Raw genomic sequence first — 279,453 nt, 5'->3', positions numbered from 1 at the left:
AATGTGTGAACCCGACTATTACTGAAGCAAAGTTGTTCTCAAGATCTGTACTGCATCATCTCCACCATACTGAGAGATCCTAGATTTTCTGCCCCAGGCTGTTTGATTGTCAACAGCACTATTTACATTTACATGTGAACACCCTCAGTCTGGGGTCGTGCTTCAGTCTATTGAGAGGAGTGCCCTTCAGGAGCTTGTCATGAGAGATATCTTACTCAGGAACCATGAAAATACACAGAAATACATACCCTTAAAAAATCTCAAAACCTGGATCATTTAATACACTTGGAAAGGCACTTCGGATTTCTTGACAGCCTATGACATTTTGGCATGTGAAAATCATACCGTACTAGGTAATGTTCCCCTTTAAAGCCAGTAATTTGCTTAATTTGCATTCAAAATTTAAGTTTCTTGTTTCCTTTATATCTAATAAAATATGCAATATGTAGTTTCGCATTCTCTTCAGGTCTGTAAGATATCTTCATCTGCATAAAAGGTACTGTATTCTTGTACTTGCTCTTATACTGTTCTGATGATCTTTCTAAACTTTTATGCTTAACATTATTTACCCACTAGCTTCACCACACACTCACCCAAGTCCAGACTGAAGCGTCTTGTAGCGGTTCAAAATCAGTTCACGACGGGCAGCTCTCAAGGTGTGCAAGAAGAAAGATCAAGGTAAAAGGCGAACAAGACCCCCTGTGGGACCAGAACCCATCCTTTTATTTTAAACCTTAAAACTTTCATCACGTGGGGTGTCGACACTCAATTCGGGGGTTCAAAGGAAAAGGTAGTACAGGACAGACAAAGGTGAGAACAGGCAATATCCCCCAACCGGAGAGAAAGACATCGAACGTGCGGTCTGGACCTTTTGAAGCACTCTTGTTGCTAGTATCTAGTCTGTGAATAAAGATGCTATTAATGTTATTTAATATGTATGTATTAACACTACTCTATTCAGTATTTTATTGGCTTTTGTCTGTAGTAAATAGAACTTAGGCTCGAATGGTGAGATGTGACTAGGCAGGCTGCAAACGTATAAATAGGAGTTAATTCCATGTCGAAAGGTAGAAGGGACAAGTTAATAGGTGTATGAATTCTTCCCATTTTCTTCCTTCTACCTTCTGCTGTGGAATTAACATCTGCTTGTTACTGTCAAGAGCCCTCCTGTTTTTCAAGATGGAGGAAGATGTTCAGAGTTCGTTGTGAACACAGAAATGTAGTTGCAACTGTGGAAAGAACTTTTAATTAACTTTTCAATCAGATTAGTTTTTTGCATGAAACATCCGACACTGGATTTCTTTCAAATAAGTTCCTTGTTATCCTTTCACCTGATCTGAATCCTATGATTTTTAGCTAAAATATTTCTGACACACCCTGAAATACTGAGGTTTCCAAGGCTACAAGTGATAAAGAAGGTCATACCAGTGAAACAGACATGTTTAATATTGCATTGCAGGACATAGTGAACATCTTTTGATACAGGATTTCCAGTGTTTCCAGTAAAGTGTATATCATTAGTATGACATTGACAGGTAAGAAAAGAAACCTTTTTTAGAATTTTAAGATTTTAAGTATTTTTAGCAATTAAGATTGCAACAGTACAAAAAAACACATCATTGCTGTTTTGCAATACTTGCAAAATAATGTTATCACAGTAATTTAAAGGCAGGTTTCTTCTCTTAAAAGCAGATATTTTTATTTCTTATGTTGGCCTACATTTAAAAGCTGCAGTAGTGTGTCATACAAAGACTAAAGTTATGTGGGTGAAGCTATATACGTTTATATCCATATAACCTTTATGGGCATGATTACAGATGGGTGGATTGGTGCTTTAAAACTGTTCAGCTAAGAAAATAAACATCATTCCTTCAAAGGAATTTTCAGCTTCTTTCTTCTTATATTTACATTTGTTTCCACAAATATACATATTTCCAGTATCAGGAAAACATTACAAAAGAGGCAGAAGAAACCTTTAAGAGAGACTGAATGGAGGTTTAATTGGTTCAATCAGAATTCAGTGTTGGGGTCATTAACAAAGGTGATCATAGTGGGTTATTTTCCCATTTTGCACTAAACTTATTCCACTTACAAGCACATACACTGACCGCAAATGGAACACCTTAACAGGTATGTTCCAGTTTACACAATTATTCATTAAATCCGTATGGCTTATCTTTTTTGTTCTACTTAGAAAAATGAGATAAAAAATCATACCTATATATTATACATATATACATACATATTTACATTTCTTCACCAAAAAGGGTTCCATTCATGTATTCTATATGATCAGTTCTATTGGCGATCTGTCATTATAAACTATTCCAACAGAAGCAAAAACATTTGAAATATTCTATAAATGTACGGTTTTACAAATGAATGATAAATCACAAGGTTCACTTGGGACCTTCCAACAAATATTGAACTGAAATTATTCCAAAATTCCTGGTTTTAAAGATGTTAAAACTAATACAAAACATGAAAAAGATTGTTTTTTTTTAAAAAAGGTACAAACATCTGACTTTTGGACTTGTAAACGGCAGCAGCACCATAAAACCTGTTCAAAAATGTATACTCGTATACATAGAACAACCATTTCCCAACCATGTCCATTACCAGGTGTCTGTTTATACATTAGAAGTTGCTGAAAGTAAATTTTGTCATTGCTATCAGTCAAGGAACTGCTGAAGTTGTGGATTCAGCAGATTATGAAATTAGGACGATGGGGTTTTGTCAGGAGGGGTCTGTGTCTCTGTATCTGCAGGTTTCTCGCTCTCTTTTGGAGCTTCAGTTTTGGCGTCTTTTCCTTTCTCTTCACTCTTGCTTTTTTCTCTTCTGTCTCTGTCACGGTCTTTGTCTCTATCTCGATCTCTGTCCCTGTCGCGGTCTTTGTCTCTATCTCGATCTTTGTCCCTGTCGCGGTCTTTGTCCCTGCCGCGGTCTCTGTCGCGGTCTTTCCCACGGTCTCTGTCCCTGCTCCTTGAACGATCCCGGTCACGTCTTCTGTCTCGATCCCTGTCCCTGTCTCTATTTCTCGCTCGGTCTCTGTCGTAATCTCTCCTGTCCCAGTCCCGATCCCTGCCTCTGTCTCGGTCTCTGTCGCGATCTCGGTCTCTCCTCCTGTCCCCATCTCCCTCTCTGTCTCTGTGCCGATCCCAGTCTCTTCCTCTGCTTCGGTCAGACTCCCGGTCTTTCTCTCTGTTTCTGTCCCATTCTCGCTCTCTACTCCAAGGTTTACCCTGGTTCCTCTCCCATGGCCTGCCACCACCATCCCGTTCCTTCCTCCTCTCTTCTGATAATCGACTCTGTCTTTCTTCTGGAAGACAGGATGGGACTTGGTTGTTGTCTCGTTCACGGTGTCCTCCCTCAAATCTTTCTCGTTGCCTTTCTCCATTGTTCCTGGTCTCAGAATCCTCTCTGTTGCTGTTTCTTGCCCTCGTATCAGCAGACTGCCAGTGTTCATCTTGATGGGAGTCAGGATTTATTCCTGAGTGGTTTGGTCCTTGAATGGGACCTTCAATGGGAGTTGGAAGTAAAGGGCGAGGGTGGCGAAGTGGTCTGCCATCTACAAGGTGATGCTGATCTTCAAATCGGAATCGCTGTGGTCCTCCATTGTCTGTGAAGTGAGACGGTGGGGGACCTCGCAGCCCTCCAAACTGTGAGGGTGGGGGCCCTCTCTGACCTTGGAACTGTGAAGGATGAGGACCTCGGTGGTCATCAAAAGGCCCCCGGTGCTGTGGTGAAGACATCCTCTGATTCTGGTGAAGAAGAGGGGATGGAGCTCTTGGGCCTCCGAACTGGTTTGGTGAGTTGAAACGCTGACCTCCCATGTCCACACCTGATGGAGGTGGCCTGCTCCCTCTTGGCCCTTCAAATTGCTTATGCAGTGTACCTCTTTGTCCCATGAAGGGAGCTGGTGAAGGTGTCTGATTTTCTCGAAACATGTGTGGGGGTGTCTGTCCTTGATGCTGATCCATCCCTTGCAGATAAGAGCTGCCATTGTCATATTGCTGTTCTTCATGTCCCCTCGGTGTTTCCAACAGAGGCTTCTGAAGTCCATGCTCCACAAACTGGTGAGAAGCTGGGGGCCCTCTTGGGCCGTGAAACTGGGTAGGATGGGGGCCTCTATTATCAAACTGTCCAGGTACTGACCCCATAAAATGTGGCACGGGGCCCCTGGGTCCAGAAAAATGTAGAGGAGGCAAAGGCCCACTAAATTGTTGCTGAATGGGCTCATGGGGACCATCATAAGAATGTGAAGGACCTCCATGACCCTCAATGAACTGTCCTGGCATTGGGCCTCGCTGTCCCATTTGTTGAGGTGGCATGGGTCCTCTAGGTCCTTCAAACACCTGTGGATGTGGTCCACGTTGCCCCATAGGCTGAAATGGCAGAGGCCCTCTTAATCCAATTGCATGTGTAGTTGGGGGTCCTTGGGATCCATCAAACTGTTGGGGAGACCCTCCCCACTGATCCTGGAAAGGAGGATAGGGAACCATGTGATCTCTGAACTGGGAGTGGTCACTCTCCCCTTGCAACTCTGCAGGACCAGACTGAGGTTGGAAAGGAACAGATGGAGCCAGTTCTTGAGGGTTCCTGAACTCAGTGGTTGGCATTCCCATCTGCGGTAAAAGAGGAGCTTGAGCATCCGCCACCAAGTTGCTGGCGTGCATTATTTCCTGGGACATGACAGGCAGTGTGGACATCACTGGAGGGGCTAAATCACTAGCAGGAGGCATAGTATGAGCTTGGTCTGGAGTAGATAATAAAATTTTGTGTGTTTCAAGATTCAAAGTGTTTTCAGGTCTTAAAATGCTTGCTGAATTTGGCCATGTCGTAAATGGGTCACTCTCAATTTCAGCCTTAGGGTCTCGTGTAGGTTTCCCTTTGAGGGCAGATTCCTCCTGTGAGCTGTCCTCCATGTCAGGTTCAATCTTTTCACCAAGCAGCGGGATAGATACTTCTGTGCTCTCAGGCTCGATTTCTGGCTCTGGTTGATTTTGGGATTCGGTTGGCTGTGTTGAGGATGAGACTTCACCAGATTTCCCTGCAGTTTCTGCCTTTTCCGAGTCAGATGTAAGTCTTCTGTTGGCTGCTGCCTGCCGGGGATCCCTACTCTGCCTGGGATCCCTTCTTTGATTGATGACTTGTGCAACTGGAGTTTTGGTCACTAGGTCCTCCACTTTTTTGCCCAGCTGTAATAACTGGCTGTTTGCCAGTAAGGATTTAGTAGGTGGTGACATCAAAGCGTCAGATACTGAGAAGTGAGCCATGGACACACCTACTGCTGCTCTTTGCTGCCTAAGGGCTTCCTCTTGCTCCTCAAGTTGTCTCTTTTGCTCTTCAATTTGCTTATTCAGCTCTTCCAGCATCTTCTGCTGCTCGGTCAGAGAAGAAGGATCACCTCTGAGAGCAAGTGTCTCATTATCCTGTTTGGTCTTTGTTTCCAAGGCACGGCTGGGAAAATCACTGACAACAACCTTGGCTTCCTCAAAGATTGTTTCGTCCTCAGGATCATAGGCCACGTCGTCGGTGTCAGAAGCCTCGACTTGCTTGTTAGCTTCAAACACTTTGTCTGCAACAGTGGGAGTCTCTGCCCCGTATCCCATTCCCGGGTCATACTCTTCCTCTGGATCATAGGGTCGGTCATCCTCATCTTCCTCTATGACTTTATCCTTGGAGATCTGGCCAAATTGCTGGACAATAGGATCAAGAAGTGGGGCAGAAGGCACAGCATGTTCCACAGAACCCTGGTCTAACGGGGAGGAGCTGGCAGAGTCTGGCTTCTTTTTGCCAAACAGAGTCTTCAAGATGTGCTGAAGAGGAGTGGAGCTGCTTGTGCCAGAGGCAGCAGTCGTGGAAGGAGAGGATGAATCCATTCCAGCAGGAGCAGAAGTAGATGCTTTCACAGAGGACAACAACGACAGCACTGAAGAGTTACCAAGCGAGTTTGACGAGGACTCTGAAGAATTCAATGGCGGTGGAGAGCCTGGGGGTGTCGTGCTAATGGGTAACTCTGGATTATAAAGATGGATCTTCTCCTGTTTAATTTCAGGTTTGGGAAGCACAGGAAGTTTCGGAACAGAGGCATCCTCCTCATCGCGGACTTGAACTTTTGGTTTCTTCTCTTCATATCCTTTCTCCCCTTCAGAGGGGGCACCAGACCGCTTCATTTTCTGGCAGATTACCAAACCAAGGAGAAGATTAGGACGAGATGGCTCCAACCCTACAAAACATGAGGCAATAGAACAGCTTTAATATTGTGATGCTGACTTCTTAAAAAAATATTAATATTGCTTTGAAAAAAGCAAAACAAAAATACAAAATAAAACTTAATTAAAAAAATAAAAACTAACACACTTCAGAATATAAATTGCTATGTATTAGTAGAAAGAACACTTTCTATCCAATATACTCTTTACTAATGTAAAAATTCAAATTCAAAATCCAAAGAAAGATTTAAAAAGACTTGAGGAATGCATCATTTTTTACACATACAAGTATTTTACACATACAAAGCATGAATGTTTTAAAAAGAGATATACTGTAGCACAAAGCACCAAATCTCCATTCTCTCACAAATCCAAGCATTAGTACACCAGTATGCATTATTACAGTTTTCAGTATTGTTTTACATTCTTCCAGGTAATGAATATCACATCTTCAGTTATTGGCAGTATTTACACTAGTAAATTAGTAAATACTGCAGCACGTTGAACCTGAGAAGCTATTTCATTAGGTTGGTTGCTTCATTAAATTTTCTCTAATGGCTTTTACACCATATACAGCTGAAGACAAAAGATAAACGTCTGAAATCAAAATTAACAAGAAAGAAAAAATAATTTAGAATCTCTGGAAAAACCTTTCAAAATTTCTATCATTAATAAAATTTCTTTCATGCAGCATGCCCTTACTAACAATTACTTTAATTTATTTTAATTGTTCATTATGTATATATCTCAGGTCTTTCCTTAGGCTTAACCCACCATTTGCAACTGCTATACAGGGTCATTTAGCTACCTCAGGTGACATGTAAAAACTAAGCTTTATCAGCAGTAGACACCTTAAACAAGGCAATTAGAAACAAGGAATTCTTCATTTATGCTTAATGGCAGAACTATTGTGGAAAGAAAATATAGTGTATTACAATGTCTTATTACCTGAAGGGAAGTATTATATGAATGAGCATTTTATATCTTTATACATTTGCAAATGGATTACATTTTTTAAAATAGATTAGGGTATGTATGCATTTGAAACACCTCCAAAAACTGCACAAATTTCACATTAACAATCTCGTTGATTTTGCTAGTTAATGGAATTTTTCAGAAGACTTAATGGGTTTACCTAACATTTTCAATCTTATCAATCTTGGCTTAAGACCAAGACGTACGACGTATGAGAAATCCGAATGAGTCTTCCAGGACCATGACAGAGAATGATTTAGAAATCAAATTTTTTAAAATCAATCCAATTATGTGGATATTAAGAAGTGATTCATTTAAGGTGTACACACCTTGAACACTGTGTAAATATGCTAAAGGACGCAAGATCAGGTCTGTATAATACAGATTAACATATATTTTGTTGTTTTTAATAGTGGTTGCCGATGTCTCAAAGCTTTATATATAATCCCATGTGCTGAAAATTCTACCAAAGGGTTCCCTAAATACAATGATGTAATTAATGAATGAATGCAAGTGTGTATCATGTCATTTAACACAACCTACAGTATAGGCAAAGCTGAATATAGAGACTACATGTTACCGGTAAACTCAAAGGTTAATTTATCTTCCTATTGCATTCATATTTGCACATCTGTTGTTTCCCATCCAGCTGACTACTTACAAGTGATAAAGATAAAGCAAAACTGTTTCAGATAATTCAGTCAAAATGTTTGTAGGAAAGGATTTTTTTTTCAGATATTTACGGTAAATAAGACAAGCCTCTTCAAAATATTTCTTATATTGTTTTTACTATATACCATTATTTTTTAATGGTATACAAATTGGAAACTAACAATTTTACCAGTAAAACAGTATTAAACTAATAATATTCCTGCAGGACAAATTTACAGTGTAATCATGGTTATATTATTACTGGGCACTCATGTGGTGATGCTCCTGGTCTTCTCGGTATTGGATTGTGGCTATCACTGTACGAAGGCCTGACGGTGCAGTGTATTGAGCAGTTTAAGATTAAGAGTGTGACATGCATTGACCAGCAAGCCTTAAACTTCCAGCAGCGGTGATCCTCTCTGTGCCTCAGGGCTGAGAAGTGCTTCCACAGTGGTTTCTGTAGCAGTCTTGTGTCCACACTGCCCTGGTCTGGCTCACTAAAGCTCTCCCCGCTCAGCTTATACAGGCATTATATTATTTGAAGCCCCATCACCATTTCAGCAGGACCATGCCAGTCTCCGCGAACTTACCCCAGTAATTCATAATGAATAATCTGTTTACATCCCCAGTGATGCTTTGCAGAGGAAATGTGCCAACTGTCCACCCTCTGACATTTAACAGCACCAAAGTTCAATCAAAACATTTACTGAGAAATAATACAGCAGTCTACAGCAGACAGAAAAGAGCACTGTCTGCATTTGCTGTTGTAGCGATGGAAGACTCATATTCAAAAAAAGCTTATTAATACTATAAGAAACCCAAAGCAAAGAGTTCATTTTGCATGCTTCTAGACTAGGCCCAAAATATTCCTGGATCAGCATCGACAGAGTGAAGTCCCCCCTTTTTACAGCGTGTGCGGCCTTAAAAGGTATGTCAAAAAGGTACGACTGATTTGATGTCGATTTGACGGTCTTCTTCCACCAACTCAACGTGAGCAGGGAATTTAACTTGGGAGCTGGATTTCACTTCATGCACAGTGGTATTCCAAATGTAATCTCTCACGTTTCCCTGCACTGCAGCAGCTCAGAAACACACTGGGAGCTCATGGGCATGTCACAAGACTGATATAGCCGATATACACTCTACCACTGGAAGACAAGTAATGCTTTTTATTTAAAATGGTACTGGACATTACAAGGTCACATACAAAACATACAAAAGAAAACAACCAGACCACTTCAGCAGAGTAACAAATTACACGGAGAAACAAAATCCCTCTCAGTGATCGGCAGACACCTGTCTTATGAATATCCCACAAATTCCGGAATTCGTTTTACACATTATACTTACCCGTTTTCAGAATCTTAAAAAATAACCCTGAGATAAAGGCAACTGTGGACAAGCACACTGTGAACGGTGTTCAGGCCTTTCCTTCCTGCAGGGATGGAGATGTGCAGTGTAGGTGTTCCACAAACAGCCACCACCAACAGAACACACTCACAAAAAACTTTTTTGAGAAACAAAATCCCTTTATTTGACCTAAGCCCTAAGGTGTTAATTGGCACAATGTACTTTCTTTTTTTTTTAATTTGGGGTGACATCTTAAATCAGCACCAGTAGTGCTTATTATATATGGAGCTCTGTGGTTGTTAAATGGGTGTGGAGGTCTTTTCTCCCTATAGTTGCTTACCTGGCCCTTCGAAGGGTAAGAGCTTGGAAGGGATGGGATCCTTGGAGCTCAGTGGGATGAGATAGAGGTCTTTAATGCGGCGGTTATTGTTGGCTACCACACCAAACCTCCCCCGGCTGCTAAAATAAGAGAAGAGAGAGATGTAGGCCACTTCCTCTTCCTCCGTCGCCGGCTGGAAACGGATCAGGCACAGCTCCTGGGGAGAACAGAACAGAACCACAGTTCTGTGAGGGAGGGAACTCAGTCAAAAGGTTCCACAAAGGACTGTGGTTTGTGGTTCCCCCTCAAGCCACAGAGAACAGACCATGTGAGCTAACCCCGAAACCTCTTTCTGACATGGTGTTAACACATGCATTAGTGCTTCCACATAAGATAAGACGTGATGTGCTAAGAAAATTAAAAGTATACAGTTATCTGGCCTATCTTTATCCGATATATGGAATTCAGTATTGTGTTCAGTAAATTGAACTCTGGAGAGTATTCTTCTCCTTGTGTTTAAATTTGTTTTAAGATAATGTAGCTTCAAAAGACTTTTGTGTTGGCTATGGCTTAAAAATAATTTAGATGGTTACAAAACTTGCAAAATTATATAACAGGGTTTGATGTACCTGTCCCTGGACGTCTAGTGACTCACTACAGAAGACAGTCAGAATTTTCTTTACCTTAGAAAGAGATGTTTTCAGTTTTCCCACATAGTCCCACACAGTGTGAGGAGATATCCGTCCACCGATATGGATTGTATCTGGTAAATCCTACAAAAGTTCAAAACTGATTAACAACTGCCATAAATAGGATTAACATGTTAGGGAAATAAAGACCTTTTAGTCCTTTCCATATCAGGGAATTCAAGTCCTTTAATTTAGTCCATATTATGGTAATAAAAGTCTGTAGTCACTATAGAAAGGCTGACGACACACCTACAATGAACAATTTTCATCCATAAGTATTGCATGAGACTAATCAAAATTTAAACCTATTATATTTCATGCAGTTTTTCAGTCCATGCTTGAATTTCTATTTGCTCTTCTCCATTTGCTTTAGGTATCTATAGTCCACAGCGAAAGCAAAAATGTACTAGGTTAACCGTAATCATCTGTCTGTAAAATTTATTACATGGTTTCCTCTTCAAGTGACTTATTGTCTAAAGCTGAGCCAAGCGGTTACTGCCTGTCAACATAACTGAAATCTGGGGACTGACCTCTGTGATGTGCTCAAAGGATCCGGAAACAAGATAAGCTTTGGTGACAAATTTCGCCACCGTGTGCATGTTGATAAAGCCTTTCCAAAGGATCTCCTGCTTGCAGAGGAACGCAGTGGTTTCTCCATCCGGAGGAGAACGCGACTCCGCAACGCTGCAAAGCACATGAATTTCATCAGCGACGGGCACACAATAGGATTTCTTTGTCACTCTAACGTTCGTATTTAAGAATTATTACTTAGCCTGGATAACAAACTTGTCAATTGTATGATCATAACATGCACTGACACAGCTAACACATCACCAATCACTCCCGGTCACACCTTGACTGTGGACGTTTATTCCAACACAAAGAATGGGTGCGGATGTCCTGGGTTCATGCGTTGCGATTCACGAGCCGCGAGAAGAGTTACAAAGCACCTGTCAGCGGACGATGAGGTGGCCATGTACCGGGTGTCTGGGGAAGACGCAGGCTTCATTAAGATGGACTTAGGTGCCGGGGGTGGCAGCGGCACGGCTGGCTTCGCAGCTTCAGGCGCCGACTCTCCCGCAATGGAGGCGGCGGCGGCGCCAGCTTCCGTGCCTCCCGGGGCTGCGGGTGCGGCGGTGGGCGCCGGGGACGCGCCGGCGGCGGGACGGTACCCGGCCGTGCGGGGGTCGCGCCGCGTGATGGTCACGGAGGACACAGCCGGGATGGGGATGGGGGCGAAGCTCTGAGAGGACGTCACGGGGTTGCTGGTCTCCTCGGGAGAAGCCGGGGACTCCACGATGGGAGTTTCGCCGCCGGGGGCCGTCTCCAAGGGCGCGGCGCACGGAGCGGCTGGCGCAGGCCCGTCTCCCGCTGCCCCCACCTTTGAGGGCCTTGGCTCTGGCTTGACTTTAGCTTCTGCCTTTTTCACAGCGGCAGAGGGAGCAGTTTTGGGCTTCTTGGGGGCAGGCTCCTCTTCGGCAGACATCTGGCCTGGAAAGCCATCAGAGAAATAAATGAGCCCACCGGAGACCCGAACAGACTAGACAGACAGGGAAGTCCGACAGACGAGCATCAGGCACTACTGGGGATACCTGTGCAGATCTTGCAGTTGAGGTCGAAGAGGTGGGCACGGTGCTCGCTGGTTGTGTCTTTCAACATGCTGCTGAAGATGTCGGGGACTGGGAGGCTGCTCTTCACTGGGGCAGGACGAGGCTCCTCCTGTTCCTTAAAAACAGGACCCCACAGGTTAGAAACAAATTCTGGAAAACAAAACACTTAACTCACTATTACCGAATATTGTCTTGTTAAAGCTCACCGCTACTGCTAGACCTCTAGCATATCAAAAGCAAGAAAAAAAAGGAATTGGCAGAAGGAAGCATGTCGGTATGGACCAATCAACACATTGTATCATTTAATGACAGCTGTTAGTGAAGACCATACATTGATATTTACTGCTTGAAGGTTTTTTTAAGCCAAGAGAACACTGTGCTAGTGTCCTAATTTCACTCAACAACCAGTGGAGTAATTAAGATTAAATCTATTAATTGAGTTGTTGTGCACATTCTAGTGTTATTTACTCAGTGTAATTACTTCACTCATCTACTAGAAGTGTTGTATTACAGTTTGATATAGTGCTAGATGGTATAGTGCTGGTTCCTCTTTAAAAGCTGGGCGTCTATCAGTGGGAGAGTGTTATTTATGCTTCTCTTCACAAGTTTTGTTCCTGAACCGACATCCCATATTAATAGACTCAATATAACAGAGACAACCACCATTCCACCAGGATAAAGCTTAGCCTACATAAGTCAATAATTTAAAATTGTGTTTTTACAACACAATTATGTTATAAATAACATAGATGCTTATAAATAAATTTAATGTTTCCTACTTGTTTTTTTTTTAACAATGACAGCTTGTTTTTGCTATCTCAAATAAAATATGTTCACAGGCTTCATCACAGGCTGACTTGACATGACACTTAGTTTAACAGTGGGAGATGTTTTTGTTTGTAACATCTTCCCTGATTTTTACTATTAATTGAGGCCATCCTGAGAAAAAATGCATATGAGAATGAAAGACGTGATGATACCATATTATAACTGATTGCACAGTGTAAAGAGCTGCAGTATAATGTGGTAGTGCTGTATTACACAGCACACAGACACATCACTGTATTGATTTTTTGACAGAACAATATACTGATAGTAAATGCTACAACAATCAGGCATCACCCTAGCATTGAAAGCAAATTGTTTTCAAATTCCCCAGCAAAATGCCCTGCATTCTAAAAAGTGTACTTTTCATGTTGTCACTGTCAACTGACGTACCAGGTTAGATAAAGGATTCAAAATGATTATTTCATAACAAATAATTTATAGCTGAGACTCATTACCCAATTACAAAAAGCAGTTGCCATACCTCAAACTGCTTGGATAAAAAGCAAAATATATGAAAATAAAAAAACACAAAGCAGCTTAAGCACACAAGAGAGTTTACAAACAAGCCCAGCAGAGTGTGACCAGGTGGAAAGGTGTGTCAGGTTCGCGAGAGGAAGGCTACAAGTGAAGTGTGCCAGTAAAACATTGTGAAGAAGCTATGCAACACCCAGAGATCTACTCAGGATAAAGTGGGAGTAGATCTGCGCTGAAAACCAAGCAAGGAAGCCACTTACTGCTGCGGAAGCCATGCGGGGCGACTGGGAGGTAGGATTAATACATACGTCTCCGTCAGACATGGGAGGAGACTCCTCCATGTCCACATCAGGCACATTCTCCTGTTTCAGGCCAAACTTCTGTGCCTCACGCTGAGACTTCTGGCTGGGCTCGAGGACCTGCAGACAGAAACAGTAAACTATGGACTGTGGTCCTCGCAGAATTCACACCTGCACCGTTAAAGGATACAGCCTCCCGTCAACTGGTCACACAATGTCCCAGACAGATATCGAAGATTTTTCCCCTCCTTTTTTCAGCCTGCTTAAAAAAATCTAATTTCGTACAAAAACACAGGTTGGAATTTGTTTTTGACTGCAAGGACTGCTGACTGTCCACTGTAATCATTGTTTTTAACCCTTTTGTCCTATTGATTCCAGGGCCAAACTACTAAAGACCCTTTATCCAATCCTGGGCTGAGACCCCCCCAAGGTGTAAGTCTCCAGTAGATATACCATGATTATATTTAATTCACAAAACGTGGAGGTATTTGTTCCGGGATCAGACAAAGTGTTTTTACACTATTTAAAACAGCAGTAGAAGGAATAGATGAGTGTGCCAGTGCACTATGAGACCAACACGGTGGTTGATCATTCCCACTGTATCTGACACATGTATTTTGTGTATTCATTTGCAAAGGAATGGTCTTTGAACCATTCACACCATTTTTTAAGGTTACTTCAATACACACGTTTCTGTGCACAGGTGACGTTTTCCCACCCAGGGCATTGTGGAGATTGACCCAGGCTGAAAATGGCAATGTTACAGGGTGCTGAGTGAGTGAGGAACTCACCCCACTCGGGTCCTTCTCTTTCCACTCCGAGATTTCTCTGGACTGGAGTTCCTCGGGGCTCAGCCTCACCAGTTTAAAGGGACTGAGCTCACCTCCAATAACGCGATAAAATAGACCCTGAAAAAAAGCAGCACAGTATACATTTCCACACTCAGAGTCAGCCAGAAAAGACTAAGGTTCCAGAAAACAAGATGAGAATGCTTAAAACAATAAAAATGATCATTAAAAAAGCTAAATATTATAGAGAGGATACTTCTTGGAATTTAAGAAAAATGCATAAATCCAAAAAAACTAGATCACTAAATTAATTTGCATTGCACATAGCGAAGCATTATTTATAACAGCAAGACACAAAGCAAACGTACTGCGAGATGGCTAATGTAAGTTCACACTTGTTTGAGCACTAACCTTGTTTTTAGGATCCTTCAAGTTAAACATGATCGTTCTGTATTTATTCTTGTATTTGTTGTCTGTGTTCAGGAACAGACTGAACATTTCCTTCTCGATGCTGAAAGCGATTTTGCCCACTTCGCTCTCGGATTTCTCCAGGTCGTCGCTATCGCTCACCCTGAAAATGTTAAAAGGTTCAAGGATGAGGCCCGTCTCTCTGCAAACAGGGGTACTTAAAAAACTTCACTCGACACCAGCCATTAAGGAGGTTTAAAAAAAAGCAACACCCAATTAATAACTCACATAAGAACATAGCCAGGCAATGACTTTGAGATGTGTGGATATAAATTAAGAAAGAAAGAAAACCTGAGATTCAGTTTTGTCACCTCTTATAAATGGAGGAAGACTACCATAGCGTATTTAGTGCCAGATGCCTCACCTCTTGTAGAGGATCTCGGTGAGAGAGCGACGGATGTTCTGCCTGATCTGGTTATTCGGTTGAGGCTGTGGGGGGCTGGGAGGAGGAGGTGGTGGTCTGGAGGGGACCTGAGACCCTGGAGGTGCAGAGTACCCAGCAGGGGCCTTAGCTGCTGCAGCTGGATTCGAGGCAGGTGGAATGGGGGAGTGGTTCTGCTGCTGCTGCTCCTTATTGGGCTGTTTCTTCGGGATAGTAAAGGTGGTCTTGGCAACTCTCAGGGCCCCCGTGACATGATGCCTTGACACCGGTTGCCCAGGGGCTGGGCCGGCAGATGCCATCTGTCCAGGGGCCGGGGCAGCTGGAGCAGAGCTGGGCTTCTTGGAGGCTGTGTTGCTTTTGGAAGGCTTAGGGAGTTTCTTCAAGGACCCACTGGCGCTCCCAGGGGAAGGAGGGGACTTCTTTGCTTTGGCCGATACTCCGCCAGAGGCGGGAGCCTTCTTGCTCCCTTTGGATGGTGCAGGAGGACTTGAAGATCGTTTTCGTGGGCCGCTGGACTCCTTTTTGCTCTCACCATCCTCGTTCTCTTTTGCAGCTGCGTTAAGAATAAAATAAACATAACCGTAAGCCCCAACTGGGCACAGAGCTGCACGATAGCAGGGTGTTCGTACAGCTGCACCCAGCACATGATGAGAAATTCCGGTCACACACACATATTCCACAAATGGCAAATTGACCAAAAGTTAAATAAGATTCAAAAGTGAACTTCAAGACCCAAAATCCTGATGTTAAACAACGTTCTAATGGATTGTGGGTAGAGATTAATCTTCCTTTTCATAGTCTGAAAAATAGTGGCTTTATACAACTTAACCTTTACAAGGTGAACAAAACTTGAGTGAAGTCTGAAATTTCCTGAACAATGGACAAAAACAAGAAATTACAATATTTTAACTGTAAGCAATAAGGAGGATCTGAAACTATGCATTTTATAGCAAGGTATAGCAACCATGTGTCACCTTAAGTCTGTAGAAAAAGTAAAATTGTCAAATTAATTTCAAAACATCTTTCTGCAAGATAAATATTGTGAAATTGATTCTACATTATAAATCTTCCCTTTAGAAAAGCACTGGTATTTTAAATAAACTCAATGGTGTCCATGAGCAGCATCCATTACACATACATAGAAAACAAGGTATACATTAGTAGAGACTTTCTGATTTACTAAATAGTGTGATAGAGTATCTCTATAATAATGAAACAGACTGGTTCATTTTTTATTCCTTTAATTCAAGGTTTAATTCCAGAGTACATTCCATGCAGGAAAAACCTGCCAGCCTGAATCCTAAAAATCTGAACCCTGTGAGACCGCCTTGTTCGCTTCATTTCTTTAAGACTTTGGAAAAGACTCCTTTCCTGCCAGATCCTCCCATCTGTTCAGTCCAAACGAGGGCGTCTTCAGCCACTGGAAACGAAATCCACGAGAAGTGGGTCGAGGGCGCTGGCTCGAGGCCGACTCCATTTCTCCCTTTGTTTTCGAGAAATCAGCTGGCAGTTTTGTGCAGTCAGGTGGGTGCATAAATCCTTGCTCATCGTGAACTGAAGTTTTCATTTCACACATTGATGCATGGGAGATCATATTAAAGGAAGACCAAGGGGGTGGACTTGGTGTTTAAAACACACAACTTTGATGTAGCTACCATTACACTGTAAAACCTTAATTTCTTTTTGATATCATTAGGGCTAGAGTTAAAACTGTATTTTCCCATTCACCGAGGAAATAAACCACAGTTCATCTTATCCCAACATTCAGTACTACATTAAAAACCCTGAAATGGCACAATGATCATTGAACAACACATTACTCCCTTCTATATGATCAGAAAAACTGGAATTGCTTCCTTGTCAAGCTTGAGACCATAGGCTACACAACACGAATGTATTAAGAATAGGCCACGAAACCCAAGAATATAATTTCATCCATCTTCAGCCACTGTATTATCCTTATGAGTGTACTGATGAGCCGGAGCAAGGCAGGACCATATCATCTGTCCATCGCAGGGCACACACAGGCACTCATCCTCACATCAGAGGTGCTATTTGGAAATGCCAGTTAACCTAGACTATGTCTCTGGATTGCTGGAGGAAAAACACCCAGAGAAAATCCTCCCAGGCAAATAAGAACATATGAACTCCATATACAAGGTGCCATTAGTCTATCTCCAGTGGAAGACAATGCATCATTTAGAGCTTCCAAGGTGTAGCTTCAAGATGACAAAAATATGAAAACCAGATGTGATCTTGAATCCAATAAATAAATCATATTTAAAATACCATCCAAGATAGTGAAAAGTAACTTACCCTCACCACTAACACATGACATTTAACATACCTGTGTGATGTGTACTGTTGCAAATGTAGATTAAAAAGGTAGTAATCTTAAACACAAATGCAGGGTCTTGTTTGAAAGCATTTGATTTTTGTTTAGTTCTTTAGGACTCCTGAGGTATCGCAGCAGACGACAGGAACTGAACAAATAGCGATGCACAGCAGTGCAGCCATACCATCTTGGAGATCTCAAAGCTGAATGAAGAAGCTAAGCAATGCTGCTCCTGCCCAATACCTAGAATAGGGGAACGTCCAGGGATAAAGAGGTGCTCCTGTGCTGACCGGAAGCATTGCTGTTGACCCAGAGGAACTCTTCTTGTGGAACCAGAGCTTAATGTGGCTCTGTCTGCATTATGTGGCCAGTGAGCAGCAGGAAAGTGTACTGGATAACATTAGTCAAAAACCTTGCCTGTTTCATTGACTCCTAATTTCCTTTCCTGACAGCAGTTCTGCCTAAATACCAAAAATTCAAGTGCTGGTACTCCAATTTAATGAGCCTTCAACTAAACTACCATTAGTGCAAACTAGTAGTTTATAAATGAAAAATAATGGGAATAAACACCTATACTTATGCCTATAAACATACTAAACACACCAATGCCACCTAACAGAATGCATATTTACAATGAAGACTTATTTTATAGTATTTGTGTAACTATTCAAGTTCTAATACAATCCATAATATAGAGCCGCAAGACACCTTAATTGTTCAGAAGAATGAGATGACTTCTAGATATGTATGATTCAACCACATAACACATGAACACTCAGCCTGAGTGCTGTGAACTGTGCTTAGACTTAATAAACTTTCAAAACCCAACCAGTTGACTATAAAATGTGAAAACATTCATTAAATAAAACAAGCAATATTAACCACTAATAAGATGACTACCTTGTATGGGGCACACCCCTGTGTAGACAAAAATTTCAATAATTTAAAGGCCTTAAACCACAAACAGATCCTGCATAGGTGTAACTACTGTTTGCATCCTTAGCTCAAAAGCAAGTATATGCTTTGTAAAAAAACATTGAATTACTTTAGTATATTTTTTAACACTCTAAAGTTAATCATTTATGACTCCTAGACAAGACGACCCGTTGTTAATCCAGTAGAAAGTGTTCAGATTTTGCACTTCTTCACTGGAGTGCAAATAAGAACAGGAATCCTATAGCAGTTTCATACGGATATTAAAATAATCTCAACCTATGAAGACTTACAACCCAAAGACAACTTAAGAATTTTAAGACTAACCACCAAGTGACGGTTAAAGAGGGCTGCCAGAAGTCAAGGGTGACAGAAGAAAAGCAACAGATGATGAGTCACTGTCGTGACACGTCAGAATGGCAAGCTAAAAGCAGGCAGCAGCCGCACAGCACAGCTGGATACGCACACATGCGAATCAAAGAGGCACGCACTGCCGAACTTTTCATTTAATCCATGATGTAGGAGCAAAGAGGCAACTTGATGTTAGATCTCAAAGTATCGCAAAATAAGACTGCGAGACTGCAGGAACTGCACTGTGTGGAATCAGTTCAGACACCCTAGCAACAAAATTAAAATCAAAAGGCAACTTGCAAGAATCACTGGGCAGCACATTCCAATATCATTACTGGGGATGCCAGTTTCCTACAATTTCAATCCATATGACTGAAACAAAACCCTTAATTCTGATGTGCAAAGGTAATATACAAAGTGTAAGTTGGCAGTGTATGAATGGTTTCTCTTGCATACAAAGGACAACATAACCACATTCATTCATCTCCTCGGTATATGCACTAGAACCTCTACATACTACATTGAGCATAACCTGTATTCTCATACATAAGAGATACAGGATGTCTGACAATGTTGTATCATCAGAAAGTTCACAGGGCTTTAGAACCTGTTAAGTCTTTTTTTATTAAACCAAATAAGGAGCTACGTAACCTCTTCTTGGCTATTGGCTAAACAACTAAAGAATGGAAGATATAACGTGAATTTGATTGCACTTGTCAACTCAAGTTCACTCGTTAATGACATCTTCACTTGCATCCCAGTAAGAAATGGGCAAAGCAGTTAGTGATGTCACATTCTACCCACACTATGTTTTATGATTATCTCTGGCAACAATTAAAATGTAGGACACTATACAATTAACCCTGAGTAAAGAAACTCCAGCAGCCTAGTCCCAATAAAGAGTACTTTTCTTGAAAAGTACATAAAATCCTCTTCCTAATATTGCATTATATTGTTACTGCTGCTGTTTGTTACCCACTGATGCACCTCATGCAGGAAGTTATATACACCTGCTGGTTAGTGATTTTGCACTTCCCTCAAAAAAACAACCATACTACAGAATCTAAGGAACATCAAGATACTTCAATGGTTTGCAAATATACTACCTCTTATAGTTAATGTTTTGCTTTAAAAGTTATTTTACAGGCAAAATTAACCTGCTCTAAAACGCATTTATTCCTTTCAGTAGTTATAAGCTTATGCATTTACCTAAATGTGTGATCTTTAATAACCATCCAAAGTTTGAAAATTCATTTAGCTCTTAGGCAAATCTTTAAAGATTTAAGTATGGTTTTGAGACATGGTTTCATTTCTCTGTACCACAACCTTTTGCTTTCTAAAAGCTTTGGGAACAGGGTTTAAGTACTTTAATATAAACTAAAACTACAGAACTTTTTTTCAAATATTTAATACTAGTCAACCTATTTGAATAAAAATCCAGCTTAGCTGACTTAAGATGGCATTTTAAAAAATGTTGCTAGTTTATACCTTGCTGGCAACTATAAAGGCATTCTGACAGCACTAGTTAAATACCACTGGCGTTTTAGCCCTTAAGTGTTCCATTTGGGATAAGAGACAGAACATAACCTGTCAAGAGACTTATTTCTAAATATGTCTTGGAATGAATGTTGTGGTGGTCCGGACACTTACTGACATGATAGGTTTCATAAGTCTTGAAAACAACCTTGAAAAGTAACATGACAATCTTCTGGTGCCTGCTTTCCAAAATACACTGCACATGTGATGTTTACTTCCACCACTAGAGGCACCATGTGCTTTTTGTTTTCAAATCTTCACTGATGGTATGGTCTCTGAATCCATGCGAGTATTCATTTTAGCACCAAACATATACACTAAAACAGATTGTTTTTTTACCAAAAAATAAGCAAAATACCTCCAAAGATATTTAACTCTGGGGTCTACTAGCCAGTTAATTGTGGCTAAATTTGGGGATGAAGTAAACTTTGTAAAGTTAATAAATCCCATGCTTTACTATTTTAACACTTTGTAATATTTAAGAACTGCAACCATATTGTCTCCAAGAGGATTTTAGGCTTACGTAAGACATTTTTACATTATAGTAATACTGATTCAATTGAAACAGGTGTAGACACCTGTGAAAACCTATTTACTCAGAATTTCAGCTTTCTATATGGAAAAAAAATCAAGAGCTCATCTTAATGGGAGGTTTTAACAATGGTTTTGTGCTTTCAGAATATGCACTATCAGTCTTGTAATTCAGTATGCAGTGGCTGTTCCCCTAATCTTGGAATCATCCAAGTTAGAGCAATAAGGTTGTATTACTACCCCCATACATATTTCACACTAATCTTAGGAAATGTGTCAAAATCTACTTTGCTCTAGGCATTTTCCCAAGCTGTATAGGCGACACTAGGTTAATGGCACTAGTCTAATTCCCTAATCCTCTCAATTGCCCAGATAACCATCATCTTCAGCCTGTGATTTCAGTTAACCTTATGATGTACAAATGTATGAATATGTATTTCATCTATAGTTTCATTTTGATTTTATGAAATGAAGTACAAAACAAATTGTATATTGGGTATAAAGGCCTGCCTGCCTAACTGCTTTCCAAGCGTATCCTGTCGACTTTGGATCTCTTCAGGCCTCTGAGGTATTCTTCATTGCTTCTTTATGCTCCAGCAGGATTCCTCTGCAGAGGGCACGGGGTCAAATCTTCCGCCAGAATGGTCCTGCTGCGGCCGACAAGCTGAAATCCTGTGTTTTATCCATCCCTTTATGAAAGATCTTTAACCTGATGGGAATCAATTCCCAGCCACATTTTATGTGACTTTTACCCTCAATGTCCTGAAGTCGAACAGTGTGCTGCAGAGGTTTGCTGGGGTTCGTCTTTCAGTATCACCTCGTTGACAGGAAGCATCCCTTAGAGAATGGAGTCTTGGTGACTTAAGCAATTAAGGAAGTCATTAAAATGGGTATCTGTGATATCTGTTTTTATTTTATAAGCTGTTTAAATTATAAATACACCAAAGCATGAAAACGTTAAATATGAAAGTGCTATAACTAAAGAAACGTTTATACTGGTTTATAGCTGTTGGCCAAGAGAAAATATTCTCTAAAATAGTGTGGTACCTAAAAGTCAGCATTAAAACGGTGTAATACTCTTTGTGAAAACCTAACAAATTAACTCGGATTAAAACGGACACCTACCTGCTGTACGAAAAGGCGAAGTCTTCAGAAGTTTCAACAGTGCAGGAAATAAAGTGCCATAATGGATAGAAAAATGTATTGACTTTAAGATGTGATGGAGCTCTGTTTAAACCCGGGACAGCTAAAAGGTGCTGCATTTCAAGTATCCTCTTAGAAAAGTACTCTGCAGACTTTCCTGCCAATGCACCAGGTGGTTTGATTTTAAATGACATGTGCTGACAATAAGAGGAGCACATCTAGTATCACTCCTGTAACAAATGCCAGATTGTTTTTCTTAATGTATATATTATCCACTTTGATCTATCTTACAGTTGTTGAACAAGCAGCATTGAGTTATTACATACTTAGATGCCCCAGCTCATTTACTCACATTTAGAAAATTAAATCTCGCCATACATAAGCAACTTTTAGTTGCAACATGAAGTTCTGATCTTTAGATCAAAAGAGAAAGCAGGCTATGAAAAAGATAACTTTTTAGGCAGGATTAGGAAGCATTAACACACTTGCTGCGACTGTCATCAACAAATAAACCAAAAATGTCCAGTATATTACATAGATCTAGGACGAGGCTCTAGACTTGCACACTTGGGGCTTTGGATGTGATTGAAGCTCATTATATGCAAATACTGAATTTATCCAAAATAGTTCAACTGCATTATAAAGCTGACACCTTTATTTAATGTCCCGGAACACTGTATGCAAAGAAAGCAAGATTAGATTTAGATCCTGAGCAACCACAATACTTACCCCTTTAACACTTCACAGGTAATCAAACTATTCTATACTTACCAGTAGCTGGAAATGGTTGCAACATTTTATATAATGAGACAATATATTTCAATTATTGTTAAATTAAAATATTTGGTGGACTTAGATCTCTTGTAGCTTACCTGTTGAGAGAGGCAATTCTTGAACTGTCCCCTCTGTGTAAAATCTTTTCACTACAATGGTCATGTTATGTTTTTAAACAATTATACTAAATGAGACTGTTAAAATAGTCTGTGGTATTTCCTCTTCTGAAACTTTAAAAACTAAAAGACTGGATGTAAGAAATAAGATGTTAGTGCTGAAAACCTCTTGGAGATACATACACGCTTTGTAAAACACAGTTGACGAAATGGCTGCAGTCTTTTCTGGCTTTACTGCATTGTAATTATGATCGCTGGACCAGGATGGTACAACAGGCTCTTGCTCTGCTTGTTCTCCCTCACTGTTGGAGGAACCCTCCTCCGTTTTAGCGGCCACCTCCGAAGTCTTCTTCTCGCTCTTTTGCTCTGGAGCAGGTCTCTTCTGAGCCTGAGAAAGAAAATAGCTCAATTAATGAACAAATAGATCCTGAAATGCAATTTGATATCTTTAAGCAACTGTGAAAATACTAGCTAGAAATTGTTATTATGCAAATAAATCCAACGTGTAATTACCAGCCCAATCAAAGGCATCTTATCTACTCATATGGTAATGATTTGTGTAAGGGTTTAAAATTGCCTTACAGATAAGAGGTAGGCTACATACAATTTTATTTTCACTGAAAAAAAAAGCAGATGCTCTTCAAGATCATACTGGGTTTTTATATGTTAAATAATTTACATGATGGCAAAGGCAATTTACAAAGTGCTCTAAACTACAAAAAGAGTGGGATATAGAAATCTGTTAGTACCACGTGATCAGAACAAATCAAGGAAAAATTAGAATACACCAATACAGAATACTCTAAATAGCAGTAGTAAATGGCAACTGAAAGAAAGGCTGTATAAGAAGGAAACTAATTAATTGCAGTCTGACAGAGTAATGTATCTTTCTGAAGCAATATCTTCAGAAAGAGCAGACTTAAGACTTTGTGTCACGACAATACTAAAGATGCTACTCACCTGTTGCAGTTCACAATTCAAAACACTGCTGCAATCGGAGCAAATGTAAGACTGCATTTCTTTAAAATGTATGAGCAGCATAGAGGTATATAAAAAAAACTTATGAAAATACCCTGTAGCTAACTTTAAACTGAAGAGGGACTGCTAGAATAGAATTCAATAGGAGGCAAGTTAATGAGCTCCACTTCCAAGAGAAAATGTTCTAAATCTGACATTTAGTCCTTTCATATTTGTTAAAATGCTTCCAGCAATTAACAGACGATAAAATTAATTTTAAAACTTAAAAAGCAGAATTGCAATACTGCATCCAAAACTGGACAGCAGACATTCAGAATTGAGTTCTATCAACAGCAACCATTCATTTGCCTTTTAAGCCAACATCTGGTGGCAGTGTTTGTGTTTTGGTCATTTATCTTTTTATGAACCCTGAAAAAGACATGAAAAGGTCGACACTTTCTTCCAACATATAAAAGGAACCAAAGCACCAAAAAAAGTTACCTTGGCTGGCGTTTTTGAAGGTGTTTTTTTCTGAGCTTTTAGTTTAGGTTTTTCTTTAGGTTTGGGTTCCTTCACATCGGTGAGAGTTTTCATTGCAGCTGCAGCGTGTCTGAGAATGCAATCGTTACCACAGTAGACCGAGTCTGGCAAGGCCTGGTTGGTGCAGCCTGGGCCGATGCACGTGGGAAGTGTGCTAGCATCAACAGCCTGTAAATAAACTCAGACTAGTTAAGACCACCACAGATGGCACCCGCGCCAATGCAAGACTGCCTTGTACTTTTCATACTGTTTTCCATTCTTTATCAAACATTCAAACTTAAGTGATGAAGTGAGCTCAGGAAACCTTCAGTTACCTCCCCATTAAAGAGATACTGAAGCACCTTCACTCTATTTAAATGCATTTAGAAGCAAAAGTGGAATTTCTCTGAACAAAGCAGCTTCAGGCAGTGTATACATCTTGAAATCTTTTAGATATATGCAGTAAAATATCTACACTACATGACACTGCATTAGTGTGAAAAAGCACATTTACAGGTTTGAAAATGCAAAAAACAAGCATTTTCACATTTATGAAAATCAAGTGAGATTTATAAGTATTTAACATAAAATAACTTAAATTAAAATTCAATGATTTTGAACTGAAACTGCCTAACAAGAAAACACGTCAATAGTTCCAATTTAAAATAAATGTTTCAGATAAAAGATAAAATTACATCTAAAGACTGCTCTAATGTTCTAAAAAGTATCTTTAAAATGCCACTAAGGATCTTTCAAAATAAGGTAAAAACTGTTCTGTGACTATCAGTACAAGACGACAGACGAAAAAATATTAAAGAGAACTTTAAAGATTAAAAAAGCCAAATACGTACTGGCTGGAATATTTTGATTTTCTTTTTCCCACTGGGATTGGTAGCTTTCTCTATTCGCCCTTTGATTCCCTGATCTTCTGTGGGCTTCTCAGTTCCCTCAGGAGTGGCAGTTTGTTCTGAGGAGCTCGTCTGACCAGGCTTTGGAACGACCTGCTTCTCCTCCTTGGAGCCGCAGCTGTCGGAGGACTGGCCCTGCTTCACCGTGCAGTTCGGGCAGATGTAGTCCTCCCCGTTCCTCTCCAGAAGACGGCCGCGTGCCTCCGTGATACCCACGCAGTTGCCATGAAACCACTCCTCACAGCGATCACAGCAGATCATAAACCTGATTGTACAACAGAAGCCTTTAAATTCCAGGACAGCTAAAACTACAAGCCATCCCCCTTTCATTTAATCAATAGCAGTTATGTTTAAAGATGGTTATAAAACAGAGAAGGAGACTACTTAAGTGCAAGTTATCATCCCATCACAGGGGAACAGTTAATCACTAAGTTTCTTCAGTTTACAGTGTTTAAAAGCTTAAGGTAGAACGTCAAAGTTGCAAGAATGGAAAAAAGATCTATATTTCAACAGCTGCAGTATTGCAGACTACACTTAACACATTTTAATCATCCTGGAGCTTAATAGGACTTCTGGTTAACCTCTGCAAGCCCTCTCTTTACTCCTTATCCTGTCTTCATTCGTGCTTGCACTCTCTGTAGCACCTTCACTGCATGCCTCAGAGCAGCATGCTGATCCAATCTTAACGGTAAAAAAAACTCAGAAGGCTCAATAATGGAAGAGGAAGGGATATATGACGCCATCAATCTACCCCTCTTTAGAAGAAGCAAATTGAATAACCAGCTGACTCAGGAATTTGCCAGTTTTAAAGATTATTTTGTAGCTATCCCTATTTCAAGTCACAAAACAAAACATAAAGCAGTATGTACCTGTTGTTGTGCTTCTGCCGGCAGATGCAATAAAGGGCATTTGGGTCATAGCCCTCGTTTTCCGATTTACTGGAAGACGGTCCCTTGTCCCCTGCGTTTTTCACCCCTGATTTGGTCTTGTTGACTGGCGAGGTAGCGTCCTTTCCTGCTCCATTCCCAGGGCTGCTGGAGAGCTCTTTGCTGCTTGGCTCAGGTGTAGGTGTCTCACCGATGTCATCTGCCTTCACCGGCTCCGTCTCCACCCCTGCCTCTCCTTCTGTGCGCTTCTTCCTCAGCTGGTTCTGCAGCTCCTTTAGCGTGAGTTCGTTGTCGTCATCATCGTCAGAGCTGCTGTCCTCCGTGCCGGAGCCGCCTTTGCGGTTTTTCTGGCTGCTCTGTTCTCTGTCCGGAGACCCTTTTGGGTCCGCGCCGTCGCCGCTCGCCTTGGCCTCAGCGGTCCCATCGAAGCTGGCCTCCGACGCCGTTTCCGTGTCAGTGGGGGGCTGAGAGGGTGGGTCAGAGTTCTCCAGGCTGACCGGCGCACTCCTCCTCCCACGCCCACGCTTGGCCGTCGACAGGAACTCCTCCATCTTGTCAGTCCTCTTGGACTGACGCCCGCTTCGGCGCAGCGGTGCATTCCCAGAGTCCTGGCTGTCTCCATCTCCCGGTATCTCTCTCTTGGCAATTGTGGTCCTTCGGAAACCCCAGGTTTTTCTGAACTCTTTGCTTGTAGGCTTGACAGACTTGCCTGCCTCCTCTAACTTCTCCGAGCTGTCATCGTTCTGCTCCTCTTTTTCTTCCACCGTCGAAGCTGTTAAAAACAAGATAAAATGCGTACAGCAAAGCTAAATACAAAATCTTTAACTTGCTTTCTCCATTTTCAACTGACCGTAACTAGAACTCCAAGACCTTTATAAAGCAACAAAGACCACACGGTAAAATTTAAATTCCTGACACCGGCAGGCAGCGTTTTCTTCAAAGAAGCAAGTACGAATATGAAATAAAGCTTGGTTTCAACTTCCTGGCACTTTTCCGAGCATTAGTATGTCCCTTTTTTCTTTATACATTAACCACTAGTGCACTACTTTCCTAAAAAGTCAAAAATAGAAGCTGTATTAAAAAAAACAAGCAGAATGACAGTCAAGCGGGATCAAGAACAATGCTGTGGAGATTACCTTGAGAGCTGACATCCAAAGGATCCTGGCTCTGTTCAGACTCAGGATTTAGAGATGGCTCAGACCTCTCATTGTCCTCCATAGCTGATTAGCTATTATTTTCAAACAGAAAATCTGCAATAGAGACAAATAATCAGTCAAATATTTCCCACTAAAATATTGCATAACTTTTAGACATTATGGCAATGACACTAAACAAGTGACTTGCTTTAACAAAACCGGCACGCACTAAACAAACTCAGCGAGGAATACAAACAAGCCACAATCACCCGTGTGCCCACTCAGCATTCACAAAATGTTCAGGGTATTATTACCAGTTTCCATTGTACATGAGCCAGGCAGACAGCAGTGTGTCAGTGATCATCACGAGGCATAAAGATTATTTATACTCGAAGCATCTTTAATTTGATGCTACTTTTTATTTTGTTTTAACCACACCTTACATTTGTGCTTCTGGACATTCTAACAGCTGATAAAAGAGTTATAAACTATGATGCAATGTGCCATCTTTCTGATGGAAAAAAAAAGCATGTCACCCACAACCTGAGCATGCATATTTCCTGAAAAGCAGCATAACTTTATGTTTGAAGAAAAAATATTCAGACTGTGATAAGGAATTAATGAAAAAACACCCCTGAAAGGAAGAAATGCTACAAGATTTGATGTCCCAGAATAATACAGAAGGTGCAATAAAAGACTGATTACATAAGTTTTAAACTTATTCTGCCACAAGTTGTTCTAACAGTCATTTTCAGAACTGACGTTTAATAACTTTGCCAAAAGATACAAATACAACTTATAATGAGCTTCTGACTGACTTCCATCTTAGAAATTAGCAGTAAATACTTCCTAAACCTATGGACTGCTGTTCAAGATCAGACACGACCACAGTGAAATGCCTCTATTGTGTACACTCCACAAATTTGAGACAATGAAGTGCCACCCTTAATGTAAGTGACAAATGCGAGAACTGCTTGTATAGCACTGACCAGCATGGTCCTTTCACTTTGGGGTTTTACCTAAGTCCTTGCTGTTGCCTTGGCCTGGAACTCTTTGCAGGTCTAGATAAGGCACACTAGAGGAGGACAGGAGGGGATCTGTGTCACTCAACATAGTCCCCAAAATACCAGCTGTATCAGATGATCCAGCACTGGCAACATAAAGGTCAAATAGTTGGAAGTTAATGCCTGACTCCTCAAGCCCTACAACCAGTTGCTCAAGCTGTACAACAAAATTTTGAATGAAAGGTATAAAAGGACAATAGACACTACATGAATAGGTCAAAGCATTTGAATGGGATTTCCAAATCATTTCTTAACACTATCTGTATTACAAAAGAAAACCAATAAATCGTCAAGGATTATAAAACGCAAGCTTTTACTTCATTCAACTTTGCTTAAAGATATGCTCGTTTTAATAACTCTTCACACTACAGTTAAGACATCCATGATGAGTAATGTATTTACTACGTTCACCAACAAAAAATGCAATTTATCAGCTATAAAATTGAGTGCACATTTTCGGCCTAGTATGTCTGTCTATTCACACCCAGACTAGCAGGAACTTTAATCCTTGGGCTAACAACTAGGCCATCACAAGTCTGAGAGTCCTGCTCTGACAAATGAAAACTACACTGCAAAAGCTACTTGTAGTCTGTGAAAACAAAGGGGGCAAATTCACACTGTAAAACAGGACTCTACAATCAAGTCCTGGAGAGTCGCAACCCACTTGTAGCTCACACTAAGTAAAGCAGAACCTATTCAATTAAGAGACCTCTGGTCATTCAGGACTAAAGGTACTTTGACCAAATGACCTCTAAATGTCTTCATTTGGTAAATAAGCTGTTTGACCGGTTAATTTGTTCCAAGTCTTTGGTAATCACTAAGCTGACAATCTCTAATGTCTGCTGGACTGGGGCTCTCCAAGACCAGTGCTGGAGACCTCTTCTCTCAAAGCACTCCCACATCTTTGAATGGCACACTGGACACTGGGAGAAGAGATGGGGTTGTCAAGGAGCTGCCTCTGCCTGGGCTCTGATGAGATAACCTCTCAATCTCTTCATTCAGGAGGTCAAACTCATCACTAGCCTGCTCCTTTATTAAACTGAACTGGGAAAGAAAAAAGAATCAGCTTCCCAGTCTCTGAATGCTGCAGAACTATACAAATTCAGGTAAGCTTCTTCAGATGCTAAACTGTAAGCAGATATCATAGCAAGATATCCTACAATTTACACTTTAGATCTACTGATGGGCATTTACACATTCATGGCCATGAATTTAATCTTGTGCATTCATTACCACAAAATGCAAATTAAGTTTCATTAACAGTCACTGATGATTGAAGGGCCTAAAGTTATTTCTGCTGCCTTTTTGGGAGTTTAAAACACAATACAACAAAAAATGCACAAGATATTTTTAAAATATTTTTAAACTTTTCTCCAAATTAAAAGGTTTAACTGGGCTTTACATTACAGACCAACCCCCGTGTCTAAAAGAATAACCATGGATTGGATGATATTCGCCATTATCAATACTGAGAACCATAATCTGTTAGTTTATCCAAATGGTAAAAAGCAAAACATCTAGGAAAACAATTTTGTATTTTCTTAACAGCACTGCAACATTAAAATCACAAAATACTTTTATACAAAATACTTCCATCCCTAATGACAGATGTCTTACAATGTAGACTGGCCTTTTGGGCATCCCCCACTTACAGCACCTCGTCACCTAGCAAACTCAAGTACACACTTAAAGAGACAACACTCAGTGAAACATTAAACTAAAGGAAGGGGTGTTTGATTTAGCTCTGGAATACACTGCACTGTACAGTCTGGAGGCAGTGGAAGTGTTGCTGCCACGCCAATAGCTAAAAACAAGTGGAGACTGAGAAGTGCTTCTGCACAGAGGAATCAACCAAACAGAGCTCTGACTTGTGTTATTCATTATATTTTATCCTTGGTCTTTCGTCCTGATAGGTTATCTGCAGTCTCTTAAATAAGTTAACATGAAAGGTACCGGGTTAAAGTTAGCACAAAAATGTTGATGGTACTCTTTGAATTTTTACTTTCTACTTAGTGTTTTGCTTTAATTTTAATAGCAAAGGTGGCGTTAGGAATTCTGAATCATTATTTACAGAGGTTGATTTCTTTAGTAACGGTATGGGGCAGTTAATAGGGTAGCATAGGATATGCTTCTAGTTTTATTAGCTGGAGTGGCCAAGCACACAAGGTTATGGCTGTAGCTAATTATTCATACTTCTCACGGTGCTGGAAGTGACATCATGACCCTACTCATTAACAGACCGTTCATGCTTTATACTTCTCATAACCTGCTTAATACATTCTGAAAATGTACAAATTGCAAATGCCTTCACAAATCACTTTTTCCAGCATCAAAACCTAAACATCAACATGAATTGGTAGCAATTATATAGAACACTGTTTTCCAAATGAATGCTTAAAAGATTAACTAAAGCATCCAAATGTGTTTTCCTTCAACAGACATGTTAAGTGAATTTGTACTGGTTCAGTTGCAGTCATGACATATAAGGCAATTTTAATGCCTGAACTACAGCTATTAAGTTATATTTCATAACAATAACCATTATTATAAGCTTGTTTCCTTCTCTGCAGAACACAGTTATGGACTTTGTCTCCTCCTTGCGCTCTACAAGATCATTTATTGTATATAAATATATATAAACATTTCCAAGTCTTCTCTTTGAATTGTGCTAAACTGTTATTTCTAAAGCAACAGTTAATTTTAAATGTTTTACAATCTCATGTAGAATTTAATCAGACGCCTGATGACCAGGAATCAATGCATGTTTTCTAGTCCTTTAGATTTTTGCTTAATCAGAAAAAATCCAAATTTGATCTACACGACAACCAAGACCGATATTTTAGAGACATGTAAAAATGAAAACTCAGGAGTGGGGAAAAATGTTTGAACAAATGTTCTTCCACTTTTATATGTTACATCTTTAACCCATGAACTTCAGCAAAGTAGAAAATGTACTTACTTCAGCAGTCAAAACAAAAATCAATTTAGTAGTTTTATATCATTCCAAATGTAAATAGCAAACTGTCTATATCTCAAGTATAGCAGGCAGTTCTTAACATCCAATCAACTGACGAAACTGATCAAAACACATTGCAAGAAATTACGAATCGACAACTTAAAGAATGTGACTTTTTGTACTAGTTTCAGGTATAAAAAATATTAAAATATCAAAATTTATATAATAGCACACATTGAATTCTATAAATCTTCTATCAGACTAGAACTCTGTACAGCACAAAAAATAGTTCTTTAATTGAAAGCAAAATAGATAAATGCAGAAGAACATTTTAGATTGCTAATTGTTATTTTGAGCATTTGTACAAGATTCTTCTTAAATTTTGTTTTGTACATGATACACCACATAAGAAGCCCAGGTTTAAAAACACTAAAAAGTACATTTTCCATAAACACCCTGATCTATAAGTAGCAACAGTGCTCTCAAAAATGAAGTAGAATGTATGGCATTGTTTTCCAAAAAACAAATTAAAGGACAATTATTTCCCAAAGCAGCAGGACTCAGTGATGAATATGGTTTGTCACTTCAAATCAGGACAATCTCATAGAGGATATTATATATATAAATTGATAATTTACATAAAAGTATTGTATAAAATTCACGACAATTCTGATAATACTGTCAACTCAACCTATGCCAACAAATTCAACAACATTTTAGGAGACAGTATCACTGCAGAGTGTGTCCTGGATCATACCCAAGTCCCATCACTGTATTATGCATTGCAGTAGAACTGAGGAGTATTGGTCAGGGCCATGGGCTCTTAATCAGGTTTAGGGACATGGGTTTAAATCCCAGATACTAATGTGTTATTTAATTCTGTTCTAATGGGAAGTTTAAGGCACAGCAAATTTTAAATTTCCTTGACTGACTTATATTATGTTACTGTCCTACAGAAGAAAAAAAAACAGAGACCAATCCTTGTACAGACTCTATGAAATGGATGGGACATAATCCCACAAGACATCAAACTGGTACAAAACATGTGCAGCAGTTGTGCAGTTTGTATGACTGCAAAACTGTCTGCACATACTTCTAGCCAGTGACTTTTCAGTCCTGATAATGACAAATGTTAGTCAGCAAAAAAAATTACTTATTTCAGTACATCCAATACAAAAAGTGAAATTGCCTGCAATTGCAGGTGATGTTTTTTTATGCTATCTAAATCACTTTGATAAAGAACTGCATACCCAAATAGTTTGCCTTACAATACTAAACCATCAAAACTACTTCTGCCATTTTTAAATGGCATTAAACAGTCAACACTACAGCTTCAAATCACATACCGAAAACAAATCATGAAATTCAGTCTGAAACCAATGAAGAGGGAATACGATCATAACTATTAAACACTCACAATTTTAACTACAGCCACAGCGATAAGATACAACAAATATACAACATACCAAGCATTTAAGGCATGGTACAGCCTACCAGCTAGAAACAGATGTACTAACAACTGAATGAGGCTTCGATAAACAGGTTTTTAAACCATAGCGACAAATACTGGCGCAACATGCTCAGTGGCTTGAGAAGTTCATGCTTCAGAGGCTTATATTATCTTTTAAAAACCCGCATGGACTTCAGTCAAGTAGCAGACAACTTATGGCAATTAGCTAAGGATGGAGCAATACATTGATTTAAGGATAAATTACCTTTGGACCATTACCTGTACTCACCCTGTTCAAGGATGTTATACCGTGCATATGGCAGTTTTGACCCGACTCACTAATTTTGCCTGACTAGTGCATTTATCCAACAATCATGCCGAGTCATAAAATAAATGCCAAAAGTTTAGGCACAATTAAAACTGGATTGACTAAAGAGCAGTTTAGAATGGAAGTCACCAATGGAAAAGGCTGTTGACAATTACTGCTTAAAGTATGGAAAGAAATTCTAATTTGAAGGTCAGTGAGACCTGCTAGATTTTATGTTTTGGATGCTATTTTACACATTCATTTGCATTTTATGGTTTGAATTTATCTGCCCACAGAAAACGATACTGTTATTTAATCAACTAGTCTACATACAATACATTGACCACATTCCTTCCCCTCCTCCACTTTAACACATGCTTTATTAGACACTTATGTTCAGACTACTGTTCTTTAAAGGTGGAAACTGCATATTATAAGGAAAAAAATGAAAATTTTGTAAGGGACAGCAGTAATTTACTACTCGAGAAATATGACACATTTACAATCTATAGGACTGGACTTGTATTTTAAAAGAGGGATATTTAACTGTCTGGCAAATAAGGGCTCATTAACCAGCCAGGTATAATCCCTGAACACAGAAACACAAAATGGTTCATGTACTTGCACCCCTCACCCCCTCTGCAGAACTAAGCAGTCAATTACATAAGATGCCATCCTCAAAACAAATGGCATATACAAGTCTGCCTGTAGACGTGCACACTCTCAGAAAATTCTTTGATAAACCTTATTGCTAAGGTAAGCTCCATTCCCATTTGTTAAATCTTCAAAGCAACTACCAACTCTAATTCCCCTTATGGGGAAAAAAAGGTATTTACTGGGACTGATCCCAACACTGCTGCATTTAAAACAATCAGCAGAGCTATTAGTTACACTCGCAGTGCCCTACTGGCAGTAAGGGTGCAGAGTGACCACAGAACTCTTAATCAATCCTTCTGTGTTCTGCTGCTAATATTTCACAAAGTTTAATAACCTACGTTTATCAACATCCACTTTATTGAAAACAATTTCAATTTTTAAGAAACAGACATAAGCCCAGAACGCAGCTGAATGCTCCAAATAGTACAACATAAAGGTCTTTTAAAAGGTAATGGACTGAGTTTGTTATACTGCAAATCATACATTCATAAGCCCAATGCTTTAATTCACCTATAGGAAGCCAGGAACACCTCTGACTGATCCATGCAAAACAACTTCAACTTTAATAATAATCAAATAACAAATTAGGTTTGGCAAAATACCCATGACATATTTTAGCAGACCTTCTAAAATTCAACAGATGCCTGCAGTAGAACGCCACTGACTCCAACTCTACAGTTATCAAAATGCCACATGAAGAACAGGACAGCCACAAAGAGCCAGCCTAACAAACCTAGGTTGCAGAGACAGTCCCTCGGAAATCATCTGGCTGGAATCTTCAAAACATACCAAAACTACTTCAAAGTAATGAAAAAACACTTGATACTCAAAGCAAAGACCTTCCTTTTAACTACTGAGCACAAGTAAATATATAACAAGCCTGTACACTTTATTTAATTTATTAAATATGTAGTTTACTTGTAATTTTTCCTTTGTTAAAACAAACATTACCACACAGATCTTGAGGTTGCACTTATACAGCAGTGAGCACGTTTCCGTGTATCTTTATAATTTCTTTCTTTTGATCCACCAATTATAGATCACTATAATTTCGGATTTTTTTGTATTGTTTTTTCAGGAGATTCATTACATGTTTAATTCTTGTTTTGCTCTGGATGCTTGCTTGCTATTGCCCATTTATTTTCAATTTTCTGCAGACATTTTTCTTTCATTTGTATTGAATGTGAATGTCTCTTCCACATTTCTTTATTCCAATACACTCGCAAAGAAATTTCTACGGCAAGCAGGCTGATGGAACACTCACTGTTCTCTTGCCACTCTTGTTCAAATCTCCTAAAGCTTATCCTGTCTTATTTTGTTTGCTAGGACCTGAGCTTCTACATCTGGGTCACTGTTCATTTTCTCCTGCGTGATTCACTCATCCAATTACAACTCGGAGAACTTGTATTCACTTCGTTAAATCAGTTTTTGCTACAATACAAAAAACACCAATTAAAAACTTTTTTTTTTACATTATTATATGCACGGTGATATATAACAGATTCCATTCTACCTGGGGAAAAGGGTGCCCCACGTAACCTATTTTACATTTTTCTGTAAAACTTTCAATTAAAAACAATTTTCAGCACTCAACCAAGTACCAAATAATCAAGCAATTAAATAACATTAAACTCGTACATATTGCAAAACATTTTCACTTTTACTTAAAGATCACAGTTACAAAATTGATTTACTACATTTATATTCTTCCAGAAGACAAAACAGACCAGCCATTTTGTTTTACTACACTACAGTGAAGCATCTAGTGGAAATAAAATGTATTTTTAGATCTTCCATCCATCCATTTTCTAATCGCTTCTTCCACTCTAGGGTTGAGGAGAAGCACAATCATATAAATCACATTACATCATTACATCCCTTTTCCCCTACATACATCTCTTACAGTACACTTCAAATAAGAAACAAAATGAGATGCCTATTAATTATTCCAAAGATTACTTTTACTAAAACACTAACAAGCACCCCTCAACATAGTGGTGTTTAAAAACAAAGCTGTAATGATATATCAATAAAGCAATTTTACTCAGGTTGTGAATTATTCATTAAGGATAATTAAGGATTCTGTGGTCATTTAACCAGCAAAGCTCATTTCAGGACAAATCACTATAAAAGATCTCATTCAGTACATTTTCTCAGTTAAGATCATGCATCAAGAGGCTGTAAAAAACATTTAAGTATCTGATGTTAACTATGAAAACTCCAACCAGCTTGTTAGGCTGAGTTTAAAAATTAAAACAGTGAAAAAACAATACAAAAGTGAGGATTTGTCACTGGATGGGTATTCAATAAGTGGGACACATTACACAGAACTAACCAGCAGATGGTGCCACACTCACCAAATGTGTTTATACATTCCCACCATTTTACAATCTACACCAGGCGTGTCCAGTCTGGTCCTTGAAGGTCAGAGTGTTTGTCAGTTTCCATCCGAGCTCAGCTCGATGAGCCAAACCAGCTGGTTACTGGCTTAACTGGACCAAATTGCAGGTTCTCCCAGCTCTTTGGGCACTGTTGATTTATGAAATTACCAGCCCTCCAAGACAAAGATTTTATGTCCCTGACTTAAACATTTCAAAAACAAACCTTAGAAAGGAAATAAAATGTCTGCATACTGCTTATGTAACAGCAGTTTTAGCAGACAAGAAATGTGACAGTTACTCGCCCGACTTGAGCTCTACTTAATATATGAGATGACATGCAGCACCTAGTGAACAGACACACACCTACTCGGGCTCAATGAGATGCAGCACAGATGCACAGCTTGTATTGTTTGTACCCTAACAGACTATGTCTTTCAGTTTCACCTTTACCCCACTGATGTTGAATTTTAACCAAAATAATGAATTTATCGTGGTCATGTCTGCTTAGTAATAGCTGTGTAAATGGTACAAAACGATCATGTTCCGATAACTGTTGCAGTTATGAATGCTACATTTCATCTAATGCTAAGTAAATGAAAATACAAGAGATCAAATATTTTAAAATATACATGAGTACAAAGTCATTAATATGGATCGATATACACACTGCAGTTACCAACAACACAAAAAAATTCAGCACCTTCGGTCCAGTCAATGCTATCATTCAGTGGTCTGCAACAAAGGCAGTTTGTCTCTCTGTTGGCAACCAGGCAACAGAGTTCACCTGCAATATGCAAGGGGAAGCTTACTCTTCACAAAGGAAAGTGAAAGCCTCTCGGACTTAATCCAAATACAGAGGGCAGGCAAATGAGATTCAGAACTAAAAAGAAAACAAAATAGTACAGCTTCTCAACTTGTATCTGTGTATATACCCCATTAATGAAAGGCATAGGGATAATACAATCCTTGTGGAAGATCTAGCCTGTATTTAACACAGTTTTAAATCTCTATTTAAAACTGTATCTATTTTAAATAAAATGATGAAAAGTATTTCTATGACAGGAAAAAAATATATCTAGAAACCCAAATCAAATACCGAGACAAGACAATGACTGACCAGGCATGCTAAATTTGTATGCTGTTAGTGTTCAACAAATTTGGGTTTCAACAGGTACAAGTCATAGGTCATTCTTTTTCACACCTGTTACCCAAAAACCAAAGATGAAAAAATACAAACCTTTTTATTTACATTCCAGGTAGGAAAAGTTATAGAAATGTCCCGCTATGTGTCCCAACTCAAAGTTTCCTGAGCTTTTGCAGGATTTATTACTGCAATTTTAACTGCTCAGCTGAACTAGGTCGTTCAGGAGCTTAACCCAATGGACTGGGGACACTTGTGGGTCCTTCTGATCTATCCTATCATTTGTCACGAAACAACCTCTATCACGAGTTCTAGACCCGGCTATTCTACAAACCCTGTGAAGAACAAGAGAATCCCCCCGTCACATTTCAAGAAGAAATCTAAACTTTAGACATTTACAAATTATTTTAAGGAATGTGTAAAAAAACGACTGCTTTAGAGGTTCAGGCTTAGCTCGTGTTTGGGCTATTTTATTATTTTATATGTTTTACTCCAGAACAATAATGGGTCAGTCCTCAATACGCTCTAAAAACAAATCAGCACAGTCTTGGAGTAGTACACAGTACTGCCTCGCAGATATAATATAATTCCAGGATGCACTCAGCTCGGGGGTGTGTGTTTGTGTGTGGAGTTTACATGCTCCTCCAAATCCGGGTGAGTTGTCACAACTCTCCAGCAAATAAAACGGGCAGGACTAACAGGTTACTACAGACAGCAGCTAAATAAAACCAGACGAGCTCGGTGGCCCATCCCTTCCAATGATGTTCAGAGACAAGCCACAATTCCAACGCCAAAGTTGGGGAAAAAAGGAAGGTTTTAAGTAAATCAGAGCAAGCAACCGTTAATGTAATCAATAAATGAGCAATCCGTCGGTTGACTGGCCAACGTAATCTCTCCAGGGTCACTCCAGAGCGCCTATCCAGGTCGTGCACAAATGACACCCACTTCACAACTATTCACTTTTTTTACTCTCGATTTGAGCCTTGTTTTGAATCCCAAATACGAAGCACAAACATTCGGGCAAATTACGATATTGCAACATCCCTTCCCTCCAAACTGGCACTGGCCTGATCTCTACAAGAGAGCTGCTGCACGGCTCTTCAGAAATCCTGTTAGCTAGCTACGCATGACGTTTTCATAACATCCGTAGTAAAATAAAGCCACAGTTAAATTTGCGAGAAACTCCAACGTCCTACCTCCAGTGACCAACAAATTAATCGGCCTGATCACAACTGCAACCATTTAAAAGTGTTTCACTAACAAAATTCTACCGGGCATATTTAAAATAAGCATTTTATTTAATGTTATTTAGATCTCTATAAATATTTAGACCGGTTTTCGTTGCATGATGCAACGACTCAACTCGTCTATCCGGGTGTTATCGGACAACAACAACCACCAACGCCACATCGGTAACGAAACGTGACTGGTCGTATTAAACAGCACTGCCGTTTGACTTTTTATTGACTGATTTAAAAAATAAAGTTAAGTGCAATCACTCGAAAAGGCATTCGAATTATGTGTTCGTAATCGTTATTTCGTTTTTTATTCAGCAAGACGAGCGCTCAACCCACTTAAGTTAGCGGCCGGCAAACGACGAATTAGGCAAAAACGCTTTCATTTAAAAATGAAATGCATTTCATTACAATAAAACCTCCATCCTACGAGTTATACCCTAAACGATAAGAAAGCAGGGGGGGTCTCTTGAAGATACTGGGGTTGACGTAAGTCTCATAAATCAAATCGCGTTTAGACCGAACACCAACCCGACCAGGCCTCATGCTCAACAATAAAACACGAACGAGTCTGCACGTCCGGGCAGAAACCTCGAATAACTCAATCATAGGGGAAAAACAAAAAATGAAGGGACCCCACAAGTACGGCAGTACGGTTTAATAAACCTAATAAAATGACCTCTCCTCCTTCACAAATCCAAGTCGCGGGACCCGAGAGGCTTAGCTAGCTGCCCAGCCGACATTAGCCCACACCACAACACACGCTCCAAGCACGCACTCAAGATTACCGAGGAAGACACTACCAAGTTCCGCCGCGAAAACACTCCAAAGTGCTTCGTTTCCACATAAAGACCGAGCACCTGAAAAAGGATATTTGCAAAAAAAAACCGACGACGACTATTCGTACAAAGAGATACCCCCTTACTTACGATCTCCGTTGTTAGTTTCTAAACCAGGTCGTTCTCGGCTCAGTCCTCCATTTTCTCTCGATGGGTCAAAATGACTGTGGAGAAGGAGGGAGGAGGAGGAGGAACCGTCAGCAGACTGACTTCCCTGTGAAGAACAGTCAGATGCCCCTGCGAGAGTTACAGCGACACCTCCAGGCTGGGAGTAAGAACTAGTTTTCAATATCGCGCACCTGATTTCCTGTGAAATCTGTTAGAAACTTAGATAAAGCTAAGAGATATGTAGTCAGATTTTATGTGTACTGTTTGTTACAGATATACAAAATACAGTCAATTTATCAGGTAATTAGTTATGTTAAGAAACAGGGGGTGTAAGAAAAAACACGTCTTATGTTATAACAGTATAATATGTTATAACAAATGATGGCCAACAGCAGATGAACAATTGTCTGTGAGTCTTTAACAACTAATGAATTAAATATTTTTAGAAAACCTGCAGGATTAGACTTGGACTATAGATCTCAAAGGGAAAATGTAATTTACAAGAATCAAAATACAGTTTATGTACAGTTCTGGAGACTGAACCCTGTGAATGCAAAAATATTTTTTTCTGAATGCTACAGGCTTGAAGTTTTAGAAAAAAAAGATTCACAGATTTTGTTATATAAAATTTATAGTGACATTTGTGGTTCTGAGAATGAATGTTTATGCATTTTTTATGTAGTTTATATTCTGTTTTCACACATTTTGTACATAAAATTCCAATAAACACATCGGGATTGTTGCAAATAAAAAAAACTGCAAACTATCAATTGTTCACCTTTTGTGAATTTATTTCATAATTAAAATCTTCCAAACTGTAATTAAAACTGTTTATAAAAAAAAATTGTTGGAACACTATTCACCTTCATGCAATGCAATTCAAGGAAAATGTACACGAAAAGACACAAAGTAATTTATATATATATCTTTATTGTTACCTTTATTTATTATTGTGACGCTGTTTGTACTAGTGAGGTCATTTTGCTCAGTGTAGTAAGTCACATTTGTATACATAGGGCCGTTATCATTGGAGGTTTCCTAAAATCCTTTATCAAGAGATGACTTTGCACTACCAATTGTGCTTACAAACTTGATGTTTTGACTGGCTTTCACACCTGTGATCCTTCCAAATCAACACTCAAAGACTACAGAGCTGAGAAAAATTGTTTCTGCCAAATCAAGCCAAATTGGAAGATATGATGAACAACTTAATGATTGTGCTTAAAACAGACTTCCAATAACAAGGAAGGTTTTGTGCATACAGCCAATATATGGACTGTGCAATTGTACTAAAACAAGAATTTCTTGCAATACATTGTGTGATACATGCAGTGTACACAATTAAGCTCCATCTGGTCCAAACTGGAACCAGGTAATTAAAATCTGTTTTGCTACCTGTAAACTCTCTCATGATGTAGTTTGATCTTGAATGAATAATTGAATGAACAGTCAGTGGGTTTATTAAACGATAAGATTGTGTGTTATTAGGGCATAATGGTCACCACTTATTCAGTATAATGAACATTTTTAATTAACCAACGATTTTAATATAAACTGTACAAATAAAATAGGAAGAGATTTCTTGTTTATACTTTAGGTCAAGCAAGTTTCACAAAAAGGGCTTGTGAAAACAACTCTTTACAATAATACTATTCATATTTCTTTCTTTATAATCAAAAGAAATGAGCCAGAATTCAAAACTGTACAGCAAACCAGACATTTCAAGTTTATGGACTAGTATAATAATCTCTTTGCTTTAATTTTACAGTTCAAAGAATCAAATGCAATAGTGTGTCACAGAAAGTGTCATACTGCTGTATACCTTTATTAATAGTTTTTAATTATCCCATTTCCACTACTACAGTTTTAATATGTAATTACTGAGAAAATGTTGAGTCTAAGGAGCTTATTTTAATTTTACAAATCACTCTAAACTTCAACCACCCACAATTTTTGTTGGAAGTATGCAGGAGGCATTTCCAAATAAACTCACATCCTCCTAAAAAAGGTACTCTACTACCAAACTCTTTCATCAATATCTTTAATCTTGTAGAGAACATACATACAATTCTGTGGCAGAGAATAAAATTCAGCATAAATATTCATGGTTAAGAAGAACAATTTTCCACAATGGAAACTTTTTTTGAAGTTACAGGAATGCCAGAAATATCACAGATCCCATTCTACACTGTAGCACAGAACAGATCTTCGAAAAAATAAGCCTTCAGGCTGAAAAATGTTTTTACCATCACATGGAAAAGGCTTAGCATTCTTTTAACATTTCTGTCTTCATTATTTTTATCTTTTTTTTTCTCCCAAAACTGTACACGCAATATAATTTTCCAAAAATACTCCCATTATTAAAATTCCACAGTTGGAATGCTCAAAGTAATCTGCATGTTTCAAAATAATCTTTTTCTTAGTATTGGGATGTTTTGATTTATATTACAATAGACCAGCAATCTACACTAGTATTCTTAAATGTGCAATATTATATATAAAAACATTTTGAAATAAATCACAACATAAATGCTTAAAATGTAATTAGAACAAAAACAAACATTCCGTTATCAAGGGATCTTTCTTCAAATATCTCAAAGCATTCAAACAATAAACTGTTAAACAGATGAATGTGGATGAAATTGACAGTATGTTTATTGACATAAAAAACTGCACATTATTTACAAAGGAATAAAAGAAAAAAACACACCACATGGAGCTCTGCTCATTAAACAATGTTACTGCTATACAATGTAGTGTAGCCCTAGGTTGTATATACAAATACACAATCTCGTCAATTCCTCCAGGTCGGTACACAGCAGAGCATGTTCACATTTTTTTTATTTTTCACATATTTCTTTTTTAGTTCAGTCTTTCTGCCTTACACACATACACTCAGATCATGCACTCTACCCTTCTGTGTACTCAGCCTTACACTCTGCTAGCAGAACTGGCATTGCTGCCACAGTCTACTGTATTTGGGCTTGCATGATGATAGTCCCAGCAATGGGGCCAACTACTGCAGAGAATGACTACCAATAATAAGGGTTTTGCTGGGAAAAGAAATAAAAAACACAAGAAAGACACTTTAAGATATTGTATCTTATATACAGATTTGTTGGGTTTTTTTGCAGCCATAATATTTTCCCCTACAAGCAACACTAACAAGTACAAACTTTTAAATGGAAATCTACAGTGCGGAAGTCTTAATGCACAGAACAACAGCTTTCTCATTCTGAATAGCAAAACGGCTTGCAGAGGGCAACCAGACCTCTGTTAAGCATGTCAAGGAATTTCCAACAGTAAAAATTATTATCCAAGTCCTCTGAAACCTGATACACAAGAGAAGAGTAAACGTACACGGGCCTACACCTCCAAAATGCCGTGGAATTCCACAGTCAAGACCACGTGGATTCTTAAATCAGAAGCTGTGTGAAAAGAAAATCAGGAGGACGTCCCCATTTTTTCTAGACAGTTTAAAAAAAGGAAGGAGTTTCAACACCAAATGTTCATGGACTGCCGTGGAAACAACCGCTGCTGAAAATGGGATATCTCCTGTTGCCTGGCATCCTGAAGTCATTGGAGCACAGAGGAAAACAAGATGAAGACGCTGAATTAAAAATTTAACACTTCAGTGTCCTAATTAAAGGAAACAAAGCAGGCAGTTCCACGTCATATGTTTAAAAAGAGTTCCTGCCAGAGCAGAGGCTGCAATTCAGAACAGCAGAGGGAAAACAACATTTACTTTCTACACTTACATGTTACATTTATCTCCTGCTTGTCATGACGTTTCTAGCAGGACAATTTAAGTATTTATAGTGTACTACATACACATTGATGCACAGTGGTCTTTAAATCTATAAAGCTTATTTTGAAGTTGAAAGGTCCGTACATATATAGGCTTTTTTCCCCCCCCAAACGAGCACATTAAAACTTTGCTTTCCACACCCTTCTCTTAGGAATCCCGCCCTATCAGTAATATCCATTGATGAGAATAAGGCTCTCAGCAGATGCTTTCAGACCCCCAGTTTTTTTTTTTATTTACATCATGTAAACACAAAAGCTGTAAGACAGCTTACTCGTGTGAAATACAGTCACTTTTTGTTTTCTTTTCTCTGTACGGAGAAATCATACCATTACATAAAGTTTAACATTAACAGTCACCACAATGGAATTATGAGACCCCAATCAGAGAGTTTGTAACATTAAAAGGCAGCTCGAACAAAGGGCTCAGCGGACATCCCAATATATTTTCACAACGCATCTATCAATAGAAAAGACTCATCCGGAACACACAACTCAAGCCCTAGCTCTTGGAAGCATAATCATGTGGTCATGTTCAAGGCAGAAAAATATGCTCTAGGTAAAAATGTCTTGTCTTGTTAAAGTGTTTTACATATAGTTGTCTTTTTGTCAGAATAGTTTTGATGCAGTCTGCATTAAATTCTTATCATTTAAATAGATTTATTTTTCCGCAGATATAGATTTTTTTTATAGTTTGGATCCACAAAAGGTATGAGGAAATAAAACTGAAAAATAGCACAAAAAAAAATGCAACATCACACAATATTTCAGTGTTGAAATGTAACCAATTTACAATATAAATGGAGTCTTCAGCTAGTTACATAATGATGGCTTTTTTCTAAAAGATGCCACTACCGGATAAATTAAAATAAATAAAAGAAAAAAACAGCTTAGCTCTATGAAAGGTTTATTCTACACAGTATGATCTAGTGTGCATGAATTTTCTACTTCCTAGGTGTTCAGAATTTAGGACATAGGGAGTCAGTAATCTGTGGTACCTTTACCAACATAACTGATATGACGCTTCTCACACCTGTTGTTACCTGCCAAGGCAGATAGCCGATATGAACACTTCAATATATTTTAGGTCTTCAAAACTTGTATAACAAACTATTTTGTTTTTCAGTTAAAATAGTGGATTGATCTTTGCTTCAAGCTATTATAAGTTTTAAATTGCATTTGCCCATAGTCAGCTTATTTCACTTATATCTGCCAGAGAAGTTCACTCAGATCTCTAAAACTACCCTAACCAGTTTAATCCAGCCACTTATAGATCTAAACCTGAAATGTGGAGGGCTCATTCAGACACAATGTACTTGTAGTGAGTTAGAACAGCACAGCTTGGAATTGAGACACCTCAAAGGGGGTAGATAATACTAAAGTTAATGCCAAGATCTAGATAATGCAACCGCAATAAGACAAGTGTGTCGGGAAAAGAGGGTGCAAAAAAAGCAAAGGTTTATAGCTGGATTATTTTCAGGAAAAACCGTCCCACTTGGGCATCTTCAACAACATGTTTTTTCCCCATTAAGTCACAATGCAGTCCTGTCAGAGCTATATCCGAGCCATAACTCATAAAGAACCTACCCCTTCCTGTGGAGACACTAGAATAAAAGGTGACTTAATGACTTGGACTGGCAGTGTACAGTATGCAACTGACATAGAAGTCAAACATTCCCTGTTCTTGAGACAAACAGGAACTATTTTTAAAATCTGGAGTGCCTTACCTTCTTACTGTTCAGTCAACTTTATGATTCAGTTATCTGTATCCTATGTCATGGAATAAGGCTTCCTGTTTCAAAGTATCTTAGGACATGAGGCTCTCCATCCATAGAATTAGAAAATAGAATCAGTCTTCAGGTTTGACACTACAACTTCCATATATGAATTACAGATTTTCTACTTAAAAGTGGAAATCAGTTTTTCTGAATTGTGTAAGACTCATTAGTTTTGATTGTACATTACACACCTTACATTACACCTCTTCCAGTTCTGTAATGACCAAATGACATCTTAATGACGAACCAAGGGGGTTGTAAATGAAATATGATTCTCTGGTTGTTAATACTGAATTCAGAGAGTATTTGCATTCTCAGATTGGCATGAAAAAAATGCTGCTTTCTTAAAGCCTGTCCTGAATAAGACATTAACACAGAATACATACAATGATAAATGTTGCAAAGTTGTTTAACAAAGGTTAGGACACACTGACAGAGACATTGTCCTTGTTTTTTTCTGCAGTTGAGTCCTTCTCAGTTGGTATAGCTGTAGTTTCTGTTGGTGAAGAATGAGAACCTGTGGTCTGTCCAGAGGTTTTGTTGTCTGGGTTGACCTCAGTTTCAGGTTCTTGCTGAGAAGCAGTAGCTGTAAGGAAATAAGTGATATTAAGTATGATAATAGTGGGAGATATGCATTTGCTGTCAAACTCAAACATCCCTTGCCGCTTCAAATAGTACAATGAAAAACATTTCAAGTCCTTAAAAGTCTTCTCTCAAAACTACAACCTAAGGATATTAATTACATAATACCTGATTTCATTAACCATTAACTTTAACTCTGACCTTTTTATATGAAAGACAGATTAATATACAAATTTGATACACTTACCTGGACTACACCAGCATTAACGGTATCTTTTTCCTTAGACCTCAACAGTGCCCTTACTCATTAAATTCATAAAATACACAAAGTATACACATAGTATCAACTGCCAAACAGAAAAGTAGCATTAGAAGTGATTAATCCAGCCAAGCCTGGCTTTAAAACCTTACAAAAATAACAGGTGGTACACTGCTGACAATAGCAACAAATTATACAATTTAGACAGATCACAAATCACAGTAGCAGAAAAATATGATCTACTCTAGATCAATAAAGAGTGTTCTCTAGCTCATTAACTATATCTGTATGAATACAGTAGTATTTATTATTATTCAAGACTCATCCCTCCAATTGCATAAGAGATGTTTCAGTTAATTAATTGATTTAAGGTACAGAGTGACAACAGGTACAGAATCGCTCTGCTTGCAACTGTACCTGAAAACAGAACTTTTGAGAACTAAGAGAACAAATCACACTGTTCGTGGTCAGAATAATGTTCCTCACGTCATGCACATGTTTGGAGTACTCGGCTTTATTTTACCTGATTGTGTGCAGGACTTCATGTGCTCTGGCCAGTGAGCCTGCTGACAAGGGTAGTCACAGTAGCTAGTGTTCCAGCAACAGTAGAAGATGGCCTCTTTTTTGCAGTTTGCACACCACTGCTTCTTCTTGGTCTCGTCCACAGCCTGTTGCTTCTCCAGCTCCATCTGCTTTTTGACCTCGGCAATCAGCCTGTCGCGTTCCTGCTCTAAGCTCTGGCGCATTTCTGCCATGGTGAGCTCTAACACAGAACACAGAGGGAAGGTGTAAGGCAACTGCAGTATCAACTTCTAAAACACTAAAGCATAGGTACAAAAATTCAGTTAGGCAAACTATCGTTTTCTAAAATGAAGAAATAACACATTTTTTAATTCCTTCAATGACAAAAATAATTTCAATCTTAGTAAAGTTGACGGACAGTGAGACTATAGTGCTGAATGTTTTAAAAAAACTTATTCGTTATTTGCTAATTTGATGACGTGATCCAGGTCAAATTACAAAACAGCCAATAATACACAAAAGTAAAGACAAACAAGTAGAAACAAGTAAAAATACAAATGAAAACCAACGAGACAAGTATGTACGAGAGATACAGATCCCATGCAAAGCAGTGCAGAGTGAAAACAACACTGGTCAAGTGGTAAAAAACATGCAAGCAAAGAATTAACATTCTTACCAAGGTTGTGCTTCATTTCTGACAATTCTTGTTGATGCAGCCACTGCAATTTTTCAATTTCAATTCTTAGCCGCCGAATCTACATTAAAAATATACAACAGATTTCATATACCAGCAGCATATGAAATTGTGTAAATAACACATTGGTTGGAAATGAACTGGAAATGTTTTCATATAGTAAGAATAAAGTAAATAAGACTTAAATTCAAAAAGAAAATCTTAATCTATTGATATGTACCTCTGCTATGGTGTTGCCTGATGTACTTTTGGAGAGATCATTGTATATTTCAGTCATTGTTCCTTTTATTGCATCCATTATCTGAAAAAGAAAATGACAATGTAACCAGCCGCTAGGCTACTACTGTCAGACATACTGCATTCACTTTATCACTCCAGGAGTCACCATTATCTCCAATTACCTTGTTGGTATATTTGGCAATATCGGCAGCCACGTCAGCTGACGTTGTTGCGATCTGGAAGTCGGTGGTAACAGATGAAGAAGGTGTGCTGACAGTGACAGGCGTGGTGATCATAGAAACGGAGGGAGTGCTTGTCACCAAAGTCACCGAAGATGTGGACGTGCTCTGGGTGACCTCTTTCTGCTGTACAGCTGCAACCAAGGCATAAGACATCTTCACTTTTCATTTACACAGACTGGTCATCTAGCCATTCAAAGAGAAACATCGGGCAACACGACAAGGTCCCTTCAAGTGGAAGATGTCTGGTATTCTTTAAGGCAAGTATTATACTAGGCGTGTGAGGGAAAAACAGCTAAATGTTCTATTTGTTAGCTTCGAAATGTTCTAAACAAAGCTATTATGTGCTTTGTTCTTATAACAGTTAGAAAATGCAGTTAAGAAAATATGGAATTCATATTTTCCCATATGATTCTGGTATCTTTATTTGTTTTAGCTAATGTCCTAACGTGCAATAAATATGATAGTTTTTATATTTTTTATTCTGTTACAAAATAAACAACTATTGTCCTAGTCCTACTACTGATGGGAGTGCTTCACAGTCTCTGTATTTTAGCCTACGACAATTTTTATTACACAAAACTGATTTTCTTTTTATTTTGGTAGGCAAAAACGGCTCATTTGGCTGTGCACTTAGTTGCTGTGCGTCACTGATCTAGATGAGCAGAATGTACTCCTCTCAGCTGCAACCTCCCGCTCAGGTTCTGGGGAGTGTGGTACCTTTAACAGCCTGCCTGGTCTGGTATCGAGTGCTGGGGGAGGGCTGCTGGGGTGCAGACTGTTGCTGTTGCTGCGTCTGCTGTTGCTGTTGTTGCTGCTGCTGCTGCTGCTGTTGTTGCTGCTGCTGCTGCTGCTGCTGCTGCTGCTGCGGGCTGCGCTGGGGCTGCGTCTGCGGCTGCGGCTGGGTGTTCTGCTGCTGGCTCTGGCTCTGGCTCTGCTGCTGCCGCTGCACCTTCTGCATGTGCCACTTCTGGGAGGAAGTCTGAAACTTGGTGGTGGGATTCCACACGACGGCTCGCTGCACTGCTGGTGCCGTCTCCCTGGGCAACAGAGGGCGCTGTTTCTTTACTGCGGCAGAGGAAGCGGTGTTGGGGATGAGGGAGGTAGCAGCGAAAGACACAACGTTGATTGGAATGGTGATGGAAGCCTGAGTGGGGTCTTTAACATTAGGAGCTGAGGAAGCATCGCCTGAAGGCTGTGCAGTGGCACTGGAAGAAGATGGGGCTTTACCTGCAAGAATTTAAATAGGACATCTGAACTCTAAGCATTCGATGTATAAAAATCAAGATGAAGATAATGTAGTAATTTCTAAAAACGTTTAGATACAGTGCATGGGTGGTTTAGTAAATAGTATAGACTGCCTGTAGATGTGCATACTAACCTGATAACTATCTGAGTTAAAGCATAACAAAAATACTTCAAAGTGCTTCCTTAATTACTTAAAAGACTTTTCTTAATGGCACCTTTTGTTGATATGTTAAAGCTACCTTAAATGTGGGTGACTAGAGATGTTACGCAGCAGGTGCATTCTTCGGGATGCGAGACAAAACAAATGTCCTGACTATTCAGTCATTAAAGATCCCACATCTCTGTAAGAGAAGGGGTGATAACCCTGGTGTCTTGCAGAAATTCCAATATCAGTTCGCACAAACTGGCATAACTTCTTACTTTCCAATTTGGTGTTGCATAACGACTGCCCCACCTCACCCACTTCAGCAGAGGGTGAAACAGGTTCCGTACTACACGTAAAGTGCTTTGGGAACTCTAAGGATGAAGAGTGCTATATAAATGCAATCAACCAAGCATTCAATAAATTCCATCAGGATTAATCTGTTCTCCATCTGACGCCTAAATTCACAGCTGCCAATGTTGAATTCACAGTGGGAATGATGACATGACAGTACATGTTTTGGAGGATGTGTGTATGTCGCCTTCATTGCTCCTCTGTTCCTGCGAGTTTTGAACTCAATTTAAAAGTGGGATAGCATGAAAAACAACTGGCCAATTCTAAACTAGAGAAAAGACAACTGTACCGAAGCCTGAAGATGCCAATGGTCCGAAGCAGCAGTACAAACCTGCAGCCTCCGGCTTCACTGCAGACGTCTCCTTTGCTGTGCTGACAGACCCTGGCGGCTCCTTCTTGCTTTTCTTGCGCTCGCGGCCAGCGTGGTCTTCCCCAAGGTCAATCACCAGCTCCCTGTCGGAGTCGGAGTCCACATCCAGGTCCGCCGAGGTGGCCACCCCCTCCTCCTTGGTTTTTGTCTTCTCCTTGGCCGAGTGCTGAGATCCCTTGGCTTTGTCGGAGGGCTCCTTCTTGGGATCGGGGCTGGGCTTCTCCTTAGCAGGCAGCTCAGCCGTTTTCTCCACTGCTGTGCTCTCGACATTTCGCTCCTTCTCCTCACTCTGCGGGGACACTTTGGGCTTCTTTTTCACATCCCTCTCGCTTTTCTCTTTGTCGTCCCCGTCATCCTGACCGTTTTTTAACTTCTGTTCGTCGTCACTCATATACTCGCTGTCACTGGAATCGGACTTCTCCGAATCTTCAGAGTCACTGTGCTCCACCCCTGTGTACACATCTTCAGAAATCTCATTTATCCCTAGACAGTAATAAAATCAAAGCATTAGCACATGCAGTACGTAATCCTAAACAACAACTATTCTAACAAAGGGCTTGTGAACACAAAGGAAGTCATTATATATTTAAAAAACAATGTATTTTAGGAATAAATGAGTTTTGAACTTAAAATGCAACACAGCAAGCTTGAAAAATAAATGATATTACTAAGGATTACTGGTTTGACAGCTATAGCAATAATCATAACAATAATAATGGTTTCCTGTTTGACTTAGGGCAGACCATGGCTACAAAAATAATCTACAGGTGATAAAAATAACAAATGTGAGCATCAACAATGCAGCCTTCCCAGGAATAATATTAACTGAAATCTGGAACAATGCGTGGTTTCATGTTTTAGATATCATAGTTGTTTTATCAAATTCAATGAGAATAATGCAGATTTATCCCATATTCTAGATGATTGCAGTCTGCTGTAATGCACTTGCCAATATCAGAACAGAGAAGGCTTACCCATATTCTGCTAGCAATACCAGGGGAGAGAACAGATTTGGCAAGTACATACCAAGCTGGGCTTTACAGCTTTCGATTGTTTTATCCAGGTTGAGTTGAAAGCGACTCCGAATTTGTCTCTTTGGTGATGTCAGCACGACTGGCGTCGACTGCTGCTGCACAGACTCGCTCAGCTCCTTCAGGTCCATCTCAGCTTTGCTGCGGTCTGAAACAAGAAAAGTATCCACAATGCCTTTGCTCAATGTAGCGCCTGAATATCAGTAAATCTCTACCAGAACAGTTACATCGCAAAGGTATGCAAATGTCACCCTGCACTTGCTACAAGAAACAGCTAGTATGAAAACACATTTTTTGCATTCTTAGTTGACTTTAGGAGATACACCTATTAATGAAAGCGTGCAACACTGGTGTTCACTGACAAAACTAATTTATACATGCTTAACCATGTACGCACATTTGTTAATATATTAGCAATGTACGTACTGTAGCTAAAACACTTAAGAATTCTGCGCTAGCTTATTTTTGTTAATGCCATGACTTCTGTCAGTAAGATTTCTGTCATTAAAAGGATTACATGTGGCAAATTGGACAGAATGGCTTGCACATCCTTTTTATATATATATATTTGTGGGGATTTTGGTTTCTTTTTAACATCTTTTTCAAACATATAGATATGATCGAACAGAATAAACCGGCAAATATAAATAAATGTTCCACGATCCCTTATGACACCTCAGATAAGGAAGCAGTAAACAAATCAAGTAAGCTTAAGAGCGTATGGGGTTATCGTGATGAGAATTTGCGAAACAGTCCTCTAAGCATTACAGTTAACAATGCTTGAAGAGTCCAATGTGCCTGTTGCACTTGAATGGGTTTGGCTTGGGCAAAGGATTTCCAAATAGAGACCCACCTACACAAAAAAGCAACAGTAACACAACCAAATTTCAAACAAAAGGTTTTTCCCCTTCAATGGTGAACTTCACAAAACTGTTTAAAATGTACGAGAAAAGCAAGTATAGCCCTCAGTCTTAAAAATAAGAAACAATAATATTGAATCGTCCTTAATTTTAGCACCTCAACATCAGAGGTGGAGCCATTATATGAAAAATGCATAAAAGCACTTACACACTCAGCCACATGGCCCTAACAAACAAATTCTGAGAGGTGTTAGAGCCTAAAACCTTTCTACAAAAATGATTCAATTAAAAAACTATCTAGGCTAGAATCTGAAGATATAAACTACTCATGCGTTTAAACATCACAGAAGGACTCATCATGGACCCATTCAGTACAAGTACATCTTGGATGGTGTTAGCCATGTTCCCTGTACATGGGAATGTTCATCCTTTTCTTCAGAGGTGTATTCATCTACAAGGCTGTGCATATATATAGCTTTAAAGAAGCAAATCTGGTCATCTGTTTTCTATTGGTGATGATCACAGACAGCCAATAACAAAGAAATCTACCCTGTTACTTGTCTTTTGACATGCTGGTGATGACCATAACTGTCCAGGTTCATGAGAAACTGGACACTTTACATTTAACATGAATAGAGGGTAGGAAATTAAATCAATGGTATAAAAACCTCTCAAAACATAGCAAAATGTGCAATGGCAATAGACTAATGTTTTCCCTGCAAACCTCAATGTAGTTGCTTCTGTGTATAATGAATACACCTATGTGTATATAACTCATGATAGGTTTCCTTCTTGCTAGAAATACAAATCTGTTCTGGAATTTACCAGTTTCAATCTTTTGTGAAGTAGGGAGAGCCTGATATATCTTACACATACCTACATACATTTTCCAATAATGGCTATTGTCAGAAGAGACATTGGATTAGACCTCTGGGAATTGTGAAAGAATTTAAAACTCATTTTAACTGCCAAAATGTAACAGCGGAAAAAAAATATACAGGTAACAAAGATACTTATATAGCACATCAGACTGCCATATACAGTAAGATGCATCTTTTCTGATTTGTGCCTCAGCTCTCAAAAAAGTCACTAGCTGCCAATGCCGCTGGAAAATAAAAATATATAAACTCACCCAGGTTTAGGTTAAGGATGCTCCCAGTTGTAGAAGTCCTCTCCTGTTTGGTAGTGACAGGTGTTGAAGATTGAGGAGAGAAAGGCTTAGGGCTCTCAGTCACACTGCCCGCATGCCCAGTCTTTGCAGATGCTGGAGATGCTGAGGAAGAGAGAAATAACATAAATATAATTACGACATTGACCATATCCAAGTTCCAAAGACAAGAGTGAAAGAACCAATCAACAAACCTCTCTAAACACTATTTAAAATATAAATAACATACGTGCCCAATTAGAGACAGCAGCGAGATCACCCTGCAGCTCTCAACTGGCTACCTGCTGAAGCTCAGCAGGGTTGAGCCTGGTCAGTACCTGGATGGGAGACTTCCTGGAAAGCTATGGTTACTGCTGGAAGTGGTGTTAGCGGGACCAGCGTGGGGCACCCACCCTGCAGTCTCTGTGGGTCCTAATGCTCTGGTACAGTGGCAGGGACACTATACGGTAGTGGGCGCTGTCTTTCGGATGAGATGTTAAACCCAGGTCCTGACTCTCAGTGGTCATTAAAGATACCTGGGCGTTTCTCGATAAGAGTAGGGAGTTATCCCAGTGTCTGAGTCAAATTCCCCCCCTCTGCCTTTACTGTGGCTCCAAATTGTCCCTATTGGCTTGCACTTGCCCTGCGATGGACTGGCGCCCCGTCCAGGGTGTACCCTGCCTTGCGCTTGTTGCTCGCCGGGTAGGCTCCAGCTTCCCGCGACATGTATGGTACTGTATAAAGCAGTTTGGCACATAACATGACATGTGCACAATTAACTGCCAATATAAAGCTTGCGTTTTCTTTGCGCATTATTATAGTGAATGTGAATGTGGCTTTTTTACTAAAAAAAATCCATTCTTTTTTATTTAAACTCACTGAAAGTAATACTACACATTGTACAAGCCTGTGAATTAATTACACCTCACACACTGAAATTCCATCTCAAACACCCTGAGTGCATCTCAGCATTTGAACGTTAAAACTATATTTAGTCTCAAGTAACTTGGATTGTTAGTTTAATATAAAGCTCAGTGATGTACAACACTAAAATCTACTTTAATATCCCATCCTATTCCTGGCCACCACTGCCTGTACAAGCTAGGCGCTTGAGAGAATTGACTGACTAGAGGGAATTCATTCCCCAAATACAGAGAAACTGAAATGAAAACAAAAGTACACATCTGTATATTGGTATAGCTGATTAGTTTTTTTTATTCATTTTAAGTCTAGTATTTGAGGCAGGTTTTATAGACCATTTTTAATAGCCTGAAAACCTTTTTATTGTAGTGTACAGTATGTGGGCTTTTATTAACTTTAAATAAGTCCATTATAGAAAATACTGAATACAATACAGGTAATTTGCTAACTAAGGTTAGTGGAAGCTCAGCATAGCATTTTAATCCCATATCAGACAAGCTTATGTCTTAACACAAATGAGCATTAAAATTGATACCATTGTGCAAAATAAAGGCGGTCTCTTAGATCACACATCTTCCAGTCAAGACTGCTCCAGCAGGCTGATGTACCTGTGTAGTCCATGGACTCCTCCCCAGCGCTGTAGTGACTAGTGGGGGCTTTAAGGCTCTTCTCCGAGGTGTCCTGCTCGATATCGGACCCCGTGTGCACTGAGGAGTTGGTGCTCATTGGAGAGCGCGGCATCTCAGTCAGAGAGATCCTCCTCCCCGTACCTCCTGAGAGCATGGTCTTGCCCAGGATGATTTTAGGAGACGCTGTCATGTCAAAATTGAACTTGATTTTTTCTTGCTTCTCAGGCTTGACCGTCCCTGCGCTGGGGTTCGAGGGATCCAGCAACATTTGAAACTGGTTGTTGGGAGTGTATGGTGTCCTGAAGGGAGCATAGTTAAAAACGCCAAACTTCTTCCTGATGTTTTCCACGTAGATCTCCATCTCCTGCATGGCACTGTTAAAGATGCTTTTAGTCTTTTTCACAGAAAAAGGAATTTCTTTGGACATGAGGTAGCAATTATTTATTGGGACCCAGGCCCTGAAAAATTAAAGAATACATTACACCCATGACCAGCAAGAAAACACATTCTGACAAATCTGCAGCTTTTAAAAAATCACTTTATTGTCAGACAGTTGATAATTAATATGTCACAATAATATATTTAAAACATTTTTGTAATAGAATTTTTGTAATATAGGATTACAGGGTCATATTTCATCATCAACATGTTTTAATAACATGCACTGCGCTTTTTCCAATCTGAAAACTCTGAACTTTTTAAGAATAATAAAAATATTAATAAGAATATTAGAAATGTCTTACCTATCATGCTGCCCAAAAAATCGGGCATCAACCTGTCCATCTTTATCTCGCAGAGCTTTAGCTGGCCAAAATGGAAATCCTTTCAGTTTCGCCCACACAAGAGGGTGAGGATTACTCTATTCAGATTTTAAAAAGAAAAATGGTTATGATAAATAGACATAATCACATGTTTTAAGATATGGAAAGGTATCAGCTGCTGGAAAAAAGAAAACATTTTTTTGCCGATTCCCAGCAGAAAATGAAAAAAGAAAAGTGAAAACTTACGCAAGGTTCACAAAACCAGTTTTCCCTCTTTTGGCAAGCTGACAGATAACATTCTGGACAAACCTCTATTTCATTCATCTGCAGGAGTGAATGATATAAAGCATTAGGACATAAGATGATTTTAGAGAGAAAATGTAGTCATAGATTAAAACATAAATGACAAACTTTTTTTTTCTAAACAAATCTTTTTGCTTGGCAAGAATGTATAATGGTACTCACTTCATGTTCACAAATTTTTACAATGACTTTAGCTGTTGCTGTCAACTTGTGATTACCTGAAAAAAAAATCTGTTATTAAGCACCTTTATACCAAATGGTCAATATTTTACAAAGGTTGTGATAAAAATATGATCTATTTAAAACTACAATTACTTCATATACTGTATTCCTGTCAAGAAAGAAGGTTTTGTAATTTTTTATGAATTACACCTAGTTTTTACTTAAAGGAAATGCAAATAAGGCCTGATAATATATAACATACCTCCATTGTAGATTATGCAGTTGTGCAAAATCCATTTTACATCAGCAAGAAAAGCTTCTGTACAACCATACATTTTCTTCTTGATATTCTGAAGAGAAAAAACCCAAAGAAATCTAAATAAGATACTGGGACTGTAAAAAATAGAAACCACAACACAGGCTAGAGTTCTGGTTTTAAATGTGTTCCTTATATTTGTAAATCTCAATTTTATAAGAAAGGTGAGAAACTGTTAGTTTCATAACCAACTACCTTTTCTAATGTGCAGAGGTCCATCGGATGAAATATATATTCAGCGTAATCTGGATGTTGTTCTAGAGATACAGGCTTCTGAAATGGCTCTGTCTGTTAAACAACAAAAATGAGAAGACTAATTGGTCCAATATGATCAAAAACGGAGCTTATCCACATGAGGTTCTCCAGACAGACTGTGTAAGTTTTGAACACTCCAGTTATTATAAGGGATATGGTAAATATTGCTTTTTTACCCAATTAATAGGTTTTCTCTGGTGGGCTGCAGCATGTGGTGAAAGATTCGAGCGTGGCTGATCCTGAAAGAGAGCAAGGAGAGCTTTTCCTCACCAGAAAACAGCTTCGCTCAGCTGTCTGGACAACTGGAATTATTTAAAATGATATGTCAATGGTCTTGAAAGTATCTCGTAATACATCCGTGACCAGGCTGCCTGAACGTGAGGTGACTGTCCTGCAACTTACAAAACAAATGGAACAGAAGGAAGCTCTTCCTTTTGTGGATTTATATTTTAATGCAGGACTCCAATAAAAATGTGATTAAGAAGCCTGAAAATATGCACTTCCTTCTTTCTTCTTTGTCATTGACATGTAACAGCAGTCACGCCCTTCCTCACTGCCAATTGCTAGCGATTTAGGATGGGCTTTTTACAGCCAAACATGTTTACTAGTAATCTCTATAAATAACCCTGCACTGGATATTATTGCTTGAATAAACACCCCAGAATGAAGAAGTCTGATCTGGAGGTCCAGGTTTGGCAGAAAAGATATTTTGTTGTAACACTTCTTTGAAAATAAAATCTTTTAGATATACAGGTTTTATGCTTCAGAGGTCAAAGGCTTATTGTGATATGTACAGTAAGTGTACTGCAAAATATTTAAGAACTGTTAATGTGTAAATAAAAGATCCAACAATTTAATTTTTTTTGCAACAGCTGGCACGATGATCTAGTTTTGGGGAAATCTGTAGTTATGAAAAGCTGCATTTTTTTATGTTTTTACACAAGCTGAGGAATTGGGAGTTAGCCATATAAATTACTGTGCTTTTTAAGAGAAATAAATCATGTAATTTGGAAAGCACTTATTTCATTAGCGTTTCATGAGATTATCAAAGACACTGTTTCAGATGTATTTTTCTGTTTACAAAAACAGATTCTGTATTCATTCATGCTGGTATTTCTTCAGATAGAAACATCTTTCATTTCCCTTTGTGAATGCCGTGGATACTCTACAGTAAAGAATTAGGAAGAATCTTCTATGAAAGAAAAACTAAAACCACAGTAAAAAATATTATGTCCAACAGTAGAAGGATAACTTTAACTTACCCCTGGTTGTTTCATTTTCTGAAGTGCAAACTTTAGCAGATAAGACAGCTGGTCTATTGTTAGCATTGTCATTGCTTTGCTTTGAGTTTCTATGCATTCTGCCACTGTTATTTTCTGAAAGACAAAAAGGAATGCAGTTCTGTAACACCTTTTGAATAACAGAAAATTCAATCAAATAAAAAAACAGTACAAAAACTTTATTTAATACTTAAATTTTGAACCACTACTCTTCATTATTTACTAGAAAAATGCCCAATGGAGAATCAGCAACACATAAAAAATAATTAAGAAGAAAACTGTCTTGATGATTATTACATTATGCTGGCTTTTTAAAAAGATTGTTGTTTGGTCAACAATCAGTTAACCAGAAAACTACTTTTAAACTTGTTTATATAAGAAGTCACATCCGTTAGCAAGAAGAATGTATTATGAAGAAGACACAAATAAAGTCAGGCTCAAATCCACTATCTGGCCAAAGCCTCCACCAACTACAATGTCTGAAAGCAGCAAGAACACCATGAACAAGACATGGCTTGTATGCCACAAGGTTCGGAAATATCTGCAGCCCAGTCCCATCCTAGCCATTCCCATTCCTTGAGCACAACTGCCTTTGGCAGATGAGAGCGATTGTGTTGGGACCGAACTGTGCAATCCACAGCTTCTCAGCCTGATTGGGATCTGGGAGTGGTTCTGACCATAGGGAAGATGAAGGAAGATGAAGGCCATCTGCCTCATACACTACCAAAACCGTCTTGACATATAGAGAATTTAAAAATTTGATTGAGGGTAACTACTCTTTGGGCAAGCAAATGAAGGTGAGCACACTGAAGTGTATCAATTCCCAGTCTGTTTCAAGGCCTTCTTTGGTGAAAATGTTAGAGAACCACGAGTACCTCACATTCTGGACAGAACCAGTCCCCCTCGGGCTCCGCTGTCAGTTTCAGACACTTTGCATGGTAGACCCGTGGGCAAAGCTCACAGCAGAGGACCTGGCCCTCTCGGTGGCACACCCAGCAATAGAAGTCATTCCGTCCATCCTGTGGTACAACATCAACAGGGTCTGTGGTGAGTGGCTGCTTCATATAGTAAAAGGGACCATGTCTTAGTTCTGACTGAAATGCAGGCAAGAGAAACAGGTTTTTCAAAACACAAGAGATCAAAGTGTAGTACAACAAGCAAATTCATACAGCATTTAATGTTAAATGGTGGATGCCAAGAACAAACTTTTGTGTTAGATCAATAGATCTTCATACTACTTTACAGACATGTTTAATTAGAAACACGGCATTAAGCAACACAAATCTTGTTTGAATTAAAAACTAAAAAGTACTAGCTAGAATGTTACATTTTGACTGGAATTTTAAAGTTTGTTTTGGCACACCACATGTAGCATCACTATTTTGCATGAAACAAGCCCTTCTTTACATTAAGCATAGATACACAGGTAATTTACTTCACAGCATTGTTATACATGAATAAATAATGCATGTTTAGAAATGGTGTTATAAATGACAGGCTGTACAATTTAACGGTCAGGATGGCTGTATACTTTAAACAGTACAAGGCTGTTTTAACAATGACAATCAGCGAAAAAGGCTACTTTATTCATAGCCCACAGGCAAAAGCACACAAGTCTCATTCATGCAAAATAGGATGCTTACAAAAACTTAAAAACAAACATATCTCAATATTTTTACCAAAAACTTTAACATACTAAACATACTAACAAGTATTGATAACAGTGAAATTAATTTAAATTTAGCCCTGTGCCATTACACTACATTGTGATCTGTGTTCATCTTATGACATAAGTAGCAAAGGATGTTAGTAAGTTCATTTGCTATCCAGAAATTACTGGGTGAAAATAATGAAATTAATAAAATATTAACCAACAAACAGTTCAGTTTATACATACTGTATATCAGAAAACTTTAATAACACATATGAACACATTTATCACTTATGAGTTCAAATGTATTAACTATACATAACTTTGCCAATATCAACATGGCAGGTGGAGTACAAAATTCATAAAATGTACAACCAAATATAGATCTTAAAATGCAAAACAGACTGCAACAAGTGTCTTGTTTGACAGTCAGGAATAAAATACATTCAAACAATTTTAAACAAATCTTTCTGATGATGGTAAAAAAGATGTGTATTATACCTGTTCCTTGTTGTTACTGTTCACTAAGCCAGGTTTCTTTTTCTTTTTAATTGGGCTTGGTGATGTGTCAGTGGGGGAATGACCATTGGAAGAATGTGGCGGACTAGGAAGCTTTCGTTTCTGTGCTGCTCGCTCTGCAGACCCAGGATCTGAAACTACAAAGCAACCCAAAGTCAGAGAAGACTACAAGAAAACAAGCCCTTTTTTTCAATTTAATGAAAAAAAAAAAAACTCTCAAACTGGACAAAATGAGTCGTTTCTGTTTCCTGGTGTTCACCACATAAATCTTTGTATAGAGTAGAGTGACGTCTGCCTTGTATTAGTTGTGAAAAATGGCCATATAAAATGCACAAGCTTGAGAAATGCAAATGGCTCAGTACAGGAATTATGTTACACTCAACTGAAAACTGTAACTGAGTTCTTTCTCTACAATATTTACATGAACTCTTTCATTTAACTTACATGTAAATTACTTGCAGATGCCTCCTATTTAAAATAACTTACTCCACTGTACGTACTTCAGCAGCCATGTTGCCTCTTAACAACAGAGAGGAATTCTGCCACGGTAATATCACTGTATAAACAGAAGCACTGAAGAACATACAAGTCTAAATAAAAACATTTAAGTGTAATTATTAAAGAATTTATCACCCAGTTATTTCTACCAACTCTCATTTTAAACATTGGTTCATTGTGGAAAAGCAGTATGCCAGATACTGAGCCATGCCTACTCCAGGCATTTTGAGAGTTTTTGATAACACTTAATTTCAAAAAGGATTGTATTTTTAAAATGCACAATTCGGTGGTGTTGCGTCTATCATCTCTCCAATTATTTTAATTTAAGGGAAGGACACTGCACAGTGATCAACATGAATGTTACACTATAGCCAATTCCACTGGGAAATAAAAATGCTATATTAACATGGAACTAAAATGATAGACATACACAACATTGTGTGTGCTGTGCCTTTTTAATAAGTTTGTTGGTCAAGCAAAGAACTGAAAAGAAACTCTCCAGGACCACCTGTTCATAGCACAGCCTCAGTTATTCCTGAGGTTTTCCATGCCTGTGCATATTTGTGTGGTTTTGTTATTCGTTAATGACACTACTGTTTTAAAGCAGCATTGAAGACCCAAATTAGAAATATTTTATTATTTGAATAATTAAAAATTAAAAAGAAAATGTTTGAAATCAGGTATCCGACATTTTTTGTTTCACGCTCATCAAGCCAGAAGTATTATGGAGTTTTACATTCATATACTCTGATATTCCCAGTATGAAAAGCCTTCTCACCTTTAGATCGTGTTGCGATGTCCATCCCCTCTACCACATCCGGCTCTGTTTTTATTTCTTCTTCAGCCAAACTACAAGGGCAAAAAAAAGGGAAAACAATGTCACATCACACTTTCGGGTTTCCCCAATGTTCCTACAGCATTTGTGACCCTAAATGGACTGGCTTCATGTACTGACTGTGCTTATAACTTGCATATTCTCAAAGGGGATCAGTCGTCACTGACTTACACTGCGCCAGTAACAATTCTTTTTACCTGCTGCTGAATTTCTTTAAGAGCATTGGCAGTTGTGCTGCAAAAAATCTATTGAGATGTACACAAAGATGAACAATAGCGGTCAAGCTTCCTTTCTTGCCTAGCCAAATTAGCATGTATCTGGCTTGATCTTAAGGTTCGTTTTTTAATGTTTATTTTCTAATCAGTGCCACAAGAGACTATCTCCATAGCTACCAGTAGCAGTTGTTCCAGCTCATAGATAGATACATAAATACATCAATAAAACCATAATGGAGCAAAGCCACTCACAATAATTGAGGACATAAGAGACATAGCAGTTGAAAACACCACAGATGAGCAACTGGTAAATTTTTAAAGTTGTGATTTTAACCATTTTATGTACATGAAATATATATATATGGAATTAAAATCTCGTCTTGTTTAACTTTAACAAAAGTAAATGTTTACAGTTAAATCCTAGATCCTGATCAGCTTTAAGAATTTCTTTTTTACATTGCTTATTACAGTCTAAAAACAGTTCCCAAGAGAAACCTGCAATTAAATGATTCCGACAAGTTGCGTGGCAACAAACAAAACTCTTGATATCACACTTTTTGTAGTTAAGAATCTAACACAAATGAAATTGGCAGTCTGCATAACATCAGAAATAGTGTCAATATACTGTATATGGATATAATTGGACATATTTAAAGTAGTAATGCAACTGAAACCCCATACAAATGTTCCACAATCAACAAATGTAAACAAACAGGGAAGGATGAATCTTTAACAGCATAATTTAAGCATTTGGTATTTTGTAATCTAGTGATCTGGTAAGTCCTTCAGCATAATAATCAAATCTCAAGCGAGATGAACTCCCAAAGCATTTCACATGGGATAAGAGTTTAAGTGCAGCATTAGTTTGTTGTGTGTGTTTAAGGAAATACAAATGTCTTTCACACTCAATTGTTGAAGCTAGAAGTACCATAATTCATTTACAACACAAAATCCAATTGATTTTGGCCTAAAAACACTTCCTCGATAAAAAAAAATATAAATTAAATCTTCTGAATAGCAATTTTTGTTTCACAAATAAAGTTGCATTAAGCTTGTAAAAACAATGCTTTGTTTATGACAAGATTCCAGTCTTAAGTAGCACTGCTTCGGAATTACAGTGAACCGATCTGTGGTATGAAGGGCAATTCATTCATCCAGAAGCCAAAATGCCCAAATCCTCACTGTTGTAGCTGCCGGTTTTCCTAGGTAACACAAAAAGAAGCCCTTCACAGTCTACAAAGACCAGATAATGATAGAGACCAAACTGAGCAAATTCATCTTCTTGGCTTCTTCAACTAAGATTTAACATACAGTCTAGAAGATTAATAAGGATTAAGATATAAAATAAACTCCCATATATAGAATATATCAATTAAAACAAATATCTATGGCTCTCACTATGTTTTCTTCCACAACAAAACTTTGTTTTAAAATTAAACAATGTATGCATAAAAATACTTTTCTTTTATTTAGACCTCTGACTTTGTTTTACCCACTGTGATTCTGCAAGAAGAAAATCATCCTTCACTTTAAGCCACTTGCTGTGTACAAAAAAATGTAATGTATTTCTAAAAACCTTCAACATTAAGGACCACTTCTTTCCTACTAGTGTAATAAAGCATTTTCTGGGAAGCACAAAGTAGAGCAATTTCACAAACCACTGCATTAGTTAGTGTTTCCCTGGTAACACGTTACCATGGAGACTGTTCCACATTTTTGGAATGGAATCCAAACAACAATAAGCTAATCTAAGTTTCTTCCAAGAAAATATTTATTCAAATAGGAAGTTTCTAAAACAGGTCTTTAAAACACTTTCACAACACAAGAGAAACAAAAATATTTTAATAAAGCCATGCCTTACATTCTGAAACTAAACATCCTCCTCATATTTTGAAAGATGACAATCAAATTTAACAAAATGTTCTATTAGGCTATCTAGTACTTTTGGCATTTACATCCAGTGATAAAATAACACAAAATACCCAGAACTAAGATGGAAAAGCTAAAATGCTTTAGAACACTTAAAAAAAACTTAGTCATAATGCACATTTTACAATTAACACTTTAAAAAACAGCTATAAACTTGCTGCTTTCTGATTAATGGCCTTGTTAAGACCTTTAGAGGCATATGTATATTTTTCACAACACGGTTAAAAAATATCATAATGCGAAGTACGGTAGGAATCTTCATGTGATTCCGAGAGGCCTTAAAAAAAAATCTTGAGTGAGTCACTACAGGCCCTCACTGTTCAAAACTAACACAAAATATTAATAACTGAACTGTTTAAGAGAAAAATGCAATTCGGTAAATGGATTAAAGAGCACATCTGTGTTCAGTAACTGTATGCAGATAAGTGCATCTGAATGAGTCGCATGTCTCGCTACAGTCTCTATATGCAGTAACAGCAACAGCCACAGACTTGAATTAAGATGCTGATGTTTCTGTAAAGATATATTGCCACTGTGCTGATACAAAAATTGGTATTTAACATCAATAACATCTGTCCTGCAGCTTTGAACAAGACTGGACGTACCCTACCCGACAGAGACAAAAAGATTCCCAACACATCAGATTCCCAGCACATGGGATGTCACTGCCCTTTTCCCTTCCCATGACACAGCATGCATTCCTGGGACTTCCCATTTTGGAATGTTTGCAAACGACCTACAGAGCTAGGACACAAAAAGTGCAGATCTTTGACACGTTAAAAAAACCAAGAACAAAAGACTGCATAGTTTATTTAGATGGGAAAACTCAGCTCTGTCACAGACAAAGAAATGTTAAAACTCCAAATGGGATTCAATTAAACTTTAGTGGATCTTCAGGTCATATACATTTGTTGATGCATCACCAGGTACCCTCTCAAAGTGAACCAAGAGGGTTGCTTCCTGCTACTATGGGAGATGATGACAACAAACAACAATAAAGATAAATGGAAAAAAAAACAGCCGTGCCTTTGACTCTTTGTTGCATTCTTACATTGCCAAAATCCATCATATTTGAGGTAAGGAATTACAAAGTGAACTTCAATGTATAAGAAATCAGTGTCTGTGTCTGCCACATACCCTGAGTTACTCATTTCATAAGAACTAAAATATTTTTTACAACAATACTATCTTTTTTTGTTATATTTCAATGCAGAAAAGTGACACATAGTAGCATACCTTGTCTTATGCACAGAATATACAAGAAAATTCTTCTGCTTGGCTTTAATTTGGCTGGTTGGGATGAAACAAAGATGGTTGCAGAATTTTCCAGAAGGGCCTTGCTCTCCCTGCTGCTATACTGCAATTGTCAATCTTTAACCTAGGCTGTGGCTGCGATTGGTTTGAGTGTTACATGGAGGAGTGTGATTGGGCTGCTGCACTGTGGAGCAGAGCCTGCTACTACCTTGTCTCTTAGACATTTTGCTGCAATGCAGAGATTTTTATAAAATAAAAACAGAATCATTCCATGCAAAGTTTCCCATATGTATTTCTTTATCCAGCCACACAAATCTGTATGTACAAAGGGAAAAGAAATCCGCTTATGCCATTTGATTTCTGTTATATTCAAAACCTTGTTTATACAAAACTAAAATATTATGGTGTCCCTTCTATCCCTCTAAAACTGCTTATACCTTCTGAACACAAATATCACAGTATCCCACTGGCTCTGTATTGATGAGACTTAGAAGAATAGGAAAAAAATTAGAAGCCTTCTGAAACTAAATAGCTGGTGTGTGACAGCACAAAGAAAACATTGTAAGCTGTTAGACTTTAAAAGGAAATCAGCGTATTGACATTAATAATTTACAGTGTGAGCTCACACAAGTTTGGACACAGTACTTCAAACTAAATCAGAAATGAAACCTACTGTACATTCAATAAGACAATTAAACAGTGAAGTTCACAGTTAAACAGTGAAGATTAGAAATCCAAATTAAAAAAAAAATACACAGCGTACAGTACATGTACACGTCCTATTTATATGCAGAAGCACACACATTTATGTGTATATATTATCCATCAATGTTGTGACTTATGCAAATACAACACATACAGATATGTATGATCTTTCCATACGTACACATATATTCCACACATTGAATGATTAAAAGCCTGTAGAGAAATTAATTAAGGTTTAAAAGGAACCATATATAATGAATTACCTAACTGAAAAATACATTATATATTTTTTAAAAAGTATACTTTTAAAAATGTTAAGTATTGGATTGCAATCTTTCCAAAAACAGCCTCTCTTTCTTAAAGCTGCATGACAATAGTAATTAAGCACAGACTTAAAAACTCTTAGTCAAATCACGCTTACAGCCTTCTGTCCTCACAGTGCATATCTATTTACATATACTGTACAACCTCCATATTTACACATTCAATAAGGAATAAAAAAAGAGTTTTTAAAACACTAACCTTAGTTGGACTTAACACTATAGTACGTGTCACATAAACTTGTAAGAATACTAGGATCTGTTTCCAGGATTTTGCCCTAAATTCAAATTCATAAACCTGTTGCAAAAAATTAAATGATGGCAAAAAAAAAGCTTTAAATAAAGAAAGGTTCTGCACTGCTAATCAATAATAACAAGTTACAACAGCGTGAACCTCTCCTGCTTGAGAAATAAAAAGGTTAGGCTGTGCAGAACAGAACCTGAGCATGCAGACTGAAAAAAACATCTTTTTCACTTTTGGAGTTTCACTTTTAATTTTGCATTAAAAAGAGATCACCTATCAATGAGTAACGACAGGTATACACAGGAGAGCAAAAGCAACCAAACTCTCAGATGTGCACTGCAGTGGGTTGTCTCAAAATGATCTTTCATATGTTTACTGTTAAAAACATCATGCTTTCAACAGATCCTTACATTTTAAAGCAACTCATAGCTCAGCTGCTGTCAACAGGACTGCTGCTTAAAATGATAATAGCCACGAGAACAGCAAGCTGTCAACTTCTGCATAACTTCAGGCCACTTATTGAGATTGCACTTCTTAATTTGTGGCTCTCATCAAATAAAAAAAAACAATTAGCCACCTTCCACCCATCAATCAAATTCATATTACCTAATTACACTTTGTAAGATATGTGCATTAGTAAAGCAGACTGAAGATTTCAATACAAGGCAAAGCACTGACAGGAGAGGGCTGTAATACAATGCTCCTTGCAGTTCCTCAAGTCCTGTTCTGTAAAATTAGTTGAAAGCCATGTTTTTCAGTCGTTTGCAGGAACAAAAAGCTGTGCACACTCTCTCCATTACCTTACACCAAAATGTAAACCTGTGTGCTACTCTGTAAGCCATTTGCTTCCCAGGGGAGCCCTGCTGTGCTGTTGTAGCTACATCTGTTTCTTAGCTTCCATTTTATCTGAGGCTGACATGTGACACAGGCAAACAATGATGCAGGCAATCTGCTTACAAAGAGATCCCTCACAATCAGAAAAGACTAAATCAACAGAAAGAAAATGTTACATATATTTCTGTCTTGCAAAAAGGATTTGCCATGGTCATCTCTGCAATGGAGACTGGCTAAGTAACCATGTGACCACAGCCAGCAAGAGAAACTGCTTTTGCTTCTGCCTGGTTCCAGTGCTGTGGTGTGTGATTTGCAGGCTTCTCTCTCAAAGAACAATATTCTGGTATTAGATAAACAGTACATTAAGGAAAAAGTAAGAAAATCAGGCTTACCTCTGTGGATGCATGGCTAACACAGTGTTATGTCAATACTTATAAAACATGGAGGACAGTCTCAGTTCTTAGACAGAAAGGGCTTGGCACTTCAGCTTGATGATCAGACTGCCAGATAGAAGCTAGACCCTGAATGGCCTCTTTTCACTACCGGGATGTAAAGCGGCAGCGGATTGGCTGAAACATTTCCTGAGTAATTATCTTTGTTCAGCTCAAGCAGGCAGGAGCAGCTCTGTGGACAAAAAGAAGAGCCAGATCTAGGCCCAAATCACAAAATACACACTTTAAAACATTCCTGCAAACAAATGAACACATACAACGTTCTAAAATCATTACCAATCACTGCATCCTACATTGGCCGAGTTGTATTTTACTGTATTTTCCAAAATATTTCCCCCAAACATGAAAACTAGGAGCAGTCTGACTCGTCCTCCCTGTTGCAGAGAGAAAGGCCTTTGTCTAAGAAATCCCTCCCTTTTATTTTAACAATCCACAGAAAATGTAAGTTCCCAAATGCAAAAGTACACGAATGAAGAGTAAGAATTAATGGTGACAGCCGCCTGTAGAAGGTCTGTCTTAAGCCCATCTGTAAATCTACCAGGCCTCTAGAAATATTACATTTATAAGATTCTTAAGAACAAAATAGTCAACTGGCCAACTACACAATTATTTGTGTGTATATATATATATCTCTCTCTTTCCTACATATATGCAGAAATATTAGATATAAACACATGCAGACAATATACAGTGAATGTAAATATTATATTTTAAAGGTATATTTCTAATATTACACAACATCTCACAAAATGTTTGTATTGCAAATTCAGTTAATTCCCATTAGATTCCACAAATTTACTATTTTCTCTAGATCTTGGTCTATTTACAATCTCTAAGAAAAAGACTTTACAGTTTGATTGTGCATCACTAATCAAATACTGTATTAGATTTAATCCAGAAATAAAAAATAGATTTGTATACAAGCACTAAACGTCTACCAAAATGAACTGTTTTCTATATGAAAAATATTGTTTTGTTTTCAGAATTCCGGTTTTCCAACAGAAAATTATAATTTAAATATAGTACTGTCATGGTTGTTTTATGTCAGGAGAAAAGGCTGACATTACCTCAATCAAAGCGGAACTGTGTGTACTGTTTTTTCCTATTTTCCCCATGAAATATATGTACTGTGCTACAAAAAGTAGCCAATGTCCTCTAGCCGGGTCACAAACTCTGATTAACAGCAACAGCAATTATTTTTTTTACATGTGATTCACAAATTTCTATTAATTGGTTATTGGGGTATTGTTGCATTTGTGAAACAACAGTTTTTAAAAGTAAATACAAAATAACCTTTAATATAAATAATATATAATAAGCTTTTTATACATAAATTAAACACAAACATGCCATATATTTTCATTGTCTGTGATTTCAAACTGTACATCTATAACAAATTGTATTTTAGTCCGGAACGGCATAATATTTCTTACATTTCAGGCCGTACTGCTATAGTTTTGCATGATAATAAAAGTTAATTTATATTGCAAGAACAAGGATTTCTACCAATCACAAAGATAAAACAATCATATAAAAAAATTTTCATAATAGATTTAAAAGCACCCAACATATAGATATACATTGGCTACTACTTACAATTTTTGTGAGATTCAGGTGTCAAAAGGCTTAATGTATTGGCCTCACTCACTTTCCTTTAATGGAGTATCAAAAATTGACTTTGTACTAATTACTGAAGAACACTTAACAGCCTGCAATTATATGTTTTGACACCTGCACATGTTGAACACCTTCTAATACTGCTATACACCTGCATTATAATTTTACAATTAATTTGTAGAAGAAACATTATTTTTGCAGGAAATACTATTTACTGGGCAGCTTTGTGCCATTTTTCTGTGATCCTAAATGTAATAGTGACACCTTGAGGCAAATTCCAGTATAGATAAATAGGCTGCACTCTCACATCCTACACTAATCATGTTGTGTTCTTTCATGCCTTGGCACATTAGACTTGCATATACATAGAATTAAAGGGTCAGATGATAAACAACCAGAACCTTAGAGTGGTCATTTACATTTACACCTTTTCCACCACATAGCTCAGTTACTATTCTGAATACTTCATCACCATACCATCACTGCACAAAATTACTTTTATAGACTGCAGTTTATAAATGTGTTCTATGTGCATAGGCTGCCCAACTGTTGATTAACCACACTTGGATACACAGCGTTTAAAAATGTCTCCTCCAGTCCTGGCACTGAAACAAAGTGGAGACAAATGGCTGTCAAAAATCTCATATTTTTGTGAGCGCAATACAGTATTTGTGTTGAGGCCTTCAAAGTGCACACACCACATCTCTTTGAGAATCGTAAGCCTTCATCGGCCTCGGGAGTGCTGAAACTTCTTTTTCTAGACAAGCTGGAAGATGATTTATAGTAAGATGCTGTCCTCACAATGGATATTTTTAAGGGAGCTCTTATCTCTTTAAGGTGACATCCTCTTAGGCCCAGCCCTCACTGCCATGATGTTTAAAACACACAGGCACTGGTGACTTGATTTTGCTTCTGAAGCTTTTGCAACTTCCCTGAATTAATTGTTCTGTATTTTAAATATAAAACATGTCTGTATTTACAGTTCTATGCACTGGCTTCTGTAGCCACTGGCTTTTGAATTCAGCGGCACTCAAGAATTGCACTAGGCAACATGGCAGTAATTAACCAAAATATGTCAATATAATTGCTTATCATTGCATGTAATGTTTATGCATGTAAACAATTGCATACAGTTGATAGTACTTATACATTAAGTGTATAAGTGTCCAAGTGAACAGGCTCATTTAATTTTTTTTTAAGTTACCACTCAGCCTGACCTCTTTATACCTTTATATCTAAAGAATTTGATCACAAAATGGAATTCTAGTTACATTCCAACGAGACTCTTCACACCTTCACTTGTAAGCAGCTTGCAAACGCTTTAACAGGAAGGTTCTGTACATACCCACAACCCTTCGGTAGCTGTAAGTGTAACTAGATCTAAGGAAACGGTAATCGCACGGGATTTTTAATGCTCCTCTGAAGTGAGTAACCAAACCTTAGTTGCATTGCGCCCCGTGTAATGTTTTCTTTGGTCCCGATACAAAATCTCTCCAAAAATGTAAAGTATTCTAGACTATCAGTGCAGCCCTTTGTTTCTTTTCATGAAACGGCTTTACTAACCTTTGGTGAAGAAATCGGTGTTATCCCAGTCCTGCTTGTACAATGCTTTAAAAAACTTGTGTGTATGGATTATGTGCCTCCTAAGCATTCAGAACCCCCATCGGCCACTCTCATTCTAAAAAAAAACCCTTCTTTTTCTGTACCCTAAAACTGCAAGGTTTAATTCTCATGAACGCGTTCTTATTGGAGAAGACAGCAGTCGATCTTGTGAAAGGGAAATAAAGCGCTTCAGCACGCTGTGACAACACGACGACGACTCAAGGCAGAGAGCTTTGACGTAGCGGAGATGGAGGCCTTGACGGTTTTCTGCCCTGCCCGTCGGGTTCACCGAGCGCGGGTGACGATTGGCGGACGCCTCAGCCGCTCATCCCGGCTTCCTTTTTCCGATTGGTCCATCCGCCCGTCCATCCGACGCGTGTCCCTGCCGCGGGGGGCGGGACCTGTGCGTCAGTGGGCGGTGCTTGGAGGAGTCTGGAGTAGAATCTGGGAGGGTACGTCGGGCTGAGTCCGGTGGTTGCGTGCGTGGTGTGTGTGTGTTTGTGAGCACATTTTGCCTTCTGTCGATCCTCTCGAATTCATGCTAAAAAACTGCACCTTCTTAACAGTGAAGTGGCGGGGCAAGAGGAAAGGGGGGTCTTGTTTTTGGAAAACACACGCGGGAAGAAGTGCTTGCCGAGTCAGCCAGAGCCATGGGTTTCCGTAAGAAGAACAAGAGCCCGCCGGTACTGAGCCACGAGTTCGTGATCCAGAATCACGCGGATATGGTGTCGTGCGTGGCCATGATCATTCTGCTGGGACTCATGTTTGAGGTACAGTAAGGAAACAACAAAAAACAGATCAGCACGCAGGACACCCGGTTGACAGCCACAAGGGGGTTGGGCACAAACTATCCCCCCTTGATCATTAACACTGAACGCGGCCATATAAACCTGGTCACATTACAGGAAAACCTTCTCTCAACAGGGCAAATAGTTCAGAGTACCGAACACAAGAGCTCCCGGACATAGTTCAGAGCCGCCAGAAATGTCTTTATTGGTTTATATAACGCCTCAGCTTACTGGGCTGATGTCACAGCTAAGCACCCACATCAAAATATCATTTTACACCGAAGAGATGTTTTTAAGAGGTACTGTAGCTGGCTGACTCGAAGGGCAGTGACGCCTGGTCGATAGTTAAAGTTTATTAATGATCGGATGTGCCAAATGCAGCTATGTACCATGTAATACTGCAGGTGCTTTAGGGCTGTACTAAATATAACCGCAAAAAGCAATGTTTTAAATGTTTGTTTTTTTCATGCTGCTACCTGTTACTGATGGTAATATTTTGAATGCGAACGACGACGAACTTGACAAAATGTTCGTTTTCGCGACTCGGTAGTCATTTTTTACATTGAAGGGTGCGAGGCACAGCTTTTGTTTTAGGAGCGGATGAACTAATGGCACCTGCACGGTTTAAAATTTAAAATTTCTTCTGTTAATTCATAAAGTTACTCATTTTAGTTTTACAGCATAGAAACTGACGTCGCACGAGTTGTCCAAAGGGTTTAGCAGTCTTGCATTATCATGCATTAACCTCATGTGTACATGTTTTTGTTTCAGTACTATAGACGGTACAATGTATTTACTGGATTATGATATTATCTGCGGTTTCCGCTACAATGCATTTTTTTATGTAGTGCATCTTATAAAACTCTTCCACAAAGAGAGGCTTTGTCTGGAAGTTCAGGAACAGTCATTGAAAATGGGACAACAGTAGGTGAAACTGTGAGAATTGAAAGATATTGCTATCTCACATGCCAGCTCTGAAAATATTTTAAATCTGTAGCCGGGTTTGTACAGGGCACCAGAAAAACACAAGACAGTGTGACTCACACTGTCACACAGGCCCTTTTCTGGGCCTGAAAAGGGGGTTATAACAGAATGCATCATCTTATAATGTCATTGCACATTGATGCAGAGTTTTCACATCAGTAACCTGATTTGCAAAGAAGCAGAAATACCACATTAGGACAAGACATAAGTGTCGGGGCCCACCATTTAGGATATAAATAAAAATATTGATGAACTGACATCCAAACGAGTTTTGAAGTTTGAGACAAAATTATCATGTGTGCCATTCCCTGGGGAAGAAAAAAAAAACAGCACCACCAGCAAAAGCATTGAAAATATCAGATCAAATAAAAATGGACACAATTATTTTTCTTAATATTCACATTTAGAGCTCGGGCAGAGATTAGGTTTTCCTGTCCTGGAAAATTGTACAAAAACAAATCTTGGCTACGTGCCCTTTAGCAGTACATCATTGGACCTTCCAAGATTAATGTTAAGATTTTGCATGTTCAGTTAATGCTTGTTGCCCTTCATACAAGTTTAATGTTTAGTTTAGAGTGTATTTTTTTCTATTGGACAGAGAGAAAGAGCATTTTAATGACTGTTTCTTCATTGTTCATTTTTTTTCTGCAGGTAACAGCAAAATATGCCATCATGTTTATTACTGTCCAATACAATGTGACATACACGCTTGGTAAGTTTTAAACTTTAATAAAAAACATATGGGGTACACTTTTACACAGTGTGTTAAATTGGTTAAATATTATCTCAGAAATATACTATTTTTGTTTTGCCTCAGAGCCTTTTACTTCGCTGTAACATTTCCTTGTGTTTTTGTTTGTTAAATAATTAATAATAATTAATAAATAAATAATAATTCTTTACACTTTTACAGCACTTTTCTGGGGACTTGACGCAAAGGACTTTAATAAAACTAAAGCATTGCTACAATAAAGTTTAATACAGAGTCCTTACAACTGCTGGGAATAATCACAAAAGTCAAGCATGATTTCAAAGGAAGAGGCTTTTTAAATTCAGAAAAGGCTTGAGTGAAGCCAGTGTCGCAGTTTAATTTGCATGGTGTTGCATTGTCTGGTAGCACACTACAATGAAAAGTTTACCCACTGAGACAACTTGGGTTAAGATGTGCAGAAGTCAAAAGAAATGTGTTAGGAAAAACTGAGGGGGGTAAGAAATTAGATAATCTTCATCAGAGTAACCATGCAACTGACATAGGTTTTGGGCTAAAGAGCAGCCCTTCAGCTGTGCTATGTGTGTGCTAGAGTCTGTTTGCGTGCAGACTGTTAAGGTCAATCCAGAATCATCTAAAATCGATGAAAACGCAAGTAAAAGCCTTTGTGATGCCTTTTGTTTTGTCTGCTAATTTTTTTTTCTTCCCATCTTTTTCAAAAGTTTAAATACGATGAGTACTGTGTATCTCCAGCAAGGGGTAGGTTTAATCACACTCATGCTAAAGAGGGTTACAGATAACATTTAGTATAACAAAACTGGACTCACCCCAGGGACAGGACAGTGATTGCATCAGTAATGGTGCAGAAATTCTCCTCCCTGGTTCTAAATGCTGTTGATGGAATGTTTTCCTTTGACCTTGTTCTTAGGAAGCATTCACCGACATTAATCTGTAGTTAAAGTTATAATGCTACTTAACTGGAAAAAGAAAAGAGCATGGCTCAACTGCTGTTTGTTTGAAAACTTTCTCAAAATGCATAAATCCTTTTGGAATATTGAGCAATTTTAACATTGGAAAACTGTTAGATTTTTAACATTTATAGTTATCTTTTTTTCCTCTTTTCAATACAGATGACAGACCTGAGCCTGTCAATCTCTATAAGTATGGACCAAAAGATATGGCTACAGTTTTCTTCTATGTCCTGATTGCAATCATTCTTCATGCCTTGATCCAGGAGTACATTCTCGATGTAAGTTACTGACCAGGACTGGCAATGATATAAGAATGAGAACAGCATTATTCAATGCAGAAGGAACCTGTTAGCTTGTGTTCTTAAAAACAACCTATCTAAAAAGTGGAGACTTTTCTGAAATTATAAACTATAACAGCTGAAACAGGAAGCCAAAACCTATGTATAAACTAGCCCATGCTTTTTTTTTAAACTAAAGTTGATTGGCAAATGATTATTTATTTTAATTAGGGAGATTGTTAGTAAACACATTGTAGTTAACTGATTTGGAAGAATAAAGTTGCTAAATATCTAAATATTGGAAACATCACTTTGTGACATCAGCAGCAACATCCAGAGTTGTTAGTAGTAGAAGTAGTAGCAGTAATAGGGATGATAATAATAATAATAATAATAATATTAATCTTCATTATCCCTATCAGAAAAGTAGGAACATACAAACTTTGGTGTATTGCAAAATGATGAGTTGTAAATTAAATTCCAGTAGAATAAAACAATGATTGTGAAAGATATGTCATATTTAATATTTGTGTATTTTATTATTTTGATATAGTTTGAAAGTTGTCAGTGTCCAGGGTGTTGGGAAAATGCCCAGAATGTATGTAATTTTTGCATCTGCCTGTTCTGTCCTGTGCTTACAGCCACATGGTTACATTACTGAGAATTACTTATAGGAAACAGGCTATTTGCTTGTTCCAGAGTTAAAAGGTGCTTAATCTATCTGTGTGAGAACAGCCCTGCTCTGGAAGCAACAGCTTACTTTCATGCCAAATACCAGACAGATACATACAGGAAGAGGAAGTAAATAAATCTTATCAAAATATTCTGAATATGTGGGCGTCTGACCCATGTATGTGTGTTCACTTTTTTCGGTGTAAATATGAAATGCCCTTTTTATCAAATGTTAAAGTAAAACGTTGGAAAAAATCACCAGCTCTGTCTTTATTACAAAAACATGTTGTGTCATGTAATGCACAACTAAAGTAGAACTTTAATGTATATGTGTACTTGTTGTCTCTTAATTACATGATAATTATTTGTTCTTCATGACAGCAAGCAAACATCCACATACTTTTTTTGTAAGCATCTGATTTACTGTGTATTCACCACAGTGTTTTTTTAGTATTGTTAAAGATACAATGGAAAATGTTATTATTCCCTTGCCTAACCAATCACACAGAGTGTTTGAAGTCTTTAGAAATGAGTGGTGTAATGGTTACCTGCTGGACTGGGCCTCCAGGTTAGAAAGCTCTTTCTAAACGAATATAGTTACCTAACGTTACCAGCAATTAACCACAGATGTGGCAGCAACATAGCAAATGATCAGAGATCATATGGTTATGCACTACAGATTACCTCTATAAGTCTCTCAAAACTTATTAAAAAAGGGGGTTAGTTTCATCTGATGTATATTTATTTAAAAGTGTGCTTTTATCATCTAAGCAAATACAATGATACTATTTTTTTATAAGAAGTGGCAGTCATAGGCTAATCCACACAATCCCTGCCCCTCATTTTTTCCATTACTATTACTTGATATTTTTGGGGGTGAAGGCAATTTCAGATGTTGCGTGAGTCCTTTCTTTTGTTCAAAATGGCTTCACGATTCAAAATGTCCTGCAACACTGTAATGTTTTAGGCAGCGAGAGCTCAAATGTGCCGAGGCAACATCACAGTAGTGCCGTCTCGCTCAAAGACAAACTTCCAGTGCAGTTCTGAGTTTTGAAAACGTTAACCTCATCTCAGATGGCACAACATATCTAAAATTAAAGTACAGTATCTGTTGAAATTGTGTTTACCTGTCACCTTTTAGATTCTTCACAGTTTTTTCCCCAATCATACAGTGCTTTTACTGCACTGTTATGAATTCAGGAGTGATGTTGAGACAGGAGTGACATTTTTGTCAGGCTTCTCTCTCTCGCCCACTTTATGAGTCAGAATTCATATCCCATGTCTGTTGTGCACTAATGAGCCCCTTCCAATGTAAAGACACCTGACTGAGATTTAAGATCTGGGTTTGGTTATTTCTACTTGAATTATTGTACCCACGGACATTTCCTTTATGTGCCTGTTAATTAACAGAAAATAAGTAATAAATTCTCCATAACAAAGTTACATGAGGTATGCTGTTATAAATTGAAACCTGAAGTGGATTTTTACCCACCTTTCCTGGATAAAAATTCCAGACATGCATTTACAAGTGTCTGAAGGCCATGGACATCACAGGCTCAGAGCAATCTATAATGATCTTTTTCTGTGCTGTAGAATTATATAATCTGTGCCCTGAACCTTTGAAATACCACTTAAAATGTTTTATTTCAGACAACGTTCTTGCTTTCACTAGAAGAGAATTGTGCATTTTTATTATCAATTAAGCAGATTTAACATTGTTGAATTATTTAATTGGATTAGTTCCACTTTAGTAAGTCTGTACTCAAATCTGTGTGTAAAACAATAATTAGCACATTATAGTAATAAAATAGTCATATTTTTATTAAAATAAATAATTGCATGGAAAAGATGTGGGAGCATAATAATATTTTTAATTTCAGAAAATAAACCGACGGCTTCACTTATCGAAAACTAAGCACAGCAAATTCAATGAATCTGGACAACTGGCTGCCTTCTACTTATTCTCCTTTATCTGGGGAGCGAGCATTCTGACCGCAGTAAGTACAGAAGAGGTCGTTGGGCAAAACTGAAGACCAATCAAAAAATCAGTTTTTAAGAAAATCAACCCTGGAATCTGATGCATAGTAAAATGCACCATGCTTGTAAACACACTGTTAACCCACACCTGCTTTAACTTCTAACACAGTGTCAAACAAAGTACAGTATGTATTTGATTCAGTGTTAAGAAATTAGACTTTTAAGGGCAGGTTGTCTTTTAACTCACCCTTTTGTCTGCTTGTCATTGGATTAGTTCCAATCCAGGAGTTGCACACACATTTGCAGCTGTGCTGTGTCCTTATCATTGATATCTTTTTGTGTCTAACAGGAGGAATTTGCAACAAATCCCACTTACTTATGGGAGGGCTATCCTCACAACCATATGTTGTAAGTTCTTGACCTTTCTTCAGTATGTGTTCTTAGTTTTGTCTCATCTGTGTTGAAGAGTTAGCTTACACATCACACTGCTGCAGGCCAGCTCTGAGGCTTCAGGGCTGAAGACCAGCGAACATCCCCCATCACACTGCAGCAAAACCTTGCTGTAAAGTCACAGAACCCGAGAGCATATCCGCATCCAGAGGAAGCTGACCAATTGGTCTTGTCATTTTTGTCTACTTTCTTAAGCAGTACAAGGCCCTGCCAACATAGGTCTCCAGTGAAGACCAGCAACACAGCATGGTGATCAGTCATCTGCCTGTCGCAATATGCTGTGTTGTGTTTCTAGCAAGGTGAACTTGCTGAGATCAAGCTCTCACAATCCCACTCTCTCTCAACTGATGTACATGTATTGAAAACGCTTTTTTTACGACTGATGCCTAATCTCGAATTTGAATGCGTGTTTGCTAATTATTCCTCATTCTAGTTTTCAGGTGAAATTCTTCTACATTTGCCAGCTGGCCTACTGGCTTCATGCACTGCCAGAGCTGTACTTTCAGAAAGTGCGAAAGGTAGGGGAATGGAATCACATGCAGAGTGCTGTTAAATAAGGATAACAGTGTCCCACAGCAGAGCCATAAGCTTAATATTTAGAACAAGCATTTTGCTACAGGGTACCTGACATCTGGACACCAAAAAGAAAGAAAATAAAGGCAGTATGTAAAAAAAGGCCTGATATTTCATAACACTGGATGTGGTTGCTACTACAAAAATGTCTTGAAAAGAAAAAATACAAAAGATGTGAATAGTATTATAAACTGTTGGGGAGTGTTTCTGAAATAGTGGATATTTCTTTTTTACCTGGAGAAGAATATTGGAAATGAGTTGGTGAAATTTGAACAAAAGACCCTCTTCTGGTGTGTACAGTGGATGTTTTACTCCTGTTGTGTTGTATGTGATGCTGAAAACGAGACTGGTGAATTTTTAATGAAACATGAGTTTGAACAATAAAGAAGGTATATAATTCATAAACCTGCCTTAGCATTTTAATGTCTGAGGTCATTTTACATGAAAATGGATTCTGTAAAGTAAGCACAAAACAGTCTTAAAATGTCAGTTACACTGTTTGAAAAGTAGGGAAATAGTGGCAGGAATATCAACTTGATCAGGAGCAGTATCCCTGTGGCTCTATCCCAAGAAACTAAGAAGAATGTCTACATGGGCCATGTGGGAACACGAAGTAATATTAACATTTTATCCTTTGGTACGGTTGTAAACTCCACAGGAGAATGTGTTTCCTTGACATGTTTTGAAATAAGATAAAATTGAAGAAGCACCTTTTATTTCCAATCACTTGTGCTAGCTTCAGTGTTTGGTTGAACTTTAGTTGTAGTTTTTCCTCACAGTTTAATATGATCTCTTCAAAATGTGTCTTTTCAACAATGGCACTATTGTGGTGTAGGTACATATTTTAAATTACTAGTACTTGTGCCTTTTTTCCAGGAGATGCACAAAAATTAAACATAGTCCTGGTCTTAACAATAGAGTGGGAATTTATATGTGTGGTGTTTATTTTATTATAATATAAGAAGAATGCAGAGAAGTAAGAATGGTTTGTATTTGTAACTTGTTTTTATTTTCCAGGAGGATATTCCTCGTCAACTCAATTATATTTGCCTTTATATATTTCACATTGCTGGTGCCTATATTTTAAAGTAAGTTGTTTTTATCTATGCCTGATTTAAAAATGTAGCATTTTAAACTCGCTGTGAAAGCAATTCAACCAAAAGTTCAGTTAACAGAATTTAATTCAAAGTCTTAAATTTTGATTGTATCTTGAGTGTTTTCTGGGGTTCTCTCATCCAGATATCTAGTTGGATAGGGGACACAAAATAATCTTTGATTTCCTGCTGGAAATCTGACATTCTCAAGTGAATGTGTTCTATGAAAATAGATCAGGGTAACAGCTATAATTTAAGGAAACAGCAAGGTGCTCATTAGCATGATTTTAATGTAATTATCTGCAGGTTTCTGATAGGTCACCTGCTGCTGGGTCGAAGTGCATGTGGGATAACTTAGATTTTTCTCTGTCCAAAATAATATCCCTGCGCTTTTTATAATTAAACATTTGTTAGTCATACTTAGGGGGCCAGGTTTTAAAACACAGTTCTATTGATATTGATTTAACATTTGCTAAACGGAAGCTTTGCAGTTGTTTCTTTACCTCACCTCCTGACGTTCTTTTGTATTCATAATACTAAGCCTGTGGTGTTCCTGTCTTTCTCGCTCTTTCAGTCTTCACCGCCTTGGCCTGATTTTACTGGTGCCACACTACTTGGTTGAGCTCCTGTTTCATGCCTCTCGACTCTTCTACTTCAGCGATGAAAACAAGCAAAAGGGGCAAGTGACACAAAAAAGCGAAACTTTGTATATCTGTCCAACCCTCCACTTTCCATCCGCTACTTCTGATTCAAGGTTGCAGGGATAGGCACGAGGCAGGGTACACCCCGGCTGGGATGCCAGTCCATCACGGGGCACACACAGACACGTACAGGGCCACTTTTCCCATACAACAATTAACCTTTCCAGTATGTCTTTGGTGTGCGAGAGGAATCAAGAGCACCCGTTATGAACATACAGACTCCACACAGGTTTTCACCCCAGGTTGGGAATTGAACCCAGGGCCTCAGCGTCCAACTTTGTACACGCTAGAGAAAAAAAATAGAAAGTAGTATTAAGAATGTGTTGCCACCGTCATCGAGGGAAGAAGCAGAGGTTAATTCCATGCTGAAAGTAGAAATAAAAAACACACGGTTTAGGCTGTTGAGCCTTCTTTAGGTGTCCAGAGCACTTCTACCTATTTATGTCTCTGTGTTTTTAAAGGCATTCTGACCATATTGAGTAGCCCAGGTTCTTCTCAGTATACCTTCTCAAATTTAAGAATAAGAATAGGACATGCATCTTTATACGAATTATGGTTAGTGTCAGGAACAAAGGACCCAGCCATGTTGCGCAAAAGAATGGCTGAATAGTCACCTCCTTTTTGGAAGCTTTCGTGTGTTTTTATGCTGTTTGCACGTGTCACTCTGAGCGGTGTAGACTCGCATCCCCAGTAGGGTCATTTGTATTAAGTTGGATTAAAATGAGCGAAAGGTGCTTGTAGAAAGAAAGCAGTTCCTTTCCGTATTCGTAAGTAACTTGGAATAAACAAATGTTTCACTGGAAAGGATAGACCCTCAGTGTGGATGCTGATTTCAATAGCAGCCCTTTTCTCGAACCCTCAGGTTCACTCTGTGGGCCCTGCTGTTTGTCATCGCTCGTCTCCTCACCCTCACGCTCTCTGTCCTCACGTTTGGCTTTGGCTTGGCACGGACAGAAAATCAGGGCTTCTCCATAGCAGACGGAAACTTCAACGTCCTGACCGTCAGGCAAGTCTGCCTTTGATCTCCTTTCTTAACAAACGGCAATTGGATTTTTTGCAAATCATCCTGAAAAGCACAATAATGTATGTAAACAGTGCTTGAGAAACTAAGATTGTATAAAAGACCTTAGGTTGTAAAGTATAATGTTAAAGTGAACAATAGACGTCAAAGAATTCGTTTCAGATCCAGAAGCTTGGTGCTTAATTTCAGGTTCTCTTGGAACACATCTGAGCAACAAGAATCTGCAATGAGATTCTTGACTGATGGCCCAGATATGCTCCAGCTCAGACTTTTTCTAACCCTAAAGAGTTCAGAATTGGATGCTAGTATTCAGTATTACTGGTGATGTAACTGGGTATATGTTGATCTGAATTAATTTAAATATCTTCTTATACCATTCAAATTACATCGTCTTGTAAAATCCTATTTTCCACAAACGGCTATAAAAGTAGTATTCCTCTGGCCTCGCACTTAGTTGAAATAACAAAAATGGTTTGTTATAATAGTTACGCTCATCATGTATGTTTTTCCTTGTGCCCTTTCCAGAATTAGCTGTTTGGCTGCTATCTGTCTAACACAGGCCTGGATGATGTGGAAGTTCATCAATTTCCAGTTAAAGAAATGGAGAGAACATAGCCAGAACCAAGCCACAAAAAAGAAAGTGACCAGTCCAAAGAGCAGACCTTCTAAAAAGGAATTAAGCAGAGGTACGGCTTATAGTTAGTTCTCTTTTAGGACCACAGCTAGGATGGTGGGCTTAGTTTGAAAGATCTTGGTAAATTCCAAGTTAATAATGTGAAGGTGATCGTATTGTGTGATTGTTGTTACTTCATCTTTGCTACAAACAGTAGTACTGTATCAAGATTGTTACACACTGCTTACAGACTGTTTAACAACAAAGCATATTTCCTGCTGTTTATAACATCTGTCAGGTCTTGCAAAAAAAAAATACGGAAAATGTGAATCGGAATTAATTGAGAATCCAAAATCATCCCCCTAGACGCTTTCTAGTAAAAAAGCATTGTATCGATGATTAGAAGGGGAATTCGAAAGGAAGTCGGTGTTTGTGTCTGTTTTTCTGTGCATTTCTTCGTGTATACATTTTATCAATCTACAAAGTAAAATAAAGTTTAAAAAAAGATACGGCAGAACAAATTAAGTAGTCATTTCTTTAACAAACTTGGTAATTTTGCATTTTTTTTGTCTGGTTTCATGCCCTAAATTGAACTATCATCTAAAGTGTAATGTAAAAACATTACAGATGTTTTTACCAGTTTTATTACTCTTGATTTTGAGGAGCTGTCAGCAAAAGATGAACACAGCTAATGCAAAGAATGCTCTCAACAGCAGAGTTAAGTGGAAGACATGAATGTTTAGATGGAGCACATGACTAACTTCGTCAGGGCAGTGGAACAATGCTGTATGGGTTTGTGTTTTCAAAATCACCCCCGATAACCCCGAAATCTTATACGTTTCACTTTTAAATGTTATGTGTTCGTTTTATCTTGTTTTGCAGGAAATGCAGTGAATGGAGTCATGAAATTAGAGGAAAGAACGTCACCCCGTGCAAAAAAGCCCAAAGCATCATAAAAGCATTTCCTTTCATGACAGAGAGATAGAGAGCTGAAATAGCAGCATGCTGTCCTCTCTCACACTAAATGTTACCACCTTGTTACTTGCTCTGAAAAGAACTTAGGTCAGTGGCATCCAGAAATTATATTGGGGAACTTTTGTGGTAAAACAGAAAAGCATTTCATGTGTTTTGGATACTTTTTAAATAGACCTTTATTGTTCAGATTTCTCTCAAGGTTTTGTTATTTATGCATTAGTGTGCATATCATACTCTGGTTTCAGAGTGCGTTTTGAACGAAGGTTGGAGCTGATAGTGCTTTAAAAACAAGGTGCCTGTGAACTCTGCCATTAGCAGCGGTCCATTGATGGGCATTACCAGGGAAGGACTGCCTTCGCCAAGCATAGATGTGAACATCAGGCAGTGAAGCTTAGAGTGATTGTGTATTTTACCTTTTAGTAAACAGTCATCTTTTAATTCCACTTATACATGTGAAAAAGATAAAAAGATCATTTGTGGAATTCATCAAGGTCGTTAAGTGCAGTGATTTCTGAGCTCATGTTGTGCAAACATGGGTGGCTGACACCTTACAGCTGTAGATCAGAATACCTTCCTGCAAATGGTGATTTGCTGTTTTTAATAAGGAAGCTAATAGCTTAAGAGGAGAAAAATAAAGGAATGGTATCCTCATATCAAGCAGCTTTACAATACGCAAAGCCTTTTAGGGTGTAAATGGCTTGATATTGACAAAAGTCTCATTTGGAGACTTCAGATGCCCAGAGTGGAAAGTTCAAAGGGGTCAGGCAGAAAAGATCAGAGGAGGTTGTGAAATGTGTGAGCCATCCAGAGCTAGATTAGTAATGTAGATTCTAGTTTAAATTAGATTTTACATTAGAATGTGTTTGTCAGAGACGCATTGCATCAAGATGAGTAACTGAACATAAGGATCCTTAGAAAAGCAGAGATCCTGACCAGACAGTAATGCTGTGAAGAAGTATGTAGTACATGCTACTACAAGCGTTTTAGTGGCCTTTATAATGTCCTGGGGATTTCTTTGCGTGCTCTGCCCAAGTCAAACTGCATTGGTCGGCAGTGCAAAGCAACTTAGAATATGATCCAAACAATTCTTAAAGTGTCCTTATATGAATTAATCATCAGTCTTTTGATTTTGGCTTTTCAAGGTGTGAACTATTCAGGTGCTGCCTCCTGAATGACAGACTTAAGTGTTCGTCCTCGCAAACATTGGGAATGCTCTCTGTGTATGTACGTGTGGGTTCCTGTGTGTATGGGTAGTGCTTTATGTTAGGTGCATGGAATCGTGTGTCTGTCTCAGCTTTAACGATTACATCAATGGGTGTAAAACAGAGAGAACCGGTATAGTCTAGTTTGTCAGCCTTTTTTTTCTTGAAGTGTTGTTCATGCTTGTGGGGATACATTTGTAACAGGCTGCACAGTTTTTTTTTGACTGCAAACACAAGTGTTTTGTTTGGTGGGTTCCTGCAAAAAGAAAAGAATAATCCGTGTGCGAGCTGTGTAACGGTGCTGTCTGAAATACTAAACGTAAAGACTTTCTCCACCTTCCCCGTGATCTTGATATCGCCATTTGCAAAGAATGAGTCTCAAAAAGATGACTTTCTCTCAGGTCATACATTATGACCCTTCCAGAGCACCCTCATCAAATATTTGGTCTTTACTTATAATAGGAGCTGTTAGACGTTAAACTTGATCAGCTTTTTGTTTCATCACTGACCTGCCTTTGCTCACGAATTCATGTTTACTGGTCAAGTCGGTAAAAAAGCACATCTCATAGCTCCCTGCTGGATTCAGTAGAAATTTAGAAGTGGAAGTAAATTGATCCAGTGCACAATGTATTAAAGTTGCAATTTCTAGCCTTCTAGGATCAAATAGTAACCTCTCCCTAAAATGAACATGTGTCCTTTCCTATTCACTCAGAAATTAATATAGAAGAACTATTTCATGTGTTAACGTGTGTAAAATTAATGTAGATCCATTTTTAATTCGGAAGAGGGCTGTCTTGTTAGTGGTTTCCAGTAATCAGACAAAGCAGGGGAATTTCCAGAGGTGAGCTAGCCCAGAAGTGAACACTAGGGGGAGACGAGTTGCAATAGTTTGACCTGTGACGCAGAGAACCGGTTTATGACGCAACAAAATCACTTCTGTGGGTTCAAAGAAGCCCATTGCAAGTCATTTCTTTTACTTTAATGGTACATTTAATATGACATACATGTAAATGTTGGATATGCTTCTTTGGGAAATATTTATTTCAGTATATCGCACTTATCACTACGAATTCGCAGTGATATATTCATAATGGGTAAAAAATGAATAATGAATTAATAAAAAGTGAATACAGATTTACCATTTGTGAAAAACCTTTAATACAAATAATCAGACTTTTAAATTTGATAAAGTTTAATCTTAATGTTGATCAAGGTGGCTTCTGCAGCTTGTTCTACCTCATGGATATTTCTCAAACAAAGGAAAAGTGGAAACTTTATTTGGCACAGCCCTCCTGTGCATTAAGCATTAAGACATTTCTTTGTGATCTGTTCTGTTTAGCTAATCACTCATACCCGCAATATCCCTCAATTAGTTCACAATTTAGAAATGAACAAGTACTAATTAACGATAAGTAAGAATATAATATTATGGAATAGAATAGATCTTTAGTATAGAATATCTTTTCCAAATACAAAAAATACACACAAGGCTAGTGTAAGATTAATGGAGCATAAAAATGTGCAACCTCCTAATCTGAGCAGATATTTTAGCTAGATGAGCTCAGGTAGGTAGATGTGTGTTGCTGATTAATAACCTTTTCTTAAACCTCAGCAGCAGCCATGTTGTTGATTTTGATTCACAGGCTTCTTTCAAGAAATACCTGAATGAAACCTTGGAGCACTTTGATGATGATGATGATTATTTTCTAGTACTTTAATAAAACTCCATAAAAAAACAGAATCAGAAAATTAGGTATATTAAAAAGGTTACAAGTGTTAGTACACCATTTGGCCCATGTGGCTCATTTGGTAGTAACTGCTGATTTCAGCATCTTAACTAGATGTTTCTTGAAAGAAGAAACCAGGGTTTCAACAGCTTGGCTGGGTAGCTTGTTCCATATTCCCACAACCCTTTGTGTAAAGAAGTGCCTCCTGTTTTTTGATTCAAAAGGCTAGGGAGTTGCCTGCCTCTGTCACAGTTTGGTCTAGTTATTGGCAGTTCTTTTTTCGCCTTTTGTGAATTTACAGTTTTGACCTGTATAAGGCCAATTTTAAGAAAGAAAACTCATTTTATAACTGGACAACAAATTGCAGTATCCACTAAAAATTGTAAAAAGGTCTGTCATAACAAGCTGACCAATTTATTTTTCTGGGGCTTTGTAAGTGTTCTAAACTTTATTAATAAGTGTTTTATTTGTATTTCTTGATAGCTATTCATTTGATGTTGTTTGGTCATGATAATATTCTTCTGTATTGGTTTCTGTTTTAGAACAAGCTGTTAAATCTCAACCCCTCTTCCAAAGTGTTGTAGCGGTCTTTCACACTAGTGTTCCTCTGAAGGGGACATACTGCATATCAAGGATGTCCAGGGTGTTGTGTTGAGGTAACAACAGGGTGGTTCTTGTGGCGGTTATTAAGGAGGGATAGCCTGGGACTCTCTGATGGTTAAAGAGAAATATTCACATCAAAACATTACTGTATTGTCTTTTTTCAACTGTTTTTATACAGAGAAACTGTGGTGTCCAACATAATAAATTTGCTGCCTTACAGGTTTTAATATTGTTTAAAATAAGCAAGCATACCATTGTAGGTCCGCAAGAATGGGTCCAAATGGCTAAAAATCAGATAAGGGGCTTCTACATTTAACTTGAATTTTAAAATGAAAGTGAAAGTGAAACATGATTTGTCACTAGAAATAAAGAATAGTAGGACTGGTCTTATTTATGAGAGGTGTTGAACAGTTGAAGTGTTACCCAGAGGCTTACGAAGAAAGCTGCTCCAATGTTTTTCTTTCACATCTTTTCAGTTTAGCTTACATTGTGAAGAAGGGATTGTGGCAAGAATATGGATTTATTTTTGTAATAAAGTATAAATAAAATCATTAAGGGTAAGTTAGGGTCTGCAAGACTTTAAAGTGATTGAGTGTTACCTTTTATTTGCACCTGTAGTATAAGTTTGAACCATGCAAAGTAGCACAACTTTTTATTTAGAGTTTTAATTACTTTGATTTAGCTAATGTTAGAAAAGTCCTGGAATTCTAATGATATTGTACTTTAATAAAAATTTGAAGCATGACTGCAAACCTTTAATAGGGAAATTCTATTAATTTCTGTTTTCACAAGCTAGACTCTTTCAGATGGAAGTATTTCTGCCAAAAAAAAACACCACTTTGGACTAAATGTGTACATGAAAATCAGTTGGATTTATTTTTGTTACTGTAATATTTTATTGCCCCGCACTGTTGTTAGTTGCTTGCTTAGATGTTCAAATATACAGCTTTTATAAAGGTGTTGACTCTGATATGTTCTGGAGATATCTTTGTATGTGTTTATGCAAGTCTTTGTGATTTTTAGTTCCAATAAACCTTTGTTGATCAACCAAAAGGAAGTCCTTGCAGTTGTTTAATCAAATGTTTAAGCATTCAACAAGTGCTTACAGATCACAGCTTTACCAAGTCCCCTGCCCAGTCGATTGTTAAAAATGGCTAAGGTTGGATGCAGCACCATCAGGATCGAAAGCTTGGTTTGATCTGAGAAGTTAAAGCTGGAAAACAGCTTAATGAGTAATTTCTATAAATGAGTCTGTGAAAAAGTCTCTAAACTGAGACAAAAAAGGCACGACTTTGCATTATCTGTAGTGTGGTTACTGCAGGGTAGACACACACATCAGAGGCCATGAAGAACGTTGCTGCAGAAAGGACAAGCAAGGACAAGAGGCAGGAACAAGGTGCCATCAACCTGCAGGTTTTGTCTTTACCTACTGTAGGTACTTTACACAAAAAGGGCTGTGGAGAGATAGTGATATTTGTGAGGCTTCAAACTGAGTGTCTCATCTGAGCAAAGGGCAGAAGGATGCTTGTAGCGAGCCTGTCCCTGAGAAGAAGCTAGGCCCATGACTTTATTTTGATCATTATCAGTGCCTCTAGTTTGTTTTTTTTAGTGAAGTAATGCATTTTTTTCTAATGTAGGCATTATAAATGTCTGCAGAAGGAAAAAAAATAACTACTAATTTTTGAATACATGAGACAGTAAAGCACAGATCTGTCTGAACTTGTCTGTCAAGTGTCTGTTGTGCTGCTTTCCCTTGTCACTAGGGGGAGGCCTTGTGCTTTTTGCTGGTCTATTGACAGCTTTGCAGGAAAGAAAGGACAGCTGTTGTAAATGTTCTGCTGCATTAATAAATCACCACACATACCCAAGGCTGCCAGTAGCTTCTTATATAGAAATGCCCATCCAAGATCGAAAGGAGACTGCAGTCCTTTCATCGTATTTGTTAAACAAATGCTTAGCAAAAACACGCGATGCTACCATTCACCTTCACCACCAAATTTGCAATTTCTGTTCTCATAAGACATGCAATGAGATTTTGTCTTTTGAAACAAAAACTAACAGCTGTTGCACATGCTAGACTGTTCTCTATATTGAAATATCCCTCTTGTAATGGGAACTGACTACAAATCAGATTTTTTTTCAGATTTTGACATTCTGTTTCACATAACACAAATCTAGAGTATGTAAGAAAGGTTCTAACAGAAAAGAAGGCATTCTGTCCATCTTGTTAACTTCATTCCTAGCAGTTTATTTCACAAAGAAGTAAGTCGTTTCTTGAAGATCCTTATAAATTTCTGGAAAGGACATCATTAGGTAGTTTTGTCCCTACATCCTTTCTCTTTATGAAAGCTGTTATCCACTGGCCACTGTGTCTCTCTTTGCTCTTGAGGAAATCATGTAGTAAGGCTTCTTTCACCCATTGTGTCTTTTTTTCTAATAGAAATCTGCAGTTGTAAAACTCAATGCAACCTGGAACCTAATAAGAATGGAGCCTGTACCCTAGCTGACTTTGTTTTTTATTCAACAAGATTAAATCTGGCTCTAAATTATGCGGATTATGTTTAATTTCCATATAAATGAGGTTCATTTAAAAATGACGTCTTTCTTATTTAATGTAGCTCATTTGGAATTCTGTATTTGATAAGACATAATTTCATACCCCTGAATAAGAGCGAACAATTAGCAGAACCAGAATCAAACAGTGACTAAAGTAACTCAGTCTCTATGGACTACTGCTGCTGGTGGTCACCCGTCAAGCATCCTGTTCCTCATCCAAACATTCCAGTCCAGTGTTCTTAAAAGCTCTTAGGAAAAGGGTCAGACTTTTTATTATTTAAACCTTTCTGAATCTACAATACAGGTCAGGGTCAAAGACAACAATCAGAAGAAATATTGACATTTTGGTCAAATTCTACATTCCCAGCAGTATGATTTCCGGACATAATGCACTTTATGGCATTATGCTTTCATTATGTACTGAATTTTGGAATCCACAGATTTAGTTGCCATAAAAGTACAAAACATATCTCTTCAATGACACCAAGTGTCTGCCTCACAGTCCAGACATTTCCAGCCTGAGTATGGTCTGTATCTTCAGTCACATCTGACCAGGTTGCCCCTTGTGACACTGCTACTAGGTTTGGATGGGCATTCAGTTGGCTAAGGTATCCCCAACATTCATCAGTGACCACTGTGGCTTGCCCAGCACCTGTGAGCTTGTGGTGCGGTCAGTGAAAGCTTGATCACTCCTGCAGCCGATCTATCATGGTCATGCTGACAGGAAGGTCATGCGAGTAACCCAGAGTTTATTATCAATCATCAATTTCAAATGTCTAAAACACATTCATACAAATAATCTTTAAAGAAAATGTATCCTACAATGAATGAAACAGCTTGGCAATGTTTTTTCTCCTTTTTCTTGTATCTGTTCATTGTAAATTTAATGTTATTGTCTGCCTCCAAAAAATGTAATTATAAATTTTGAATAGCCACCTATTTTAAGGCTAAATGATTTTCATAATGTCCAATATGTGCTTTGCCACAACCTAGGCAGTTATTCAGTCAGATTGTCAAGTGAAATTGAATTGTCTGCTGTAGTGCAAGAATGGTAGTTTGCAAGTACCATTTTTATTTGGTATACCATTTTAGTAGTAGTAATGCAAGAATGGGAGTTTGCAAGTACCATTTTTATTTGGTTAATGAATTTTATCCAAAGTAATTTACATTTGCACCCATTTGTACAGCTGGGTATTTTATTGGAATAATCAAGGTAAATTTCTTTGCTGAAGGATATATCGTAATAGTGTCATAGTAATAGTACATTCTTCTATTTAAAAGGGTAGAACCCCAACCACAGTGCTATTACACAGTACTGTAATACTGATTAGAGCACTAGACTATTATGAGTAAACATATGAATGATAAAATATGGACCTATTCAACAAAAAGCATAGTTTTTTGCTGGTATATCTCAAAATATACCTCTTTAAACTTTAACTGTGTATTCCAACACTATGTCTTTCAAATGGACCAGCCACTCTGTGCTTTGTGCCACTATAACTCCTTGAAATAAAATGCAGTCTTTCCAAGTTCCACTCAGACAATAGCACCGATTAATATTTAAAGGTCCTATAAGAGTCATGTGGTGTTTTTTGTGCTTTGCCTCGGGACACAGAGTGATTGTATTTTTCATAAGAGTTGTGGAAGTGGACACCAGCTTTTTTTTTTTAAAGCCATCTAAACAGTTCACTGCTCTGTCTGTGTGATATCAATCTGTTATTTATTTCTTTATTATACATACATGTGTACAAGCATCTATCAGCCTAGCTTTGCCTCTGTCGTCCTGCACATGGGATTCCAACACTTTGCCTGTCTGTGCTGCAGGTTGTCTGTGTTTGGCAGCCAGCGTTCTTAGCCCGTCATCATCTTGTTTGTGCCCGTCCATCTGTAAGTGCAAGTGCTGCCTTGCAGCCAGCTCATTTTTATTCATGTGTGGCACAGCAGGACACCACCACAGAGAGCAAATGTTGTTTTTTTTCCTTTCCCATCCTCCATGTGTCTCGTTCCCATGTCTAGTCTGAAACCCCTGTATATAGCCAGGGAAGTATTCAGCCCTGTATGCCAGTGACCAATGTGCAGCCAGAATGCAATCCCTCAGTTATGTGTGTGGGCCTGCTGGGTAAAGTCCAGGGAAGCTGACAGTTAGGCGGGTGGAGTGAAGGGAGGAAATGTTTGTGTGTGATTTTTACCAGAATTCACTTAAAGTGGCAGTATAGTGTAGCCAGTGTACCTCAGTGCCTGAAAACTGTCTGGCACTGTGAATACAGTGCCACATGTGTCCAGATGTTTTTTGTATACTCTGGTGTCAGGCTTGTTATAGACCTTATAGCAGACTTCCATCATGCTCTATGATATATAGTGAGAAGCGATACGGAGGTCATAAAGTCTACGGTCATAATTATTTACCCAGTGTGCAGTGCAGTCACTTGTTCAGGAATCAAGAAATTTAGAAAATCCCAATGTCTTCAGTTAAATGTTATTTTAACTTTGTGTAATCCATCAAAGTAAACTGGTCCATTAGGCCATCCTGCCCAATACATTGTTTTGATTAATGAATCCCTGTTTCTACTTATGCTGCATATACTCAGTGCATATGGGCATATGTACTGTAGTTCACTGAGCTGCAGTTGAACTGCAAATTTCTATTGACATTTTACTTTAAAAGAGGCAATAAATTCTTGACTTATTCCTTCAGTAAGACATGATATTTTAATAATGATATATAATCACATTTTTCCCCTCCACACTTACTGCAGTGCAGAAAGACATCTTGGGGTCTACAATCTGGTGGACACTGGTGGTACTCTGGTAAAGGCCTGCATTGTCTCTCAGGTCTTGGGATGCTTCCATTGGTGCATGGACCAAATTCCAGCACTTCACAGAGCACAGCTCTTTGCATAGACCAGATAATTGTCTAAGCCCCATGTGTTGCTTTAATTTGGTGGGATTGTTTCTAGGGCTCAAATTGCCAGTTGTGCAATTAAATTCAACACACACATCTAAATCTAGGAACCATTAAAAAAAATATATTTGGGTCACGTATTGTTTCCTATGTTAGACAAATACCTCTTGGAATGTTTTTTAGGAAATCATACATTTCTAGAAAGGAAAACCCTGTCCAAATACCATAACTTAAAATAAAATTAGAAATTAACCGTCTCGTTACGTAACTCAGTTTTACATTAAAGAGTAAAGTCTGGGTATTGAAGCTTAGCAAGTATGCCAGGGAGTGAAGGCTCAGTAATCAGCTGATTTATTTTGTTTGATTCTGGAACAGGGGTGCCATCTGTGTGCAGTTGGCAAGTTTGTCCTGTGTTCTAATAGCGTTCTCCAGGAGCTCCAGTTTCAGTCTACCTACCAACTACATGCTTCTTTTGTTACTTGGTGTCTGGAAATCATCTCTGTTTGTGAGAGCTCTGGCCCTGGGTCCACTCTGTACGTGTACCTCGTACCCTCTGTTTCTTGCATAGGATAGTTGTTTAGGGGTTTTTCCTACAGTATTTGATAGTTGTTTCAATTTAGTAATTAAAAGAAGAAAGGAAATGTGTTTAGATAAATCAAAGACAACATTAAGGTCCAGGAATACCAAAACCCTTAATTAGTGACCATTTGAATGTCACTTGTGAATCTGACAAGAGCTCTTTCAGTACTGTGTAGAAATGTAAAGTCAGACAGAAATGGTTCAATTTCCTCATCTGTCTTTTGAGGACAGTTCAATTTGTGTGACATAACATGTTCCAAAGTTTTGTCCAAGAAAAATCAATCCTAGCTAAGAAAAGGTCCATTTGAAATAGGCCTATAATCCCACAGAATACCTAATTACATTTTTGGCACTGTGCATGCAGCGGCTTTTTGAGACAGGGTTTGCATCTCCAGTGACCAAGGACTTGTTGAAGATTTTACTCACCAAAAGGACAAAGGACAGAGAAACTAGAGTGAACTGAGAAAGTTAAAAGGGGTCTTCCTGGCAAGATCAATGAGGACAATTAGGAAAATTATTCTCCCTCCAAATTAAAGAAATGGTAATGCCAAACTTTTGAACAGTACTTTATATATTCATATTATAAGGCAGTAAATGTTTATTTAAAATAGTTTAAAATCTGTAGAGCCCAGGATGTATGAGGCAATATGTATCTAATGCAAAAACATGCTTCAGTATACTTCAGTTGTCTGACTGCACCTAGTGGAATGGCCTGTTACATACAGTGAGAAGATTTCTTAGTCCTTGCACGTACCTTGTGTTGTGTCTTATGAGCTATTGTACATCAGTGGTTTAATGAGAGTCAGATTCTAGGGTATAAGCAGTACTATGACAATTTCCCAGGTTCCCAAGTTATTGAGATATTAGTGCTGACAAGGAATAGTCATGAGTCTTATCTTGCTCTTACAGTACACTCTCCTGCAACTTTCTCTTTCCCCTTTCCACCCTTTATATTGAACTATATTTTAGCATCACAGCTGCCCTCACTTCTTCTGACTGTTCCAGGAAGAACGTAACTGCCAGAAATTTAGCATCAAAAATCAAAATGCCTTCTATAAATCTCATTTTCATAGCGGATTTCATAGACTGACCTACCAAGAAGGCCATCAACTGATAATATTTGTTTTTAAAACTATTTGCTTTAAAATGCCTTCATGATCAAACTTTGACCAAACACATCTACATTAGTAGCTACATTACCTTAAAAGTGATTTTCCTGACATTTGCTTTCTTAATTAAATTAACAGTATATTAATTTATCCCAGCCAAAAAATTATAGAGTATCCCTAAATTACTGTTGGGCCACCTCCAGTGACAATTACAGGTGAAACACACAACAGAATCAATTATTTTAAATGTTCACAGATGTCCATGGAGATACAGCCGTCAGCCTGCAGCAGCTGATATAACTCTGCACAAAATGTGGGTTGCTGTTCAGTAGCTTCTTGCAGTCTGAATTGTGCTTCCTGTTGATGTTGTTTTTATCCTTCAGCCACTGCTTGCAAACCCCTGAAGCTGTCTGAACTGACACTGTCGCCTTCAGATATTGCAGTAGATGCACATTCACCAGCAATCATGCCTCTACATAAGCCCTTTTTACCACAGAACAGTACCATGAGGAAAAGGCCTGGTATGCTACTACTTTACAGCCCTCAGGAATCATGGGACAAACCATATGCTAGGCCATTTCCACTACCTTGAAAGGATATATTAGTTTAACGGAATATTCTTTAATTTTTTAAAGGATGGAGCATATAATGGCAATAAAGTGTAGTTGTAGCTAGGGCAGGAGACTCATCTGAAAGGCTATAGGTTCAAATCCTAGGTAGAAAAATACTGTTGTACTCTTGAATAAAGAACTTCACTCAGATTCCTCTGGTAAAATGCCCATCTATAAAAAAGAATACAAATACAAGTTGCTTTGGATAAAATAACCAGCCAAAATAAAAAAAAACAATTCATAATAATAATAAAAAATGTTTTTAATCATCATAAATAAATATGAAAGTGCTACAAATATAAAGTGCTTATTTAAATTGTAATATTTTTTTATTTACATCTTTTCAGGAAAGGCAGCTGAGATTAGGTAAGGCAAGAACTGGATGAGATTGAATTTTCCTGAAATACTGTACCTCTTGGTTCCATTCCTATACTACTATGATACTGCAGTATAACTTTACATTCTGAGCTCAGGAAAGACCTCCAGCATACCCAGTTGCAGTTGCCCTGCAGGGATCATTAAATCACATTCACATGGAGCTCTGAAATGATCAGGGCTAATATCCTTTGCCTAATAGTCAATGCAGTCTGTAACAAAGGATCAGCTCTGCAAGCTGGAAATTCAGCTTGACTGGTGGGTTATTTCTGACACTCATTGGTTTAAGACCATAACCACAATCACAAGTGTTTGATTCAGCAATTCAGAAGGGGATCCCACTGAAAAAAAAATCAATTTCATACATTTGAAACATGTATAGAAATATTGTATAAGACATTTATTTTAGATTTTAAATGTTTCTAAATCCCTGTATATTTACTGCAAGTCCAGCTGAAATATACCCTTCTACCAAGGAACAACGGGATAAAATTACAGGTTTGCTTAACTTGCTCAGCATTGGTGGCTTCGGTGGTGGAAATCTTGTTTGTTATGCAGGAGGCCCAGGTTTGACAACCAGTTTTCTTTAGGGTGGGCAGCTTTAGTGTGGGGTAAATGGTTAGGGCCCTGGGTTCTGGATTGGAAGGTCAAATCCTGGATGAGTTCCTTCTGCTGTTGTGCCTCTGAGATATTCTGAGATACTTTATTCAAACGACTCCTGTAAATGCCCAGCTGTGTAAAAGGTACTTTATAAGTTGTTGCAAATTAGAACTCATTCTCAATTGGCTTATCTCTTTAATTGAAGGATAAAAATAAGCCACTACCCTGAAAAATGGGCCTTGTGGCCTCCTCCTGTAAGCAACCAACACTTTCTCAGTGTGGAACTACATGTTACTGAACACTGTTCCCCAACATTTCAGAACCAGACTCTGCGGGTATTTTTCTTTAATGTTAGAATATAAATCTTCCTGTTTAAACAGCCCAAGTTATAAGTCGGTGACAGGTGCATAGATGTCAAAGTAAACAATGGTTTTACAAGGCCTACCTCTTTTGCTGATATTTTAGTTTACCTTTAAGGGGTCAGGAGTTTGGTTAAAATGAGGATTATTGAGTATCAAGGGGAGTTGTGTATTTTAAAAATCAACACCAACTGCTTCAGGGTATTTCTTAAAATTTCACACGAAGGTAAATAGGGTCAGCATGGTGATGCAGTAATTAGGATTGCTGTCTTGCAGCGCTGTGGCCCTGGGTTTAATTCCAGACCTGGGGTCTGCGTGGAGTTTGTGTGGTTGTGTAGGTTTTCTCTGGGTGCTGTAGTTTCCTACCACAGTCTAAAATTATGCTGTCTGTCTGTGTCTGTGTGTGCCTGTGGCTTACTAAGATAGACTCCAGATCCCCTACAAACTCTGTGTTGGATGAAGTGGCTAGATACAGTACCATGATCAAGACCAATGTGATGATTCCAAGGTATAGATTCAACAAGACACAATGCTGAAAGCTGAGGGACAAGGCTGAGACCTGTGGTGATTTTCCAGTTCCTCTCCTTCTGATCGCTGATGTTTCATTCACCTACTGGCGTCCATTTTCTCTCTTTGTTTTTATTTTACACCTGTTTTGAATGTTAAGCAGCTTCTTCCCTCTCATTCCCATCTGTTGACAGTTCGCATTCACCTATATCTACAAATAGGAAATAACTTTTAATGGTGTGACTTCTCTATCTATATATTCCATTTTTTTTTGTGAAAGGAAGTCTTCAGTGTTCTGTTGCTGTGTAAGAATGTGAAATGTCTTCCTGGTCAGGTGAAATAAAAATAAATCTACACAGAGAATAAACTCACCACTCATCCATTTCTGTCATGTCTTGATCGTTAGATGGCTGATGGCTGGGGTGAAGCTGAACCTGACCCAGCAGGCGCACAGTGTAAGAAGAGAACTAACACTGTATATATACAAGGAGTTAATTAATTACACCCTGGACACTGCCAGTCCACTCCAGGGTGCAGATACACTGCACATACAAACACACCAGGGACAAGTTAAGGAATGCCAGTTAACCTGGACAGCATGCCTGTGGACTGTAGGAAGATACCAGAGTATCTGAGAAACACATGTGAACACACAGGGAACGTGCAAACTGCACTTGCACTGTCTGGTTTTCTTAAAAACTGCATTTTTTGTTGAGGGGTGGAGAAGTATGTACTAGTTTTTGAAGAGGGCAGGGAGCAATACAAAAATAAATATTAGTGTGTTGGTCTTAAAATGGACCCTTTTCCCTTGTTATTATGTTTATGATCCAAAGACATACAACAGTAAAGGAAATCTTTAACTGCTGCACAATTTCACCACTAATGATCTAAAATATATGATATTCTGTATAAAATGGAACAGAAATATAAAAATATAAAGGTCATTTTATTGATCCATGAATATTGTATGAAAAATGAATGATTAAACTACCCTTTTCTTTAAATGAACATGAATATATATTGGGTTTTATTCAGTAAAGATATTAATTTCTTGATTATGCTAAAAGCAGTATCGTTTCAGTCATTTGAACATTAATATTTAAACCTTTGTCCAATTCTAAAAAATGACCCATGCAATATATTTGGTTTTATGTTAATGAGTACAACAATTAATGACTCTGCAGATGACCCTGAGATTTTCAGCTACCATAGGCTACAGAACATGAGGGCAGTACCAGGTGCCTGGTAATTGGAGCCTAACTCAGGTGGCTAAGGAGTCAGTAAACAGATCTTGCTTGACTCCAAATATGATGGGGGATGGAGTTTGTTCTTTCACTAGGGGGAAGGGCAGGAGGGTAGCAGCTTTTTCTTCAGGTAGTGTTATCTCCTTTCAGATTAGAGGAGTGGGGGTTATTGCTGTACTTCTTCGGTTTGAAAGGACAAAGGCAGGCGGCACATAGCGATGGACAGAGAGGGGCAGGTTTTCACTGGGCCGTGGGGGAAGGGGGGACTGTGCTGTGCCTTTTCTTTCTATCCCTGCAAGACGTAAATGAGTCACCTAAAAGAGCAAAATCATAGACATATATTTTAAAAAAGATTTTCAATGTATACAGGCTATGGTTTCATAGAAATTAAAGAGGTTATTGGTGTGATATTGATTTTACACTTTCCACTTTTATTTCCTCACTTTGGTGTGGATAGCTTTACACTGAAAACTGAGTAACTAAACCCTGTCTTACCTCTTTACATATGAGTCTTATTAAGCAATAAAACAATAAAGGGCATGTCAATGTATGTGCTGCTAGTCTCCTTGTGCTGTTGTAGCAACACTGCTATGTGAGCAATGAACTCCAAGGGTCTCAATATCATTATAGTGCTATTACTGAGCCACCTTTTTCAGCATCTAGGCTTCTCAGTATCTTGCAGGCAGTTATCTTTATTTCTCCCAGAAATGCACTGCAGTCTTTAGATGCTCTGAAATAAACGACTGCACATTTGGATTACTTCAGGAATAGATTCAGTCCTATTTGTCAGAATAAGGCTCTGTTACAAGCTAATTATAAACTGTTGTTTTCTGTTGTTCTCTCCCTCTAACCACTCCCCCCCTTCCCCCTCTCCACTCCCTCCTTCCTCCTCACTGTCTCCCTCTCTCTAGAACAGGAGAAATCCTACACTGGTTAGCTGGAGATCACCATGGAGACCAGTTTGGTGCTATCTACTACAGATCCTCTTGGAGAGCAGACAGGTGCCTACAGTGTGATAGGCTTTGGGAGAGAAGCACAAAACGTTGCCACTAACTATCTCAGCCAGCACTCCCATATGGAACATGCATATGGAGTTCATACATAAGATAACATGCCATGTAAATGTAATACATTGTGTTTCAACTTTTCTCCTTAGAATAAAATATGTTTCCAGATTTCAGAATGTTTTGTGGCCTTTTCTACTTCGAACATGATGAACGTTTGCAAGAAGATCAGTTGCCAACACCAATAAAAATCTGGGTAGCTGCATATTTAAAATAAGAGAGGTAACAGAATATTAATAAATAGCAATGACTTGCAAGTACAATATTCCACAATGTATGATAAGTATACTCAGTCAAAAATAAAACGTATTGTTCTTTCGGCTTAAGATTTGCTCCGTATGAAAACGCGAAAGGGCACTGCACTGCTGATTGGGGTCTGTGGGTTCTGTAAGTGGAGTACTGCTGCTGTATCTTTCAGGTAGGTTATTTAAAAAAAACAAGTCAACCTGTATCAAAATGTAACCCAGTGAATAAACAAACATACCAGACGGAAAAAAAATAAGGAGTGTTTATTTGTGAAATGCAAAAACTGCCAACAATAAAACAGAAAGGTGCATTACGGTTCAAAGAAAAGACAAACTCCCAATACAAGAAATTGTATATGGCCAATAAAGTGATCTTATCTTAAAGAAGTTCGTAAAGGCTGTTTGCTTTCAAACCGTCGTAGACAAATTGTGGTGCGAAGAATTTTCGAATTGGCCTGCAAGTTATTAATCGTTTAAGTCACAGCTGTTTTCCAATCGAGAAGCGATGGCTTTTTTATTTTGTGTACAAGCTTGATTAAGTTTATATAATAATTTGTATATATATATAGTCAAATCTATAATTTTTAATATTGAGATATATTACAACTGGTGTCGTGTCCTCCTGCAACATCCCAAAAAGAGCAATAATGATTTTTTGGTACCATTTTGCAATCCCTCGGGTTAACATTACAATTCTAGGACTTCACCCGATAGCTGCATGATTTATTGACACACAAAAGGTGTAAACGATCTTAATTCTGTCTAGTTCTGGACATACAGCTTTGAAACAAGCCATGTTAATCCAAGGTTAACTGAAATGCAGAGAATAACGTCACCTTCGCTAAATTACAGGTTGTGCAGTGACGAGGACACAGCCCTAAATCAGTTAAATCCGAGTATCGTAGCTTCTGTGCTAGACAGCACCACAAAAATAAAAACAACCTTTCGCGTAATAGACTGCTAAACGAATCTTCAGCATTAATTATTAAAGGTGAGGCTGAAAATTACATAATTAAAACGCGTACCGATTGTTTTAAACTTTTTTGCCCGTATTCAATTTAACTTTCAACCTTACAAGTTAGGAAATGAAGACCAAAGCAATTCTGAACACATATGTAAGCTGTTGGTTCATATTTAAATTTCGGGGGTGTTCCTCAGGTTAGCTAAAAATAAAATGCAGTAGCATTTTCCTGTTACATTGTTACTGCTAGCCATCGCCACAAGAGTCCTAGCGCTGTTGTGGCATTCTGGGACTTGTAGTCCAACGGAAAGACCTCCTTGAATCTGGGAGCCGAAAGTGGGCAGTGAGGAACTACTCTACCCAGAAATCTTTACATCATAGTACTAGCTCGTTTCTTGCGCTTGGGGAGTGTTTCCCATTTAAACAAACACTGTGCTGAAGATGGCGGAGAGTTAGTAGTGGAAATAAAGAAACTGGTGTGCTTAGAGGAATACGTTGGATCTGGTGAGTTTGAGTCTATGAATTTATTTTATATGGTGCGGCGAACAGTTTTAATTTGCGTTTTTTTCTGCAGTTAGCCTAGTCAAACACGTAGACAACGGTTAAGACTTGCGCTTTTTTTCCGCTAAATTAGATGTTCTTCCTAGCCTTACTCTTAATACTTAACCATTATTAACACAGCGCTGTGCACGCTCGTTTAGTTTGGTGGTCGAAAATTAAATTACTTGGTTTATGTCTTTTTGCTGCGGACGTTAATCCGAGTTTGTAAATACGTCTTTTTTTCTTAAGAAGCAGGGTTTGGGTGAAATATCTTATTTTGTTAGGATTTCGTGAAGTTGGGAAGAGAAGGGAGAATACATTTTGTCACTATTTCTACCCACTTTAATAAACGATTTTTTTTTCCGGTTAGGAAATGGCTTTGCAAACTTGTTTGTTAGTTTTTTTTAAACTGGTTTGGCTGTCCTGTGTCTAAGTCCATTATAAATGACCTTCGTTCAATTGGAGTTATAACAAAGTTGAGTTATCTAGTTACAGTTTTATAAATATTTGAGAAAGTTTACGCAAATAAGCATTTTTTATTTGGTATGCGAAAGCATGTTTTGCAAATACACAGTAACAGTTTGTAGAAACTTTATTTTACTAACGTTTCGCGATTGTATTACTGGAATTAAAATGCGAAATGCTGATTCGTCTCCTCTTTAAAATGCAGACAGTTTCACAGTGAAACAAATAGTGGAGAAATCGATTTAGTACTTATGCTGCCGTGGACCTTCGGGTATCGTTAACGCCAAATCTCTATAGCTCTTGCATTTATAAGTACAGTTTTTACAATGTTTTATACCGCACACGCAATGTCTGGTGTGCACGCCGTGCGCTCTTGCAAAAAAAAAACCTGCGAATGAACGTGTTGTATGATCTCAGCTGTAGGGATTTAATAATCTGATCTCTACCACATTTTCAGCTGCTCTTATGCAGGAGAGAGACGGGAGGGGGGGACATTACTGGCTAGTCCATGACCTTTAAATTGTTGTTTACGTGGGTAGTATAAGACATTTTTACCTGCGACTCTTAATAGTGCGCGTTTTGAGATTTACGTTTAACACTGTTGTTGATACACGCGTGGGTGTTAACGGCCAGAGTTTCGAAGTTTTCTTGTATCTGTTGTGCTCGTTTCTTTTGACTAAGCTAAAAAAGCTAAGAGCGTTATCTAAATAAACGGCAACTTAGTTCATTTTGTTTCTGATCGGAGATAAGTCGTGACTTGCTCTGAATGTGTGCATTGTGCCTAGTGGGTGTTCAGCCTTTGCAGAAGGGGATGGCTTTATGTAATTCTTAGGAATGGGGCAGAGTGATCGCATTGGACTGTTGACTAGGTGTTGTTAGTAATTGGGGAGGGCGATGCAGTACTTCCCGTTCGGTCTCATTATAAGAAGGAAAAATGTAGGGAAGGAATTGCTTCCAATATGGTGTGAGGCTTGATTAAAACTAAAAACATCGCCAGCAGTGAATTTCGGAGATAAAATTGTCCTTGAACCAGGAATTTGAGCTGTTTGTCGTATCTTAAGATAGTAGTGAGCAACCTGGGTTCCTTGAGTGATGTGCTCTTGCAAAGATAAGCTGTGACCCTTAAAAATTCCCAAAGTAAATAATTCATATCACTGATGCAGGAGACGTTTTCCTCCTTTACCTGTGAAAAGGATATAGATGTGTTGCTGGTATTGCTGATTTGTGTGGTTTTTCAGTCTCTTTTATTGGGGTGTACTGTGCCTGTTGAAGCTGTTTGAGACTACAGATACAGCGCCCTGCACTTCTTGGGTTACCCATCACTGGACTGAGCTAGAATAGGTTTTATTACACTGTGTGTGTGTCTGTAATAAAATGCTTTGTGTGTAGTAATATGGTTTGCAAGAAGTAGCCCATCTTAGAATGCACTGTTGAGAGAAACAGAATCAGCTTGGTTTGTTATTCTATTTGTGGCCTATCTTTTTTTGGTCATGATTAATAAAAAATGATAAAATCACAAGTGCAGTTTTTGAAAGCTATACTGCTATTTGTTTACCAGCTGATATCTAATAACCTCATGTGTCTGTGCACCTTTGGGAAAGCTTGCTGGGGTGATATCCCAGTAATTCAAATGGTCTTTGACGTTTTGCTAGAGACCATCACTCATTGTGTGAATCTGGTGAAACAGATGAATTGCTATTTTATGTTCTGATGCGTAAAAAAGTTTTCAGTGTGGAATATATTTAACCACATGTAGCTGAGCTTTGTTGTAAATAAGTTATGGTTTTACTGTTTGATTATATCTTTACTTCTGGTGGTGGGATTCTCTTTTATTTGTTCAAAAGGAGAGCATTTGCACTTTACATCTATTCCAGACATCACCATGCTGTGATAAAGATTATAATAATAATAATAATTGCTTACACTTATATATAGTGCTTTTCTGGACACTCCACTCAAAGCGCTTTACAGGTAATGGGAACTCCCCTCCACCACCACCAATGTGCAGCATCCACCTGGATGATGCAGGTGATGCAGGAAGATGCAGCTTTATAACCTGTAAACAGCATTTTGTTCACATTTTGCATGTTAAGAACTCACCGATTGTAGAAGAGGACAAAGCTATTTTCTGAAGTTTCAATTTGAGCAAATTGCTTTGAGGCATTCAGATAATTTGTTAGTAGTCTTCCTAATTGTTTGGCTTTATAGACATGCAGTAACCTTCTATATTTGCATTTTATATCCATCCATCCACTTCAGGTCTTGAGTAGATAGGCAGGTTCTTAATATCGTTCCAGGTAGCCTGTACTAAAGTAAGAGAACCACACGGTTTGTAAAACATGCTTGATGACATGGATTAAAATGAGTCACAGAATGCAGACTAATCAGATCCAAGCTTTCAAATCTGCCTCTTGTACGTCGGCTTACCTGTCTAACTATCTTAAGGTTGTGCTCATGGGCTGTGTCACCTGACATCTGTTTGAAATGCTGGACATGCATTTCTAAAACCGAATGAACTAAGCCGGTAGAGATCGTGGGCAAGGGTTTCCGATTCAATATCTTTGACAGATCAAAAATAAAGGCCCTGTGGCGTATCTTTCTTTTGCACCACCCCTGGCAAAATGCATACTGTTATGCCGCCATTGTAATGATAGAACTACCAATATGTTATTTAATAATAATGTAATAGAAATGTCGCGGCTTTATAATTTAAATTTCGGCTTAAGTGGTTTTATTCAGCTGTAACAGTTTTGCTATGCAGGCATTCCAGGCTCCGATTGTTTCATGGATGAGGTATCATCTGAAGAGTACAACTGTCATTTGGTTCAGGTATCCTGGGACTGCAGCTCGGTCTGCCAGTGCTTTTGGGTGTAAATTTAAAATTAACTGCAAGGAGAGTAGTATTGTCGTATTAATGTAATTTTCTGTTGAAACCTGGGACATTATTATTAATGTACTGCTAAGGGCAGTCTTCCCTCTTTTTTTTTTAATACGTCAGTAACCAGGAATGAGGTCTTTGACTTGTTGCTTCATGGGTATTTTCAGGAATGTTACCATCCTGTCCTCTGCATATAAATATTGTTTATAATGAAATAAATGCCTTTTGCTACAGTATCATTATAGCATTATAATAAGATACAGCTTTCATATAGTGACTTAAGGAAAAAGTGTTGAAGTCTCTTATTACTTGAATAGATAGCTGGGGGAGGGGAGTTGTGTAAAAAATTTCAGCAGACGTTCTCCTTATGGGTTCTGGAGTTCTGAAGTTGAGGGGTGGACTGCTACAATGAAAAGGTCTTGTTCAGATATCTTTTTGGCAGATTTATTACACGCAGTGCCTATCTTTTACACCGATCCCTTGATGAACAGTTTTCTTTTCATTTGCCTCATAAAGATAGGAGGCCCTTAAATCACACTAAACATGAGTTCTCCCGACGTTGCCGTGCTGCTCCACATGAGGGCTTGCACGTGGAGCTGAATGAATGAAGACCCTGAGGTGACATGATGCATCGTTTTCAAAATGGGGGGGTGGGTGGGCAATTCAGTCCAGCCCTGAAGCAGTAAGTTGCTCTGGTTGGTGCTGTTTGTCCCTGCAGACCAGGCTAGATAACCCGGCCAAAAAGCTCCAAAAAGTTGAGTTGATAGTCATTTTGCAGTGTCGCCTAAATACAGCAGATAGGACATGGTCTGGCAAAACCAATGATATTCATTGATTTCAGCTTGTGGACTGTTGATTTGGGCAGGGAGATCTTTCTGCTAGTTTCTGCTTTTCTGTTGCGTGTTTGTGCTAAGCAAATTCACCAAGTAGTTTGCATTGTCCAGTGCCTTACTCAAGCTCCAGTAGGAGGAGGCAGAATGACTGTTGTTCTGTGGCTCAGGGGGCCCCTTGCCAGTGTGTCACTTTGCATTAAAAATTAATTTATCTTGTGTGAGTTTCATTGATTTCAGGAAAGATCTTTTTTTTTTCCTTTTTACTTCATTGAACAATTATAAAAACAAGTGGAAAATGGCAGACCTGCTGGCCATTAGATTTCACCAGTCTGTAATTACACATCTTCAGAGGCCTTCTGATGAGCTCTTGGAAATATAAGTGCTGGACCCAGTAGCAATCTGTTCACTCCCCATAGAAGCAGCGTGTGTCGAACACCTTCAATTTTGATTGTGTCTGTATAGTGTATGTGTTTGTATCACGTTGTCATATATAAGTTAAAGCCATGAACTCTTTCCTGTATCTGGTGGCGTTTCAGTGCTTTTATGCATGAAATTTGTTTGTGCTCATTTGTTAAGGTAAGAGTGGAGAAGGTATATAATAGTTTCCTCTCTGGGGGGTGTGGGGGGAAGGGGAGATAGCTAGTTGACTATTGTTCTCTTGCCTCAGATGTTAGTTAAAAGAGAAGCAAGACATTTGTACTTCTTTCTGTATGCTAAAGAGGGTTAATCATCACTCTTTACAGCTATTATATGTAAACTGTTGTTTTGTTTTTAGTGAAACTTTTTTCTTTGCATCCAAAAGCACCCCTCCTGTTATGCAGATTGGTTTTCTAACCGCAATTGTATTTTAATCATTTAGAATTCTTTTTACAAAAGGTGACATTGAGCAGCTGTTAGTGTCTTACCTTGAGTGATACCCCCCCCCCCCCCCCAAGCACACCTTAGTATCGGGGTAAAAAGCTTAAAACTGTTGAAAGAAAGCACTCTTGAAGAAAGAATGAGCCTGAAAATCCAGATGAATTGTCCCCAACTTTTGAAATGTTTTTTTTATGCGACTAACTTGTTGCTTGGCCTTTTCCACAGCCAATACAGGGGCTTGGTTGCTCAAGACCATTTTCTCCTATTGATGCTCTCAATGTCACCTTTATTTTTACATTGATGGTGGATGAATTGCATTCTTTTCCAATGGTGTCAGCAGTAGTTGTATGTTTTGCACATGATTAATTACTGTAGGTGAAAGGCACTAACTCTGGGATGGGACACAATGAGACACAGTTGAAATGCAAGCCTGGTTGTTTCTTAATTGAAATTTCACGCCCGGCAATTGCTTGATGTAGTTCACAGAAAGGAAAATGAATGCATTTAAAGGGAAGGATGCAACTTTGTTCCAAGCCATTGAAGGTGAGATCTGTTGAAGATTATGGTACTTTTTTTTTGTTAAAACAGGTTTCAAATGAGCTTGTCACTGGAGAAATCATTTCTCTGCAGCTAGGAGTTTCAAAGTACCTAGACAGGTTTCTGAGAAGACTTGCTAATTAGGAAATTAAAACGTGGCCAAATTTTAGGACAGGGCTGTGTTTTTGTTTTTGCTTTTTTTTTTGTTGGGAACAGATTTACCTAGGATATTGAACAAAACAGGAAATCTGCAGTCAAAAGCTCTTGCTGTACTGCAAATGAAGCTTGTCTGTAGATCATAAAGCAAATGCAATGGCATATTTTGTGGTACAGTAATGAGCGTATGTCCACTGGGAGTAACATCTACCGAGCAGTCATATGTCTACAGCTCACTTTAGCTGTGCAGAGTGTTATGGAAACACATTCTGGTATACAGAGAAGTTCTAGATTGCACAAAAACAGAACGCCCATTGTTTTAGCTTTATTTTTATCATTTATAAAAAGATGCCTTTAGAGTCTGAATGGGCTACTTACAGATAACTTTTAATTTCTGGTTTGATACATGCCTTACAGTCTTTCTGGAAGGAGGCCTGTGAAATTTTTCACGTATTTCCCTCTATGTAAGCTATCTCATTCGTTCTGCCCTTGGTATTTTGGAAGAGAGCTTTCTCTGCTGTGAGGGGAATTTTAAGTTGAGGCACCAGGTTTACAAAATGCATAATGTACAGTAATACCTCTATTTGAACTGAAACTGATGGATGGGGAATAAATAGCTTTTTCATTGTGTGTGGTGATACTGTGTGCTACAGTCTGTAGACTGTGGTAAGATGCAGAAATAGACCCTTTATTTTCCTGTCATTCATTCTTGATTTGTTGGTATTTGCTGAATACTTGTTTATCTCTGGCAAGTTTAACTTTCCTTTTATTTTTCAAAAGTCTTGGATGTTCTCGAAGGTAGAACGAGACAGGAATGTAGTCAAATCCTGAATTGAGACTCCATTTTTAGCTGTTTCACAGTTCTGCTGATGAAGATCCCTCACAGTTTGTAGACCTCAAATGAATATCTAAGTCAATTTAAATTTTAGATGTGCTTTATTTTAATGAACAAATGCTTTAATGTAGTGTTTTGTGATCATACTGTTGTGATCCTTTACTTAATTTAGTCCTATCCCCAATTAGGGTCAATACTTAATTCTAGCATTTGTTTCTGAGACAATTAAGTGAAAACTCCTCAATGGAAATAAACCATTTAAAATTGCCAGTTACACACTCAAGCTTCCTTAGTCCAAGTGTAAGGCTTGACAAAGTTGTGCTTTGTCTGTTTTAGGCTGTTTACACACAAAATGTGCTGACTGATTTTGTGTTGAATTTTTTTTTTCATTGATTTAATGGTGAATTAACAATGAAGCCAGGAAGTGTTGCAAAATGATCACAGATAGGTGTAAAACAAAGGTTCCCAAATTAACAAGGATGATTGAGTTGGTGCAGTGGTATTTTTTTCGATTTAATAAAGCTTGTGTTGGTTACAAGTTCTCTGTATTTACTTAGTGCAGCATAGGGTTTTCTGTGTCATTTTATTAACGTGGCAGACAGCTCCCGCTAAAATTCTGGGAGTGTGTTGTATCCAGCTGTTACTGGTTGTGTGAAGCAAAGTTGCCATGGCAACACAGTCCTGCATGCTGGCTCAAGGTCGTTTATCCAGTAATGCTAAACTGAGTCTGCACTTGACAGTACACACAGGATGCATACAGAGAACAAAACAAAAACTTCAAAGTGAAAACACCTAACACTCTTTGGGCTCGGGGTTTGAGAAAATGAAACCCTTTCCTCCATAAAAGTGGGGGGAAAAAAAAAAGATCCAGGCCTTTGGGGCAAGGTTTTTATGCCACCTGATAAAATATTTAACTCGTCAGCGTGAGTTATCATGTCTGCAGGAACTGACAACAGAGTGTAGTTAAGGAAGCTTCGTTTCTGAGGAGATGAGGAGCTCTGCTTAGGGCTGCCTGGCCGTCGCTGTTGTTGATTTCATTCCTAATGTTTCTTCACCCCCCCATTACAATTCCTTGTTTCAAATAATATGGCATAAAGTAGGTGCTTTCCCCCCACCAATGCTGATAGGACAAACCTGCATGTGGAGTTCTTAAAACTGTCTCCTCCTCTGTGTATCAGAAATAGCGAGATCTTGGCATGTTTACTCAATTACTTTTTGATGGAGGTGTTTTTCAGTTTAGAGAGAGAGGCAATAAACCACTGCTTAGAAAAAAGTCAATCTGATTCTTCAGCCTGCAGCAGCTTTGATCTGTGCTATTGCCTCAAATTTATTCCTGTGGACAGAGAATGTATAAATTGTCTGGCTTTGCAGTGAGACTCAATTAACTAAAGAGGAGCCCGACATTCTCTTGTTTAATCAATCAGGCTTATGTAAGGCAATAATTTTGAAATATCATGTTAAGAAAGACGGAACAGCGTTTTAAGAAGAGAGCATTTTAAAGGTGAGTAACTTCGTTTGCTTGCAGATTTACTGTTGGAAGACCCTAGTTCTCTTGCAGCGCAGAAAGTGACCATGGTGTATGTATACGTGGACTGTTTAGATCCCCATATAAAGGTCTGGAAGAGGGATAAATGCTACCAGATGCAACAAGTCCTCAAGGCTGCTCAAGCAGCATGGCTCAGCCTGGCTGTTTCATGACTTTATTCCTTTTCTTCTGGTCCCCTTCAGTCTGGTTGTTGCGTGCCTTAGAGTTGCAGGAGTTGAGAATGAAAGAGGTCTTTTCACCCTAGGTGGATACATCTTTTGATTTTCTGTACTTTAGGGTGACCATTAGAGGTTCAAGCAGCTGTTCAGTCAATGTAAATTACCCCAGTCAGCTCCATTACCTTCTCCCAGATGGCACAATGTGAATAATCCGTTTATGCGCAACTGCTGTGGGCACAGCTGATTGGCTGACCTCGGCTACAAGGCAGCAGATCAGTGGCACAGTGGAGTTACAGCATGGCTTGAACAGACCATTCAGTCTGCAATAAGGTTCTGTTTTTAACTGTAAAAAGCTAGTTTGTGCTTTTCCTTGCAGAAGTACAAAATGTAATCTGCAGGCGTTTATATAAGGTGTTTTACTTTTTTGTCTTTTTGCATATTGCCCTTCTGAAAGTCCTCACTTGACATAACTAGATCTGTATTAAGCCTGTTTTGGTGGTCTTCTTTCCTAGTTAAATTGTTTATCACCTTTTTTTTACTATTCCTTAAGTTCTGAACAATAGCACAATCTCCCTACGGAGTGGCTCTTGAATGGGTGTGGTTGCCATTCCTTAAAATAAAATATGAGGCTCTGTAAAGAACATTTAAGTTCTGAGTGGTAAACTCGGTAATTACTGAGGTAATTAAAATGTTTGTTATTCTCAAGATTATCAATTATGTTGATAGTTTTCAATACATTAGAAGTGTCTTGCTGTCTTACAGTAATTCAATCAAGTTAAACAGTGATAAAATCCTAACTAATGGACTAGGCCTGTATTTCCTTTTCTTCATTTAACCATGTTTTGTTTTGATGAAAATAGTGGTTAATTATTAACTTATGCAGCTGCTGTGTACAGAAGAGGTGTTGGACATTGAGGTATTGATCTTGATAACTTCACATTGGGCTGTAGTGTAGTGCTCTGTAAGAGGCCTTGTCCAGCCAACAAAGTTCTGTTTTTTTTAAGCTTAGGTGCCTATCACAGTTCAGGTTTGTAGAAAACCCTCTTCAACTACAGTTCTCAAGGCTTGTGGTACAGTGCATGTTTTCTAGTCTTGTTGATGAGGATCTGCACATATGATTTGAAAATGTTCATTACCTGTCTTTTTGGGATCCATTTGTTCAGTATAGATAATTTTGAATAATGTTTTCTGCGTCAATGAAATGCCACAACTTTCCATAGATGGAGACAAATATGTAAGAGCTTGTGAAGAATCTTGGATCTCTGGACACGTCTTTTCCTTGTTGTTTTTTCTTGTCCTTTTTTTGAACAGATTGATTTGTAGCCCAGAGACCTAAACTTTGTTTAAACCCAGCATTTTACTTTTATGCTTGTGTGGATTGCAATTCACCACCCCTGGTCAACTTGACACCCTGCTGAAACCTTGCTAAAAACAGCATGGGCTATGTCTCTATGTCCACCTCTGTTCACGCATGCCTCACAGCAGCAATGGCAGTGCAGGGCCATTCACTGAAGGGGTGACGCAGCTCTCTGTGAATGCACCACATACCCATGGGGCTGGTATATGGGGAGTTCAGACACCACTGACCTCCTTAAACCCTATCCAGCTTGGAGACTTCTCGGCTGCTTGCCAGCTGGTTATGGTGCTCAGGAGCTCATGTTTTACAAAAATTAAAGCTGGCCTGTTTTGTGCCACTTTATTCCTGCGTGTTAAAATTCGGTCCTCAGTTTGTTCACATGAAATATAAATAGAAGGAATAAGTATAGCAAGAGAGAACCAAAGTATGGGCAATAGAAATGAGTTTTTTTCCTCTCGCTACTCACTGTAGGTTTTAAAAAATTAGTTTGAGCTAAAACTACAATTATTTGGAGTTGAGAACTACAAGGTCTGTACTGGACTAGATAGAACCTTAGAAAATTAGCTCGTTTGTCTTTTTACCAATCTTTAAAGCTTGGTAGTCTAGCACCATTTGCAGTATCTTGTGCATGCATTTGAATATTAGCTATCTTCAAGTTTAATATAAACATACACAAATCTATTTTTAAGCACATGTATGGAATTTACAAGATTTATCAGAGTTATGTTTTTGTTTTACCTGCACTTTTATACATTAGAGATTACAGATGACTAGGAATTGTAAAAGGCTACACGTCCTTGTTTTTCAGGACAGAAAAGACTTAAAAGTCTTAGCCTTTCCCTCTACTGACGGTGTCTTTTCTGTAGCCTCCGTTCTCCTTAATTTCTATATTATTGTATTACGTAGCTTGAAAGGCCTTTTGGTCTGTGTATGCTCAGAGTCTGCTTGCCATGTGTATCACTTTAGAAAGGATGTTAGAAAAGCATGAAATCTTCCTCAGTCACTTAAGCCTGGGCTTCCCCCATGACTTCACACATAGGTGTAAAAACAACTGCAGAGTAATGTCTTGCAATGGTGTGTTGGGTTGAAGTTTATTTGACTAATGAAATGAGCTGTAAAGAATGCATGATTCCCTAGCAAACGTGCAGGTACTTGAGAGGAAATTAGCAGAGTACTGCATGTGTTCTTACCGCTGAATGCAGGACTAGAGCACTGAGGGGGAGGGGCGACACTAGGTCTGGAGATGTGGCTTTTGTTATCAGTAACATGGAGGAGTTACTGAGCAAAACTGGTTTCTGTGCTATGTGGAGACAATGACCTGCAGTTGGTGACATTAAATACTGCACTGGATTATAAATTGCAGACTGTGTGCCTTATTAGAAACAACATATGACCAGCCCTGTATTTCTTTAGAGACCAGATAATTAAATATTATACAATACAATAGATGCATGTGTACATGAACAAAACAAGCTACTTTTCACCCAAGCCTTAAAATGAACCTGTACGCAGAGTTCATGTAACAGTTCTTAACATTCTGACCTATTAATACTGCAGAGTGGCTTGCATTTTCCAACTTGAAACTGTGACATGAGAAACTATTTGAGAACCTCATTAATTTTTCATCTTGCATGGCAGATGACCTTTGAACCTAGATGTCACATCCGGTGTCTAAGTTAAACTATAGCCTTGTGATGGAGCCAGTCATAGCTGTAATCTGATGCTGACATTCCCTGATTTAGACTTTGGCTTTCTCATACAACTAAAATGAACTGTGAGAGGCCAACCTAAGCTTGTGATGTGACTCTATAACAACATAAATTGGAATTACTTTAGAGATTGTTAGATATGCTATTATATCCTTTCTGTTTTTATAGGTTCACAAAATAAGGTAAAATGGTTATGTTGTTCAGAGTGTTGCCATACTAGTTTGTGATAGTATTTGCATAGAGGAAGAGTGCATCAAGACACATGGCTTGCATATCTTAAGTTTGATGGCTTGTCTTGTATAATATCTACATGCTGGTAATATTGCATTCAGGTCTATTGCTACAGCTTCTGTTTGTTTGTGCGCCTGGAGGAAAAAAGGCATCCAGACTGTCCTTGGTGCAATTTATTGTCAGGGGAACAAGAACCGAAGGTTTTCTCTGGCTGGAGATGGTGAGCTTCAGTGTTGTCTTTTAAGTCTGTGATAAATTTGCTGAAATGCATGGGCACAAGATAAAGTGCTCAAATAAAGGACATTTTGTAGGATTAATGACTGAGATGTCCTCATTATGTGGGGTTTGAGCAGCATTAATAATTTAACTTGAAGAGCGAGCTATGTGGAAGATGGATCTTTTGTGTACATTACCTTTTGCTCATTATGTAGTCATAAGCATCAAACAACATTGTATGTTTCTAACTTCTGCTTAGTTTGTTTTAGTAGTGATTTCAGTTTAAAAAGGGACAACTAATATACCGAGTAAAGTGTTTATCTGTCGTTTTCAGTATGGGGTCATTTTACTGGACGGTGCCAGAATTTTACTTATTTTTGCCAGAATTGTCTGCTAATTTTTAACATTTACTAGTGTATCCCTCTATTTTCAGTTTGTTTTATTAAGTAAAAAAACATGTGCCTTCAGGGGCCCTATTCATGCCTGATAATAATTCTGGGTTTATTTAAGGATGACAGAACAAACGAAGATCTGGGTATTAAACTTTATGATAAAGGTAATCCTGGATGTGCTCCGTGATCTAATCCGCTGGTTAATAAGCATGAATATACATCACTGTTGCAAAATGCAGGTGTAAAGAAAAATACACTAGACTTGCTTTTATTCTCTAATGGTAGTGATGAAATCTTGGTAGTACTAATTTTTGGAGTACACTTACCATCGATTTACGGATGTAATTGGTTCTTCGAAAGCTGTTTGCAAACGTGTAAAGTCTTAAAACTTCCTATTCGTTCCTGGGGTGTAGAAAATCACCTAAGATTACTTATATTTGCCCAGCTATAGCACTGAAAAGTTTAGGATATGAGACTATTGCTATTTATGATTCCTCATTACACTGTTTACCCTAGTACAGTAGATAAATATGAACATTCTGTGAATGTATATGCATTGTTGCGGGGGGCTGTAGTGGGAAGTCATGCTTTGAGGATTGCAGCTTCCATTTGGATACAAAGGATGCTCCTTTGTTGAGGCAAAAGTCACTTAACAGCAAAAAACAGGTATGAAAGCGCATGTTTTGTTGCAAGGAAAATTTGGAATCCAAGTATTCAAAATCAAGGAATGGGTGTTATCGCACAATAGGCAAAGTGAAGTTCACCCCATAGGATTCCTGATTCTTAGATTTCTGTGGTTGGGGGGCAATGGCTCTTCAGCTGTTAGATGATTTCTGTGACTTGATTCTCAATGATGTCTGATGATGTTGCTTTTTCATTACTTCTAAGCATGTATCTAGGCGAGAGAGGTGACAAAAATGAATTACCTGATGTATGCTGTTTGTTTTAAAAATATATTTTGAGTTACATTTTGAAAGCCCAGAAGAAGACAATATACAAATTAAAAAAACTAAAACAAAGGGAAGTTCCTTTTCTTTTACCCTGCTGTCTTGCAGAACAAAACTAGCCATTTACCTCCGTGCACGTATATCAATCGAAGCTGATTGCTTACAGGATTTATAGGAAGACACACCCTTCCCTTTTTTGACTTTTTTTTTGCGAGACCTATATAGTTAGAAAAACAGCATGTCAAATCACTTTTATCAGTGAAGTTTCTTTTGAAAACAAAATACTAGACCACCTTGGTTACATCTATGTATTTAGTTTATTCTCCGTTTCTGGCCAGATTTTGTCCTTCCCTCAGTGCAAAGGGGCAAAGCAGCTGAAGTCCCTCTGCATGCCAGGAAACACCCAGTGATGATTACAGATGTGATTCCAAGAAGCATGCAGCTGGAACTTTGGGCATTCTGCAGGAAGTGTGACCTCGGTTTAGGAGAGAGCTGTGGAATGCTGGTTAGGATCTTGGTGGCTTTGATTAAGACTTCTGAGCTATTTTATTACTGTGAGAAGAAGACCCCTTTTAACTTTTGTCCATACTTTTTGACACAACTGTCGAATTTAAAAGCAACTTGGCATTGTGTTAAAGTAAGAGTGGGGACTCTGAGGTTTAATTTAGCTTGTATTCTCATAGCTGTGCTGCAAATTGTGACAAGAAAATATTAACCAAGAAACAGTCTTGGGCATTGGATTCTTTTCATCATATTTCATTGTATTTCAAAAGGCTATGAATTTGGTTTTGTTGTGCAGTAATGCAGTTGAGTGCCAAAGTCTGTGTCATTTACAGATGAATATTCAGTTGACAGTTTGTTTTAAAATATTAAACTTTGATTTTCGATAAGACAAAGCCATGAATGGTTTTGGAAGTTCAAGACAAAGATTTGAAAAGCAGTCTCAAGCAGAAGAGAGCAGTGTCTCCTTGCCCATTTCTGAGCCATGTTGAATTAATTCCTTATAGAGTGCTGGATGGCTTGTTAAGTAGAAAGCCCTTTGCAGGTAAAATTTTAAAGCGGCTATATTTGTAAACGAAGACTCAGTGCCTGATTAGACCTTACTTTGACCTTGCCCTCGACACAAGTGAATATCTGGTCTCTTTGGAATTTTCCAAAAATAGCCAGGTCAGGTTGATGCCACATGTATTTACTGTGGGTCTTTGACAGTGTCCTGATGTCACATTACAGAAAGGAAAAGTCAGCCACCAAGGTTTTTGGGTTATGGATATCTTTCGTGTAAATGTTCTTTTATCTTTTTCTCTGTGCTGTTTTAGGAATGCCATTGAGTTTGGCGCAGGTAAATGTGTTAGTTTGTTTGTAGTGTACATCTACGTATTGGGCTCTCATTAACCAGTATTAAAGAGTTTAAAGGGTTTTCTGTCATTTGCCAACTTTTCTTTTTGTATATATATATATGTACCTAACAGTCAAATTTAAAATCACATAAGTAAATATTACTATATGAAACTGCCCATAACTGTCATTTTATTTTTATATTAAGTTTTTTTTCCTTACTCTTTCTCTTCATACTATTATGTTCAAGTGGTACTGGCTCACCTCTTAACAACCTTCTATTTCTTATAAGAACTTGAAAGTCTCCATTTGTCAATATGAGTCTATTTTCATACTTGTGCAACTTAGCTTTTATTAAGATTGGTATTGCAAAACTTGGGTAAACCAAGTTTACCTCAAATTTCACTCGGCCTCTGGCACCTAAATGGTAGAAACCGCTCATAGTCCACTTTGAGTTTCTGCTGGAGTTGGTAGAAGATACCCAGATATCCAGTATTTTCTTTTCCACTGCATTCAATACTTCCAGTGGCAGTCAACTAGACTAGTGGTTTACAGGTCTTTAAACCTGTGGGTAATGTTATTGTATGCAAATGATGTTCTTGTTCATTGCTACTAGCTTTAAGTAGGTCCATAAATCTTATTAGGTTAAATTCTTTAGAACTCTCCTGTATTGAGCCTCTTTATTGATTTATGGTTACTGCACAAAAACACTCATGTGGCACATGATTTGGTTACAAAATGGAAATAAAATGAGGCATTTTTGTCAGTATAGACTCAATTACTGCTCTCTAATTATCTTGCTGAAACCTCCATTCACAGTGCATACTTTTTTGACCTTCCATACGTGTAGACTTAAAAGTAATTAGAAAACAATTTTAACAGCAGTCTAGACTGGCCATCCCAGGGTATTGGTGGAAAGAAGACTTTTCAGTACTCATAACTACTGGGATAGGGTTAGAGAAGACTAGAGAATGAACCAGAAAGAGACTGGAAGATGAATTGCCACTGAATAAAATCATCGGAGCCTTTTTTAAAGGAAGTGCTAAGACCTTTAAATGTAATATTGAAAGCTTGCCCCTTTCCTGTCTTTGGAAATGTCTATACTTTCCTTGCTGTGGCTCTTCAGATATTTTGCCACACAAAATTTTGCTTTGAATGGGATGTTCATCATATTGCTAAAGTTAGAGGGGTTTGCTTATGATGCCGACTTAATTCAGATTACTCCTTGTTCCCCTTTGAGCTCCAGTGCACGTGGTTTTTTTTGCATAGATCTCTGGGATCTTTGTTTTAATAATTCAAGGTTACACTATATATGTGACGCTAATCTTCACATTGGAAGGACATCTCTAGATCATAATTTTAAACATTTCTATTTTCCCAAGATAAAAAGAGATCTTGGATCCTTTTGGACTGCAACAGGAAAACAATGTTGGTTGCAGTCAGCTTATTCCTAGAAGAATGGTTTACAGGAGCTCTTTCTTTGCAATCTATAAAGCTCCATTTTTTCAAGTTGAAAATCTAGCTAAAAGGGATAGATCATTCCTTTGCACGAACGCTGGGTTGGAAAAAAGTGAGAGAGCTGCTTTAGATCTTTGGAGTTAAATTCTTTGAGAGGGTTAAAGTTCAGCTGCAGCAGTGCTGTGCTCTGATTGGCTAAGGAAAGGTGAAATTAAAACCACGGTAAACTTTTGACCCTGCAGAAGCTCTTTAGAAACGCCCAGTGCTGGCGTGGAACAGAATTCTTTCTCTTCCTGTATTTACTTCATGTATTCGTGCAGGGCTGCATGTAGGCTAAGGAGAGGGAGGGAGAGAGAGAGAGAATGGGGCTCAACAGAGAGAAGCAGGCAAGAGGAATGCAGGGTTTTCAACAGCGAGCCATAATTATAGACAGAACTTCTTATTTAAAAGAAATATATAGGAGTCTGGAGTCCCCTAACCATCAGGAGTCAATTTTCACTGCTAATGTTTTCTTTCATTAGAGATCAAACAGTTTGGGACTCTTTGCCGAATTATTTCACAAGCTGAAACAGGAGGGTAGTCATTCTTTTCTATTACCACTTAAATCGTTAAATGGGAATTCGGGGTTTATCGCACATTTGGGCTAAACTAAGTGGAGAAATGCTAATTGATCAAAGCCTCTTTTAACGGATCTTTATTTTGAGTCAATGAATGGCTCTTAAGAGGAAAAAAATGGATGTATAGATGTTTTCCATAAAATGTCTAGCAAAAAACAAGGAGTTCTTAATTAGAAAAGACTGCATGAAGCCCTGGTATCCATAATGAATAGGAAGAAAGAGGAGGAGAGTGAGGAATTTCTCATATTTACCCCAGGTGGCTCCATCAAACTGCAAATCTAATTTGAGTTGCTGCCATATTGTTGGCTCTTCACAAACAGGATTTCGTTAAGTTGCTTTTCATTGAAGACAAATGTCCATTTTGCTTTGCTAGTCCTTGGCTTTCCCCACCAGTTCTTACAGTGTCAGCGTGCACATGCATAGTATTTTCAGAGGAAGGTAAAGTGTACATGGTTTCTAATGCAAGGCAGTGTCGGAAACCTCTTCTTTAAGACTGAGATATAAAGCACTAGAAGTAGGACGCCCACCCCCCACCCCCGCTCCAATGCAGAGCGCAAAGCTTTTGCATCACAGTGCAGCAGCCTTGGATGAAGAGCAGGTAGGAGAGCTGATGTCCCTCCCCACCAGCCTGCTAGGCACCATATGGCCCCTATTGTATGGATTTCTCATCAGCTTTCTTCTAAACATTTTTCTTCTTGAATCCAATTACTTTGCCCTTAAGAGACAGACCATTAGATGAAGAGCCCCTGAGCCCCTGTTAATGGAAGACAAGATGGATACCAGCAAAATAATGATTTTTAAAGGCCATGCAGGGCGTTTTTGCCATTTGATTTTTCGGTATTTAAAATAAAGCTAGTTTTGCACCTTAAAATGTCTTTGGCATGCCGTCTCATATATAAATATGATTAAAAATCTGCAAAATAGTTATGGGTTTTGATTTCTGCTAGTACTTCTTGTGCTTCAGTGTTTTGAAGGTGATGAATGGCAGAATCACAAAGTGTGATTTGGGTTCTTCAGCAGAGATGTTGTGGTAACTGGCACTTCTACTTGCAGAAATTAATGCTTAGCTGTTTTGTTTTTGTTTTTTGGACAATGCAGGATTTGGGATGTGAAAAGGCAAGTATTCCCTTGCAAGTTTCCAGCACTGTACCACTGGGGTTGCTGGGGAAATAGAGAACAGTATCAAGAGCTTGGTTTACCCTTGTCTCAAAACAAACTTCCCCTTAAGATAGAGATTTTCTTTACTTAAGAAGTTCAATGTCATCCATTCATAGATATTTTCAAAGGCAGTACAATTTTTGGTAGTTAACACTGATCTTTAAAAAAGATGTGCACACACCAGGACAGCCAGAAACATCCTGCATGATTTCAGTCTTGGAGCCCTTTTCATTTTTGATTTAGTTAAAATCCGTACTTTGTTTTCAACCTGGTTGTCATGCTTTGTTTCATGTGCTGTTTTCACAACATTCTTTCTGTTTTAGTTGCTAAAAAATATCCAAGGCTGAATTTTGCTTAGGATTTCTGAGTGCATGTGAATGTTTAGTATAGGACGCCTAATTTGGAGTGCTTTTTGTTAAATTTCATATGGTGCAAGAAATGGGGAAAAAAAGCTAATATCTTATGAGCTTCAGTAATGAAGATTTCTGCATTACTAGACAAATTAATTTAAGAATTAAGCTTGTATACCTTTTTTTTCTTGCTCAGTTGTACTCAGTGTGTGCCTACAGCCCCACGGTATTAAACATTTTTTTCATTCTTTGTCCACTATTACATGTTTATATTCCTAGAAAATTTCCCATGTTGTGTTCATTTCTGTGCAGATCTGATAGACTTCAGTATTTCAGTCTTTTTAAGAATAGCGCTGATTCATGGTGACATGTTCCTGGCTTAACACATGACCCTGTGTTTGCACCTCATAGATATGGAGTAGCCTAATGTATCCTGATGGAAATGAGAGCTTTATTTTGAGTCTTGGCAGAAACTGAAATATAAAATAATGAATAATATACTGAATAATATAAAAATGTCTTTCAGATATACATGAAAAGTGAGTCTGTTGTGTGGTTGGTCTTTATTTGCGCAAGAACCCTTCTTCTTTCAAACGACATGACAGTTTTAAGTTAATTTGTTAAGCCTGCATGTGCCTTGGTGTGTTGCATCTTCAGCTAGATTTGAGCATAGATGGTCAGGAATGGTGAAGAAACTAGTTTCCCTTAAGTGAAATCCTTGTAAATGTCAGTCAGAACCCTAGGCTTCCTGTTTTCACATTTGAAACTTAACTGGAAAACTGTTTTCCTTTCAGACATCTGCTGGGAACGTACAGCTTTCTTGGCATCATTTGATGCAAAATTTTAAAAAAAGATCTTAGTTTTACTGTAGTTCTGGGTAGAAGAGATCATATTTTCATTTTTCCACAATGGGCAAAGTCAATAAAGAGAACAGGTGATGATCATGCCAGGTGAATGATTGTAGGTTCAAGGTATAAAGCTGTTGAATTTCAAACATTAGAGCTTTTAGCCAGGTCACGTTCCCCATGGACGGGGGGTGGGGGTTGAGGTGATTCCAAGTCGAGCATTAGAAATAGTTTTTTCTCATGACCTAATGTGAAATTCAACTGAAAAAAGGTCGTTTTAAGTGTTAATTAAAAAAATTATTTATTCATTTTGGAAGTATCTTTTGATGTATATTTTACATATTTTTGACCCAGATACACGAGTAAATTGAGTTAGTTGATCATGAACAATTATACAAATGATACGAATATATTACAAAATCTAGTATGCAATATCAAATATATTGCAAAATAAAGTGTCAGTGAACAATAATGGCAGTATGAGGACATGGGGTTTAAATTGTTTTCTGTAAAAAACGTTTGGTGAAAACCAACAAGGGAACGTTGTATCAAAAAATTGGGGAATCTCTTGGATGTGTGTTCTAGAAGTCATTTTAATTTTTTTTTCCCCCCCAAAGACTGACACAAAGAAAGGACACAGTCGCATGGTGTGCCAAACTATTGATCAGATTACACTGAGTGAAGTGTTATTGTCTTTTTTGCCAGAAGTTTTCTTTCGATTTTTTTTTTATTAAAAAGCCCCCTACACACCTGGGGAGGTTATTAGGGCTGTCGTGTGATGGTCTCTCATTGTGCTGTCCTTGCGCAACTGGCACTGACACTTCTCGAGTCAGGAAGCACTTGAACACATAAGCAACAATCAGCCCAAACAGAGTGGGCAGGCTGCATTGATTGACCTTATTACAGTAATTAGGTCTGAGCTCCCACATGAGCTGCAGTTATCCCCCATTTTTATAGAGGTATAAAATTGCTACCTCGTCTGCAGTTTCATTCACATCCTATAATTAGATTATAAATAGTTGCACCAAATGTTTTGAAACAGTATAATTTTCAGCGAAGGGGTATAATTTTCCATTGCTGATTGAGAATCGTTAACTAAAACCTTAAATTACAGCTCTCTACATTGAGAAAAATACTGCCTGGTCTTTTCTGGTCTTGTGTGCAAACTACATGCCTATACAGTACACGTCGCATGTGCACACACATCAGAAAAGAAACTCCAAAGGTTGCAAGATTTCTAAAATAAAAGGATTCAGAGGAGAAGGTTTCTGAAAGACTGAGGAACACTTAGGTTAGGGAATTTATTTGGGGATGCACATTAGAAGTTTGAGTTTGAAAACTATAATCTTCTCAAATGGGCTTTTGAATTTGAGAATTTAAATCTTATGAGTTCTGTGCTCAGTAAATGTAGGAGGACAAAATAAACTTTAAACCGCTCATTTCTTAAATGTCTGGGAAAGCTCACTGATGCCAATTCCTCCACCAAAAGCAAAAATAGAAATTTCTTATTTAAAAATGTTGTTAAAAATTATCTTCATGTATTTGCATACAGAACTAATAAGACTGTGTGAGTGTTCCCTGCAGTGTTGATGTAAGTTCTGCTTTGTCATGTCACAGAGGGAAGATTTAATAGTAATCTGAATTGCAGGAAAGAACAGCAGCAGTGAGGATTCTTAGCTTGCCATTTTTAACCGGCGTTCAAACTGCAGTGCACTTACCTACAGCAAAGTACTAAGGTCCAGAATCTTTCCTTCTGGATTTTGTCCAGGTGCAATTACACATTTTATCTATTAATTGTGGATGATAAAGACTCATTTGATACAACACATCTGATGTTCTGTGCTTTTTTTTGCACTGCTTGTACTGTCTTTAGAGCAGTAACCATGCATCCCTGTGCTCTTAGGCATTTGCTCTGTCAGAATCCAGTACAGGAATATAGTAGTTTGATGGTCACACTTTTGTGTTTTTCACCTTTGTGTCCTCCCAATGCATTTTGCTTTTTGCAGCCGCATTCTGCTCGATTGTAAACATTAAATTTCAATTTCATGGCTTTTATTCCCCATATTAACCAGTCTGTTATCCTGCAGGTAAAACACCTTATCTAATGGGTTAATCATGAAATAACATGTTGATGCATTTATGTGTCTGTAGCCCGTTATAAATGTCTTCATTCACAAATCAGTACAGTCAAAACAAAATGCTTATGACTGGATGTTGGCTTCAGTGAGGTTCTTGGCACAATTAAGACCATCACAGGAAAGTTTTTGGTTTTTGGAACCTGGCTTCTGGGAGAAGATTATGAGTGATCTCAAAGGCTCTTGAGATATACATGAAAAGTAATGAAAAGGCCTTTGTGGCAATAGAGGGAGGGTTACTTGCTGTTGACTGCTGATGTGTCTGGGTACTTCTACCAGCTGTTAAACATGTTGCTCTTTCAATAATCACCAGCGTTTCCAATAGCGTGCTAAATGAATGCGTTATGTGATTCACCAGGTTCATCCAAATCAGACAGTTGACATGCATACCTGCAATATTAGATCATTTCTGGTTGGGGAAATCACCCTCTTTCAAGTTATTTTTGCAGTGTATCGCTGTACCTGGGTCACTCTCTCCCAGGGTACCAACCTGATGTCAGTGTGTGAGGCACTTAAGTACTTCAGCAGTACAGTTTGAACAGTTGGGTTCAGGTCCCACTAGCAAGAACACAATGCCGAGACAAAGTGAGATGGAAAGGGCATTGAACATTCCCACCCATCTATTGCTGCACTTCCTCAAGTCTTTAATTATTTTAAAAATCGGTCTCAGTACTGCACTGGGCTCATACGAAATGTTACGTCGGCAAGCATCTCGGGCAGGGGGAGGTATCGTTGACCTGTTTACCTTGACTGTACACCAGAGTCACATGTGATAGTAGACCAATTGTCTTATCTTGTTTTGGTCTGAGTCAGGGAAGGACGATCTGCATCCTGGGCTGTGGTTACTGATCTGGGTGCGTTTCACGCTAAAGGTAATTGACACCCACGTGGTCCCCAGTTCTGGTCGGAGTTCCAGTATGAATTCCCCTTTATTTCAAATGTGTTTGGTTACTGCAGGGCGTCAGTGATGTTCACAGATGTTGGCTATGCTCGTGATGTATGAAGTGTTCTTTCAGTTTGGTCCACTTTCTGTACGTTTTTACTGTTCTCGTTGCAGTACTTTCAAAATATTATTTCTGTTCTTTGTAAGCAGCATTTGAAGTGCAGGTTTTCTGAATGTGGAATTCCCCTCTTCTTATGTTTTTGCCTATACTTGCTTTGGTGATGGTGGGGAAGAACACAGCAGATGTCTTTCCACTTCTTTTTTTTTATCCTGGGCTCCTGCTCGTTCCGTTTTAAATCAAAGCCAAACACATGGCGCTCGTCTTCAGCACAGAGACACTTGTCCTTCCCTGAGAAAAGGGAGTAGCGTTCCCTCCCCCCCTCTTTCTTTCGCTAGCGCAGTCCCCAGGCTTGGCAAAGACTCACAACAAGCAACACTAATTATAATGGATAATGGCTTTATTCCTTTGCAGTGATTTTAACAACATAGGTTTCAAAATCTGCACATGTGCACACATGTTCTGCATATGTCTGCGAGTCTCGGCTGAGTTACGGTGCTCCCTGGATCAGGGCTGTCACCCTGCTGGCTGGATCAACCCTGTGACCCTGCTCTATCTCTGTTTCTTAGAGTCACCAGCTTGGCGCCTTCAGTCTTTTCATCATCCAATTCTAGATTTTAACTAGATCTTTCTAAAGTGGCTTATTCTAAAAGTTTACATGTAAAAAAAAATATATAGTTTGTATTAGTTTTTTTAAACTCATGAAGGGAACATGTACTGTGCTGGTAAATGTGGACAGTCTAAATGACAGATTCGTTTTTTAAAGTATGTTGTGCAAATGTAGATCCTTTGGATTTTGTTCGTGTTAAGGAGTTTCTTTTGGTCAGATGGGTTTGCGGTGTCATTACTGTTCCATACATATGAGGTTCCAAACAAAATGTACAGAAGTGTGACATGTGATGGTAAGTCATGCAACTTACCAGAAGCTCCACCTACTCAACCACATAAAGGAAATGTATGAGCAGGCCATATATAGAACCATCCCAGGACAGACAACAGTGTTACAGATGGTCAGCATGCAGTTTAGACAATACTATAAAGGACTAATACTATATATTACTGTAGTACTTCAAACTTGGTGATTACAAAATTGAGTTGCTGTGAGTTAGAATGCTGTTGTGCTGATATTTTGACATTTTAGCTTCTTTAATCCATACACACTTCTACTTTGCTGGAGCATGTCGTGATGTGTTTCAAACATTTGTGGACCATTTGGACAATGGCATGCCAAAATTTGCGTATGACATTTTTGTACATTTTGTGCGAAAGCACATCTGTACCTATTTATGCTTGATGTTAATGAAAGAGCCCTGCAGTGAAACTGCTGAGCCACTCTGGATATTAGTCTTAGCTGCTCTGTTTGACATAAAATGGAAGTCATGACTTTAAATGTTTTGATGGCGAGATATAGGATGGGTTGATATACTGTATGGAAGATTTTGTATTTAACATCTTGCACATTGAATCATTTCCTGTAAGTGTTTCTGAATCAAAACATTTAGACTTGGGAGATAGTTCAGCGAAGATCCTTGATCCTCATTTGCTTTTATCCCAGTCTTTAAGAGATCCCCAGTGGGATCTCTAATCCCACTTCTTATTCTCAATCTGTGCCTCAGAGAGATTTATTGATTATAGTAATGTTGATTTCATGACTTTATTCACTTAATGGGCTTACTGTGAATAAAGACGTGTGAATGCTCGGGGTGGGATGAAATAGAAATATCAGCTCTGGGCAAGCAACAGTAAAGGAAGTATAGTAGAATTAGGCTGCATGCATAGCGAGAAGAATGAATCGGCTTTAGACAAGGGAGATTCCAAACTGAATCCGAAGATGCAAGAGACGACCAACATGGAAGATGGGAAGACCCAATTAAGACCACTACAGGGGTTGTGTTAGGTGCTATGACCGGGAGGCAGACCTTGAAGCTTGGGTTGTATCAAAATCATTTTTGCCTCAATCTAGAATTGGTATAGAGTGCTCTTCAGTTTAATGTCATGTTGGTGTTGTATTTCGAAAGTTGTTTATTGGCTTTGGAAAGGCTGAAACTGCAGTGGATATGCACCATGTCTTTGTGTAAGAGATGGGGGTAAAGGAAAATGGTTATAAAAAATAGAGAAAATCAGATCTCCTGTTTGTTAAAATGATCTCCAGTGTCCACATCTTGGGACAAAGCAGGAGCAGCCATGAATCATTGCGATGGAAAAACAGGAAGCAATTTTTTTCCCTGTACTACTTTCAATGCTAAACTTCTCATTTTTGTAATTAACACATGCACACACACACAGTGTATAGCTTTGGGTGGGAACACGGATGCAATGCCAAATGTTGTTTTTGGCACAGAGATCTGCCTGCAAGTGAGAAACTGAGTCGTTTGATGGTGTAAGGATCTTGGCAGAAAGCGTTTTTTTTTCCCCCCTTTTTCAATTAAGTGGAGTCACCCTCTTGAGTTATTGGTCCCCTCGCTCTTTTGTCCTGTGGTTATTTATATTCTTATTTAGTTTTGTTTAGCGTGGAGCAAAATACAAAGACTGTATCGCACTGCAAGCAAACTGATGTTTAACATACCTGATCTTTGTTTCAGTTTGTTTCTGATTTATTTGCATATGCTTCACACAGCTCATGTTACAAGCTTTATTTCAGGCTCGTTGGAATGTCCTTGTTATTCTTGTTAATCATGGTTGTGTTGTGTCCGTGCACCAGACTTCAATGGAGTGTTACACTAGGAGTAGGCAGTCTTGGAGTTTGCAAGTATTGCAGTACTTTGTGTTTTAATTGGTTAGGTGCACACAAAGGGTTAAACAAACCCCCCTTTTGGAATCTAGTGGATGATTTTAATTTTAGAAAACGCAATGTGGAATCAACTTCTGTCTTCCAGCCTCCCTCACTGAATCAGCGTAGTCAAATCAAAGTAGGTGTTGCTGTGTATAAGTAACTGCCCCCCCCACTGTATCCCCATTCTGATTTCATGCAGGAACTACCACTTTACAGTTCGCTCTGTGCAACAGTGAAAACTGAAAGTCAGTTTAAGTAGTAGAAACAAACAAACCCTTGACCGTAAGAGCTTTTAGAAACCAGCTCCTTAATAAACGAATAAACTTTTTTTTCTGTAGTCAGAATATTTCTTGGTTTTTTCTCCCCCATTTGAAAAAAATGGCAACACTAGTATCGGACCTCGGCCAGTGAAGGACAGTTTTCGCAACTCCTAAGCCTTGTTTTTTTTTTGTGAACGATTCCTGCAATCCATTTTCAAAAATGCAAATGAGCATTTGCCGCGGCTGCTTTCGGCCGACACACCCGAGAAAGAATTGTGGGAAAACCAGTTATTCTGTTCTATTTTTATGTGACAGATTAATGTCTTCTACAAGAAATCAAGGGGAAGGAGAAATAAACCACGTTCTGTAATGTAAATGGCTGTTAAAACCATAAGCCTGCTGATGTAAATGTACTCCTGATGTGCTCAATTTAATATACATGATAAAATATGTATTTTCTGAAGCATTGTGGGACATTTTGTATTTTATTTTACCTACTGTTCACGTTCTTCCCTTGTTGTGGCCGTTCTCTTTGAAAGATGAGGTACAACTTGACTGTTTACATGGTCTCAGTTGGACTGGGTTTTTAAAAGTATAGATGAAAGCAAGTTTGGGTTTTTTTGTAGTCGTTTGCTGCTGAGCTATAGATTCAGTTTTTTATTAGTCACAGTGGTCTGATTTGTTAAATAGAAGGCCAGGTGCCAAATTGTGGCTTGGCACATATTTGCATTTTCTCTAACTGCTGTTTTTGTTTCAGAGCTAAGCTTAGAAAAGTCACTGAAAGTTCAAACAATGTAGCTTTATACGTGTATGTATGGAATGGAAAAATTAAGTACAGCCTTCCTGGTACTGTGCCATTTCCTGTTGAACATAAATGTGCGCGCACTGGGGATGCGGGCATCGATTAAATACTTGTGCAGGAATCGGCTTTGGAATTATTTGAGATGCAAAAAATATTTGCATAAAAACGTCTTTAGCTCAGGCATTATCCCTTTTTCATTTATGAAATTCCTTTATTTTTATTTGCATCTCTGATCAGTGCACTTGCCAAACACAGGGTTCTCCAATCTAGCTTACAACTCTGGGAGAACTGTAGATATCTGCAAGATGGTTGTTACAGTTACTTGTTAATGCAGCACTGGCTTTTTTGTGATTTTTCTCTTCAGGTGGTGTTGGGACCTGCAATGAACTTGAATCATGGCAGATAGTTGCAGATGTCTTTGATTTTGTTTTCAAGCCCAACTTTTATGTTTGTATACCACTCAGGATAGGGAAGTTCTCCTCTTTATACAGCTGTTATAAATGCATAAATCATCTTATTTCTGTTGGTTGGCAAATTATTCCCGAGCCTTTTTAGAGGTTTTAAATTTAAGATTAAAGCAACACCCATGGTAGGAGCATATGTGAAGTTACAATGGGATTTGACATTTCACTGATTTTTGTATTATCAGAACTTAAGAGCCTGCATTCGTGCCATGTTTGTTTTGTAAGTTCGTAACAATACCTTGGGCCAGCTAACAAACATTTTAAAAAGCCTGTCTCTTGAAAATATGAAGGGTATCAACTAAGTTTGCTTTTTTAAAATTTGTGGTTAATTACATTAATCTTTTGAAATCATCTGTTTGTAGACATAATACCAAATAGTACCATGCTTTTAAAATCATTGGCAAAACCATGGCATGAAAGCCTAACCTGATAATTTAACAGACTGATGGGCTTTTAAATTAGTAAGTAGAGGGTTTCTGCTACAGACGCTAATAGTTTAACGGTAAGACTTTTTTTCTTTCAGAAGGTAAAATGGCGTAAATTAGAGTTGCCTCAAAGTGCTCTCTGTTCTGCCTGCAGTACTGTAGGGCCCTTTTGGAAGGAAACTGAGCAGAGTGAAGCTGTAATTGTTTGTGCTGGAGTCTTTGTCTTTAGCCGCGTGAGAAGGTAGTGAGAGGTAGAGGGCCAGAGAAAGGGAGACATAAATATGTAAATGAGGCAGACAATTAGCCATTAGCAGGCTTCCAGGAAGAGGCTGTGCTTGGTGCTGGTGCCTGGGTAGGGGCCATGTGAGTGAACTCAAACAGGATGGTGTTTTGTTGCTTCCTGTTTTTATCCCCAGGAAGACTCTTGAAAGTTGTGACCGGTAGGGAAAGGAGGCTGCTGCTCTGCTGCCCTTTTTTTTAAGGAGCCAGTAGCCAATGAGACTGGTCCAACTGGAAAAGAATTTGGCAGGCTGCCTAGAAAAGCAGGCGAGTGGCCGCAGTGTCAGATTATAGGTAAGGACACTGTTTACTCAGGGACGTGTGGTGGGCTGGTTTGTGTTCGTCTTCGGGGAAAGTTTAGCCACCTGAGGAAGATTACATGTAGACGAGTCCTTAATGACCGGCATTCTGCGAGCACGAACCCATTTTTTCTTTTCTATCTAGTTGCGATTTGAAAGAGAAACTTGGTATGCTGCTCTGTTGTAACTAGTTACCTTTTATCTATTCCACTTGTGTGATTTTGTTTTGACTGTTGTAGGTCTCTAGAATTAAGTAAAAATAGCCTGTGATAATTCTGATAATAAGTAGACACTACCTGTCATTAATGTTGTTAAAAGTTGAGGTATGAATCAAGTCCCAGAATAAAATAGGAATATCAACCACAGTTGAGAAAAGTGAGGTAAATTAGCGGTCACCGGTGGTGGGTTTGAGACCCAGGATCAGACATTGTAGCTTAGTGATAACGTCAGATACTGGATGCTAATTTAAAATGAATTTGGTTATGGAAAATGTTCTTTTTTTGTGACTAAGTTTTTATAATCAATGTAACTACCTACTGCAAAAAGCATAAATACCTCAGCAGCATTAGTGAAAGAAAACAGTTTATACTCTTTGTGTGCATGCTATAGATCTTAGTTGAGCAGTGCCTGTACAGCTTTGCTTTCATGAGCACGACTATTGAAACAGTCTGAATATGTATGATGTAGGTTTGCGCCATTTTCACATTCCGCTTCAACCAAATGTAATCAAAACCATAGCGCCTTTCTTTGCATTCTTGGATTATAACATTAAGCTATTAGATGGTTAACCGATAGCTTTAAAAAATGCGATCTGTGCAACACAACAACCAAATCCAATTGAATCAAGCTTTCCAGAGGTCATGAACTTCGTAGGGTGTCCTCTTTCTTTACTTATTCTGTCATTTTTTGTGTTATGTGCGCCGTTTTCTAGAAACTGTTTTTGGTGGTTGTTATGTTTTCTGTAAGGATTTCATATTAAACATGTTTATTCCTCCTGTCTGCAGTCGACTAAACTGCCCCATTTCACTATGTTCTATAGGCTGTAGTTTTTTAGCTGTAGATTTGAGAGGCAATAACCAGTAGGCAAATATAGGCAGAAAGCAAGCCTGTACTACACCAAGTTGTATGCTATGTGGACACACATGGTCTTGGCTATCTTTGACATGATCAGGAATTAAAATGTGTTTTTGGACATTCACATTTTGCTCAAAACATCCACTGGTGTTATAATAGCAGAAAATTTTATTAGTACAGTTCAGTTCGTGAGAAAAGTCCAGGCTTGTCATTTAGCAATTTTTAATTTGCATTTCTCAGAATCTTGCAAAATCACGACAGATCAAGGTAGACTACATGAGCCGCCAGTGTGGAGTGTTCTAGTAGCTCATCCATCACATTTACCAGTCAGCCTAAATTGATTCTGTCAGGTGTTTCTCATCATTTACATCATTTGTTTCTCTGTGCACATCCATAAGCCCTAAAAAGACTGTTTTTTGTACTTGAAAATGCAGATGTCAGGAGAAACTGCTGTCTTGAAAGGGTAAAATGTTCAGTATGTTCGCTATAAGAATTTCTCCATAAAGAAGGAAAATAATTGAATAGAAAGAGAAAAGCAGTGCAAAATGTCTAAGACTTGTGGAAGTGTGTATTTATGTAATCGACATTTCAGTTCAGAATGGCATATTTCAAATTTAACTAGAAGCCCCTTTAAATTAAATGTAGGTTAAAGAAAGCATGATCTTTAATTTAACCTTTATGACTTGCAGAATCCTTATTAATTTACACTCAATTTTTCATAGGTAAAAAGAAATCCAAATATCTGAGGACCACCCTTGACTGTCTCTATGAGCAATAGTTGGATTGATCCTGTTTTAAACTAAGGTGGGTAAGTGACATTTAAAGAGTTTCTCTTATGGGCACCTTACTCTTTGTACAGAATTGAGGAAAAGTTAGATGTCTTCATTCATGGAAACATGCCAGACTTTAAGAAGTGGACAACTTGCAATCCGGTCCATGATCCATATTTCAAAGAGCCCTTTTGTTTTTAGATTTTAAAGTTACCAGTAAATAACTCTAGTTCTAAATAACGCTAACGTAAAAAAAAGAATGTGTGTTAAATTCATATACGATAGTGTTTGTTATAAGTACAAATCCAGAATTCAACCTAGTCTATAAGTCTATCACTAACCCTGACATTTTGTAGAAGGGCATTGAACCATGCACATCTGTTCACTGCTGTGCGCTTCATGTAAAAAGAACCTTCCTACGTTCAGTTTTTAAAATTTATTGGCTGCCCTTTGGTCCTGGTTGTTGCAATGAGGTTGTCTTTCTGCGGTCTCTTTCAGGATTTTGATCTCCAATCGGTTATTTTTTGTGGAAGATGATAAGTAGTTTGGTCTTCATCCCCTGTGAAGATCTTGTTTTTAATAATGATCTGGGTCAGGCCTTCTTTGAGAGAAAAGACCATATTTTCATAGATCTGAAAATGACATTAGTACATATTTTAAGAGCAAATTTTCATTTACATTTGGACAACATGAGTCCGAGGATTAATCCCTTTGGGTTTCACCCCAGCAATTTTGTTGGTCCATTTACATTGCGAGTGTTGGTTTTTTTCTTTAAACAACGGGGTTAATAAAAACACGCCACAGACTGGTGTTCTGTATGCTTCCTGCTCGCAAAATAGCAGGATAATTTTTTTGGTATCTGAAAGAACCTGGTTGCTGAAGAGGCCGAAATTGAATTATTCTACTCGATCTTACTGTCAGATATAAAGAAACAAAACATTAATCTTTCTATTCTCTCGAGGTATGACAGCCCCTGGGAAATAAATAATAAAGGATGAGGTTCTGTAGGTGGCATTGTAATTTTTGCTCCTGAGATATGACGCACTTCTTACTCAGAATATGCAAGCATACAGATCCCGCCTTCATGTTATTCGAACTGGGGCAGAATATAAAAACATTGATTTAAGATGTAAATGCAATCTGGAAGTAAATCTCGATTTAAAAAAATTAAGCAGTTCCATGGTAACCTGCTAGGTGATTTTGAATTCTTTATGTTGACTAGACTTGAAGGTGGATAGTTGATGGCATGAATTGCCTGAGACTAAGGAGGCTGAGCCTTGATGATGCACTGTGCAATCTGTCTTTGGTTTATCAGGCTTTCATGACGCAGCATGGGTGACTGTCACGATATCAGTGCTTCAGTGCAGTGGGCAGTGAAAACCACTGAGAGAGCAAGAGAGTGTGCACCTGGGTAACGTGTGAGGGGGAGGAGGCAGGGTTGAGACAGGCCAGAGTTCCAGGAAGTGCAGCAAATTGATAAACTCTCACCAAACAGGCGGATCTTCCCAGTTTGCTTAATCCCACCTGCAGAAAAGGGCAGATGAACTTGCTTGTGATATATTTGTCAGGTGGCTTTGTTCAGCTTGCCTTTATAAGCTTGGGAAAGGGTGGAGGGAAGTGGGAAGGTATATTTAGTTAAGGAAGTCGGATCAAAAATGTAACTAATTTCGCTGCAAAATGGGGGGGGGGAATTCATAATGAAAACATTGTCCTGGAATAAGCATGTTTAATTTATGTCTCTTAGAGATTGCAGTGGCCCAAACCCATTTCCTTACATTGCATTTGAAAACATTTTTAGTGCAAGATAATGAGTTGAAGGCTATAGATTGTACTTGCACTGTTTACCAGTGTTCCCCAGTCCTTTCCAACTCACATTTGGCTTAGGGTGAAACAAACTCTTCTGTTTTCTTTTCTTACAATGTGAGGCTTCAGGTTTGTTGTACTCTGAGGAGCATATGAGCCAAAGGCTGTTTAAAGTGTATCAAAAGGCTTCTGTGAGTAAGCCTGGATGTAGAAGTTTAACAAACTAAATCGAACTTGAGCGCTGTTCATTGAAATAACCTTTCCAAACAGCTGTTCCAAATGAGAGGGGTAATTGCTGCTGCTTTATTTTTATCAACAGAAATGATGAAATTAGCTCTGTTCTTTTTCCAGCATGATTAAGTGATGAGTTGGGGAATGAACTGGGCTGCTGAAAAAACAGCAACTTGTATGTTGCCATCTTTTGCAGCCCGCCCACACAGATAACTTCTTCCTGTTTGCGTGTGTGTGTGGGGGTGGGGCTTTGTCAGTGTCCATTGTAATTCAGTTATACAGTGAAAAAGCCCTGGCTTAATACAGATACAATAATAGCACCAACCAGTATTGTAATAAATTAAACCAAAATCTGTACTTTTGTCTAAATGAAAATTTATCTGTTGCAAATATCGAATTCTACTGCAGGCTATAGGTAATAGCTGGATTAAGAAATACACATTTATGTAATGAGTTTTGGAAGACATCAGCTACTCTTATTAAATTATGCAAGGAGCTTAAAACCATAAGACGATATCGGGAGAATTATTCTTGTTCTTGTCTTGTCTAAATTGTATAATGTGGACTAGGATGGAAGTAGACAAGGAAATGACCAGCTGTACCATCTATTAAGAGAGGTCTGGCTCCTCACATCATTGTGAGTCCTCTGTATAGATTTCACAAGCTTTTCTGTTCTTATTTGGGTAATCATGCTTCTTAGTACAGGGTTCATTCTCTGGTAGATGTCTTATTTTTGACAATTTAGTTATTTTTGCCAAATGTGCTGTGTGTTTGGTGAGTCAGGGAAAAGTTTCTTTTTAAGCGCTCTTTCTTAATATTTTATTGGATGCCCTGTCATGTTAAATGCAAAAATTTTTGTTTCAAGAGAACAAAAACATTTATCCTGGCTTGATTTGTGACCCTGTCATAAAGAAATTAAGCATATATTAAAAGCTGATATTTGTTAAAAACATAAATGATCTAAATTGTCTTCTGAATACAAATTCAAATAAACTTGTGTATAACAATGTACTTATTTTAGTATAAATTAAACAAGGAATCTGTTTTTTTTTAAATTGATTGAAACCCTGCCCTTGATTTGTCCCTTAAGCAGTTCTCCAGTATTGTCTCAGATGAGTTCCATTGGAATATGTATTTGATGCCATTGGACAGCCTTCTTATTTACTTTGTTTTTGGAAAAGCATATAGGAATCTTGGAATGCTCGCAGTCTTAAAGTTTACGCTCTCACTTGCATCCCACTGTCTGCCTGGTGATGGTTTAGAGAGCTGTGTGGCAGCTTCTTTTTCAGTCAACACTGTGAACTTCTCAAGTGTTTTCTCTGTTCCCTCCAGATTCCTGAATGGCTGGCTAATTACCATATGATTAATTCTGCCTAAAAAAAGCCACATGCAGACCCTGTTGTGTGTTGGTGTGCTGCGAAGTCCTAGCTCCACATTTAGAAGTGCAGGTCATGCTTGTAAACAGCTGCCTAATGGAACTCAAAACACACAAACATTAGTCATCTGAGTGGGCTGTTGCGTTGTTTTTATCACTCATACAGATTAACTTACTCTTCAAGGCAGAGCAGAGAACATCTTTTATTCAACTTCCCTTTTTATGCAGCTACGATTTTGCTTTTTTTGTATCGATCAAGATGGATGTGTACTCTAAAGAGCTTAGGTAGGGGCATTTTTCGTAATCCTTCAGGAACTGTGTAGTGTGTTGCACTGCATTGGAGCAGTTTGCGAAGCTGTGCCACGGTATATATGGAAATCAGCTCTTACATGGAAGTGTTCTCCTTGAATAAGAAATTCCATAATGTTCACATAACCTCTATACCTCCAGGTACTCATAGAAAAATAAGTTTCTGCATAGAAAGTTATTAAATGTCTAAATTTTGTATAACATTTTGAACACATTTCAAATTGCCCCTATGAATTCACGCTAGCAATGTTTTATCCCGACTGTCATAACATTCTTATAGAGCTTTCTTCAGTCTGCTCTGTAATGATCCAGCTTTGACTTTGACAGATTCTTTACAAAAAACAAAAGGTATCCTCAAGTGGTGTTTAGGCTTTGCTCTGTTTATCTGTATTATAATCAGGTTGTTTTGTTTTAGAGTATTGCAAGCTGCTGTCGGTATTAAAAATACGAAAATGCCAAATTGCAGTGATTTACCTTAATTTCAAGATTAGTCAGTAATTGACTTTTTGTTTTGTTTCCCCAGAATGTGATATTGAATGCGGTTTGAGTCCATCATTCTCTACTGCTTTAGAGGTAAGTTTGTTTGACGTGTTCTTATAATATAAAGATTAGCTGACTTTATAAACGGAATGGCTTACAAAAGTTTACAAGTTTAACTTGTTTAAGGATTTGAGGGTCCAGTGGTGCTTCACTCAGCTGGTGTAAAATAGTCTAAATAGGTGTCTGAGTCTTTGGAAGATCAAAAATACTCCTGTGATGACTACCGTTTGTGTCTCGCAAGCCATCTTTGATCAGTGTACTTCCATACAGATGAAAAACCTGAAAGCAAGAATGATTTAGAAATTCTAAGCAACACAGAGGTGTGGAAAAGAGCATTTAAGGTCAAAAGAAGATAGTATAAAAGTGGACGTCTGTAACCTATGTTGGCCTTGTGCTCTTATATAGATGGGCTTTGGGTTATAATAAGTAACTGTCCCATCAGCTGTAGTTTTTGAATGCTGGCTCAGGCACTGTAAAAGTAGTTCCCGTTCACCACTGTGTTGTAAGAGAAGAACCAATTGGAAGGAGCTGATGGATTTGTGACATTCTGGTAGAGAGAAGAACATGACAGCGAGCGACACAAATTGCAGAAAGAATCGATGTGCTCAAAAAAATCTGAAATGGATCTTGAAGACCACAGAAGACTAACTAGGACCTTATGAAAGATGCAGAGACATTTGGTGGGAATGACATGGACACAAAGGTTTAAAGATGAAGATTTGTGAGAGATCCTTTGCAGATAAAGTATAATTTCAAAGGGATCAACCAGCAGTGGATGGGCTGATGAACTTGACATTACATAGCATGGATATTCTCCATTTTTGCCAAAGTAAAATTGCTGTGTTTATAAGGGGTTTCTTCCTGGTTTTTCAGACAAAAGAAATTGCCTTCTCTATTTATGCTTGAAGTGAACACGAAGGATAGAAGTAAGGCAGTTTCACAAGGGTAGCTATCCGTTAGCTTCACTATCACTGAACAAAAGAGAACAGTGTTTTCTGGAGAGGCTTAACCTTTCCAAGTCTGTCTACGGCTCCAGACATCAGCTGAGCCCCAGGCTTCTGATCTGTACTGCAAGAAACCAAAAAAGCAGTAAAATAAAGAGTTACACTAACACCAAGTTAGCACAGCAAGTAATAATGATTTGCTCTAGATTAACTGTGCTGGAATGTAACAGTGAGCTAATAAATGGCAGTACCACAGAGTCAATTAAACAGCAAGTGTTGGATGTCTGATATAAGCATTACTAACTCTCCACCCCCCCCCCCTTTCCCTCCCACTGTCCATCTCCATGAGCGCTTTCCCACTTTCTTCCGAGTCAGTTTCTGCATGCGTGTCCGTGTGCATGCTCGTCTCTCCGTGTTTGCGTTTTCCGTGTGTGCACACAAGCAGGGGCACACGCACTCCTGCCTGTACATGTGGAAGCCAGTCACTGCCGAGCTGGCGAGTTTCCATTCCCTGCTGGAGTAAGATCATGGTGTCACATGACACGACTGCACCAGAGCAGGACGAGTCAACAGACAGTGCAGGGCTGAGGCACGAAGCTGCTGGAGCAGCACATTTCAGCTTGAACTACATTGAATATTTCTAGAAATATTTAGGTGTAATTTCTGCCAGTCTTTAACATTACAATGTGATTAGCACTGTAGAATTCTGTTACCGTCTAGCTGTTGCGTAATACTAAAAAACAACGCAATTCCTGCATGTTTTGTAGTGGTATATTTTTTCAGCATCACAATAACTCAGCCCAGTGGCAAGCAGTGTAAACCTTAAAATTAGGTTGTTAAGTGAAGATTTGTGCAGGAGGGGGAAAATTAAAATATAAGAATAAAATGTGCCCTTTATGCATCATCATATGCTTTAACGCCTTATGCATTATTAATCCCAATACATATTATATCCAGGTGTGGATAATAAACAGCTTCCAGCAACATCTATTGTTGTGTGCAGTTGTCATTCCATGATTAATTTAGGCTTTGAATAATGTTTTTTTTATCAAGACATTTCTCAACAATATGCAACAAAATGTTACTAGTTATATTACTTATGTTACTACTCAATAGACGTTTTGTCTCCATTTTTAGTCACGCTCCTGTAGTCTTCCATTCTAATCACACATGCAAATTCTTCATAGAAGCGCAGTACCGTAGGGCTAGGGAAGAGGAATAATATCATATAAGATAGAATGTAATATGAATAGGGGCTTATTTAGCAGTTCTCTGTGAGGGAGAAAAATAGGAGGAAGGCTTCTATTTTAACAAAGAAGCAAGTACCTTTTCTGTACTAAAAAACGCCCTATCCATAGGCACTCTTATTCCAAATGGGTCTTTTATCCTCATGTATTTCTCATTCGTCTGAGACGTTTGAATTAAGGGCATGTCATTTCTGGCACTCTGGCTTCAGTAAAAATGAATCCAGACCTCGGGAAATCTGGCACAAAGGGGATGAATTTGAACTCCTAACACCGAGCACTCCTTTTAATTGGAAAATGGGGTTCCTCTGTCTTTTAAAGCAAATTAAATGTAATGCGATCCATTGTTAGCGAACCATATTTGATGTCGTTCTGCTCCTCTCATCTTAAGCATCAGATTAGGGCTTGTAATTAAGAGAAATGGAAAATGACACACACTTAATGAAACATTCCTTTTATTGCGATGCCAAGGTCTCTAGTCTTGTACATCATGCTCAAATGGGCTGCCTCATTGACATGGACTCAATTCAAAAGCAAAGGTGTTGCGGTTCCTCGTGTTTGTTATATATAATAAAGAAAGCTAGAATGTCCTGCGTTTCTGGTAAAAAGGAGCTTGTAATTTAACACTTTTAGCTTACACTTGTTCAGTTACACTTTAAAAATTTAAACCTTTCTGCAAGGCTGAAGTAAGCTGGAAAAAAGCTTTTATTTTTAAATTTTTTTTGGCCGTTTACAATGAAGAAATTCACACAGAATTTCAAAGTTTTATTTCCTAAAGAGCAGCAAAGCGACCCATTAAACTCCATTTTACTGAAGTAAGATGGAAAATGTTTATCAGATGTAGCTGCAAGTGTATTCGGAGATTACTATACACACAAATACAATTTTGTTTATGTCATGACCTTCGGAGAGCAGTAATTTGGGATGGTAGCCTCTCTTTACTGTTTTAATGCATAGTATATTGTACTCTGTTTCTAACTTTAGGAACTTAATCTGGGTGTCGACGTCTAGACTGGCAGTTACTTTGAAACCCTAAAATTTGTATCTTCCTCAATCTTTTTGTTTTCATGATATTTTGACACCGGATGCATTCTGAGCTACTTCTGGCTATAGCACAGGAAGACAGTTATAAAAAGGAACAAATCGTGATGTGAGTGAATGTGAGGTGTTCCTTTTAGATGCACTGAATGGATTGTGCATATTCTTATAAACGCAGGGGTCAACTATCTTTCCTAGCTTTGCATCCTTTTTTTCTGTTTGCTTCCCATCATTTTAAAAACTAATGTCTGTGCAAAAGGCAAAGGTGTATTTCTTTTTGGTAACCCCAACCTTATTAAATATTTGTCCATTGCAAGGTTTTCCTTTTAACTCAACTGTAGCCAGCTGTGTAAAGCAATATAAGTTAAATATTTCCCTTAGTTCTTTTCTTAAATGTTCCTTGGGTTTAGTACACTTAGGGTGATTCTTTAGTTGAGGTGAGGTTGAAGAGTTTACTTACACACAATTTATACTTCAGGTGATTTATGCTACCACCCCTATCATAGGGCATGGTTTCCTGCTGGGATGGTTTTTGATCTAAACATAGCAGATGCACATGGAATCAGCTGGAGAATTTCATGGGAGAGCATGCATTACTTCATACTGCTAGTGATCAATTTTCTGTGTCGCGAGAGAGAGGCTGGTTAATGCTTCATGCCTACCTTTTGTTCCATTTGATTGTTATTATCTGTATGGAATTTCCGAGAAGCCATTAATTTTATTGACTAGCCCAGCTTTGTGAGGAACGCACCTGGATGTTGCTAAAATGGAAGCTTCTCCTGGTTTCTGTGCGGCAGATGGAGTCAAAAAGAAGACCTTCTGCATCTTCAGCTGAAGGTGGTGTACTTATAGCAGGGGCAGGACGGTTTTGATCTGCTCATCCTTGAGTAAAACAGTCGATTTAACTTGTCACGTTAGGAAAGCAGTCATGAGCGATGGGAATTTTAAAACGATGAAGGCAAAAGGGCATTCGTAGCAAGGAGTCCAAAAAGCAATTTGCAAGCCACCCCACTATTTAGTCCTATCAATAGAAACAATTGTAGACCCCTTTAGACTGCCTCTTAGATTAAGTTGCTGCAGTTGAACCATGCGAGATGTCGTGGCACACATGGTGGGTTTCTGTCTAACCTGGTTCGTCATGGAGCATGGGTAGCTGTCAGCATGGGGATAATCCATGTCTGAGCCTGTCACTGCTGCCTGGCGCGCAGGCTGCTGGGAAGATGTGCGCTGTTTTGTGCTAATGCAGAGTGACAGATCTTGACTACAGGGGTGCGGAGCTGGTGCCAGGAAGCCACAAGGCTGGTTGAGAGGTGCCAGATGTTGGATTCTGTGCAGGTGTTCGTTTAAAGTTTCTGGTAACTGTAGCCCCACATTGTTGCATCAGTTGGCAGAACATCTGTGGCTCAATTAAATACTATGATGTTTTTTTCTTCTCTCGTGTGTTTGCTGAACTCTATAGCATTAGGTAATATTCAAGCATTATGTATTCATTCCAGTGTATAGTTTGTTTCTAGCATCTTAATACTTCCTACTACTTCCTAATGCTTTTTCTTTCCTTGCACTCAAGTAATGAAGGCGGCCTCATTGCCATCAGTGTAACAGATCAGACAAGTGTACGGTCTGTGAGCTAACCCACCCCTTTGCGCCATCCGCAAAGTGCTACCGTTCTGCTGCATGTTGGCTCTAATGGGTATCCTTCTGGTAATACACTGAATCCATGCCTAAAACCTGGGTTTCACAACGTGCTCAGAGAAATGCCTCACAAACATTATGAAAATCTGTAAAAAATGAAGTAATTCTCCCTGTTCTTTTTATGTAATTCTTTTCAGGTGCTGATATGTGTTCAAGATGAGTGGCCTGGGAGACAACTCCTTGGACCCCCTGTGCTCGGACCGGAAGCGCAAGCTCTCCACCTGTGACACACCTGGCTTGGGGTTAGTTCTTCATTCTGTGCTGACTTTCAAGGGGTTTTGACAGGTGTTTGGAGATGAAGAAATCCTTTTTTTCTGGATAAGTTGCAAGTTTTATACAGCTCCTATTGCCTGCTTTTTAATTGGAGAAAAAGAAGTTGCTTGCCAATAAAACTTCTTATGACTGCACCGAACCCAGCACTGCAAAGTCTGATGCATCTCATTTTGAGGAAATTTACCTTTGTATAGCATTATAATAAATCTCTCTGCCATTGATTACCAGTGGTGTCAACCACTTAGTCTAGCAGCTGTGAGTTCTGTTATGCTCAGGAATTGTTTTAGTGAAATTCTAATGATTTTCTTATATAGCTGAACACTTTTGCAAGTGTACCAGTGTTCCCAGTGTTTGCCTAGTACATTAGTAAAAAAAAAAATCAAGTCCATACTCATGCCTGGTTGGTCAAACCAGAGCTCATCCCCGTTTATGAAGTGTTAAGCCCACTGTAGGCACAGGACTCCAACCCGCAAGGGGAACTTTGAACACCGAGCCCTGCAGTGCCCCTCAGTGGGAAGATCAGTAGAATTCTTCCCTGTTTCAGGTGTGACAAGCGACGAAGAGAGCAAGAGAGCAAGTACATTGAGGAGCTGGCTGAGCTGATTTCAGCAAACCTCAGCGACATCGATAACTTCAACGTCAAGCCTGACAAGTGCGCCATCCTCAAAGAAACAGTCCGCCAGATCAGGCAAATTAAGGAACAAGGTACGTAGTCATCATGAAATATTCCCGAACCCTGCTACCTGTTTTTGTAAATGTTTGTTCAAATCACCCCTGCTTAGTTTTATCAAACTGAGAACAGTACTCCGAAATGACTAGTTTGTGTTTTTCAGTGCTCTGAAAATAGAGGCCTTTTACTTTTGTACAAAAGTGCAGCAACATCCCCTTTTTAATGTGTTCACCTTTTGTTTTATGTTGGAGAGCGAAACAGTGAATCAGCTGTTAGAGAGTTCAGTTAGAAAGTTAGTTGTAAATTGTAAACTGGTGATTTAAGGTAGCAATGTACACAGTGAGCTCAGGTCTTGGCTGTTGAAGTAGTGATCGCAGTGCTTGGGTGTTATTCTCGGTATCTCGATAGGAAGGGGAAGAGGGTACAGCTGCATCAGACTTTGTGGAGAGGTGTTGCCATAGTTACCGGAAGTGGATAGTAGTTGCACGCACGATTGTTTCTGTTTCTTCACATCAGCGTGGATGGTGTTCCTGCCAACAGCAGTGCTGCATGTGTAGTGAAACCTGAAGTGTTTGAAAAATGTCTATCAAGCAATGATAATTGAAGCCTCTTGAGTGCATGAGGATTTTTGAAGAAAACATTTCTGAAGAAAACAATGCAGCCTTTTCTTCCTGTTGAGGATTAGAACATTGCTTGTAATCTAAACTTTCATACTTGCCAACGTCTTGCTACAAGTCAAGGGTGTTAAAAATGTCATCCTCAATATCCCAGTTACCGTTTTTGTTTAATTTAAAATGAGCAAGTTTCCTTTTCCAGACTTAATATAGGCAGCCTCAAATGAGCTATCAATGGCTCAAGTTTCTACAGAAGCACAGGAAAAAAATACAGCCTTTCTCAAAGGACAATTGTGTGAAGAGAGATCTGCTTTTGGGGCTTTGAGAAAGTTATGTGAAGTAATGAAGAAACATCTGGCTGAAGGAGTGCATTGGTGGTATTGTGCTTTTAGGGAACTAGTAGGTTGTTTATATATGAATCTTTTCACTGTTGCAGTGTTTCAGTGTTATCAGGTGTTTGTAAACTAGATATTTATGTAATAATTGGCCCACTAGCAAGAATTACTTCTGACCCAGTAATGTAGTTCGTCTTTCCAAGGGGGCCTTGAACAGAATTTGCACATGGCTAGTAATTTGATTTTGTCGGGCCATTTTCAACAGGTAGTACCAGATTTATATTCATCCCCATTCTAATTTCCCTTGTTGTAGTTTGTCAAAAATGTCTATTCCGCATAAGCTTCACTCTTATTTCTGTACCAATGCTGGGAAGCGAGTCGCTAGAGAAAGTTTTCAACGATGCAAATGGCAATTTTGTGTCCAAAGCTAAACAAACTCAAACTCACAGTAATGAAAAGTAGAACAGATGTTTACAGATGAACAATTTATATATTAAATGAGCAGTTTATTAAGGCAATGATATTAATCAAAATGGGGATGACATGTAAAGCTGGCTCAGACTGGGCAAGACTTGAACACTGAGGTCTGTTCAGCTTTTATATCCTCCCTGGTAAGTGAAAAATACTGACCTCTGGTGGCAACACTATTCAATGCACAATGGACCTTGATTTTTTCTGTAGAGTGGACTTGGTAGACACTTGCCTGGGGGCATTAATGTAGCCATTTTTGATGATTACTTGAGTAATTATAATTACATTTCAAGTAGTCAAGGACAAGTCTTTTTTTCAGTGATTTTGGTGCATTTTCCTTGTCCAGGTGCCCCTTTTTGTAGCTCCTGTTATATAAAAGGTCCTGCTGACACCTCAGAATGGTGGTGTTGATGTTATTTAAGGGGCTTCATCTATGTAGATGTTTATAATCATAAGGACTTCATCTCTATGCTGAGCATTGATTACCTTTTTCATTGCTTAGCATGATTTCAGTAGCACCGTCAATGGATTAGTCTTTTTCTCAAACGCGACACTGATTCTTTCATTTTTTTTTATTGTGCATACAAACATCTTGAATTAACATGCCTATCTGGATTTCAGTCTTACATGGGTTTGCTCTTCTGCTTACATGGCCCTGTCTTAGGCAGAATAACCTGCATGAGGATAAGCACAGAGCAGTTGTCCAGTAATCCAGACCTCTCCATTGAGATCGGTTTTACCAAGCTTTCCAGCTGCTCTTGGAACTCTGTGTACCTTTCTTCTACATCGCCTGATGCTCTCACCCCCTGGAGAGAAAACAACAGAAGTTAATAAGCTGTTATTGAAAAAAACATTCTTAGGGTTTTTGAGTCAGTTTCTTAATGTCTTGATTGGTACATGCATGGATGTTTTTGTTTGATTTCTAGCTATTACATGATTATTAAATATCCTGATTATGGCATTCTGTAGGAATGGAAAATGTATTTGAAATCCCCTTTTTAGTAAGCAGAAGAGAACTGTTGAGGGATATTCAGCCTTTGTAACTCTTTGCACATATGTAGCAGGCTGGTTGAGTGCACCAAGTATCTGATCAGATATGCTCATCCCTACAGTTTAGATCTGCATTGCAATTTTGATTGGATTTGATCTCTTCCCCTTGAGACATCTCTGTGTTCTATTTGCAGGAAAGGCATCTTCAAATGATGATGATGTTCAGAAGGCTGATGTGTCCTCCACAGGTCAGGGGGTCATTGATAAAGACCATCTGGGGCCACTTCTGCTGCAGGTGAGACTATATCCTGAGAGTTAATCTGTGAGACAACAAGGGGGTAGTTCAGTTTTCTGAGGGGGAGACTTAAACCTTTTATTCTGTCTAAATCTTATTTTGATGCATAACCATTGTTATAGTTTCAAGAACATTTTTTCAGAAGTAAGCGTACTGTGAAATCCTCTCTTATAGCTTGTACGGGATTCCTTATTTTAGAACTAGAGCTTCTGCTTTTTAGTGTTAACCGCTGGACAAATAAAACACCCCTGATGCCAGAAGTGGTAAATGGGTGGTAATTTAGTAAACATTGGAAGAAACCACAATTTTTCACAGTGCATTTTTTCACAGGCAAGTGTTTTTCCTTTCCAGTATCCCAGATAAATATCTTGGTAAATTTTAAATGTACTTAACAACCCTGACATCTCTGTGCCCAGGTATAGCACTGTACCCAGATCATAGCTGTGCCTTTGATACAAACATCAACTTAAAGCATTATGTTAATATTCTAAGAATAGTGTACGTACTGTGGATTCAAATCACACTACCCCTGAAGAGTGTACCTCAGTCACAATTCATAATTCCCTGAAAGCTATGGGAAATGAACAGCATCATCACAGTGTGTTACAAGTGACAAAAATAACAATTAATAAGTAAATAAAACATTTTTTAAATAAACACCATCTTAAAACGTCCTTGATCATATTGTAAAAACTCCAGAGAAATAGAAATAGCAGCAGTAAATGAAACACGTCTTCCTTACTTATCAGTTCATATCAGTTCCACAAAGACCTATAAGACCCCACGTACTCGAGCAGGACGGTATCCAGTGATCCAGTGACAGTATGGCCCTACATCACACAGATGGTTTGGGATTGTTTAGTTAAACCAGTTTGGGCGGTCCTTCGGAGGTTCGGCTCACTTCTTCCACCACCCTTCCTTCCTAGGCCCTGGATGGATTCCTGTTTGTTGTTAACCGGGACGGGAGCATAGTCTTCGTGTCGGACAACGTGACGCAGTATCTGCAGTTCAAGCAGGAGGAGCTGATAAACACCAGTGTCTACAACATCCTACATGAGGAGGACCGTGAAGAGTTCCACAAAAATCTGCCCAAGTCTAACAGTAAGCCTTCCAAATCCCAGTACTTCCGTTTCCTTATTGTGAATCGGTGGTATGTAGAAAGAGGCTTACCTCTGTTTTTGTGCATGAATGGGAAGCTCGTTGTTACAGTTTTCCTTTTTTTAGAAATGGGCAAAGTTTTGTTGTGCATTTGGATTACAGCTCTTTGATTTTCCCTCATCCAGTAATCTTTAGATCTTTTTATGGCATTCATACAGACAGGCTTGCAAAACTAGTATGTTTTTGAAACCACAGGTTTCTCAACCGAAACATTTATGTGACATGAGACAAGTTATTTTTAGATCGTTAATCATTAATAGTGCAGCTCAGGGTAGAAATATTGTACAATAAAATGTTGTACCTTTTACAGGACCTTTTTAACTGCAATTTGTTACCCTTTTCATTTAACAGGTAGTCTGTTTTATGCATTTTGCCTAATCCAATTAATAGTGTTTAACAGCTTCATCTGATGTAACTCTTCATGATATTAAATTACCTTAGAGGTCTGTATGAATTAAACATGTAGTTCCTGCGAGCATCTGATAAATTAGGAAGAATGCCTGCAGCCATTCATTAATCACTTAAAGCCCTATTCCAAATTCTTAATCCAAACCCGTGCAACAGTAGACAGGTTTGTAAGTTGAGGAAATAGAAGAGGTCAGCTGAGGAGCATTTCAATGGATGCTGTTTGATACAGCAGTATTCCCTTTTTAGGTAAGATTTACGCGTTATCGAAAAATTTGAGTCCTACCTACCTCTATACTAAAGATACGTTAATTCAAAAAATGTTTTCCTTATCGTTCTGATTTAATAATTGTGCTTGAAAGCAAAAAACATCTCTCCGCTAATTATTTTTAAAAATCAGTAAAATAGTGATTGTGCTATGAAGCCATGTTTCTACCACAACTTAGTTTTGCATGTCTTTTCTAAACCTGAGTGTAATGTAGCGGGTTTTTCTTCTGTTTTGTATTAGCAAAGGAGCCTTTCAGCTGAGTTCCTAGGTTTACTAGAATTACAGTGAAGATATAAAAACTGGAGTGCTTTGAATTTGTTTTTTGACCTGGCGCTCTAACAAATGTTTATTCCTCACAAGGGTGTACTCATACGCAAGTCCATTTTCTTTAAGCCTTCTCAGAACATTAAACATTCCACCCGTAGAAAAGTCTGTGAACTCGCGAGTCTGGGCTTCATGCATGGTGGGACTGCAAAGTCAAGTCAAAAGACATTAGCCTGCGGCATCCAGGTGGACACTGGTCAGAGTTTGTCCCCCAATGAGCCAGATGTGAATTGTGTGCCAGTAAAAAAAACTGAATCTCAGACGCATTCAAAGTGCACACTCTGCACTTTGTATGAAATAAAAGTATGCTTTTTTGAGTTTCACTACACAATTTTTTGCTTTTGAACTTTGGAGTCATTTTAGCTGAATTTTACAGTTCTATCTCCCTCAACTAAAAAAAAAATGATAAAACTGATACTTTTACGTATCTAATAAAACAAGATACACATGATGCATTAATAACATCAGAATGTTCAGCATGGGTACATTCAACAGGTGCTGAAAGACCTTTGGGGATGTCTTGATTTCTCCCTGCTTGCAAATATTACTGTACAAGAATAAAAATATTTTAAGTTACTTAAGAGTCTGAGGAAGCCTTCCTCCAGGATGTGAGAATCTTTACATAAAATCAAAAATTCAAGCCTATAGGATTCAAGGCAACCTAATGCTGATTTGAAGAACTCCGGCAGATTATGCTAATGGTTCCAGTGTCCTGAAGCATCACGCTGGGAGGGTGCATGTGAAGAGCTCTGTGAGAGATATTTGCGCTGCTGGGGCGAATATCAAACTGTAATGCAAGACTTGAGAAAGCCTACCCTGCACCTCGGGCTTCTGAGAGGACTGACTCCGGCCTTTCATGCTTTCCTGTAGTGAATGGCGTTTCTTGGGCCACTGAGGCTCCCCGGCAGAAGAGCCACACCTTCAACTGCCGGATGCTGATGAAGTATGGGCACAGCCCCCCTGAGGAGGGGGCGGGGAGCCCCCGCTACGAGACCATGCAGTGTTTCGCACTGACGCAGCCCAAAGCCATGATGGAGGAAGGGGACGGTACGACCTCTCTAGCCTTGTTGTGTGAATACTGAATACTTTTCCCCCCCAGAATAGCCTAGTCTTGCAGCACCTTATGCACATGCTTGTAAGTGCATTGTAAGTAAATCCACCCCCTTTGGAATGAAACACCTGAGTGTAAACTGGATGTCTGCTAAAATTTTTTTTCTCCTCCCCAGATTTGCAGTCTTGTATGATCTGTGTTGCAAGGCGCGTTACTGCTGTAGAGCGAACGGAGAGTTTTATCACAAAGCATGAACTCTCAGGTAAGCTGTTTAAGACCAGTGGGAAATGATACATTGAGGTTGAAACGGCTCAGTTTCTATTTGGCATTGCTGCTTCAAGTGGCCAAACTTGATTTTTAGCGATCATCTCTGTCTTGAAGTATTGAGAATCATAGCTGTGGTTTGAAACATGCAGATTATGAAGGTACCTACCGGATCTGATCCAGAGGGGGGAATCTGCAAACCTCCACTGGCTTTGACAGTCTGAGGGCTAAATGAGCCAAATGCATTGAAATCTAGGGGGACTGTAACTGAAGGGTAGTGCAAACACAATGTGGCTAGAACAACTTTTAAGCACCTAGCTCTTACTGACCCACCATGTGCAAATAATTGTTCTCCTGGTGTCAATTGTGTAATGATAGAATTGAGAGACAGGAGAAACGTTGGATTTTGAAACTGGTAACCACACAGCTGCATTCATTATCCCTAAGCTCCTGGGTTTCCTTTAACAGGGAAACTGATTCAGATAGACCACAGCTCCCTGCGCTCCACTATGCGACCAGGTTGGGAGGACCTGCTGCGCAGATGCATCCAGATGTTCATGCATCACAGTGAGGGGCAGCCCTGGTCTCATAAACGCCACTACCAGGAAGGTATGCCCATTGGCTTGCTCGTTTTTAATATGTCTGTCGTGTACAGCTCCAGCCACTTCATGAAACTGCTTGATTTGAGATTTTTTGCATATGGGGTACAAAATAGAAAAGTAAGGTCTTACCTATGCTTTATAGCTTTATTGTGAATATTGGGAAGCATATGATATACTTAGTTTTCTTTTTTTTCCCCCAGTCGTACAAATAAGAGGTCAGATGAGAGTTTATTTATCTCCTGGTTTTGATATCCAAGTCAATGTAGATCAGGTTTAGATAAATTAACCAATTTTTTCTTCCCACCCTTCAGCCTTCATGCAGAGTCATGCCGAAACCCCTCTGTACCGGTTCTCACTGTCTGATGGCACCCCAGTGACAGCACAAACCAAAAGTAAACTTTACCGCAACCCCATGACCAACGAGCCCCAGGGCTTCATTTCCACCCATCTTCTGCAAAGGTATACTTTTCTAACCACTTCTAATAACTGGGTTGCATTCAAGCCAAGTAAGTTGTAATTTCATAATTCTTTTAGCATGGGTAGATAGAGCAGGTGAGATTGTCACAATGACCGGCAGGCGCTGATCATGTGCAGCAGTTCATATTCTTTTCCGGGGCATTTCTGCTTCAGTGTTGCTGCTTCAGGTCAGGTTGGTTGTTGGCTGCAAATGTAACACTGGTAAGTTTATCACGGAAAGATTGTACCGGTATTGTGAGTGTCGTGAAAAAATGTCTTGTTAGAGCATTGTACTGATTTGTATTTACTTTAAGACAAAGGTTCATGCTCTAATATGCTCGATTTCTTTTCTGTTAACTCTTACTAGGACGTTACCTAGTAAGTAGTCGGTGTCTTGGGTCTTTTTTATGAAGGTTGTCATTTGTATTTAAAAATAAAGAAATAAAAGCATTCTTGCAGTTCCTCATTGATCGTTATGCACAGGGTACGCCTGGCCTGATCAGAAGTATCGATGGACTTGTTCAGATGAGAACCTGAGGAACTGCAGCTTGTGCAGTTAAGAAAAAAGATTTTGATCATCTTTTTGTTTGTTTGTTTGTTTTAGGGAGCAGAATGGATATCGTGCAAACCAGGGTCCGATGATCCAGGGCATGAGACCCATGGGGAATTCCACCCCCAACGCTTCTATGAACATGCCCCCCGGCCCAGGCATGGGTATGGGGGGCAACAGAGGCTATGGCATGAACGAGTCGGGGCACATGGGCCAGATGGGGGGCTCCATGTATGGGGCCACCAACAGAATGATGCAGATGAATCCCATGAGCCAGATGTCTCAGATGGGTCAGATGAGCCAGATGAACCATCCTGGCCCTGGAATGCAGCAGCAGCCTCCATACCAGGGCAGTGGGTATGGCCTGGGCATGAACAGCCCATCGCAGGGGAGTCCTGGGATGAATGTTCCCCAGCAGAACCTCATGGTTTCACCCCGCACCCGTGGGAGTCCCAAAATGGTCCCCAGCCAGTTCTCTCCTGGAGGTATTGTACGAGCTTTTGTTTTTCAAGCTTGTTTTTACACTGGTCATGAGGTGTATATCTATACTAGCATAACTATACTTGGTGCTTTTGTACAGTGCCCTGGTAGAATAAAATGAAACACCTGTGTTACATAGCACTGGGCACCCATGTGGGCAGTTGGTAGAGGTGTGATGTGGCTAGCTCACTAAATAGTTCATGTAGCTCTATTAGTGGTTGCGTTTCAGAATATACCCGACTGTTCAGTTCAGTAAGTGAACTGTCGGGAGCAGCTCCAGCATTTTGTCCTTTCTTTAATCTGTGACAGTTGCTCACTATAACAGTGCCATGGCATAATAAAATATTAGTAATTCCTTGCATTTACATAGCACTTTTCATCTCAAAGCACTTCCCAATGTAGCATAGAACATCTATTGTGGCAGAGTTTAAGTGAGATATTGCTGGTTTATTTAAACATTAAGTACTGCATTGTGGATTAGAGAATGATACTGTGTATTTTCTCTTGATGTCTTACTATAACGGACCCCAGTCATTGGTCATCATTTTTTGTTTGTGTTCAGTACTAAAAAAAAGGTAACTGAAAAAGTCTAAGTGAAGGTCTGTAATCCAGTGTTTTATCATGGTCTCCTCACCAATTTAAATTTTGAACATTTGTTGAAAAATGTGAAAAAGTGGTTGGCTTGTCATTACAAGTCTTGAAGGCTGAGCACTAATAGGAATTTTTGCCTGCTTGTGTCGAAGGTATGCACTCTCCAATGGGCCCGGGCAGTGCTGGTGGAGCCGGAGGTGGGGGGAACAGCAACTTCTCTAGCAGCTCCCTCAATGCTTTGCAAGCCATCAGCGAAGGTGTGGGCAACCCCATGCCTTCCTCCCTGTCCTCCCCAGCACACAAACCAGACAGCTCACCGAGCATCAACTCCTCCCAGCAGCAGCAGCAGCAGCAGCAGCAACAGCAGCAGCAGAACCAGCAGTGTAAGGCAGGCCGTGTGGACTCGCCTAGTCCAGCAGGCATGTACGTTCCTGGGGGGGACCATCACCACCATCTCCATCACCACCATCATACCCCAACAGAGAGTGCTACAGACAGGCCTGACAGCCAGGCAAGCTTGCGTGGCACCAAGGAGGGCAGCGAAGTTGGTACTGGTGGTGCAGAACCCCAGAGGCGACTGTCGGACAGCAAGGGAAACAAGAAGTTACTTCAGCTGCTGACATCCCCTACTGATGATCTTGGCATGGTGGCAGGGGGTGTTCCTCCAACTGGCGCGAGCACCCCATCCACGCTGGAACCCAAGGAACCCGTGGGATGCGTCACCAGCCCCTCTTCCACCGGTGTGTCCTCTTCGTCATCCTCCTCTTCCTCTGCTGCCCAGCCCCCAGGGGGAGTCTCTTCCTCCTCCTCGAGTGCCCATCACGCAGCCTCCCTGCAGGAGAAACACAAGATCCTCCACAAGCTGCTTCAGAATGGCAACTCCCCAGATGAGGTGGCTAAAATCACAGCGGAGGCCACAGGCAAAGAGACCAGCAGCCATGAGGCTGGAGTGGCAGACCTGGGTACCATTGGCACTGCTGGCACAGGAGGTGGAGGGGTGGGTGGAGCAGTTGGAGCAGGTGTGCCAGACATCAAGCAGGAGCAACCCAGCCCCAAGAAGACCCATGCTCTGCTGCACTACCTCCTCAATAACGACCCCAAAGAGCCCGCAGACATCAAGCCAAAGTTGGAAGAACTGGAGGGGAAGACCCAACAGAATGCTTGCAGCAGCTCAGGCCTGATGCCCTCCACCCCTGAGAATGGAGAGAACAAGATCAAGACCGAACAACCAGATGAGGTATTGAGCAGTCTGTAAGAAAAATCAAAGCACAACCATTGTTGCCTACGTTGAACTTTCAAGAAGTTCAGGTTTCGCATGTAGCTGCAAGCTGATAGTTTTGAATGTGACAGTTTGGGAGGAGTTCAATGCCTTCTTGCTAGACTTGATGATTAAAAAAATGACTTTACTGTGATCAGTTATGTGATTGTGATTTTCAGCAATGTACTTATGTACAAGAGGTGAAAACATCTACTTAGTTCTTTAAAACAACCACTATCTGGAAGAATGATGTTTTCCCTAACAAAAAAGTCACTTCATCCAAAAGACATAAGTGCTTCAATCCCCATGGAAAGCAATTGGTTTCTTCTAGGTGGTTTGGAATATAAGACCTTTTATGTAAATGTCTCCAATAAGTAAAAATTATTCACTACGGTTGTAAAGTTGTTTGTGGTGTTGACGGTGAGCTAACTTTGTTTCTGTCTCATAGCTCCATGACACTCTGGAGACCATCCTTGGCGGTTTCAGAAACTCCAGCTCCAGTTTTTATCAAGAATCCGGTGTTGGAGCGGGGAGTGATGTTGCTAACAAGCAGCCTGCCTGTCCGGATGATGCTATGCACGGTAATAATCTATCTTTGTGCAGTGACCCGTCTCCTCTGTGTGAGTTAGACCTCTTCTGACGTTTCCGTCTGCTCGCTGCAGGGTTGAGGAGTCCTGCTGGGTTGAGGAGCCCCGAGCTGGGGCCACGTGGGCCCTTTCAGCGCGCTGTGTCTGTGGATGGTAAGCCCCCAGTGGGAGCAAATTCCCTTGGCCGACGTAGTGCCCCCTGCCCCATGCTTGTTAAGCAGGAGAGCATGGATAACCAGCGCATGATGGGAGGGCCAGAGAACTTCCCAGGAAACATGGGTGGGTGTCCTCAGCTCTTCGGAGAACTAATTTTTTTGTACTTTTTGACTCCATTCTAAGTATGTAGAAATTGCTTGTGTGTTAGCTAAAAATGTGGTTTCCCGCAAACTGCTAGGATATAGAGTTAAAGCATTTTTATGCGTGTCAGCCAAGGGAGGTTGTTGAAATTGTACAATGTTTTATTAAGGCCCCTTTTAGAACATGGGGAGAAAAAATATTTTGTAAATATTTGGTCTGGTTACCATGTCAAGCAGGAGCCATGCTGCTCTGCAGCTAGTTCAGAACAGAGCATTTAGATTGCTTAGTAGGCTTGAAGAAATATTGTACACTGCCTGTTAAAACTGGCTATCTTTTATCATTCTGGAATAGGAAAGGTGGTTGAATTCAAGTATTTAAAATCCTCAAAGGTATTATCGGATATAGCCCCCAGGCACTTTCCTCAGAATTAATGCATATCAGAGGATACAAATGGAAAATAAGGGAAAGTAAATTTAAGACTAAGAACAGGAGGCTTTTCTATGCAGAAATGGTTATAGGAATCTGGGGCAAACTCCCCTGCTACGCTGAAGCCTCCATCCCAATCTCCTTCAGATTGTTCCTTGGATCAACTGACAATTAGCAGCCGAACAAGCTTGATGAGCAGAATATTTGTAACCTTTCTTAACCTTGTGTAAAACCCAAAGAACTGTAAAGCTCTGCCATTCCAGCTGTTTACCTGCAGAATTAAACCAAAGGGGCAGGTAAAGCGTAAGTATTAATGAGGTCAAGGACGATGCCTGGATTACATCTGATCCGTTGTAATTTTTTTTCCAGGCATGGTGAACAGGGGTCTGGGTGTCCCACAGCGCTCTCCAATGGGGGGGTCGGGGGAGTGGGGCATACAGAGGTCAAATGCCAGCCCTGTGGGCACTTCTAGCCATCCACCCATGGTTCGCCCAGGAATGGACTACAGCTCCAAACCAATGATGGGTGGGCCCATGGTTGGCAGGTCAAACAGTGTGCCGGGCAACAGGTCGATGCTACAACAGCAGCTTATGGATATGGGTAAGTATTAGCAATGCCCGGCAAAATACCATGTTCACCTTGTGGCATAAACTCACATCTTCCCTACTGTTAGACCCTTCTGAGAGTGCTTTGTTCTAACCGCCTTCCTTTAGGAAGTACGCTACAATTTAAATTCGAGAAATAATTCAAGATTGACTTTTTGCAGGGCCGAATGACATCAACATGGGCATGACCCCCTTCAATCAGCAGGGCCCTCCAAACCAGTCCCCTTCCTGGCCTGAGAATGTGATGCCCATTGAACACGGTCCTCAGAGCAGCCAGAGCAGGTAACAGCTCTCCCGCCTTCAGCAGCCCTGCGGGGCATGCTTTTCACGCTCTTGTAAACGCGCAGTGCCTCTTTTATGGAGCTGTAACTTAACAGCTTACAAGATAGCGATCTACTGCTCAGAGAATTACACACCCCTTAACCACATCCATTAAATAAGATATCTGCTTTCCAATTAACACGCGTTTACGAGAGGCACGAGGAGATTGTTTTAATGCAAATAAATGTCAATAATGCTAAGGGGTTAAGCCAGAATTTGCATGCTTACTTGACAGTCAATTAATACGCAAATTCATTTTAACGACCTTTCAATTGCAGACTTAACAATGCACTTTAATAAACAATGATTTCAGCAATTGCACATGGGAGTTTGCCTGGTTTTGAGCTCCTACCTGTGTTTCAGGCGGCAGTTTGCTAATCCCTTGGACGACCTGTTGGTACCACCTGCTACCAGCGAGGGGCAAAGTGACGAGCGTGCTCTCCTTGACCAGCTGGACTCGCTGCTCAACAACACCGATGTCATGGCTTTGGAGGAGATTGACCGGGCACTCGGTATCCCTGACCTCGTCAGCCAGGTCAGAGCGCTGCTTCCTGATAATTCCGCACTGAGAAGAAAAAAAGCCCAGTCCACAAAGTGATGCCCGTGCAGCTTTCTGTAGCTGTGAGACACACCTCTGCTTGTTCCTTTCAGTCCTGCCTATGTAGTTGCCCTGGCAGTGTTCACAGGTCACATGCAGTTTTGGAAGCAACAGCTTTGATAGCTTATGCTTTTTTTTCCCTCGACTGACTTCTGTTCTAATCGTCAACCCTTTAGTAGTCTTCTTTTATCTACAAGACTTGATTTTTATGGCACTGATCTGTTCTCCTATGCCTGCTCTCTAGTAGCCCTGAAAAAAAACTGAGTTCTTCAAAGTACTGTCCTGGTCTTTGTCAGACCACCAGGCTGTTAATTTTGATTGTGACTTGTGACCCACTTGGGACTTTTGCTTTGTGGATACTGCTACACACTACTGCTTAATTTTAATCTGGCATTCCAAAACAAAGCTATACCATTGGAAGATACCTGGTGCTCGCTGTTATTTAAGAAGGAATGCTTTTGTTTCTGCAGGGCCAGGGTGTGGACCCTCAGTCAGAGCCTTTCCCTGGGCAGGACCCAGCCTTGGTAATGGACCAGAAGCCCCCCATGTATAGCCAGGGTTACCCGGGACCCCCTGGCATGGCCATGCAGTCTGCATACAGTAGCCCTATGCAAGGCCAGCCCCCAGGTTTCAACCCGATGATGAATCAGATGAGCCAGCAGGGCAACTTCCCCATGGCGGGCATGCACCCCCGCCCCAATATGATAAGACCCCGGATGATGAACGCCCTCAAGCCACTGCGACAGCAGCTGGTGCAGAGACTACAAGGCCAGCAGGTAAACACGGTTTTAGCCAATCCCTGTTAACCATCAACCATTGACATGTGTTTCCAAACCAGCTTCATTTACCTCCTCATCTCTACGTTAGCCGTTAGAGGCTTAAGCGGTTTTACTGCCTTTGACCCCAGCTGTTGTGGTCACATTTTGTGCAATTTCAGGGGGAATTCGACCATGGACAGTGTAACTACCCCCTCACTTCTAGCCTAATTTGTCATAGAATATTTACTGTGGCATAAGGAAGTATTGGTGATATCAGTTTGTGAACCCGGCATTCCAAATTTTAAAATATTAGAATTGAATCTGAGAGAATTTAGTAGCAGGTTAAACAAGTCAAGTGGGTGAAGCTCTGTGATGGTGACATGACTTTCTGCCTACAGTTTATGAACCAGAGCCGGCAGGGCCTGGGTATGAAGATGGAGAACACGACTGCAGGGAACCCAGGTCTTCGGCCTGCCATGCAGGCTCCCATGGGGGGGCAGGTAGGCCTTCACACAATTTTACTGTACCTCCAAACTTGCTGGTCTTCCAATATCGATATGTCTCATTTGATTCTTAAGAACCTAACTCTTTCCCTCATGAATTCCCCTACTACCAACAGGTTTTATCCATACTTTCTAGATCATAAAAGTTTGGGGGGGGGAGTACTTGTTCATAAACTTCAATTTGTAGCCTGTCAGTGGTTCTCAAGCTTTTCTCTCTTCCATTTTCAATGGACCAGTCTCGGTAAGAAGCCGTTATTTCTGCACTGAGGAACATTTAAGTAAATATTATTCTGAATACAGAAATACCCATACTTCTTTTTATGCATGTTCTTTTTATGACGATTTCGTGCTACGGAGCGTGTGAATTATCCACATTTCGAATAACAAAAGCCAACCTCGAAACTGCGAAGAAGCAATACGAAGAAAAATGTCGAAAGCTCTGCCAAATGTAGAGAGTGAAGAGGAAGGTGTCATATGAGTCGTTTTAAATTGAATTTGCGCATCGCATTCCACTAAGTAGTATAGGTAAGAGCCAGAACAGAGCCTGCGGAGGGGCAGGAGAGACGTGTGTGATATTTCACCACGTCTTGCTTCATGTGTTGTCCGCTATTGTGTGCGCTCTTACCTTTCAAAAGAATATTTGTGGTTTAGATTTTATCTTGGACCCTAAAGGTGTTAAAAATGAAAATAAAGTGAATTGTGAGTGTGTGTACTTACACAACAAGCAAATGGAGTGGTTACTGTACTCAGGTATAATTAATGATATTGAACTATGTGTGCTGTTTTTATATAAGTAAAACTACAAACCACAGTCGGGATGTTACTTATAATCGTTTCATTTTTTGGTGAAGAACGTAAAAGTAGGGGTGACATTTCTGGGGTCCGGTACGGATTGTAATTTTCCAGCATAAGAAATAATTGAAATGTTTTTTTTAATGAATTTTCCCTATTCGTAAGAATTTACGGGAAAGAATTACGTTAGTAAAAAAAAAAGGTGGTATGGATGTGTACTGTCACTTCTAAGAAAAGCAGAACCATTGTAAGCTCACATCTGTATTTTCCACACTGCTAATTTTGGGGATGAAAAGCTTTTACTTACATTGACCCTCTGGACTTTGGGTATCCACAGAAACAAGTAATTTGAAAACCACTCCTCTGTTACAAAACTCAAGGAAACTGTGCCGGGGGCACTTTTGTTTTATTGTGACTGTATGCCACAGCAGTTAGCGTGTGATGTAATACAGTGGAGAGTGTTGCGTCTGGGTGGTTGAACTGGGGCCCAAGCCCCCAAAACTCTGGTGGCCTCATGACGCAGGGTGGATGTCTTGTCTGCTCCCAGCCCGGGTTCCTGAACGCCCAGATGATGGCTCAGAGGAACAGGGAGATGCTGAACCACCAACTGCGGCGCCAGAGGATGATGATGCTCATGCAGCAGCAGCAGCAGGCGGCGGCTGGGGGCTTCAGCCCCCCACCCAACGTCACCGCCCCCGCCGGCATGGACACCCCCATGGGCGGCCCCCCCATGACCCAGCCTGGCCCCCAGCAGTTCTCCTATGCGGCCAACTATGGTAATGAGCTACGGTTACAAGCGCGCCCTGGAGTTCTCCGGTTTCACGGAGTACTTGTGTACTTCTTGTTTGTTAGTTATTAGATCAATTTCACCATCTTTTTACATTTGGACCTCTAGGCTAATGCAGACAGAAAAGGTGGGTGTGTTTCAGCGCTGTGTAAGTCAGACAGGCACAGCAAAAAACCACAAGGAGCGTTCTCTGCTCAAACGAGATCCAAACATCAAGCAATAGGAAGGTCACACTGTGAAAATGAAGAAACTGAGGGTATACAGAGAGGAACACAGAAGGAGAAAAGGTTTAATTGAAACTGAAATAGGATCATTTCCTTTTTACAAGTTTGTTGGCATGAATTCAAGAGATTCAAACTGATCTTAGAATGCGCTTAAATCCGAGTGAAAATTTAATGCAGTTATTTTAAGCTCACCCCCTAAAAAGCCTTGATTGGTGATTTAAAAAATAGTGGCTTTTGCTGCACTCTAGTGGCAGCTATCAGATATCTGTATATGTTGTCTTGTTTTTAAATCAGTCAGTGGTGTACCTCTTTAATGAGCCAAGTAATGTCTTGTAATATGTGTTTAGCAGACACTCCTATTCAGGGTTAGCTTACCAGATATACAAAAACAGATTAAGTAAATAGAAAAATATAATTTAATTACTGGAAAAAAGTACATTAAAAACACATGAGCAAATTGGAAAATGCTGATGGTGCAATACTTGTGCAGCACACCATAAAAACAATGCAAATCAACATTGTTGAGCAACATGTAAGGAGTTACTGATTCCAGTAAAGAAGGACTCCTGTTGAGCAGAGTGCAGTATCTGGCTGGTAGTAAAAGTTCATGGCAGTGTGAGAGATCATTGGGGCTGTCAAAACTGATTAGTGCTGAGGAGTCCCTAACAGCTGGTCAGGAACTGAGCTCTTTTCAAAGGGTAGGTCAAAAGTGAACAGGACCTGCAGGTGCAGGAATGAAGAGGTGGAAATGGCTGAGTGGTGAGGTTTGGGAGGGTATATAGGGAGAGCTGCTAAACTGGAGCATAGTGGTTAAGACGGCAGTAGGCAGGAATGAAGGTTTTAAAATGGATCCCAGCCTTGCAGCTATAGGAAGCCTGTTTAGGGACTGGAGTCAGAGTATGGTATTAGAGAAATAGTCGGGAAAAGACCAGGTAACCGACAGGATTCTGAATGGGTTGAAGGAATAAAAATCCTGTGTTCCTGTGGTTTGCCTTCCAGGGATCAACCAGCAGGGTGACCCTTCATTTGTTCGAGCTGCAGGCAGTCCCCCCAACTCCATCATGTCAGCTCGCCTGGGCCCCCCCCAGAATCCCATGATGCAGCAGCACCCTCAGGGTGGGCCCATGTACCCGACTGCGGACATGAAGAGCTGGCCTCAGGGGGGCATGCCCAGGGGCAGGTACAGTACACTTCACACAGCAGCTTTCAGCCAGAGTGGTTCATCATTAGTCCCAACGAAGCCGAAGGACAAGCTGTCTATGCAATGGTGTAATAATGGGCGTTACCTTGTTAACATGTGGCATTGAACCAAAAAAGACTGGGTATTCACAACAAATTATGGGTGTAGTATACAAATTCTTTGCCTGATGGTTGCTTGCCTTGTCTTTAAGTGAAGAAGAAGCCCATCTAAAGAAGGAACTTTTTCTATCATGAAACTGTTCACAACATTTTAGTTGGTGCATGTCACAAAACTCAGTGATTATTTTGGCTTTTTCCTGCACAACTTAACTGAATGGCGTTTCTTATAACATAGAGGTAATGTCTGAGCCTTTGTAACACCTAAAAATCTGAAACGTGTTTATGGAAAGTGCCAGAAAAGCCTGAACTGGCATTGGAATTAAAATCTGTCACAGCCATGCAAACATTTTTGCCTTTAAGTGTGCTCCTGTTTTTCAGAAGTTTTCCTTTTCATAAAAAAGGATTTAAACCCCAAGTGGAAGGATATGCATTGACCTTTGTGTGTGCAGTAGCTGTCGGACAACTAATTGCTGCGTGTTGCTTTTCCTACAGCTCCTATCCTCAGCAGCAGTTCCCCCAGCAAGGGAACCCTGGCTCTTATGGCAATATGATGATGAACGGCTCCTTGCCTGTGAATGGAAATGGGGGTCACATGGGGCAAATGCCAGGGCAGATGAACATGAACCCCATGGCAATGGGCCGTATGCCAATGGGGCCAGAACAGGTACTGGTTCTATAGTTTTGCATTTACTTCTGTATTATTAGACATGCGCTGAGCTGTAAGGTATTTTTGCAGCCCATCTCGGTTTACCTGGATAAACTGTATACAGGTGTATTTTCTTAGTAGACGATATGTTATTATGTTTTGCATGTTAACGTGATTTCAGAGTTGCAGCTTGCCACTGCCTAAGCAGGCTGGTCTTGCTTTGCAGAAAAAATATCCTTTGCAGAACAATCTAACTTTTGTACTCTGCTTTTCTTGCAGAAATATTGCTGACACCCTGATGGACTCATCACAAGTGCTAGAATGGTGATTCACTGTGAACCCTATTAAGAAATGCGTGCTCCATGTTTAGGCAGCTTAATTGTGCCCATTTCAATGGACTGAAAACAAAAACTGAGCACTGTTCCTTTGCTGAAAAGCCAGTTTCGACCAGAAGAGACCCCGTAAGGTGAACATATCACCTGGAACGAATGCTTGGAATCTGAGGAAGACGTGAGACTAACAGCTGGGTGTGTGTGTCTGATGTCCAATCTTAAGAACCTTATAAGTCTAGTGTGGGATTCTTGGGCCTCGGCTGTACCCTTTTAGGTAAAGGAGCTACCTATATTCTCTGGACCAAACAGAAAAAAACGGTCTGATTGTAAAACTAAAGAGCAGTCTCATTTCATTAATAGAATACAAGTCATGCAGTATTTAGCCTTTTAATATGGGAAACACTCTTTGCTTTGAAATTTGATGGGTTAAGGTACTAAGCAAAATTATTTAGTAGCAATTGGGTGTTAGTGTTTGCACTTTACAGAGAGGCTAATATTGAAAGGATTGTTGCAATATTTCTTGGTCATTATAGCCTTATTCAAGAACTAATGCACAAAGCATAGCTGGTTTTTCTTTTATTCTTTAAAAATAATCAGAGGCCCATTTTAATTTAAAATGTAATAAGTGGAAAGCAGTAAGCACAGATGTTTTTTTATTATGCAGATTTAAGCAATAATTTTTCCTCTACAGTTTAGACTGAAATTGAAATGGAGTGTCATCAACTCAAAGCAAAGGTACTTCAGTATTAGATGTCACATTTTTAATTTTGGTTGTCTGTGAATATGAATTGTAAATATGCTCAAATGTATTATAACTGCTTTTGTAGGTCACATACCGTTTTTGCACAGATTGTAAGGCTAAATATTTAAAAGTTTATATATTTTTTTTTCTTTCTCTGTTTCTTGTAGGTCAATACAGTTTCACTTTCACTGTGCAGTATTTTATTTGGGGGAGGGGAGGTGCATTTTCCTAATAAGTCATCTGATTTTGTTGTAATAGGCACTTTTGTTCCTGGTTAAAATCATCACTTTCCGTTTTAAGAGACAATTTTATTTTATGGTGGGTGGTGGTGAAAAGAAATGGGACTTTTATTTTGGATTTAAGCATCAGATAAGTATAATTTTTAAACCTGAGTGTGGTATATACAGAAATGGGCCATCCTGCCTGGGTGTTTTCACATGCTTGAAAGGCATGTGGAGTGTAGAGTTTTATGTGGGCCTGAGCAGTGCTAAGCACGTAAGCTTTGTTAATGTTTTTTTTACCTCATCCTGTTCATAGATCTAATGTGAGACTGTGGTGGGATCAGATTTAGATTTTGTGGAACAAGGGATTTTCTTTTTTACCCCTTACTATAATAGCTTGTAGATGTTCCCTAAAATTAAAAAAAAAACTTTTTAAAAATTCCTCCATGAAATTTGTTGCAAATTGAGGGTTTGGAATTATTCAGGATATACTCCCCATCATGACAGCCGGCAATGGCTTTGACTTCTGTTTTCTGTTTGGGCTGTGTATTCAGGAGAGAAGCATGTGTAGCTGGAGTGTGTGTGGACATTGGATTTAAGCTTCATGTGTTGTTAGTGGTGTTGAGATTGCTGACAAAGAAACTTTGTATGTGTTTTGGGGGAGACACCTTTAAGAATGAGTGTGGAATTCTGACTTTTTTAATTTAACAGTCTGCATTAAGGTGGCATGGTGATATTTTATTCCCTTTAATGTTTCCTAATGTTCTTTGAGATATCTACCTTGTAAGACATGCGCAATCCAAAGATTTTTTTCCAGTGCTTAGAACAGTTTCTTACATTGACAGCATATTTATGTATATGTGTGTATATACACATATGCACACATGCCTACAAAAATATATATATTAAAGAATTTTTGTATATTGTATCTAGCAGAATAGAATAAAATCTGTTTTCAGTTTTACAGCAGCAATTTCCTTCTCTTTACTTGTACAGCCAGCAGAGGGAGCCCCTTTGCAGCACAAGTAAAGTTGAGATTTTGGTGATGCTAACCTATACCAAATCAATATAAACACTGCTGTACTGATATGTGATGAGGGGGAAAAGTTGGAGTAAAATGAGACACAGTTAAGGCCAATACAAAAACATACATTAGAAATGTAGATACTGGACTGTCTGAAGGCCACTTTAGATTTTAAAGAAGTAACTGGTAGGGACTAGAAGTTGCTTTTATTTCATGACATAGCTTAGTGAGGAATTAATTTTAGATTCTTGATGAGGGTTAATACAGAACCTTTGACCACATCATCTGTGCTTATGCTTTTTAATTCTTGAGAAAAATGCAAAATTTCTTCTTGCTCTGTATTGTTTAATGAAAGGAAATACAAATATGAAAAACATGCGGTCATTATTTCAGGATGTAAATTACTATTGGCGGTTTTTTTCTTACTTTTCTTGATGTTAATATTGATGTAAATACAAATTTCTATTTAAAATATTTTTGAATTGTCTCTTTTTTTTAAAAACAAATCTGTGTACACGAGTTGGAGTGCTGATATCCAATGCTGTGAGACGTCTTGAGACGTGGTTTTCTGTGGTTGGTAAAGATATTTCTGTTCTTCTCAGAGCAGTGCTGGAGAAACATCAGAAGCCATTTTTGTGAAGAGGTTAGTGTTGAAAGTTTAGCGGCTATCTTCTGTGTTTTGTATAGAAGTGCATAAAATTAATAAGGGGAGGCTTGTGTTGGTTGATCTTTCGTTTCTGGTAAGTTTGAGTTGCCAGTTTTAAACTCTGTGGTTTCTTGGCTATGACACAGGTTATTTTTGGTTTTACTCTTGTAGTTTGTCCAGTAATGCCAAACCTGCTGTGCAGTTATTGTAATATTTCAGATTCTATCGAAATGGCTATTGACTCTTTTGATATAATGCAGAGTCCTATTGTTGGAAATTAGTAATAAGCACACCGGAGACTGATTATAGAAATGGGATACCTAGGCATTCAACACTTTATTCACAAACTCATAAACTATCAAATGCTCACTGATAAGCCAAAGAAAACATGTATGCAAGATTTATATACAAGTCTTGGTCTGTTTATTTCCATTTAAACTCTTTTGTCAGATACAGTAGTCCCTTTTAAAAGTGCTTACCAAAAGATCCAAGTTTTTTTTTTTTGTCTTGAAAGAAAAAAGAAATCCAATTTTTGTGAGAGACCTTTGTAATTCACTTCAACAGGCTCTATAAAAGTACATGGAGCTGAGATAGGCAGTTCTTATCCGCAGAAATGTTTGTGCATTTGGCCAATAACCTGTCCTGTTTGCGGACCTACAAAATTCTCAAGGTAATACTGTTATTTTTTAAATATTTTTTGTTATGCAGAACACTGTTGAATATGCCATCTTATCTCATTTGTGTATTATAAAATATATTCTGACATTTATATTAATTGCAAAACATACATTCATATACATACAGCAATTTAGTATATTTGCTTAAACTGTCATAGCACCAAAGTATAGCGAAGACAAAATTGCAGGAACAGCAATCTAACATTGTGACATTTGTTACATACACTTTTTTCTAAGAAATAGACGTAATATGAAATTGACAAAAGCAATTACAGTATATTGTGCTTGGTAACTTAGATTATCCTTCAGAGAATGAAAGGCCAATACTGTACAAGCTGAATAAAACACTTCTAACAGTGATGAATCTCCATTAGGCCTCCAGTCATCCTTCTTCACATCATACTCTGAAGATTCTTTTAAGTCTGGCATCATTAGTCATTTCTGTGGAAATTGCTTAAGTCTAGTTGTGTCCCAGGGTTAAACTAAGCAATCAATATCGACATAATCCAAAAAATGAACAAGTTACTATCATCTTGCTCTGTGCCACTGTGTTGTGTCTTAAGAAGACACTGAATCTCCATGTGCATTTACTGGAATACTATTGCTTCTTAAATAATGCCCCACATGCTGAGCTACAGTATGTGAATTCATCATAGTCAGTTACTTAGTGGAATATCAAACACTTGTGAAAATTACTCTCACAAGAGTATTTAATACACTGGATAAAAATAATTTTAAAAAAGGCAAAGCAACATCCAAAACAAATGGCATTGAAAAAGAAAACTTAATCAAATTGAATGTTTATGCTGATGCATCAGCTATGTACGATGCTGCTGAAATCAGTACAGCAGTCACTGCATGCGCTGTTAACTTGGAAATGCATTCAGACAGGAAGTGCAACCCCTGTGGTCTGCTTTTACAGGGCAGGTGACACGTCTTCCTTTTTTAAAAAGTAAATACCCCCTAAACTGAATGCCAGAATTAAAAATCTGTAAAATCCAAAGTGCCAAGAACACTACAGCTGAGAAAAAGAAATATATAGCCACACTCCAGAAATCTGAACAGGTATAAACATAATACAAAAGCTTCCCCTGTCACCAAAATTATATTAAAGATTTTTTTTACTTTAAGAATTGAAGCCTTGGTAACATTTGTTAGCCACGAACATTAATTACTTCTCAAATTTACTTAAGTTGCTAGAAGTCTAAGACCATCTTAAAAAGAGGATGAACATTATTATGAAAAGATTTTCATCCCTTGCCTATGCAATTTAGTCAGCTTGAAAACATGGGGTTGTATAAGGAGGGTGTAATTCCATCTTGGTATAGTCGCAAATTCCTTGATGAAACGGTTTCGCAAACAAAACTGTTGCTTCAGTCGGACAATTCCTGCGTGTCCTCTCCTCTGAAGTGACTGCTGTTACAGGAAGTGTGGGTAGCACTCCTGGGAGTGGGGCTGTGACTCTCCAATTCTTCTTCCTCCTCCTCCTCCTCCTCGTGTGGAATCTGATTGCCATCCTCGGACAGCTTGTGGAGAAAAGCATGCAACTCTCCCTGACTTGAGCTGCTGCCCTCGTCTGGGGTGGAGGGAGGAGTGATGGTCTCTTCTCGGTCGAGCCCCAGAAGGTCCCACAGAGCCTCTGCAGCAGCCTCACGGAGGAGGAAGGCTGGGGTGGCGATGGTCAGGTAGAGAGCGGCGGTGGATTGGCTGGTAGATGCCAATGCTGGATCTCCTTCCTGCCCCAAGTAGGTCCCAGTGGGCTTGTGTCGGATGTGGCGTCTTCTGAAATCATTGACGTTGTCCAGCAGTTCAAACATTCTATCTACAGCACCCCCAAAATTGGTCCAATCTTCCAGGCTTACGTTAAAATTCAGTTCAAGATCGTAGGCGTGCTCGTCAAGTCTGTACAAGGTTTCAAGTTCTAACCAGTTGTTCTCTCTGGAGAAGTTCACAGGGTGGGGTTCAAAGGGCCTAACCTTCCCATCCTTCCCAAATCTGTCCCCTGAAAAACAGCAAGTGGGTTATTACTTCACCAATTCCCCTTTTATCATACTAGATGCTCACGCTTATCCAGGGTGACTTAAATGCTTGATACTGTTGTACAGACACTACGAAAAATTACAATCACGCTCTGCCAACACTTTTTCAACAGAAAAGGCTTAACTAATAGTAGCAGGGTATTAAATCGTTGACTTTTTCCACAGATTTAATTGAATATTGTGTTTTGTTAAAACAATCAGGTTGTTCAAAATGGATGTTAGTTGACTAAAAAATATGAGACGAGGACACTTCACAGTGACTAAAATTAGATGAGATATCAAAGTAGCGAAAAAAGCCTCCCTCTGAGGATTAGGCTTTGTTAAATGTCTTCATGTTGAAGAGGTGTTGGGAAACAGGCAATGCTGAGAGCTACAGAAACCATGGGGTCATGCATTGAAAAAAAGTGGTTATAAAATACTGTCGAGCGCTGCATGCAGAAAGAAAAATGTTAAAGATCCTGGTGGCACTGTGATGAGACAGAGTGATATCCTCCCAACTCACAGCGATTTGGAAGTGGGTTTCTTCATTTTTGGCCATTTTCGACGATGAAACTGCCTGATGTACAAGCAACAAAAAGACAAACCGTTAAGCTGCCCCCTCAAGCAAATAGAAGCTGCTGGTCACAGATCAAAAGTTCACACCCTCCTTTAAAGCTGGATAGCAAGTACTCATGCAAGACAAAGGGAAAAGGCACAATTCTTAATAAAGCAAAAAGATTAAGAAGAACTTAATAAAGATTGTTGTTTTAAGTTTCAAGAGTCAGGGTTGTTTTTAAAATGAAACAAATGCTTTGGGGATATTTTTAAAGAGCTCTAGCATTCTCCTATTTATTTTTCCAGGGGTTATTCTTGTTAGTAAATGCTACTTTTCTGTATTATTAAACTGAATTTGTTTGTCAACACTGGGGGAAGTGAAGGTTTTACTTAGTGAGCAGATACCTGTATTCATCAAAGCTTCCTCCCTCTTTACCTCCTAAAGAAGAAACACTATGATTAGTTAACAGAAGAAAGTGACAAAGATGACACATTTACGCACTCTATTATGATAACTTGTGTGAAAGCCTCCTTCTGTATTGCTCCAACATTAAATATCTTAAAGAAGACAACAGACATCCTAAGAGAAAAACTAAGAAAATTCTGCTCTCATCTTTTCTCCAATGTTTTACTATTCATGGGCTATGGAAAAAATGACACTTTTCTGCTGAACAAGCTCAGTGTGCAAATGCCCCAATTGCTCTTTTTTTAATCTTATTAAAGCTGAAAGACCTGATTCTTTTAAAGGGGGGGGGGAAACAGATTTTCCACGCCAACAAGAACATTTAGGTATACATCGCATGCAAGTTCCTGTGCAGACGGGGATGGCTGAAATTCTGTGCAGCTTTCCTTTGTGGTCACGTGGCAGAACTGAGCCAGAAGAGCACTGGGGCCTCGCGCTGTTCCACCAGCCTGGCTCGGGTTTGGGGCTTACCGATCTCCAGGTTGCGGGTGCGAGGGTTGCACTGCTTATGCCCCTTGCAGCTGCGCAGCTCCATCAGTTGCACGTGCAGCTGGTTGAGGACGTGGCGGTCCAGCGTGTTCACTGCGTTCAGGAGCTGCGGGGACACGGGGAGAAACGCTCAAGCCTGGAGTGTAAAGGCAGGCTGAGAATTGGCTGGAGGACGAAACAGGTGAGTCTTCACTTCCGCAAGTGTCGGAGGACTAATTTTGCTATTGGCTACAGTGCAGGTGGACACCCTATTCTGTTAACCGGTTCCTCCAAAGAAACATTTAGGAGCTGTTTTCTTGAAGGACTTGTAGAATATTTTATTAAACAAGCAAATATTTGCAATATAAGAAACCTTAACATTGCCATTTTTAAGATGGCTATTCACAGTGACTATAAAAACTATGGATCATCGTTTATAACAGCCTAGATACTTTTAATCAGAAACTGAGCTGTCCCTGTCCTTTTCCCAAAGTCAATGTTGATAAATTCTATTCCAGACCTGGAATTCTTCTATTAATGTGATACAAGACTGAGCAATTTCTATTCACTAACCTCTCACAGTGGCTCAACCTCTGCTCCTGGGTTTTTTAGTGCAAACAGATGCAGGTCAGGGCCTGACAGTAAGAGTTTGGAAAGAGAGGGACTGGTTTTGGATGTGGCCCAGAGGCCTTAAAAGCAAAAAAGGCATCTTAACCATTGCAATTTCTTTTTTTTGCTTTGGTAGTAACTAAAAGTTATTACCCAGTGTCAATATATTAGAAAACGCTAGTGTTGCCTTCACTCAGTTAAGATTCCAAAAAGTGTCAGCATAGTGCAGACCAGACCATTCCAAGCACTTCTTTCATTGGAGCAGCTGTACAAACTCCAGTCATTGAGCACTGGTGCTAACAGTTGTATTTGAGATCTCTACCTGGTACGGGTCTGTGTTGAGGTCAAAGTACTCCAAGAAGCCCGTGGCAAACTCGCAAAACAGGAAGTTATGAGTCTCGTTGATGGTCCTCATGCACCAGTACGTGTTGTTGTTTGCACTTGTGCAAGCGCAGAAGGGACCCACTGAAAGAGAAAAACCATACGCCAACTTCTGAGTCGCCCTCGATAAAATTGTATGTCGTAAAAAAAAAAACCCTGCCTCGCATGAAGCGGCCCACACGATTGCGATTTCATATGTGCTGCTTGTGACTGAATTTCATTTGTTGAACTGTAAAGCTGACATGAAGCCACAGACCTGCAAAACAGTTAAGCCAGTTAAGCTTTGTTTCGGTTCGTTTTAAATGGCCTCACTTGTCCAGAACGGAGCAGTCTGCCAGTGCTGGTTGTCGTGTGTGAAGCAGGTGAGGCCCGGCATGCTGCAGGTGTCATTGTTCCTCAGCCTCTTGAGCAGCTTGCGTAGTTTCTTCTTGCGTTTCTGCTCCTTCAGCAGCCACTGCTTCTTGTCCTTCTCCTGCATCACTTTCCTGGGGCGACAGAGAGACAGCACTGAGTGCCAGGTCACATCGGAGAGCTCCTCGAACAGAAAAGCACACGCACGCATCCCAAAACTGGGCACGAGTGCAAGGAGGGAACATGGGCGAAGTGGTATGTTTGCAAGTGTTCATTTCAGCATACAGATAAGTCAGAAAGGCAAAATGGATGAAGATGTCCTCATAGTGGATGGAGGTAACCATAAAGTCTGATTACGCAATGACCGATAAAAGCATAAACTGTACCAGCCTCAGCTATCCTGGGATGCTCTATTGAAGAAATGAACTGAAGAAATACCAGTTTGGAAAACGGACACTAAGAGGATGGTTGATGAGGAATTTACAAAATCTTAAAGGGAATAAAAATATTGACCACCAGTGGTTTCTAAAACACCTGCTTGAGCAGCACATAGGAAAATCAGTGCAATCCTTTAAACAAACACCTATTACTGCACAGAGCACATCGTCAAGCCTTTTTTTGTGATGCGAGATACCTTTCTTTCTCTCTGGGAAGGCTGGGCTGTCTAGTTTTCTTGTACACTTAACACAACACAGTCCTAAATGCAAGTCCTTAACTTGTCTGCACTGTACTAGGGTTAAAGTACATACTGAGAAGAAGGTGGATTTGAGTATTTCCTGCTTCTAATCAACTGTGGTCCAATGCAAATGGAATTGGAATATTAAAAAAAATGGTGGCTAATGAAAATATCAGGACATTAGAAATATCTCATTGTCTTGTTGTTTACAAAAAAATCACTTTCCAACAAGCCTGTTGCCTGAGGCAGGCTAGAAAAATTAGGTCCTAGGTGAGCATTTCATGTTCCTGTAAATAGAACTTTACAAGGATCACGGTGTGAGGTTACTTAGGAGCTTCTCCACTAAAGGAGTTGAGATATAAATTTCTAATATGTATTCATATGTAATTTTATCAAATTTCAGAGTTTTGTGTTAAATAATGAAATTCAGCAGCAAAAGCAAATAGTAATAAGACTATAATAATAAGAGCTGAAATGAACATACCCCCAGGATAATATAGATTCAAAGGCTGAGATATTAGAATATTAAAATGGCTGAGAGTTATGAGATTCTTAGTTTTGGGCAAAACTTTAATAATAAGCTTCTGTTTATAAATGACAGAATAAAGTTCTATTTAAAACAGATGCAGACAAGCAATAACAGCAGCTCAAGGTTATGTGTCAATCTAAAACATAGGTGCACATACTCAGTTCATTCAAAGGAGTTTAAGAGAAAAATCTAGCCCTGTCACAACCATAGCAGGTCACAATCTTTTACCTTATTTGTGTTTTACTAAACAACATCTCTCTTGTATTCTTTATATTCTCATTTCCAATTCAATTATTGTTCAGGGGCATTTTGAATAACTAAACGTTTCATAGCATTTTAAACTTTGTCCTTGAAAAGTGCACATTTCCTCAGTCTCAAAAGAAAGTAGGTCTCTTGACATGGTTATAATGAGAGACAGAATGGTTCTCTCCTTACCGAAAAGGGTGAAGGCCACCTCCTTTATGCTTCAGTTTTCCCTTGTGCTTAGACTGGTAGCTAAATCATAAGAATGAACAAGATTTAGTTGAAATTTGTATTTCTGGTCATATGCCTGTCACAGAAATGTGAGCTTGTCTATTCAAGCCAGCATATCATGAAGCCTGTACACCATGGAATAATGAAATTAAATTACACACACAAATGGTGACCATGGAGAATGATAGTACCATTGTAAGGAAGTCCATGATGATATAAATATGTGAAGGCAATGTGGTGCACACTTGAAAAAAGCTATCGAGCATCACCCTTTATTGTCTGTGGGAACGCCTTCCTTATTTGCATAGGTATCAAATTGTATGGTTCAATGGTGCAGTGGTCATTATAGCAGTTGATTAAATAGGCCTAACTAACTTTATAAGGTCATAGAACCTTTGATAGAATGAGTATAATTAATAGAGAACATTTTGTCATTTGTAACGCGTAACATTTTTGTATAATGCTTGAAATTAAAACTGAAATTTGAAAGTTACCAAAACGTTTTTTTTGTAACATGTTCAAATACCATGCAGAGAAATGCAAAGTCTCTGATATTCACAACCTTACTTTCTGCTCTTCTTTGGTGAATGAAGTATAAGGAGACTGGAGTTTAACTGCTGCCAAAAACAGGTTTTTATACAGGATATCTTAGATATGTGCAAACAATGTTTATTTTATCGTTCAAGAATCTATTAATATGGAGATTATATAAGACCTTGTACTGGTCTGCCATACCCTAATTTAAGTAATTTGAACCAGTGTAGATTTTTTTCAATTCCTCTTAGTTATGCCTAAAGGCATCCTGTACCTGTGGCTCACTATTCCCTTGAGTCCCAGTGTGTGACCCACTCACCTGTACCGATTACAGTCACAATCCTCAGGACGGGCTCGCTTAAGGTGCCCTCTGACTTCCCTCAGGTTCTTTATTTTGGTTTGCAGAGTTTCGATCTATCGGAGACATTAGAACACACCCTCAGTCATGCCCCTTGTTTGTATCGCAGCGCATACAGGGGCTAGAGCATGAACAATCAGTTATGGTGACAAAGGAAGAAGCCCAAGGCAAAAAGATCCAGATGGGAAATCTCTCTTGACCAGCTTAAAAAAACCTGAAAACCCTCGAATACATAAAAAGAGGCTCCAAACAAAAGTATATCTCCAGAGGAAGCAGACTGATCAATCCGCAGCAGTCCCTAGGAGATATTCTGGAAATGGGAAGACCTGTAGAGAATGTCTGTGATGATCTCTCCATGATTTTAGTCACTGTCAGTTAAGGAACACAGAAGAACACTGCGCAAGGGCCACTAGAGGACAGCTTTTTGCTTTCAGCTGGGTTCTCTTTTCTTCTTCCTTAAATACAGTATAATGAAATCATTAAGAAAAGTAGCACGAAGGGGACCCACCTCATGATCAATATGCAATTTGTGATCCTTCCACGCCTGGAGTGACTTGTATAGACCTACATCACATTTCACCGTGTCATTAGCCAGTATGGAGCACCTGTAGGACACAAAAAACAGCACAACTTCTTTCAATGCAATTCCGCAGGCAGACTGTTTTTCCACAGTTAGATGTGATGAATCAATTCTTCCTTACAGGGATAAACAGACCTGTTGCATTTACATGTAATCGCACCAGGTGCTTCACGAACCTAGCTGCATACAAGCCAAAATTAAGTATTTTCTGTCTTGAGACTGATGTTCTCTTAAGACACTCGATACATTTTGAAGTTTAATGCTGCCGTCCCACGGCATTATATTTCTATATTGAATATAAAAATGCTACAGCTTTTATCAAAAGTGGTACAGCTGACACAAGGTTGCCTTTGCTTGACTTACTGACCTGTGAGTGACCTTGATGGAGGAGGGCACCAACAGATTGTTGCTGACGCTGGGGCTGTTGGTGCCACCCATCCCGCTGAAGTCCTCTTCTTCATCTGGCGCCTCGTCCTCCAGAGTGTGGCGCCTGCTGGTGTTCCTGGGCGCAACAGGTTGGTAGCCGTCCTCCAGCTCCACAGTAAAGAGCTTGCCATTCAACTCCACCGCCACTGACCGTGACAAACGGTTACGGGTGTAGCTCTTGTTGGCTTTGAACTCTGGAGTCATGAGGGAAAACTGATTTAAAAAAAAATTCTGTTCTGTGTTTTCAGCACCAATCTATAATACCAGTACTTCTACTTTAAACCGTAATGATTATCATTATAATCACTGTCTGCCTCTGGAATGGTTTTCTCCAGTTCTGTTTTATGTCCTAATCGGTTAATTAAAAAGTACCTGTAAAACCTGCACAACTCCAGCTCTTGAGTGCTAAAGCAGCTCATCTTTTATAACATTTTTAAATTGCTAATGCTTCTACTGCCTACAGGCTACCACTAGATGGAAGTAAAGCATATTTATAAGCTTCTTTAAGAATGCTTAAATATAGTGTCAGCTAAATCTATGCTGATGTCATACGCAATTACTTTACTCCGCTTATTAGATATTGCATGCTTCTGCAATAAGTAGCAAAGCTGTGCTTTTGCTATTTGCACAAATCCTATAGTATGTAACTTACAAGAGTTTTAAGATTGTTACCTTATGTATAACTTATGCACAAGCCTATTACAATAATACACAACTGAATTACTGATTTATTTCTTATAAAAGCAGTTTGTGTTTGGAAAGCTGCCAATCATAAGAATTTACAGGCTGTGTAAGCTCAAACTGACATTGATTTTAAAACTCAATGAGGAGGAGTCTGAAAACTTGGGAGGGACTCTTTAATATGTGGAGGAAAGTGAATTAATGAAAAACATATGGGCTGTAGAACTACTGTACCACACTACTGAGCAAAACACAGGAGCAATAATATGTCAAATGTGTTATAAGCCAGGTGAAGGTAAACAATCAGCTCACTTACTCTTCTTGGTCAGAAGTTTCTTCTTCTTGAAGGGGCTGATTCTGTAGTCGGCAAAATCGCAGTCACAACCTCCAGAGCTGCGGCCATAGAACTGGGACTTCATGCTGGCCAAGCCATGTTTGCGGGATACAGACTGCGTTGCCATTCCTTTGCACTTATGCAGTCTGAGCTTGCCTGTGGGGTCTTCCACACACTGCCATTTCTGTTCAGAAACATAGGCCACAGCACCTTGAGCCCAGCACCTCAGCACCACTGAGCTACAGTATTTCTCCTTTACACCCATGTAATGCAATATAATTGAAAAGCATCTAAAAAGGTCCAGTGTGAACTTGGCATACTTTAGAAAACCTTCAAGCACGTAATGACAAAGGACACCATTTAAAAGAAAGAAATTTTTATGCAAAAGAATACTTTGGTTTTCTAGAGTTCTTTCTTTTCCTTCTAATATTGAACTCACTCATGCACCAAAAATGAGTAGTGATTAACATTAAAAGATGGCTCTGTGGATACAGTACTTAATCAAAAGGAATATTCTTTTTTGTATAATGATTTATATAGCAAATCTTCTGAGTCACATTCTATGTTTTTTCAGCTCAATTGGGGAGATAATTGAACTCAATTAACATACAGGTACAAGCTCATTAGCAGGTGTTAATCTTAAAATCCTCGGTTCCTGAGAGACTGAGGTTTTCTCTCAAGAAGTTGATTTCCTGCAGTTACATTTTCTGACAGATTTTATATCTGTTAAGGTTTTTATATCAACAAAAAATCATAATCTTAAACGCATAAAAAAAAAACCAAAACAAGCGAGCAACTAAACCCTTGGGGTTTATTTCTGCCTGGAGAACATGCAAAATCCAAGCAGATACCAACCCAGGAATTGAATCCAGTGCAGTGAGGCAGGATTGCTAACCACAGCAGCACCGTGCCACCCACTTATAATAAGTCGATTTTAAGATAACTTGTACTACAGGTAGTATTGCTGCTGAAGATGGAGATGGGGGAGGGGGGGGGTAGATAATTTCCTTAGGTGTAATGACCCGAAAGTAGAAGATGCTTCAAGTGATTGCAGGCTGCACAGACTTAGTTGTCAAAGACGGTGTAGCTAATGCCATCTCACTCCTGACATAGTGATGAATTACTGTGGTGGCTGAGGGACCCTCCTGTTAATGGAAACCCTTTCTAAACCTCATCTACTTCCTTAATATTTTCACAGTGGCTGATTCTTCCCACTTCATTACACTCTACCTGCAATGCAAATGGGAAAAGATAGACAAGTGTATCGGGGAGTTTAATGTTCTTGCTGTCATCAAGGCAGCGTCTGTGATCAATGACTTCTCAAATTGCACCGTCAGATTCACAGCAAGTTAAACTCATTTGCTGCGTGTGTTCATGCACTGCAGTAATTGTTCTGAGTAATTCAGGACAGTTAATTATAGCGACTTTTATTATTGCGGCCCTTCCATTTCATACAAGTATGTGATGCACGTGCTGTGTTTTTTTCCTTTAGAAGCCAAATATTTAATTGATTACAGAAACAGAGTGCTGGAATGGGGAGCTGTGTCAGCATGCGACAGTGGTTAATTCCACGCTGAAAAGTGAAAGAGAAAAGTTCACATCTGGTGAATGCCCCAGCAGCCAAAAAGTTGTGTTCTTTCTTTCATTTTACTTTCCAGCACGGGGACTAACTGCTACATATTACAAACCAGAATGCTGTTCTGATAAATGGATCACAAATTGTAGTAAGCACTATATGAAAGCCTCTGGTGGAAACGTGGCAGAATTTCAAATTACGATCAGCACGTGTTCTTAAAGAGGATGGTGGATATACCACCACCAATGTGCAGCCCCCACCTGGATGATGCAAGGGAAGCCATAGTGCGCCAGAACGCTCACCACACATCAGCCATTAGTGGGGAGGAGAACAGAGTGATGAAGCCAATTCATAGATGGGGATTATTAGGAGGCAAAGGCAATTGGGAAATTTGTCCAGGACATTGGGGTTACTCCCCTACTCTTTTTGAGAAACGCCCTGGGATTTTTAATGACCACAGAGAGTCAGGACCTCGGTTTTACGTCTCATCCGAAGGATGGTGCCTTTTTACAGTATACTGTCCCAGTCACTATACTGGAACATTAGGACCCACACAGACCGCAGGGTGAGCGCCCCCTGCTGGCCCCACTAACACCTCTTCCAGCAGCAACCTTAGTTTTTCCCAAGAGTTCTCCCATCCAGGTACTGACCAGGCTCACACCTGGTTAGCTTCAGTGGGCTGACAGTTGTGAGTGGCAGGGTGATATGGCTGCTGGCATAATAGTAAATGCAACAACTGCAGTGGAGGGTCAATATAAAATTGTGGTTTTTGTAAAAGAATGGAAAAGGCGGAAAGAATTTGGAAAAGACTAAGATGATGCTGGCACAGCAGAGTGGGGGAGTGATGATAAGAGTTAGATGCAGACCCCACAGAGCGAGTGGATGTGCAGAGCTCAGGTGGAGACAGAAGTGTGCAGTGCTTTACCTGGCCCAGCTGCTCGCAGGGTGTCTGGTACTCTGCACGCTGGCAGAGGTCCTTCACACGCTGGTACTTGGGCAGGAAGTTCTCCTCTTGTGCAACTTCCTTCCCATCATTCCTCTTGTGCAGCAGCTTACTGCGGGAAACAAAAAGCACCATTGTAACCTGGAGGATATGCGTGCTCTAAATTTAGTGTTTTCCCTCATCACAAAGAAAAAAGCATATAGTAAGAACTTACAAGAACTATATTCGTGGGTGGATAGCACGGAAGCTAATAAAAAACTGATCTACAGATTGATATACAATTGACCACAATGTTTAAATGGAAAGTCATATTAAAATAAGATAAAATTTTACTGAATTATATGTATAAATTCCACTGCATAGTTAAACCTCATGGGTATAAATATCAGATCAACACTCTTTAGTTTATTATTAAAAATCGGTACTTGTCTATCAATTGACTTTATTAGTAAGATAAGCTCCAAATTAATACCCCAGCTGCCTTAGAGAATCAGCAAAACAATATCCGTGTTTTAGAGAACCCTGGCCATTTGCTAAAGACTTACCCTCTTTCCACAAGGAAGGAATCTCTCCACACTTTTGCCTTCTTATTAAACTGAAATCTAAAAATGAATCAAGAGACAAGAAAAAATGAAATTAGGCACAACACACTAGTCAGTGCAAGAAAAACAAATTGCATACTTGACTGCCATATCTGCATGTGACAATTTATACTAATTTATACACAGAGCAGCAATTTCTAGGTTCAGTACGAGGATAAACCGACTAAAAAACTCTAAACCATGGCAAATATTTTTCCATCTCTTATCAGAAATCCACTTATTCCAGGCAAGGATCACAGAAACTTGCAGCCTATTCCAGCAGCACAGGGCACAACTACACTTTGGACAAGACGGCTGCCTATCACAGGGCACACACACAAAGGAACAATTTTTAAATAGCAGTTAACCGGCCACTATGTATTTGGTAAGTGCCCCAGAGCTGTGAGGCAGCAGTGCAACACATCAAAACAGACAGAAATATAGGTGCTTATTTAACTACAGTAATTAAACATACTTAGTAAAGTAAGAAATTCTCACCACTTTTATCTTCAATGGCACAGCTCTATGTAATAGGTCTGCTAATGGAGAATAGTGTACTTCCCGTTTCTTTTCATTACTAAACTTAATATTTCTCCATTACTTTGTGATATAAAGTTAAAAAAAATCTGTAATTACTTTGTAGTTGATGGTTTTTATCAAAGACCCTCTTCTTCTCTTCTACAGTTCCCTTACACTAGCAAACAGCAGAAGAAGAGCAGCTCTCTAAGAGCAATTTCTACTGCGGGCCTCAGTGCCTCCTGACCCACAGCACTCCTTTGAAGCCCTGTGCACCGAAATAGAAATAACGCGTATTGATCACCCGTGCTATAGCAGCTTTTTTTCTCTCTCTGCTGGGTTTGAGCCTGCAGCCAGTAGAAGATCTGAGAAAGCAAACCGCACGAAATAAGTATCCTTTCCAGGAACTGACACTCCCTGACACCAGGAGTCAATTTCAAGGTGAGGGAAGACCACTCGTGCCTGATTACATACAGGGCAAACCAGAGACAGGGTCCAATCTACGAACTCTGTCTCTGCTCCCCTCTTTCTTGTCCCTCCAGCCCCAGGCAACGCAAACAATCCAGACAACCTCATAAGACCCTCCGACCATCAGCATTTCATATATTGATGTTGACACTTCCTAGAAAGACGGAGAGGAATTTTTTTAATAAAAGGGCTGCTTTACATTCGAAACCCAGCTGAGCTGAATTAATGGGCTGCACTGAAATATGAGTCATGGCAATACCATTCTGCAGTCAGATCTTTAATTCCAGGAGCCCCTTATTCTTGGCCTAGAAAAAAAAACTTAAAATTTTCATAGTCCTGCCATCTCTGTTTTTGACTGTTATGTTCACTGATCTGCAAATTTCTGTATCCTCGGCTTTCGTACCGTCTAGAGGCTATTCTGCATGACACATACTCTCCTTTCTTAAATCTATGGTTGACATAGATTTAAGTCTATGGTTGTCTATGGTTCACATTACTTAAATTACTTAAATCGTAATGCCGTCACAGGAAGAAATGAAGAGATTTCAAAGCTACATTGATTGCTTGTTGAATTTTACATAGCGCTGCAGTACAGGGACACCTGATGTTACCAATTTATAAATCCCACAATAAGGCTTCTAGTACCTGTTCACTGGCCTTTCCGTGTCTAGGAGCTTGAGAATAGACTTGCCATCCATGTCAGACGGAATGTCCAGACCAGCAATGTCCAGTATAGTGGGTGCCAGGTCGATGTTCAGAACAATATGTGGATTACTGGGAAAATGTGGGGATGAAAATAGTTATTAAATACATTTTAGATGGATTCTGGGAAAGTAAAAGTTCACCCTTAAACAAAGAACTGTGTCAAGAATATAGTCACAGCAGCTCTGTCGGGCTGGAGCTTAAATCAAGAAAAAAAAGCAGGAGGAAAGCTTTATTAAAAAAAAACAGTAGCCTCCATCTGCTGAGTGCTGTGAAGTACACGTCTGAGATGCAGAAAGAGAGAGAGGGAGATGGAGAGACATTTTGTAATGGACTGACACTTCAAAGTGTTGCAGCTGACGGATGTCTTCCACAGAACTGTGCTAGCTCAAGGGTAAGTGCACTGAAGTACCTGTAGGAGCCGAATGAGGAAAGAGCAACAAGGTCAACATGTAACATTATCACTGTGAGGTCACAGTATGGGGTCACCCTGCACATTGGCGGATAGCTGAGCCCATCATTTTTCTACTTAATAACTCGGCTGTGTAATGCTTTTCTCGTACAGGAGTATGTCTTAAATGGACTGAAAATAAACAGTGCAGTAGTAATGCACTGCAGAGAGATTGAATGCCTCACGTGAACCCATGATTAAATAGGACTGGTGGGAATAGAGTTTTTTTCCTTTTTGTACAAGGCCCAATTTTCTCCATTTCTAAGGGGCTTGCAGTGCCATTACTGTCCTTTGACACAGAAAGTATCAATGGGATATGGCGAGGTAATCAGACGAAAGGGAGAAGAAAACAGGCTTACAAGATTTGCAGAGATTACTCTGGCCATTTGCCAAGACCCTGGGGACAATATGGCAGATTCATCAAGGAGGGGATAATATGGCCAGGACACCAATCACACCCACTGGCTAGGGACTGCACTCTCTACGCGGGGGAAAAACGGAACAGCTCCCCGCTAATGAAATGCACCGAGGCAGCATCGTGACAACTGCAGCTTGAAGGGCGACTTTCACACAGAGAAGGGACCCGTTTAGCAGGAAAAATCAGCTTGTTTCTGCATGACAAAATACACCAGTGACGACTTGCACATCAACTTGCTCTTCCAGGCAACAAACATTTACTCATGGAGGAACCCACTATCTAAATGGTGTTAAATAATCCAAATCTGGCTTGCCAGGTTCAAGATGCAGTATACTATACTGACTGGAATCTGTCTTTTAACTCAGTGTTATTCCCTGTTGGACATCAAGGAAAGAGAGCCAAATCAACCGGACTAGATGTCCACTTTCGGCCCCTGGAGTCAGAGTTTATGCATTCATTTCACTGTTAAATTTAATGTAAAAATCATTAAAAGCTAAAACGTAGCCAACTGCCAGAAATGAATAAGCATTGCACTTAGCAGAAATGCTGATGAGGATGTTCTTAGGTTAACTAAAAATAGACCTACAGAACTGCTACATTTTCCACTAATCCAACTTGTAATGTAGGAAATCACACAGGGTCGTGACATGCTGTACAATCTGTGTTTACAGGATTTCATCTAATGCACTGTTTCCACATGTCGGCCTAAATGCCTGATAAGCATACTGTACGTGCAGAGGTTCTCAAAGAGAGGGCTAGGACAATCTGAGAAAATGGCTGTGGTCAGGAACAGGGACCTATAATGAATAATGTTCCTACAAATTCAACTATGTTGAAAATAGATAACGTTCATAGAGTGGTGTAACAGGAAAAGTTTAGCCCTTGCAATACGTCAGACTGGCTGAATAACAAATAACAGACTGGATAAAGGAGAGTAAGCAGGAAACTTAGAAGCAGCATGTCCTGTTTCAACTACAGTCAAAGATTACTACAGAATCTTTAAGGTGTGTGTCCTTCCCTCAAGGAAATCGTCTAAAAATATACAGGAAATTAGATGAACTTACATTGTAGCTCCCTCCAAATTGGGTCCCCGTATGTAAAATGGCACCCGGATGTCAAACTCGTATGGCATGGATTTGCCCTTGACCAGCCCGAACTGCCCGATGTGATACCCGTGGTCAGCGGTGTAAATTACGTAGGTGTTCTCCAGTTCACCTGTCTCGACCAGCATGTTGTAGACCTGTGGAAAAACAAAGGAGTTACTGTACCAACCCGGCACAGCGTACAACAACACACAACTCATCTTCGTGTCCTGCTAAGTTCTGGGTCATGAAGACAGTTTCAGATCTTCCCATGTATTTGCTCCCTTTAACCGGAGCAAAATAACACATTGTACAAGGAATCATCTGTATACTTGGGAGCCCGAAACTGTGCTCACCTCCACTCAGCACGGGTAAGAGAGAGTTATTAAACCCAATGGCAATTCATCCTTGTTCTCACTGACGTGTGTTGGCTATACCAAACCAGCCATAACAAGAGGTAAGGCGTGTGGTTCTGTGTTTCAAACAAGGCACAGTGGGATTACAGCTTTATACAGTGTATTGTTGGTGCATTTCAACAGATGCAAGACCAGAAAAAAAATTTTCTAGAAGAAAATATTCCAGGTCCAATAAACAGAGAGCAAGGAGTATGGTTATTTAAACAGAACGAATGCGGGAAATGGTGAAGAAATATAAATCCCTCTTTTTTGCTCTGTTTGTTGCATATGTTTAATCTTTCTAAAGCATGTCTTGCCAGCTAGAACTTAATTGAATCGGACCTTCGCTCCCCAGAGTGAAGCCATGCACTTCGCGAATCTTTCAGCCCGACTGGCAGCCTCCGCTGCCTCGATGCCAGCAGACGACAAAAAAACGCACACCGTGGGGAAGAGCACAGCCCAGGTAGGGAGTCCGCTCAGCCAGAGCACAGGAAACCAGCGCTCACCCTCTCCACTGAATCGTCCACCGACAGCAGCGTCTGCAGCCGCTTCCTCTGGAGCATGTTGGTGAACTCCATGTGGATGGGCTTCATGGGGCCAGTGTACCTCATGATCCAGTGCTTGTCGGGGTTGGGGGCGTAGTTGTAGCTTGGCGTGCTGGCACAGCAATTACAAAACAAAAAACAATTAAAAGCAACAAGAAAAAAGCTTCTGGATGAGACTGGGAAACAAATGGAAATTCAAGAGCTGTTTGACCCTGCATATTTGTTGGCATGCTGTACTGGTACTATATTACAACCTTTGGTACCCAAATTAAAAAGGTAATAGACTTTTTTCCTGAAAAATGTCTAAAATGTCTAAAAAAGTCCCGCAAATACAGTATATAATGTATATGTTGGAGAAACTCTTCATCATAATTTCATAGGATGTGGAGCAAATATGCATGTGATCTGAATACAATGATGTGTAAATAAACTCTGATTCACACCATTTAGATATAAAATTTACTGTCAACACAGAAAATATAACTTTAGGGACAACAGTTTGAGAGTGATATGTGTGTACCTTGACATTCAAAGCTTGTTTTAAGAAAAACACTTGTATATATCTTTTCATAATTTACACTTCATGTCCAATGTTCTATCCATGCTACCTAACACTGAAAGACTCACAGCCCCTTGTGTAATGGATAGTTACATCATGATTCTGTTAATATAAAACCAGTGAGTTCATTACTGCATGTGAATAGCTTATTAACGGCAGAAAAGTAAACTCAGGATACACTGCACAAAATTAAATGACCTTATGTCCATCCTTTCCATCCTTCTGAGGTTTGTGAGTCCAATTTGTGAGTAAATCAACGATATATTTACTTTAATATGATTCACTGCTGCCAGAATGAATATAATGAAATACAATTAAGTCCCATCCCTCTACATGATGTGAGTACAAAAACAGCCATGGGCAGCAAAACAGCACCTGAATATTATCCAGAAGCCATTATTGTTCAGATACACTGTAAATATCCTTGAGTTTGGACTAAAAACTGAAATGATCTGATCAATGCTGCAGCCAACACTTTGGGTTCCTGTAGTTTGTATAGTTGCCGTGTAGTGTTGTAACAATCACTTGGATAATATTTCAAAATGCTCCAGCCATTCACATGACATGTGCTGCATGAATATGATAAGTGACTGTGAACCATGACATTTATTAGTTCACAATCCATTTACCCCCTTCTGTATTCCCTGCTCATCCAAATGAACCCTCAAGTCACACATAACTGCAGGTGGCGGGATCACACAGTCACAGAAGGTGCGTCTGAGTGAATTATTGCTGGCAAAAACTTCAAACCAAACAACATGTTTTTTTTAGCAGTTCGGCCCTATTGCAAAATCAAACCGTAGATTATCAATAAACCACATAAAGAAGAGATGGAATGAAGAGAACCACTCAGAAAAAGGGATGATGACAGAGCATTAAATACAAGTCCACATTCCCATTTCAAGCAAGCAGGCCATTAACATTCAACCAAGCACAAAAAACATCTGGCTGTGGCCTGTATTCATTTGTATTCATTCCCTGGAGGGATGTTCTCTGTAATATTAACTCAAATCCCTGATGGCTTCTTCTCAGGTGACAGAAGGCATAAATGACGCCCCTTCAATTGTAGTACTCCACAGCAGCCACAGGAGGCCACCGCATCTAAACCATTTTAATAGATCCAAAAGGCGATTAAGGATCAGTGAACTGTATTTATTGCTATTCTTCACCGCTTTAAAACCCTTTTTAACATGCTCCAAACTTTACCCCACCGGTAGACATTAGCGCTCAAGAGAGCTTTCTTGGCAGAGCCCAAGGCCCCAGCAGTTAAATCTTGCCTCCTCCCTGCTGTCTTCTCTTTATTACCCAATGCATAATCCTTTCAGACTAAACAGATTCTTCCACAAGCTTCCAGCTGCTAAACATGGGGTAAGTGATCTTTAGTAAATGGAGAAAAGACTGATTGCTGATGAAATCTGTGATTGTCCAGTGACCTGGACAATCATATTTTTTCTCAGAATCCGAAAGGTGAGGACACATACTGTAGTGCAGCAATCATAGCAGAGATGGGGAAATGGAGGGAAAGGGTGAGGAAATAGAAGAAAAGAGCAGGGGTGAGAAGGGCAGAGCGATAAAAAGTGAAAAACAGAGCAAAGGAAGGCAGAGGAACTAAGAATGATTCTTTTCATCCTAGTTAAACAAAGAACAGAGTGATCACTGTCGCCAGTTTTAGATGGCTAAAAAGGAAAATATATGACACCTTTAGAAAGGTAATAAACATAGTACTGAACTCATAAAGCAATTAAAAAAGAAAACACCAGCAGCACTAAAGAAACACATTAGAGCAAACTCAGAAGAGTCTTTAGATGAAGCATTTGTAATGCTAAATGTCTTTTCCAATTACTGAAAAACCCAAACAGCCTTTTCTTACTGCTTCATTCTCAAGTGGTCTGCTTTCGTGGTGCCATTAGCTGGGAACATTGCATTACTAAAGCAATCAAAATGTGCTATACTTTTTCAAATGGGAATTAAAAGCATTATTTGTGGTATCCTTAGGAATCGCAGGCCTAAAAATTAATTTTGCACGGTCCCAAGCCCAGTGTTTTGTTTTTGTCAATGCATGAACATTCTTAAAGTTTAATTTTAAATTAAACAGCTGGTCTGTAAAGCAACTCCCAAAGGGTCAATGGATTATTGCTTGCAAAGCTTTTGTACAAGCTCTTTCTAAAAGATGGTTTCAACTTACAGGATGTTCTACAGCACATCAAACAATGAACAAATACTGAGCTCATGGAAGACACAGAAAGAGAATGGAATGGATATTTTGTTAACACAGATCACTTAAAATTAGCAATACAATATTAAAGTGATATGTCTGTTTTGTTGGCTGGAAGGCTATATAAGCGGCATGCCCATGTGCTTCACGTCTCCCTCTTGTACGGCTGATGCCCTGTGTCTTACTGTGTTTCTCTTCATATGACTATTCAGAACTGGGAGAGGAGACAAGGGCATGGAGAAGGACTGTAGCAAACGTGGTGAAACAAAATGTGTGGGGAACATTTTACTGCGAGGACATACTGAGTTAGGGAGCAAAAAGATACAAGCTCTTAGAAGCTTTCAGTTATTGTAACACTCCATCTGATTCAGTGCGTTGGCGCACCTTGACAGAATTTAATGTCATGGAAATCTCTCCAACTCATTATGAATCTGAGCTAAAGGTACTGTATATGTCATTCATAATTGTATTTAAAACATACCGTACAAAGGAAGCACCCTAAACTTGTTGTGAAGGAAAATGTACACTTATTTAGACTGCAACTGGTTATTGATATGAGCTAAAGGTACTACTGTATATACAGCATTCATAATTATGTTAAAACTACACTGTACAAACATAGCACGCTAAACCTGATGTAAAGAAAAATGTACGGTAATATAGAGTGTGCTGAACTACAGCACAGAATATCTACACTTACAGAATGCAAGTGTGATTCTTTATAGCCTATCAATTCCAATGCAGAAGACATACACAGAAAAGTAAAACAAAACTTAAAAAAAATTAATTAGCCTGACCTTTACAAGGCATTGAAAGAGGATTTTAGTACAAGAGTCTGTGCACTGGTTAAAATGTTGTTCCTATCATTTTTCTGGATAAGCTAAAATGCTGTTAGGCCGCAGCAAGAACCTTGGTCTCACCCGAGCCATTCCAGAATTAGATAAGAATGTTGTCCACATGGTTTGGAATAGTGCTGCCCAGTGAGAGATATTTTGCCTGGGGGCTTTCAAGACTGATCCCAGCTGGTGAGCAATTAGGAGTAGGCAGCAGTTAAAAGTCAGCTGACACTGGGAATGAAAGTTCTGACTTGCCCTTCCTTTGCCAAATGGCTCACGAACAGAGGGAGAGAATGAGAGGCTGTGAGACTGTGCATTAACATGGTGTTAAAGCCTGACTTAGAGCTCCTATTGAAGAACAGAGGAATTCTGTCTGCAGCTGTGGGAAAAAAAAGAGTTTTAGCAAAAAGAAAAGCCACCTCCTCCATTTGCCAGGAAAGCTTTCCATACAGCTAACCAATTTCTGCGGTATCACAAACTGCCGCTCTGCTGCATCTCGGCCAAAAGGAGTTCATGAATTTCTCACAAGGGTGAACTTGGGGTAAAAATAAGGCAGCACAGAGTTTTTTTTCCTAAAGCACTCAGGTTATAAAAGCTGAATTATTATATCCATTGTGCCGTTAAAAGTACTACATCATCTGCGCAAATTACACCAATTCCACTGTTTACCACCGTTATGGGCTGTTTAAGTTCTGTAGCACTCTTTCCCTTGTGAATTTAACCCTCATGTCACTGCGAAGGACAAATCCTGCAGACCTCTCTGGGCAAGACTCAGGGCTGTTCTTCTCTCACAAGGAAATACCTGTCATCCAGTAGACAGCTAGCTTTCCTTTCCTGTGCAAAAGGGGGCAGATTCCTTCATTTGATTTTTCTGATTTTCAAACTAAGGTTAAAGGACTTCTGATTTTGAAAATGTTCGCTGAAGAGAGTCGGGAGCACAGGAGTACAAAAGGAGTACAGAGGCTGCGTGGAAGGCACTACAGAACAGGCTGCTTTTTCCCTTCATGAAGGTCTTTGCTCAAAGCCTTGAAGGGGATCATGCAGACTTCACTCGGACTGCTGGTTTGTTTAGAAAATGTCAAGTAACGCGTCACCCCGACAACGGCATCTTTCAATGTGAGCTCAAGTCAGGCGATGTTGTGCCAAGCAAATGTTTTCCTCCTTCCAGAAAAAGAGCACTCATTTTTTGAAAAAAACATTTCGCCTCATTTAAAAAAAAAGGTTTCAAAACAAATATTTCCATATACTGTTCATCTACTGCCGCTTTGAAGCGATCTGTGATCACTGTTCCAATACACTATTGAGGATATTATGAAGATCAGATTTTAAATAACAACCTCAAAGGTCCAATTAACTAAAAAAGCATTGAATAAAAAGAACAGTTTTTGGGAGGGGAAAATGTATGCAGACTTACATGTGCTGGGAGGCGTTGGGGAAGGCATTGGAGAACTGGGGAGCAGAGTCCTCCGGCCCATGGGGGGCAGCGTGACTTAGCACCATGAGCACAGGGCGGTGGGGGTACAGCTTCTTGGACATGCGGAAGTAGCTGATACTGTCGTTAGTGATGAGGTCAGTCAGGTAATCCTGAAGAGCATAAAAAATAATAACAAAAAAAACAATAACCAAGTGCTTAGCATTTGCTGCAGTAAAATAAAAAAAAAAACTTTTCTAGTTGCATCATTCTGTCAGCTTAAAAATCTTTTCTTGGTGTGTTTCATGATTAATTACCCCCAAAGCACCAACAGCACATAAAAAACAAGGAAGCCCCCATCTGTATTTGCCCTCTGCATTGATGAAAAATGCAGATTTAGCAAAGAAATCAAAATGTAAAATACTACTGTAACTACTAACAAGTTTTAAAAAAATATTTTAAAATATTCTTTTAATATCCCTCATGTGTTTGGTTGAGCTTTCTAGTTATTTTTTCGATTGTTTTATGTTATCATAATCTCAGTAGCATGAAATTGAACTTTTATAACTACAAAATGGAGTTCAACATCTCTTCAACATCTTTGAATGAGACAAATCTTCCCAATAATAATTCCATTAAGGTAGGGAAATCAATCTTTCCATGACCATGTTGGAAACATTTACAAGCAATATTTTGCTTTGGAGACCCCTCTATCCACCAGGGGCATTTTTTCCACTGCCCAGGTCTTGCAACAGTTGGCAAACAGCACAGGAGTAAAAATTGGTGCCAGGTGTTGCTGATTTCTTCTGGCTCAGTGTGAAAATAAAACTCCAGGCTCTGAAATGGAGAGTGCAAAACGTTTTGTGGAGAGAAACAAAAAAAAGAAAAAAACTCAAGGACCCTAAAAAGCCTGAGTTTTGGCTGGGTTTGACACAGCTGTGTCTCTGACCTGCAGGAACACCCCCCATGTCGTCTGCTGGAGAATTAGGGTTTTCTGAATGGTTCCAAAGTGCTGCTTTAACACGCCAAGCCTCATTCAATATCAGCAGCTGGTGAATGAAATTGCTAATTTTAATTTTAAAAATGTGAATATCACACTAATGGAGTATTTTAAGGGAGAGATGTGATGTAGGCTTTAGATTGGTATCCAACATGTTCCTGCCTGTTGCAGGATTGGGTTCTGCTCCAATTAATTTCAATTAAAACATTTCAAGTAATGATTCTTACCAGTATTATAAACACTGCATTGGAATGTTCTGAATTGGGAATGCTAGCGCTGTAGATCTCTAGTGAGCAGGTTCGTCATGAAGGATGGTACAGTTAGCCTCCACTGCAACCTTATGATTTCTTTTCCTGAATAAGACTAATGTCCCATCATAGCTGAGTCACCCCCCCCCTCCCCCAAAGCCCCAAACTCATTTTACCACACCTTGTGAGTCATTCAGGCAGAAAAGATTAAGTTGCACTGGCTGGGGAAAAACACCATGTTGCTTAGTTCCCACTGAATGCCATATATAAAGAACATTTGAGTGTACTGTATCCACAATTAAAAAAATAAATGTTAGAGAACCACCCTAAAATTCACAGATGTGTAATAAAAGCGGAGAGTAATAGTGTTCCTCTACATGTATTGAACATACAAAGTAATACGGCTTAAAAGTTTCTCCAATTTCATTTACTTGAGATATACAAATATATATTGTCATATACAGTATGTGCATAAATGTGTAATAAGCTAAAAAAAGAATATTTGTGGAGTGGATTCAATTAAAAAAATAATTTAATAAAGAGAATGACACCATGATACCTTGGGGTACTGGAATCCATGTTTCTCCCGGACGCCATTTCTGCTGAGGGTATAGTTGTAGAACCGGGAGTTCTTCACCAAACCCACCCACTCCTTCCAACCCGGTGGGACGTAGGACCCATTGTACTCATTGAGGTACTTCCCAAAAAAAGCTAAGAGCACAGACAGGAAACAAAATGTTGTTTATCCCACAAAAAATAGTACTTCCTCTCCAGCAGAAACACTAGAATACACAGCATACGCAAGCACAGAAGTAAAAATTACATCCAAGCATCCTTGTGCTAGCAGAAAATGTTAAACGTTAAAAAACAGGTTCAGGTCCTAAATTTTGAGTGAGCTTTTGCGCTAACATATTTTTTTAAACTCAACAAGTGGAGCCCGTTTCACAAGAGTGATTTTAGTCAAAAATGTTTTGCGACTGGTACTTAACGAGGAACAGAAGCATGACATTTTTTTCGCTTGTACAGAAGAGGCTTCAAGTGTTGTTAGAAAGCTGTTTCCAAGATGTGTCTTGTGCTTCATTGCCTTTACAGATGTCGGAATATTACCCTGCATGTAACGCTTTGTTGTGATCAATGAAGAAAAACTCAAACAAGCCCGATAACTTGTCATTTCACTCTCGAGAGAACTGTTGGAACACGTAGCAAAAAACCAAAAGAGAAACGTAGAGTTTTATTATTAATTTAACTTAAACAGCCGTTTCATAGACTGTCTATGGTAAGTATACACATTAGATTTTTGTGCAAAGCCATTTTGCATTACATAGTTTAATAGTTTTAATAGTCTAATGGAGAAATAATTCAGTTCTAGAAGATGAGATAATGAATAGTATAATGTTTTTTTTTATTATTTTTTTATCTCTGTAAGGAGCTTTCAGTAGGACTTTTGTAGGAGAAAAAAAAACTGAGTAGAAAACCAAGATTCTTTTTTCAAAAAAAGAATGTAATGTCTGATGCTCCAGACAAATCACACAACAGACACAGGTCAGTGCAGAGGCCATGCTAAATTACTTTTAAATGACTGTGCTCTTTTCTGTTTTGTTCTGTATATTACTTAAATGGAGGAAGTGTGGGCTAATGGCTTGGGATTATGGTTTAGAACTGGAGGACTGCAGTTCTTACAGAAATGAATCCAAACAAGCTTTTTGCTGTAACATTTAAGATACTGAACTATCACTTGTTTACACTTACAGTTATCATTAAGAATTCATATCAGGTCCCACATGATTTATCTGGATTAGATTTTCTTTAAGTGTTTACCTCATAAAACAAGCTTGGAAGACTAGACTGTCAAAGCAATGGATATGAACAAAAGTATTACTTAAATTACTTCTCAGATTACGTCCAACTACATAAGCATAAATGAATATTGAAGGCATTCTGTAAAAATATTTATTTTGGGGAACATTCTGAATTATTAATTAGCCATTAATTTTAAATGTGCAACTATATATTCGTCTCTTAAAATTTACAAGAGACATAGGAAAAATTATTTTTTTACTTGTTATTCTGTGATTTGTAACAGCCCATTTAACATACCTTTCATGAGAAGTTAAAGCCATAGCTAATAAAATTAAAAATCCACTTGATTCAGGAAAGCAACCAGGATTATCTTCTGCGCAAGGGTCAACGAAACACTTTACTTTGCTTCTGGATACCAAGCAAACTCTATAAAATACTGCAGACTGTGTTTAAAATGTGGAATTCACAGAGAAATGAGAAAGTAAATGGCCTCTGCAAACGATCGAAAACCTTCATAAAATCAATAGCCTTCGCCCTTTTCGTTTTCATTGACATCCGGCAGAATATCTTGGAAACAGTTCACAAAGACAAATATGCTTTCTATTTGTTTTTCTGCTTGTGGAGGGTAGAAGGTGTAAAATGATCTGGGAGCTTGCATTTTGTGCAGATATTCTCTTAAAAGTGTTGCATTTAGATACTGTTTATGCAATTCTTACAGTAGGGTACTTTTTCTCTCTGTCTCTTTGGTACATTATATAAATTACAGCACAAAATCCAATTCTTGGCATTACCTTTTTACATACATTATGTACAACTACTATTCAAAAGACTGTCCCACTAATTGCTTAAGCAAGCAATTTAACTTCAGTGCACTATTTAAGCTTAAAAATTCTGTTATTGTTATTTAGAAATGCAATATTTTGCTTTTACATTTATTTCATGCAATTCCTTGTTCTTTGTCATTTCAGGGGAAAAGTTATGGGCAAGCATACATTTATTATAAGGCGAAATACTTATTTTTATGACTTGAAGGCATTTGACTGAAATGAAAAAACTGAAAACATTGTGTGAAGTTGGCACCTTTACTTGACATTTCTAACCATCTACTTTCTCCAAAGGCCAAGACAACTGAATGCAAAAGCACTGATCTGGAAGTATTACTAGTTTGAGTAAATGCATATAAAATAAGTAAAAGAAGAGTGAAATAATGTTTCAATAAACTCTCGGGTTTTGGATTTAATTATGATATAGAATATTATTTACAAAATGAAACCAGTTAACCTTCTGAATAAAAAAAGATTTTTTTTCTTAAGGGAATTACTTCAGTGCAGTATCGAATACTCCACTGAACACTTCCTGAGGAACAAACCTTTTGGGGAACAATGAATTAAAGCAGATTCTGACAGTTTCAGAAAGTTAAACAAGAGAAAAATGGCCTTTTGGAAATGCTCAAAAAAAGCATTTATCACTTGCTGTTCCATTAAAATACAGGGATAAGCTCAGATAGTATAAATACATTTCTCTTTGCTTCCATATCTATCTCTGCTGCGGAAACCACTCACTGTGAACACAGAACACAGGATATTACAGGATTCAAAAGCCCAGCACAATAAGGACTGTGCTGAGCCAGCGACTGTACACTGAAGCTCCCCCACCTCTGGGGTGCAGCACAGGAGTCAATTTCACACCGTTCAAAGTTTCAAATGCGCTCTACCAACAACACCCAATAACATTATGTGCACATCTATTAACGCTCAATAATCACAGATAAGGTCATTTGGGAATCAAAATCCTAAGACATGAGCACTGCTTAATTAAAGAAATAAATTACCGACTGCAGTGGAGCAGAAAAGTTAAGGTAGGGATGTTTCAAACAGAAGGTGACTATCCTCAGTGCTAAACAACTAACAGAAACCAGAGTTACAGTATCTAAGACAGAAGGCCTGACATTAGCTAATTGTAAGAATTATCATTAACATCAGGTGTACAAAAAACTTCATATTCAGACCATACAGACATTTGATTTATTTTTGCCAACATAACACATAAGACAGCACCAACGCCCTTTAACACCTCTGTCTTTGCTCTGGCTAGTCAAGCAACAGGTCACTGTGACTTTTTCTCCTTCTTATCTCAAACATCGGGCCCTTCACGTTTTCTCTACCACCAAAATCACGACAGCGATCTCAAAATTCGGTCATCGTTGAGATTTTACTCCACTAAAATCAAATAAGAAGCTTTGCCTCTTATGGGCTTTACACTTTCTCCACGGGTAGGGCGCACCTGTGCGGTAGCCGGTGTTGTTGAGGTATACGGCGAAGGTGTGGGGCTCATGCTGGGCCTGCCAGGATGGCGAGGAGCAGTTCTCATTGTTGGTGTAGGTGTTGTGGTTGTGGACGTACTTCCCCGTCAGCATGGAGGACCGTGACGGGCAGCACATGGGCGTGGTGACGAAGGCGTTGGAGAAGTGAATGCCGCCTTGTTCCATGATCCGCCGCGTCTTGTTCATGGCCTGCATGGAGCCTGGAGACACAGAGACACACTTTTGAGAAAAGAACATCCTTAAGATTGAGTGGGTAAGGACTGGTGAGGTAAAAAAGATCAAGCAAAGTACATTTCACACATTTAATATCACTCTTTTTTTCCAAAGCAAAGGGTTGCGCCAAATTAGGGCAGATGGCACAGGTCACTCTTGTACTGAAGACCAGCTGTGCCAAAGTATACTTAAAAACACAACTTGAAACTTTAGACTGGAACAGACGTTAAGATTCCACATTGCTAATATTAACCGAAATGGAGATCCATAAAGATAAGATGGATAGATAAGATCACTTTATTGGCCATATACAATTTCTTGTATTAGAAATTTGTCTTTTCACATAACTTGCTCTCCATGAGACACACAGACAGGGAGAATAATAAAATAGGGCACACCAGGTCAAGTGGTTAGTGATCTGGTATTTTATAAAGAGAAGATGAATTTCTGCAGGATGCAAATGAATGTAGTCTAGCAATACAGTCTTGTAAGCTGCATAAAAGCTCATTTTGCAAGGATCTATAAAAAGGTATGAACATGGATATTGTACCAATCTAAACATCCATTTCACGAAATACACCAAATTTCACCAAAGCTTTCCACTTAGTTGAGGACAAGTTGCTGGAACTATCAACCATCCAACATGTTATGGAGAAAGCAATATGCAAAGTAAAACCTGTGAAAACAACATTTTCAGACCTCCGTTGGATTAATGCACCATTTTAAGACAAAAAAAGATATAAATAATTATATCATGAAAATCATTATGGTCGGTTTAATGCATTACAAAATATACAGTAACATTCTCTTCTGTCTGTAGCTCATACCTTTTCTACCTCCAGATTACTATGTCATTTTGTGTCTTGATATTGGATTTTTTAACCCAGGTTATTCTCAATCTTTCAGTGCCTGAAAACTCAGGAAACCGTTTTTTTTCCATTTCATCAGTGAAAACGCCTCCAGCCTGCTGGGGACAGTGCTGTTTAATATGCCATCCCATACAGTTTCACAGAACAAAGACAAACTTAATAACAAGAGGGAGGAAGGCATTCTGAAATTTACTGCTGCAGATAGCGTGCTACACTTGACCTTTTCCAGCTTCCCTGCAGTGCATGTGTTGAAATCATGACAAAGGTCAAAAGTGTGCTTACTTTTAAAATAGATGTTCACAGCACACTCAAGCCAATTAAATGCCAAAAAGATGTTTTTTTACACATACGTCCATTTGAAATTCAATCTCCAGTAATCAGAATTTGTGTGGGTGTAAACAAGGCATGTTGAATATATTGCAGATTTTATCTCATACTATATGATAATTGTCTGAACTCACAGACATGGTGAGAAAAGTGCAGGATCATATACATATTTTGAAATCAAGGACCAGTCCTGACAGACCAAATTCTTCCAAACAAAGCACTTTAAAATACATTTTGTGATGAGATTTTATGTTATATACATAAATATGCTTTTTACAAATATTGTTGAATATGGCATTATTCTGTTAATACCTCACTACCTATCTTACTACTTTTGCTTTGGTATTTTCTACAGATGGGAGAACATAATTGTAAAACTCCAGCATTGGAATGCCAATTCACAGTAAAAATAATTGTAAGTGTCTATGCAACTATTATGTAGCTAGTAAAAATATTTTCAAGGATATTTATACATTAGCTTTACTGTGAGTATAAAATCAGCTCATGTATTACAAAATCCTTCCTAAACAAAACAGAGATAAAGCTCAACAAAATCAGATTGAATATGTGATTACAATTACAGGGCACAATGCTGTCTCAAAAAAGGTCAGCCCAGATTTGAAATCAGAAAAACAAAACAACAAAAACGGCTCACAATTGCATAATTTCACCCTAAATGTGCTGCCAATTCCCAACTATTTCTGTGACGCCCTTTCGCTGTCTGGTGGTTAAGGAAAACAGATGCTTGGCTATTAATTCATAGCCTTCAAGGGTTTATTCAGTGGTGATTGTTGAAGGACAAAATCCATCTGTCAAGTATGATAATGGTCCAACACTTCAGCATAATCAGTGCTCTAGAATACAGGCACACACATGGAAAATGTCAAGCTTAAGCGCTGATGTGCGGTTTTAACAGAACATGCTTGGAGCACAGGTGGAACCTGAATACCTAAAAGAGGCTGATGATGGTTTTGGGAAATACATTTTGGTGGTTCTGGTGGTGGAGAAGCATGTTCTGATGGGTGATACATGAATATTTTAAAGACACACAGACACGCCAGATTCTGTGTCAGAGAAGGTTGTGCCTGCTAATGAGTTGAATACTGTCCAACGCCATTTTAAATTTTCTCAGTAACTGTAGCTGTTTTTTTAAGTGGCTATCCATGCCAGTTTTATAAAGAGAAAAATGTGTAAGAACAGCTGCAATATTCTTTGTCTGATTCAATATATGTATATTAACAGCAGCAATTTTCTATGTTTAAGTTAATGTACGTTTTTCTGGGGCAAGGTAATATCTTAAAACTGTCAGCAACCACAAAAAGCAAACTCCTTTTCAGGGAAGCACAACCTTATTTCAGCATGTCATAAGCATGTCATTATTAACTGCTACTTTAAATGGAGGTTTAAATTAAAGATTCCATTTCCTCTGTGACTGTAATTGTCTCTTAACAGCTTGAAATCATTTGCTGCAACTAATGCCTGTAGAGATTTGCTATCTATATGATCTCTGTACTGTAGCTGTAAATAATCATTTTATGGATTTACTTAAGGCTCAGAAATTGCTGAAGATTTAACAAAAAATGCACATGGAAACAATTACACACTTATTAAAATAAATATGGTGTATTTATTTCATTATACAGTTGTTTGACATGCTACAGAATATGAATAGAGCTGTATTATTATTAACTTGATGCCATTATCTGTTAGTTACTGTACAAAATAATAACAGAATTGTAAAAAGATGCATTGTGCAAACAATGCATTTAGCAGAGTAGAATAACAAAAAGAGTAAAACATCTAATTATAGAATATATTATATTATATATATTATATATTATATTTTATATATATATTATAAAATATAGATTTTACTAAAAGCCCTACTTATGTCTTAGATAACCAGATAGTCCAAGGTTCACATTGCACAGTAAAGCAAGTCTTTAACACCATTAGTATGGCCAGAATCATGAATGCGGATTTTGCTGTTCTTTCCTGTAATCCACTTTGACAGAGAGTAGACTATAACTGTTTCATTGGCAGATTGTTTTGTCCCCTTGCAGCTCTGCAGTTAGCCAAAGTCCTTCACCTTCTGATTAGAGCTGCTGAACCTTGTCATAGAGATATCATCACGGCTACAGTTACTGACTTTCAAGGAAAAGAAATTCCCCAATAGTTCACAATGAAAAAACACAATAGTGAATAAACACAATAAAAAAAATAGTCTGGCAACAACACATTAGAAATATATATTGTTTTTTGTTTGTGATTTACAACAAATCTTTACAGGAAATTCTACCCATCCATTCTCTAACTGCGTCTTCCAATTCAGGGTTGCAGGGTAGCTGAACCATATCCCAGCAAGCAACAGGCACAAGGCAGGCTTCACTCTGGAGGGGATACCAGTCTATCGCAAGGCGCACACAGACTCAGCATGCATACACACACACTAGGGCCAACTTTCCCAGAAGCCAATTAGTCTACCAGTATGTTTTTGGACTGTGGGAGGAAATTGAGGTAACCAAAGGAATTCTGTGGTGAATATGGGGTGAACATACAAACTCCGCGGAGACAGCACCCCAGGAATTGGGCGCAGGGCCCAATAGCTGTGAGGCTGCAATGCTAACCACTGTGCCACTATCCCGCCCTTGACAGGAAATTATTTCGTTTAAGGCAATTTACAATCCTACGGCACCAGCAAAGTCCCATCTGCGGGTTTCAATGATGGTTACTTTATCAAGCATTTTTTTGGGGTCTGGCAGCTCTTCTGGACTCACCCAGTTCGACGTCCTGGTCATCTGTGAAAATGAGAATGATGTTCGGCCGGATATTGCGCCGGTCTCGTTGGAAACGGCCCTTCAGGCGTTGGTTGGACAGGAAAATGGAGCCATCGCCCAGAGATAGAGAGCCTAGCACGATGAGAAGCCCGATGGAGAGCCCGAGCAGTGCCATCTCTCCAGACTAACTCTCACTTTCAAGGCAGAAATTGCTCTTCCTTGCTCTTAGGTGTCCTGGAATACAGCAAACAACAACATGTTTAGTAAATCAACACCAAGAGTTGGTTTTCCATTTGATCGTGGGCTGTAGAAATAGCGTATACATTGAACCAAAATTAAGAAAAACATATTGAACATAAATTACTAATAAGAGTTTACAAATCATGTTTTTATGATATATTAGTTTATTATTATATCAGTATCTCTTATGAATATTTCTACCTATTATCGCCCTTGTTTTTATGGACATGACTTGATGCTTCATTGAAAACTCTTTACTAATTTGAGCCACATTTTTTGACAGTAAATCTGAGAACAGTCCATTAAGTCTGTGGGTTCCCAACTCTCTGTTGGTGTCTTTTATTCTGTAGTCCTAATTGCCATGTAAATATGAATTCAGTCTTTTATATAACTAGTTATTTGATGCACAATAAAACAATCAGAATTAGCAAGGTAAAAAAAAAATCACACGGATGCGGTTGTCACGCAAATCATTCAGCCTTAAGAAAATCTCTTCCATTCCTTATTGTTTTGAAAACAATAAAGTTGCATTAGATTTTTTTAAACTTAATTGATCATTTTACATTTTTATTGACAAGTGACAGAGCAATCACAGTATTTATGTTTCGGTAATCTTTAAGTCAAGCAGCCAGTCTATCAGGAATGCAGTGTGAGTGTAGGATCACACCTGGAGAGGGGCTGGAGAACACCTGAAACAAAAAGCATCTGCTCTGCTGTCCTATTACCTAGCAGTTGCCCAGCAACATCTTGCAGCATCATCACGGATAGCTAATTTGCATTCAAGCTATTTAAAATCTCAGCCTCGCATTTCACATCTGATGTTTACATTAATAAACCCCTTTAAGATCTTCTTGCCAAGGATGTGTTTTACTTCTCTCCATCATCCAAGAGCCTTTCGAGCCTCAGAGAGCACGACGGTGAGCAGCAGCCCTGGGTGAAGGTACAGTCTCCACATCAATTTCATTCCTGATTTCCTGATTCCTGATTTCATTCAGGTCCGGGCTGCGATCCTGATTAAACCACAGCGGCGATGGTGTCTCAAGGTGTTCCACAAAAATATTTTTTCAAATGCCTGTGCATTAATAACAATACTTCTGCTACTAATAGCAATAATAATGAGTACTGTATTTAAACAATCTATCAATAAGAAATGTCTTTTTTACTCTGTGTGTACTGTCCCATGAAAGACACTTGATACTACTGGTTAAAAAAAACCCAATACCAATGGGAATGCTCATGAGAATTATTATTGAAATGAAATGTTATTTAACTTCACATTTGTCAGCAAAAGTGAGGTCTGCTCTGACACACGTTTGCTATCCTGGCTGAGCTTGGCAGGTGCACCCCTACAGCAACAACGTAAGAGAAAGGCTTCATATAAATGAGACATTTAGAGCCTACCAATCATTTATTTGCCATTAATAATGCATTAGCCCTGTATCCGTCTCACTCCTGCATGTAACAATAAGCTCACAATAAAAATATGGGTAACTAGCAAGGTGCTAATGGAAGGAGATGGCTGTGCTTCACCCTAATGAGTTGCTTTAAGGGAAAGATACGAAGAGAGAAATGACAGACAAGTATATGTGGGAGTGAGTGCTGAAAGGATAGAAACTATGCCATTATATAAGATCACCGCTACAGCTTCTGAAGGCATAACAAAGATGGGTTTTGTTATGGACCTAAAGGAAAACAGATTTTACTAAAGCTTGTAACTGCTGTAAGATGCTTTTTAATTTTTTTTCTAGATGATACATTAGTGTTGGAGTGGTGTCTACAATGTTACAGGGGAACACCCAGCTTTAGATTTTGGATGAACAGAATTTGAAGATGGACATTGAGATGAAAAAAACATTTTTGTTTCTCATCCTTCAGGCTCAAGAGAACTGTCCTACTTTCTTTTTTTGTTAGAAGAAAGGGTATATGATCTAGAATGATGAAGGCCATTCTTCAAAAGCATCACACTTTTAAAAAAATGGTGATAAACTATCTCTGGATTTCATCTGCTGCAGCTTGAGAAACCTCTAATGCGTACCATTTTAAATCAGCCACCAGACTCATGAGAGCATTGAAGACTTGAAACTAATTGATACTTGGTTAAGCAAGCGTAAAAATCCATTTATTCATTCAGGTCAGGATGTAGTGTACATACTAACAAGGACCTGACTGAATGTGCTCATTCTAGGTGTGACTTTCAACAAAGTACTGTAGTTGAGTACATGTACTTTGTACATTAAATTTCACAAACTTCTAGTTCATATACCCCAGTATAGGCTATGGTACAGATTCATATTACAATTAAATCCATCAATTTTAGGCCTGTAGACCTAGGGTTAGCTTTCTTATATTTAATTATTTAATACAATGGTCCTCAAGTATAAGGTCAACATTTATTTAATAATAATAATAATAATAATAATAATAATAATAATAATAACGTGTACTGATCTGTGTATTTAAACAAAAACATCTTTTTTATACCTGATGCTATCACAGATCAAGAAAACAGTTAATCCAGCCTAGTCCTTTTTAGTCATCCATTCTGATTGGAGAGGCAGATAAGGCTATTGAAGTCTTATGGTCTTTATAGTTACACATCAAAGAGTCCCTGTTGAGCAACTGTGCTTCAGTATTGCGCTTCGCTGATCATAACCAATGCTAGTTTCTCCAGGGAGAATTTTACAGGCCTTTTGAAAATTACTTCAATTCATATTTGAAGAGAACACCTAAAATAAGATTTCACCATGGTATCAGGGGTTTAAATAAAATATACACTAGGTTTAAAAAATCTTTTATGTTTAATTTGGGATTTCTTCGTGGTGTCAGGAGACAGGGTGACAAATTAAACTTCCAGCTCACAGTATTTTTAGAACCATGATTTGAGTGTGAGCAGCCGAATAGGCAAAGAGGTAGGGGGTTTCAGTGCACATGAATCCCTGTGATTAGTCAGGCTGGAAATCACCTCTCAGGTCATTAATTAATACAGTATGCCAGTTTTTCAAGTGTGAATGCAGCAGTTTTAAAGGAGTCACTACAGGGTACTTATGATACTTAAATCAGAGCTGTTTCTGCAGCTGTTTCGATCAAGGCTTCAAATGAGCTTTTGGAATTCGCAAGCTATACCAAAAAAAGCTAAGCGCAATGATAGAGCCTTGTCACATGGATCACTGCAAACTGTTAAAGTCCCCGTCAAATTGAATGTCACCCAAACAAGCTGTCGTTTGCATCCTTAAACTATCATTCTCGCCCAAACAGAAAAATGTTGTTTTAAAGACCTGACAGTTAAATTTTGTTGATCTATCTTCCACTAAGATGCTCCAGTGTTCATTGTTGTCACATTTTTTCGGCAGATCTGAACAATAATCTCGGGAAAGAACATTCATACCATCTGACTGAGCAGCTCATTTTCAACAATGCAATAGTGTTAGGAAGAGTAAAGGAGTCAAATACCCATCACAGTAGAATCACAGGTCAACTGTAACACAGCAGTGTAAACTCTGGGCTCATATATCTCCACTGACTGTAAACCTGCAGGAAGGAATCAAATCACACAGGCACCTGATTTTACATACTGTACCCATTAATCTTGCTCGTACTCTGAAACGGCTACAAGGAAAAACAGCAGAGAATCTGTAAGTTAATTCTGTTTGAGAGCACTGGACACTTTGTTTAGTTGAATAGTCTACTCTTCTGTATAGTAATATACATTCTATATATTTTATCTGGTGATGTGATATCATATACAAGCAAAAAAAAAGTAATTTACAAATAAAGTATAAATAAAGTTAATATTTGAAACCACCTAACAGGAAATCGGCTTGTATAATTTACTTTTTGTGTGAATTATTTGTGTGAACATTTTGTAGGTATGTTTAATTACAATGCACACATTATCAGTGCTTGATTAAGAGTTCAACTGTTAAAAAAAAAAGATTTGCATTTTTTCCCTAAGGGATAAAGAGGGAGCCTTTAAAAGCCTGTCTTTGCCCAGTTAGCCTACCCCTAGTCCGGTCAATTATTTTCACCCTCTACTTTTGTGAAACAGTTGTTATTGTACAACAGGGTCTTAAGCAGGCAAAACTATCTGTTCTTTGTATATTTCTGCATAATCTACATAAAGGTACTGGAGAGAAGCAAGAGACCCCGCTGTGTCCATTTACAAAAGACTAGTGAGAGAAACAAAACAGAACAGAGTGAGCCTGTATAACACACAGTGAGCTTGTTACAGGCTTATTAAATGTTAAATGCTACTAATGCTAGTGTTTTGCATCTATTTAATGTGAAGCAGCCAATTACTGCAACCCCCCCAGTCCGTTTTCTCATTAAAACAAAAGAAATTCTAGGATTTTCACCGGCTCACATTCCCATTTCAGCTCCCTACATTACCAAATGAAAAAGAATACAGGTCTCGAAGTGATTCAGACTTGTTGTTATTATACAATATAGCAACTGACCCGTCCGGTCTGAAGTCAAGGTCTTCAGGTGTAAAACACATCTGTAATGTTTCACTTAACAAGGGTGTCAGTGTGAAAATGGAAAAAAATTACACTTGGATGAACTCCCCAACACAGAGCAAATAAAGTAACCAATAATACTCGTACCACTGTAAGGAGAGGGGGCAAAAAAGAAATGACATTCTTGTTAAAATGAGCGCTGTGTTCCTGGCACTGCTTCGCATAAGTTGCAAATGAATTTAATTGAATTTGTAATGACACAAAATAACTAACATTTAATGAAAAAAATCACCTTTTAAAAACAAATTCTCTTATTTTGCCTTGTTTTGTTTTTGCTGCAATTTTTTTTGTAGGATTTCTATTCCCACAATGTAGGCAGTATTCAGTCGTTTCATTTCAGAGAGACAGGAAAAACTCATATTAAAACACCTCTGCTATCCTTTGACTTCGAACACTTGGATTCTTGTTCGGCACTTTAAAGCATGCAGAGTTTTACATGTCAAATAAAATAACCTCAGTAATAACAATAGCGGTATATATGCTATCAGTATGATGGCTTGATAATGTGTGAATACATATTAAAAAACAACAGTCAAAAATATCTTAAAATATTCACATTACTGTCTGGGATAATACACCAACCGAAACATTAAATATGTCTTTCTTATATGTTTATTTATATCTATGAAATGGCAGAATTCATCATTAAAAAATAACATACTGTACATACTGACAATTAAAACCATACCGGAGCTTTTTTTATCGAACAGACTAACGGTGCTTCAACATGAAGCTGTAAAGATCAAAAACATATCGTGTGATATACAAAACAAAACACCGAATCAAGCTAGAATCTACTCCGCTATTTGAGATTTACGTAACAGTTCAGTAAAATCAATTAAAAACATTGATATTCTAAAACCGTTAAAGAGAAAAAGCAAACTTTATAAGCTGATGAAATACATTTTAATTTAAAAAATAAGATGTCTAATTTTCTTTGCTTTACTGGTGCATTTCTTTCAATAATTGCTTGGCAATTGCAGTAATATTAAAAGGAATAAGGTACTCTTTTTCATTTAAAAAAAGGATGTTCTTGAAACAGCTTATTTTGTCCACCTAGCACCTTAAGCATATACTATCGTAGGCACCTGGCACGACAGAATTTATGAAAATGACACAAATACGAACAAAAAAAATATCCTTGAGAAGCAGTTACTACATTTATAATACTCAAATTATTTCATGCAAGTGAGCTTTTCTTATCTAATACAGTGTGGCATACAGTAGCAATGCAATACTCAAACAGCTGGAATCTGATATTTCCTGGTTTCAGAAAGATAAAAGTTTTTCAGACTCTGGCAGTGAAATATTCCATGTCCTGAATAAGTGGAAGAGCTTAAATTGTAAAATGTCCCAAACATAACAACAACAGCAACAACAAACAACAACAACAATCTAACCTGGGAAAGATTCCCCTCTGGCTGGCCAACAGCAGTGCATACTGAGCACTGATTCAAAACAGGGTGACCTAAAACACCTTTCCTCCACCTAAACGCTACTACATACCTCATTATGGTGATGTGCTGGTCTCCCAAAGCAGAATTCCATTCCGGTTTTCCATTTCAGAGAGGCGGAATACCAGCTACAGTGATTAAGGTAGCACTGCTACTACAGCGCAATCCTGGCAGCAACGCACAGAGTGACTTGCTGGGTCGGGTGTTCTCTCCTTCTGCCTGTCTCTCCCTCTCTCTCTCTCTCGTGCTCTCTCTCTCACTCTTCCACAGCTGTGCTTCTTCTGCTTTAATTTCTGCTCTTCACTTCCCCAGCATCCAATCTCAGAGGATTGATGTGCTCTAACCTTGAGGTCTGCTGTTTTCAATTTACCAGCCTAATGTCTCCCTGAAACAGCCCCCCCCCCCACCAAGGCACTCTGCCAGTGCTCCACATGTAAGGCAAGTCAGAGAGAAATAAAGTGTGAAACTAAAAGGGTGAAAGTTGGACAACAGAGTTAAGTATCATGTACAGTTTTTAAAAAAACCCTGCTGGAATTGAAATATGTTTCTGGAATGACACTAGCAAATGTTTAAAACCACATGTGTGTCTCTTAAAGCTCTAACATCTGGAACTGAGAAGCTGTGAAGATGGAGGTGCTATAAGAATATCCCAAGTCAAACTGGACATCACATCTGACCCTTCTACTCCCCGAGTGACATCTGTATAAAAATTGCTTGCCAAAAAGGTTGACAATGTTTGTCATGTTGTCATTCAGAAATTAAAACTGCTCTCTTAAGATACAGTGAGTACGGCTTTGATTTTATAAATACCCTCAAGAGCAAAGTTTGGGACACAACGTCTTGATTTGTATTTTCAACACCATACATTTTCATAACTTTTGTCTAAAGCTGTTTGTAAAGTGACCACTTCTCATCTTGAAAACATCTTATCTTAGGCTGCATTAATGGATATCCAATCAATTATGACACAGAATTAATAGTATATTTCACAGTTCATGAAAAAACCTCAACTTACTTGTTCCACATAATAAAGTCAAACATATAAAAAATGTTGTACTTTGTATCACAATATTGGTTTTAAATGGAGATTTTATTTTAATATCAAGAAATATATTGTAAAAATGATCAACTGCAAAATTCCTTTCCTTTATTTGTAGATGCTCTCTTTGTATCTGCTGTTTCTTTTTGCATTAATTCATTTATTGTGGCTGAAAACAGAACAATCAAATCAGGACCATACTTTGTAAAGTTCTTCTGTCACACAAATTAAAAAAATAAACACAATTCTTTTACAAAAAAACTGACAAGAAAGTACACTTTTCTGACCTTAAGGAAAGATACAGAGAAAGCTAAACGAGACATGTCCTATTTTCCTAGGACAAACCTCCACCAAAGTGACTAGCCTTTCTTTTTAATTAACTTTATCCTTTCACTTTTCTTATCACTGTCCAGAATTGCCACCCAGCGAGCAGACCACATAAAGAGTTCAGAATTCTATGAAAAGATAAGACTAGTGCTATAGAACGGTGTTCTCATGACTGAAAGGGAACGGAATAGTTGCGGGACTTTAGTAGCCAGTCAATAACCTCAGATGAATCATCTCCTGTAACGCTCGCGAAGGGATTAACATGTAAATTTTTATTACTGTGCTGAAATGGACGTGTGTGTGGAGATTAATGCACGTATAATTGAGTGTTTAAATGATGAATGGGCTTTTCGGCGACACAGCTGTAGATCTATACTGAAGAATGTGGATTTAATGAACCTTCGGTGGTCCAATAGATTTCTGTAGTAGAAAAGCCATTTGTTTGATTGATAAAGTGCCATTTAAAATGATCTCTTCTTGGCAGCGAAACCCATTTCCTTTCTTCCTCTATGTGTATGCCTAAAGATGGAACAAAGCTGGTGTTTCCATTTTCTGTAGAGTGCAGGGCCTGGTATGTACATTCATGTCAGAGGCTAGCATCATTCAAGTGGACTCCTAGTTATTCTGGCACTGTAATGTACTTCTTGCCTCGGATGAAAGTTCAAGCAGATTTTTCTTTTGCCTCCAGAAGCTGCTGTTCTTCTGTTCATTGGCAAACACTGATGATTCACCAAGGACCCTCTGAATCAATATACATACTGTATATAGTATATAAGGCTAGAGGCTGTTCAAACACTTGGGATTATTTCAACAGCAATAGGCAGGGCGAAGCAGCCTTAATGAGTCAACATTCAGCTCAGCAGAACCCTTCCAACATTAGAGTTTTGAAAGTATCGGTTATTTTCCATGCTCTAGCCCTTTCCCTTTCTCTTCTATATTATTACAATATTTATTTTTTTTCTTTACATTTTGCTCCTAAACCAATTTAGGAGCAAAATTATCTGAAATATAAAATGACCATAATAATAAAATAATTTTAAAATAATCTCATCATGAAGCATATATGGTGAACTGGGTGAATAAAATGATGTGCCTGTGTGATATATATACTGTAAAACATGGCACCTACAGGCTGTAAGTGTAAGTGTGATATGGTTTGGCCATGGTAGAGAGCATGACCTTGGCCATTGGGGTGGGGTTATAGACTGCCATCTGGTGGTGATCCATGTCCACTGTAACTAATAGAAGGGATGAGGTAACATGCTCATCTTAAAAATCTGTGACCAGAACTATGCTTTCCAGCTCAGACAATCTACTGATTCAGCATTACAGGTGTGAATCGTCAAATGATGTATGTTTTATCTTTACACTATCTATAACGGCTTCTGTGTATATATCCATCTCACTATTCACGCCAGTTTTCCTTAAAGGAATATGGTAGTATCTAACCAGTTCACACAGCTCTCATTTGTAACCATTCCACTTGGCACTGCAAAAATTCGCTGATTGGAGCTCCAGTCCATCTAAAGAATTCATACTGATCCTATAGCTCTCCATGGAAGGCGCTTATAACTTTTTTTAATTTAAAAACAAAAAAATGGCAATCTGAGCTGTAGGAAGGCTGTACTTTGTCTTTCTGACAAAACATTTATCAGCTTGCAGGAAACCTGATTGTGAGCTGACACCACCAGCCAGGGTGACCCTTTAATTCCATGAGAACCAATCTCTCTCTGTTGCATTCCTGGCTGCTGCAGCCACTGCTGCCACTAAATAAAAGGTAATCATAACCTTTTTATCAGATTCTAAATGAGTACAGGCTTCATTATCATTATTTACAGGAGCAGAGCTGAAGTAAGAATTTAATCACATTTTACATGTAAGGAAAATAACTTTTTGAGTCATTTTATTTGGAGTTAGCAGGCAGAATCAAAGAAAATGGGAAAAGTGTAAAACAGAAAGGATTAAAAGTAATAATTATGGCTCAGAGAAATTTTATTCCCTTCAGGTAAAGGCTAATAGCACTCTGACAAAAAGTCTTCTTCCCAGTTATGAGTTTCTTCTAAAATGGAGTTTAAAGCAAAGACTGGAAGTTCGCAAAAGGAAAGAAAAATGTCACAGGACCATTGTTGTTAAACTTGAGTTAAAGTCAGACTCAAAAGGTCCTCCTACCCACAGAGAGTGACATGACAGTGTTACACTGCAATGCACCATGGGATTTGAACTGAACACCACCTAATGTTCTTTCTCCTCTGCCCTGCAAATAAACCTTGACATTTCCTCAATGAGCATGATTCCCAAGTGCCCTGCTGTAGGCAGCACCGGAGACTTGTGGTATTTCAAGCCTGGATAATACAACTGAGCCAGAACACCCGTTTGAGATGGAGGGTGTTTGAAGCAGAGGAGATGGGGCAGAACGACCAGAGTGCAGTGAATGAATGACAGAATGGGCCCTGAATGGCCCAGCTGCCAAAAGCACAAGCAAACCAAACCCAGTGGAGCAACTTTCACCGTTCTGCTTTACTGAAAAAATGAAATCCACACTCCCCTGCAAGGTTACAAAGTTTATCTTCATACCTAAACTAGCATACATTTAAAAATGACTAAAACTAGCATAAATTAAAAACAAATCTAGTGTAATAGTGTGTATAACAAACTCTTTATAACACTTAGGAGAAACCTAAGAAGCTACACAATAACTGAATGTGCACCATGGGCTCCCATTAACAAATGCTTGGTAAGCTTTGGAAAACATGGCACCATGTCTGTCAATATAACATCCCCAAATACGTTTTTTGAACCTCTGTGAGCACAGTCTAATTTGAATGCATAGAATTTTAATGGCTAAAACCATGCCTAAGAGAAAAACACGGACTCTTTTACATTTTGATGAGCAGGGAACGCCACACACATTATTTAAATCCAACCTCTAACTAAGTGTGTGTACCACCAGAAAGCCGCTTCTTTGACAAACCTCCAGGTCTGGGTTTCACCCGAGTTGCTCAGAGCACCGGGAACCCAAAAAAAATTAAAGGGATGGACTGTAAAACCAAAAAGTCGACACGACAAATGCTACCTGGGCGCTGTTTATTCATCTACGTTCTTCTAAAACTTCAGATTTTTTTAAAATGTTACTCTATCCTGCCTTCACTGGGTCAGTTCCAAAAAGCTTTGTTTTACCCTGCTAGTGGGAATATGTAAACTCTCTTGGGGTTCATTGAATTTCCCCACAAAAGGCATTCAAATTCAAATGGTGCAATGACAGGCCTCTTTGCTTAACAATACTTTTGAATATAAAAACATTCACAAGGAGGAGCTGCTTTGGCAGCGTACAGTTCTCTCTTTAAATAATGAGAACCTTTTCTAGCAATGGGTCCTATATTTCTGATTATAGCTTTTGTTCTTCTTACACATGTCCTCCTCATTACAGAGTGGAACATACGTAGGGTAAACTCCCCACCATGGAGCACAACAACAGACGAGCTGCTCATATGCTTACAGTCTTGTGAGCTACACAGGAATGGATTAGAGCTGGTACAAATTAAATGTCTCATGCAATTCATTTCATATTCATTCATACAAAGCCCTACCACATTAGGGAAGGGGATCCCTACACTCCTAAAAAGCATCCCTGCAAACATCTGATCTCTCTGTCTATCATTTGGAAATATGTTTCATAATCCATCACATTTCTGAGCTTATTAAAATGGTAGGTAGGGCAGATTTGTCTAGTGTATACAAAGGCTAGCACCGCAGGCAGCACTATATAATATTCCTTAACCACTATGTTATGTTGTCTCTTAGGAGCGGTTTTCATCAACGATCTTTCTGACAGACAAAATATGGCCACCTCTAGGAAATTAATAGTATCGACTAAAGGAGTCAATAATTACAGAACTGTGTGTCACAAATAATTTGTCTGACTTTGGAAGTATCTGTAAACACATTAAGCTGATATTCTTTATTGATGCATTGCATATTTTGTCAGCCTTATTCTCCTTGGTCCAGAAAAGTGTTTATTATTTATCATCAGTCAATAAAATGCTAATTACTGCAATACCTAGCGATATTGCCTTCAATATGTCTAGGTGTTGCAGTAGGTTCGGTACTTTCTTCTTTGACTTCTTTTTTTGCTTTCTAAAAATAAATATAACACATTTACGTTATATTAAAGTGTTAATAAATGCAAAGCATCCTTCACTTGTACAGAGGCACAAAAGTTACACCCAAGCATATTATCATTGTAGTGGGCCTTAGCAGCTGAATCACATGTCAGTATCCATGATTGACTCACAGAGCTATGGCTCTTTCTTTTAATATCCAGAATAAACTTGGGATGTAACGGTTCATCTTCAATTCAATGCATGTTTGGGGATGTTTCTTATTTTCTCTCCTGCACTGCACTCTTTGTAAAGTCAGCATCAGTATTAACCTCTGGATGTTTTTTTTTTATTTTGATTTGATAGGATTTGCTTAATAGACAACTGACAGGGCAAAAGGGTGAAAGAGCAGGTACATTTATTGCATAAGTAGGGACCTAGTGAATGGAACATCTTCCACACTCAAATCTGACTACAGAATTTCCTTTTCCTTAACTTGAATTCTCCAGAGTTTCATTTTGATAGGTTCTGAGGTGATGGTTGTGAGGCTTCAGGGCTTCTGAAAGATGAAGATAATCTTAAATACAGGACAGAAGTAGTCAGTTCCAATAAAGTTTAATACCTCGGATATTGAAGTGGCCTCTGGTCTGACCTTCAAGTGCAGACACAAGCCCCCGAGTGACTGCAATTCAATTGAATCACTCCATGTGGAAGTGTGAGAGTAGAAATACATTTTGTTTGCAGCAGAAAAATAAAAGCAACTCCTTGCATTAACGAATATTTCAAAAGCAATGCCATGGATGGCTAAGGACTGAAGAGTAAGAAAGGTGTGTCAAGGAGGTGTGTCTTGATTTCTGGAAACAAACCGAGAGTCGCACAGTGCAAAGCAAGGCTCTCCTGTCCAACATGAAGCAGAGAAAAAATGGTGTTTTTAAAAATTAATGCAGAGGCAGCAATAGGACATCAATCTGCTCTTCCGCAGCTGAGTAAACCGTAAACCAACACTCTAGCAAATCCCCTGATCTAGATGCCCATACTGCCTTTTAGGACTCAGCGCTGCTTCTGAGCTGCTGAATCGGCATTTGATAAGGCCTCTCAATCAATGCCAGTCTGAAAACATCTAATCAATACATGGGTCTCTGGCAGAGGTCTAATCAGTCACAGCCCTGGGCTCTGCATTTCTGATGGCCAAGTTCTACTCTAGATCAAGCAAACACTGGAAGTGCATGATAGGAAAAAGATAACTCTGTGGTCTTACTCTCGATGTGTACAAATGAAAGCCAATGGCTCTCACTTAATGGCTATGCCACACTATAATTATGATCCCTAAAACAAAGCATTACCTCAACAAAATATTTCTGTAAATTCTCACTGTGGGGTTTGCTAATGCATTTGCTGCCACTGACCTGCTGAGATGTATTATGAAATACTACTGAGTGTAAAATACACATTCTGATGGAAAAAAAGGCATGAAGGGCATGGTATCATGCACATTCACTAGGAGTTAATTTATTTTTATTTTTAAACACTGCTGATTCATACATATGCAATCTACATTTAGAATTTTATCAGGAATAACTTAAATATTTTTCTTGGTAATTTTCTTTGTGCACCACCCCCACATGCCAAACTTGATCTGCCTCATTACCACTGGCAGTTCTTCCATAATGCCTATTTGGGTTATTCCTGAGCATGTTGGACTTTAAGGCATAACCACAAAATATCATAGATATAGAGAGCTAGGGGACATGTGAGCCAAAACTGACATAACTTGAACAACATTATTGAAACCACTTGATCCTCAAAACTCCCTTACACTTCCCTATACTGTCATACACTTATTGTTCCAGTAGAACTGACAGAGCACCTCTGTGAATATGATACAATTAGTAAATATGATACAATTAGCTTATATAAAGGTATATATACAGTACATACATGTCTAATGCATCAAACCTCTATATTTTACACCACTTACAACAAATTCAGGAAAATGACAGTCATTTATGTTGCAGGTGCACTGACACAGAAAACAATATCCAGAGTCTGTTTACTTTATTTGTCTAAAAACACAAATAAATAAATTGAGAAGTTTCTTCTCAATATATTTTGTATATATACAGTATATATTATCACACCACATCCACCTGTTGTATCCTGATGTCCCAGAAACCAGATTATGGCTGGAAATGTGATTTTTTCTTTTGTCAAATAAGTGAAATTCACAACATGATCTGGTGCTGCTTTAGCAGGCAGCCCAGGATCCAACACTACCAGCTGATTTTTAAACATCTCTGGAAGATGAAGGTGGCATGAAAGTGGAGCACCTGATCACCCCAGGAGAGTTCAGCACCTCAGGGAGCCGACAGCAAGCGAGGAAGTGAAAAGTCAATGTGAAAAACAAGAGAAAGTTTTGCGACACAGAGGGCTTTTCAAAAGGCTGGATACAATTTTTACAGAGCTCTCATTAGGGTGAGGAGTGACAGGGAGCACCCTAAGGGCTACTCAAAACTCAAACTAACACTGTCCTTGACTTCTGCCTCTTCTGCTCTTAATCTCTGAGAAAAGGAAGACTCGAGGCAGACATGATATTCTTTACCACACTTCCCACTGTTGTTCATTAAACTGTCCCTTTTCAGCAGGTCGTTAAGATTCTTGGAAAGTTCACACAAAGTACAATCACAAAAGTTCTGTATATCAGCACAGGTTTCAGATCTGCTAAACAGAATTGGCTATTTGGAAATACCATACACCACATGGCCACAACATTTATTATTCGTATGAAATGTACATACAGTATCTGGCAATGAACTTCAATATATTTTTTCAATCCACAGAAACACAAATAAAATTCATAAGGTTTACAGATATTTCCTGCTCTGAGCTGGTTTCTTGTGAGATTAGAGCAATGTTCCGGCAGGGGTGGTAAGATTTTATAGGTCACCCTTAATTCATCAATTCCTACACACCTGAAACAATTTCTGTTTGCCCACTTGTACAATAGGATAGTGTTTAGAGATCTTTTCTGGCTATTGTTAAAGATACTTCCAGTGCACAATTACAGAAGAATTAGCTCTGTCAATCACTGTGAGATGGAAAACTGTTCTCTGTGTGTTTTACCTGATCCCTTGCCTGTTTTTAATTTCTTTTTTACTGTTCAACCCTGTCTATATCTGAGTATATACTGAGTGTATCCATGCATGCTTCTGTGAACAATGTAGACATTACTACATAACCTTCTGTTTTTAGTTTGCCTTTGGTACCAGTTATATTTCTTGACTGAACTTGTTTCAATTTGAAACATGAGCAATTTCTTAAAAGAAAAACATCATTAATCCTTAGTCAGTTTTATGAAGACAAACAAGCAATATGAACAAGTACAGCTGTTTCAGTGTTGGTGTATGGAAAACATCCCCTCATCAGAGAAAAATGCTTTTAAAATTTACAGGAACAATCTGATAACATGGCTTTTCTTCACATTATCATTTTACTGAGAGTCTAATTTTTTGACAAACTACTTTTACCTTGCTGATCACAGGTCAAACAGAAATTAAGAAGAACTGAATTACAGACTTCAGATGCTGAAAGATGTGACTGTAGTTACAGGAAACACATTGCACTGGACTTATGAATACTAGTAAAGCGTAACACTATTGTACGTAAGCATTACAGAAGCACAAAAGTTATTTTGAAAATCTATAAAGAATATTTTTATTTACTAGTGACACAAAAACATATTTTAAGGATGCTGAGACATTATAGACTGTGTAATAATGCAGTGTTAACTTTATGAATATATAGAATTAGTTATTGCATTTCTATAGTTCTTAACACATTTTTAGAAACAAAAACTTAAAAACACACACTTTACAATCTATTAATAATTATATCTAAAAAACAACAAACAAAAGCCTATGACATTTTAGCAGAATATAGTTGGACAAAAAATATGATATTGTTGTTTCTGTAGCCACAGTTCCTAGCTCAGAGTATCTCTCTGCTTTACTTTTTTCCTTTCTCTCTCCTCTACTGTTAAATAACATTGAATGGCACAGGTTCGGAACAGGGTATAAGAGCCAGGCGATTCAGCTAAATGATACTCATTTTCTGGAATAAGATTCATCTCTAGGGACCCCTCTCTTGCAGAGAAGCATGCTCTGTGTGTTTATCACTCTGCCCAGTGGTTTTCGGTTGTGCGGAGATCAAACCAGTGTTTGGGCATTAATGAGGCTTGCCCTCGTTATCTCCTCAAGATAACGAATGCCAAAGGGCTTTCCCGTTTCTCTCTTTCAAAATCTGGAATACCTTCCACGTACTGTAAACTGCTTTCCAAAGTGACAAGAATTGCACAGTATTCTTTATCACATTCTGTAGGATACTTGTAACTAGCAATGGCTGTTCTGTTGAAGCCAATCTACCTTTTCCATTTTACAACAAAAAATAGCCTGACATACTGTATGGAACCTGTTTGTTAGGAAGGTGCCATTTAAATTTAATTTAAATAAGTTATTTTCATACACTGCTTAAGCAATGTGAAAAAGGGTGACTCTGGACTTGTGGGATGTGCTTAGATATTTGTTAACAGAAGCCCTGAGATTGCCACTGTGGCTTACTCATACCATACTGTGCTGTCCTTGATGTATACCGTACTTGGATCTCTCTACCCTTATGAGTTTTACAAACAGCACAAGAACATAATAATACTATTGCTATGTACGTGCGTCTGTGCAATGAGCCGATGGTGGTGGAAAAGCAGTAAAAATTAAAACACTGCTTGCCTCTTGTGGAACAGATTGCCCATCTAACGGGAACAATTAGACTCCAGTTTCTCTACCCTGGGTGATAAAAAGGCATAAAAACTTTGGCTGGGGGCACAATCTGACACGGGAAAAGACATCCGCTGGCATTGTATAATAAAGTCATTAGGCAGGTGTTGAGAAAAAGAAACAAAATGAGTCCGGTGTTGTGTGGGGGGCGGGGGGGGAGAGATCTGGCTGCTCTTGAAGCTCTGTAAATCCGAATTAACAACAGCAGAATCATCTCGGTTCACTCCACAGCTCTGGCTCTGCAGCCCCAGAAGCAGGAGGGCCTTCTCGGAGAGTTCCAAGTATTGCATTCTTTTTTTTGTAAACGTCGGTCTCCATTGGAAACAGAGGAGAAGCAAGGGTGGTCTGCCGCGTGAAGGAGGAGGGGAGGCCTGGGATATGGCGCTGAGAGTGACCCAGAGGTCAAGCCACTTCACTCTCTCCTGCCTCACCTGCAGCTCAGCTGTGAAACTAATTCATTCATTCCTTACACTTATGTAGCGCTCTTCTGCACTCAAAGCACTTTACAGGTAATGGGGACTCCCCTCCACCATCACCAGTGTGCAGCCCCACCTGGATGATGCGACGGCAGCCATAGTGCACCAGTAAACCCCACAGACCAGCTTTCAGTGGGGAGGAGAACAGAGTGATGAAGATGTGGATTATTAGGATAAGAAGAGGCCATGATTAGTGAAGGCCAGGGGGAAATTTGGCTAGGACGCTGGGGTAACACCCCTAATCTTTTTGAGAAACTACCTGGGATTTTTAATGTCCACGGAGAGTCAGGACATTGGTTTTATGTCTGATCTGAAGGATGGTGCCTTTTTTTTACAGTAGAGTGTTCCTATCACTATACCGGGGCACAAACTACACAGTGAGCACTCCCTACTGGTCTCACTATTACCTCTTCCAGCAGCAACCTAAAGCGATCGGATGTCCCACCCAACCAGATCTGATGATTAGTGGGGTATCTAGCTGCTTTTAGCTCATCTGTAATACATTTTTATTAAAAACATCCCAATAATCCTAATAAAGTGTGCCATTAGTACATCTACATGTGCTGCCAAGCTCTCACCCAAGGGACAAACTATATAAACATGGACTGCTTTTAAAATCAAAATCAGAGTCAGAGGTTGCAGCACCAAGCGAGTTACACAGTCTGAATGCTGCAATGCTATTTAAAATTATCTCAGCTCTTGTTCCAAAGGCTGTGCTGTTGGAAGGATTTTGAACTTCCTCCTGGTTCCTTTCCAGAAGCGCAGCTCCTCTGTGGTGACACATGATCCAGTACTCACCTCTTGTTTGCCAGTGTCAGAAGAGGCCTTGCGAAATGTACTGTACTTTGATATTTTATTACAGTACAGTGCATTTTGCAGACTGCTTAAGCAGCACTTCTCTCTTCTCCGTGCTGTCAAACACAATCAAATATCATGTCCACAACACCTGACAGCATCCCATCAAGACAAAGCTTGGGTACAGAGGCTTTGTAATGGTTCAGATCATTACAAAATCAAAACCTCTTTTTACACTGGTTGTGGAACTAAGGTAATTGGTGAGCCTTCTAATAACATCAAAATGCAACATGTAAAATATTAATAAAACAAAAGAGTTCAGCTTGTTATGTATTTAGGTTTTTGGCGGTGTTGGAGGTGGTAAAACCTTAATTAACACAAATAAAAATAAATTAACATAATGAAAACACCTACTGTACAGGGGCTATGAAACCAGAAACAACACAGGAATGGACAGATATACAATAATAGTTTGAAGTGTCTTACAACACTGAATCATCCATTTTCTAAGATCAAATAGCACATCAAAGTCTAGAATTGAACCCAGGGCACCAATGTTGTGAGGCAGCAATGCTAACTACTGCACCACTGAACTGGCCACACTGAATTATGAGTCTCAAAATATATTAAACACTAATTCTAAGTAGTTTATTGAATAGTCTCAAATAGTGTCTTGTTTGTATGGTGTCCATGACTCTGATGCCATCAACTTATATAAGTGTAAAGATCCTAATACAGCCCTGCCTGGATCAAAATACTAACATGTACTTGATTAATGTACAGTAAACGTCTTTAGATCAGACATTTAAATACTGCGGGATATTGTGTCTGCACAATTTCATGATTATAAACCTTCACCAAATGTATAATTGCCATAATATACTTTTTTTTCTGAGGGAAACCATCATTTCTCAAACAGGACTCCATTATCATTCATCATCAGAATTTTTTCCTTATGAAACTCTCTTAGATAAGGAGCAGAGCTCTTAGTCAAATGAAACACACTCTGTCTCCTTCTAACAATGTTTCCATTTATTTATGAGTATTCAATGTGTCTGCAGCTCAGCTATTTATATCTGCTTTTTTCTGTAGCAAACTACTATGGAATGAGATTGCACAGCTCCTATGTTCTATTGTTTAGTGGGTTACTTTGCAAATGTACAGTATATTTGACTTTTCTGGCTTCTAACTGTGAGCTGAGAGGCCCAAATTTAGCAAGTGGAGTACTAAAACTGATGCTTAATAGAGAAATTGAATCATGTTTAGCTTGCATTAAATATAAAAACAGAAGCAATGCACTAGGAAATAAGCATGTTTAAATTCAAGTACATTACGGTACCAATATGAATAAGAGTTTACAGAATTCTCTTCCTAAGGGGAACATTGTACCAGCTTGAAAAGTTTGTTATAAAAACAGTATAATGTTTACAAATCAACCTTATGGTCAAACATAGGAGGGAAAGCCAAAAAATATAACAAATGCCCTAAAAAATAAGAGACAAGCTGGTAAAATGAAGATGCAAACTTTTTTATGATTTTTAAATGTGCTATCAAAATAAAATGGGAGAAAAACATCAAAAATGCTTCTACGCTGTGTGTGCATTTATCCATGACAGAATAAAAATAACCACATTACCTGCACTAGGCCAGTACTCAGTTTTAATTACACAATTAGCTGGTCCTCCTATTCTTGGAAACCTAGGCAGTCCTTATCATGTGATTTGTATTATTAGTATAACAAGTACTGTTCAGAATTATTATAAACCCAATCTGCTCCTATTTCGAGCTGCAGCGTGATCCACAGTATGGACTCGCTGTGTTCTCCTCCTACACAAATAGTTCACTCAGAATTTATATTTGGAGAATTCTTCCTCACGTTAGGGAAGACTTCAATCTTAATCATTTAAATAATTAAAATAAAAGTCCTGATGACAAAACGTAAACATTCCAAAACATAACCAATACAGTTTTAATTCACAGCAGAGTCCTAAGAACTAGGACTGCATTTGTCCTCTCCTAATTCTTTTATTATTACACAGCAAGAAAGGATGTGGCAAAGATTATGTAGTGTATTGAATGCGCACACAGCTTTAAAAAAGTCTGGTGTGCTCAGTTGTATTAAAGAAAAGACCTGAAGGAGATAAAGTCCAGCTCTACATCAAACCGTTATTCCCTGTGTGATGCTGAAGTAAGAAATGGAAGCTGATTACGAGAAAAGCCATGGATTTAATATGTGATGTTACAAGAAAAGGCAAGCCACTCTGATTCAGTGTTTTCATTGCTGGCATTAATAGGTGTTGTACCCCTGGTGCGTCACTCTCCTTGAGGCCTTGTTTGCTGCAGTGATGGGCTGCCTTTTCTTAGTCCTTGAAAGATTGATGAATCCATTATTTATGGTACCGGGCAATAAATCTTTGAGCTGAGCCCAAAGTGAGCATTTCGCGCTACTTGGCTTCTTACATTACACTGTTATTCATCATGTTTAATCATTCATTTAGCCCTGCTTTCTGCAGCAGGAGTTTGGGGGCCCTTGTACACAGGAAAGCTATTGATTTCCTCCACTGTACCCTTTCAGACCTGGCGGAGGGATTTGCGGGTGGTTAATCACAAGCGACATTCTGGAAGAGGGCAGCAGACCTTTGGAAATGTCAACAAGCTGATAAAGCGCATTATGATAAATTGAGATGAAATGCCAGTGGAGAAATGAAATTATGATAAATGGAGGATTAGTGTGGGACTCCCTCAGACCACAGGATATAAAACAGGTGTCTCTTTTCATTTCTTTGCTTTAACATCGGAGACTGAAGTGGGAGATTGAATTTTGTTATGAAAACCAAAGAAACAAGACAGGAGACATCAACTCTTATCTGTGAGTCCCTGCCTCTTACACGGTTTTACAGCCTCAACGGACAAGACCATATGTTAGATTTTATCTTAACGTTTCCCAAAAGCAGGTTGAGGCTCCACTCGTCCATTGAAAGTTAAGACCTAAAAAGAAGAGGTGAGGGCTAGAGAATTCACTCCAGGATTCCAGTCAGAGCCTGTTAAATTTCACACAGCTATGCTTTTATCATCCATATGAATTTCCGAGGTCTTTCTGTTTATGCCTTGAATTTGAATGGGGGGGTGGGTGGGGGGGATTTAAAGCAAAATCAAACTCAATATGTTTTGGTTCATTGCAACTTTGCAAGTGTAATCACTGTCTAACAGTGACTCTGTCCATAGAGAGTCTCATAGGATGTATGCAATTTTAAGTCACAAATATCTTTTCCAGCTTCAAGCTCTTGTGAGATAGGCACAATCAATGCAACTTTACCCCCAAACTGTAGTTTCGTAGTTGCATGAAAATAGAAAATAAAGCATATAAAATAAAGGTGAAAGTAAATATTAATTTAGAATTTCAGTTTGCAGCCCTAGGGAGTTACAGATAATAAAACTCAGTGATATTTGAAATCAATACTGTTTTAATGTTAACAATACATGTGTGGCAGCCCTAAACTAAGCACAGCTCCCAGGGAGACAGGGTGACTGAATGGCCTGAGAATACAGTGCGAGTACATTATTTTGCTCTGTGCTCTGCCAAACAGCCTATTATGAGCTTCATCTGCAGCCTTTTAAGCCACCTGCCTGGTTAGAGAGCTACAGAAAAGTTGGAACAGAATATGCGTGAGACACACTTGTGAAGAAGTCTGAATTAGTGCACTGTTTTCGAGGCTAAATAACCTCAATTAAATTTTAAATCTATGGCTACAACCATCTTGTACCTGTATACCCTACCCAGACTTGATCCTTTCGCTGCATAGTGTAAAAATCACTTTGTGCAATTCCATGTTTTAAGGAAAATCATCCTTTATCTTAGACAAATCTGCTGTAGGTGCTTGCAAGCACTTAGATGTGCAGGTGCACAGCCTACATGGAGAAACAGGCTCATTCCACAACCGCAGTGGAAAATGACACTTATATAGAAATGCAAAACTGATGCGACTGACACTGTATAAATCATTTGATTAATTAGATTAATTTACATTTCCTTTATTTCTTGCCAGAGAGCCTAAATGGATTACTCAGCAAAAGACTGCTTCTTTTTGCCGACTTGCCCCAGCACAGAAAATCCCGTTTGGTGCTTGGCTAGGGAAGCAGACGTATCATTTTTTATAAATATGATAACAAAGCAAAATGTCTTCACTAGTGCTAAGCATGCTCTGGGGTCCAGAGCAGGTCAGCTTCTTTAATCAAAGTTTTTTTTTCCCTTTATGCCCTGTCTTCCACTTTGTGACCAGATTAGGGAGTTCAAGACCATTGTTTCCTTCAAGCACACAGACTAAAAATAGGATAACAAATAACCTGGTCGAAATCAGACGTGATTAGATGCTCATTTTCAAAAGATTATTTTAAAAGCAATACCTCCTGTGGAATATGTAATTTATGTACAGTGTATTCTTGTAGCAGTATGTTTTAATCTTTTAAATCAAAAACTGCAAAGCACTTAAATATATTTGTTGTGATATTATTTTCCCATTGCTTAATTCAGCATTGCATTTCCCTAAAACAGGCTGCACATCCCTCATGGAATGTATCTTCATCGGTAGAATTTTGAGACCATCACAGTTTTAAGGCGCTTAAAAGTCTATGTGCGCTGAGACTAAACGTACAACAGAAGCAAAGAAGAATGCAATTTAGTAGTTCGGCCAAATACTTATTAATGCAACAAAATGTAATGAAAATTGGAAACAGATTAAACATTGATTGGGGGAAATTCAAGGACAAGGCTCACAAAGACCCCCCTGTTCTCATGAGGAATGAGCCAGGGAGCTGCAGCAGGGGTGAAGATAGGCTGAAGGGAGGGGAGCAAGAAAAGAATGCACAGAAAGGATGCTCAGCAGGTGAAATATCTACAGTATGCTTATGAAAGCGAGATTATAAATCTGACCTCCTCCTGAACTTCTGTCTAAAACACCATTTCAGTTTAGCCAAATCATAATACATAATACACTTTGGAGGGGTGGAAGTGGAAGCCTGAAGATGGAGGGAGAGTCAGGGACCAGCGCCTCACTGATTGGATGTTAATGGTGGAGCTGAGGGAGGGGGGATGGAATGGTCACTGCAGGGCCATGAGCGATAAACTTGCAGAACTCCCTGTGGTAAGTACTAAGCATAAAGCGATACTTCATTGGAAATATACATTAGTGAGGATTGTGCTAGCTGTATACCAAGACAGATACAGGAAAATAAGTTTATCCGAGCTGGAACAGCTCACTCTCCCGAGTGACAGTAACTCTGGGTGATTTTGAACCAACTGTGCAATCGACACAGGAGTGTTATCTAAAGGGAAACATAGGATGTTGGGTCTAAGGGACACCTATTAAACTTTCCTATGGTACCTGCTCTGCATCAAAACAGAAGAGCAGCTGAGGGACGTTTTCCTCCAAAATAAGCTTAGTGATAATTTTTCTGCTGTAAGCAGACTATAATGACACTGCAAAAATACCTCCTCCTGTCCTGGGCATAACACCCTATTAGAATGTCAAGGCAAGTTTTCAAGTAAAACGTGCCACCTAATGAAACCTTTGGCTAATTGCCCATGTTGTAACGACCTCAGGCTGCAAATGCCATCTCCAACAGATTCAGTCTTTCTTCTCTGGCGCTGGAATATTGATATTGTATCCCTTTTCAGATAACTAGCAGGCTTTTAATGACTGTGCCAATTAATAATGCATTGCTGGATCTCCTCTGGCTAATTCTAATTGCTGTAATTTGTGTCTCCCAGCAGAGCTAGGGCTTTATGTGTAATCTATACCATTGACTTGAAATGAGCTGATTATACACACACATAGCCAAACATACACGCACACACATGTACCCACCCTCACACAAATCATCACGCACCCACGCACATGGTGCCCTAACAGATGAGCACCACCTCATGTGTGTGGGGGATGGAGACCAACTGAAAGACAAACAACAAAATAAAGGAAGTTCCCGGGGAGAGGACAGACAGAGTTCCTCATTTTCGTCTGACCCACCCAGGCACCAAGAAACCAGATACATGCCGCAGAATAACCCACAGCTACCAGCTCCACATGGGGCTTCTTTCACGGCACTGAACGTATGACAAATCGGCCCTACTCCTGAACCCCATGACATCAGCCTTAGGGCCAGTCAAGGTAAGTTTACTTTACCCCCATCTCTGAAGGTAAGACAGATGTTGATAACGCCAAAAATAAGTTTACTTACAACTGCACTGCATGACATTACACTAGGGCACAGAGCCTCTCATATATAATGCAGGTCAGGCTAATTTATGCTTAATTCACTTTCCCTTTAAGAAAGGAGAAAGGTACAGTAAGTACATTTTCATCCAAGGATCTCATCCAGCTGTCTCCTTCTTCCAGCTGTTGCTCTTCAACAATGTGGCTGGGTATCTTATTCCACACTCCCACAACATTTTGTGTTAATAACTGCTTCCTGTTCTCAGTTTTAAATGCCCTTTTATGTAGTTTCCATTTGTATCCTCTGTTTTGTGTTTCACTGCTTATGCTGAAGACGAAATCCTTGCATCAGTTTCCCTTGTACTCTTCTCTACTCCAGACTAAAAAAGTACAGCTCTTTCAACCTGTTGGTGTGTAAGACATTCCTTTAAGTCTTTGAATGAAACTGGTTGCTCTACTCTGGACCAATTTCAGAGTAGGAATATAATTTCTAGAACTATACAGAAACAAGAGAGGTCACAAGGAGATGTATTTTCATATGCATAATATCCTAATTCCAGACCTCTGAGCATATATCCTGCTTTATTTTTTATTTATTTCTTCCCTAAATTGTCTTGAATATGTAAATATGTCAACATAAACACCCTCAGTCTTTTACACAAGTAGCCTTTTAGCTTTTGTTTCCCATTTTGTTTCTATAGTTTTTGTTTTTACTATGTGCATGTAAAGTACCTGAAGAGAAACAGAAGAAAAGAACTCCTGAGTGCTCTTGTTCCATCAGCCAAATACATTTTTATCACTGTTATGTTCTCTATTTGTGTTCTTAACGGCGGTCATTAATCAGCTGCTTAATGATGAACGTACACTTTATTAACACAGTGCTCTATAACTCTTACTACACCAACTCTGTAACTGCCTAACCAATTGTCCCTCAATCTACTACTCTCTCTATATATACACTATTTACATATTCATGTACAGCATCATCTGTACAGTATGGCAACCCATAAGGAACACACTCTACCAATATCCTTACTATCACCTTCAAAGATTTAAGCAGAATGACTTCTGAATGAATCAGGGAACTCTTAACTTTATACACCTTTGTGCTCTGGTCTTCTTTCAGCTCCCAAAGCAAGGATCTGAACACGGAGAGATCGAGCTTCCCTTTCTGTCGCTCCAAGACTGTGGGATGATCTCTGAGCACATATCAGATCAACAAGACACTTCACGCTTTTAAAAACCTGTCTGACAACTCTATTAAATGCATAGTATTAATTATTTCATACGTGTTTCGCAAAAATCAAGTTTTAGAAAAATAGATTATTATAATAAATTACTAAAATACCTTACTATATTAACACCTGAAGTCAGTTTTACATACAGCTTTTTTACCAGCTGAAACGATACTAAGACCCATCATGGCAAAAAACATCACCTCCAAATATAGCATCTGAAGATTTATGGTGAGACGGCAAGACTGGGGTCTATTCGCCTGAGTCAGTCGTAATAACAGATCATATTACTTCCCATGATGCACTTTTACTATTTACACTGCTCTTGAACAGCAGAAACAAGAGTCCCCTTGCTTTATGAGATAGGAGCCTCACCTCTAGTTTGCCTATAAAAACAGAGTGAGCCGTTAAAGTGATTGTAGGTGCTCTATTCACAGCAGCCGGGCGAGGGACGGAGGTACAATTAGCAGGAACACAATATTCTCTGTGGTTTACAATGTATCAGTCATTGTCCATCCTACAGGCGCCTGCTAATAAACTTCTGAAACTGTGCGCAGGTCTAAGCAGTCCCTGGTGAGCCATTCCTCAAACTGTGCCCTTCGTTTCCGGCCCAAAACACTTCATAAATCTGCGGGCACCTCCCATTAACAACAAGCTTTCTCACAGCGCTCCGGCGAAAAGGACTGTCATAAATCCAAGACCTTGGCTCTCCTGAAACACCGCCTGTGCTACACAGTTACCTCATCAAGGCTGCCTGTCATTACTTCAAAGCAGATGTGCAGGCAGGCTCGTTTCTCTCCCTATGCTGATGAAGCAACCAGGAGGCACAAAATAAATAGGTGTGCTGGGAGGCTTTGCTTAGGAGGGTGTAAAAGATGCTAAATCATTGATATTTCAGGACAGTTGGGCTTTTTCATGCAGGAGGCAGCTATGTAAAAATGATCAATTTTCCTTACCAAAATGGTTTACTCAACAGAAGTGTATTGCGACACAATGGAAATTGTTTCACAGGGGCATCAATCAAATATGCCAAGGCTGAACAGTTTTTTTATCATAAATTCTAGTGCCATTTCAGAGTGCTGCCATTAGCCAAAACACTCTCTTGGATTGGAGATTGAGGCCTGGAGTCCAGACTTCACCAGATCGAGTCCGAGCTACTGTCTGTTATTACCTGACCGTGACTTGACTGGGTCCACCAAGCAACAGCAGTGGCTGTGGCTAGTTTTGAATTGGCCAGGGAATCTCCAGTTTACTGTGACTTCTGTGCAGTGACATCTGTAATCTGCTGGACATCTGTGAGCCAGCAGTGCTGCCAGTGTGAGCTGCATTACTCCACCAGTACATGCTAACTCTGCTGTAGACGCTGTTTTCTGAGAGAATTAATGCACAATCCCCCCTCTTCAGCTTATACAAAGACCACGAGTTAAAAGTGGTGTGTTATAAAAACAGGCACTTCTAATTTATTCCGAATACATTAAAATAAAATGGGAACTTTGTCACCTTTATCTTTATTTGATTGCAAAATTTAAAAATTCACATACTGTAATCATTTAATTTTGCAATGGCAAATAATGCGACCACAGACCTTTCCAAAACAGCATTAAGAACACGTGCCATTGTAGAACTTTGTAACACTTTGTCATTGTTACAAAGATGGCTTCACTGCTTGCCTTTTTGTGTCATTTCTTGGAAAAAAGTTTACTGCATAAGAGTTTTTAAATTCAGTTCATTTGAATACAGTGTCATTATGACTTCTGGCCCTTTTTTTTTTAAAAGCTGCTTTGACGCTGTCCCTGAGCTCCTCTTCAGCATGAAAAGCAGCAGGCTGTAGAAAGCTCATTAGAGAAAATGCAAAGTAGTTGTCCTAGAAGTGTCCAGCTTTATTAACTCCTTTCAGTATTCTACAGTTTAGATAAAGTTTCATTTTTATAGGGCTCGTAAATTAAAAAAAAAACATGTGACAGGCACTCATTTCCTCTTCTTCTGTAACCCACCTGATCTTAATTTAGCCATCACTCAGTTTAAATCGAGTTTCTTTTGAATAATTGCTCAAGCTATGACCACACAGCCCTCGACCTACATGCAGGGGAAATTCTATTTCCCACAACAGAGGGTGTTAGTTGTCCTTTAGAGAAACTTTAGGTACTAGGTACTAGGTCAACAGTACCTTCTTTAAGTTCCTTTATTGAAAATGCATACAGGGACATGCATTATGACAGCTCTGCATACATTATAGTTGTCCATATATTTTCTGTAGAAAAACTTAATGAAGAGAAAGTTATCTCCTGGCTAACCACAAAATATTTTCAAAAAGTATGCAGGTGCTAGACTTTAAATTCAATTAGCAGATTTGAAACTATTAACTGTTACAGGACTATAAGATGTCTGAAAATTATCTACAGTATGTGAAACACATTTTACTGTGTGTTGTGAGGTGCTGCTGAATTCCAATTGCTCTTATTTTTTCTTATAGAAAAGAAATCACTGAACTCCACACAACTACACGCTACACGGGAACTTGCAACACTCTACAGACCCTTTCCTATCTAACCCACGGTTACTTCAGCAGGTTATCTGTATTAATCTTTCAAATCAGATGGACAGCATAACTAGTAGATATGCTATTAGCATTAGTTGCATCCTGAGACCAACAGGAATTACACTTAGAACATAACAAAACCTACAAACAAGAGGAGGGCATTCAGCTCCAATTAAACTAGTGGGTAGTTAGAGGCTAAATTATCCTAGGATCATATCCAGGACTTTCTTGAAAGAAAGCTAGATAATGGTTTCAACAGCACAGCTAGATGGCTTGTTCCATAACCCCCAACCCTTTGGGTCACGAAGTGCCTCCTGTTTTTGGATTTCTGAGTTCTGGTTCATTTTTCACTGTTCATTAGGAATATGGCTGAGTAGCTTGTTACATATTCTCTCGCTTAAATTAAACAGTACAGTTTCTCTTCTCTTGGGAGTTGTGATGTGCTGCCTGCAAGCTATAGGTTTTACTATTAGCACTACAGCCACAGATACATTCACCAAATATAAGGTGAGCAAAACCTGAATGATAATGGCTAGCCTTGCTCTTCCCTGTGCATGCTTCACACATCAATGGATCAAGTCATACTTCCACAGAGTCATGACGATAAAATGGATAGTGAATGCAGTAGCTCCATCACCTAGACCTCAGCTCTAACTTCACAATAACTGTGCCTCCTTTTTTTTTGCATTACATGATGCTTTGTAAATCTTATGGAGTTATGCCTCTCTCACAGGCAGCCAGGCAGTGGACTGTTTAATGCATTTCTTTACGATATAATGAGCTGCATTTAATGCATGCTGACAAAGGAAAGATTTTATTTTGTACTCGGCTGTTGCCAAATAAATTAAATGAGCTTGAATGTGTTGGCAGCCTCTTCACCCAGTCGGCTAAATTAAATGAATAACAGGAGATAGTTGAAAAAGTGCTGTATGGAGCATGCTTTACCAGTCACAGGAACTTTCATCGGCCTTTTCTGATTTCTTACAATGATGTGGAGGTGAAAGCCATGGTTGTCTAGGAAAGTTTTCATTCTTAATAAAATAACGGGGTTGGCTCATTGTGCGAAGCAAACTACTATATGATTCAATGTTTCAGATTCGGATTAGATGCAAGGAAGACCGTTTAGCTGCTAAAGTAGCTGGGGAAACTGAGCAATGGGCTTTTTCTCTAGCCCTAAGAAGATCTGCAGTGTGACTGTGCTCTGAACTGGCAATCCCCCAACAACTGGCTCCCAGTCTACAACTCAGATACCTTGGCTCTGCCTCCCAGTCAGGCCATCTGCTGCGCTTAACATGCCTGCTCCTGCCACACTGTCACACACACATCAGACGCAGAGCACAACTAATAGCAACATGAAATGAGCTCGTTTGTACGGGATCATCCCACGTGTAGGAATTGCATCAGACTCCACAGATTTTGACACTCTTTCTGGTTTGCTTTGCACAGTGGGAATTTTTATAAGCAAAGTTAATATATGTCAATGAAAATTTTCCACTCTATCGCTGAGATTTCAGAATGTGTAAATAGATGTTTGGTAGCAGGGAATTAAGAAGCTGGGATTTGCAACACTCTGGACAAAGTTTAATTCCCACAGATCTCTCTCCCTCCGATCCATAGCTGCTATAGGCTGGTTGTCTATATTAATGTTGTTAAATCAGACTAGTAAACATTCTTAGGTCTTTCCAAAGAAAGTTACAGTATATCAAACTATAGTGAAAGAAATGACCTTCCATTCAATTTCCTTTATAGATCAGTTCTGGTGATTAACAAAAAGACACTAAACTCTATTTTTTCATTTCAGCTCAGTTAATTTTTTTATTTTTTAAAACACTATATGCAGAATTGCTTTCTTCTACTCCAGAGATCCCATGCGTCCAGGAACTGAGTGTGATGACTTTGTGAATTGAAGGTTACACATGGATCAATGGAGGACTGCAGGGCCACTAGGATAACGGGGGAAGTAGGGGTCAAGAGGGTCTCAAGAGGGTCTTCAGAGACTACTGATGGTCAGATCTCTAGAATGTGAGGCTCTCAGCCTGTGTGTTTAAGGGAAAGGTCATGGGTAACTGGCTAGGCCAAACAAAATAAAATAGAACTGACATGCATCTTAAAATGTCTATTGACTTTATATACCGAAGGGAATGCTAAAAAAAGAATGCAACTGTTCAAGCACGCAAAACATTCCAGTGCCATGAAGAATCTGTGTTGTGGTACTGAATATACTTGAAAAGATCAATTATTTAAAAAATCATACAGTAGCTAATACTGTTGTGTATTTATGTTAAATGCTGTTGTGGACACGTGTGCATTTTTTACTACACAGTTTCAAAGCATGAGCATTCTTGATCTGCAATTCTGATATAAATGCAACATAAGGGGTACTATAACTTATTATCGCAAAGAATTCTGATACCTTTTGAAATAATAAATCATTTAACTGGATAGGGAGGTTTCTGAGGCAAAGCTAACAGGACCCCTAATATGTCTTATAATTTCCATGATGAGTACTTACCTTTTTCACAGTATCAAGTAGCAATACCATTACCTGAAAAACAATTCTCTGACTAAAGAATGGGTTCATAATTATGCTGCTTCCTGGCCAGGTGCCAAACAGAAACGAACACAGCCCTGTTGGGTTCCATTAGCACTGAGAGACTAGTTAGAAAAAAGGATAAAACAAAACCTCTAATGTAGCCACTGCACTGGGTGAGCTCTCCCTTCGGAAAAACCACAAACAGTGTCAAGGTCAGCACTGCTGCGTGACACAAACATTTCAAATTAAGCCTACGTTATCTTCCTGTCAAAACAAGCCGGCCTGCTACGTGGGCTCAGCTTACTCAATCCTTACTCCCATGGCAACCCAGAGTTTTGAAATGACACTAACCTCCAAGATGTGCCTCCTACTGTATATTTGTCACCTCAACAGTCCCAGACAAGCCAAACACAAGTGCTTGGCCAGATTTCATTGAAAGCAACATGGACAAACAAATACCAGTACAAGCCTCTTAGAATGTGCAATATAGAAGTTACTGTTTCCCCACATTCTAAATGAGTCTTAAGGCACAATTTAGCAGTTATATTTTTTGCGAAAGCTAAAAAAAAACTTTGTAAGACTATTTTTTGCCTGACACACTTAAAACGGCTATTTTCTTGCTTGACATATTACCCTTCGACAAAATGCCACTTGATAACTTGGAGGATGATATTTATAATTAATGAAATACACCCCCAGCCAGACTGTCATCAGCAGAAAGGTAAAAAATGGAAATAAGACAGGAGTAAAGTTTGTAAGTCATCTGAATTCCATTAATGCTGCATTATGATAGGCGAATACTAAATAGCTATCAATCTTAATATCGATCCTGACAGAGCCTTCCTCCAGACATGACTATGGCATCACAAAACGAATGAGACCGTCTGCCTGTGGAATTAATCCGTCAATTTATTTTCGTAAGCTATAAATGTCTTCCTTCTCCTTAAAATAACAGAAACTAAAATGAGGTGGGTACAGTAACAGTGCTTTTTAATTGGAGAGTGCGCTTCTTAAATAATTGCATTATTAAAAAGACTTCTGACATGTTTAAAATGAATCACCTTAAAAAATATTCCCATTTGTTTACGAGGCCATTTTGCAGCCTTAATGCAGCATGATAGCATCGGTCTGCTCACTAGTGGTGATCAACATGTTGTGCAGCACTGTAATTCAAAAGGTATCTCTTCAGAGGCAAGATTTCTTCTTATTTGACTTGTTATGCCCAACCGTAAGAAAAGAGAAGCCCATCATTTACATGATCACTGTCAGGACAAACGAGGAGCTGCTACCTGAGAAGACAAGGACGCTGATTTTAATTGGGCTTGGTCTAGACTGTACATTGAGGGGAAGAAAGGTCAGTCCATCAGACTTTTCAGAATTGAATCTTGTTCATGTGCTCACTTACCATACAATTATCTCTGAACCTCCTGTAACTGTAAATGGCAAAAGTAAGAGAAAATTCCATAATTATATCAATATAATTATGTTACTGTGTCCCCTGATTTAAATGACTGGAGGTCTTGGTTTCAGAATTAGCTTTTTTTATCTTACACATACAGTTTCCTCCATTCATACCAGAATTGGGATAACAGTTGGATATCATGTCTTTGTTAAATGCTTTAGCAATGTTAATCATAAATGCATTGCAGAGAGCAATATCATATCTGTCTAAAATCTACACTACCATTCTGCTCTGTTGAAGGGCAATGGAAACCTCAGGAAGTATATGGAGGCTTCTGAAGGTTTCCTGTTTTCCTGGGGTACAAAAGGAGGCAAAAGATGGAAAACATTTAGTAGCAGCATGAATCATTTTGATTAAGGTCAGAGAGCTCTTCAAATACTGCAGGCAAATGATCATTGACCTCCACAGTTCGGGGGATAAAAAAATCTACAAAAAGATGAATCTACAACTTGCTCCTGCAATGTCCATCATTAAGGTATTTGTTTTAATGTTACACTACTCAAATTGCTGTGTGACATTTATTTTCTAAGCAAGAAACATTATTCTGTCTGAGTTTATCTGTTATTTAATGTTTTTTTTCCTATTTCATCAAAGGTTATGGATACATTTGGATGGCACTATATTTGCCAAAAAATTGCAGCTGTTAACAAAGGATATCAAATATAAGAAAGTCAAAAAAATCTTTGTGACAAACTCCTCACAGTCTAGAACACTGCGTAAGAAAACTGCAGAGACTGACAGCTAATTTAAGTATATGAGTTTAAAAGAGGGCAAAAAATATTTGTAACTGCTCATACTTGTGAAAAATATTGAAATTTGTGGCACATAGTATATACTGTATATATAAAATGTAATCAGCATACCCATGACAAAACACAAACCAATTCTGGGATCTTCTACTTGGTAGCACAGTGTAATCATATAAGGATTATCAACAGGAGACCAGGGATATGAAGGGATTTCCATTGCTGTGCCTTTACTGAAATCCATTACACAATCCTACAGAAGCATCTGAACTGAATTTCTAAACTGCAGCTGAAGCAACTGCAATGTTTTGTTATATCTGTGAGCTTGACCTCGTGCGTGCCATTGCACATCATGGAAATAAGAAACTATAATTGAGCGAGAGAATGTAATTTGTATTTCTTCCATTCGGTTACAGCGCCAAACCCCCAAAGGATACAAAGTAAAGCTGTGGAGCTTAACCATTTAGATTTCCATGCATTTCAATAAAGTTTCCAGGACTGATAAAAAAAACAAACAGATAAAATCGTTCTCTATGGCCAGATGGTGTCAGATCAGGACTGGGTCATATGTCACTAATTTGGGATTCTCCCAAACATTTGTGAGCAAAGAGGTGCTGAGGATGGGTGTTCTTGGAAAACCATCAGGTCCTGTGACTCCCTGGGAGCCTACAGGCTTGCAATGACAGCTGTGAGAGGTGAGTGGGCTCTAGAGGCATGTCTGCCCTTGCTCATTCTCTTTGTGCAGAAACATGAGACAACTGGTGATTCTCGACTGGTTATACAGAATGAAAAATATAGAACCTGTAAAGAATCACTCCTAGCTTAGGACATATCTCATCTGCGTATGGTTAATTTATAGTATAATTTACTATAGAAAAGGCCAAGTCCTGTGACCATTCAATTATAAATCAAAACTCAGGATAAAATATTTTTTTTCTTTTAGTAAACATCTTTCCATTTACAGGTAAAAGACGTTCATTAAATGATTCTGTATTGGCTGTCATTACATAGGACCAGGAGTAGAATACATACTCAATACACAGAGATGTTGTTTTGTTATAGTCCAATTCTTTTACAGTAACGTAACTGAACCAATATCCCATTTAAGAGCAATCATTAGTCTCCTCATTCTGTCAGTAGATAAATCCGGAGCCTATCAGGTTTTTTACTACCTCATGCGAACTGGCAATGTTCCATCACAATGTGAAAAGGATGTTTGTTCCAAACTGTGAAATATACCTGTGGATGCTTGGATTCATTTATCATTCCTCAGTTATTAGAACACTACACACACAATATAGCTCATTACCTTGATGAAAATTAGCCACAGAATGATAGGTTGGCCTTTTCTGGAGAGAAAAATTACACAGATTGGTACCAGCTGTTGATCAGGAACTAATTCTCTTAATCTTCATTTACAGTTTGCTGCCTTAATACCAAATGTTGTGCAAATTAGCAGACTCTTCATTCACTATATACTGTATATACAGTACTGTACTATATACTGTATTGTATATATTGTATTATTGTATCATTTCGTTACACTGTGCTGTGTTGACTGTGTTAAGCTGCTGTTGCACTGCAATTTCCCTCATGGGATTAATAATCTATCTAGCAATGAGTATACATTTGTAATACTTTATGGCTACATATAGATATGAGAATCTTGGGCAATATTCAGCATCGTTCCTCTGGAAAAAAGACATTTACTGTTCTGAAGGAAGAAAGTTTCAGTCACCTCCTCATGCACACTCTCATTCAATATTACAAATAGTTCCATTTTATAAGGAAATAAATATCCACAATTCTAATTCTAACAATGTCGGTAAGGGAACTCTTCCAAGTCATATAAATAAACTCAGGGGCTTGTTCAAGACCCCCACCTATTGTCACCTCCAAAAGACTTAACTACAACATGAAATAATAGGAGTTCACACAGTTTTGCATAGCTATTTCTGGAGCTTAGCCAGGGTAACGTCTTCACACCTCAGTCTGCTACAGATCCTATTTCATGCTTCATTCAAAGCACAGATTAGCAAATGGGTTCACCAGGACTGCACATAGTTCTGTTCTAGCAATAATTACCAACACTAAAAGGTTGAAGACCTGAATGGATTTTTTTTTCTCTTTTAGAAATTATTTTTCTTATTGCAATTTAAAGAGTGTACAACCAAATTTCTCTTTGCTTAACCAAGCAAATCACAATGCAGCAATCAATGAATAATTAAACATTAGGTTACAGAATAGTAAGAGGCCCGCATGTTAGTCATGTTTGTATTTTTGCTTTACGAGACAGTCGAGCTGTATTGAAGATGAATGTGCGTACAAATTATATTTTCAATCACTTACAATGAATGGAATTGAGTAGGCCAGCTGAATGGCAGACAGTTACCAGTACTTGCTGCAAGTGTTTAAATAGACGATAATTACAATTTAAACTAATTAAAGCAAATGCCTTACCAGTATGCAGTTATGTAGGCAAAATGGCTGTTTAGTGAGACCCCAGCTGTTCAACTGGTCCTTTCTTGGATGAAGCTGAGTTTTGAACTGGTTCAATACAGGAGTTATGATTTTTATTTCAGTGAAAATGCTGTAGAGCTTTTGCTTAAGAAAATAACATTTACATCTCTTGCCTGCCAAGGTGTCAAACACACCAAAAAGACTGTAAGGAATCTGAATACTGACTTATTTGTATACATAGGGTTTAAATGAATGGAAGAAGTCATGAAAATGATCCAGAATCCACTCCCTGGAATTTTATACTTTATTACTTTTTTCCCCTCTTACGTATGAAGTCATTAGTCCACAGACCCAGAGTTTAGCCAACTAAATGACTTCTTAATTAGTGGGGCAGTGATGCGCCCTGGCAATGCCAAGCAGTCGTTCAGGGTTTCCTGTCATGTGACTTGTGAAAACACAAACTAAGGCAGATGGGGAACGCTGTGCTGATCAGGCAGTCTCGCCAGATGGTTCAACCCCTAAGATCATTCTCACAGGTTGCCAAATAATCTGTCAGCTAGCTTGTCATATGTCTACATGTAAAACAGTAGGAGAAGAAATATACCAGAGATTAGGTATGACTGTTTTACAAGGCAAACCAACTATGATGCCTGTTAAGAGCAGCCCAACCCACTGCTGCTGAAGAAGAAAGTAATGAGTGACATAAAACATTATCACAGTACTACTATTAATATTCATAATTGAGATGATAATGAACACGCTAGTACAATATTACAGAGTTATAAAATTGTTTCCCATTATTAAGATTGAAAATGTGGCCAAAATTACACAGTATGTTAGTCTATATGACAGAAGAAAATGACAGATTTGCTCCAGCTGCAGTTTTTCAACTAAGGGATACATTACAGATGTACTGTATTATCAACACAGGAATACAACAGGTTTTTAAGAACTACTATTATAAACATACTGAAAACAATTATTCTAAAGAAACTGCCAGCTCAAATCAAATCTTTCAATTATTTTAAGGACCATCAAATGAGCAGGACACAGCTTCTGGCTCTCACTCCTTACTTCTAACTATGCTGCAGTATCAACAGAGTACACTGTGCTACCAAGCAGCCACCAGTCCTCTGCCAGTGGAGTCTGATTGGCACTCCTGTCACTTGGCAATCGTACACTGGGTTTATGGAGGCCTTCAAGCTAGGCCTAATATTTCAAAGCCTGGTATCTCCTGCTGTCAAACCATTTTGTAAGCACCAAGTGGGGTAAATCAATTAGACTTGCTTCCAATAGACTCTTTTCAATTATTTTTAAAGGTAATAGAAAAAGACAGGTGGGGGGAGGTCTGGGGGAAGTGTGGGCAAGAAAATTCCCTGTGCGGGAGAAAACCACAAAGCACCCTGTCACTGAATCTTCCAAGAAGAGATATCAACTGATTTCAAAGAAACCCAGATACGCTTCTGCTTTGAGCAAACTGGGCATGGAAAATACTGATGCTGGGGTAAGCGTCTGAGGTGTGAGTACCTTACCACCACAGACCCAGACAATGAGGATGCCCTCAGTAATGAAAAGAGCAGCATCACGCAGTTGTCATCCGGTTCTTTTTGTTCCATTCCATTCTGCAACTTAATTTCTAGCCCCTAAGAAACTGTAACCAGTGCACTGATAATAATGCGTATTTTGTAAATGCAGCTGTTGATGCAATCCTAGGGCAAGGCTAAAGGCGGCTCATATGTTTCATTTTGTTTTGCCGTTTCTTTGGACTGCTGTTACATTGCTGTTCTACGAATCAGAGAGGCAATTTAAAATGCCAATGCAGAAATAACCGACATGAGCTGCCGCTGAATGTTTCCTATAGCTGAATATTGAAAAGGGGGAGAAACACTGCTGTTTTTTACATTTAAAACGGACTAAAGGAAACGAGAAACAGCTGGAACCATGGTAAACGGCACTGTTTTGAAGGCGTTGTGTAGACAGGTCATACCTCCTGTTGTTCTCACCACTTCCCTTTGGTTAAAGCCATTTCCGTGCACTGGGCAAGGTACTGTATATGAGAATCTTACCCAGCTCAGCTTTGTAGAGAGGAAGCCAGCGGGGGCCCCCCTTTGCGAGAGAAAGTGTGAACAAATGCAAAACAGCATGATCTGCAATAGTGGCCCTGCTAAGCTGAGCAGACTCTCCTTCGCACAGCTCTCTGTGACACTGCAGGGCTAGCAGCTACCCACTTGGTACGAATCTGTAATATTCCGTACCTAACCAGCACCCAGCAAACTTCCAAACCAGAACGGGCAACTTTCCAAAATAAACCCAGCAGACAACAGTTGCCAACAGAGGGGAAAGAAGATCACACATGTAAACCTGAGGTCAAGATAAGACAAAGTCAGGGTTTGGGAAACATCCCAGAAGAATATGATACTTTGTACAACACATCTAAACTCCTGTGATTTTTCTAAGAGAGCTTTTTTTTTCTAAAACTGTTCTTTAACAGCTAGATTTCCTCAGATAGCAGTAAAGGATTATTTGGTGAAGAGTTTCATTCTTGTGTACCACAGTGCAAAATTTTAGTACAATTCCTATCCGCTGTTTATAAATACGAATTAGTCTGCTGTCTAAAATATTGTTTTTTCTGGATTCATGGACCTGATCATGTTATTTTGTAGGAAGGAAATGTAACACCTGGCCTTTTGTATTCTGTACAACCAAGGACGTCAAGCCTTCGCAAACATGGTTGAGCTTAGTCGTATTAATCTAAAAAAACTAATAAAGATGGAGGAGGGAATGTGGAGTCGTGCCATTATATCATTTTTGCATTCTGAATCTGAAGTGAACATTCACATTTTAAAGGATTGCATTAGTGCTTGGCTATGAGAGACCTGAACAGCATCTCACAAATTGATTAACAGTGCAGTTATAAAGAACAAACATATACAGTAATTCTACCATGAGCAAATAAAACCTTAAAAAATGTCAGCAAATAGGTCTACAAAATTTGATATTCTGCTAAAAAAGCACATTTTTATTCTGCAGAAACACAATTCATTTATCAATCCAGTATTGTTGCAATTCAAGAAGTTTGAAAATGCTCATTTGTAAACCACAATTCATTTTACTAATAGTTCACCAAGTTAAAGGGACCAATGATTTTTTTTATATTTGCTTCAACATTTTTTAATAGTCTTTTCTGGAAAATGGCAGTTATTAAACTATTCCTTTCATTATCAATTTAAAATTTAAACTTTAGAAACAGGTACAAACAAGAAAGCTTTCTACTAATAATTTGTATAATATATATTCTCACACATTTTAGATATAAATGAGGACAATCATCCACCATTTATATCATTCCAGTAGAGTTCCTGCAACTTTTTGTCTTTTATTTAATAACAATTTTGTGTCCAGCAACTGTACATACACTCCCTTGTTTTGATAGAAGACTTTCTATAGCTAAAAATCTTGAGTATAGCAACTCGCTTCTACAAAACTTTCTATGTTACTGACTTTGGAATGAGCCTCTTTTACTTGTACTTCTGTTAAAATTATTTTAATTCTTTCTTTTTCATTTTTACTCTCAGTGCAAAAAAACAAAACAAATTTATAGCTCGGCATTTCTAGTTGTCATTCAATCATGAATGTCTGTGACAGGAAACCAGGCATGCATTATGATTCATACTGTGTCCATGTGAGCCTGAACGTGCGGAAGACAGAGACAGGGCATACAGGAGAGAAAGCAGTAATGCATCGACAACAGATTCTCTCCATCTCAAATCTCAGAAGAGCCAGAACAATAATGCACAGTATCCTTTAATCTTTCACTGGGGTGAACAGGTGTTGACATTTATGAGAGGAATAGCCACTGTGCTTTTCATTCTCAATTGGTGGCTTTCCTTACAGCCAGGAACAGCTCTGTAGATATCAGCTAAAATCCATCAATGCTGTGCACAAAAAAGAAAATGCAGCCGAAACATCACCTGTGTGACAAATGCAGATTAAGCAGAATCATGTTTTGTGTGGTAAATAAGAAACGTGATGGTTGAGAAGTGGAACTCCCAGCTTGTTTAGCAAATATCATGTAGCTGGAGGCCTCTAATCACAGGAATTCCCTGGGGTGTTAGAAGAAGCCGGATATCAGAGCATTGTTTCCAGACATAATTACTTTTGCTCTTTATATTTTTATGACTCAGTGCCTAGAGCTCCATTTCATGCATTGAAAAAGATGCAAATACATTCTGCATTAGGTGGAACAGCATAAACAAAGAATAGCGAGTATCTGTTTGAACTTGTTCAGAAAGAAACTACTTAATAAGTTGTTAAATATTTTAGCATATGCAATAAATATCAGTATGAAGCACCATATCTGATTAAATCTTACAAAGTAAATATTTTGATTGTACATGTTTCTGTGGCTAAGGATCTGCGCCTGTGGCTGGAAGGCTGTTAATGGCTGTGTACGGAATGCATCCCACAGATGGAACTCCGAGTGCCAATCCGAAGGTGTAAATCAGGGCGTTCGCACAGGTCTGACATACGGATCAAGCTTGAAAGGACCTCAGAAAAATCAATAGCAATCACCACTCTTCCACAGATTACTTACAGTAGGCTACATGAACATGTGAGCAGAGGCAGACTTTGGCTTAAGCTATTTTGTGTGCGTCTGTGTGTGCAATATATGAACCACCAAATGTTCCACTGTATAGGCTTACAGAAGGAAAAAAAGCAGAACTCATTTCTTCATATTGTTAATATACAGTACCGCGTGAGAATCGTCTCTTTATCCATAAAACATGGGAGCTCAACTAAAACTCAGCTGACCTGGTCCGAATACAAGACGATTCTTCAGTCCTCTTTTCTGTTCCGTGTACAATGACCCAGGTCTGAAAACACAAATATGAACGTATATCAATAACAATAAATGGGGATAATGCCATTCTTGCAAAAACAAATATAACAATTCAACACCTTGGCACCTCATCAATGTAAACATAAAATGCCTCTAACATTCCAGTTTCTTTGTTTTCTTCACAGGGCAGACTTGATAAAATGAGGCGGGACTTTTCTATCGCTGCTTAGAAATGGTGAGGAGGAAGAAAAAAAAGTGACATTTCAGAACCAAAAAGCTTGCAATGGCGTCTTAGTGAACAATGTAAACTCCTTTTCCTATACAATGAGTCTTTTGAATGGCTTTACAAGAAGACAGCAGATGTGACAAATCGGTGCCACAATATTGGCCACAATAAACAGGCCCATTAAACTTTATGGCCAAACTGATGACTGTGGGTCTCACTGCTGATTTACTGTCCCAAGTACTGTGTGATGTTGATAGGGACACTTGGCGTAGTGTGTTTCATACCCCATATTTTTTACTTACAGTAAGTCCACACATCATCCATTCATTTGTTCAGGTGATATTCTCAAGTGTTGTGTTATGCCATTTGCCCTACGATTACAACACCAAAAAACATCTTGTGCTTAATTTCTTCTGTTATAATCCTGTTACCAAAAAACAAAAAAATCAGAAAACAGGCACTTCCTGTAATTCAGTTATTCTAAAACCAAGCCCAGAATCGGCCAAAGCTGTCAAAATTTTGAAGCAGTGGATCCTCTAAACTGGCTCTGTGTGCCAGTGTAACAGACAGCTCTAATCATATCCAGGAAAGGCTGCTTCTCCTTGCTTTCAATTTTAGTAGTTTTAAGAGTACTCCAGAGAATACCTAAGAATACTTAGAAGTTGCACATCTGAACACCTGAACCCAGTGCTTTTAACACAAAATTTAGTCCATACTGATGCATTGGGTATAATATATATAATGTATATACTGTATATATATGACCTTTTCCAGCTACAAAGTTAGATATCAGAGTAGGCACTGCTAGTGTTCATTGCTGCAAGTTAAGAAGACATCTGATTTAATTTAATGGAGATGAATGTTTTCCAAATAAAAAGACCAGAAAGCAGTCCTTAGGTGCAATGGCAGCAAAGCTGAATAAAAGGTTTTCAAAAGGGACATCGCCAACGAGCATGTGGAGTTTCGAGAAATGACTGTTGATCATATTAACCAAGTTGCTCTTGCCACAATGAGCTGGCTTGGCTTTTTGAATTTATATCTTATTGGCTGAATTATATCAAGTTGTTATTCTGTGCTTTGCTCATCTTGGCTACTACATTCCACTGTGGCCTTTAATTGTTTTGTGGGGATGCAAGAATGACCCTTGGACAATCTGTAAACAGAAAGATCCAGATCTGAAATGTGCATTAAAAAATGAAAGAATTCAAGGATTTCAACATTGCGGAGCTTAAAAGCCAAGTTTAACAGTGAATATCCACCCATCCATTTTCTAAGCAGTTCATCCAATTCAGGGTCATGGGGGAGTTGGAACGTCTCCTGAAAAGCAAGGGGAGCAAGGGAGAATACACCTTGCAGAAATGCTATCCACTGAGCCACTGTGCGGCGCAGCAGTGAATATGTGCATCGTATATTCATACCAAATTTGAAGACCACCTTACAGTTTAACTTACAGTATAGTGTCAGGTCGGGCAAAGGCTACTAGGCAGAAATGAGAAGTTCTGATAGTACAAACTGCAAAATAAGTCTTTCATAGTAACAGATGCAGAATTTGCTTCTTAAAAATACAAAAAAATGTATCTGCCTACAAATAACCTATAAAATGTATTTTTTACGTATATAAAGCAGCTGGCCTCCCTCTTCTTGTATTTTGAAATGTTATGGTCCAGTATGAAAAGCTTGCACTCAAACTGAGGCCTATCAGTTTGGTGTTAATAGAAGATATCGTTCGATTTGTTTGCTTTGTTTGCTGACAATGTGAAACATCCTCCCAAAGTGAATAAAACTGCTTATTCCTGGCAAAAGTTACAGCACTCCAGAGTGTATCCCAAAAGCGTAGGGTGCAAGATGTAATTAGGACTGCAGTCCATGACAGGCCACATGCAGTGACAAACACACACAAGTCTACAAAAGCAGAACCATCTGTTTGGTTTTCTGTACATAGGTCTCAGTTTCAGAAATAATCTATTTTATGTGTATTATTTCTCAGAAATATAGCAAACAATTTTATTTCAGCTTGGTTTAAAGGTGTTGCTTGCTCCAAGGTGTCTAAACAGCTGATTAGTTGTCAATTAATTACTGTATGTATATTCAAAGGTGTGGTGACACTCTGTTATACACCCACATTAGAAGCTTTCTGGCACAGGGCAAATGCCATTTTCTAACCATCTCTTAATGCTGTATGCAGGAGTGGAAGCTGATTTTTATGAGCAAACAGTTTACATAAAGGCTCATTAAGCTAAATTAAGAGTTTACTGGGACAAAAAAAAAACAGGTGATACAGAGGTAACTCTAAAATCAGCATTGTAAAACATGAGTTTTTATGTTTAGATACAGTTTGAAATGTGGTAATTCCAGACTCAGGGAAGTTTTGTTTTGGACATGTGTGTTTAAACATTTTTAAATACAATATCTAAGCACAGAAAGAAGCAAGAGTGTAATGTGTTTAGCATTTGTTGAGTATTTTCACATAAAGCCTAAAATATATGGAAGGCACAGATTTTTCATCAACTTTTACATGTACTGTACTTGTGCTATACAGTACATTGATTTCATTCCGTCTCTGTTCTGGCTGATTTCTACCTCAGTTAGCCTTTTCCAGGTCAGTGTCCCTTTAGTTTCCTGTCACCTGTATGTTTCTGAAGTAATGGCTATCACAGGAAAGAGGGTTGATAACATAAGTACTGCTTTTTGGGTGTGACAGCTATTAAAACATTCAAACTACTGTATGTGAGCAATGGAACATTTTGTATCCTCATGGCCATTGCTAACTAAGGCATTTATCTCCTGTGCTATAGGCTATAAATTTTCCTCATTTATTAAGTATTTCCCAACATGTTTTCATTTTATCTTTCTAGATTTGAAGGTGGTCTGAAGCCCTCATCATTTACCCAGCTTTCAAGCTGTCACCTCTGTCTCACCTGGCCTTCCCTCTGGCGACAGTAAAGATTGATTGCATTATGACTGCTGGCTAAAACTGGCTTGCAGCTTCTGTTCCTCTTCCCAGCATTGACATATAATTCACTCTTTTGAGGAGACTTACTTTTTTTCATATTTCTAAGGTTAAAGAGCTCCTCAAAATCCAATACCCATCCTGCAGATCATGGCAATATTCTAAAAGAAGGTAATTCAATGAAGTGCATTTTGAAACAATGTACAGTACAAGTACAAGAACTTCCATCTTTGTTCCTATAGATAGCAGAATTATTGCAATGTAGCATTATAATGGGTTCTGCGTGTACAGGATTTATTATAAACCACTTTTTCTCATTAACAGGCTTGACAAATTCCTAAATACATTTTAAACGTTGTTTCAAAAAGGGAACATATCCAAAGTAGAAATGAAAAAAAATCTTCAAAATTTTTTATCTCATATATTAAAGGAGATTAAAATCAAATTCTTAAAAGATGTATCTCACAGTATGCCAATCTCATTAACTGGCAAAATTCATCCGCTTGATTTTCATCCATCATGTTACAATACTTCAAGACTGCATTTACAAACATGACATTTCTAAAGTTGATAAAACAGGGAGATATACATAAAATGGGTACATCACTTCTTAGCAATTGTTTTTGTTAGGAGAATATAAAATGCTGTACATACAGCACAAGCTTTCGTCTTATACCAAATAGCCTATGAATTGTGTTGCTTTTGTTCAATAGCATTTACAAGAAAACTCTCTGCATTCATGAATTTAAGGGAAATTATAGTAAACCAACACAGTGGTAAGAGTCTTCTAGAACAGTGGCTCTCAAAGTTCTATGGTCCGCGGACCACTTACACCTACAAGTCACCACTTACAACTTACAAGTCACATATGCGGTGGACCACCTATGCCTACGTCCACTTCTTATCCTGTCAAAATCATCACCTATTAATGTACTAAAATTAATATTGAATTAAATTTTATGAAAGTACTAACATTTTTACGAACAAAATTGCACATTTTGCAAATGTTTTTATTACTTAAAAAGTTAATGTGAAGAATGGAGTTGCGTAGACTTGCTTTAAGAAAGATGACTAGGTCAGCCCGCAGACCACCTGGCGCACGCTCACGGACCACCAGTGGTCCACAGACCACACTTTGAGAACCACTGTTCTAGAACATCATGTGCAGTGATGGTCTCCAATTTAGAACCAATGATGCTCTTGGATCAATTCAAAGAAGGGTAACAAGGTTAATACTTGGCCTTAAAGGAATGTATTGCACACAGTGCTACAAGAACTTCAGTCTTGAATATAGGTGATTGCAGGGGAGACATGATAAATAATGTCAAATAATCCTAAAAGGATTTGACAAATTCTACTAAAACAACCACTTCAGCTACAAAGGCAGAATTAGAATCCAAGGATCCAATAATTAAATTACTTGTACATTTGGACTGAAAGCATTTTGGGAGAATGGAAGAAAAGTCCAAACCTGTTGTTGAATCTACCTTGTATGTTATTTGATTACGTTGTGCAAAATAAAATTTTCTTGCCGGTTTAATTGTTGCAAAAACAGCTATAATTCTGGTTAACTCCTAATAATATACTATAACAGGCTGGACTGCTTATGGGAAAAGAGATGTTGAAACTGGAACAGTTCACAACCACAATCAATTCTATTCATGGTACTACAAATTCAGGCCTGGATTGTAGCCCAGCTGTCCTCTTATATACTGTATTTCACCAACATGACCCACCCCACACTTTCTTCTCCTGTTTTTATAAACAAGCCTCAATATACCATGTCTGGAGTTTTGTTCTCATTCTAGCTTGCTTCCTGTTTTTATTTTGGGCTTCACTGTTTATCAATGGCATTCATGTTCATAAAATAAAAAATGTATAAATAATTGAATATAAAGTGGAAAGAAACATTTAACATATAACATTTAGCCAAAAGATGTGTTAGGCACCCTTGAAATATTACTGGCAATTCTGTACCATATATTCAATGAACACAAGAGAAAATTAACACTCTAATGCCATCCGGTGTCTGTGAGATGTTTTATACACCTATATATATTTCTTCACTTATCTGTATAACTCACTGAGAAGAGGTAAATAAGCCCTTCGGTAGTTAAAGACAAGTTGAAATGGCAAAGATGTGTTTAATGAAAAAAGTGTTTGATAAGTCGTGGCCTTTAGTCAGTATAAATAATGCACAACTACTGTAGATAACAACATCAGAGTAGGAGAGATGGGGCCTTTTCCCATTCTGTGAGACCTACAACCTGGATAAGTGAAGGTAACAATACATTACATCTGAGCTATACCTCCACCCCATTTATCAGTTCCCAGAGCTGTCAGTGCCTAAAGACTATTTGTCTATATGATCAGGGTATCATTTTTCTTCAAACTTTCCCTCTTATAGATATAACCAGAATCGTACCAGCAAAGAAATGCTACACAGCATCCGAAGGGTAGTATTAAATGGGAAAGAAACTGATCTTGCAAGGAGTAAGGAAGGCAGTATCACAAAACATTGCTTTTTCTGCCGACTTCACACCTGCAGCCATTGCCATGATTTTGAATAAGTCCCGAGAAGCTGTGAATGAGAATCCTGAGCAGTTGGAATGGTAGCTGCTGATCAGAACAGACAGCTCCTCAGAGATAATCATGGGTTGGCAACCAGGCTTAGCCAAGGAGCATACTACTTTGGTGCATGCTTTGGAAAAGCAATTAACTCCCTTTCGCTGAATAGATATAAGGTTAACTAAGACACACTGGGCACTTGTGCAACATCTCAATATGGAGTTTTAAATAAAAGTCTGGGAGGAGGTCAAACCCTAATCTCACCCACCCCTTGCCTTTCTATGTATAAATATTACACCTCTGGCTCGCGTTTTTACTCTTACTCGTGCGTGTATCTCTTTTTTGCATCCCTTTCTCTTCACCACCTCCGCTCAGGCAGCAGGTATTTGGCAGGAGGTATCCTCCTTCATCTTAAGGTTGGGCAACTGTCTCTCACCTCATCCAAGTGAGTTACCCCAAAAAAGCTGGCTACTTCAATCTCATAGTCTTCTCTGCTTTAATCAGGGCTTGAACAAACTCTTAAAATAAATCTGTGCAGAAAACATGTACTGTGCTATTTTGCTGTAGACGAAAAAAAGAAAAATAGAGAAAATACTATATTGGGATTAAACTGCTGGTACTTTAAATTCAGGTAAACTATTATATATAGAGAATGAATATTAATTAGCTCTTGTCACTTCACAGCACTAAGGGGGTGGAATTTTTTTCTTCTTTTGATTATTCTGACTTCTAATTTCAACTTTTGCTTATACAGAGTAAAACTTATCAGCCACAGACAGCTGTTTCTCCTATAATAGGGCTCATCAGCATGACACGTATGATAGCTATGTCACACTGATGAGCCCTAATGAGCTCAACATCATGCTCTTTACACTATAAACCTGAAAGGTGCTCCTTGTAAGAGATATATGCTTGTTGCTTTCTTGTGGCCAATTTAATTCCAGCCTTTTCTGCCCTCAAGCATACTTTCTGGATTCATGGTTCCACGACAACATTTATTGGCAGGATGGTAGTTAGATACAGTTAGTTTGAATTCCACCTGAACTTTATTTGAACACCGTTTCACGTACATAATATTGTACATGGATTTAAAAAACTGACTCCACAGCACAATAAAAATGCATCCCTAAGAAAACCAATTAATTAATGTAATTGTTATAGCTTTTCAAGTATTGTAACGGTGTTATTTATATTTGGAAGTAAATTATAATGATACAAATATATTTCGGGCTTTGTTAATAGTTTTGGGATTGTTATGGAAAGCTGAGCAAAACAGGAGGGCCTGTGTAAATAAGCAGTACTAGAGAGTGTTTAGCTAAGACCTCTGGAGGTTTAGGAAGTGCTTGACAACATTTCCCCTGAAGCGACATGCACCAGTGGGCTGCTAATGATGCCACTCTGCCTTCCAGGTCCCCTGTGAGCTGTTACCTGAGTTTCAGAAAGGCACCTTCAGTAAACAAGAGCTAATCCTGTAGCTGCTAGGAAACTGGGAGGGTCTACTGACAATCATCTGCTTCAGATGGATACTTCCTCAATATCCTGGAAGTTCATCTATGCATCTATTTGCGCATGGGTCCTCCGATGACTCTCAGTTTAGAAATCAGTGCTTTCTGCAACCTGGAAGATTTTAAATGGAGTTCACACATTCTGGAAAATCAGAATAATAACTACCTAGAGTTTTGTTGCCATCTTTTTAAAATAACATTCAGTTAGTAGAATACACTAGAAAAGAAAACAACAGTACTTAAGGAAACACAGTGGCGCCTCTGCCAAACCCAGTGTGGTAGAATGATGTGCCAGCACCTCAGGGAAGTCATATGGCAGCAGTTTTACACAACACACCTCCCAGAGCCTGGGAACCACTCTCAGAAGGAGTCCTGAGAAATGTGGCTTGACATGTTCTAATGGAGCACACCTGGAAACAAATGCTCAAGCTGAATCAACCCACTGCTACACCCTATCAGCCGTGCTTCAGTTTGCCATTCCGAGTCCAGTTAAGACAGACGCTACATCTCCTGAATGGATGTTTAAAAGAAATACAACAGAACCTGAAAACAGTAATTAAATCAAATCCAGACGGAAAAAACGTCAACACTACCACAGGTGCCATTAATCCACCAGCAGTACAATGGCTACTGCTTTTGCTTTAAACAATCCTAAAAGATGAAAACTTTGAGGTGGATAGCAAGCACTTTCCTTCAGGCATAATGCAATTAGAGAGAAAAAAAACAAGGCCGACCTAAACCTATTATGCCCCTGTACCAGGTCACTAAACATCAATTAGCCAAGTGAAAGAGGGATTAACCCAAAAGCCAGGGGTGAGAAAAGGCTTCCCTCTTTAAGGTCTGTGGTTTAAGAACATGCCTCAGTAACTCAAGACTCAGCAACTCATGAATGACTGCTTTTGAAAAAGGCTGCTGCATTGTGGGCGTGTAAATGTACAGCACATTTACATTGATTTGGGAATTTACACGGCAGCAAAAATTCAGAAATACCTTTCGAAAACAGCAGCATGTCACCTGGACCCCTTATGTTGCCAACATTCACACGTCCACCACACCCTTGCACATCCTGTTATGTATTATATCTGAGAATCTCTTGAAAATTGAAAGTACAAACCTCACCCACTGTTTTTTTGCTCAGTGGTAGAACGTCTTTTAGACTAAGAAAAACAAACTTGTTTTTGCTGAGTCTTACAAACTGTACACTAAACAAGGTAACAGATGAGTGTTCTTAAGTAACCCACTTAAACTGTGAGCTAATTAAAACTATGCTTTTTGTCTTTGTTTTTTTCCCACATCCTGTTACGCCTATATCAAGATACACCCCAGTGATTCAGTTCTCCAAGGATTTATGCTAGATTAAACAATATAAAAGGAATAAAATCCTTAATAAATACAGGCCAGTGTCTGCGTCATTCATAAATGAAGGTTTCTTTGTTGAAGATAAGTTATGGACAATGGAGGCTGCTCCTTGTTATCTTTATTAAAAAATCTGACTTACATTCACTGGCTTTATTTCTAATTTCATAGCAAACCTGATGATTTTTTTTCTGTAAGAATCAAACACCCCTGTCTACCTGTTTCACAAAAACATAGTGTAGTAACCTGTTGCCTCTGGCTAAGCAATCATGTTGACAATAATAATTGGTCTGACATCCACCTGGATTACATAATACAAAACATATGAATGACTTCAAATTACATCTCTTTTAGCCTTTGAACTCAACTAATTGGTCACCCTAGACGATGTCTTAAGCTTTCAAATAGAAACATGCTAAATAACTTGTCTAATTAGAACAACATGTAAATTAAAAAAAAACTAAGACCTTCCCTACGATTTACAGCTATAATCATTTTGTGACACAGACCTCAATATTCACCCTTTCATACTGTATACTGCAATACAGCAGTCCTTTTTCGGCCTCAGAAATTTCCAAGCTACTTGGCAATGCCCTGCCTTACTATGACAGTTTGGCTTCAAGATTATGAAAACAGAGGTAGGACAGAATGGGAGCCAAACTCAGACGGTGTGTGCTAAATAAGGGCATTCTCATTACCAGAGACACAGAGCAGTGCTTTTAAATGCAATCTTGTATGTATGCCATCGAGCAGCTTACTCTGTGTCTACTGCCCACGTCTTCAAAGAGTCCCAGAGACTGGAGTGCTTGTAAAAGTTTCCACGTTTGTTATAATTTCCATGTGCCTCTCATGTGCCAATCCCAGTACATAATCATGTCAAAAGTTATCCAAGACCGTGGCACAGTACTCCGAAATGTCATCTACCTTCACATGGCCTTTAGCTAAAGGCAGAGTGCTTATTAGGTTGCCTATTCAAACCACGTCAGTCAGTACACATCAGAAGATGCTGCACTCAATATGAATGTAGACTGCATCTATAATGAGTTGCATGCATGGAGAGAGGAGGTAAACAGCTGCAGAAAGCTGTTCAGTGCCCCATATTGCTGTCCACGGGAATATGCTCCCTACGTTCACATTTGAATGTGCATCACATTTCATTGTTCCACAGCGTGCATGCTTCATTATTCACAGTTAGTTTAAAAGAACAATTAACTTTATAGGCACCTTACACCTTCTGTACTTACCCCTGTTTAAAGCTGCATTATGCTTACAGTAAGAAGGTGGCTAATGCAATTCATTAGAAAGGATTAAGTACAAACAATCTGTAAAGACAGAGGATATTTTTCACAACCTCCATAAATGGGCATTCACTCTTTCCTTCATAAAAATAAAAAGTAATCAAAATGTGACTTTCCTACCCCAAGGTGTTGAACTATTTTCAGAGAATGTACTGTATACAGTATGTTTCTATACAGGCAGCAGCCTTCCCATTTAATCACAGCCTTGTACTGTAACCTTGTATTCAGCATGACAATCAATGTATATATTCTGTTTCTTTTGATACAAATAAAAAACTATAAGACTATAGTATGCATACAGAGAAAATCTGTCAAACCTTTCTGAGATCCTGATGCTGAGCATCAAAAGACACCACTTAGTGCAACACATTCAGGAAAATGACATTTTTTTCTTGTAGCAGATGTACTGACATTTTATTGAACAGACATGACAGGTAAATCCATTATAATGATCAGCATTTGACATCAACAGGAGATTTATGGTCAAAGAGAGAGAGTATTGCTGTATATACGTGGCCTCCATTGGAAGCAATACAAGCTACTGTATATATGTGCAGCTCGTACCTTGCACCAGGTAGCAGATACTGTTCCATTCCTCTTGTAGTGCCTGGACAAGCATTTGCCTGTTCACTGGTCTATGAACTCTAGATCCCACATGTCACCCCAACTCATCCAACACTGGGGCTCAAGTCTGCCAAGTAGGGCCCTAAGCCACAACTAACACAAGCCCCATGAGGATGAGTGCTGTGCTGCCAGAGCACTGTCAGGCCAGGATGAGCCCAAAGGAAGGGCAGTAAGTGAGGTCCAAAGAGAACTTGATCATTGGAGCACCACGCAGGCAGGCTGCCCTCAATTGCTCATGCAATAGTCACTCAAGTGTAAAAGAACAGATAAAAGTCTCTTCATCTCAGATAGAAGGACACTGTTTTTCAACATGTGCTTCATCCTTCTGTACTATTCATGACATTGCCCAAAAACTACATTTGTCTTACCTAACCATTAGCTGTGGATCCTATTTAACATGGCAGGCAGTGGCTATTTGAAAAATTAATTTCAGCTTTACCACAGACACCATATACCTGAGGTCAACCTCAAACTGTAGTCATATAGAAACTGAATCCTGGTGATGCCACAGATGTTTTTTTTACATCTTAGATCTATGTACAGTACTCTGTGATATGCCATAATGACGTGAAACTGTTTTACTTTTGTGATTAGCCTTCTTTTACTACCCAGTGGGAATGAACTTAATCTCCAGACGCTTCTGAAAGCTTTTAGAAGCTTTGTAAAAATACCAGATGACCAAAAACCATAATGCATTGCATTTATTTTCAACATGTGTGCAGGATATGAACATTGTGTATATTAGGAAATATTTTTGCAATTATGCCTTTGGTACAGTCATTATTCTTTTCGTAGTAGCCTGTTGTGACTAGTGTATACTGCATATTATCTCAGACTCCCAAGTTCATTCTGACTCTCCTCCTTCCCTTCACATTTTCCACTCTAGTAACAACACCATCCACAACAACTCACAACTACAATGACCTTTATCATTGCAACAAATGTAAGGAAGCTAAAGTGCTTCATAGCAGTGCTCCAGAAGAACTGATAACAGTAAATTGAAGTGGAGTTATTCATCATTCTTTGTCTGCTCCTCAACGCAAGGTTATTCAGAGGTGCTCAGTGCACCAGGCTAGAAACCGTCTCTATTCCTCACGAAGCCACCATTACCTCTGCTACAGTAAATTTTAAAATCTAACTGAAGCCCTCCTTATTTCTGTTTGCGCATTTTATTACAGAAAACAAATTATCCTGGCGGCCCCAGTGTTTTGCTAAGTTTTTGCTGACTTTATTTGACTGAAGTTGAGGATAAACATCAAGAAACCAAAGTAAAACATTAAAAGTTTTGAAAAACAAGGTCTGACTAAGAGGTTGGAGAAAGGAGTTTAGAAAAACAAATATCTGTTCCAATATTCAGTTTTTTAAAACTATGCCGTTTTTTCTATTTGTGCTGTTAAGATCGTCTGCTGTTCGAGTTCAGTTTTTAATGACTTAAAAACAGAATAGCATAGAATGACTGGAGAGGGTTCCTTCAAGAGGCAGAAAGAAAGGAAAATGGCATACATTGGATAAGAATGTCAGCTAAGTAAATTAATAATATTAATAGAGCACCAAAATGCGAGATCATTAAAATGTCATTTACAACTTTGACAAATGCTGTTTCATAGTACTGTTGAGGGCTTAAGATGGACTGATATGTTTCATAGTTTGCTGGTCTTTAGATGATGGCTCAACAGTTGTGACACAACATGTAAAAAAGAGACAAGAAAGGCTAATTTTCAGTGGAAGAAATAGCTCTGTTAGGCTTAACAGCATAACTTTAACAGAACACGAAAGGGGTAGGCCTGTCAACTCAGAGACGGAGTGATCTATCTCTCAGGTGGACCAATCTACAAGAGATTTTTTTTTTACTTTAAAAGAAGTATATACTTCTCATAGCAAGAGGGCTGTAATTAGGTGGTGAATTAAAATGTTGCTTACAGCTTCCTGGGAGATGTTACTTGAGGTGACCATAAAAACAGTCTGCCGGGAGCAACTTCTGCCTCTCAAGGTGATGAACATTTTCATATTGATTAATCATTAAAAATTGAGCACCAATATTCAACATGAGGTCTTAATGTTACAGTACTGAGGTTAAGAATCTGACCACCAAGACTCTTGATGTTATAAAAAACATAACAACATGATACAATATCTTAACCAATTTACTTTCTCTAAAATACATACATTATTTTATTTAGCTAACAGCATACTTTCTCAACTCAGTATGATGAAATTCTAGTATGCTTAGCATGAAGGATTTAAATATACTGTATAAAGCAGATAAATGTTCATGTCATGTTTTGTTAGTTTTAAGTTGCTGTTTTCTGATTTTGTGGTCCACCTGCAGTCAGTTTGGATTCAAAGATGTGCTGACAGCATCACGGTCATCTGATACCTGTGGTGATAGACTCAGTGGGAGCCAATATAGAAAACCAGTGACTGTGCAAAACTTTACAGTAACATAATTTTAATTATTTCATGCATTTAAAAAAAACTGCTTTGTGTTAAAAGAATGTTTTTGTTTTTAAAAAGTGCAATTCTTCAGACTGTGGGAAGAGTGCATCTTAACCTTCTTTCAGTAAAACTTATTCAGTACCGTATTTTGTAGTTCTTTCTAATAACCCATGGTCGAGCCCCATAATTGTTAATGAATTTTTTAACTCTAGGTAGTTACATAAGAACATAAGAAATGTTTCAAATGAGTGAACAGCAATATGGCCATCTCCTGTGTTTGGTTGCCAGTAGCTACTGTAAGTGATACAGGAATCTCATCCAGCTGTTTCTAAAAGAAGCCAGGATATTAATTTCAACAACATGGCTTATCCCCACAGCCTAAAATCAATGTTTTTCACATTACCCATAATTCAGTTATCAAAGATATACTGGATAACAGAACAGGGACTTTAAAGGAAATTAGTTGACAAGTAATGGAAAGGTAACAGCAGAGGACCAGATCCAGGGGTAATAACAGGAATTCAACTTTTGTTTATGAAATGGACATTTTGCTTCTCACAATACAGTACATCAATCCTTAATACGGTATATGTTACAAATTTGACCACTTTTGATTTGAACAGCTGTTTTCTTCTTTCCAGACATGGCCTGTCCAATAAGTGGTTGTAAAAGAATATGCTTGAAAGCAAATGAAGCGCAATTTTAAAATGGGAGCTTTACGATGTATTTATGTGAGATACTTCTAGAAACAATCCCATAAACAGTACAGGAGCAGGTAAAAAGCATTTACAGTACTCAATGTATCACTGGAAAAGAAGCAAAACTGAAATACCAAAAGGGCATTTGAATTGGTAGCTTTTGACTACAGGAGCAGTAAAGAGCAGGAGCCTGCTGGTATAGTCTGCATTCACCAGACTGTGGACTCAAGCACTGAGTGGGGTATTGCTGTGTGTTTGAGGAAAGCACTCATTCAGACTGCTTTATAGCTAAGCAATGCCCAGCTATATAAATTAATACAAACATAAGTTGCTTAGTACTAACTAAAACAATATGAGAAAACATTTTAAGAACATAATCATGCCTCTTCAGAAAAGTTGAAGAAAAGCAATGTAACAGTGCAGTCTACTTTTATGGGACAAAGTTAACATTTTTGTACAGTTATGGGAAGAGAAAATATGATTTTCACTTCCATTATGACTATAATTCTTTCATTATGAAACACATCATGCAAATCAGGAAAACTGGTTTGTATTTATATAAGAGAATGTATCTGTTTTGTATTAGTCTCATATCCTTTATAAAGGAAATCAGACAAACACAAGATGATTAGTTTTAAATACATACAAGTAGCAGGATTAAAAGCTTGAGGGGTCAGTACTAAGATATTTGTTTTAAACGTCTAATAGCATGAATTACACATGAGCTTCTACATTGAAAGGATACAGTTGCTGTGTTGTACAGAAACGTGTTCTGTTTAAGTCGTACAGATTACAATTCTGCTGAGACAGCTTCAGAAGGATTTTCAGGGAAGTTGCTGTAGCACTGTTTGCCATGGCATTAGGCTTGATCCCTGTGTCAGATCTGAGTGGTAAGACTCGTGGCCATCTACTCTTCCTCTCAATAAAAAAGGCTTAGAGCTCCTGGCTTTTGAGCCAGAATAAAAATAGCCAGAGATAGCAGACAACAAAATTAAAATGGAATAAAATATAAAAAAAGATACTAGGAGTCACTGCATATCCTGAGAGCGAGATAATAAGTTGATAACAGATGGTAACATATTGTAAAGTGCAGATTACATTTTTTTGCATCTAAGAATGCCATTCATTGTGCTATGCAATGTTAAAAAAAATTTACATTTGAGGGCAAGCACTCAGCAGGTATGACCTATATGGCTCAAATGCACAATTTACATCTGACAGGAAATGTGCTTCCCTTTTAAGATCAGCAATGGTAAAATAGTACAACAATGAATTTGTGAGAAACAAAGGGGCATAACTGAGGACTAATGACTATATTATAGTCCATATTCACTTGATTGTTTGTTTGTCTGTAACAAAAAAGAGTCCTAAATATTGTACATTTAATTAAAAGTAAAGTATAAAGTCTTTTTTCTGAGATTGATAGCAAAGTACTAATATTTGCCACTGACAAGAATACACATTCAGGTTTATATGCTTCTACTGTATGTGCACTTACTCTTCAAATTTGATTGAAACCCTGTTTTTGAAATTAAGCATGCTGTTTCTTGCTTGGAATAAACTTTTTCTAAAGACTAAAGCAAAGTTCTTTGGCATTGATGCTTGGTGTTCCAAACCGCCATAAAACAGATTGGCTTAAAAAAATGGAATAATAAAACCACAAACAGAAAACAATTGTTTCCAATATACAAGATGCGTGCCTCCCAAATGGCTTTTCACACGCAAGAGTGAACGGTTCGGAGAGAACTGTATTCCACCAATGCCATAGTGCAATAATCCAAAATTTACTGGATAATGGGAGCAGTTAAGCCCTGTTTCTGAGGCACAAACGGCCATCAACAGCACCCAAGAGTGTTTGAGTGTTACAGATAAAGTAATCAAAACACCAATACTTAGTTACAAAGGTTTCCAAGTGCCTGCTCTCTTTTTATTTAATAAATGCTATATCTTCTAGATTTGCAATGTAGCAAAAAAAACCCCAGTGCAACCCTCTGAGAGAAAAATTGTTTTGTTTTTATCATGTGTTAGATACCAGCACTTTATGTCCAACATCCTAGCCTTGTTAGAGTCCTGAACTGCTCAACAGTGGATAGAGGAAGGGAAAACACAATAATACACTAAATAGGAAAGACAAAGCAAGCGTACAAAACCTTCATTCATCCTGGAGTCATTTTCTACAGATTTTATTGGAGAAACTACTGTACAGTAGACTACCACACAGAACAGGAAAATTATAAGTGTCTAGAAGGTGAAATTGACTGAGCAGACTCACCATTTGCATTCCAACCTTCACACTGGTTATCAGGTTGTTGCTGCAAGTGATCTGTTCTTGTCTGTACTTGACAGAAATTCAGACAAAGATGAACCTGGAGACTCAGAACCCAGTCAGCTGACATTTTTTTGTCAATGGACAGATAGAACCTACAGTAGTGTCATACTTGCAGGCTGCTCTCAGGTAAGATTTGAAAAGCTTGTAGTCTGCAGCAAACACCACTGTTGAATCAATTGGACTAGTCTGTACTGTAACCCCTAAGTTAAGCATTAATCAATGAGAGGTTGACTGGTTTTTGAATACGCAGCAGAAGGCACAAGGCTAAAGATGTGTGTTTCATGGTAACTGCTTGCTGAGGCTGTTAGTGATAAAGTCATGAGACACTAGGCTATCACTAACAAGATTAAAAAGAGATTAATGCTTGGATAAATAACAACTGCTACTCCTTAAGGGAGAGGATTCCTATACAAATAAGGTTTGTCTGACTGTGAAATGAGAAGGGAAATAAGGATTTTGAAAATGTAATTATATATTGTACAGTTTTTTAAGCGGTAAATTCTGAAAACGAGTACAAAATGATTAAAATAACGACTTCAACAGTAGATATAATGCCCCTCAAGAGGAAAAAATGTGTTGAAAGATGTTGAAGCATTATTCAAACCTCTAAAACAACAGGAAATAATGACTAGTTGATTATTTCCCACACTACAGAAGACAAATTACAGGCCATTCTTATATTATTACAACCATTCATTTTCTAACACAGTTGTGGGCTAGCCAGGGCCTATCCCAGCAAGCACTGGGCACAAGGAAGGAAACAAACTGGACGGGATACCAGTCCATCACAGGCTACACTCAGATACTGTATATACAGTACATACACACACTCACACCAGGGCCAGTTTTCCCAGAAGCCAATTAACCTATCAGTATGTTTTTAGACTATGGGATTATGGGAGGAAAACTGGAGCACCCAAAGGAAACCCACACAAAACATGAGGAGAAGATACAAAGAAGATACTCTTTGCAAATAGCACCCCAGTGACCCATTTTTGCTTTTACTTTGTTCTATGAAGCTGGAAATGTTCAGAAACAGAAACTCCTTATACTGTGTATACTGTTGCAGGCTGAAAAAAAACCTACTGTGTGTATTGTATATAAAACGCATCCTTTGCCTTAAAAACATATACAGTAATTGGAGTGTGCACATTCCATGAAGTGCAACAGAACAGTACATGGATTTAAACAGAATTTTCTTATTACAAACAAATTGCAGGACGTTGGGGCTTAGCATAGCAGTGACATAGCAGAACCCTGACCCAATCTGTTTGGACTGATGAATATCAGGACTTCCATTCTAGGTTAGCCCTGGGGTCACCAAAAACAAAGGGCTGCCAAATGATCACAGGGGAAATCTGCAAAGAATCTTTCATGCAGTTTCAAGATGTTAAAACTCAGTTCTCTTGGCAGAAAGGGCTACACAAAGTTAACAGATCACATCTCATTGAAATCGATGGGAGGATATGACTTCCACGTTCCATTGAGAAATGTAGAAATGTATTGTATACAGGTGCCCAAGAACTGTCTCTCCAAAAGTCTTAACTAATTACCGGCCGCAAACGTACGAAGAAATAATGTCATTTCATGGAGGAGGGATACATACAGTAGGTGTAGCCTGAAGTTAAAAATATTAATCTATTCCTGACAGCTGTACTGCAGCTTTCTATTGATTGATACAGAATGACTATGGCAGTTATTGACTGAAGTTCTTTCTTTTCTCTGTAGGAAGTACATGAAATATCTTATTTCCTACTTACTGTGTGTATCAGCACTGCCTCAATTATGGCACAGGAAAGAACTTCTTTTTTGTTTAAAATAGACAGGTCCGCCCCCCCCCCCCCAGAAACATGAAAATCAATAAAGACTGTTCACTGACTTGAAATCTGCATCTGTTTTCCTGGCACCAAAACATTTGGAATCTGGATCACCATGGGGTCACTGAGTTCATTTCAACAATCCAGTGGAAGAAACAGAAAAATAGCCATTATAAAGAAAGGGTCTCCTTGTCTGTCAGTGATAATAAGGAATTGTAATGTTATTAAGATAAGGATGTTTGTTGCAATAGGGTACTTCAGCACTTTTGGTAGCTTGCTGAATATTCAATGTACAGAATGTGACATTAGGAAACTTTATACAGAAATATACCTTGATTGACAGAAGTAAAAGAGACTACAGTGTATATTTAACTGTCAGATCTTATAAGAAGCAACCTTTAATGTAGGTTTTTGGTCTCGTATGAAAAGTGAAACAAAAAGAGAGAAAAGCTCTTCTGAAGTTGAATTTAAAAGTTTTATAACACTGTTATTTAAATAGCAACTATTATGTCAAGTGAAGCCACTTGCAGCATCTTAAATCTCGATAAAAAGGATGATTTATTATCCTGAACTCAGCAGGAGTTATTCCTGAGAGAAATGTGAACTGTTGACTGTAATTGGATTGAGCTCTCTTTCCTTCTTCCAATTATTGGGTTTTTGTTAAGCACGGAAAAAAGCTGATTTTGAGTTGGATTATGGAGAGGATTAGAGAACCTTCTTTTTTGGAGCTCATCTTATACACCTGACTCTTGAAAGGCATGAATCAATTTGTTAGGTCAAGCCTTGTTACATTTGGCTTGACAAGCAAATAAATTCTACAGCATAAGTGTACGACCCTAAAAGAAAAAAAAAAGAATCACAAACTTAAAACGATCCTGAATATTCGCAGTCACTTTTCATTACAGGAGATGTCAGTATTAATCAGGAGAAACGAGCTTCTGCTTGTCAATATACATTGATTAGGATAGATAAAGGTAATTACAAACGATTTCATAAAGGCTTCAGTTCTATGGATCGATCAAAAAATCATGTTGTTCTATTAAAAGCAATCTAATAATGATATGGACTTTGTGCAGCCTGTAGTTTTACAGTTCACATCACATGTCAGCCTTCACAAATACACAAACGGTACAGTACTGTATAGAAGCAGGTGGTATGAACCATTGGCATAAAACAATGTGGTTTATACTGTCAAATCGTTTGTGCATGCTTTTCCCCAATACATGTGTTTGTGCACAGTATTTCTAAGATTGGCAGTGTGGTCAAGTAATGTGTGCTATGCACAGTATTTGGAGTAAAGAAGTCTTCTTAATGGTAGTTTTTTTTTTCTTCACACTAGATACACAGTAACAAATCACGTTCACGACACAAGCTGTTGGTACATTACAGAAAAGAGAAATCAGTGTGCCATTTCATCTAAATATCCAATGGATGTGCAAGGATCTGCATATAGACAGAGGAAGGACATGTCAAATGTGATAATGCATACAGCTTTTCACATAGCCAGCAGCTGAAAGAGAACAACACACCTTTAAATACAAAATAATAAAGAGAATAATGTGATCATTCAGAGTTTGTTTCAGAGCTACCTATCCACACTCCCTAGGAAAGGTATCTACCCACCTCATAAGCCATATTTCAAACTTTACTGCATTAGTAATTAAAATACATTAAGCCCATACTGTAAAAGCAATGGAAGGCCTGAGAGATACATGAAAGTACATGAAACCTGTTTTTTCAAGAATCATAAATATGCCATGCTCACTTTGATGAGAGGCAGTGCTTATTCTGCACATCTAACTGAATTGATTGATAGTCTGTATACACACAAATATTATCAATTAAAAGACACAACTTGAGCCAGCACAAATACACCTTAGCTGTAAATGAAAGCAGTTTGTTACATAAACTTGCTGTCCAAACATAGACCTCCATACATCATAAATTTAAGTTGCCCTAGGCTATAAGCAGCCCACACCAAATTCTATAAATCAATACACTTTGAACATGGCCTTCAAGCAGCAAATTTAGATGGGGTTTTTTTTCTGAAGGGTGTCAGACCATTAGATGTGTGTGTACTGGCAACATTACTACTTCATTATGTAGGTTGGTGTGCTTCTCTGTGAATATCTTCTAAAAGTACAGACATTATGCATGTACAGTATGTGGTATCAGAGTTGTGATGTGTTGGTTAGTGTAGTTGCCTCAAAGATCTTGGGTCCTAGGTTCAATTCCAACCTGGTGCTGACTATGTGAGGACTTTGAATGTTCTCCAAGTGTCCACATGGGATTTTGGCACTTGATTTGGTTTTCTCCAACAATTCTAAAACATCCCGTCTAGGCTAATTGGCATCTCTAAATTGTCCCCAACCATATGTGTGGGTATATTCTGCAATGGACTGGCTTTCCTTCCAAGGTGTATCCTGGTTTTCTGGCTCATCACAAGTATGCAATGTATCAGAGTGTCTTAGATTAAAGAGAAGAAATAAGAAGAAAACACCTTGCACTACATTGCATAAATGTGAGCTTTTTAGACCTTTCTAAAACTTGGTAAAATAAGTAGTCTACTGATAGTGTCTTTTAAAGGCACTTTCAACTTCATTGAATTTATATTACAGTACTCTACACAAGTAAGATCTTTCTTGTGCCAGCAGTCATTAAATTCAGTTCATTATATTATAAGGAAATGCACTAAAAATGGAATTTGTGTCTGTGCCTGGGAGAGAAGAGAGACATAAATCCTGCTCTGATAAAGCCTCCTTGGGCACACAAAAAAATGGAGGCTGGGGTATGAGACGACTTATCGGAGACTGGTATCATTGGTGCCAATGGTTTCACAGTCCAACATTCATTGAACAAATGTGTAATGACAAAATAGGGAAGTCACAAACCTAAGAAACTGTAAATCCTGCATAAAAAAAATCATTGTTGCTAAAAGAACATATTTGGCAAAACAAATCTCAGTTTTAACAGATTATCCCAAATAAAGACATCTAATCCATATCTAAATAAGTCAATTTCATTACACCACATTGTACGACCTGCACTAGAATGAATCCGATGGACACCTAAACCAACACAAAATAAACAAGCAAACAAAAATGCCAGGCACCATGATCTAAAGAGAGGAATTTGTAAACACTGAAAAAAAAAACAGGTCTCTGCATCTCTGAGTCCTAGACTGCGGACACAGAATGATGAATGAGCTGTACCTCTGCAGTCAGCACCAGTGGTGAGCCACAATCATGATAAATAGCCTCTATGATAATAAATATGTACATGTCTCCACATGAATACAAACACAACCGCAACGGGTTATACTGAGAGGCTACACAGCATCTCTGCCTGTCCTGTCGCTTCCAGGCTCACGCTGTCTCTGTAAATGAACACACCTGGAAGAGGAGGTGACTACAGCCCATGCCCAGCTGGGTTTTAATGAGAGGTCCCCGGACTAATGACCCAGCCTCAAAAAGAAAATGGCTTTTGTGAACATAACACCCTGCTGCTTACTGTAAATTGGCCTGGCACCCCCTATGCTTCAGAGATACTGTTGCGCTAATAAAGACGTGCTCTGAAAGATTTCTTTGACAGCAGGGTGCGTCTATGAATTAGTGTTAACATTAAGAACTCGCTCCAAGGTTACCAGCAAGGATTTGGTTCCAGCAGTATCTCCTGCTACCAAGAGCCCCACTTCCTGTACAATTTCTTTCTCTGTGCTATTAATTTTGAGATGCTGAAAATATCAATGTACAGTACACAAAACATTTTTTATTATTATGTAACCAATCCATTCACACAATGGGGAAATCAACAACACCCTGAATTCTCAGAAAATAATTACTGATGACAAACCACATAATTAAAGAGAAACTGTCAATTTTAACTAAATAAGGAATTAGGTGAATGAGTCTTACGTGTATGTTACATTAATGTACAGTCAGTGACCAATTAATGCATACTGCATTAAATGTATGCAGTTAGATGTAACTAACATGGGAAACAAGTTGTCTCTTTAGCTTTAATTAATTCTCTGTGCTTTAAGACTACTGAATTCTACAATGATGAATGACATTTGTATTTTTTTCAGTTCACTACTCATCTTTTAAAAAATGCCTTGTACTGCAATAGAGAGACAGAAAAAATTTTAACAGTTTGCTTGACAGAAGTGTTTCAAAACCACTCCACACTTACATGTACTTGTTTTTGTGATTAAGGTAAGAAAGAGAACAATATACTGTCAAAATGAAATTGTGTCTTTTCTTCTCTTCCTACTGATGGCTACATCACATGGACTTTTTGAAAACATAAAAATCAGGTTACATTTAATGTATGGGAGTTGCAAAATAAGTAGGACAGCTCTAACTAAAATTAGCTATAAGGTACAACATTGAAGGCATAGGGCAGCTGAACACTTGCAAATTGCTCTTACACTTGGATTGAATAATATGCTGTCATTTTTAAAGTTATTTGCATTGCCAGATTTAAAAGCAGCTATACAGTGAAGAAAAACAACATACTGTAAGTGCAAGCTAGGAATTCCAGATCAACAGTGGCCAGTGTACTCTCTGCGATACTTTTTGAATAACAATATAATATTTGCAAATAACATTTTACAGATACAAATTAGACATTTCAGATATATTTCTTATTTTGAAGTCAAAGTGAATTATTCAGAAATTATCTAGACTTCTAACATTATGCAACACATTAATCTTCACACGGCAGCACTAACATCAAGGTGCTAAGAATGATCTGAAGTATTAACAAAGCAGAATACGCAACTACGTACTGTATGTGATCCCATCACATAAATGCCGCATTTATATTTGTGCTTTGGTTAAGGGTGAGACTTTATTCTTGACCCTTAGTATTTATGTTTTTTATTTACAGCATTTATCATTAGGATTTCTGGTTAATCACATTTTTTAGATGAATTAATTTGCTGCAGATAAATGGGAAACATTTTGCAGTTATGTTTTGTTACCAGATTGGCCAGCCATCTGAAAGAACACTACAATTTAGCCGTGTTTCACACTACAGTTTGCAGGCATTCAATTTAAAAAGTGGAACTTTAGTCTTTTTGGGGAGGACCTTTGAATGTGAATTTTCTCCATAGATTTCTGAGAGAATATCATGCAAGAAAGACAAGTTCCTTTTACTCAGAGCTTGGCCTTAGGTACATTTGACACAGAAGTAAGATACACTGTCTCCGTCTTCTCTAGTGCATTGCATTTTTGGCATTGTCACACAAGAATGTAAAGTAGAAAATTGGGTCAGACTTTAGTTTAAGTCTGCCTCATAACTATATATATAAACACTTTATTAATAAGTTATTAATTGTTGTACTACCAGGAATAAACTAGCAGTACAACTTGGGCTGTTGTCAGAATTGTAACAAACATGCAATTAGTCACAATATAAGATGGTTATCATCCCATATATGATAATCTTTTAATACTTTATCGATATATTAAATTAATAAGACATTTATAAATGACATTTAAAAATCTCTTAAGCAAAGTGTATTTCTACAAGAAGTGTTGAACTCATAATGCACAACAAAACCAACTGAATCAACAGTTACAAAAGTACAATAAAGTCTTTTGGCTTATTCTTCAGCTGTATTCTTCACCTCCTCAGAAGGCGTTTTCAAACAAAGTTAAAGAACACAGAGAAGCTATTTTTGTGAATTTGAGTTGTTTATGCTTTAATAAAGGTTTATGCTTTAATAAAAGCAGAACGGATTAAATAAACATGTCAGCTGTAAAAGGTAAGGACCTAATTAAATAAACAGAAAAAAATTAATTCAGGGACCCGCAGAATTTCTGGTATGTGAAGTCTGCAGACCATTCAGCTGGGGACTCCCTTCATCAACAGTTCAAGGATGCCTGGCACTGATTTCTCCACAGGTTAGTTTGGTTAAACTGTCCTTGTCCTCTCTTTAAACAGCCCTACAGGGTTTCAGCTTTGAATCACCCCATTGACCCTGGCCCCAACCCCAACCCCAACCCCAACCACCCTACTCCAGTCTTTGTGAAGTTGTAATGGGGGTGCTGAGAGGATCTTTGACTAAGACAGAAAGGAGCTGGCTTGCATCCCTCCAGTCAGATGCCTTTTCTTCTGGAAGGGCAATACAGCATACTGTACACAGGTCAGCAAAGGCAAACTGCATGGTACAGTAGGTGGTGCCAGTGTGTGCCCCCTGACAGCACGCGTACAGGTTTGTGGCCGCGCATGCGTTGTGTGGCAGATCAGAGCTGTCTTAGCCATGCCGCATGGCCTCCTGAGTGCATTGTTTGTCATCGACCTCCCGTTCCTAATCAAGTATGCGCGGATCCCTTTTTCACAGGGGCAGGCCAGAAGAAGAAGTAGTGTGTCAGATTCGTGAAAGAAACTGATTCTCCTCTCCACACACACACTACCCACCCTCCCCTCCCCACACACACACACCTCCTTTACTCCGCCTCCCCACTGCTACACCGCCTCTGATTTTGAACAACTTTCTTCTGACAAATTAGGATCTTTTCTGCTCGGCTACAGCCTCGACGGGTACCCATGACACCCCCTTTCCCTCCCTACCCCTCTTGAGAGGCCAACTAAAATAAATCATCACCTAAAGAAGGAGGAGCGCTGGCTACAAATGACCCCAAACAGCTGGTCCTTTTATTATTCTGTACTCTCCTTCACTTACCTCTTCCCAGCGCTCAGCTATGCGGATCATCGGAGTGGGTGCTTGGCATGTATAATCGATGACTCCTTGTCTGGGCCACTGGAGGGATGCTGTAGCTCAGTAGTTCAACACTGCAACAGATAAAACAACGGAGAGAGAGAGAGAGAAAAGAGATTAGAATAATCAGGGCTTTAATTAATTTTCTTTTTTCTGAGAGGCTACTATTCTTGCCAGCCCGCAATTCATTTCCCTCAGACTTGGAAGTCTACTGTTTAAGGAAAAAATAAAAATAAAAAGAGAGGACAGGCTCATTTTTGCAATCAAAAGCCCACTGTGCTCGCCTGTCTCTCCCTTGCCTGCTCTTTTTTTTTATAAATCAGAGCATGTGCAGAATATTGATGTCAAGGTTTGTGAGTGGCACTGGAACAAGAATGACTTTCTGGCCTCTTTATTCTGCAGTTTGTGTTGCCAATTCCCACTGGGCTACACTAGCTGAAATAAAGCGAGTCTAATTAACAGAGAAGGTCACAAGGACAGCAAAACAACTCCCAACAAATGGCCTGCGAGTCTAGAAGACTTAAGGTCTGAGCACAAGAGGGGGGGGAAAGATGACAAGTTTATTCAGATGCCAATAGAGGGAACAGTAATAATTAGAAAGCAGTTTAAGAAAGAAAGATGCTTCAGTTTGTGTTCTAGTAGAATGGTATGGAAATTGTAGATCTGCTAACTGCAACTACACTTAAGGAAAAATTTGAATTCCATGCTTGTTTATATTGCTGTATAGCATTTTGTACTTTTAAGTAGGGCTTTAAAGTAACACTTTATAGATGCATTTTTTTTTATTTTATCAAGAGAACCTCATGATGGTGTTTTTGGCTGCATGTATGCCAGTCACATCTGAACCTCATAGAAACGGATTAATAAATTACAATGATTGTATTACAAACTCTCCCAGGATTATTAAAAAATAAAGATCAGAGTAAATAAAGCTTCTAAAAGTCTACATTTAATTTTAACTCATTAAATACATTGTTAGAAACAAATGATAAATGACTGATTCCTTTACAAAGGGCATTTCAGATAATTTTACTCCGTTTGGAAATCTCCCCCTCGACCATTGGTCATCAATGTATAATTCCCTTCCAGAAAAACTATACTGGATGACATCTGTATCAGATCAAATTAAACTCCAACATGCAGACACTGCACACAGATTTCATTTAAAATCCTAAAAGGAAGGAGGAGAGAGACGTATTTGCATGAAGCAGCCTGCTCCCCTGACACTTTGGCACTTCAATCAAGCCGTTTTGTATTCCTGGTTGCAGAAATGCAGACGGGCTCCTTGCAGGAGAGTATAGGGCTTGTTGCCTGGCTTTGAAACTCACTTCATTTCGGGTTTAACTGATGAAATCAATCTCCAGGGATGACAGAGCCACCCACAACACTTTCATTCACAACAAACACCGTTAACCACAAGCATGTCTTCCCCTACGTGAGTATTCTAAGGGCCTGACAAACTCACTGTCTCTCATCCTATCTTTCTCTCCTGGATTTTGCACTGAAAAATGATGGTGTGCTGAAAAGCCGGGGTTTTGCCTGATTCACACAGTCCTAAATCTGCCAAAAGAAATAAGTGCAAAATACTCTTGATGAGCACGGGAGAGAAGAGCGAAAACAACTACACCCTACTGAGGTAAACATCTTCAAATAGATACACTGGACTATTATACTGCATTCCAGAGCCTTTGTGAGCAAACCTCTGCAAGAAAAGCTGTTATTGAGAGCTACAACACAATCTCTGGAAGATCATAGAAAATCTGTACAGTGCATTTCCATGTTTACACTACATCAACCCTTATGTTGATTATTCACAAATAAATGATTATTCACAGAGAAAATATTTAGTAAACATTTTCTGAATATACTGTACCTGTTTTTAAAATTCAATAAAACTTTAAATAAAAATATGTAACATGCTATTGCTTTTTGGACTTCCCAAAAAGACATACACCTAGGCTGCTAGAGTAGAACTGCAGATTTCTATTGCTAAATAATTGAAATGCCTTTAGAGGCTGGTAAGATGAGCTTATGATGTTCAAGTGCACTGAACCCATCAGTCTAGCAAGGTTTAAAAGAATGCATAGGTGCTCAGAGCTGTTATGAGCTGCTCTTTGTGTGGGTGCTTGTGTGCTCATCTTCTGAACCCCTTTTTCTCTGCCTACCTCTGAAAACCATTAATGCCTGAGCCGCATAATTATTCCAATTAATTAAAACAAGCCTTTCACAGTTGCAGATCAGAACAAAATTATGCTGAAGGGAGTAGTCAACCGTGGGGTTAAAATCGGCTGCAGTTAAATTTTGCATGCTAAGAGCCATTTGAATACACATCTGTTCTAAAAAAATTAATCTCTAAGGGCTCAATTAATACATTTCTGTTTCTTTGTATTTCCACATACAGTAAACAGATGACATGTCTGTGTGTTTATAGTTATACAGATATACAGAAGTCATAACAGGATCTGTCACAATACTGTACCTGCAGCAAACGATTATAAGTTTTTTATTTCCTTTTTCTGCTTGATGTCAGTGCCATTGGTAAATAACATTGAGAATTTGAAGAATTGTGTTTGTAGACATGAACATACAAGCATAAATACAGTATAAACACACATCCCAATGATAATTTAGTGACTTTGTGCGATTTCTACCCATTGTAGCGCAAATCTTAATTTATTTTAAATGTACAAATCTTTTTACATAAGAAATTCAACCAAGAATAAAAGAAAAATATACAAAAATAATCAGAGCTTCTTGTTTGCATTTTAGAAGCTCCACTGGGAACTTTGTCTTAAACACTGCTTATTTACCTCTTCCATCAATATCCCTATAATCCCAGAAAAAAAGCTCTTCTTGTCTTTCAAACAACCATTAACATCAGAATTATGCACTTAGGTACAGTATTTTTAGAAACCCAAAGTGCCTTCACTTTCATTGCTTTAAAGATCTTCTGGAGATAAAAAATATGTCAGTTAATGTCAGGTCACTGGGAATAATGCAGAGGTTTCACTTACAGTACATCACTTTTCAAAGCCACAAATACAATTCAGTTGCACTTTTCTTATTAATAACTGAGGAGGCAGCAGCAATTTTAATAATAGTAATATATAGAGAAATTCTACATACAGTATACTGGTATGATATTACATTACAAAATGGCCACAGAAGACACACAGCTGCTAGAATAGTGTTCTGTATCTAAATCTTTCCGAAAGGTGTTGCCTGGTTTGTGTTTCCTGCATTTAACCTTAGAAATTTAAAAAGAGGAATTAACATTTTCTTCTGAATTGAATTTTAACACAGAACTATAATAAAGCAGCTGCATGCACTTATTATTATTATTAGCACTTATGAAACATGCTTACACATAATAAATACTACATTACATAGAATTATTCTCAATTCGGGGTTCAATTACACAAGAGAAAATGGGGAAAAACAAATTCAGTTTCAAATTATGAAGCAAACTACTATTAAAAAAGGCAAAATATGTCTTTCAATCGGTTTTGAAAACAAATAATTGGAAAGCACTGCAAAGCATTTCCAGCTTTATTTAATCATACTCAAAGATAAAATCTTAAATGAAAATAAGCTTTCAGAGGAACAGGATTTTATCTGACTTTTTCACCCATTTTTTTTCTAAAAACATAAAATTGAGATATTTTACGTGATGTTCCTTCCCCGTAACTGAACACAAAAGGCGCTGGGTAAAATATTTTTATGTGTTGCTGAATGTGCCCATTCCTGTTGTCATAATATCAGCTTGAACTACAAGGTTTTCCATTGCAAAGGTAAGAGAGGATGCAAAAACATTTGTCTTCATGACTGCAGTTTTTCCAGCCAGTTTGCTGGCTTCTAGGCAGCAGCTCTGTAACTCGTTACACCTCATTGCAAAGGAGCCATGGGATTTACTCTCAAACCTCCATGACCAGAGAGCTGGTACAGTCTATTTTTTTCTTAATGCATTTTAGATGTGAACACTGCTTGTCAGGCTGCACAAAGCCAAACAAACAGCCCATTATAATGCTGTGAAGTTCAATCAGAGCCGGTTTACACCCCCAGTGGGAAGCTTCAGTTCTGAACGACTTTCCAAAACTGGTGGGACTCTATCGAACCAGTAAGGCAGCTTTTCTTCAGCAGCAGAAATCGATTTCATGATAAACAGAGCCTTAAAGTAGCAGCAGTTTAATTCCTTCTGTTATCACTCCAAAGTTATTGATTCAAGAACTTAAGCACCCAATTAGATAGTGGTGAATCTTTCAGCAGGTCTGTGTTAATGAATGGTGGCATTGTCTTGGTCATAAGAATCTCCCCCTGTTCTCAGTGTCTTTAGTTAGCTTTTCGCAAAACTGTGCTTGTAGACAGCACACCAGCAGGCTTCCACATTTATCTAACAATTGACCAGTATTTCTATTTCAACAGTATGTTTCTAGGATTGAAGACACAGCAAGGCACCGAGTGTAAAAAACTGTCTTGGTTTAGGGAGAGTACTTCCACCATCAGAATTTATCTTACAGGACAAGCAACTTAAGTAATCAGTAACCATATACTACAAGGCATTACCACTGGTTACTGCTTCTCTTAAGGGACTCATAATTGATATATAAAACAATTCAATTTTAAAATGACACAAGAAATTCAGCTACAAGGTCAGAATATTTTATGCGTTGTTCAAAAGGTTGTTTTGTCTTTTGACCTGCTTCAGTTGGCAACGTGAAAGAGTAACAAGAAAACCTGGAAGAAATCCTGCAACATTAAGACCTTGAGCAGGTAAACATCGTCAGGTCACAAGTCACAAATCTTGTGACTTGGTTTCTGGTCACAAGTCACAAATCCTCATTTATATAATCCCCTATTTGAGCAGACTGAAAAATCCAATTTCAAAGATCCATAACTCCTCAAGCCTTATTAAATGAATGAGATATCTTGTCCTTTCACAAGAAGAAAAGAAAAAATGAAGGTGCGTTGTGAGTGACTAACCCTGACCTGTACCGATATGTTCCAGGATATTCAAGTTTGTTATGCAGGAACCCTTAGACATCCCTTATTATCATTAATCGATGTCTTGTGCCTAAGTAGATTCTCCAGGGAATCAGCTCCTTCCATAGGCCAGTAAGCAGTTCAAAACATACTTGTGGATAAAAAAAGCATCAGGGATAATAAGAACTCCCAGAGATTACATCTTAATAAGCAGGTTACGATGGCTGAGAAGCCTTGCCCACACTCCACCCCCTGGCTCTTAAATTAATGAAAAGCTGCATGTGAGGAAAGGACTTGAAGTGTAAAAAGTCATTCTGCGTGACGAATGTCCTTCATAGCTCGGCTGCAGTCTGCACTGTACCTTTTCTGGCCCTCTAAAACTGATCATTGTCACGTGTTTCTTACCAAGATTTAAATTTCAAAGGGAATTTGATCATGATTAAAATTTCATTGCAAGACTAAGCCACAAAAGGAACAAGATAGACAACACAGTTTTCAACGGTCACTGGCCACAAGTGAAGATGTATCAAGACCCATTTTGAAGCTCTAATGAAGTGTGGCACATTGGGAAACTTTTTATACCATAGGAACAATACTTTTGCCCCACCAGGCATTCCAATACACAGCCTGACAGACTTTACAGGACAATGTACCCAGACTCTGTAGTTTGTCTTGTAAGGGCTGTAATTATATAAACAGAATTCTCTCTAAATACAGATTCTCTTAAACTCATAATCCTGATAAAGCATAGAGCTCTTTTCATCTCTGCATTTCACCCCCTTTTAATAGTCTTAATCACTGCATCAATAAAGCACTCCTGGGAGAGAACCATCAGAAACCCAGAATTACTGTAAAAGGGCGGTGTAGCACTTTATTCTGGCAATTAAAATCAGACAGCTTAGTTTTTTTTTTAAGTGAGCTATTTGCATGATTAAAAAAGTCTGTCTTCCCAGTGCTAGAAGATGCTCATCTGTTTGACACTTTGGGAGCATTGCTAAAATGGGATCATGGGTCACATAAATCACAAAACCCTGAACCTGAAAGAGAAGCACCACATTGAACAAGGTGTTGTTTTAGAAGCAGGCTCCACAGCATATACAGTAGGCAAGTCACGCCAGTTGCAATCCAACAATTATTTGAAAGCCCTACAATGTACCTGCTAAATCTTCAAAAGGTAAATTAATAAATGGGCACATTCTATCATTTACCAGTAAGTTTGGATTATTTGGTGTGCAGCGTGAACTTAGTTTGAGAAGAAAGTGGACTGATTCCCACTTGATTTAGATTTTCATAAGGAGCTTTCGACTTTTTGAGCCAGAAACTTTCAAGCGAGATGAAGGTCAGCATGTCTGTCACATGCGACAAGAGAAATTTGAAACTCATCATTCTCTACTGTTCAGGCATGACTCAATTATGGCTATACGTTAGTCCATGCAAAAAATTCCTCTCATCAGATGCTAAGTAACTTTATATAGAATAGTACTTTGATTCTTAATCAATATTTGTACTACCTTACGTTTCCAGTAATTTATTGTTGAATAAAAAATAATCATTAAACTACTATTAGTCACTACTAACTCACTTTTCTTGTATTTCCCAACATTTTATTGACAGGTGTGTTGTTTATCTTTATTTTTTGAAGACAACTCAAAGCACCATAATTATCTAAATGCTTACTGGAAGCAATACCAGTGCCAGTGTGAATAAAGTTGTATTGTTTCAAGTAAATGTGGCTGAAATGCTTCCTGGAAACGATAATACCAAGACAAGCATATCTCACCTCACAATTGGTACTCTTCTGTCATGTCTGTGAAGAAGGCAAAAATTATAGTTTGCAAAGTTCACATTTTTCAGTTTAGGGAAGTGGAAATCGAGTCAAAGAAGTCAAACAACAATATACAGGATGTGTAAAATCTCAAACCACCTACAGAACTGTAGATTGTTATTTCTTAACACCTGCTATTATAGGTCTCCGAGTCAGACAAGTTAGACAATGTTCTTACCTCCTTCCTATACACCACATTTTAGGAAATTTTTCCAATTTTTATATTGCTGTGCAACCCAATGAAATAACACAAGCCTGGCTATAGAACTGTTACGTAAGATCTTCTTTGCTGCTGCCTTCAAGATAACAGCGCTGCCTCTTTTTCCCCATCTTTTCTTCTCTTGTAGACAGCTGAGTGACAGGCACTCTGCATGTTCTTTTCCTTGCACTGGAATAATCAGCACAGAAAAGCTGATGAGCAAAATGTGCAATCATGTAAATAAGGAAGACGGACAGCACAAGCAAAAAAAAAGACCTTAATCTGCATTCTGGCTCTTACAGCAAACCCCCATGGTCCATTAACTAATTCTTATTAAATGATACAAAGCCGGAACAATGAACAGTGATGCCTGGGGTTTCTAAAGGGGTTTTTGTCACACTGAAAGTGAAACAAGCCTCAGTTGCCTCCCCTCTGCGTGGTTCCCAGGACACTGCTTGTCAACGCGCTACTCAGAGGTTAAACAGGGTATTAGTGGGCAAAGCATCCAGAGCAGAACAGCTTTAATTTAATTTGTTTTGTGCCTCAGAAACAAATACCCCCACTGGTTCTCACAGTGTGTGTGATTGTGTACGTGTGTTTTGTATGTACGCAGGGGCACAAGTGTGTGTGTTGTGGAAACCCACTGACAGGCCTGGTGAATGAGCATTTTCAAATGAGCACAGGCCGGCAGGGCTGCCCTCATCAGCAGACTGAGAAGAGGTCTTGCTTTAGAGTCTAGTGAAACAAAAGTATAGTTAGTAGGGGGTAACCAACTCTTTAAGATTGCTGCAATAGCCGGGAAGTTAGGGACAAAATGTTAATTGCCGTTACTAGGATTCTGTGGGTATTTGTGTTAATTTTCAGATGCTCTTTTACAACAGATGCACATACATTTCTATGCAAAGAATTAACAAATGCATATAAAGAGTGCTGTCAAAACAGTCCCCTGACCAAACTAGACAAAAGCAGAAAATTCCAAACTTGCACACTTGTATCACAGAATCCCCTTTCTAATCTACACATTTGTTTTTTTATACATTTAATTCCAGCAAAGAATATTGTAATTGTGCAATTGATTTAAATAGCCACATGGTCACTCACTTGAGGCACAACCTTCAGCTGTGGCTAAAACAAAGGTCTCTGCAACACAGAAACAGCACAAATGTGAAATCTTTCCCATACATGTTATAATAATTATGGGCAAATTAGGGGTGAATAACTTCAGACATGGATGGCCACATTGTATTCCAACTTTCATACTACCTGGGCTATTTACATGCAAGATCACCTCATTAACAACATCTCTCCATTTTTCCCAGGTATGTGCTTAAGCAGTTAATTAATGGAAGTCACAGCTAAAATGTGCTGGATTACGGCTCTTGAGAATTGGAATTGTTCACCGCCGAGTAAAATGAAAGGGAGTAGCGTTCAAGTGAACAGCCAGAGAGCTGGCCCTGATACATTCCTGAGACAGAAAGATTAGGAGGACCACTGCAGAGCAGATCCATGTTGATTTCATTGGCCTTTATACCATGCATTCCAGCATTTTTGAATTGCTGTATGTGGATACGAGACAACATTTTTCTACGACACCACCATTTCATTTTCAAGTCTTAATAATTAAACAGAAGTAAAACACAGAAAAAAAATCCTTCAAATCTTTGCTGGCTGACTACAGAAAACACCTGTTACCACATCTGGTGACATTCTAGAGATAATTCTAAGATACCTACATTTGTATAACAGAGCAGCATGCTTGCTTCTCCTCATTACTGTGTATGCTCCCTTAAAATGCCTTCCTCCCTTAAAATAAAGCATTTTCTTTTATTATGTGGTGTGCGCAGGGGCCTTAAAATATTTACTCTGTAGTACCAGGGGTAATTGCAACCGACTTGAATGTGGAACATGCTGCTGTTCTGATGAGTTCTCTATTCTGATGAGCTCTGAGGGCTGAGATTACCGATTAAAAATACATAGCACATATATCATGGGATGAAAGATTAATGAGGGAAAAGTCTGGTTGAATGCTATCTCAGGCTCCTGCGTGACTGAGGCAGACTACACTCATCTGGTGACAGAATAGTTATTAATGGCGACTGCAGCTTGAAGCATGACCAATTTATAGCTATTGGAATCAGTGTGGAAAATGACTGACACCAAGAAGTGTGATTTTGCAATGATTTGATATAGGAGCTGATTTCACTTGCTTATTACGTGTGCACACTTCATTGACTTTTGCGGCCCAATCAATAGAGTCCTAATTAAAATGCATTAATCATGAACCCTCAGAAAAGCATGCTACTTAATTTACTGGTTGAGACTTGTACTTTCTCCATGTGCTTTAAAAAAAATAGAAATAAGAATGTTTTTTATTAACAAGATGAAAAACAGAATAAAGCTTAATTAGAGTGGTTCAAGATAACATTTTTTCATTGCACAATTGTAAGAAAGACGTATGTATATACAAGAATAATGAAACAGGCATCTGTAAATATTGAAACATCCCTGAAGTCGGGTATTTTGGAATGTTTGCAAACCTGAGAATATCCATATTTAGACTTTGTATTCATATTTTGCTTTCATGCAGGCTAGACTAAGTACAGTATCAATTAATAATTAATAACAATAATTCCTTGCGTTTATATAGAGCTTTTTATCCCAGAGGATCCCAAAGCACTTTACACATAAATGGGGACACACTTCATTCTCCATTGAAGTGAGCACAGCAGTCAATCTGCTCCAGAAATCCCACAACACAGCAGATCAAGTGGAGAAAAGAGAAATCACTTCACCTACCAAATTAAGGGGGAAACTTTAGGGAGGCAGACTGTATAAGCAAAGTCTGGAATTTATACTCTAAATCCCAGAACACAAGGGGTCAACACTCCTAATCTTACAGTGCCACATGATGTTTAATGACCAACTATACTGTGTTAACACTGTATAGCCTATTTACAGAAAAAAATATTATATGCCAGGTACACATTTGTAACAGTTGCACATCAGCAGAGTGAGATGAATTTCACAACTAGCCAGTGCTCATTACTGCACTCATGTAATTATGTATTATTAAATCACAATAACCATGCATTTTATATAACTACAATGTAACCATGCAATTAAAGATGTCAGGGGAAGTCCCAAGCTAAAAGGCACTTTAACCTCCAATTACTGTCTTATAATAAGTGTGGGATATGTTTTTTTAGGAGACTTAGATATGATTCTACATGTAAAAAATAAATAAATTTAAATGAAACTGTCCAATTATAAATAAAATCAATAATACATGCAGTAAAAATGCAGTGCTTATTTTAAAGGAAAACACGCATTAGTAATTCCTGTAATTCTTAGAATAAGAGTACCGCATAATGAAAAAACAGGCATTCTGACATTTGGCACTGACTTAATAAATGAATCCTTAATATAAATTCATTGCACATTTCATTGTGCATCCCACAAAACAAGGAAAAATACACATGACAGATAGAACCCATCAAATAATAAAACAAAGGTAGTGCAAAAAGTATTCTGGGTCTCTGTTGTCTGCTTATCAGTGCCAAGAAAGAAAATCTGTAAGCTTCTTGGGCTGGATGGATTTAAAAAAAAAATTAAAATGCTTAAATAGCAAATGCAGGAAGAAATAACAGGCTTTCAGAGCTGGCAAAGACTAAAAGCAAAGGGGTGAAAGAAGCTGTCTTTTCATATACTGTACATCTCGGAGTTGTAAATAAAGGCCCATTTGAGCTGCATAACTTTTAGATGCTTTAAGACAATGCAAGAAGATTCTGGCATTGCTTCCAATGAGATAAGAAGTACTGTATGTGTAAATAATGTTTTGTGTGCACACAGTCCTCGACTTGTCCTCTGAACAGCAACGCAGCATTTCAGAGTACCTTCAGCTCACTCTTCCTGATAAAATATTGATCAGAATATTTCTATTCATCATAATTTATTTAACTGTGGCACGATAGTTTCTACTGAACTTTGCCTTGCTACTCTCACAGCGTGTCTTTTTCTGTCATTAAAAGCTCTTCAGCTCATGACACTACAGTCCTTGCATTCTTCCATCACACCCAAAAGCAGCTCCAGCAGGATTCCTTTTAGAAGCAGCGGTGTTTTAAAAAGAAGAGACAAAAATCATAAAACTACCATCTCACCCGTTTCCCCCATCTTTTGGCTCATTATATGTGACCTTACTGCACCCTCATTTCCCCTTCAAGAGACTACTTCAATTATAAGACATACCAGCTGTTAAGCAGCAGCAACATGCCATCATGATGTTTTTAAGTTTTTGGCTTGCAGAAATGCGAGACCTTTATAGAACAGAGACATTATGTACCTCATTCTAGAGATGGAATTACCTACAGTCCTGGAACTCATTACTGAACCTCAATGCAAACAACTCCCAGTTTTTTTTTCTGTAATCAGGGATTATTTTTTTCTTTGTGTTTGGTTGCTTAGTGTTAACAGGCGAAATGGAACAAAGTACTGGCTCAGCTGTAACCACAGATAATACGATAGTTTCACAATTGTTTCAGAAGAAAAATATTTATGGGTTATTCTGTGGTCGATGTTTTCTTCAGCAGTATCCACCCACGTCTGTATTTTTTTTTTCAAATCAAAACTTGCAATGTGCAAAACCCTGACATGTTCTAGGTAGGCTGCACAACACCTCCACATATTAATAATTCCTAAAATAATGTGACTATTCCTTGCTAATATATAGATATATCAACCTCAAAAGTTGAAATTCCTCACTGCTGGCTGCAGATACTTGGCACTATAATGCTAAACAACTCCTCCATAGATAAACTGTTGTTTGCATCCAAACATTCTGTCTGATCAAATTCTGTCTGATCAGACCCTTATACAGTACACTGTGTTTGTATTGTTTGAATGTGCCATTTTGTTATTACGTTCTTAGAATATCCCTCATCTTGAGGACTTTAAATGGTTTTCATAATTAAGACCTATGGGAACTATTCCTGTTTTAACAGTGTAAGAGACAATGCTGACAGGCACTACGCCATCTCAGTTAAACGCTGTGTTGTGGTCTCAGCTTCCTAAAAAGCTTCCTTTTAACAATATGCTTACGCAGTGAAGAAGAAATGCGTGGGGTGATCCTAAAGATATTCCTGTTATGTGTCAGGGCAACAGTGTTAGGACGTTTGCTAACTGCAGTTATGCACGGAAGTGAACTGGAAGACACCACCGTTAGGAACTGGAGTAACAATATTGTAGTGTCTGCCATGAACACAATTTACACTGACACCCTCACCTTCCGCCCCATGAACGACATAACATAAAAAAACATTTTAATCCTTTAAGGGCAACAGAAATGTACTCTAGCCAAGTAAAGCATCTGTGCATGTTGCAGTCTGATAGGGAAAAATACAGCTTGTGCACAACGTGTAATGTCTGTTGAAAGGGGGCATAGAGGAATAGAAAAATGAATTCCCCAGGCTGACAATTTTGTTTACAGCATCAGGAGGGATGCATGACCAGGAGACACAACAGTAAAAAACCCCAAAGAAGCGACCGTGTGTAAGGACTGAAAAGCACCTCAAAGAGGGTGTTTCAGCAGAGCATGAAATGAGAATTTTACCACATAGCCAGAGTTGTGGTCAGATTTAATCAGGAACCTAGCTGGGCTGGGCCTTAAACTTTGACTACAGTATGCACTTGATTTTGCAAACCTAGAAAATCAGTAGTGCCAAAGTCTCGTGTAAAGTTTTGTAGAGAATTTAAAATACACTGCACATTACAGCCAGAGCTGGTTTAATGCCAGGAAGCCTCCAGAAAAATTCAGAATCTCTTCACAGTTCTGCAGTCTTTGCATGCCACTTTGCAATCTCCTTGCAGTTTTAGAACATATGAGGAGTGAGGCTTTTGGGCAGAGAAGATCTCTCAATAAATACCACAAGGCCTGTCAACAGGAAAGTCTGCCTTTCCTCTTATCAGTGTGATAACAGATATGAGCGAAAGAATGTACAGAATGTGTTACTGACAGTGAAAGTCCTCATAAAATCATGTTTACAAAAGAAATTAATGATAAAGAAATACAAAGTTCCAACTGTGTTGTAAATAACAAGGGTAAATGCAATTACTGCCAATTGTTCAGAAACAACCAGTAACAGCCACTGAAGGCAGCGCCAGCTGAGTTCTTAGTAAATAAGAAGAAAAATGCAGACACAAAAGTATTTGAAACACGAGCTTCATATATTAAAAGTAACCGTTCACTTCCCCTGTTCTCTACTTTAAGCCACCTAGTATAGTTTATGGCCTTGGACAAGCCAAGGGAGAATTTTCTGACATTTTAGTCAGCTCTCTGTTTTCAGAGGCCAAGCTGAGCGCCAGAGTGAGCTGTGAGAAATGTTGAATGATGTACCGTGTTGTAAATGTTTATGTTGGCTTGCTAATAAAACATTCTGTATTTTCTCATGCGTGCTGCTGGATGAATCAAATAAATAACACAAGGGTTAGACTGAAAGTGGGGAAAAAGAGGACGGAAACAAAAGCAGAACTGCAAAAAATTTTCACTCCTGCCTTTTCCAAGGATTACATCACACAGCGATTAATGCTAACACAGTATTGCAGATATTCACACTGATAAACCGAGGACAGGGTGAATGCACCTACTGGAAGGCCAGAAGTGATTATTTTTAAGCTGGTGCTATCTATGAAATGAATTTGTTACCGAGGAGGTGCAATGAAACACACCCGTCTGTTATCTCAGTACTATTCTCATTATTAACAGGTGTGGAAATCTTCATCAGCCTCCCACGCAGAATAAAGTCTATAATGTCTGAAAAGAATGTAGACAGCAGGTGTAAATGTTAGCTTATGGGGAAAGCATTCAGTTTTTCATACTTGTGATTCAGTTGGGTTTTTTTTGTCAAATAAAAGTGTTATGCTTTAGTTTAACAAGAGATAAAAATCAACTAAAAAATGTAAAGGATAATCTTTATAGAACCGGATTTGAACTAAGACTATAAACCTTACCTTACAGATGCCAGCATGTTTTTAATTAAAAAAATATTTCCCCACACTGTTCCCTTAGGTATAAACTTTTGTATACATCTACAAAACAATTTTGGGCTTCGTTAATATCCTTGCTCCATAGTGCTAGCACCATAATTCCACAACTATTGCCTAGAAATCGTGTTTAGAAATGACAATTGTATAAAAGATAGTGACTGTGATGTTTCCTTCTGTACGCTCTTCTTTTGCTTACAACTACTACAATCAAATATGAGACGATATGAGTACAAAACGCTTTGATTATTGTATTGCATTACAACAGACAAAAACACTCATACATCATACATCAATCCATTTTCTAACTGCTTCATTCAGGGTTCAGGGTTTTGGGGAAGCCAGGAATGATCCCAGCAAGCAAAGGACACAAGGCAGGATACACCTTGGATGGGACACCAGTCCATCACAGGGCAGACACAAACACATAACTGCTCCCACCAGGATCAATCTTTCTAGAAGCCAGTTAACCTACCAGCTTGTTTTTGGAATGTGAGAGGAAACTGGAGCACCCGGAGGAAACCCATGTGAACACAAGGAGAACATACAAACTCTGCACAGGTAGCACCCCAGGTCCAGAACTCACCCCAGGGCCCCAGGGCCCCAGAGCCCCAGTGAGGCCCTGTGAGGCAGTAATGCTAACCACTCTACCACTGTGCCGCCCCAGACAATTAACATAGTACAAAAATTTAAATTATGCTGTATTAATTATCATGAGCCATTATAAACTACAAATTAATGCATATGCCTAAAAGACTAAGAGAAACTTGCTAATGGTACAATGATAATATGTGTAAAGTCTAAGAAAGCAAGGTGTAAGGAATTTTCAAACCATGATGCAGCATGTAGTTTTCAAAGCCAGAGATGCTTGTGAATATGTCACAAGAAAAAATAGCAGGATGGGGGCACAGGTTATTTAATCTACCAAGCTTGAAGAGATGTTCATAAATACTGCAGGTGTTATTTCTATAAAGAAGCCAGTCTGGAAAGATAGGTGCTGTTAAACACTCATAAAATGACTGGATCAGCCTCCCTTTTATAAATTTACTTTAATTAACACAAATATAACTGAAGAAAATCAATCAGATGGATAGGACCCTTCTAAGCTGATTCCTTAACTGTTTAAGCTAGAAGCATCGTGGCTTGTTAATAAACATGTTCTGAGTGCTACACAAGAAGACCTTGGAGAAGTGTAACTGGATTAGCTGAAATATGCTACCCACTTCCAGGACTGTCAAAACCAAAGAGAACCAGGCCTTTGGCATTCTTTGGTTCTAACCCTTAAAACACCCTCCTCAGACAAATCCAGGAAGTCGACTCCTTTCGGATGTTTAAATCCTAGATCAAAACCGATCTGTTCCGCCTCGCCTAGCCCTGATCGCCTGGCTTGCTTCCAGTCGAGTCAAAGCATTGCAAGGCGGAGAGAGGTTTTCTCATGAAAAGCACTGCGGAATTTCAAATTGTATCATCTTGTTAACTATTCTTACTTGCGAGAACCACTGGGAGGCTGATTTAGCGCGGTGCCTACAGTATATTAGGGCTTCCTTCTCCTGCTACCACCAGCCAAAGACAGGACTTCTGTAGCTGTTCATTACCAAACTGTTTTCAAATAGGGGCTCATTAAAACCTAGGAGCAGATATCAAATCTAACATACTGTGTAGCACTTTTGTAACAAGAACCACTTGTTCAGCAAATCAGCATCTTCTTTAAACTTAATTTGTGCCATTTTAGAATGCTGTGTTCAGAGTATGTTAGATGTATAACAAAATATTAATAGCCACTGTTATTTATCTTTCTTTACAGTATTTATAAGTACTTTCATAGTATAGGGCTGGGACTAAAACACAGGTTGCACAGTGCTTTGACCCATTCCAGAAGTATAAATCCAGCTGATGAATTGGAAGAGCGCATACAGGCAGCTGCACTTCGGTTTAATCAAATTAATTAAAAATCAGGTAACTTACTCCATGTATTATCCAGAACCTGCTGCTGGCGTTAACATGAGACCCCGTGGCTGGTGAAACATGATTGTTTCATTCTGCTTTGCAATGGGAATCTAACATCCACACCTGATGTGAACCTAAAACATATCATGTGTGTTAGGTTTCCTTTACACCTTTACCTCCTATCTTTTAATACAATAACTTCACCAGCCACCTTTCTTTATTTTGAAGGAATTACACTTCACTACAAAGGAAGCATTTTCAGAAGTGATTTCCAAATATCTAAATCCTCCGAGCGCACAGGGTGGCAAGACAGGTCTACACGAGTTTGCAGGACACATGGTAACTAAAGCTTTCGTGCCTTGGGTTAAGGCAGCAGACCCCCAGTGCTTACAGCACAGGCTTAATTATTGATAAGACACTCACATTGCTAGGTAAATGAGGGACAGGCAGATAGGCAGCAAGACCCTACAGCACCCTGCTGGCTTCATGGAAAATGGAAAGCAATGCTTCTTGGCTCATGAAGTGCACTTTAAATTATGAATTGGGAAGCATGAAAATAAAAGATTTCGACAGAGCACGGAAGGCTGAGATTATGCAAACCTGACAAGTGACTCACACTGGGCCAATGATACTATAATCCAAGCAATAAATATTTAAGTTTAGGGTCACACATCTATAATGCAATACACAGTCACTGACCAAATAAATATAGGATGATGTTCATAATACAGGCAATTAAGACAGGAAAACTGTTTGCCTCTATTGTTTAATCATTATTATTTATTTGCTCAGCAGAGACCTTTATGCACAGTATCTTAGATACCCTGACTATCATCTCTTTACAAAATTCAGCTGATTAAATCAGTTAGTAATATTCCACATACAAATTGATGATTAATATTTAGTTTTTTTGAAGTACTTTATTTTTCCTGAATTCCTTTAGGCTACAAAATAATCCAGACTCCTGCGATCTTCTTACAAGGGGGCTGTGTACAGTATATATTTTTAACTCCTCAAACGTTTCTCTGTAGAAATAGTACAATATAAAAAAAAATAAAAAGTGATGGTGAAATATGGAGAATATGTGTGAAAGTTACTGTACAGTATATTAAATAACCTCCGGATTTGGCTTATATTTGCTTTCTCAATTTACAAAGGTTACAATTACTATTATTAAAGCCCTAGTCTCTGCTCCAGACAGATGATGTAACTTGTCAGTTTAGGAGTTATCAAACTGTCAGCTTTTGCAATTGTGTATCAGTTGTCACTGGCTGTTCTGGTGGGCATTTTCAATGTGAAAAAACACATATTGTATAAACAGCACTGTGTCCAGTACAAATGCATGTGGAAGGAGGTTGTAACTAACCCCAAAAAAGTATGAGTATGAGTATAGTGTTAATAACTACACCTAACATTAATCTTTTCCGTATATTTAAAGAATCTTGCTACGGCATGTTCCTTGACAAACACTATATATTACTATAAATACTTATATACCCGATATGGCTTTTAGAATGATAAACCATAATGATTGACACTGTTGTGTCATATAACAACATACACCTTCATCTAGGCTATATGAAGACTGCATTCAAATAACCAGGCTTTAAAGCTAATGCTGAACATGTCTCATTATCCACGGAAAATGTTGGTGTCGTCCTTATTCATGTTGTTTGACAGTCTTCAAAGCACTGAGGTAAGGAGGAAGGAAAGAGTTAAATCCACTGAGAGTTTCTCTCTGTGCAGAACAGCGGAAGAACTTGCTTAACAAAACCAGGACAAATCCCTGCACATAATTCCAGCATACAAGGAGCTAGACAGCTTTAGAGAAGGAGGGACAGAGGTAATGTTAAACAGGCTTGACCAATCTGAGTCATGTGACAAGAATATAATGAATGCCTTATCGGTATAAAGGAGTGCCTTTTACCCTGCCTGCGCAGCAAGGATTAACTACCTATGACATGTACATTCACCTCAAACCTGTGTTTCTGTTGTATATCTTGCAATTTATGAAAGCAAAAACAACTAAACATTTTATTTAATGTGGAGTGATTTCGGTGTTTTGAACGATATTTTTTAAAAAGTGAAAATACAGTGGTGCAATTTAATTGGACTCATCAAATTAAACAGATTTGATTCTTGCTGAAGTGGAATAAGACAAAACACAGATGCTTATATTTTAAAACATGTGTTAACATCAGCTCAGCCTAAGCCTTCAGAACAAGGCAGCTGTGAGGAGCATGGGCCTTGCAAGAAGTGTCAATTTCTTAGGTTAACTAAACACCTTGTTTGCCCAAAGAAATTCAAACTTTTTAACCCATCAACGCAGTGGCTGTGAACCTTCTCCCAATCAACAAGACTAAAAACAGCTAAAGATTCACACAATGTATCAGTCAGTCAACAGTTTTATCATAGCCCACACCTTCCTTTTTTCATGCACAGCACCAGAGCAACTGCTTCACCTCACTTTTGAGTTTTCTGTAAGCAGAACAACTTGTTAAAGACACACTCTCCCCTCTGCCACCCACACTACACTTCACTTCCAGATATGTTCAAATGCAAAGCGAGATAAAATGGCAAATGCACAAATACAATAGAGAATAGTGGTGTTAGGAGCAAAGTGCCTATTATAGAAAGCACAGAATTTGTGAGAGTATTTTGGATTGATACTCTAGTATCATTCCAATCTCTCTCTGTGTGTATAGGTACTGTATGTACTGTATAGCTAGAAAGGGAGAGAGATTCGGACAGCTGGATATACATAAAACCATGCTGTGCCTCATGTTCACACTAATAGGGGAAAAGATCCTGTTAATTTAATTTATGATGGGCTAGCCTGCAAGTTGCTTCACTGTAGTCTGCTGTGTAGTCAGTTTTGTGTTGTTAATAACACTAGTTTCCCCCTTTGATCTGTCCATTAACACATGAGATACAGTAGCTTGGGTGACTATAGTAATTTAGGAAAGAAAATGCCCATCTGTCTCAAGTGAAGTCTGTTACAAATCTGCAAGGTAACTGGTGTTTGGATTTTTTTTTGCCCGAGACAATGGTCACTTAATTTATTAAAGCTCAGAGCAGGTGTCTCCAACCCTAGTCCTGGAGAGTCCCAGTCCAGCAGGTTTTATAGGTCACCATAAATCACCAATCTCTAAAGACAGTATCACAATGAGCAAGCAGGCAGGTGATCTATTAAACTAAACAATTTAGAGATCATATGGGATCAAAATATGAGTTCCCTACAACCCTCAAAAAACGTGGCTCTCTTAACCCAACAGATCATTACTCAATTCAGCAATATCGCACAGGTGTTCCCAATCTTGAGAAAAAGGTGACCTACAGTATAAGCATAACTTAAGTGCGAATCTCCGGGACCTGGGCTGGATTGAAGACTATATGTTAACAAACCTTAAAAGATACAAATTAAATCTGAGAGCTGCTTTCACAAAAGCAATACCAAAGAACTCAGAATCATAAGATATAGCACCTTCATAATTGCACGCCGAATTTAGTAATTTGGACTGGGACATAGTCCCTGAAATATAGCTCTGCCTTGATTGCAACGATACTGTATGTGCTTAGACTTACAATAACATTTTATATATGTGCAGAGAAAAAATAATTCCTTACAAACACCAAGGACCAAGGGCAACTACACCTCTTCACTAAAGAAAACTAACTAGGTAGAAGAAAACAATGTCATCATCATTGTACAGTAACTGAACTTGATCATGCACTTAAAATCTTATAGAGGACTTGCCTGAAGTCCCACTGGGTATGTGAGCTGAGCTTTATTGAAATGACATCTGAAAATAAAGAATACCTGCTGGTCTATCCAATTTATTAGGAAGGCACCAACAGAGAGCTTCCTTGCACATGTTTCTTAATAGTGTGCTGTCCCCTCTGACAGCACTTTTAGCCCAATAAGCAGCAACATACTGTAGTACACACTACAGCAATAACCAGGGGAAATCACCAGGGCAAAACCATTGTATGTATAAAGCAAGAAAAAAGAAAGCACGTCTGTACACTATAATATCAAGCACATTCAAGCTCCCTAAGTGTTGATCCTGTGCTGTGCTAGCAGTACTTCATGAACATGCTTGCTCAGTGACTGTCCAGTAATTTAAAGATATAAGATATCAGCATTTACAGTGAAAAGAATGTAACCTTTCTTATCTGTTTTCAGACCCCACCAACTATAATTATGAACACTTGGGATGTAACTCAACTGAAACTTTAAAAAGTGCATTGGTACCATGCAATGTCCCTGTTTGCTACACCTGCTTAGTTAGCAGTGAAACAACGACAAAAAAGAGTGCATACACCAGTATGATGAGTCTCAAGTGTCACTGGTTTGATCACAGTCACATCATAACGCTCTATCATTGTGAAGGAAGAAAAGTTAAGTGCCAGGTCTTGGGCCTCTTAACCCAGTGTCCTACTGCCTTAGCTCCATGTTGTATAAATTCATCTCTACAGACAGCCAATTGCCGACTGTGGTAATATTTTAATACAAAACAGCTGATAAAGTGGTCACAAGATGTGCAATATGCCACATGTTACTGAGACAAACTCCACCGTTTACCATTAAAGAATAATTTATTCCAGACCATATGTTCAGCTGGTGGAAAAAAGCTGCTGGAGTCACAAGTTGCCTGATCTCTATTGGATCTTATGAATTAGTGTCTGTCAGTTGGGGCTAAGAATCAGATGGAACGGAGATTACATGACTCAAAAGACAATAAAATGAGCAATGCTACACACCAAAACATGTAAAAGAACAATCTGTAAAACTCGTCTATAAAACAAACACAAGACATGTTCAACTGATAAGGGTGACAATTTGTAAATTTGTGAATTTACACAAAATGCATTCATTTTTTGATAGGGATGACCAATACTGATTTGTTAAGCAAACACATTCATAATGGCATGAACAGTGAATACAGAATATATTATTAAATATATCATTTGAAAACCATAATGGTCTTCCTATCCATTGATTATTCTTAGTGCTCTCTCTACATACTGTATATACGCTGAATGTGCCCCCTATTGTAAATGAACTTATGCCTGTGTGTTTCACTCAAGGATGACATTGTTACCTCATCTCAGTTACAGAAAGGAAATCAGTAAATAATCTACTGTTGTGTGTAAATCAATAAATCCACCAGGATGTTGCTTACTGACACACAGTCATGTTGCTCTGGCTTTTCTTGCGAGAGACCACTGAGAAAGGTCATGATGTGTGTTAAAAATGTGGGCTAGTAGCCTCGGACCTGAACTGTTAATTAAAAATGCGCTTTCGTTATAACATAAGCACATTACCAAATATTTCCACACACTGCCGGCTTTTTGTATTCCATATACTGCATATACAATGATGTCAATAATGAAGCAAAAGTCTTATTTTATTAATTTTGTTATTATCTTGATATACAGTATAAGCTTAAAACAGGAATGCGGTCTCCTGATTACAGTGTAAAAATGAGAAGCCATAGGTTCTAATAAAGATAACCAGGAAGTGGAACTTTTCAGAGTGTTTGAACGCAGAAGCTATACAGAGTGTATCATGCAGTTCAATCTGCAGAGAGCAAACTCCAGTCACATAACAACATTCTTAAAGATCATATAAGAACAATCAGATAAGTTATAATCAATGCCACTCCATCCATATCCTTCAGGTATAAAGATTTCTATCAGAAAATGTCAATTCTGATGGAAATGGAAATAGAGGTCGGTCTTTCTAATGATTCCTCTGTATTAACTTCACAAAACATAGATGCTTCTCTTTTTTTCCAGATTTTCAGCCATTGTTATTTTTTCATGCACAATATTGAAAACCCTTACTCCATGGACTAAATAGCAAATACAGAATTTAGTTTTTAACTGAATAAATGCACAAGCATTTGAATATCCTGAGCTACCTTTGCCTAACCAGGAAATCTAATCAAGAATAGAAGATGGAAAATTTGAAAACTAGGAAGAGGAGAATTTTAATTTTACAGAGAAATTACATGAGTTGACCCAGTTTTCCCTCTATAGTTTTTTTGCCCTAGACAACTGCTGGTTCATATTTTGCTGATAACGTCCAATGCAAAATACATTTTAATATAATTTTCACTCAAATCAGTCAGTCTGTTGCTGTGTTATTTCACTTGACATGACATCACTGAGTCTTGTCAATTTCAATTTCCTTTTATTCTTTATATAGTGATGTCACTGCTATCCATACCCGTGTCTGACAGACCATAAAGTGAGCCTGGCAAAATCTACATTTGCAGTTCTAAAAAAAACTTGTAATCATTTTCTATCCTTAACACGTGTTCAGCTGCTTCATTTCTGAACTAAGAAACAGAAGGAAATACCTGAACATAAGTATTTTCGCAGTCATTTTTGGGATGCCGCAAGTAATTGCAAGGGATATTATAATAAAGCTGCACTGACCACTAAAGTGCTGAAATGTTCCCATCAGGCATGTGCTGTGTTTACATTCCTAAAGAGGAGGTAAACTTTCAAAAGGCAGGTCAGGCTGGTGCCATTGAACCCAAACATGAGGCTGCATTTGTTTATCTGTCAGTTGTGGGAATTTGCAACCAAATGTAAATACCATTGCAAGCCCTAAGCCCTGTAATTCTTCAATACTCTTGTCATGTTACCAATGCTACCAAACACATCTGCCTGTTGAAATGAAAACATTGAAATTAGGCTACACAGACCTTTCACGTGTCTCTGCACCATTCCTTCACCCCTCAAAAAAGTCACTTTTGCTGAATGTTGACTGGTACAGCTGCAGGATATGCGCATATTGATGCATATTCATGAGTGCTACATTTAAAAGTTACATGATCGCCCTTCTGTAGATACAACCCGGACAGATGTAGGATTCAAGTGCAGGAAAAGGAACGAGGCTCCTTTAAGTGAAGGAAGCTTGTCACCTTGTGTAGCTAAGCACTTCCACTGCACTGATTCCTCCTTATTCCCAGTATAGATACATCCGCTGAGCTAACAGCAAGTGTAATTCATGGACAGGGAGTTCAGAAATAAAGTAGGGCATTCACCATACCTTGAGCGGCAGTCCTCTGGAATCTGACAGAGAGCAGGTTTCCTCCTGTTTAAGACTGATTGGAGTTGTGGGATCATAAACCCATCATCACAGACGTGAGTGTCGTTTTATTTGCCTGCTGACAGGCTGACCAAACAGCTGTGTTTGAAACAGAAAGAGAAAAAGTACATATAGTTTTACAGATGAAGCGAGGAGGGAAATTTAAATGAGAGGCAGAACGGAAAAAAAAAGGCAGAAGTCCCTCTACGGTTTCATTTCCCCTCACTCGCTCTCACTCTCTCTCTCTCTGTTTCTCTGAGCTCTCATTCAACCAGCGAGTCTGAGTGAATCAGGACAGCCCAAGCCATCTGTTGAAACACGCCTGCTTCTTTGCTTTACTCACTCACTCACCGAGAGAAAGAGAGAGAGGGAAGAGAGGGCTGTACTGCTCGCACCCAATCTGAAGGCAGAGCACTTTCTCCAAGTCAGAGGCAGAGAGGGGGAGACGGAGGGAGAGAGAGAGAGCACGCAGGATCAATTGTAATGTTGCAGGAGGCAGTGCAAGAGGGAGCAGCAGCACGAAAAGGGAAAGCTGGGCTCAAATACTTTGTATTCATGAGGCTGGTACCTTTCAGACCTAATGGCCTGTGCAAGACAGAAAGAGGGGAA

General features: G+C 38.7%; 5 protein-coding genes across 16 annotated transcripts; 2 read left to right on the top strand and 3 right to left on the bottom strand.

Annotated features, from left to right (window-relative positions):
* Positions 1-1,422: 1,422 nt before the first annotated feature.
* LOC148817990 (death-inducer obliterator 1-like) lies at positions 1,423-39,399 on the bottom strand. Of its 3 annotated transcripts, none has more exons than XM_088937257.1 (16): positions 39,295-39,399; positions 27,175-27,288; positions 26,021-26,810; positions 25,095-25,416; positions 24,226-24,432; positions 22,951-23,155; positions 15,031-15,601; positions 14,610-14,769; positions 14,202-14,318; positions 13,372-13,530; positions 11,792-11,924; positions 11,150-11,690; positions 10,730-10,883; positions 10,194-10,283; positions 9,532-9,727; positions 1,423-6,229 (listed from the first exon to the last, which is right to left on the bottom strand). In XM_088937257.1, the coding sequence occupies exons 2-16, from the start codon at positions 27,254-27,256 to the stop codon at positions 2,718-2,720; spliced, it is 7,239 nt and encodes a 2,412-aa protein (XP_088793383.1). In that variant the 5' UTR covers positions 27,257-27,288; positions 39,295-39,399; the 3' UTR covers positions 1,423-2,717. The 3 variants fall into 3 exon arrangements, with proteins under 3 accessions (XP_088793383.1, XP_088793385.1, XP_088793386.1); XM_088937259.1 differs by having other exon boundaries at positions 13,420-13,530; XM_088937260.1 differs by having other exon boundaries at positions 11,792-11,918; positions 13,420-13,530.
* Positions 39,400-41,335: 1,936 nt separating this feature from the next.
* On the bottom strand, positions 41,336-69,950 carry zmynd8 (zinc finger, MYND-type containing 8). 4 transcript variants are annotated; one of them, XM_088937470.1, is made up of 22 exons: positions 69,825-69,902; positions 66,585-66,816; positions 60,635-60,705; positions 59,341-59,495; positions 58,064-58,282; positions 57,171-57,284; positions 56,085-56,147; positions 55,849-55,941; positions 55,600-55,687; positions 55,338-55,393; positions 55,119-55,196; positions 54,855-54,970; positions 54,091-54,569; positions 52,547-52,687; positions 50,550-50,702; positions 49,485-50,006; positions 48,130-48,639; positions 47,353-47,543; positions 47,172-47,252; positions 46,934-47,012; positions 46,259-46,498; positions 41,336-45,480 (listed from the first exon to the last, which is right to left on the bottom strand). In XM_088937470.1, exons 2-22 carry the CDS (start codon positions 66,596-66,598, stop codon positions 45,314-45,316), a joined length of 3,630 nt encoding a protein of 1,209 aa, XP_088793596.1. In that variant the 5' UTR covers positions 66,599-66,816; positions 69,825-69,902; the 3' UTR covers positions 41,336-45,313. The 4 variants fall into 4 exon arrangements, with proteins under 4 accessions (XP_088793596.1, XP_088793598.1, XP_088793597.1 ...); XM_088937472.1 differs by having other exon boundaries at positions 58,064-58,207; XM_088937471.1 differs by lacking the exon at positions 56,085-56,147 and having other exon boundaries at positions 69,825-69,950.
* Positions 69,951-70,276: 326 nt separating this feature from the next.
* LOC148817988 (translocating chain-associated membrane protein 1-like 1) lies at positions 70,277-86,254 on the top strand. Its single transcript, XM_088937408.1, has 11 exons — positions 70,277-70,633; positions 72,287-72,347; positions 73,475-73,593; positions 76,146-76,262; positions 76,592-76,650; positions 77,126-77,210; positions 78,283-78,353; positions 78,934-79,038; positions 79,923-80,066; positions 80,607-80,767; positions 81,577-86,254. The coding sequence occupies exons 1-11, from the start codon at positions 70,514-70,516 to the stop codon at positions 81,648-81,650; spliced, it is 1,116 nt and encodes a 371-aa protein (XP_088793534.1). The 5' UTR covers positions 70,277-70,513; the 3' UTR covers positions 81,651-86,254.
* Positions 86,255-98,726: 12,472 nt separating this feature from the next.
* Positions 98,727-158,884, top strand: ncoa3 (nuclear receptor coactivator 3). Of its 4 annotated transcripts, none has more exons than XM_088937399.1 (24): positions 98,727-98,820; positions 127,972-128,053; positions 132,261-132,310; positions 137,333-137,437; positions 138,013-138,173; positions 140,743-140,843; positions 141,770-141,944; positions 143,869-144,045; positions 144,225-144,311; positions 144,782-144,922; positions 145,227-145,374; positions 145,976-146,406; positions 147,145-148,229; positions 148,699-148,831; positions 148,913-149,116; positions 149,930-150,160; positions 150,327-150,447; positions 150,850-151,021; positions 151,555-151,860; positions 152,241-152,342; positions 153,685-153,913; positions 155,148-155,328; positions 155,940-156,111; positions 156,373-158,884. In XM_088937399.1, exons 4-24 carry the CDS (start codon positions 137,352-137,354, stop codon positions 156,382-156,384), a joined length of 4,455 nt encoding a protein of 1,484 aa, XP_088793525.1. In that variant the 5' UTR covers positions 98,727-98,820; positions 127,972-128,053; positions 132,261-132,310; positions 137,333-137,351; the 3' UTR covers positions 156,385-158,884. The 4 variants fall into 4 exon arrangements, with proteins under 4 accessions (XP_088793525.1, XP_088793526.1, XP_088793527.1 ...); XM_088937400.1 differs by having other exon boundaries at positions 127,972-128,057; XM_088937401.1 differs by lacking the exon at positions 127,972-128,053 and having other exon boundaries at positions 98,755-98,820.
* A 477-nt stretch (positions 158,885-159,361) lies between these two features.
* On the bottom strand, positions 159,362-279,130 carry sulf2b (sulfatase 2b). 4 transcript variants are annotated; one of them, XM_088937404.1, is made up of 23 exons: positions 278,806-279,130; positions 255,718-255,827; positions 231,192-231,253; positions 191,428-191,661; positions 187,202-187,441; positions 183,678-183,829; positions 181,874-182,043; positions 176,811-176,961; positions 175,892-176,067; positions 173,902-174,030; positions 172,237-172,293; positions 171,674-171,803; positions 169,155-169,356; positions 168,099-168,351; positions 167,660-167,756; positions 167,113-167,207; positions 166,221-166,280; positions 164,542-164,714; positions 164,171-164,313; positions 163,243-163,366; positions 162,714-162,747; positions 162,277-162,330; positions 159,362-161,737 (listed from the first exon to the last, which is right to left on the bottom strand). In XM_088937404.1, exons 4-23 carry the CDS (start codon positions 191,600-191,602, stop codon positions 161,707-161,709), a joined length of 2,646 nt encoding a protein of 881 aa, XP_088793530.1. In that variant the 5' UTR covers positions 191,603-191,661; positions 231,192-231,253; positions 255,718-255,827; positions 278,806-279,130; the 3' UTR covers positions 159,362-161,706. The 4 variants fall into 4 exon arrangements, with proteins under 4 accessions (XP_088793530.1, XP_088793531.1, XP_088793529.1 ...); XM_088937405.1 differs by lacking the exon at positions 162,277-162,330 and having other exon boundaries at positions 278,806-279,128; XM_088937403.1 differs by lacking the exons at positions 231,192-231,253; positions 255,718-255,827; positions 278,806-279,130 and adding an exon at positions 197,688-197,897.
* Between the last annotated feature and the right edge of the window lie 323 nt (positions 279,131-279,453).

The sequence above is a fragment of the Atractosteus spatula genome, chromosome 19, assembly GCF_055471065.1.
Source record: "Atractosteus spatula isolate fAtrSpa1 chromosome 19, fAtrSpa1.hap1, whole genome shotgun sequence".
Classification (NCBI taxonomy): domain Eukaryota; kingdom Metazoa; phylum Chordata; class Actinopteri; order Semionotiformes; family Lepisosteidae; genus Atractosteus; species Atractosteus spatula.
The sequence above is the reverse complement of the archived record's forward strand: the minus strand, read 5'-3'. Positions and strand labels throughout refer to the sequence as shown.

Coding starts and splice junctions, on each gene's coding strand:
- sulf2b (XM_088937404.1), bottom strand. CDS start 191,602: ATGGCACTGCTCGGGCTCTCCATCGGGCTTCTCATCGTGCTAGGCTCT. Junction 166,281..167,112: donor TGTGACTGTAATCGGTACAG/GTGAGTGGGTCA, acceptor CTTATGATTTAG/CTACCAGTCTAAGCACAAGG. Junction 164,314..164,541: donor GACTGCTCCGTTCTGGACAA/GTGAGGCCATTT, acceptor TTTCTCTTTCAG/TGGGTCCCTTCTGCGCTTGC.
- LOC148817990 (XM_088937257.1), bottom strand. CDS start 27,256: ATGGAGGACAATGAGAGGTCTGAGCCATCTCTAAATCCTGAGTCTGAA. Junction 14,770..15,030: donor ACCGAGATCCTCTACAAGAG/GTGAGGCATCTG, acceptor TAACATTTTCAG/GGTGAGCGATAGCGACGACC. Junction 14,319..14,609: donor TGAAGGATCCTAAAAACAAG/GTTAGTGCTCAA, acceptor GCTTTTTTTCAG/GGTCTATTTTATCGCGTTAT.
- ncoa3 (XM_088937399.1), top strand. CDS start 137,352: ATGAGTGGCCTGGGAGACAACTCCTTGGACCCCCTGTGCTCGGACCGG. Junction 144,046..144,224: donor CATGATGGAGGAAGGGGACG/GTACGACCTCTC, acceptor TCTCCTCCCCAG/ATTTGCAGTCTTGTATGATC. Junction 148,230..148,698: donor AGACCGAACAACCAGATGAG/GTATTGAGCAGT, acceptor TCTGTCTCATAG/CTCCATGACACTCTGGAGAC.
- zmynd8 (XM_088937470.1), bottom strand. Junction 57,285..58,063: donor GGTTCTGTCCAGAATGTGAG/GTACTCGTGGTT, acceptor TTTGTCTTTCAG/AAAATAACAGTGGCAGAATG. Junction 54,971..55,118: donor ACTGGTTTTGTGAACCTTGC/GTAAGTTTTCAC, acceptor AAATCTGAATAG/AGTAATCCTCACCCTCTTGT.
- LOC148817988 (XM_088937408.1), top strand. CDS start 70,514: ATGGGTTTCCGTAAGAAGAACAAGAGCCCGCCGGTACTGAGCCACGAG. Junction 73,594..76,145: donor TCCAGGAGTACATTCTCGAT/GTAAGTTACTGA, acceptor TTTTAATTTCAG/AAAATAAACCGACGGCTTCA. Junction 80,768..81,576: donor TAAAAAGGAATTAAGCAGAG/GTACGGCTTATA, acceptor CTTGTTTTGCAG/GAAATGCAGTGAATGGAGTC.